This window comes from Odocoileus virginianus, unplaced genomic scaffold, assembly GCF_023699985.2.
Source record: "Odocoileus virginianus isolate 20LAN1187 ecotype Illinois unplaced genomic scaffold, Ovbor_1.2 Unplaced_Scaffold_17, whole genome shotgun sequence".
NCBI lineage: Eukaryota > Metazoa > Chordata > Mammalia > Artiodactyla > Cervidae > Odocoileus > Odocoileus virginianus.
In genome coordinates, this window is record NW_027224279.1 from 76,825 (window position 1) to 365,182 (window position 288,358).

The 288,358-nt window shown below is 41.7% G+C and overlaps 5 protein-coding genes, 1 long non-coding RNA gene and 1 pseudogene across 17 annotated transcripts; 3 read left to right on the forward strand and 4 right to left on the reverse strand.

Moving 5' to 3' along the window:
• Nucleotides 1-5,557: 5,557 nt before the first annotated feature.
• MRPS24 (mitochondrial ribosomal protein S24) lies at nt 5,558-24,398 on the reverse strand. The gene is made up of 4 exons (XM_020897668.2): nt 24,084-24,398; nt 23,936-24,004; nt 23,707-23,818; nt 5,558-5,993 (listed from the first exon to the last, which is right to left on the reverse strand). The coding sequence occupies exons 1-4, from the start codon at nt 24,381-24,383 to the stop codon at nt 5,710-5,712; spliced, it is 765 nt and encodes a 254-aa protein (XP_020753327.2). The 5' UTR covers nt 24,384-24,398; the 3' UTR covers nt 5,558-5,709.
• On the forward strand, nt 24,329-27,100 carry LOC139033562 (uncharacterized). Its single transcript, XR_011486109.1, has 2 exons — nt 24,329-24,441; nt 26,718-27,100. It is a non-coding gene; the product is annotated as an uncharacterized lncRNA (long non-coding RNA).
• Nucleotides 27,101-31,334: 4,234 nt separating this feature from the next.
• On the reverse strand, nt 31,335-150,221 carry URGCP (upregulator of cell proliferation). 5 transcript variants are annotated; one of them, XM_070462900.1, is made up of 8 exons: nt 149,644-150,221; nt 146,089-146,267; nt 145,099-145,168; nt 69,008-69,134; nt 49,907-49,977; nt 37,927-37,977; nt 37,672-37,710; nt 31,335-34,612 (listed from the first exon to the last, which is right to left on the reverse strand). In XM_070462900.1, the coding sequence occupies exons 6-8, from the start codon at nt 37,958-37,960 to the stop codon at nt 32,019-32,021; spliced, it is 2,667 nt and encodes an 888-aa protein (XP_070319001.1). In that variant the 5' UTR covers nt 37,961-37,977; nt 49,907-49,977; nt 69,008-69,134; nt 145,099-145,168; nt 146,089-146,267; nt 149,644-150,221; the 3' UTR covers nt 31,335-32,018. The 5 variants fall into 5 exon arrangements, with proteins under 5 accessions (XP_070319001.1, XP_070319003.1, XP_070319002.1 ...); XM_070462902.1 differs by lacking the exon at nt 146,089-146,267 and having other exon boundaries at nt 149,928-150,221; XM_070462901.1 differs by lacking the exon at nt 146,089-146,267.
• LOC110139678 (NTF2-related export protein 2 pseudogene) lies at nt 105,106-107,590 on the reverse strand (annotated as a pseudogene).
• On the forward strand, nt 149,962-177,377 carry UBE2D4 (ubiquitin conjugating enzyme E2 D4). Of its 6 annotated transcripts, none has more exons than XM_070462904.1 (9): nt 150,322-150,437; nt 160,571-160,682; nt 161,399-161,462; nt 165,221-165,252; nt 165,345-165,422; nt 168,540-168,645; nt 170,332-170,425; nt 171,893-171,934; nt 172,314-172,768. In XM_070462904.1, the coding sequence occupies exons 2-9, from the start codon at nt 160,614-160,616 to the stop codon at nt 172,378-172,380; spliced, it is 552 nt and encodes a 183-aa protein (XP_070319005.1). In that variant the 5' UTR covers nt 150,322-150,437; nt 160,571-160,613; the 3' UTR covers nt 172,381-172,768. The 6 variants fall into 6 exon arrangements, with proteins under 6 accessions (XP_020753323.2, XP_070319005.1, XP_070319009.1 ...); XM_070462906.1 differs by lacking the exons at nt 150,322-150,437; nt 172,314-172,768 and adding exons at nt 172,803-172,833; nt 176,714-177,377 and having other exon boundaries at nt 158,222-160,682; XM_020897664.2 differs by lacking the exons at nt 150,322-150,437; nt 160,571-160,682 and adding an exon at nt 149,962-150,084.
• Nucleotides 177,378-185,644: 8,267 nt separating this feature from the next.
• DBNL (drebrin like) lies at nt 185,645-198,339 on the forward strand. Of its 3 annotated transcripts, none has more exons than XM_020897660.2 (13): nt 185,645-185,824; nt 189,876-189,931; nt 191,687-191,799; nt 192,400-192,474; nt 193,396-193,542; nt 194,343-194,420; nt 194,760-194,911; nt 195,033-195,081; nt 195,503-195,578; nt 196,175-196,270; nt 196,373-196,485; nt 196,734-196,830; nt 197,304-198,339. In XM_020897660.2, the coding sequence occupies exons 1-13, from the start codon at nt 185,742-185,744 to the stop codon at nt 197,441-197,443; spliced, it is 1,275 nt and encodes a 424-aa protein (XP_020753319.1). In that variant the 5' UTR covers nt 185,645-185,741; the 3' UTR covers nt 197,444-198,339. The 3 variants fall into 3 exon arrangements, with proteins under 3 accessions (XP_020753319.1, XP_020753320.1, XP_020753321.1); XM_020897661.2 differs by having other exon boundaries at nt 185,646-185,824; nt 195,036-195,081; XM_020897662.2 differs by lacking the exons at nt 191,687-191,799; nt 192,400-192,474 and having other exon boundaries at nt 185,649-185,824.
• Nucleotides 198,340-199,196: 857 nt separating this feature from the next.
• Nucleotides 199,197-205,636, reverse strand: PGAM2 (phosphoglycerate mutase 2). The gene is made up of 3 exons (XM_020897663.2): nt 201,079-205,636; nt 200,777-200,957; nt 199,197-199,400 (listed from the first exon to the last, which is right to left on the reverse strand). Exons 1-3 carry the CDS (start codon nt 201,490-201,492, stop codon nt 199,234-199,236), a joined length of 762 nt encoding a protein of 253 aa, XP_020753322.1. The 5' UTR covers nt 201,493-205,636; the 3' UTR covers nt 199,197-199,233.
• Nucleotides 205,637-288,358: the final 82,722 nt, after the last annotated feature.

Consider the following 288,358-nt stretch of genomic DNA (forward strand, 5'->3'; position numbering starts at 1 on the left):
CTCCGAGGCCCTGGCGGGAGGCAGAGCCCAGCCTGCCGCAGGGGCCCTGGCAGACCTCTTGCGCCTCTTGGGCGGAGTCTCCTCTGGGCTACCCCGCAGCGAGCTGGGGCTCTCCCATGGCTCCACGTTCGTCTTCCACAGCGGCCACCTGCCCACCAGACCCGGCCGCTTCCAGGCTGGAAAGGTCCATTCTGGCACAGATCTCATGGCTTGACTCCCTTCCCTTTGCCGTTTGCCCGGCAGGGACTCTGGCCTCTTTTCCCGGGTTCCCACGCTCACCTGGCTTCCCACTGGGATGGAGCCAGGGTGTTCCCACTGCTCCCCCTGACGGCTTCTTCCCGCCAAGCCCTGGCCAAGAGTCGGGCCCACCGAAGCCTGGGTCTCACAGGTCTCTCCAGGGCACTGGTCAGTCACACACATCCCCGCCACAGAGGCCCTCCCGCCAGGGGGCCTCGCTGCTCAGACCCTTGCCCTTCCACTTGCTACTGTCAGGCCCTGAGGTGCCAGAGGGAAGCCTCTCTCGCCGGACCTCAGCACCCCTGAGCCGGACCTCCCACGGAGCGGGAGCCCCCGGCGTGCTCGCGAGCTACACTGCAGAGGACATCAAGTAAGCTTGGTTACTTAAACCATGCGCCATCAGCCTCTTTCTCTCTCTTACGTTCTTATCGTCAACTCCGTACCACCAGTTTCCGGTCCATTAAAGGACCAACACAAGACCCCTATATATGCTGTCTAAAGAGACCCACCTCAAACCTAGGGACACATACATACTGAAAGTGGGGGGTGAAAAAAAGATACTCCATGCAAATCGAGACCAAAGTAAAGTAGAAGTAGCAAGGCTTGTATCAGGCGAAACAGACTTTAACATAAAGACGGTTGTAACAGACAAAGAGGGACACTACATAATGATCAAGGAGTCAATCCAAGAAGTAATATTGACATACATGAACCCAACAAAGGAGCACCTCAAGACATAAGGCAAATGGAAATAACTATTAAAGGGGAAATCGACAGTAATAGTGGGGGGCTTTAATCCATCCACCCATGGATAGATAGATCATCCTGACAGAAAATTAACAGGAAACACAAGCTTTAAACAATACATTGGACCAGCTGGACCTAATTAATATCCTCAGTACATCTGACCTGAAAACAATCAGTTCAGTTCAGTTCAGTGGCTCAGTCGTGTCTGACTCTTTGAGACCCCATGAACCACAGCATGCCAGGCCTCTCTGTCCATCACCAACTCCCGGAGTCCACCCAAACCCATGTCCATTGAGTCGGTGATGCCATCCAACCATCTCATCCTCTGTCATCCCCTTCTCCTCCTGCCCTCAATCTTTCCCAGCATCAGGGTCTTTTCAAAACAATAGATTTTACTTTTTTCTTAATTGCACATTGAACATTCTCCAGAATAGATCAAATCCTGGACCACAAATCAAGCCTTGGAAAAATTTTTAAATGAAATCATTTCAAGCATCTTTTCTGATCACAACACTGTAAGCTTAGATAATAAGTACAGATGGTGTATTAAAAAGCAAAGACATCACTTTGTCAACAAACGTCCTTACAGTCAGAACTATGATCTTTCCAGTAGTCATCTGTGAATGTGAGAGTTGGACCATAAAGGTAGAGTGCCAAAGAATTGATGCTTTCGAACTGTGGTGCTGGTAAACACTCTGAGAGTCCGCTGGACAGCAAGGAGATCAAACCAATCAATCCTAAAGGAAATTAACCCAGAACATTCACTGGAAGGACTGATGCAGAAACTGAAGCATACTTTGGCCACCTGATGCAAAAGCCAACTCCTTGGAAAAGACCCTGATGCTGGGAAAGATTTAGGGCAAAAGGAGAAGAGAATGACAGAGGATGAGATAGCTGAATGGCATCACCAATTCAATGGACATGAACTTAGGCAAACTCCAGGAGATAGTGAGGGACAGGGAGGTCTGGTGTGCTGTAGTCCACAGGGTGACAGAGTTGGGCACAACTTGGTGACTGAACAACAACAGGATAAAAAACTATAAATAACAAGAAACATGGAGGCTAAACAACGCACTTCTGAATAACCAATAGATCACTGAAGAAATATAAAAGGAAATCAAAACAAGCTTAGAAGAAAATGACAATGAAAACAAGACAACCCAACACCAATGGGATGCAGTAAAAGCAGTGCTAAGAGGGAAGTTCATAACAGTAAAAGCCTACCTCAAGAAACAGGAGACATCAAAGCAACAACCTAACCTTACACCCACAGCAACTAGAAAAAGAAGAACAAAAACCCCAAAGTTAGTAGGAGGGAAGAAATCACAAAGATCACAGCAGAAGCAAATGAAAAAGAAATGAAAGATAGCAAACATTAATAAAAATAAAAGCTGGGTCTGTAAGAAGATAAAATTGACAAATCGTTAGCAAGATTCATCAAGGGAAAAAGGGAAAAAGACTCAAATCAATAAAAATAGAAATGAAAAAGAAGTTACAAAAGACAACACAGGAAAACAAAGGATTGTCAGAGACAACTCTGAGTAACTATATGCCAATAAAATGGACAACCTGGAAGAAATGGACAAATTCTTAGAAAAGTACAACCTTCCAAAACTGAACCAGGAAGAAATAGAAAATATGAACAGAACAAGCACACATATGGAAATTTAAACTATAATAAAAAATATAGATCAATGGAACAAAACATAAAGCCAGGAGAAAAATCTACACACCTATGAATACCTTATTTTTGACAAAGGAAGAAGGATATACATGGAAACCACTTTTTAATAAGTGGTGCTGGGAAAACTGGTCAACTACATGTAAAAGAATGAAGTTAGAACACTTCCTAACACTATATATAAAAATAAACTCAAAATGGATTAAAGACCTAAACATAAGACCAGAAACTATAAAACTCTTTTAAGAGGAAAACAAAGGCTGAACACTCTGATATAAATCACAGCCAAGATCCTATATGACTCTCCTCCTAGAGTAATGGAAATAAAAAAAGAATAAACAAATGGGACCTAATTAAACATAAAAGCTTTTATACAATGAAGGAAACTACAAACAAGGTGAAAGACAACCCTCAGAATGGGAGAAAATAATAGCAAATAAGACAACTGACAAAAGATTAACTTCAAAAATATACACGCAGCTCCTGCAATAGCAGGAAAAAAAAAATTTTAAAAAGACATTTCTACAGAGAAGATATATAGATGGCTAATAAACACATGAAAAGATACTCAGTATCGCTCATTATTAGAGAAATGCAAATCAAAACCAAAATAAGGTATCATCTCATACCAGTCAAAATGGCCATAATAAAAAAAAGCTATAAATAAATGCTAGAGAGGGTGTGGAGCAAAGGGAACCCACTTACAATGCTGGTGGGAATGTAAACTGATACCACCACTATGCAGAACAGTATGCAGGGTCCTTACAACACTAGGAATGAAACTGTCATACAGCCCAGCAACCCACTACTGGGCATACCCTGAGGAAACCAGAACTGACAAAGACACAAGTACCCCAAAGTTCACTGCCCCACTATTTACGATGGCTGGGACATGGAAGCAACCCAGCTGTCCATCAGCACTGAATGGATAAGGAAGTTGTGGTTGATCAGTTGCTCAGTCATGTCGGCAGCCCCATGGACTGCAGCATCCTAGGCTTCCCTGTCCTTGCCCATCTCCCAGAGCATGTTCAAACTTAAGTTCAATGAGTCAGTGATGCCATCTAACCATCTCATCTTCTATCGCCCCCTTCTCCTCTTGCCCTCAATCTTTCCCAGCATCAGGGTCTTTTCCAATGAGTTGGTTATTCCCAAACCGAAGCTTCAGCATCAGTCCTTCCAATGAACATTCAGGGTGGATTTCCTTTAAGATTGACTGGTTTGATCTCCTTGCAGTCCACGGAACTCTCAAAAGTCTCCTCCAGCACCATGATTCAAAGGTACTAGTGCTCAACCTCCTTTATGGTCCAACTCTCACATCCATACATGGCTACTGAAAAAAATCATAGCTTGGTGTATATGAATCTTTGTCAGCAGCAATGTCTCTGCTTTTTCATACCCTGTCTAGGTTTGTCATAGCTTTTCTTCCAAGGGGCAAGCACCTTACAATTTTGTCGCTGTAGTCACTGTCTACAGAGATTTCAAGATTAAAGAAAAAAAAAAAACACACTCTCAACAGATTGGGTATAGAAGTAACATACCTCACATAATAACACCATATATGACCAACCAGCCTTGTCTTCATGAGGAGGCTTGCAAAACTTAATGAAGCTATGAGCCATATCTTGCAGAGCCCCCTAAGAAAGACAGGTCATTGTGAAGAGTTCTGAAAAAAAAAAGGTCCAAGGGAGGAGGAAATGGCACACCACTCCATTATTCTTGTCACGAAAACCCCATGAGCAGTATGAAAAGGCAAAAAGAAACGAAACCAGAAGATGAGCTCTCCAGGATGGTAGGTTTTCAGAATGCTACTGGGGAAGAGCATAGGGCAATTACAAATAGCTCCAGAAAGAATGAAGTTGCTGGGCCAAAGCAGAAACAATGCTCAGCTGTGGATGTGTCTGGTAGTCAAAGTCTGATGTTGTAAACAACAATACTGCATAGGAACCTGGAATGTTAGATCCATGAATCAAGTTAAGTTACAAGTGATCAAGCAGGAGATGGCAAGACTGAACTTAAACTGAACTGAATCTTAGTAATTAGTGAACTAAAAAGGATGGGAACGAGAGAATTTAATTCAAATGACTGTTATATCTACTATTGTGGGCAAGAATCCCTTAGAAGAAATGGAATAGCTCTCATAGTCAACAAGAGTACAAAATGCAGTACTTTGGTGCAATCTCAAAAACAACAGAATGATCTTGGTTCATTTCCAAGGCAAACCACTCCAAATCTATGCCCCAACCACTGACGCCAAAGGAGCTGAAGTTAACCAGTTCTTTGAAGACCTACAAGACCTTCTAGAACTAACCAAAAACCTAACCAAAAAAGGGAAGTCCTTATGTCATAGGGAAGTGGAATGCAAAAGCAGGAAGTCAAGAGATACCTGGCTAAACAGGTAAGTTTTAGCCTTGGAGTACAAAATGAAGCAGGGCAAAGCCTAACAAAGTTTTGCCAAGAGAATGCACTGGTCATAGCAAACACAATTTCCCAACAACAACAGAGATGACTACACATGGACATCACCAAATGGTCAATTCCAAAATCAGGTTGATTATATTCTTTGCAGCCGATGGAGAAGCTCGATACAGTCAGCAAAAACACGACTAGGAGCTGACTGTGACTCAGATTGTGAACTCCTTATTACAAAATTCAGACTTAAATTGTAATAGATTTTTTAAAAAATAACTGCTTTATAATCTCCAAAAATGGATCTTTCCATTTTAAGAGAAAACAAAGAACTTCAGTTAAAGTTCCTGACACAGTGATTGGCACAGGATATGCACTGAACCATAGCTATTACTTAAACCTCAGGTAACTGGCAGCCTTCTTGGGAACCCTGGAGCATCCTCAAAGACCCTATTCTAGTTCTCTAGACAGACCAAGAAGCAAGAAAACATGGAGAGTCTATTTATTCAACAGCAACACTGAAGACAAAGTCTCAGAAATCTAAGGGGATACAGTTCCCCTATTTCTACTTGAGTCCATTTTCACAAGTTTCTGTCCTTCGCAGGCTACAACTTGATGTAAAAAGCTTGATGTATGTCCTAGATATACTTATACACAACCTTTGAGGGAACAGTTTGGAGGTGCAGACGAACAGGACACTTGTAAAAGTGGGACAGCAGGGTCTCACTGTAGCCCACAAGGAAGTAGAACTTGTGTGCAGGTAGCTGCCTCAGGACCAGGGCACAGATCTCCACCTGGTTAGCCCAGCGCTTTAGAATAAGCTGGTCAGCCAGGCAGCCTGGGAAAGTGCCCAGCATAAATTTGCGAAGGAAAACATCTTCCACTGTTCGCTCGGCAGCATGGTCCTCCCCATCCAGGTTACCTGAAGAGACAAGGGTACCATGGTGAGTTGGCCAAAACTCCAGAGGTAACATCCAAGAGCACTGGGTATTCAATTCCCCACCTTAGCCTCTTCTCTTTTCTTCTACAGTGGAAAAAGAATAATACTCTGAAGCTTCAAGAACATTATTTCAATAATCCCCAAACAAATCCTGTGAAGTATGTATTATCATTATCTTGTCTCCAAAAGAGAAGGGCACAAAACTGAGATGATTCCTTTATGTAGACACAGAGGACCCCTTTCCCACTCCTTCCTCACTGCCATACAGAAGCACTGGTCATTCCATGGGCCAGAGAGATGAGGCCATCAAGCTACTTCTGAGATGTGAGCTCTCTCACTTAATGAGAGCCATGGCCTCAACAAGTAAATTCTCACTGTGGATCATAAACCTTTGCACCTCTTACGGTATTTGTTATGAGTCTCCACACCCACCCCCTAGACCTCAGAACAAGAACAAGGGTTTGGGACAGAAATCCATACTTTAAGTAGGTTCTCTAGACAGATGTGTCTCAAGCATTCAAGTTGAGAACCCTTATAAAGAACAAAATATTGTTGATTCTCATTAGTTCATAGTAGTTATGCTTTGTAAAGTTAAGAGTTATGTTCTATATAATCAAAATGAATGACAAATTAGTAAACACTAAACTAAACCACTGTTCCTGGTGGAAATTCTGCAAGTCTCTGGTTACAATATTTTTATCAACAGATTGATATTAAGCCTTATTTTATTTCTCTGTTAAAGACACCTACAAATGGCTGATTAACACTGAACTCTCTCCCAACAGCTCTGTAACACATGCCTGAAGGAAGCTTTTCTAACAATTATGCCCTATAAGGTACAACACAGTCTTCTTGTGCTTAGGAATACCAGACGGTGTTGCAGTGAAAAGAAAAAAAAAAAGCACCGAGTTTCTCTTTTTTCTTTCCCTTTCCTGAGAACAAAGGAAATAATGAGAACAGTAAACAGGCTGGAAGGAAAACATAAACAGGCCTGAAAGAGATAATCACTACTAATTTACTTAATTCCCAATCTGTAGTCTGTATCTAGGTTTACTTTTCCCCACACTAATCTGACACTATGTAAATTACATCCTGCACCTATCACCCCCTAACTGTATGAGTTACATCCAGAACCTATTACCCTTTCCTAAGTGAAGTTGCTCAGTCGTGTCCAACTCTTTGTGACTCCATGGACTGTAGCCTACCAGGCTCCTCCATCCATGGAATTTTCCAGGCAAGAGTACTGGAGTGGGTTGCCATTTCCTTCTCCAGGGGATCTTCCCGACCCAGGGATCGAACCCAGGTCTCCCACATTGCAGGCAGACACTTTACCATCTGAGCCACCAGGGAAGCCTATTACCCTTTAACTCTTGCTAATTACATCCAGTACCTGGTGCATACCCTCATCACACTCCCTTTGTAGACCACTCCTTGTAGCTTTTTCATTTCAGAAAGAAGGCCATATTCAATAAACCACAGACAAATGAACCCAATTACTGGGTTTCCTGCTGCCTACTATGACTGTTTTGAAACAATGCAAGAATGCAAGACCTTCATTACTTTGAGCCTTATCATTTACCCTAAGACCAGGAGACCCAGGCTGGAGATCCAGGCTATATAAAGTCTAGAGAAAAAAGAAAAAAAAAAAAAAATGAAGTCTCCTGGTTCACAGTTCCTGAGGCACTAGCATGCTGTGTTCTCCCCTCAACTGACTTCTTCCTCTAAACTCTGTCTCCATAATTTTTATTTGGCATGGGTGAGCAGAGAAAGCCAAGATTTTGGCAGCAATAAATGGGAGCTCATGCAGAATTTGCTTGCAGGCAGGTGACCCCACAGGGCCCCTTGGTTTGATTGGAAGTTTCGGGATCTCTCTCCATACCAGGCTCTTTCAAGAAGAGTGGCTCATTGGGGGATTTCTCTGAGGCCAGATGGCCTGGGACTCCCTGTCGTAGGGCTGTACCCCAAACACACCCAACCAGCCAACTTGGCTGCAGAATTCCGAGGCTACGGTGGAGAACGGGGGAGAAAATGCTCTACAGCTACAGAAGCTTTATTTCTGCCTTGAAGACGCCTTCTCTTACACTGTCCCCTCTGGCACAGATTTCTACTCCGAGAAAACATTAATTCTTGGAGGATAAAAAAGAGTGAGTTTCTTATGTACCAAACTGCTACGTTTGGTAAACCCCCTAGAGACCATTGATGTTTCCTGTTTGGGGAATCGCTTCAGTCCCAGTTTGGAAATTTCTATGAAGAGAAACTGCTTTCACAAGGTGCCACTTTGGACAAATGTCACAGGTTGAGCAGGACTTGGAAAGTCACATTTGAGGCATTCTTGCCATTTGGCTTTTTGATTTTTGAACATCTCCATGCCATCCCTTTGGGGCATTTTTCTGCCCCCTTGCTTTTGATTTCTGGGTATGTCTTTGCCATTTTCTTTGTTTTTAGTGACTTCCTGCTGCTGCAGTTTGGTTTGTTTATATTGGTATGAGCATGCAAACATCCAGTACTAACTGTTCAAGCTAGAATAGGAAGCACTTCCTCTAAGCTTCCATCACAGAGTCCTCTACAAAAAATTCTAAGTTATTGTTGACCTATAGATAACAAGACCAGGAGCTGACTGTGGCTCAGATCATGAACTCCTTATTGCCAAATTCAGACTTAAATTGAACAAAGCAGGGAAAATCACTAGACCATTCAGGTATGACCTAAATCAAATCCCTAAAGATTATACAGTGAAAGTGAGAAATAGATTTAAGGGACTAGATCTGATAGAGTGCCTGATGAACTATGGACGGAGGTTCGTGACATTGTACAGGAGACAGGAATCAAGACCATCCCCAAGAAAAAGAAATGCAAAAAAGCAAAATGGCTGTCTGAGGAGGCCTTACAAATAGCTGTGAAAAGAAGAGAAGCAAAAAGCAAAGGAGAAAAGGAAAGATAAACCCATTTGAATGCAGCATTCCAAATAATATCAAGGAGAGATAAGAAAGCCTTCCTCAGTGATCAGTGCAAAGAAACAGAGAAAAACAATCGAATGGGAAGACTAGCGATCTCTTCAAGAAAATGAGAGATACCAAAGGAACATTTCATGCAAAGATGGGCTCAATAAAGGACAGAAATGGTATGGACCTAACAGAAGCAGAAGATATTAAGAGGTGGCAAGAATACACAGAAGAATGGTACAAAAAAGATCTTTCACGACCCAGATAATCACGATGGTGTGATCACTCACCTAGAGCCAGACATCCTGGAATGTGAAGTCAAGTGGGCCTTAGGAAGTATCACTACAAACAAAGCTAGTGGAGGTGATGGAATTCCAGTTGAGCTCTTTCAAATCCTAAAAGATGATGCTGTGAAAGTGCTGCACTCAATATGCCAGCAAATTTGGAAAACTCAGCAGTGGCCACAGGACTGGAAAAGTCAGCTTTCATTCCAATCCCAAAGAAAGGCAATGCCAAAGAACGCTCAAACTACCACACAATTGCACTCATTTCACACGCTAGTAAAGTAATGCTCAAAATTCTCCAAGCCAGGCTTCAACAATACATAAACCGTAAACTTCCAGATGTTCAAGCTGGATTTAGAAAAGGCAGAGGAACGAGAGATCAAATTGCCAACACCCATTGGATCGTTAAAAAAGCAAGGAAGTTCCAGAAGAACATCTATTTCTGCATTATTGACTGCCAAAGCCTTCTGACTGTGTGGATCACAATAAACTGTGGAAAATTCTGAAAGAGATGGGAATACCAGACCACCTGACTTGCCTCTTGAGAAACCTATATGCAGGTCAGGAAACAACAGTTAGAACTGGACATGGAAAAACAGACTGGTTCCAAATAGGAAAAGGAGTACGTCAAGGCTGTATATTGTCACCCTGCTTATTTAACTTATATGCAGAGCACATCATGAGAAACGCTGGGCTGGATGAAGCACAAGCTAGAATTGGTGGGAGAAATATCAATAACCTCAGATATGCAGATGACACCACCCTTATGGCAGAAAGTGAAGAAGAACTAAAGAGCCTCTTGATGAAAGTGAAAGAGGAGAGTGAAAAAGTTGGCTTAAAGTTCAACATTCAAAAAACAAAGATCATGGCATCCAGTCCCATCACTTCATGGCAAATAGATGAGAAAACAGTGGAAACAGTGGCAGACTTTATTTTGGAGGGCTCCAAAATCACTGCAGATGGTGATTGCAGCCATGAAATTAAAAGATGCTTACTCCTTGGAAGGAAAGTTATGACCAACCTAGACAGCATATTAAAAAGCAGAGACATTACTTTGCCAACAAAGGTCCATCTAGCCGAGGCTACGGTTTTTCCAGTAGTCATGTATGGATTTGAGAGTTGGACTATAAAGAAAGCTGAGCACGAAATAATTGATGCTTCTGAACTATCATCTTGGAGAACACTCTTGAGAGACCTTTGGACTGCAAGGAGATCAAACCAGTCAATCCTAAAGGAAATCAGTCCTGAATATTCATTGGAAGGACTGATGTTGAAGCTGAAACTCCAATACTTTGGCCACCTGATGTGAAGAGCTGACTCATTTGAAAAGACCCTGATGCTGGGAAAGATTGAAGGCGGGAAGAGAAGGGGACAACAGAGGATGAGATGGTTGGATGGCATCACTGACTCAATGGACATGAGTTTGGATAAACTCCAGGAGTTGGTGATGGACAGGGAGGCCTGGTGTGCTGCGGTTCATGGGGTCGCAATGAGTCAGACACGGCTGAGCAACTGAACTGAACTGATAGATATGATTCAAAGAGCAAAAAAAGTGGGAGGGGGACAAGAGATACTTACATCTCAAAAGAAATTATGAGATCTCTGTCTGAATATATGTGTATGTCTCAGTATGCACCTCTGATTTGGATAATATTGCTGAGGTTAATTTGTCAATGAGCTCTAATTAACTGGCTTAAAGTAAGTGCTTACAAATCAACCATTTCTGAACACAAGAGAAATTAAGCTAAATTTCAGATTCATGTGAACAGGGAAATATTCAGTATTTTATTAATACCAAGTATTAATGTGTTAGTTTGTTGATCTAATTAGCATAAATATACATTAGAGTTATCTACCTTAAGTATAATACATCTTATTATGCCCAGATTTAATAAAAGCTAAATAAAATCTTGCTACACTTGTTACAAATTTGTCATCAAGGAAAGGAACTCAATCTGAAGAAACTTTTAAGGAAAGAAAACAAATCTGAGATAAAAGCTTTAGGTCAATTAGGAATATTTATGTTTTAGCAATGTCTTACTTAAAATATAGAGTTGTGCTAAATGAAGTTAGATGATGGACGTATACTGAATAACTAGACAATTTCCAAACAATATACAATACTGAAACATTAATTACTGAACACTGGCTTCCTTTAACAAAGAAGCAAAAGGTTTAGAATACATTAATAGCATATATCGACATTAAGTAATCATATATTAGCACATATATTAATAAATGTGTCTGGTGCCACACTGAGATATTTTCAGTAAGAAGCACACTTTTCAAGAAATTATTATTTGGATTTATGTTTACCAGTCTACAGAGTACTGATAAAGAACAGTTCATGACTGCTTAAGGAAGAAGGATGTGTGTTTTCGTTTTCAGTAAACAAGACACAAGAAATGGAATTGCTTTTTTATTAACGGAGGAGGAAGCAAGTCTGATTTACAAGTGGCTGGTTTTGGGGGATGAGGAAAAAAAAAGAATGATACAGAAAGTGATAGAAAGGTCTGTGTAAAGTGGACCCCAAGAAAAGAATTTTGTGGTCAGGATTAACAAAGTTCAAAATAAATAACTGAGAAAGCAAATTAAAAAAAAAAAAAAAAAGCTGGTGCAAATCTTGAATTTGGTTTTTCTCTCTGATAAGAGGACAAGTTTTCTTAAAATACTGAGCTGCCTTTGATAACAGATTTTAAGTTCTTTACCTTTTAAGTTATCTGCTCTGTATTTGCCTTTGAAATCTTTTATTGGTACTTTGACTAAGTGAATCACTAGTGTCTCACAGTGACCTATGATCCTATGTGACAGTGTGTTCTAAAGTGGAGAAGAAAATGGCAAATCACTTCAGTATTCTTGCCTTGAGAACCCCATGAACAGGATGAAAAGGCAAAAAGATATGGGAGTGGCAGGATATAATTAAAGTAATGAAACAAACAAACAAAAACCTACAACCAAGATTAATCTACCTAGCAAGGATCTCATTCAGATTTGACAGTGAAATCAAACAAAAGCTTAAGAGAACTCAGCACCACCTAACCAACCTTAAACAAATGCTAAAGGAACTTCTCCAGCAGGAAACCAGAGAAGAAAAACACAAAAAAACAAACCCTAAATGACTTAACAAAGTGGCAGTGGGAACATACATATCAATAACTACCTTAAGTGTAAATGGATTAAATGCTCCAACCAAAAGATACATACTGGTAGAATGGATACAGAAACCAAGACCTGCCTATAAACTGCCTACAAGAGATCCACCTCAGACCTAAGGACAAAAACAGACTGAAAGTTAGGGGATGGAAGAAGATACTCAATGCAAATGGAAATCAAAAGAAAGCAGGAGTAGCAATACTCATATCTCACATCAGGCAAAACAGACTGAAAGCTGTTACAAGAGATAAGGAAGACACTGAATAATGATCAAGGGATCCTCCCAAAAAGAAGATACATATAACAATTTTAAATGTTTATGCACACAACATAGGAGAACCTCATACATAAGGCAAATACTAAAAACCTTTATGATAAAAGGGAAAATCAACAGTAAACAATCCTAACAGGGGACTTTGACACCCCACTTATACTGATGGACAGATCATCTGGACAGAAAACTAATAAGCAAACACAAGCCTTAAATTACACATTAGACCAGATGGTCCTAACTGATATCTTCAGAACATTCCACCTCAAAACAGCACAATATACTTTTTTCTCAAGTGCACATAGAACATTCTCCACAATAGATCACATCTTGGGTCACAAATCAAGCCGTGGTAAATTTAAAATTGAAATCATATCAAACATCTTTTCCAAGCTCAACACTATGAGACTAGATATCACCTACAAGAAAAAAAACTGAAAAAATACATGGAGGCTAAACACCATCTTCTAAATAAGCAATAGGTCACTGAAGAAATCAAAAGGGAAATTTAAAAATACATGGATACAAATGGCAATTAAAATATGACCCAAAACCTATGGGATGCAGCAAAAGAAGTTGAGAGAAGTTTATAGCAATACAAGCCTACCTTAAGAAACAAGAAAAATATCAAATCAACAACCTAACCTTACACTTTACTAAAGCAACTAGAAAAGGAACCAAAAAACCCTTCAAAGTTAGTAGAAGGAAAGAAATCATAAAGATCAGAGCAGAAATAAATGAAAAAGAAATGAAGGAAACAATAGCAAAGATCAATAAAACTAAAAGCTGGTTCTTTGAGAAAAACTGAACCAGGAAAGAACAGAAAGCAGGAACAGATCAATCACAAGCACCAAAATCAAAACTGTGATCAAAAATCTTTCAACAAACAAAAGCCCAGGGCCAGATGGCTTCACAGGCAAATTCTACCAAAAGTTTAGAGAAGAGCTAACACCTATCCTGCTCAAACTCTTCCAGGAAATTGCAGAGGAAGGAAAAATCAAAACTCATTCTATAAGGACATCATCACCCTGATACCAAAACCAGACCAAAAAAATCACACGCAAAAAACATTACCAGTCAGTATCACTGATGAACATAGATGCAAAAATCCTCAACAAAATACTAGCAAACAGAATCCAACAACACATTAAAAGGATCATACACCATGATCAAGTGGGATTTATCCCAGGGATGCAAGGATTCTTCATGCAAATCAATCAATGTGATATACCATATTAACAAACTGAAAGATAAAAACATATGATTATCTCAATAGATGCAGAGAAAGCTTTTGTCAAAATTCAACACCCATTTATGATAAAAATTCCCCAAAAGTAGGCACAGGTAGTAGGTCTACCTCAACATAATAAAGACCATATACAACAAATGACAGCAAACATTATCCTCAACAGTGAAAAACTGAAAACATTTCCTCTAAGGTCAGGAACAAGACAAAGGTGCCTGCCCATTCCCGCCATTATTTGTCAACATAGTTTTGGAAGTCCCAGCCACAGTAATCAGAGAAGAAAAAGAAATAAAAGGAATCCAGATCAGAAAAGAAGGAAAATTCTCACTGCATATGACATGATACTATACATAGGAAATGCTAAAGATAACACTAGAAAATTGCTAGACCTAATCAATGAATATCATAAAGTAGTAGAATATAAAATTAATACACAGAAAGTCCTTGCATTCCTATACACTAACAATGAAAAGTCAGAAAGAGAAATTAAGCAAACAATCTCATTCACCATTGCAACCAAAAGAATACCTAGGAATAAATCTACCTCAAGAGACAAAAAAGCTGTATGCAGAAAACTGTAAGACACTGATGAAAGAAGTCAAAGATGACACAAACAGATGGAGAGATATACTATGTTCTTGGATTGGAAGAATCAATATTGTGAAAATGACTATACCACCCAAAGTAATCTACAAATTCAATGCAGTGTCTACTAAACCACGGATGGTATTTTTCACAATTTGTATGGAAACACAAGAGACCTCAAACAACCAAAGTAATGTTGAGAAAGAAAAACAGAGCTGGAGAAATCAACTTTCCTGCTTCAGACTCTACTACGAGCTACAGTCATCAAGACAGTATGGTACTGGTACAAAAAACAGATAAACAGACCCGTCTTTACCTTTACACACAAAAATAAGCTCAAAATGGATTAAAAACCCAAATGTGAGCCTGGACACTATAAAATTCCTAGAGGAAAACATCAGCAGAATGCTCTCTGACATAAATTATAGCAGCATCTTCTTCAATCCATCTCCCAGAATAATGTAAATTAAAAAAAAAAAAAAAAAGACCTACTTAAACTCAAAAGGTTTTACACAGCAAAGGAAACAATAAACAAAAAGACAACCCACAGACTGGGAGAAAATATTAAAATATTTGCAAATGATGTGACTGATAGGATTAGTCTCCAAAATTTACAAACAGCTTATGATCCTTAACAGCATCAAAAGAAACAGCCCACTCAGGCAGAACTGAACAGACATTTCTCCAAAGAGGACATACAGATGGCATATGAAAAGTTGTTCCACATTGCTAATTATTAGAGAAATGCAAATCAAAGCTATAACGAGACACTGGTCAGAATGCTATCATCAAAAAGTGCACAAACAATAAATGCTGGTGAGGGTGTGGAGAGAAGGGAACCCTTCCACACTGTTGGTGGGAATGTAAATTGGTACAGCCACTACAGAGAACAGTACAGAGGTTCCTTAAAAAGCTAAGCTACCATACGACACTACAATCCCACTCCTGGCCATACATCTGGAGAAACACATGATCCAAAAAGATTCATGCACCTCAGTGTTCACTGTAACACTATTTACAATAGCCAAGACATGGAAGCATCCTAAATGTCCATAAGCAGAGGAATGGATAAATAAGATGCTACATATATACAATGGAATATTACTCAGCCATTAAAAGGAATGAAATAATGCCATTTGCAACATGGTGGACCTAGACAGTGTCAAACTGACAAATAAATCAGAGAAGAAACATCGTATGACATCCCTGATATGTGGAATCTAAAAAGAAGTAATATAAATGAACTTACGTACAAAACAGAGACTCAGAGAACGAACTTATGGTTGTTGGCATGAAGGGATAGTTAGGCTGTTTGGGGAGGTCACGTATACACTAACATATACAAAATGGAAAACGAAGAAGGAACTATTATACACAGTAATGCAACTCTACTCAGTGTTAGAGTGGTGAGGGGGTGGATGGGAGTGGGGTGGGGGAGAAAATGAATGCATGTAAATGCATGGCTGAGTCCCTCCACTGTTCACCTGTACTGCATTGTTAGCTGGCTATACCCCAATACAAAATAAAAGGTTTAAAGTTAAAAAAAAAAAAAGACTACAATGAGGTAACACCTCACACGGGTCACAATGACCATCACCAAAAAACCTACAAACAATAAATGTCAGAGAGGGTGTGGAGTAAAGGGAACCCTCTTGCACTGTTGGTAGGAATGTAAACTGATATACCCACTATGGAGAACAGTATGGAGATTCCTTAGACCATAAAGAATAAAACTACCATGTGACCCAGCAATCCCACTACTGGGCATATACCCTGAAGAAACCATAACTGAAAAAGACACATGTACCCCAATGTTCACTGCAGCACTATTTACAACAGCTAGGACATGGAAGCAACCTAGATGTTTATGGACATATGAATGGATAAATAACTTGTAGTACATATATACAATGGAATATTATTCGGCCATAAAGAAGAATGCATCTGAGTCAGTTCTAATAAGGCTCTAATAAACCTAGAGCCTATTAAACAAAGTTAATAAAAAGAAAAACAAATATCCTACATTAACACATATAGATGCAGTGGTAAAAGAATCCACCTGCAAGTGCAGGAGATGCAAGAGACGTGGGTTAAATCCCAGGGTCAGGAAGCTCCCCGGAGTAGGAAATGGCAACCCACTCCAATATTCTTGTCTGGAAAATTCCATGGACAGAGGAGCCCAGCAGGCTACAGTCCATGAGGTCACAAAAAGTCAGACACAACTGGGCACGCCTGCAACGCATATATATGGAATCTAGAAAGATGGCACTGATGAACCTACATGCAGGGCAGCAATGGGACAGACACAGAGAACAGACTTGTGGATACAGTAGGGGAAGGACATGATGAGACGAACTCAGAGTAACATGGAAACATACACATTACCATATGTAAAATAGTCCATGGGAATTTGCGTTATGACTCAGGAAACTCAAACTCGGTGTTATCTGAAAACCAACAGGTGTAGGATGGGGTGAGACGGGAGGGACGCTCAAGAGGGAGGGGACATAAGCACACCTATGACTGATTCATGCTGATGTACAGCAGAATCCAATCCAATACAATCCAATCCAATACAATAAAGCAATTGTCCTCCAATTAAACTCAACATTAAAAAAACCATGCTCATGGCAGCCAGTCCCATTACTCGTGACAAATAAAAAGGGAAAAAATGGAAGCAGTGACAGATTTTTATTCTCTTCAGCTCTAAAATCACTTCTGATAGTGACAGAAGCCCTAAAATTAAAAGATGCTTGCTCCTTGGAAGGAAAGCTATCACAAACCTAGACAGCGTATTAAAAAGCAGAGATTATCACTTTGTCCAACAAAAGTCTGTATAGTCAAAGCTATGGTTTTTCCAGTAGTCATGTATGGATGTGAGAGTTGGACCATAAAGAAGGCTGAGTGCCAAAGAACTGATGCTTTCAAATTGTGGTGCTGGAGAAGACTCTTGAGAGTCCCTTGGACTGCAAGGAGATCAAACCAGTCAATCCTAAAGGAAATCAACCCTGGATATTCATTGGAAGGACTGATGCTGAAGCTCCAATACTTTGGCCACCTGATGCAAAGAGCCGACTCACTGGAAAAGACCCTGATGCTGGGAAAGATTGAGGGCAGGAGAAGAGGGCAGCAGAGGATGAGATGGTTAGATAGCATCACTGACTCAGTGGACATGAATCTGAGCAACTCCAGGAGACAGCAGAGGACAGAGGAGCCTGGCATGCTGCAGTCCATGGGGCTGCAGAGTCAGACATGACTTAGTGACTGAACAACAACAAGATTATACTGTATGATACGTGTGTGCATGCTGTCATGTCTGACTCTTTGTGAACACAGGGACTGTAGCCCTAAACTGTTACCAAAATCGCAAGTCTGTGTGCCAGATGCACGGGGAGGTCCATCAATACTAAAACATTACGGTTTAGAACAGAAAAAGGCTTATTATAGATTCATACAAAGAGATGGTGGCTCATGCCCTAAGAACCCCAAGGTTACTAAAAAGATTTCAGCAAGCCGTTTAAAAGCAAAGGGTGAGGGATGGGCAAGGTTACTTGTTGCAGACTTCTCCGAATCAGATCCTCTCTTCTCGAGGTCAGGTCATGGTTAGGTAACAATGTTCCTGTAACTCTCTACCAGCTGAATGTTATTCTCTGTCCTGACAAGAAATGGCAAAGTCTCAAGGCACAACAACTTTCACCCTCCAAGGTCCCAGTCTGGCTAAGAGGAGGCAGATCTCAGCTGGCCGCTCCTTTCACAGCCTGCCCAGCTCTCATCCCTGAGGGAGCCAGGCACCCAACCAACTGGTCATCAGTCTCATCAGGCCACCCAAATGGGGAGACCAGGTCCCCCAGACTGTGACCAGGCAGAAGGCAACTGCTGTCAGGTTGCAGAGACAGGGATGGAGAAAGAGGTTCACTGCTGCCTCAAGGCCTGGGCCAAGGCTAGTGGAGGGCCTTAGTGAGGGCTCTGGAGCCCTGCAGGATAGTCCCCAGTCTGTTCCCTGGGCCCTCCAGCTCACCTGCTGGCCCAAGGCTGGGTAAGCTGGAGGGCCTCCAGGAGAAGGCCTGAATCTGCCTCTTACCTCACTCTCCACCTGATGACCACCACACCACTGACCCTTGACTGAATCACTTCCCCAGTAGTCCTTCACTGACAGTTATCAGTGGACAGGGCCAACTGTGGCACTGACCAACAGCTGAGCAGGACCACTAACAGTCGCTCATTGACGGCTGGTTGCTTGTGCACAGGGCCCACTGAGGCAGCAAGCAATGGCTGAGCAAAACCTGTTGCCTAGTAACAGGGTGCAGAGTAACGAGGCACAGCAATGGCTGCCAGCTAAGGGCTATGCTCATCCTATTCTGTTACAGCCTGCCAGGCTCCTCTTGTAACAGCACCGTGAGCTCAGCCTTTAGCACACAGCCACTGCTGTGCATCATTACTCTGTACCCTATTATCAGGCAACGGGTCCTACTCAGCCATTGGTTAGCACCTCAGGGGGCCTCGCCCACTGGCAACCAACTGTCAATGAACAACAGTTAGTGAGAGGATTCAGACAACAGCTGAGTGTTGGTCATAAGGTGGAGAGTAAGGTTAGAGGCAGATCCCTGCCTTCTTCCCAAGGCCCTCCAGCTCACCCAGCCTTGGGCCAGTGGGGGAGATGGGAGGCCCAAAGAACAGGCTTGGGGCTGTATTCTGTAGGGCTTTTCAGAGCCCTCACCAAGGCCTTGAGGCAGTGGTGAACCTCTCCCCGATCCTGGTCTCCGCAACCTAACAGCCGTGGTGGAGTGGTGGTCCCATATGGGACCCAAGGCATAAGGGGCCTTTCCCTCCCTGGCGCTGGCCTGCATGCTCCACTGAGACAGACACCAGCTATAATGGTTCTGCTCAGCCACTGGCTGAGCACCTTGGTGGGCCCCTCCCCGGAAGCAAGTGAGCACCATAGAGAAGTGACCATTAACAGCCCTGCTCTGCTATTGGTCGGTGCTACTGAAAGCCCCTCCCTCTACTGTATAGACCCTGAATTCTAAGGGTTTTTGAGAGGCTAGTCTGCCATCTTCTCTGTTTGCTGACCTTCCAATTAAAGTCATTATTCCTTGCTCCAACAACTCATTTCCAAATTTATTGGCGGCGAGCAGAATGAGCTTGGGCTCAGTAACAGTGGCAGTTTGCCTGGGACACAGTCTGTGGGACCGAGTCTTCCCTCTTTGAAGGCCTGAGGACTAGTTGGGTTGGGCAAAGTCTGGAGACCTGGCCCTGAGAGGACTGTCAACTGAGCTCTGCCTCCTCTTAGCCAGGACCAGGACCCTGGAGTGTAAAAGCTGTGCCTTGGGACCTTGTCCTTTCTTGTCAAGACAAAGAATAACATTCATTTGGTAGAGATTTACAGGAAAATCATTACCTGAACATGACCTGACTGCAAGATCTGACTTCAAGAACAAAGGATCTAACATCAGGAAGTTTGCAACAACTAACCACCCAGGACTGATCTCCTTCAGGATGGACTGGTTGGATCTCCTTGCAGTCCAAGGGACTCTCAAGAGTCTTCTCCAACACCACAGTTCAAAAGCATCAATTCTTTGGTGCTCAGCTTTCACAGTCCAACTCTCACATCCATACATGACCACTGGAAAAACCATTGCCTTGACTAGACAGACCTTTGTTGAGAAAATGATGTCTCTGCTTTTTAATATGCTGTCTAGGTTGGTCATAACTTTCCTTCCCAAGGAGTAAGTGTCTTTTAATTTCATGGCTGCAGTCACCATCTGCAGTGATTTTAGAGCCCAGAAAAATAAAGTCAGCCACTGTTTCCACTGTTTCCCCATCTATTTGCCATGAAGTGATGGGACTGGATGCCATGATCTTAGTTTTCTGAATGTTGAACTTTAAGCCAAATTTTTCACTCTCCTCTTTCACCTTCATCAAGAAGCTCTTTAGTTCTTCTTCACTTTCTGCCATAAGGGTGGTGTCATCTGCATATCTGAGGTTATTGATATTTCTCCCAGCAATCTTGATTCCAGTTCTAACTGAGTGCAAATTGGCTCCATTCCTTTGGACAGGATAACACAAGCACTGACCATTATCTAGACCACACTCAAATTGTTATAAAATGTAGCTTGGTTCTTATTCCTGCTTTGACTCCTGGTTACAGTAATTCTTTCACTGATCTTTGGCCTCTACTTTTTTAAGAAAAACAAAAAACTACTTGTTAAATTTTGCCTCCTCCAGATTACAACAGATTCACATCAAGGTAAGGATGATACAGAGATTACAGCACTTCTAAGAACAGATCCTGGAGGAATAACAAGAGAAGTCACCCGAGGGTCCCTTAATAAAACATAATGAAACAGAGTGATAACTCCACGGCCCCAACCAGGTAGGGTCGACAAGTCCCTTGTCAGCCTGAACAAGCTACAGAAGGCAAGCTATAGTCCCTCATCTTCCCAATAAAGATTTCTTGTGGTTCACATCTCTCAAAGGGGATTTGAAATAGGACATAAAGGAGCCCCTGGGTTGGACAGCTGGTGACCATCAAGTGGAGCAAAACTGAGGTTTTCTCCTCAGCCAGACAAGAATGATGCCTATTTCCCTTCCTCCACTAACATGGAGTAAATAAATTAACACTGGGGAATTTGTTGCAGTGAAAAGGAAAAAAGAGGAATGAGTTTTTCTTTTTTTCTTTCCCTTTCCTGAGAACAAAGAAGATAAAGAGAACACTGAACAAGCTGGAGAAGAAACATAAATGGGCCTGAAAGAGCTAATTTTAGTTTTACTAGTTTTTTACCTAGTTTTACTTTACCTATTCCTAATCTTAGTCTGCAACTAGGGTTGCTTTTCCCAAAACTAACCTGACTTTACGTAAACTACATCCTGCACCTATTGTCCCCTAACTCTGCTTGAGTTACATCCTGCACCTACTACCCTTTACCTCTATGCTAATTACATCCTAGACCTGTGCTTACTTACCTTCACTGCACTCCCTTTGCAGACCACCCTTGTAGCTTTTTGCATTTTAGAAAGAAGGCCACAGTACAATAAACCAGAGACAAATGGACCCAATTACTGGGCTACCAGATTGCAAGACCCAATTACCAGGCTACCTGATGCCAACTATGACTGTTTTGAAAGAATTCAAGAAAAATTCAAGATCTTCATTACTTTAAGCATTATCATTTACCGTAAGACCACAAGACCCAATCTATATAAAGTCTCATTTCCCCTAGGAGTGGGGCACAGCTCTTCAGACACTAGCCTGCTGTGTTCTCCCCTCAGCTGGCTGAAGATTAAAGCCATCTTTCTATTCCCTCGAAACTCTGCCTGTATTTTTTTATTCAGCATCAGTGGGCAGAGAAAGGCAAGATTTCGCTGGTAAGAAGAACATGTCAGGGGAATCAACAACAAAAAGCACAAAACTTGAAAATATGCCACTGCTGCTGCTGCTAAGTCGCTTCAGTCATGTCCAACTCTGTGCGACCCCATAGACGGCAGCCCACCAGGCTCCCCCATCCCTGGGATTCTCCAGGCAAGAACACTGGAGTGGGTTGCCATTTCCTTCTCCAATGCATGAAAGTGAAAAGTGAAAGTGAAGTCGCTCAGTCGTGTCTGACTCTTAGTGACCCCATGGACTGCAGCCCACCAGGCTCCTCCGTCCATGGGATTTTCCAGGCAAGAGTACTGGAGTGGGTTGCCATTGCCTTTTAACAGATCTCAAAAACAGTACTCGTTTATAGCATGAAAACTGAAACAAGAAGGCAGAGAGCCTTATTCAACCTCAGCTGGGAAGGTACATGCGGAGCTGTTGCTCTGCCCACAGCTGAGGATGAACGTGAAAGTGAGGTAGGACATAGATGGAATTCAGGTTGGACATTTATGACCAGCCACTCTTCTGCTTGCATTTCCTGAGATAAGAGACAGGCTGAGGAATTTACAACCAACAAAAACTGGGCAGATACGCAGTCTTTGTCTCCTGCTAACACCCCAAGGGAATAATCATAGCAAAGATAAAGAAAGAAAAAACCCTACACATGCACAGAAGGGCTCCTTGGGGTCAAAAGTCAGAGGACAATTTCAGGCCACAATGAATCTTGCTCCTCCCAGAAGCTTTCACTTCAAGATCCATCTTGGCTAGGGTGTACCTGGGCACATTGGAGGGGAGGGTCCTGAGACAAATTAACCAAAGGGAACAAAGCAAGGTGACTGGCCTGAGGGAAGACACAGACTCGGAAAACTGCCCCTTCACAAAGGATTTAAACTTCCCAAAGGGGCGGCTCTCTCTGAGCTTGCCTATAAGCCTTTCTGCATGTATGTTTCCTTTCAATAAACTTTCTACTTTATTCTTTATCTTCTGCCTCCTTACCTGAATTTGTTCTTGACTAGGCAAGCAAGACCAGGGAACATGGCCCTAATTGCTGGCTCCTGTGGTACAGTGGTTAGGACTCCCTGTCTGGGAAACTAAGGCCCTGTTTTCAGTTACCGCTTGCTGCTATTTGCTGCAAACTACCGCTTACTGTCACGCAAGTCCGAAATCAAAAAGCACCTCGAGCAGGCAAATTCACAAACATGGAATCTGCAAATAATGATGTCAACTGTATGTCGATTTGTGCTCCCGTGGAAAACTGCAATATTTAGAACAGTTTCCTGGGTCCTTCAAATTCTACACGGTTTCACTTTTTTCACTGCCTCTGAGCTATTTTATATCTCTAAATTATAACTTATTTTTATTGTTTTAGTCATTTAGTCATGTCTGACTTTTTCTGCAACCCCATGAACTGCGTCACCCGCCAGGCTCCTCTGTCCATGGTATTTTCTGGGCAAGATTAATGGAGTGGGTTGCCATCCCATCCCAGGGATCAAACCAGTGTCTCCAGGTTTCCTGCACTGCCGACAGATTCGTCACTGCTGAACCATACAGGAAGCTCCAAATAACCGACAGCAATGCAAAACAATTATCTTTAAGCATGCAAGTAATTTCTGTGGAAGTTCAACAAAGTCCTTGCCCCCCACCATGGAAAAAAACCATTTTGCATCCCTTCAAATACATTTGGACATTCCGTATCACATACCTCTCATCTATATTAATTCTTCTTTACTTTGTTTAACTGATTTCTGACCCACCCATTTATTACTGAGTTAAAGAAAATCTCTGACACGTGTTCAATTCGTGTTTTATGTGACAGTCACGACACAGCACGTCTTCTCTCCCGCACCGTCCCCTCACCTGTGTGCAATGACAGCCAGCCCTTGCGGTGGGCGATGTAATGAGGCGCATGCGCTTCCTCGTAGGTCACTGGTTTGTCCCCCTTGCCCACTCGGACTCGGGCCGCCCGGTTCTGAAGAGAAAGAGAGGCCGTGACTTTCCGCGACTACTGACCAAGGGCGAGCCCTAGGTCATGCCCCCACCCCCAGGTCCCAGACCCCGAGGCCGCGAGTCCTCACGCTGCGCTCACCTTGGAGCAGACCGCGGAGGTATGCAGGGAGCGCCAGATGCAAGGCAGATCCCGGCTCCAGGACAGCATCTGTAGGGACAGTGAGGCGTGAGACCCAGACAGGGGCCCTCACCTCCACCCGGCCGTCCGGCCCGCACCGCCCACTCACCAGAGGCCTGAGCCCCCGACCGCAGTGGAGCGCCACCATCTTGGGCGGGGGGGCGGGGCGGGGCGGAGCCGAGCAGGCCGGGTAAAGACAAACCGCGCGAGGCTTCCACCAGGGCGAGACCACCCGCGCGCCGGCGCGGGGGTGCGAGCCTCTCGACCTGGCGACCTGTTGTGGGCAGGTGGAGGCCCCGGCTCCGGGCTGAGGAGCCGGGCTGTGTGGGGCCGGGAGGTGCGGGGAGCAGGACTCTGCGCGTGCGCGTCTCGCACCCCTCCGCAGTGCTGCAGTCGTGGTTTGCGTCATCGACCCGGAAACGGAAGGATGCTGGACGCGAGGGTTCGCTGTCTGAGAGCTTTCACAGGTGGGGTGAAGAGTGTTTCGGAGGGTCGGTGCTAACCCTGCCGCCTGGCCAGGGTCTTTAGAGAAACAGCGTTTTACCACGTCTGAGACGTTAGGCTGCTGAGCTGTGTCTTCAGATAATATCGTTTTAAAAATGTGGGGTGGGGGGTGACTGACTTATCCACAAATAAAGAAGAAAATCTTTTGGTTAAAACTTTATACAGTTCTTGGGAGGGGCAAGAGAGGGGTATGAAACTGAAATGAAATACTTCCTGCCATATTGGTGGGCAAGCGATGTCACAGCTTTCTGCGTGATTCCAACCTTCCAAATGGGAATTCCTGAGCCTTGCTGACACTCGGCACCACTCCCTACATAAGGAACTTAATTAAGGATGTCACAGTACAGCCTCCTGTGTGAGCCAGAAGGCCCTAAGGGAACTCAGGGAAGAGAAATTATCTCTGTAAATATGCAAGATGGTGGCCCCAAGCTGAGAAGCAAATGAAAGGAATGGCGTAAATAATCCCATACGTAGAAGAATACTGAATCCCTAAACTTGCTAGCTGGGTTTCTTAACAGTGATCTTCGATGTTTAGATTGCCTGTCCCCACCTCTCCCTTTGTTGCAATCTTGACTGCACACCTGGCTCCCAGGCCCGCCTCCTGGAAGCAGTGTTCTCAGAGCTACTGTCTCCCAGGCTCAGGGTCCTAAGCATTCCCACCAAGTAAAATAACTGTATTTACAGGTTGTAACTAATAGCTTTTAGTCGACAGGGTTAAGGGACACAGACTGCAATGTAAAAATAAACAGGGTAAAAGAAATATTGTTCGATACAGGGAATATAAAAAGTTTTTTAATTTTATAATAACTTTAAATGAAGTATAGTCTATAAAAATATTATTAATATTGTTGTACACCTAATATAATATTGTACACTAATATTAATAAATTAGCTGAACTTTAAACTTAAAAATCATCCAAGTCTTCAGGATGGGTTATGCAGGGGATAAGTTTTCACATCTGACCATACCCTAGGATCTGGTCCTTGAGGAAGGGAAGTTTTAAGGGAGAAAGGGCTGATGGACAGGAAATTCTTGGAGATATTATAGAACCTGCTCTACTCAAACCAAAGCATTGCCAAGGTAATTGTATCCAGAAATTATTGTCAGAGGGGAAAATATCAACACTGGATATCTTAGTCCAGAATTTAACATAGTAATGGAAAAAACACAGACTCTGGATTCAGGTATAACGATCTTTGTACAATTGAGCCTCAGTTCCATAATCTATATAATTGGTTTTGTTAATAATACCACCTCATAGAGCTGTTACTGGTACTGTTAGGTTGAATCATGTGAAGTTGCCACCATTTGAACATTTTGACTTAAATCATTCACCCTAATGCTGCTTACAACTGCTGTGGTTTCCAATGGGAGGGAGGACTAGACTATTATCTGTGTGGAAGGGAAATAGAGGCAAAGGCAAACAGTGAATTGCCTCAGATGACACTGGGGAGGTTTGGAGAGGGACCCTTGGCTTCAGTGCAGTACATTTTCCATGATCAAGTTTCCTCTGACCATTTGGAGCTGGTTTCTCCAAAAAGGGACAGTGTCTTTCATGCCCACTTTACTTAGAACGTTTTATTTCTAAAATTTTTAACTGTGGCCTCCAGCTGTTCTGCATATTGAATAAGGGGACAGAATAGGAATGAGATGTTCTTCAATCACAATATTTTTCAAATATAAGAACTTTCAACTTTAACTGAAGGACTTTTTTAAGCTGATAGTATTTTTTTCTTTTAAAAGTTTCCATAAAGTTTGGTAATTTACATTTTGGTAAATTTTTGAAAAGTGAAAGTTGCTCAGTCGTGTCTGACTCTTTGTGACCCCATGAACTGCAGTCCATGGAATTCTCCAGGCCAGAATACTGGAGTGGGTAGACTTTCCCTTCTCCAGGGGACTTTCCCAACCCAGGGATCAAACCCAGGTCTCCTGCATTGCAGGTGGATTATTTACCAGCTGAGCCACAAGAGAAGCATTTTTAAATCTCTAAAGTGGTGAGGAACATGGGATCTGGTAGATATAGATGAGGTAGAACTACAACTTCCTGGCTTGTCAATTTAGGCAAGTGACTTGACCTTCCTGAGTCTCAGTTTCTCTTATTTATAAAATGAGGACAATGATGGTTGTTGTGAAACTCACCTTGTAAAATGCCTGATGGAGTGAGCAGTTAATAAATATTTTGTTGTTATTGTTGTTGTTGTTTAAATAATAAAGTCTCTGATATCTATATCCTCTTAGAGAAATGAACCAGCCATTGAGGGTTTATGAGAATTCACTGGAACACCACCTTCACCCAAGGAAAGGCCTGGTTTTCCATCGAGGTGACAATGGCCTGGACCTCACAGCAGAAGGCAGTGCTGTCCAGCCAACCAGGAGCTGTTGTGCTTGGGGTTCAAGTTTTGCCACTCTTCCTTATGCCTGAGAGTCTCCCAGGAATTCCAAACTGATCCGGATCATTTACTACCTTTTGTTTATTATCTTTACTTTATACTATGCCTTGTTGCAAAAAGGAATTCAGCTGGTTCCTTGAAAGGGGGTGGTGGGGGAGGGGGGGTCACATGAATGTGTTTGCATGATTTAAACAACTTAAAAGTATATTTTAATACATTAGCATGAACTTACATTCTTTTAGATCACCAAGAGAAGAAATTTAGTAGGATATTTATTTTTCTGTAATTTCCATTTAACAAAACACTAATGGTGTTTTTATACACTTTGCTTCTCCCATCAATCCTAGAAAGGAGGCAGTATTGTCCAGGTTTTGCAGATCAGAAGGTGGAAGCTCAGAGACTCCCCTGAGGTTACAGAACTAGCAAAGGGTAGCAGCCTTCTTGTTCCAAAGCATGTGCTCATTCCGTATCTGGGGTTCCACTGCATCACTGAGTGGGGGTGAGTGTTCAGAACCACAGAGGATGGAGGAATGGCCCGTATGTCTGTGGCTGGGCACAGAGCGCTCTGGACTGGCCCTGGGGACTCCCTTACTGGGAGTCCAGACCAGAACCCTGGGGAGACAAGGATGTCCAGCTGTTTATTCTCATAGGTGAGCTCCTTTGCTCTCCTCGTGGTAGCCAGGAGGATCCAGATTCCTTTTTACTCTCGGAGCAGTGATTCTCCACCCTGACTGCATATTAGAGTCCATTGGACCCCATACCACAAGGACAGTACTCGGCAGAGTGGTGGCACCTGGCCTCCTGCAGTGCTCCCTAGATAATCCCAATTTACAGCCAAGGCTGAGAAACAGCATCCTCAACTCCAGGTCTATGTGAAAGACCCTCAGAACCTGATCTGTAGAGACCCCGTTGCAGGAAAGGGATATTAGATGATCCTTACAACCCTTTCCTACCACCAGTCTTATGAGACCATCACAGCTCTTATGCTGAGGGGACTAGAAAAAGGAGGGGGCTGCTGTGTGGTCTGGAGTTTTTTTGAAGATGGTCTGTTCAGTGGGTCCAGTGTAGCCCAAAGGCTCACTTGTATCAAAGGACAGAGCACTGGCTGGGCTGTGGGGTGGCACTGTGTGAGAAGGAGACCCTGCACAGCACAGTCCAGCCTAGAACAGTGTTTGTTTCCTGAACTCACAAGCATGCAGCCTCTGGGAGCAGTGTCTCAGGCAGAGATGTCTGCCATCCTGTTGGCTGTGGGGTCATGGAGACAACTCCACTCACGTTGGTTCTCCTCACAAGATGGACTTGTTCCAATTCAGAACTGCTGATACTTTAAATTTTGTAACCCTATGGTTTTTGTGCCACTCTTGGTAATTCATTTTCTGCTAATAACCAACCCATTCACTAAGAGAATCCCAGAGGTTCTCAGACCTCTATTCCATGAACTAAGCTAAACAACCACTGAAATCAAATTAAAGCAGAGTCTTGAATTGTCTTCTCTCTTGCATAGGAAGCTGAAGGGGCCCTAATCCCATGTTTCCCCATGAGCCCCTACCCCTACCCCTCAACTCTCCTTCTATTGAGGCACAAGAAGAGGGGTTACATCCAAAACTATCATTACTGACCAGCATTGGCATGCTGAAGAAGTCCAGTCTCCCGAAGGTGGAACCAATTAGAAACACCCTTTGCTACACTGGTAGCCTAAACTAAAAGGAGTCCTACTTCAGGACCACTTGAAGTAGATGGATAAGCGTGGGCCTCATATATGAAAGGCATTGAGACGTCACTCCCTGGTTCTTAGATACTGTGCTAGACCTGGACACAAAAAAAGGGCTTGATGTCCTTTCTCCTGATGGGGAGGGCAGAGGAGACAAGTAAAAGGGGCTTAGATAAGGACCATGACCCCCTTAGGTGGTGGAGTGGAGGTGGGGCTGCCATCAAAGCCATCCTGAAGAAGGGCCAGCCAGGACCAGGGACAGGTGGGTGGAGGCCCCAGGCAGACAGCGTAGATGCAGCCATGGAGCCCAGAGTGTGGGCACTGGGGATGTGGGCTGGAAAGTCACAGAAGCCGGAGCAAGACCACCGTGGAGCTCTCTTCTGTGGCTCTGACTTACTGGTGCTTGTAAGGCTGCATTCTGATGTAATTTTGTTGAAGTTTTAGGAACTGAGGATAGGTTTGTAGCGAAAGTCATTTTTTTACTACTGACTCAGAAAGAAAGGATTTCTCTTTATTGGGCTAATTCACATCTGAGGAGCTGAGGAGAGCTACCAGGTTAGGTTTACACTGGTACAGATTTCTCAACAGTAGCCCTGCTAGACAATATGTTTCAGTAAATCTAAGATCACATCGTTTAGAAGACGTTACCATTTAGAAGGAGAAAAGGCTGCAAATTAAGATATCACTGATCAATTACAAGATAAATCCTTTTTGGCCTGTTAAGGCCAACCATGAGGTTGATGGAGAAGGCAGGCAGCTTCCTTTGCATGAGTCTCGGGTACGCAGACTGGGGTAGACACATCTTCAGGTGCCTTACTTGTTTGTGCACACAGACTGGCTCCTCCAAAACCAGCTTTTGTGCACTCACCACAGAGGAGGTGCTAGTAGTGACAGATAAGGCTTAGAGACGTTAAATGACTCTGTTCAAGGGTCATGTAATTAGCAGGAAGCAAGGCCACGTTCAAAACCAGGCCTCGAATCCCACATCCTACTTTCTGTCTCCAGGGAATGGGGCAGGTGCTCTTGTGCCCAGTCTTAAGATTCCTAGGCCCGTTTACTCCAAGATCACTGACATGGTTTATGCTTTCACTGAAGCACCTGATACCCTGTGAGCAGTCCACCCACCCCTTCCTCTGAGAGGCTCTCACATCACCAAGCTGGGCTCCAAAGACATTACTGCCCAGTAGCCCCACAGCAAGTTCCATGACCTCTCAGACCCTAAAGATGTCTTCAGGTCTGATGTAGGGAGGCCTTCTGACTGTGGTGAACCCATGAATGGCTACAGTAGGCTGATGCTTAGTGTCTGAGCTCCAGGGCCAGGGTCACCTGTCTGAGCCACAGACCCCAACCCCAGCTGTGTCACTAGTTCTGGAAATCTCTTGCTTGGGCCCTAGGGCCACCTCCTCTCTGTACTTTGCGATTTCAGGAAAATGAGGCCTCCAGGTAGTGACCAGGAACTTCTTTCTGTTCTCTGAACTCCTTCTACCAGACTTGGAAAGGAAGCCCTCCAGACTGTAACCCTTTCTTTAATGGCAGGCTTCTCAGCCCCTGTTCCAGAGCCCCAGGATGCTCCTCCTGCTGCCCCTCATGTTCAGAATGTGGTCCCTGTGCTCTGGGAGCCTGGCTCTGGATATGTGAAACAGAGGTTGGAGGTAGTGCTGGAACTTGGGGAACCTAGTCTTTTGCTAACAAATTTAGGAAAACCTTATCACTTCTGAGGGCTTCTCTCGTGGCTCAGACAGTAAAGAATCTACCTGCAACATGGGAGACCAGGGTTTGGTCCCTGGGTTGGGAAGATCCCCTGGAGAAGGGATAGGGTACCCACTCCAGTATTCTGGCCTGGAGAATTACATGAACTCTACAGTACATGGGGTCACCAAGAGTCAAACACGACTTTCATGTATCACTTCTGAAACTCAAAAGAGTTTCTAATGCTCAGGCACTACAAATTCATTTCTTCCTGGATCATTATATACACAAATAGTAAGATGTTGGTTCACCTGGAAATACCAAAACCTGTCCTTCCTTTTTCCCCTCTTAGAGCCATGAAAACTACCCAGTTGCCTCTCTAGCACTATAGGAATTTCACCTAGGATATTCCTGGGTCCCAAATTCAAGCACTGGAAATCTCTTACAACTGTTGAATATCAACCAGTTCCTTTAAAAATTGATTCAAGCTGTTCCAGCACAGACAGATTCCAGCTGGAAACTCACCAGAGGAGAAACTCCATGTTCTGGCTCATGGTGTCAAGTGGGCCATGGATGATGTCAAGGGTCTGGCTCTGGAGGCATGAAACTGAGATGAAGGGGATGCCCAGGGGCCAGGCTGGGGTTCAGCCCAGAAGCTGTGGAAGTTTGGGAACAACAAGTGATCACAAGCAGAGGCGCAGGGTGGAGGGCACTCCCTTCCTCATCAGCTCCTCACCACCAATGCAGGTGTGTGGGCTGGACGAGCTGCTGAACTGCTCCAGGCCTCCTTTCCTAAAATGGGTAAGGATGGAACTATCATCACCATCACAGAGTTCCCGTGAAGATATTTGGTTCAGTTTTCTATTAATAGCCTGAAGACTGGATCTCTGCTTAAAGAAAGGGGACATGATGGCATTTTTAAAGATGCTCTTCCAGGTGTCTACTATTTCAGATGTTCTAGTAAGCAACCCCCTAAGACAGACACTACGATCCTCTTCGAAGAAAAAGAGAAATCAAGGCACAGAGAGAAACCTGCCCATTACTTACCACTTGTGCATTCACTAATTTCATTCATTCAACACACATTTATTAAGTGCCTGCAGTGTGTCAGGCTCTGGGGGTACACATGTGGGTCACGTACTCTCAAGGAGCTCACAGGTCTAGGCGAGAGGCAAACGTCTGCACAGGTGAGACACTGCATGTGTTGAGTGTTGTGGCGGAGGTGTGAACAAAGTGCTGTGGACGCAACAGAACCAGCAGGAGCCCTCCTGAGGCAGGGGGAGTCCATACATGCGTGCACAGAGTGGGCACCCCCTCAGTGTGCAGGACCGGGTCGCCCATGCCGACCTAGTGGGAAGGCCTACCTGCGTCCTCAGGGCACCTTCCCGGCCCTACCCTGATTACTGTCTGCCTGGGCTGCAGTTGTCAGGAGCCACTCTCTGCTTCAGAGGCTAATGACAGAGAGTAGCGGTACAAAAGGCAAACCAGCAGGGGCTGCCGAGTTCAGAGACAAAGACTTTACTGCTTGTGTCCATAGCTCCTGCCCCAGGTTGTCATACTCCTGAAAGCATCGCTGAGCTGGTCTGTGAGGTAACTTCCTTCCCTAACACTGTGTAGGCAACTCCAGACCCCAGCCCCATTTCCACTGTTCTCCCCTCTCAGAAGCTGGGCACAGCCCCACGGGGACAAGCCCATCAGAACAGGTTGCCCAGAGCAGGCCTCCGGCAGCTGAACTTTCCTTTTGATGACTCACAGCCGTCTTACCAGCTCAATGAGCTGCTGAATGTTTTTATTTTGGTTGGACAGGCCATTCCTGATGTTTTCTAGCAGGCATCGCTTCAGTTCAAAAATGGCTTCACTGTACGCCAAGTTCACAGCGGCCATGGGAGGCACTCCATGCCATAGGCCAGGGATGTGCCAAATGTGCTGCTTCTCAGGGTCCCAAAAGGCCAGGTCAGCCAGCGTCTGGATCCCGTCACCCTGTTTCTCCATTTGCACTGTGGCTCTGCCCACATCACTGGGCTGGTCCAGGAGCTGCCTCCGCTCTCTTGGCTTGGAGCCAAGGGCAGACACATCATGAAGGTTCTGGTATACAAACTGATAGTTGGGCATGTGCCCTGTTTTTTCCAGCCTCAGAAATGCATGCAGAATAGCTGGCGGAATGTTCCTTGTTTCGGCTAAACTGACCACAGTGACATTGCTCAGCCCCATGATCAGAGTGGCCAGGGAAGCCTCCCGCTCAAACCTCTCCCCTGCCTCGGTCCGGGCTCCAGTTATCACGCCCCCAGAGTCTATTACCAGGATGTGATCACAGCCCAGGTCCGGGCTGAAGCTCTCGGCCACCTTGATGAGCTGCATGAAGGCCCCTCGAGGACCATGGCCCCTCCCCGCCGCAAACTGCAGCCCGAACATGCTATTGAGGAGGGTGGACTTGCCCGTGCCCGGCGTGCCAAGTGCTGACAGGACGACCAGGCGCGACCTCCTCTCCAGGCGGACATGTAGCTCCTTCAGGAGCCCTGTGACCCAGCGCAAGGGGGGGCTCAGGGTGTTCCCGTCGATCAGCTCCAGGGGAAGCCCCTTCAGCAGCAGCTCCAAGGCCAAGCCTGGGAAGTGGGCAAACCGCCTCTGCCCTGCTGGCAGCTTCCCCGCCTCCACAAGGCAGCTTTCGGCCTCGTAAAACTGCCCCATCTCCCGCAGGAAATGCTCCACCCCCAGGGGCTCCGGCCAGAACGGCTCACTGAAGTCCACGGCCCCACAGTGCTTTGGTCTCAGGGTAAAAATCATCTCTGGAGGTGGTCTTGGCCTTGGCTGGGCCACCCGGGCCAGTCCCCACTCCATCCATTTCAGGAAGTACTGCTTCTCCCCCAGGGAGGGGCTGCTGATGCCCGAGATGAACTCCTGGACCCCCCAGGCAGGGCCATGGTCATTCTGCTGCATTCGAAGTTCCAGTAACCGATGCCTCAGCTCAGCCCTGTACTTCTCGGGAGGGTCGCTGGCCCACTGGATCTGGCAGAGCTCCTTCTCCACCTGGGCCGCCTTTCTCCAAAGCTCCCCCTGTAGCCGCAGCTCGTCCCTGCGGTAGGCGTCCAAGTCCTTGATTTTCCTGGTGATCCGCTCCATCCGGTCCTTGGCCCGCTGACACTCCTCACAGTCCTCATCGACCTTCAGCCCCAGCTTGCGGGCTGCGTTCGCCATGTCCTCCACGGACACCCTCCTGCAGGGGGACCGGGTCACATGCGCAACAATGGCGCGGACCCTACGCACGAAGCCCACGCTGTCTGTGCTGCTGACCTTCACGAGGACGTGTGAGTGATCCATCTTCAGCACGGGAATTAACCTGTTCAGAAACCTCAGGTTTGTGTTTCGCTTCCCACGGTAGGGACTCAGGATGAAGTAGTATTTTGTGGCTGACCCCTTCATGGAAGACAGCAGTTTGTATTCCTTCTTACTGATGTTGTCAGTCAAGATGAATACGGCCGAGGAGATTTCTGTCAAGAGCTTGAACTGCAGCCAATGAGACCCAATGTCACCTCTCAAGTTTAGGAAGGCCATGGGCTCTGGGAAAATGTCCAAGTCCTCCCTGCCACTGGGCAGAAACCAGGAAATTTCTACCAGCCCGTCTGCTATCTCCCGAGGGTTGGTGCCCAAGTTCAGATCCCGATGCCAGAAACAGTCCTGCTGCCTGTGACTGGGGCTGAGCACATCATTGAGAAGCTGGGATTTGGAGTTGCTGCTGACCTCCATGCGCACAAAGGCGAAGGCAGGTGCTCGGGACAGGACCATGCTGTCTTCTCTGAAGCTGCCCACCACCCTTGGGGGCTGTGACCCCCATGTCCGCACAGTCCCCCTCATGGCCCACAGCAGAAAGGTGTGGTAGTGGTTTTCTGGGTCAGGCAAAATAAGAGGGAGTGCAAACTGGCAGAGGGACATTTTTGACACGATTTCTTGTTGCAGGAAACTATCAGAGGAAAGCAGAAGGGCACAGAGAAGGTCCAAGGGATTCAGAGGCGTGTCAGGTGTTGGAAGCTCGGAGAAGGAATAGATGTCTGCTGAGATGTCCTCGGCCGTGTCCCAGTAGATGATCTCCTCTTCCATTTGGCTCTCCTTCTCCACAGGCCTGGTGTCCAGGGGAAGGTCCAGGACCATGGTGGTATTCCTGGCTTCAGCATTGAGGGCCTGCAGCTTCCTGAGAAAATTCCAGGGCAAGTCTTTGGGAGTCTGAGGAGCCCAGTTCTTCATGCTGTCACTGCTGATCTGTAAGGCGTCCTGGAGGCTGAGTTTCTGTGTTTGGTATGTCTCTAGTCCCAAAAGAAACAGCATTTCTTGTAGTCTGCTCCTCTCCTCTGTGGAGAGAAATGAAGATATAATTGCTTACTCTGCATGTCAGGGCACCCAGGTTAGAGGTGGGGAGGGAGATCCCAACTCAGCAGGTAGGAGATGGCCTCCTTCAGAGCAAAATGCAGGCACCCCTAGGCCACCTAAGAACAAGACAAAGGTAACATCACCCACCCCAGTCCCAAGTGCGCCCAGAGAGTGTGTGACATTAGAGATGAAAAAGAAAGGGACATCCAGGGGCTACATTTAAGAATTGGGAGATTTTATGTAAAAAATGTCTTGTTTCTCTTGAAGCCTCCAAGATTTAGCAATGCCAAGCCCAAATTTAATTGGCTATGCACTTTAGATGTGGAACACGGGCCTCATTCTCTGGCCACACCCCCCTCCTTTCAACATACTCCTGTGCTTCTGGCCCAGCAGTGGATTCCCTCACACTGTCACCAGAAATTTTCCACAGTGGACACAATCACTGATTCACTGTGGTTCTCTGGTTGATGTTCTTTTCTGTCTACAAATTGGAAATTTTGTAAAGGAAACAGGGAGTTACTCTTGGGTACAGAGTAATAGAAATCACTTTTAAATGACATTTCTCCAAACCTGAAGCCAATAGTATGGTTCTAAATTTTCACTGTATTAAAATATTCGTAGAAATTCTAACTCTGTACTTATTTGTTCAGATTTTCAGCCATAACATCCAATAGAGTATGAATTCTTACAAGCACTAGACACTCAGAACAGTAATGCCACCTGCAAAGGTTTCCTCTGCCATCCCTGTTCTTGGCCACAGCATCTTACCAATTTTCATTGCATATAATTTACTACATATAATTTTTTCAGTCACCAAGTCATGTCCAACTCTTCGCGACCCCATGACTGCAGCACACCAGGCTTCCTTGTCCCTCACCATCTCCTGGAGTTTGCCCAAGTTCATGTCCATTGCATCAATGATGCCATCCCAACCATCTCATCCTCTGTTACCCTCTTCTCCTCCTGCCCTCAATCTTTCCCAGAATCAGGGTCTTTTCCAATGAGTCGGCTGTTCACATCAGGTGGCCAAAGTACTGGAGCTTTAGCTTCAACATCAATCCTTCCAATGAGTATTTGTGGTTGATTTCCTAGAAGATTGACTGGTTTGATCTCTTTGCTGTCCAAGAGGACTCTCAAGAGTCTTCTCTAGCACCACAGTTCAAAAGCATCAATTCTTCAGTGTTCTGCCTTCTTTATGGTCCAGCTCTCACAACTGTACATGACTACTGGAAAGACCACAGCCTTGACTATATGGACCTTTGTCAGCAAAGTGATGTCTTTGCTTTTTAACACACTGTCTAGGTTTGTCATAGCTTTCCTGCCAAGAAGCAATCATCTTCTAATTTCATGGCTGCAGTCACCATCTGCAGTGATTTTAGAGCCCAAGAAGAGGAAATCTGTCACTGCTTCCACCTTTTCCCCTTCTATTTGCCATGAAGTGATGGGGCCAGATGCCATGATCTTAGTTTTTTAATATTGAGTTTTAAGTCAGCTTTTTCACTCTCCTCCTTCACCCTCATCAAGAGGCTCTTTAGCTCCTCTTCACTTTCTGCCATTGGTATCATCTGCATATCCAAGGTTGTTCATGTTTCTCCCAGCAATCTTGGTTCTAGCTTGTAATTCATCCAGCTCAGCATTTCACATGATGTGCCCTGTGTATAAGCTAAATAAACAGGGTGACAATAAGCAGCCTTGTCGTACTCCTTTCTCAGTTCTGAACCAGTCAGGTTCTAACTGTTGCTTCTTGAGACATACAGGTTTCTCAGGAGACAGGTAAGATGGTCTGGTATTCCCATCTCTTTTAAGAGCTTTCCACAGTTTGTTATGATCCACACAGTCAAAGGCTTTAGCACAGTCAATGAAACAGAGGTAGATGTTTTTCTGGAATTCCCTTGCTTTCTCTATGATCCAGTGAATGTTGGCAATTTGATCTCTGGTTCCTGCCTTTTCTAAATCCAGCTTGGACATCTAGAAGTTCTCTGTTCATGTAATGCTGAAGTCTAGCATGCAAGATTTGGAACATAACCTTACTAGCAGGGAACATGAGTGCAATTGTCCAGTGACTTGAACATTCTTTAGTATTGCCTTCTTGGGGACTGGGATGAGGATTGACCTTTTCCAGTCCTATGGCCATTGCTGGGTTTTCCAAATTTGCTGACATATTGAGTGCAGCATTTTGATAGCACTGCATATAATTAGAAAACTTTAAATGTTAAATATATTAACAAAACAAATAAACACGAATCCTGCTGAGCTCAAGGATTCTCTCCATTCTTTTCTCAAAAGAGGAAGCTACGCCTATGATGCTACCTTAGGTGCTGACAGAAACCACAGGAGGAAGTGCAGGTGATCAGCCTTCTTCTTGTTTCCCAGTAAGTTATATGATGGGATCAGGACCATGCCTGGGTGAAGAGCAGGACTCAAGGCACGTATTCCCCTGTAGGGATCCACTTGCTGCCTAATGCCTCTCTTCAGAAGCTCAACCCTCCACAGGGGCTAACTGGCCATGCTACCATCCCAGAGAGTCAAGCGCTGGCAAACTTGTTGCAGAAACAAAAGAAACCCATCATATAAGTAACTTAGGTTTCTGACTGTTGCCTGAATAAAACCAGGGACATTGTTTTTCTTATCCAGACATAGAATAACTTTTTTAAGTAGCATGGTAGCTATATGTGACAGGGAAAGCCAGAGCAAACAAACTTATTAATGTGTACATCCATGCCCAGTCCATGACCCTTGGCAGATCTATAAATGAAACCACTGGATCAGATGAATGACTCCCAAACTTGGATATGCTTTAGAATCACTTTGGGAACTTCTTAAAAATAAGATTTTTGAGCTTTATGTCCAAATATGCACATTGATTATGTTACTCTATACGGTAACAGCTCCCCAGGGTTTGCTTTTCTGGCAGTATTATTAATGGCACATAAAGGATTAATGGACTAGCAGTGATTTTGATGCAGTCAGGGGTTGAAACTACCAGCCCAGAAAATGTTTTCCATCAATAAGACAGACAGAGCAGAGAGAAGAAACATACCTATTGGAAAGTCACTATCTTGAGCTTCATTTGGACCCTCTAAAAAAAGCAAAGGAAAATGAAATATCAATCAAATCAGGGGGCTTGAATTGACACAAATTAATTTAGGCTAAACTCAGAACCCCCATTCTTTCTTACTAAGGTAGTAACTTCTCCCAATTGTTCAAAATCTAAAATCCCAGTTATTTTTTTCACTTTGCCCATTCCTTATCTCTTTCCCTAATCCAATCTGTTGCCAAATCCTGTAATTTCTACCTCCATAATGAAACTCGCAGTCATCTCCTTCCATTTCTCTCCATTCCAAATCTGGAAGAAAAAAACATATATATACATTTAGTTTCATCAGCAAGTTAGGACCTTTCTACCAGAAAATTCAAGTGAAGATACAATGTTTAAGATCATCAGCCCAGGTTGGATGCATGAGACAAGTGCTCGGGGCTGGTGCACTGGGAAGACCCAGAGGGATCGGGTGGAGAGGGAGGTGGGAGGGGGGACTGGGATGGGGAATACATGTAAATCCACGGCTGATTCATGTCAATGTATGGCAAAAACCACTACAATATTATAAAGTAATTAACCTCCAACTAATAAAAATAAATGGAAAAAAATAATAATAATTTATGAAAAAAGATACAATGTTTGAGTACTATTATTGGTTTCAGTTTTTCCTATGTAAATTTCATCTGCTTACAACCCCAAATATGACACAAAGTAGTAATAACCACAGACACAAGATAATGATTTCCTCTAGGATTACCAGTCCATCCTAAAAGAGATCAGTCCTGAATGCTCATTGGAAGGACTGATGTTGAAGCTGAAACTCCAATACTTTGGCCACCTGATGCGAAAGCTGACTCATTTGAAAAGACCCTGATGCTGGGAAAGATTGAAGGCAGGAGGAAAAGGGGATGACAGAGGATGAGATGGTTGAATGGCATCACCAACTCAATGGACATGCATTTGGGTGGACTCCAGGAGTTGGTGATGGACAGGGAGGCCTGGTGTGCTGCGGTCCATGGGGTTGCAAAGAGTCAGACATGACTGAGTGACTGAACTGAACTGAACTGATATTCCTTGTAAAATTTACTAAATTTTGTGAAAATAAAATATAAATAACTTCATGAAACTTACATAGATTAATCTTTGATTTTAGAAACTATTAAAATATAAGTTGATATAAATTCTCTGGTTCAGTTTCAAGATTACCTTCCACAAACTTTTTTTATTCTAGCATAAGGAGTTTTTGTTATCACTTAAAATGATGCACATATATGGGGGGAGGGCATAGAGTGGGGAATAGTTATAACTTACAAGTAAATTGGTAATTATTCAAAGTCTCTAACAGCATAATATATTCATCAATACTAAATAATTTTAATTACTGAATTATTTAATTTAGTGCTATTTGGATATTTACATTGGGAAAAAAGACGTTAAAACTCTAAATTTGCTAGCAAAAGTAGAATAGTGGGAGCAAGACTTCTCTGTACATATTTTTATTGTTTTGATTTTTGATCCAAGTAGTAGTAACACCTATTTCAAAATTATAATTATATCTTTAAAATATTATGAATCAGGAAAAGATACTGACATTTTTAGACTTATTAATTCTCTCATGATTTCTATATAATCAGATAAACATGACAATTCAGTCTTCTTTAACTGAAGAGAAGATGTGAAGAGCCGGAAAGAGAAAAAGAGAAAAAGGACAGATTTGGAGAACATGAGCATGTTAAAGAAGACACAAATGATTCACATAGATTGAACTGCACTGTTGAGCAGTCAAATTATTCACAGTGGACAAAAGACAACAGAAGAATTTTTTCAAGGAACCCAAAATGCATTCTGAGAAAGTACAATGGTTAAAGGTGAGAACAGGACGCTTAGGGAAGCCTGAGATGGGGTCAAGCCTGAGACAGCAGTTTTGAGCTGGAAGCAAGGAATAAACTTTAGACCCAGAGAAGACAGGGCCTGCTTTACTACTAATGGGAGACAGCTTTGATTTGGAACAGGGAGCTAATAGGTGGATGAAGGCAAGGATGCACAAAGTGGCCAAAGGTCAGGGTATCAAACTAAGGAATCACTGATGAGGGATGTAAGAGCCTAAAGTTTCAGGAGCAGAGAACTCTGGACATCAAGATAAACATTGGTCACTAGCAGACTGCAGGAGGGCTTCAGACAAGGACACAAGTCAGCAGCAAATACAGGAGGCCAGCAGTGGTTTGGTCCTGTGGGCCAAAGTCTCCACTCTATTTTCTGCTGGACAAGAACTGATCAGGATGGGACAGGCTTTGGTCCCAAACCTGTGGGGATGCTGGGCTCAAATGGAACACAGGAGCAGAATATGGGCAGGATCCACTTGAAATGAACTCTAAGTGGGGCAATTAAAATCATTCACAACCATCAAATTTAATGACTTTTTTTCAGTCATTAAAGTAGCCAGTACTCACACTATAGTTTTTCATCAAATTTTGGAATATTTGTTATATTTGACACCTGGGGGTTGTTTGTGTTAAGAAGGAGCCATGGACACCTACATGCACAAGAAAGAGGTTGAACTCCTACCTCACACATATATAAAAATTAACTCAAAAGGTATCAGTGACCTAAATATGAGCTAAAACCATAAAACTCTTAGAGTAAGACATGAGGGAGGGTAAATCTTCATAGCCTTGAATTTGGTAATGAATTCTTAGGTATAACACCAAAAGTACAGGCCACAAAAAATACATAAACTGGACTTCATCAAAGTAAAATTCTGTATGCATCAAAGAACATTCTCAAGAAAGTGAAAGACAACCTATGAATGTGGAAAATATGTGCAAACCATATGTGATTGGATCTAGTATCTGGACTATGTAAACAAGTACAACTTCACAATAAAAAAGACAAAAAAAAACTCAATTGAAAAGTGGAATATTCAATAACTTGAATAGACATTTCTCCAAAAAAATATACAAATGGTCAGATGCACATAAAATGATGCTCAACATCATCAGTCACTAGGGAGACCAAATCAAAACCACAGTGAGATAGCACTGCACACCTGTTAGGATGGCGATTTTAAAAAAGGATGGAGAACAGCAAGCATGGACAGGATGGGGGGAAATCGGAACCCTTGTACATTTCTGGCAGGACTTTAAGCAGTGCAGCTGTTGGGAAAACAATTTGGCTGTTCCTCAAACAGTTAAACACAGAATTACTAATTGACTCAGGAATTCCACTCTGAGGTATATGCCTAGAAGAACTTAAAACAGGGACTCAAACAAGTACATGTATATGCATGTTCATAGCATGATTATTCACAATAGACAAAAGGTGGAAACCAAATAGCCAAATGTCCACTGACAGATGAATAGATAAACAAAATGTGGTCTATGCATACAATAGAATATAATTCAACCCTAAAAAAGAACAACATGGAGGAACTCCAAAACACTATGCTAGGTGAAAAAAAATAAACACGAAAGGGCACATATTGTATGACTTCATTTATAGGAAAATATTTAGCATAAATATAAACAAAGACTTAACACAGATTGGTGGTCCAGTCTGGAAATTGGGAGAAGAGATGGGAGAAACTGCATAAGGGATAGAGAGTTTTACTTTGAAGTGATGGAAATGTTTTGTAAATCACCTAAATAAGAAGTGGTGATTTCATAAGTTTATGAATGTACTGTCACAGAATTGTTCACCATAAAACACTTTTCTCCCCCAGTATTTTTCCATTTTTAAAAACTGTGTTAAAATACACGTAACATAAAATTTAGTACTTTTTTTTGGGTGGGGGGCCATGCCACACGGCTTGTAAGATCTTAGTTTCCAGACCAGGGAGTGAACCCAGACCCTGGGAAGTGAAAGTGCAAAGTCCTAACCACTGGACCACCAGGGAATTCCCTAAAACATGTTTAAGTGTACAGATCAGTGGCATTATATACTTTCTGACTTTATGCTTTTGACTACTCTAACTCACATAACTACACTCATATATTATTTGTCTTTTTGTGACCATTTCACTTAGCATAATGTTCTCAAAGTTCATCCTTGCTGTGGCATAATGTAGAATTTGCTTCCTTTTAAAATCTGAGTAATATTCCATTGTATATATACACCATATTTTGGTAATCCATTCATCCATTGATGGACACTTATGTTGCTTCCATGTTTTAATTATTGTGAATAATGATGCTATGAACCTGGATGTACAAATATCTCCTTGAGAACTTGTTTTTTATTCTTTTGTGTATGCACCCAGAAGGGGAACTACTAGATCATATGGTAGTTCTATTTTTAATTTTGTGAGGAGCCCCCATACTGTTTTCTGGGCTCAGTGGTGAAGAATTCATCTGTGATGCAGAAGATGCAGGAAATGAGGGTTCCATCCCTGGGTCAGGAAGATCCCCTGGAGGAGAGCATGGCAACCCGACTCCAGTATTCTTGCCTGGAGAATCCTTTGGACAAGGAGCCTGGAGGCTACAGTCCACAGGATTGCAAAGACTCAGACAAGACTGAAGTGACTGAGCATGCATGGACACATACAGTTTTTCACAGTGGTTTCACCATTTTACATTTCCAGCAACACTGCACAAGGGTTTCAATTTCTCCACATCTTTGCCAACACATGTTCTTCTCTTTTTTTGTTATAGTAGCCATCCTAATGGATGTGAGATTGTATCTCATTGTAGTTTTGATTTGCATTTTCCTAATAATTAGTGATGTAGAGCATCCTTCAGAGTCCTTATTGTCCATTTGTATATCTTCTTTGGAGAAATATCTTTTCAAGGACTTGGTCCAAGTTTGAATCAGGTTGTTTCTTATCGTTGAGTTTAAGGAGTTCTCTGTATATTCTGACAGTAATCCCTTATCAGATATATGACTGCAAGCATTTTCTCCCCTCCATGTGTTGACTTTAATCCTCTGTGTGTGCATGTGCAGTCACTTCAGTCATATCGGACTGTGACTCCATGGACTAGCCTGCCAGGTTCCTCTGTCCAGGAGACTCTCCAGGCAAGATTACAGAAGTAGGTTGCCTTGCTTTTCTCCAGGGGATTTTCCAGACCCAGGGATCAAACCTGCATTTCCTATATTACACACGGACTCTTTACCGACTGAGTTCCCAGGGGAGCCTTATACTCTGTGGATAGTGTCTTTTCCCAAAAACTTAAAACTTTTAATTTTGTATTGGGGTATGGCCAATTAACAATGTGGCGGTACTTTCAGGTGAACAGAAAGGGCCTCTGCCATACACATACATGTATCCATTCTCCCCCAGGTGGATATTGTCTTTTTTAAATATATATATATATATTTTTTAATGGACATATAGTTGACTCACATTTTCTCAGGTGCACAGCAAGATGGTTATACAAATATACATATATTATTTTTGAAATTATTTTCCATCATAGGTTATTACAAGATATTGACTATAGTTCCCTATGCTATACAGTAAACCTTTGTTGCTTGTTGCATATCTATTTTTTAATTAGAAATCTAGCATTCTATTCATACTAAGTCAAACAAGTGGAATCAAAACTGTCATAATTTTTAGTTAGCAAAAATTCATAAGTTTTATAAAATATATATTATACATTTTTATATGTATGTATATAAAAGCTTTTCTGGTACATTTGATAAAGGCTTGAGAAAGAACATCAAAAAAAAAAAAAAAGATGGAGAAATTGGAGAACATAAACTAAATGAAATGGGAGCACTGAATGTGAAATAGAAAAAGTGAAACAAACTAGCCAAAAGTAAAAGATCATCATATAGTCCAGTTGTTTTTAAACATGACTGCTCATTAGAAACATATCTGGAGCTCTGGAGAAAAAAAGCAATACCTGAGCATTTGTATTTTTCAAAAAATTTCAAGATAATTCTGATATGCATCTGGATTTTAAAAAGTGATTACAGGTTTTTCTATTAGATCCTAGTTTTGGTGATATAGAGTTCTATTATTTTTCTGTTGACCAATCATGATACAATGGTATTAAGTGAGTAATAGTTACAAAATCACAATAGTAAAAGATGTTTATCAGTTTTCACAATCAATAGCTAGATCAAAAAAAAAGATAATTACAATTGCAAGCCATAATGGGAACATGATTAACTTAACAATATAAAATAATTACATACAATTTGGGGTGGGGTGGTAAGTGGAAGTGCATACATGCACATGTTTTCATCCACCCAGCCAGTCTATGTCTTTTGGTTGGTGCATTTAATCCATTTACATTTAAGGTAATTATTGATATGTATGATCCTATTACCATTTTCTTAATTGTTTTGGGTTTATTTTCTGTAGGTCTTTTCCTTCTCTTGTGTTTCCTGCCTAGAGAAGTTCCTTTAGCATTTGTTGTAAAGCTGGTTTGGTGGTGCTGAATTCTCTTTTGCTTGTCTGGAAAGCCTATCTGATTTCTCCATTAAATCTGAAGGACAGTCTTGCTGGGTAGAGTAAGTATTCTTGGTTATAGGTTCTTCCCTTTCATCAGTTTGAATAAATCATGCCATTCCCTTCTGGCTCATAGAGTTTCTGTTGAGAAATCAGCTGATAGCCTGATGGGAGTTCCCATATGTTATTTGTTGTTTTTCCCTTGTTGCTTTTAATATTTTGTCTTGTCTTTAACTTTCATCAGTTTGATTAGTCTGTGTCTTCGTGTGTTCCTCCTTGGGTTTTTACTTCCTAGTATTCTGTGCTTCCTGGACTTGGTTGACTATTTCCTTTCCCATGTTTGGGACGTTTTCAGCTATCATCTCTTTAGATGTTTTCCTGGGTCCTTTCTCTTTCTTTCTGTGCCCCTCTTACTGTCTCACTGCAGCTTCTTCTTTGTCTTTGGACATGGGGTATCTTTTTTTGGTGGGTTCCAGCATCCTCCTGTTGATGGTTGTTCAACAGCTAGTTGCAATTTTGGTGCTTTCATGGGAGGAGATACACGCACATCCTTCTACTCCACCACCTTGAACTGGAATCTATTTAGTTTTCTATTCTCGATTTCATTGATCTCTGCTCTATCGTTTATTATTTCTTTCTTTGTGTGACCTTTGCATTTAGCTTGTTTTTCTTTTCCTGTGACAACTTAAAGTTGTAAAGTTAGTCTGTTTACTTGTGATGTTTCTTGTTTTTAATATGAGCATTTATAAGTTTCCCCTTAGTACCACTTTGGATGCAGTCTACAAGTGTTAATATGATGTGTTTATATTTTCATTCATGTCTTAACTATTTTTTAAATTTCTTTGTGATTTTGTCTTTGATCCATTGGTTGTTTGAAAGGACATTGTTAGGTCTCCAAAATTTTGTGAATTCTCCAGGTTATGTTATTGATTTCTAACTTTATCTCATCTTGGTCAAAGAAGATACTTTGTATGATATCTATCTTTTAGAAACCATTGACACTTACTTTGTGGCCCTATATATGGTCTGCCCAGGAAGATATCCTATGTCCAGTTGAGAAGAATGTGTATATTGTTGTTGTTGCTGGCCGGGGCGGGGGCGGGGGGGTGTATTCTGCATATGTCTCTTAGATCTAGTAGGTTTATTGTGTTGGTGAAGGCCTCTATTTCCTCACTCATCTTCTGTCTCATTGTTCTATCCATTATTCTGACTGGGGTATTGGAATCCACAACTATTACTGTAGAACCGTCTATTTTCTCCTTCAGTTCTCTCGGTTTTAGCTTTTTATATTTTGATGGCCTGACATTACATAAATGCTTATAATTGTTTTATCTTCTTGCTGTATTGAAATGTTTGTTAACATGTAATGTCCTTCCTGTCTCTTGGAGTTGTTTTTTACTTAAAGCTTATTTCATCTGAAATTAGCATAGCCACTGCAGTTCTCTTTTGATAATTATTTGCACATAATATCTTTCTCCATCTTTTTACTTTTACAAGTTGTCTTTGAATCTCAAAAGTGAGTCTCTTATAAACAGCATATAATTGGGTCATGTGTTTTTATCAATTCTGCCAATATCTGTTTTTTGATGGGAGAGTTTAATCTACTTACATTAAATTACTGATAAGGAGGCACTTATTTCTGCCACTGTGCTATATCTTTTAGTCCCTCATTTCTTGCATTCCTTTCTTCTTTTGTGTCTATTTATTTTTTGGTAGTGAAATGTTTAAATTCCTTCTTGATTCCCTTTTGAGTATATTCTATAACAATTTCCTTTGTGATTGCCATGGGGATTACATTTAGTCTCCGAAGGTTATAATATTCTAATTTGAATTTATACTAATTTAATGTCAACAACATATACTCTAATTGTTTACATGCTGTAAAACCAAAAACTCCTTTTGCTTTTTGATATCACAAAATTATATCTTTATATAATGTGTGCCCCTAAACATAAACTAACAACTCTTCAAATGTATTAGTCTCATAAATTACATACAGAACAAGATTTGGAATTACAAACCAATGTTACAGTAATGCTAGTTATTACATTAATTTTTAATTTAAATATATTGGTCTCTTACATCACATAGAAAACAAAAAGTGCAGTTACAAACAACTGTTACAATAATACTAGCTATATAATTGCCCATGTTTCTACCTTACTGAGATCTTTATTTCTCATACAGCATAAAGTTACTGTCTAATGTCCTTTCTCTTTGCAACACTCCCTTAAGTATTTCTTCCAGGGATAACTAGTGGTCACAAACTCCCTCGGCTTTTGTTCATCAGGGAATGTCTTGATTTCTCCCTCATTTCTGAAGCACAGTTTTGCTGGATATATGAATCCTGGTTGACAGTTTTTTTAAGCACTTTGACTGTATCTTCTGACCTCCAAAGTTTCTAATGAGAAATCTGCAGATTATCTCTTTGAAAATCACTTGTAGTGACTTGCTTATCACTTGCTGCTTTCAAGATTTCTTCTTTTTCTTTGTGTTATGTGTCTTGGTGTAGGTCTCTCTGAATTCAGTTTACTTGGAATTCATTGAGCTTTTTGGATGATTACATACACATCTTTCTTTAGATTCAGGAAGTTTTCAGCCATTATTTCTTCAGATATTCTCTCTGCTTCTTTCTCTTCTTCTTCTGGGTCTCCTACAATGAGTATCTTGGTCCTTTTGATGGTGTCCAACAGGCTCTGTCTGATTTTCTTCAGTCTTTTCTCTTGCTGTTCCTCAGCTTTGATAATTTCCACTGTCCACTCCACTATCTTCAAGTTCATTAATTTATCCTTCTGCCTGCCAAGTCTGCCTTTGAATCCTGCTAGTGAATTTTTCATTTCAGTTGTTGTACTCTTCAGCTCTAGAATTTGTTTTGGGGGAGGGGGGATCGGGATGGGGAACACATGTAAATCCATGGCTGATTCATGTCAATGTATGGCAAAAATCCACTACAATATTGTAAAGTAATTAGCCTCCAACTAATAAAAATAAATGAAAAAATAAAGAAAGTATCAAATTAAAAAAATTAGAATTTGTTTTGGCTCATTTTTAGGTTTTCTATTTCTTTATTGATATTCACCTTTCATTCACTCACCATTCTCTTGACTTTCTCCATATCCTCCTTTAGTGCTTCTAGCATCTTTAGGATTGTTGTTTTAAAGTCTGTCTAATATGTCTGCCACAAAGTCTTTTGAGGGACAGATTTTGTTGATATATTTTTCCTTGTGAATGGACCACATATTCCTGTTTCTTTCTATGCTTTGTGATGTTTTTGTTGAACACCTTTGAATCTAATAATGTGCTAACAATGGAAATCAGATTATTTCCCCTTACTCAGGGTTTGCTACTGTTATTTTTTGATTGTTTGTTTTTGATTGCTGTTGGCTGTTGCTGTGCTGAGATTCAGCTTAAGATGTAAACTTAAAGTCTTCTCTAATCTTTTTTGAGCATTTTCCTGGGAATGCACAGTTATTTTCTAATTTTTCCCATATATGCAGTTGTTTTTGAATGTTCTACTCTTTAATGTGTGGCTTACAAAATAGAAATAAGCAAATAATGATAGATGGGAAGGTGCTGATCTTTTGATTACCCCCCCCCCATAAGGCCCTTCAGCTGGAGGGGGAGGGGTTTGCAACAATGTTTGGAGTTTTCCCCTCTTTGCCGCAATTAGAGCACAGGTACTGGATATTTAGAGGATGGGTTTTTTTGCCCACCCTGGATACCACAAGCTGTGTCAAGTTACCCCAAGACGGTGTGCACAGTTGCCTGCCACTTGGCTGTGGGTGGAGATGGGTAGCTGCTACTGTATTAAAAGTTGAAACTGACCAAAATTAACTGAAGTTTACCCTATAATTCTTCCCCTGGAAGTTGGAAGCCTCCATCAGACTGCAGAGTCCCAGAGTAATTACATCAGACAGATTCTGCCAGCACAACTGCTATCCAGGTGAGGAGAGGTATTCCTGGAGCATCCTGCTGTGCCATCTTCCAGAATTCTCTTCAATGATTTTAAATAATTTTTTTAAAGAAAGAGTTATTAAGTAATTAGAGTCCTCAGACTTGAGATAAAGCAAAAGCAAATATATTCTATAGGATAATTATATAAAGTACAAACCAGGCAAAACTAATCTATGCTTTTAGAAGTCCGGAGAGTGGTTATGTCTGGCAAAGGCAGGGTAGGAAGTGATTAGAAAGTGGACTTCTTAGGTAATGTTTTTGTTTAGCTTCTACTCCTGGATGCTGACTAACATAGGTCAGTTTTTGTGAAACTTTATCAAGCTATGCACTTACAATATGGGCACTTTTCCATATGTATATTATACTTCAATACAACTTCTTTTTTAATTTTATAGGCTGAAAAGCTTGCTTTAGGTCTTAAAAATATGCTTAAGAGGAATTCATATGCCTCAGGAAGAAATTTTTTTTAATAATTACAAAAGCCTTATTCACTGGAAAGACAGAATTTTGGAGAAGGGCCAGAACGTCTCTGAGCCTCAGTTTCCTCAAATGAAACAAAGGACTGATAATGACTATCTTATGAGGCTGTTGTCAAAACCTAAATAGGGCAACCTAGCTCACAATAAACCAGTAAGGTCACTGCTTTTCCCCAGCCCACCCTGAAATTTTCTTTCCTGATTTTCTATAGCACTGCCCACCAATAGGCTGCCTTGTTCTATATCTACACTGTTAAAGATGCAGTCACTAGCTGTATGGCTACTGAGCACTTGACATATGGCTAGTGTGAATGAGGAACTGAATTTTTAATTTTATTTAATTTTAAATGTGTGCCTAGTGGCTAATGTATTGAATAGTACAATTCAAGGTCTTAAGAAACTGAAGGGCTTCGAGCAATTATTGCTTGATCTCAACTTTGCTTAGCCTTGACCAACTGACCATGAACTCCCACAGTGCCTACCTTCCAGAACTTAAGTTCCAAAAAGACTAGGATTTTTGGTTATTGCATTCACTATTGTTTCTTATATTAACAATCCCTACAACAAAGCTAACACATGGTAACAAATATTTGTTTGAATGGATAAAATAAAATTTGATTAACCCAAACTTATTTGCATATTTTTGTAGGGTTATTTTTGCATAACACTATTAATATCCAATAGGACACATTCATTTTCAGGAGCACCAAACTAATGAAAGGTAGATCCAAAATGGGGACTTCCCTGGGTTGGGAAAATCTCCTGGAGAAGGGAATGGCTACCCACTCCAGTATTCTTGCCTGGAGAATTCCATGGACAGAGGAGCCTGCCAGGCTACAGTCCATGGGGTCGCAAAGAGTCAGACATGACTGAACGACTAACACTTTCACTTTACTTTCAGATCCAAAATGAAGTTATTAAAAAAAGTTAAGATGTCTAGACTTGGGTTGAAATCACGAGGGGCAGCTACAGCCCCACCCCATACCCCAACTTCCCAGAGACATAAAAACCAGCTAATATGACCATGTTCAGAAAGATTATAAGCCCCAGTCTACTAGGACAGTCCCAATCTATTCCTCTTGTCCCTTTCACCCTCATGTGTGCCCAGTTTAGAAACTAGACAGTCACACTCAACACAGCTCAGGATGCAGGAATAACAATGTGCTCAAACTGGAGTGATGTGTTCCTGGTAAAACTGTGGTCAATACCTTTTTAAAAGTGAACCCTATTTTGAGTATATGAGGGGAGCTTAAAAGACCCTTAAATGGATCTTCTTGTAAAAGGAAAAATAAAAAACCTTGTGCTTATTTATTTTTGAGGTCCATGATCCTACCCAGTACGGTGCTGGAATCCAGAACCCCAACGGGGCAGAAGAAATGGATTTGCTCCAGGGTGGGCCCAAGCCCAATTTTACCTGCAATGGCCACAGCTGTTCGTCTCTCAGAAGCTTTTATTTCTGAAGTTACTTCTCCCAAATCTGAGTATCTGAAACAATTTCAGAAGAAAATTATTATTAAATTAATGAAATGCCACTTTCACCTATCAAATTGGATACACATCAAAATCTCTTAAGAAGCCTTTAAAAACTACAAACCCTGGTCACACTCCAGATCCTCAAAACTAGAATCTCAAAGCCAGGCCCACACGTGTCTAGAAATACCAGCACTCACAAACTGTGGAACGGAGCAAACAGCCATCCAGAAAAGCATAAAAATATATATATCATTTGACCAGTAATTCCACTTCTATCCTACTGAAACAATTAAAATTTAGTTACAAATATGTTGATGCCAAGTGGATAAAAGATAGATTTTCATTGTTTTATACTATTATGTGAAAAATTGGACATCTTTTAAATCAAAGTCCAATAATAGGAATTATGGTACCGTCTTATTGTGCAATCATTAAAAAATATTCTATGGATCTCATTTTGTGGGAAAAAAAGATGTATGATATGGAATGATGTTAATGATATTTTCATTGGTGGGGGAAAAGCCAGGTTACAGAAGAGTATGTAGACTGTGATTACTATTTAATAAAACTATGTCTTTTTATCTAAAAGTGTATACGGGGAGATCTAGAAGGATGTTCATCCAAAGTTAATAGTGTGGGCAGGGAGGGATGATCCTGAATTAATTTAAGTAGCCTTGATAAGTATAACCTATTTAAAAATAAACTATTTTAGGTATATTATAGGAATGATTAAGTGTGTTCATTTTGTCAGAAGTCAGGATTCCATTGTTGAAGAAAGGACACACATATAAAGAATGGAGGAAGTTAGAAAAAGAATTCACAGAGGTACACTGGGATTGGAGGTACTGGTATGCACTCGTGATTTCTACGTGCATGCTCGTGTATCTGTGTACACGTGCAGACGTTTCCTAGCTCTGTCCATTGAAAAGCCCTGAAGCAAAGACACTACAGTATCAGAGAGCATACCCAGTACCCTTCAACATCACACCACACTAAAAGGTATCAGGTCTCCTTGGAGAAATTACAGAGTCCAGGGCTGGAGCAGCAAAACAACGAGATGAGCCCGAGCAGTTTATTTCTGAAGACTAAAGGTGAAAGTGAAAGTTGCTGAGTCGTGTCTGACTCTTTGTGACCCCGTGTACTATCCAGTCCATGGAATTCTCTAGGTCAAAATACTGGAGTGGGTAGCCATTCCCTTCTCCAGCACATCTTCCCAACCCAGGAATTGAACCGGGGTCTCCTGCATTGCAGGCTAACTCGTTACGAGCTGAGCTACCAGGGAATCCCTCTGAAAACTAGGAAGTACTTGTAAAAAGAAAATGCTGGGGTACAACACAGGATACGGAAGCCACCCTGAAGGGGCTCCCACTACCAAGTGTTAGTCAGTTTGAGCATGAATATAATTAAATACAGTAATCAATTTAAAACCATTGAAAAACAGGTATTAGTGAATCCATACAGATAACAGACAGATAAACAAATGGCGAGGGGAGGAAATGAGGGCTCTTGCTTATAACAGAATGCTAATGTGGAGGGTGCTGCAGGTAGCGCAGCATCACTTTTAGAATTATCCTAATAAAGAATGGTTCAAGCTAGAAACACCAATGAATGCCAGTTCTGGCAAGAGAATGTTGACAGGGAGCAAGATATTTGCCCAGGCCCAAAATGTTTCCTCACAGATTGCTTACTGGGTGCCAGGAGGAAAAAAGAAAAAACTAGCAATTATACTTGACTGGGTAAGCAAAGCCAGTGAGCATGGGGACAGATAGCTGTATGTGCCTCCAGCTGTGGTACCCTGAGGAAGTGTGGTACCCATGCAGCACTCTGGCTGAGACTCTAGAACCCTGATGTACTCATAAGGACAAATCCAAAATTAAATGTACTGCGACAGGGGAAAACAATATTATCACAAAGTATGAATGTCTTGGGCTTTCCTGGTGGCTCAGCAGTAAAGAACCCGCCCTGTGATGCAGGAGACCCGGGTCTGATCCCTAGGTTGGGAAAAGCCCCTGGAGAAGGGAATGGAAACCCACTCCAGTATTCTTGCCCAGAGAATTCCATGGACAGAGGACCCTGAAGAATGGGGCTCCTCTACAGTCCATAGGGTCACAAAGAGTTGGACATGACTTAGTGACTAAACAACAACAATGAGTGTCTCAAAAGAAAAAAAAAAAAAAGATTGAGGAATTTTCCAGATCAAGGGTGTTAAAGAGACAAGGAAAAAATGTAGTAACTACCCCAAAACTGGATCTTAAACCAGAAGGAGACATTTTGTGATCTACTGACTAAATTGAAATATAGGGGCTATCCATATCACATTTACTGATGTTGATAACTGGTACTGTGGTTATGTAAGAGAATATCTCTACTCTTAGGAAATAAGGTACTGAAGAATTTAGGGATAAAGGGTAATGATGTATGCAAGTTAGTTGCTAACTTTTTCTTAACTTCTAGTTAAGAAAAAAAGTATATATGTTTGTATTTATGTGTGTGTGTATACACATGCATACCCATAGAATGATAAATGGGAATGGTAAATGAGCTAAAAGGTTAAGAATAGGAGACTCTGTATGACGTGCCTTCTTAATTTTGTAAGTTATCTCTAAGTAGAAGTTACTTCCAAACAAACTTCTTTAAAGTTAACAGTGTTAGTTATTTCTGGGTAGTATGATACCAGTTTATTTTATTTGAATTTTTTAAATAGAAGAGGCACGTATTGATTTAATAAAGCTAAATGAGCTATTAAAGTAATGCTATTAGTCAGGGTCAGGGTGAGAACTGGATGTGTGTCTGCCCCAAGAAAACTTGCAATCTGCTGCCCCTTCAAACCAATGTTTTTCCAAGAGTGTAAAACATTTTGGCAGGCCCCCTTAGAGACATGCAATCCAGCTCCATTTAATTCATCAGCAAAACAAATGTTTTGTGTTAATGAAATTCATCCTCCTAGAGGAAAGAAGGAGTTCAGGACCATTGGTTACTACTGCAGCATGTTCCTTGGAGGTCGCATCCTCAGCCCTCTCTGAAAGACCTCCAGTAACCTCAGTGGTTGCTGTGTTCACTGCTGCTTCAGCTATTGTGACAGCGCAGGTGTGCGCTCAGTTGCGTCCAACTCTTTGCGACCCCATGGGCTATACAGTCCACCAGGCTCCTCTGTCCGTGGGATTTTCAGGCAAGAATACTGCAGTGGGCTGCCATTTCCCACTCCAGGTTATCATTGCAGGGTACTAGGCAACTCTGACTAAATCTGATCCTGTTGCTGATAAAAATGGAAGTTTTCATTGTCTTCTCTTCATTTTTCTGAAAAGAACATATATTGCTTTTGTAAAAAGAATAAAAAGTTAACCATGACTGGTTAAAAATAGTTTTCAAAAGGAAAGGAGCAGGCCTGTCCTGGCGGTGACCTGGAGCCCTATGCTGAGACACAGGAGGACAGGGGCCGAGGAGAGGGAGTTCCACCCAGGGTGCTCCCTGGCCTCTTCCCCCTGCACACAGGCTCTCGGGACACACTCGTCAGAAGGTCCCAGGACAGGAACTTAACTTCAGCCCGTTCTTCTTCATGCAAGAGGTAGAAAACAAGAGTGTGATTATCACAGGGACAACCCTGAATTTGTGCTAATTCCTAAAAATATACATATAAATCTCTTCTTTTTTCTCATCAAAGAACTTCACATCTAATTGAGTCTCTGTGTTGTCAACTGGAAGCAGAGCCAAGTCTTGCAAGAGAGAGCAGCAACAGAATCTCACCTTTGTGCCATGCATTTTAGTTTACAACTCTGCTTTCAGTACTTGCACGGCCTGAATGCTATTCCCCCAAATTTCTATAGTGAAACCCTAACCCCCAATGAGACTATATTTGGATATATGACCTTTAGGGGAGTAATTACCATTGAATGAAGTCACCAGGGTAAGGCACTGATCTGATGGGATTGGTGTCCTATGAGAGAAGGGAGACCCCAAGAGCTTGCTCTCTCTCTCTGAAGGTGCGCAGAAAAAGGCCATGTAGGGAAGTAAGACAGGCCAGGGAGAGACGCCTTAGGAGAAACTGAATCCGCCTTCTCTGTGCTCTGGGACTTTCAACCTCCAGAATTGCAAGGAGCAAATGTTAACAAATGTTAAGTCACCTAACCTGTGGTACATTGTTGTGGCAGCCTAAGTTGCCCAACATCATGAAGCTAGGGAGTGAAGAGCCAGAATCCAAACATGAATCTTCTGGTTCCCTTTTGGCTCATTAATTTTTAAGGCTCAGACAGGTTTTAGGTAACTAATAATTACAGCTAGTAATTATAAAAATTATAAAAACCAGCCCATCTGCCAATTCCAAGCCTTGCCAAGCTGACTGCTGCCTGTGCATAGGTAGATCAGACCAAGAGAGTAAAAACACACAGTGTTTCCACTGGTCCCAGACATGGGCGAGGGGGCTTTCCACAAAGCAATTTTTGAAGGTTACTAAATCTCTTTCTGACTTCAAAAATAAGACAAATATACAATACAGAAAAATACCAAGAAAATGCCTTTGCTCTTTTGAGAAATTACTCAATATATTAATTAACCAATTCTCCCCTACACCTGCCTCTCATTTTTGACCTATTCACGCTGCTGTAGTTTGTTGCATTAATGAACATATAGGACTACATTCTGTGTGTCCTGTTTTGCTTCCCTTAAGGGTTATTTAGGTTTTGGTCTTCTCCTGAGACCCATGCTGGTCCTTTCAGGACCCCAGAGCACAGCGCCACGAGTGGAACTCAGCTCAGACCCGGGCTCCTGGTCTGTGCTGCCGGTGGCCTTGGGACCGTGGCACTGCAACTCAGCTTCCCTTCCGGGGGCGCCTCCCATCCAAGCTTCTCTCCGGAACGGGAGGCGCTCTGAATGCCATCCTGAGGACCAAGTGTGTCCAACAATTCTAAGTTTAGGAAGCAGGCATCCCGGTCTGTACACGTGCCCCCTTCAAGTCTGGCAGCCAGAATCAAGAATCTGACAACCCCAAGTCGTCTGCCTCACTGGCTGTCTGTCCTGGGAAACAGGACAAGGCACACTTGCTTGTCCTTCAGCCTCTCCTTTTACACTGCACAACAGAATTACTTGAGGAACTTTTCTATATATACCTAAAGATTCTGATTCAGCAGACCCACTTCTGAAATGGAGATGCCTGTAACATTCCTTGGACAGTGTCCCTCAAGGCCAAGAATAAACTGTCCAAACCTTGTGAGCAGGGCTAATTCCTAGAAACAAACTTGGCTCCTTCACTGAGTGGTTCCAATAAAATAAGATAGCATAGAAAATCAAACAAAAGGAGACAAAATACAGGGACGTTGCTTACATAATGCAGTTAACAGTATAATTGATAACTTTGGATAATAAAGAGTTTGACCCTGGGTTTGGTTTTTTTTGTTTTGTTTTGTTTTGTTTTGTTTTGCTGTTTGATGCTAATAGCTTTCAAGATCGTCCACTTTCCTCCCTGGCCAACATCTGGGCCAGCAGACAAGAGAGTCTGAGGTCTCCCTCCTTTGGTGCTGGCTGGAGACCCTTACTCCATTACAGTCCCCAAAACAAAACCTACCCTGAGGCCACTTGCTCTACCCAGAAAGCATCACTAAATTAGTAATAACTTCTGAAACCCTCTTAGTGGATTGAACTGTGTCTCCCATACCTATGTTCAGATCCTAACTCCCTACTATGAATGTGACCTTATTTGGAAATAGAGTCTTAGCCGATCTAACTAGTTAAGTTAACACAATGTCATACTGGAGTAAGGTAAGCCCCTAACGCAATGAACTGGTATCCTTATAAGAGGAAAATTTGAATACACAGGGAAAAAAACATCTGGTGACAGAAGTGGAGATTGGAGTGATATGTCTACAATCCAAGGAACACCTAGGACTGCCAGCAGCCACCAAAGGGTAGGAGAGAGGCTTGGGACAGACAGAGCCTCCACAAGGAACCAACCCTGCTGACACCTAAGTTTTAGACATCCAGAACTGTGAAAAAAATATTCTGTTTTCTTTAAACCTCCCAGTTTGTGGTACTTTTGTTACAGTATTGCTACCAAACTAAGACAATATACACATGGCTCTTAACAGCTGTATTAGCTTCGGCCTTTGTCTTGACATGGGTTCTCCTCTGTATGGGTGTCTGAGTCTCTTCTCTGCTACTTATAAGGGCACCAGTCACTAGATTAGGGCCCACCCTAACTCAGTGCAACCTCAAATTAACTAATTACATTTGTCTGCAAAGAGCCTGTTTTCAAAAATGATCACATTCACAAGCACTAGGGGTTAGGACTTCAACATATGTTTCAGAGGGGACACAACTGATCCACGACATTCAGCCAAAACTAGGGGCCATCCCACCTTTGCAAGGTGACCAGACACTGAAAAGTTTAAAACTCATTGTGCAGCTGTGAGGACTGGCTGAGAAAACATATGTGAAAAAGTTCCATCCAACAGCACATGAGGACAAGTTATTAAAAAACAGGTAATGGGCACGCACTCTGCAGCCTGGCAGTTTAGTCCCTGAAATACACTAGAATGTGCAGGGATCGTGGCAGAGGAGCCCACCGCTGTCCTGATTCTCTACACCTAGAATCTCCTGAGGACAGCAGAAGCAGCACCCTGAGAAAGAGCAGACCTCTCAAGGGTCAGGCAAATGTGTCCTGGCTACTGTCGATGTCCCTGCAGCAGGGCCTTAGGGCAATAATCACTGCAACAGCCCAACCTAAGAGGGTCCCAAGGACAGAACTGGTGTAATGAGCAGCAGGTCTTCGTCCCAGGTTCATGCCATGGAGGATCACCATGCACGAGGAAATAGCTCTAACATGCTGCCCCAGTCCTCCAGGAGCTTCTACTAGGACTGGGTTAGAGAGCTACTATGAACACTCATTATACAAACCCTACAGAATACATGTACGTTAATCTTTAAAACAAAGCTGGCCATCTCCGCCCTGCACACCCAATGAGGTTGCTATAAGGATTCAGAGAGATTTACATATGTGAAGCAAGTTTATATAAGGCAGTATTCTCTTGCATTTATCCACATATTTATTTACTGCTGGGAACTTTTCTAGGAGTTCAGGATATATCTGTGAAGGACATAAATACCTCTGCTCTTAGCTTACATTCAAGGAGGTAGGGTAAACTGACAATAAACTAGTTTTGAAAGTTTAAATAGAAGATACACTGGGAGGTGTTAGAAGGCTCTGGAAGAAAGAAAGTGTAGACTAGGATCAGGGTACCAGACATGTGGTGAACGGGCGGCACAGACTGTGGTAATTAGGTCAGGGTGGGCCTCATGGAGAAGGGGACATCAAGCGCAAGCTTGACAAATGAGGGCATACAGCTGGCTCCATGAGGAGAGTGTTCCGGGCACCACACAGGCCAGAAGGTGCTCAGCGTTCAGTGGGAAGATGGTGCAACCGGTATGGAGTGAGTAGGAGGCAGGCACAGAAGAGGTCAGGTAAGACCAAACTTTCCAGGCCATAGAAAAGACCCCGGCTTTTAGTCTGGAGGACGGTCTGAGTGCAAGTCAATATGCCTGTTTTATGTTGAGAACAGACTAGAGATGATGAAGGTCAGATCTGCGTGGCAGCACCAGAGACAACAGCACAGGGCTGGGCTCTGAACTCTGTGAAGGACGTGAGAAAGAGTCTGCTAAACCTCAAATGTTAAGACTCAGTAGAGCTGCTACTGTCTCAAATGGGAAGGCTGGAGATGAGCCTGGCTGGAGGGCACCATGAGCAAGCCAATGCTTATGTTCTGGCCCAGGACCCACAAACAACCTCCTGGGAGATGCTGAGCAGCACACGGGCTGGGGGCACTTAGGGAAAGCAGCGTTCCACCATGGACCCAAAAGACACACAGTCTGCCCATAGCAAAGGAAGAATCAACTTGTTATTTACCCATGATAACAGAAAGAAAATAGAAGAGATCAACTGAAAAATTGCTGTGAGCAATGAGAAAACTCGGTGAGCTGGGGACAAAAAAAAATTGTAATAATCTAATTGCCTTCCTATATACAAACAAGTTTAACAATATGAAAGGAGGACTCCCATGTAGAGTATCAACAAGAAAAAAATTTTTAATATACATAAAAATGTGCAACCTCTATATGAAAAGAACTTCTAAATACTAAAGAATATAAAAGATTTGAAAAATGAAAAGCCATATCCTTTTTGGAGAAAGAAAGGCTTACCATAATTTTAAAGTCTGCTGCTGCTGCTGCTGCTGCTAAGTCACTTCAGTCGTGTCCCAACTCTGTGCGACCCCATAGACGGCAGCCCACCAGGCTCCCCCATCCCTGGGATTCTCCAGGCAAGAACACTGGAGTGGGTTGCCATTTCCTTCTCCAATGCGTGAAAGTGAAAAGTGAAAGTGAAGTCGCGTTCTCCCTAAACTGACCTATAAGTCAATTTAGGTTCAAAAATAGATAAGCTGACTCTATTCAGGAATATCTGTTCAATAATAATCAGGAAAATTCTGAAAAAGAACAGTAATGAAGGAGGACAAAACCTGCCAGACAGTGAAACATAATATAAGCCACAATAAATTAAGGCTGTAGTACCGGTTCACAAATAGATAAAGAGTTCAGTAAAAGAGGAGCCCAGAGTAGGCCCAAATACAGTTGGGAATTTTATCCTGGACCCAGATAGCTCTAAGTATCTGGTGATTATTCAATTATAACAACTTGAAAAAATAAGGGTAAATTCTTACTACTCCTTTCACCAAAATGAAAACTACCTGGGTCAAAGCGTTAAATTAGAAAAATGAAACAAAAATGCACTGAAATAAATATTTAAGACTTAAAAAAAAAAAATCTCAGAGTAGGGAAGGCTTCATAAAGTCAAAAGGCCAGATAGTGGAAAAGCATGTGTAACACAAAGGATGAAAGTTAGTTTTCTCAATGTACAAAGATCTACAAATCTATGAGAAAGAGCCAAGCTAAATAGAAACAAAGTAACAAAGATATCTCCAAAAGGCATTCTGGGTTTAAAACAGAACAGGAAGGACTGGAACCCACACTGCGCCCTGCCTCCCAGGGAGATGCTTCTCTAATGAGGGTGCCAGCTTCTCAGACAGGGGCAGGAGGAGCAGGAGGCAAGGTGCCTGAGCTTTCATTTATGTTCACTTTGAAATTTTTACCATGTGCATTGTTATTAAGACAACTAACAGTTTTATAAAAAAAATTATTACAATGCAGAGAATCTAAGACAGAACCACATCTGAACTACATCAGATAAAAGGCCTTCTTGACATGTAGGTCATCTCACTAGGAATGTAAAACCTCTTAGAGGGAATTCTTCTTTAAAACAAAGAGCTAAGTTATTCTACATTCAGCCATATTTCATACAAGCAAAATTGAGGGTATAACCACTCTGCTAAAACAGCTTCTTGCTCCAATAAACCAAGTGAATGCATCCTCACTTCACTTTCATCCCAAGCATGCCAGAGATGCTGCATGTGCTTTGTGATCAGAACAAAATACTGAATGGAACATTTTTGTTGTGCCTCAGTAAACAAATGTAAACCAGTTGTCCATAATGGGGCTGTTAGGCATCAAGTTTCAACTTAAACTGCTTAGCTGGGCCTCAATTTCTTTATCCTTACAATACAGTTACTATACGGTTGCTATGAAGATTAAATAACATAATATATACAAAAACACTTAAAGAGGGCCTAACAACACACTCCTTAGAAGCAGGCAGGATCTCAATTTAAAAGCACATTCCCTTGGGCTGGAAAGCTCTTGCCACTCATGGTTATGGGTAAGAAGAATGTCTCCTTTAAGTCAAGAGAGAAGTCACCACATGGCACTCCATCTGACGAAGCGCTGGCACATCTGACACCCATGAGCACGTTAAGTGGAGTCTGGTGAGCTGCTCTTGCAGAGCCAGGGACGCTTCAGCTATAAGAACCCTTCCAGTTCTCTAGTTTTCTCCACTGGGGACACACTGGGGTCGCTGCTGGCTCACTGGGCAACCCCAGATCTACGAAGGAAGAGCGAAGTCTGCATCCTGCTGCCAAAGTCACATGCATGCATTCTTTGGAGGCCACAGCAGCTCCTGAGCAGAGGCTCGGGGCTCTTTTGGACTTCACCCAGGGGCAGATACATATCTCACATGAGTTCCTCAGTGTCTCATTCCTATGGTGTGATCTGTGGGCCCTTTCCTTCCTCCCCCTGGCCTGGCCAGAAGACCCATCCTCCACCCAGTGTGAAGAGCTTGAAGCTCTCGTGGTCCATTTGGACCAGAACAGGCTTCAGTGGGAAAGCTGAGCCCTTCCCAGGAGGGGAAGCCCAGAATCCTTTCCTTTCCCACAACACCATGTTGGTGTTGGAGAGAGTCTTCCTGGACAGGAAAGACAAAAGGTTGCAGTTAAGTCTGGGGTACTTTTAAGTGTCCAATCGATGTTAACGGGAGTTGCTCTCAGCTGCCAAGAGAGATGAATCCTGGGGGAGTGGCCAGGAGGGCAGGTGAGGTGTTCAATGGCTCTCCTTGCTCCCCCTACTTGCAGTCCAGGACAGATCTCATCATCACTCCAGGCCCTGTGTAGAGACTACTTAAGTGTTACAATGACCACATTTTCTGAAACAAAAATCTGAGGGTATGAGTTTACTTATGGGATATTATGGGTGGTTAGAGTTCAATATTATCAACCAGATCAAAGAAATCAGGACTATTTCCAAGGGCTTTCCTGGTGGCTCAGATGGTAAAGAATCCACCTGCAATGTGGGAGACCTGGGTTTGATCCCTAAGGTTGGGAAGATCCCCTGGAGGAGGGCATGGCAACCCACTCCAGTATTCTTGCCTGGAGAATCCTCATGGATAGAGGAGCCTGGTAGGGCTACAGTCCATGAGGTCACAAAGAGTTGGACACTACTGAGAGACTAAGCACCAAGAGGATATAAGGAGTCAGGGATGAAGTTTCTATTTTGAAGACAGGGTGAATGAAGATGCCATTAGCTTACTATTTCTCGATTCAATAATTCCATCAGACAGGCAAAACTTTTAAAGTTTGATGTCATCACATGTTGGAATGTGTAGAGGACCCTTACAATGTGGTGGTGGAAGGGGAATGCGGTACAATCATTTATAAGGATATTTGGTAGCATCAGCTGAAAAACAGACAGGTCCTCTGACCACAATTCATTGTCTCTCTTTTAGAAAAACACTCGTGCATGTCCATAGGGAGACACCAATTGTACAGCATTATCTTACAAAGAAAACTGAAAGCATTCTTAACTAGATAATATAAGCATGACAGAATGTTATATAAATGTCAAATTTTAGGTAGATCTGTTCTTTGTTTTCACATGGAAAGCATTTCAAAGCATACTGCTGGGTGAATAAAGCAAGCTGCAGAACAGTATGAGACCACTTATGTAAAAGACAGAGCAAATGTTTAAGATGGCAAATTTTATGTTATGTGTAAAATAATAAATTAAAAAATGGGGGGGAGGATATAACATGCAAATGCAACAGAAAATGTCTGTCAGGATACCTGCCTAACTAAGATGGCGGCAGGGGCAGGTGGGGGGTGGAGGGAGCGGAGCATGTCTCTCTGATAAAATGATGGCCTGATTTAAAAAATACCAAAATGTTTAAATTGGTGGTCTATAGAAACTCAGACTACACTTGATTTTTGTTTTCTGTTTTTAAATTTTATACTTTTGTTTTTCAAATTATCTACCATTAACAATGTGATAGATATATATATATATATTATACAGTTAACTGGGTTTGCCATCCCTCTAGATGGGTATGGATGGATGGTTGTAAAGTTGCTCTGGTTAGGAGCCCCTTCAAGATGGGCTGCAGATGATGAAGGCCACAGACTTTGGTCCCAGGAAAATACACACTTTGTACAATTTCTTTATATAATAAAGAATACTAATTCTTTATTAGTATTTTATACAAATTCAAGTATATCCAAATACTTTACACAATTTCAAGGAATGCAGTACCTTGGAAGCCCACCCATAAGTTATGAACCCCAGGTTAAGAACCTTTGATTTGGACATTTAAAGCTGCAGAAATGGATACAATCATGCAAATAACATGTACTAGGTAGGAATTAACAGAGATAGACTGTAGAACCCAAAGAACCCCCAACAATGAAGGAGCAGGCAGAGTAAAGAAGAGATGCAGGCTGTAAGGAGTGGAGGCCTGCAGAAGAGGGTAGACAGTAACAGGCTGATGAGCTAGCTCCATCTCTCCTGTCCCCTCTGCCACCTCCAAACTGCTGTCACACGGATTGCCCAGAGCTGTATGACAAACATCCTTCCATGAACAGTGGGCAGTAAACCCACGAAGGGAGGCTAGGTCCTACAGTTTGACCCTGCCTCCATCTCTGGCCTTATCTCTGTAGCTCCAAACACACTAAGCTGTGACTCATCTCAAAAATATCTTTTCCCTTTCGTGACTTCATTTTGCCATTTTCTTTTGTATAATGCCTAGCACATTGATAAGGTTCTCAAAAATTGTCAGAATTTCTTCTTTCCTTACCAACCCTCTTATGGAAATTGTCACTTAGAAAAGAACACTAGATTTGGAGGCTCTTCCATAAACAGCCCAGCAGAAATCATGGCGTCCCCCTCCCATCCCTGCCCTGAATCTCTGGACTTACTCCTGCCACACCCCATCTAGTAGACTGACTTGGAAAGACCAAAGGATCTTAGGAAACCAGGTCTCCCTGGCTAGACACTGGTCTATCAGCAAAGCCTGTAGACATCTGGAGATGCGGACTGTTCCCAAATTTGTATACACCATAGTAAGAACATAGTTCTTTCCATGAAATGAAAATAAAGTATACTAAAAATGTGACCTCGGTTTTCAAATGGGTACCTCCAAGAAATAAGTACCAACTGCAGACTTATGAGATCACTCAAAAATACTTCGGACTGCAAATATCAAATCTGCACTTATATAATCTACCACAGGGATGCAGTTTAGGGACTATTGGCTCACAGAAGGGCATACCAGCCCAGCATTAAGTCCACCTCTGACCCATGACTACAAAGTCGTGGACACCAAATGCACCATCACTTGTTAAAAGGCCTCGTGGAAGCTCCACACAGGCTCAGCCAGCCCTTGCTGCTTCCAGTCTGCCCTGCCTCACCCTTTCCTGACAGGAGGGCCAGGAACACAGTGGGACCTTGGACCTCTGGGTGAATCAACGTGGCCTTCTGAGGAATGACTGTATTTACAACCTCGAAGTACTGGGTACTTGGACTGCTCCTCCCCAAACCTAGAAAGACAGCAGGTAGATGGAAAATATCCAGGACTTGTCTGGAGTCAAATCCAGCTTGCTCCATTAAGACCCACTGCACTGAGTCAGTTCACTAAGCCATGGCATGAGTGAACTCCCATCACCTGGAAGGGTCGTAATATCCATCATTTCTACCTCGCAGCAACTCCACCCCCACACCAGAAACCGGTAAAAACCCTCTGAGATGTGGAAAGATGTACAACGTGAATTGCTATCACAGCCACTAGGTCTGTGACACTCTCAACAGTGGACAATAGTCAAATGAATACTAGGAACAACTACAGCAATGACCTTGAGACTAATTTTCCTCCTCTGTTAAGCGTAGCTGTTTGATTAATTCTGTCAATCCTAGCCTTCATGACCATAATGAATTGCTGAGGTTTTACTTGGCAATAAAAATTTTTTTTAAAATTACAAACTCTGTGTGTCACCATCACTTCCTAAAAGAACATTTAACACCAAGACAGCAGAACGGAGGTGATGTCGGAATCGCGGTAGCCACTGTAACCAGGCCCACGGCCCAGACCAAGAAGGAGGCCCCGACCTGGCCGAGCCGAGGGCTGACCCTGCCCTTACTCCTGACGTTCGGGGACATTCAGGCTGCGTCCTGGCTGCGATGAGAGCCAGGATCCACTCTAACGAGAACCAGCGGAGAAAACAGATGCGGAAGGCAGGGCGGCAGACCCCAGCCGGGCTCCGGGCGCGGCGGCTCCAGGCCCCGGGCGCCAGTGGGGGTGGGGAGCTGCCGCGCCCGCGCTCCAAGCCCTCGTCCCCCCCGCCGCCGCCCGCCTCCAGGCCCCGGACCCCGATCCCGCCCCCCACGCTCAGAGCCTCAGCCCGCGCCCCCCGCCCGGCCCTGCCCCCGCCTCGGCCGCCCGCGACCAAGGTCGGCAGCAGAGGGCCGCAGGGCCGGGCGGGCGGGGGTCCGGAGCCGCCAGCCGGGGAAGGCCGCTGGCGGTGGGCCGGAGCACCCACCGCGCAGCCCGCACCGGCGCGGCCGCGAGCGCCGCACTCACCCGGACGACGCCATGAGCGCGACGAGGCCTCGGCGCTGTCGCCGCCTGTGCTTCCTCCGCGCCGAGCCGCTCCGCCGGGGAGGGGCCTCTCGCCGGCCCGACTCCACCAGCAGGCGGCGGGGACGGCGGGGACGGCGGGGAGGGCCCGGGGTCAGCCGGAGAAGGGTGTGAGCGCGCCGGCGGCCAGATGGGGCTGAAGCCGGGCATCGGTTCTGAGCGTCTAGGGCGGTGGGGCCTCGGGGGAGGGGGTCCAGGGCCCGCTCCGAGCGGCCCAGAGTGGGGGGCGGGGGGCAGTGGGCGCGCTGACGGCGCTGGGTGGCACCGAGGACGAGGGCGGTGCGCGACCCGCAGGCCTGATCCTCCCACCTGCTCAGGTGCACAGCTTCCTAGAGGCCAGCAGTCGCTGGAAGACGCCTTCGGTGTCAGACCAGCGGGAGAACCTGCCCTGGGGCCACTATAAACAGCTGCAGGACCCAGGTGAAGTCAGAACCTCCCAGATTTGAGTGTAATTTCCTTAAGAAAATCCTTTTCTTTAGCTCTGGTGTGTGAGGATGTGGTGTTGTTATTAAGCACAACAGTAAGTTTGCTATTTCTTACTTGGTGTACTGTGTTGCACGAATGTTGGCCTCGGAGTCAGTGATCCATTGTAAAAGATGTGTAGAATCACACTGTGAAGTCTCGAGGACTGTGGGGGCACTTTTTATTTTTCTTTACATTATACTATTTATCCATAGTAATGGCTCTGGAATTCCTGCAGTGGGTTTCACAGCGTCAATGATGGATACTTGAACCTCAGTTCCTGTCTCAGCAAAATGAGTTTTCAGAGGTAAATGAGCTCTTGTAAGTAAGAACACTTAGTAAAAAGCTCTGGACAATGAAAATCATCGTTGATTGCACTTCAGTGTTATATTAAATATTATGGTTTTTCCAGTGGTCATGTATGGATGTGAGAGTTGGACTGTGAAGAAAAGCTGAGCGCCGAAGAACTGATGCTTTTGAACTGTGGTGTTGGAGAAGACTCTTGAGAGTCCCTTGGACTGCGAGGAGATCCAACCAGTCCATCCTAAAGGAGATCAGTCCTGGGTGTTCATTGGAAGAGTACTTTGGCCACCTCATGCGAGGAGTTGACTCATTGGAAAAGACCCTGATGCTGGGAGGGATTGGGGGCAGGAGGAGAAGGGGACGACAGAGGATGGGATGGCTGGATGACATCACCGACTTGATGGACATGAGTTTGAGCAAGCTCCGGGAGTTGGTGATGGACAGGGAGGCCTGGCGTGCTACGATTCATGGGGTCGCAAAGAGTCGGACACGACTGAGTGACTGAACCGAATCATTATTTCTTTACTTTTACTAATAATAAGAGTAAGAGACAGTAAAGATGTGACTGAAAGCCTTGGCTCTGGAGCCAAAATACCTGGGTTGAAATCTCACGTCTACTAATTACCAGCTGTGGAACTTTAGGAGGGTAGAACCTTCCCACGGCTACAGTTTCTTCAGTTCGCTTTTCAATGAGGATCGTAATAGGTCCCTTCCTCTCTATGAGGATTGAATGAGTTAATATTTGTAAAGTGATTAATACATTGCCTGGTAGATGGCCTTGTTGACTTACAGATTAACAACCTAAAAGCTGAGAGTTATGTTTTATTCAGTGGGAATTTTTAGGACTTTAAGCCAGGAGACAGCATCTCAAGTGACCCTGAGAGAACTGCTCTGAGGAGGTGAGGGGAGGAGCCAGGTTATATAGAAGTTTTGTAACAAAGGACAGGTAGTCTGAATATCAAAAGATTATCATTAAAGAAAACTAGATAACCCAAGTTAAGGAATTTGGCACTTTTCTATATATGGAGAGATGTAAGAGTCTGGGCTTCCTGAATCCATTCCTTTGATATGTACTCCAGCTTTCTGGGGCCAGTATCCTGCTTTTACATCCTGAGCTTCCTGGGGGCTCACTGTAGGTAGTGGCTGCAGTCTGACAGCTGCTAGATGGCATATATTCTCTCTCTTTTTTAATTTTACTTATTTATTTTTGAGGGATAATTGCTTTATGATATTGTGTTGATTTCTGCCATATCTCATCATCAATCAGCCATAGGTATACCTACATCCCCTCCCTCATGAACCTCCCTCCCACCTCCCCTCCCACCCCATCCCACCCCTCTAGGTTGTTACAGAGCCTGGGTTTGAGTTCCCTGAGTCATACAGCAAATTCCCATTGGCTGTCTATTTTATGTACAGTAGTGTGACAGAGGATGAGATGGTTGGATGGCATCACCAATTCAATGGACATGAACTTGGGCAAACTCTGGGAGATGGTGAGGGACAGGGAAGCCTGGTGTGCTGCAGTCCATGGGTCACAAAGAGTTGGACACAACTTGGTGACTGAACAACAACAAGTGTATATGTTTCCATGTTACTCTCCCCATTTGTCCCATTCCCTCCCTCCCCCCACCCCCTGCACCATGTCCATTAGTCTGTTCTCTCCGTGTCTCCATTGCTGCCCTGCAAATAGGTTCATCAGTACCATCTTTCTAGATTCCATATATATGCATTAATATACAATATTTTTCTCTTTCTGACTTACTTCACTCTGTATAATAGGCTCTAGGTTCATCCACCTCATTAGAACTGACTCAAATGCATTCCTTTTATGGCTGAGTAATATTCCATTGTATATATGTACCACAGCTTCTTTATCCATTCATCTGTTGATGGACATCTAGGTTGCTTCCATGTCCCAACAATTATAAATAGTACTGCAGTGAACTTTGGGATGGCAGGTATTCTTTCCTTCCTGAGTTCCCTTGTGGCTCACCAGCTTACCATCCATGGTAGCTGTAATCACTGGTGACTGTGACATCCTGGTTTAATGACATGTAAGGAAATATTCCATTTCTCAGCCTCTTAACCTCCAGAGAACCCATCCAATGTTTTGAGAATGCTTCTTTCTTCAGTAAAATGGAATGTCACAATTGATGCCTTGAGTTCAGAAGATAATGCTCTGTAAGTGTGAGCTGAAAAGTGAAGCTACAGGGGGTTTGTGAGACCCAAAGTAGGTGTGAATATTAGAGGGTTAAGGAAGAGTTTGGAGAAAGGGCAACTGATAAAGTGGCCTGATTCCAGGCAGCAGTGGTTTCCATTGGAGTGGAGGAGGTCCAGTGTTTTTTTAAAAATAAGCTGTTGGTTTTAAAATATGTTTTGAAATAGTGACTAGTCTTAGTTCAATGAAAGTAAATATTCTTCCTCAATATGAGTTATACTAGGTATGTAGCATTTCACTGCATGGTGGACCATCATATGCTTTAACCAACCCTTATTGTTGTGGTCCATGCATGGATTGGAAAAGAGTTTTCATATGTGAGCAGAATGAGAAGACAGTAAAGTTTATTAGAGGGGGCGGCACTGTTAGAACACCAGGCCAGCCCAAGAGAGAGCAGAACCCTTTTGCAGGCTATAGACAATTTTTATAGCCTCAAGACACACAAAATTCCTACTGGAATGATGGCATTAGGTGATTGGTTAGGGTTCTATTGGGTGGGTAACGAAAAGTGAAAGTGAAAGTCACTCAGTTGTGGCCAAATCTTTGCGACCCTGTGGACTGTACAGTCCATAGAATTCTCCAGGCCAGAATACTGGAGTGGATAGCCATTCCCTTCTCCAGGAGATCTTCCCAACCCAGGGATCAAACCCAGGTCTCCCTCATTGCAGGCAGATTCTTTACCAGCTGAGCTACCAGGGAAGCTCAAGACTACTGGTGTGGGTAGCCTATTCCTTCTCCAGGGCATCTTCCTGATCTAGGAATTGAAGCTCAGGGTGGGCAATAGTGTGGATATTTTACCTAATATGGGGCTAGGGGACTGGCCTGTTTAGATCCAGAGGCTCAAGGCAACAGTTGCTCTGAGGCTTGGTCAGTTCCAGAGGTTTTTGTCCTGTGACATTGGTACAGGGCTCCACACCTATGACTTTGGGCTTCCCTGGTAGCTCCGATGGTAAAGAATCCGCCTACAATGCAGGAGACACAGGTTCGATTCCCACGTCAGGAAAATCCCCTGGAGGAGGAAATGGCAACCCACTCCAGTATTCTTGCCTGGATAATTCCATGGACAGAGGAGCCTGGTGGGCAGGCTTGCGGGCTGCAGTCCATGGGATCGCAAAGAGTCAGACATGACTGAACAACTAACACTTTCACTTTTTCCATACATATTATTAGACAAAATTTTGCTTCCAGTAATTTCATTATTACAGAGAATGTGGACTATAAATATAATTATAGCCGAAACTCTCTATATATACCCATGAGTATTTCCTTAAGCTAAGTTCCCAGGAGAAAGATGATACTAGTATTTTAGGTCTCTTCAGGTACACATATAATCTCCGTTTGTACTTGTGTACTTATATACACAAACACACAGACACACATATATACTTATGCACACACACGCACACACACACACATAGAGATTGCTGTCCCAGTAGTCACCAACACCAATGATGGTGCCAGTTTGCCAAAACTCTCAATAAATTTTATAATTTATCATTGCAAATTTAATAGGTTAAAAAACAGTATTTTGCCAAAATGGCAGACTAGGAAGTTCCAAGCTCTCCTTTTCCTGTAGAAAGAAACATGAAGAAAGCAAACAAGTTGTCTGAACTAATTTTGTAGAGACTCAGATTCATAGCAGATTCATAGCAACCAAGCAAACATTCAAGCAAGAAAAAGCCATCTTTAAAATGACATGAAAGTTTTGTGGCATTTTCAGATTCCATTACCCTACTCATTCTCCAGTGTGGCAGTGATCTTGTTCTTGAGACGGTAGCATCCTGTTTTCCAATCCCCACATTCCTATTACCTTGGACTGGAAGTAGCCAAGCAAACTTCATCTGTTTACTACCTGACCTGTAAGAAATGGTAAATCAGTCCTTCAGTTTGAAATGAAAGGATGCTAGACAGTAACTCACAGCAGTATGAAGATGTAATGATCCAAAATAGATATACATGGGCAATATAAAAAAAAAATGCATGGGCAATATTATTTTAATTTTGGTAGCAACTCCATTTTTTATTTCCAACAATACTTAAAAAATAATTACATATTATAAATATATTATTGGACATAAAACATATAAAAATGTAATTTGTGATATTAACATAAAGGGGAAACAGAACTTTTAGGGAGTAGAGTTTTTGTATGCAACTGAAGCTAAGTTGGTATCATCCAAATTAGATTGCTATAACATTAGAATGTTATATGTATTCCTCATGGTCACCACAAAGATAATATCTATAGAATATACAGAAAAGTATATGTGAGAAAGGAACTAAAAACATGTCATTACCAAAAAAAAAAAAAAAGAATAGAAAAAAAGGCAGTAATAGAGATAAAAAAAAAACTATAAGACTTTTTTAAAAGTAGCAAGGTGACAGTAAGAAGTTCCTCCTCATGAATAGTTATTTTAAATATAAATGGATCAAATTGATCAAAAGGCAGAGATAGCTGAATGGATTAGAAAAATGGAGTTGGTGAAGGACAGAGAAGCCTGGTGTGCTGTAGTCCATGGGTTCGCAAAGAGTCGGACATGACTGAGTAACTGAACTGAACTGAAAAAGTGCTCCTCAGAGCTTTCAAAGATGACTGATCACAAATTTCCATTACAAAAATAATAACAATGAAAAAGTTTGAGATATGGTGAGAATTACCAAAAATGTGACACAGAGACATGAAGTGAGTAAATGCTGCTGGAAAAAAGGCCCCAATAGATTCGTTAGATGCAAGATTGTTGCAAATCTTCGGTGTGTGGAAAACACAGCATCTGTGAAGCACAATAAAGCAACATATCTCTGTATTCTCTTTCCAAACTCCCTAACCAGTTGTTTGCATAAATTTATTTTTTAAGCTATCCACTGTTGTGGAATGGAACCAATGATGAGACAAATATTTAAAAGTTTCAGATGCCTCATCATATTTTGAGGATTTTTTTTTTTGGAAACAAGTTTATATAATAATATATAAATATTATTGTACTTACTACATGAAATAGGCAAATACTAATGATTTCTTATATTTGTTTTATTTCTTTAAATAAATAAAATAAGGTATTACTGATTAAAAAAATGATCCAAATATATACAGTCTTCAAGAGACTCACTTTAGATCTAAAGGTAGAAGACTGAAAATGAAAGGATGGAAACAGATACTCCATGTAAATATTAACCAAACGAAAGCTGCATAGGCTATACTAATTCAGACAAAATAGACTTCAGTTTAAAAACTTACAAAGGATAAAGACATTATGTAGTAAACAAAAGTTAATTCAACAAGATCTAATTATAAATATATATGTACAAAAATGAGCCTCAAAATATAATGAAGCAAACATTCACAGAATTGAAGGGAAAATAGATCCACAGTCTTGGTTGAATACTTTAGTAATCATTTTCAATAGTAGATAGGAGAACCAGACAAAAGAAAATGGATAACTTAAACAATACTATAAGTCAGTTTTACTTAACAGGTGTCAACTGGGAAAAAGTGCACAATCTAAAAGCTGGCAGTTATGTTTTAAGGCTTTCTGAGGACTTAATCCCAGGAGACAGCCTTTCATAGATCTTTATCTCACATAATATACAAAAATGTATTGAAGGCATAAATATAAAACTCGTAACCATGAAACTCTTGAAGAAAACATGGAAAGGCCAAATAATGGATTTTGCAATGATTTATTGGATATGACAGCAAACACTCAGGCAACAAAAGTAAAACCATTCAAGCAGAATTATATATAACTGAAAAGCTATTAGGCTTCAACAGTGTGTGAACTGAGAACTTCCAGATGTACAATCTGGATTTAGAAAAGGCAGAAGAACCAGAGATCAAATTGCCAACATCCATTGGATCATAGAAAAAGCAAGAGAATTCCAGAAAAACATCTACTTCTGCTTCATTGACTACACTAAAGCCTTCAACTGTGTGGATCACAACAAACTGTGGAAAATTCTTAAAAAGATGGGAATACCAGACCACCTTTCCTGCCTCCTGAGAAATCTGTATGCAGGTCAAGAAGCAACAGTTAGAACCAGACATGGAACAATGGACTGGTTCCAAATTGGGAAAGGAGTACATCAAGGCTGTATATTGTCACCCTGCTTATTTAACTTCTATGCAGAGTACATCATGTGAAATGCCAGGCTGGATGAAGCACAAGCTGGAATCAAGATTGCCGGGAGAAATATCAATAACCTCAGATACACAGATGATACCACCCTTATGGCAGAAAGTGAAGAGGAACTAAAGAGCCTCTCAATGAAGGTGAAAGAGGAGAGTGAAAAAGCTGGCTTAAAATTCAACATTCAGAAAACTAAGATCATGGCATCCAGTCCCATCATGTCATGGCAAATAGATGGGGGAACAATGGAAATAGTGACAGACTATTTTCTTGGGCTCCAAAATCACTGTGGATTGTGACTACAGCCATGAAATTCAAAGACACTCCTTCGAAGAAAACCTATGACAAACCTAGTTCAGTTGAGTCACTAAGTCATGTCAGACTCTTTGTGACCCCATGGTAGCACGCCAGGTCTCCCTGTCCATCACCAACTCCCGGAGTTTACTCACACCCATGTCCATTGAGTAGGTGATGCCATCCAACCATCTCATCCTCTGTCATCCCCTTCTCCTCTGGCCCTCAATCTTTCCCAGCATCAGGGTCTTTTCAAATGAGTCAGCTCTTCGCATCAGGTGGCCAAAGTATTGGAGTTTCAGCTTCAACATCAGTCCTTCCAATGAACACTCAGGACTGATCTCCTTTAGGATGGACTGGTTGGATCTCTTTGCAGTCCAAGGGACTCTCAAGAGTCTTCTCCAACACCACAGTTCAAAAGCATCAATTCTTCAGCGCTCAGCTTTCTTTATAGTCCAACTCTCACATCCATACATGATCACTGGAAAAACCATAGCTTTGACTAGATGGACCTTTGGTTGGCAAAGTAATGTCTCTGCTTTTTAATATGCTGTCTAGGTTGGTCATAACTTTCCTTCCAAGGAGTAAGTGTCTTTTAATTTCATGACTGCAATCACCATCTGCAATGATTTTGGAGCCCCAGACAATACAGTTAGCCACTGTTTCCACTGTTTCTCCTTCTATTTGCCATGAAGTGATGGGACCGGATGCCATGATCTTAGTTTTCTGAATGTTGAGCTTTAAGCCAAATTTTTCACTCTCCTCTTTCACTTTCATCAAGAGGCTCTTTAGTTATTCTTCACTTTCTGCCATAAGGGTGGTGTCATCTGCATATCTGAGGTTATTGATATTTCTCCTGGCAATCTTGATTCCAGCTTGTGCTTCCTCCAGCCCAGTGTTTCTCATGATGTACTCTGCATATAAGTTAAATAAGCAGGGTGACAATATACAGCCTTGATGTACTCCTTTTCCTGTTTGGAACCAGTCTGTTGTTCCATATCCAGTTCTAACTGTTGCTTCCTGACCTGCATACAGGTTTCTCAAGAGGCAGATCAGGTGGTCTGGTATTCTAGTCTCTTTCAGAATTTTCCACAGTTTATTGTGATCCACACAGTCAAAGGCTTTGGTACAGTCAATAAAGCAGAAATAGTTGTTTTTCTGGAACTCCCTTGCTTTTTCGATGACAAACCTAGACAGCGTATTAAAAAGCAGAAACATTACTTTGCCAACAAAGGTCCATATAGTCAAAGCTATGGTTTTTCCAGTAGTCATGTACGGATGTGAGAGTTGGACCATAAAGAAGGCTGAGTGCCAAAGAATTGATGCTTTCAAACTGTGGTGCTGGAGAAGACTCTTGAGAGTCCTTTGGACTGCAAGGAGATCAAACCAGTCAATCCTAAAGGAAATCAACCTTGAATATTCATTGGAAGGACTGATGCTGAAGCTGAAGCTCCAGTACTTTGGCCACCTGATGCCAAGAGCTGACTCATTGGAAAAGACCCTGATGCTGGGAAAAATTGAAGGCAGGAGAAGGGTACAACATGATGAGATGGTTGGATGGCATCACCACCTCAATGGATATGAGTCTGAATGAACTCCAGGGAATGGTGAAGGACAGGGAAGCCTGACCTGCTGAACTCCATGGGGTCGCAATGTGTCACGACAGAGCAACTGAACAACAAAAAAGCTATTGCCAAGCAAAAGAAATAGTTTTTAAAATGAGAAGGCAAGCTATGAGAAAGAATCAGTGTATGCAAAAGATGTATCTGATAAGAGGTTAATATCCAAAATATAGAAGGGACCATTAAAAATTGGGCAAAGAACCTGAATAGATGTTTCTCAAAAGAAGACAAATGTCTTCCTTTATACAAACAAGTGTATGAGAAGGTGTTCAGTGTCACTAATCATCAGGGAAATGCAAAGGGGAAAAAAAAGAGTGATCACCTCACACCTGTTAGAATGGTTATTAGCAAAAAAAAAAAAAAAATGAAAATAAGGAATAGCAAAGATGAAGGTATTGGTGAGGATGTTAGGAAATGGGATGCCTTGTACACTGTTGCTGGCTATGTAAATTGCTGCAACCACTATGGAAAACCAATGGAGGTACTTCAAAAAGCTAAACACAGAAATACCTTAGGGCTTCCCTGGTGGCTCAGTGGTAAAGGATCTGCCTGCCAGTGCAGGAGAGGCAGGTTCTATCTCTGGATCAGGAAAATCCCCTGGGGAAGGAAATGCCACTCATTCTAGTATTCTTGCCTAGGAAATTCCATGAACAGAGGAGCCTAGCAGGCTACCATCCATGGGGTCACAAAAGAGTCAGACATGACTCAGCAACTAAATAACAATGACAAGAAATACTTTATGATCCAATAATCCCACTTCTGGATATATATCCAAAAGTGTTGAACTCAGAATCTCAAAGTGATATCTGTACTCCTATATTTCATCAACATTATTCACAATAATCAGCATATGGACCCAACCTAGATGTCCATCAATAGATGAATGGGCAAAGAAAATGTGGTATATAAGTAAAATGAAATATTAACCTTTAAAAAGTGACAAATCCTGCCATTTGGAAAAACCTGGATATATATGGAGGACATTATGCTGAATGAAATAATCCAGACACAGAAAGACAAGAAAGACTATATTATTTCTACTTTTATAAGAAATTTAAAATATCAACATCACTCATTATCAGAGAAATGCAAATCAAAACCACAATGAGGTACCATTACACGCCAGTCAGGATGGCTGCTATCCAAAAGTCTACAAGCAATAAATGCTGGAGAGGGTGTGGAGAAAAGGGAACCCTCTGACATTGTTGGTGGGAATGCAAATTAGTACAGCCACTATGGAAAACAGTGTGGAGATTTCTTAAAAAGCTGGAAATACATCTGCTATATGACCCAGCAATCCCACTTCTGGGCATACACACCGAGGAAACCAGATATGAAAGAGACACATGCACCCCAATGTTCATCTCAGCACTGTTTATAATAGCCAGGACATGGAAGCAACCTAGATGCCCATCAGCAGATGAATGGATGAGGAAGCTGTGGTACATATACACCATGGAATATTACTCAGCCATTAAAAAGAATTCATTTGAATCAGTTCTAATGAGATGGATGAAACTGGAGCCCATTATATAGAGCGAAGTAAGCCAGAAAGATAAAGACCATTACAGTATACTAACACATATATATGGAATTTAGAAAGATGGTAATGATAACCCTATATGCAAAACAGAAAAAGAGACTCAGATGTATAGAACAGACTTGTGGACTCTGGGAGAAGGTGAGGGTGGGATGTTTCAAGAGAACAGCATCGAAACATGTATATTATCTAGGGTGAAACAGATCACCAGCCCAGGTTGGGTGCATGAGACAAGTGCTTGGGCCTGGTGCACTGGGAAGACCCAGAGGGATCGGGTGGAGAGGGAGGTGGGAGGGGGGACCAGGATGGGGGAATACATGTAAATCCATGGCTAATTCATTTCAATGTATGACAAAAACCACTGCAATGATGTAAAGTAATTAGCCTCCAACTAATAAAAATAAATGGAAAAAATAATAATAATAATAATAAAAAGAAATTTAAAATAATCAAATTCAGAACCAAAGCATAGAATACTGGTTACTAGGGACTGAAAAGAGGGAAAAGTAAAGAAGTGTTGGTTGATCAAAAGTCACAGAATTTCAGTTACACAAAATGAGTAGGTTTTGGAGATGTACTACACAACTTAAGATGACCTAAGTTAATAATACATATAAATATATAGTTATAAATATACATATATTTTAAATAAAATTGATTTACAATATTGTGTTCATTTTAGGTATACAACAAAGTGATTCAGCTATAGAACTATTTTCTGTTTACTTTCCATTATGGGTTATTTCAAGATATTGAATGTAGTACTCTGTGGTATACCATAAATCTTTGTTGCTTCAATGTAGTGTAGTTTGTTAATCCCATACTCCCAATTTATCCTTCTGCCTTCTCCTTTGGTAAATATGTTTGTTTTCTCTGTGAGTCTCTCTTTGTTTTGTAAATAAGTTTTTTAGTACTATTTTTTAGAGTCCACATATAAGTGATATTATATAGTATTTGTCTTCATCTGACTTACTTCACTAAGTATAATATTCTCTAGGCCCACCCATTTTGCTACAAATGGCAATATTTCATTAATTTTTATGGCTGAGTAATATATATCCCATTTTCTTAAGCCAGTCGTCTATTGATGGGCACTTGTGTTGTTCCCATTGCTTTGCTATTATAAATAGTGGGGCTATGAACATTGGAGTGCATGTGTCTTTGGAAATTAGAGTTTTTTTCTTTTCTGGATATACATCCAGAAGTGGGGCTGCTGGATAATATGTAGCTGCATACTTAGTTTTTTAATGAACCTCCATACTGTTCTTCATGTGGCTGTATCAACTTACATTCCCACCAACAGAGTAGGAGGGTTCCCTTTTCTCCACACCGTCTCTAACAGCTATTATTTGTAGATTTTTGATGATGGCCATTTTGACACATGTGAGGTGATAACTCTTTGTAGTTTTGATTTACATTTCCCTAATAATTCTCAATTGTGAGCATCTTTTCAAGTACTTGTTGCCCATCTGTATGTCTTCTTTGGAAAAATATTTACTTAGGTCTTCTGTTATTTTTTCATTAGGCTTTTTTGTTGATATTTAGCTATACGAGCTATTTGTATATTTTTGGTTGCAATATTTGCAAATATTTCTGCCATTCCATAGGTTGGTCTTTTAGTTGATGTGCAAAACCTTTTAAGTTTGTTGTAGTTCCATTTATTTTTGCTTTTTTTTCCTTGAGAGACAGATCAAGTAAATATTGCTAGAATATATTTATGTTCTAAAATTGTATGCCTATATTCTCTCCTAGGAATTTTATGGTATCATGTCTTATACTTAGGCTTAAGCCATTTTGAGTTTATTTTTGTATGTGCTGGGAAAGAGTGTTCTAATCTCATTGCTTTATATGTAGCTGTCCAGCTTTCCCAACACCACTTGATGAGACTGTCTTTTCTCTGTTATACATTCTTGCCTCTCTTTCAGTAAACTGATTGACCACAGGTGTGCTGGTTTATTTCTGGACTCTCCATTCAGTTTCATTGATCTATATATCTCTCTTTGTGCCCGATATCACACAGTTTTGATTACTAGAGTTGTGTACTATAGTCTGAAATCCAGAAGGGTTATACCTCCAGCTATAGTCTTTCTTCAGGATTGCTTTGGCAATTCTGGGTCTTTCATTGTTCCAAATGTTTTAGGATTATCTCTTCTATTTCTGTGGAAACTATCATGAGTATTTTGATAGAGCTCACATTAAATCTGTAGATTTCATTTCATCAATATTAATTCTTCTCATCCAAGAGCATATGAGATACCTTTTTATTTCTTCAAATGGTTTTCATCTTCTTTATCAATGTTTCAGGCTCTTGAGTGTAGTTACTTCACCATCTTGGTTAAGTTTATTCCTAAGTATTTTTTTGGACAAGATTTTAAATGGGATTGTTTTGTTTCTTCTTCTTTCTGGCATTTCATTGTTAGTGTAAAGATGCAAAACGTTTCTGTATCTTGAGATTTCTGTATCAATATTTTTTCTTGTTTCCTTCTACCTTACTGAATTCATTTATTCTGATAATAGTTGTGTGGAGACTTTAGGGTTCTCTCTATGGAGTATTATGTCATCGGCAGATAGTGACAATTTTATGTCTTTCCTTCCAAATTGTATATATTTTATTTCTTTTCCTTGTCTAATTGCTGTGACCAGAATTTCTAATGCTATATTGAATAGAAGTGGTGAGATGGGCATCCTTGTCTTGTTCCTGAATTTAGCAGAAAGGCTTTCAGCTTTTCACCATTGAGTATTATATTGGCTGTGGGTTTGTCATAAATAGCTTTTATTGTGTTGAAATATGTTACCTCTATACCCACTTTGGTGAGTTTTTATCATAAACAGATAATAAATTTTGTTAAATGTTTTTTCTGCATCAATTGAGGTTATCATATTTTTTTGTCTTTCCTTTTGTTAATATATTGTATCACATTGATTGATTTGTGTGTGTTGAACCACACTTTTGACCCAGGAATGAATCCAATTTGATCATGGTGTATGATCCTTTTTTATGTATAGTTGGATTTAGATTGCTAACATTTTGTGAGGATTTCTATATCCATAATCATCAAAGATATTAACTTGTAATTTTTTTCTTTCTTTTTCTGTGTGGTGTCTTTATCTGAGCTTGGTATCAAGTTGCTGGTGGCTTTATAGAATGAATTTGGGAGTGTTCCTTTCTCTTCAATTTTTTGGAAAAGTTTGAGGAGGATAGGTGTAAATTCTTTGTATATTTGGTAGAATTCCCTGGAGAAGTTGTCCAATCCTGGAATTTTGTTCACATGGAGTTTTTATTATTAATATTACAAATTCTATTTCACTTCTAGTGATTGACCCATTCAAATTACCTAAGTTTTCTTTACTCAATTTTGGCAGGCTCTATATTTCTAGAACCTTGTCTGTTTCTTCTAGGTGGACCAATTTGTTGGCATATAACTGTTAATAGTATTCTCTTATGATTTTTTTTTCCTGAGGTTGTTACTTCTCCTCTTTCATTTCTTATTTTGTTTATTTGGGTCCTCTCTCTCTTCTTCTTGATGAATCTGGCTAAAGGTTTGTTGGCTTTACCTTTTCAAAAATCAGCTCTTGGTTTCATTGATCATTTTTATTGTTTTTAATATTAATATATATTTTATTTATCTCCTCACTGATTGTTATCATTTCCTTCCTTCTGCTGATTTTAGGTTCTGTTAGTTCTTCTTTTTCCAATTATTTTAGGTGGTAGGTTATATTTTTCTATTTGAGTTTCTTTTTGTTTGTTTGTTTCTGGAGGAAGGCCTATATTGCTATGAACTTCCCTCTTAGAACTGCTTTTCTGCATTCCATACATTTTATAAGGCTATGTTTTCATTGTCTTTTGTCTTGAGGTATTTTCTGATTTCCTCTTTGAGTTCATAATTGACTGATTGGATTTTTTGGTAATATTTTGTTTAGGTTCCACATGTTTGTTCTTTTCCCATTTTTCTTTTTGCAATTGATTTCTAACTTCATATGACTGTGGTTGGAAAAGATGCTTGCTTTAATTTCTATCCAATTGAATTTGTTGAGACTTATTTTGTGACATCAAATGTGGTTCACCCTAGAGAACTTTTCCTGTGTGCTTGAAAAGAATATGTATTTGGAGGTAGTGTCCTGTAGATATCAATTAAATCCAAATGGCCTATTGTGTCATTTTGGATCTCTGTTGCATTATTGATTTTATTTCTGGAATATCTGTCCATTGGTGTCAGTAGATTGTTAAAGTCTCCTACTATTATTGTATTATTGTCCATTTCTCCCTTTATTTCTATCATTATTTGTTCATATATTTGGGGGCTCCTCTATTGGGTGCACATGTTAAAGAGTTTAATATACCTTTCTTCCCTTTATCATTATGTAATATCCATTGTTTTCTTCTTGAACTTTGTTTTAAAGTCTATTTGGGAGACCTACACAAAATGGCAGAAGAGTCAAATGGGTGTATCACTTTCCTTCCCACAAATACATCAAAAATACATCTGCATATGACCAACCCCTATAGAACACCTGAACACTGGCAGAAGACCCTAGACTTCCAAAAAGCAAGCTAAACTCCACAGAATGATGTAGGGCAAAAACATAAAAAAGTAAAGAGGCAAAGGATTTGGGACAGGGACCTGTCTCTCGGGAAGGGAGCTATGAAGGAGAAACACTTTCTGCACACTCGGAAACTCCCTCAAAGGTAGGGACAGGTGGAGATTTGGAATCCCAGAGGGGAACCAGCAACAGGTGCTTGGAAAACAAAGTAGAGAGTTCACCATAGAGATCATTGCCAACCAACACTTCCTAGCCAAAACGCTGTTTGCACACCTGCCATGGCAAGTAGGGGTTGGATACTGAGGCTCAGGCTTTGGGGCCCAGATCCCAGGGAGAGGACTCCAGTTGCTTGCCGTGAATATACTCTGAGGAGGCCAGTATGACACAGCTGAGGGAGTTCAGGGAAAAGCCTGGTCCTGCCAGAGAGACAAGGAATCATTGCTGCAGTAACCTTATAACTTCGCACATTTGCAAACTTCAGGGCCCCATCTTCATGAGTGACATAGGAGGGAAAATACCCTGGTGTTGGGAAAGAGTGAAGGCTGAAGAAGTGGGTGACAGAGCTGGAGATGGTTGAATGGCATCACTGTTTCACTGGACATGAATTTCGGCAAACTCCGGGAGATGGTGAGGGATAGAGAAGCCTGGCGAGCTGCATGCAGTCCATGGGGCTGCAAAGAGTCAGACAGGATTTGGCAACTAAAGAACAACAACAAATCATGATAAAAACTCTCTAGAAAGTAGACATAGAAGGAACCTATGTCAACTTAACAAAGGCCATATATGACAAACCCACAGCAAACATTATTCTCAATGGTGAAAAAATGGTGAAAAACTGAAAACATTTCCTCTAAGATCAGGAACAAGACAAGGGTGCCCACTCTTGCCACTATTATTCAACATAGTTTTGGAAGTCCTAGCCATGGCAATCAGAGAAGAAAGAGATAAAAGGAAACCAGATTGGAAAAGAAGAAGTAAACTCTTACCATATGCAGATGAGATGACACTATACATGGAAAACCCTAAAGATAACACTAGAAAATTACTAGAGCTCAGCAAAGAATATCATAAAGTCACAGAATATAAAATTAGTGCACAGAATTCCCATGTATCCCTATACAGTAACAATGAAAAATAAGAGAAGGAAACAATCCCTTCCAACACTGCAACAAAAAGTATAAAATACCTAGGAATAAACCTACCTAAGGAGGCAAAAGTCTTCCCAGGTGGCACTGGTTGTAAAGAACCTGCCTGCCAATGCAGAAGACTTAAGAGATGTAAGTTCAATCCCTGGGTCAGGAAGATCTTCTGGAGGAGGGCATGGCAACCCACTCCAGTATTCTTGCCTAGAAAATCCGAGAACCCCATGGACTGTGGAGCCTGGTGGGCTATTGTCCATGAGGTCTCAGAGTCAGACACAACTGATGTGACTTAGCACACTGAAGTTAAAGTGCTGAAGGAGTGGATTTTGATCATCAAAAAATGTAGACTATCATATTCGGTTTGACCCTATTGCTATAAAGAATTTTAAAACTCTGGGAAATTTAAAAAATATTAAATTTCTCCAATGAGTTCATAAGAAGTTAAGAATTCTTTGCTTAAAACAGAAAAAGAGACACAGATGTATAGAATGGACTTGTGGACTCTGGGAGAAGGCGAGGGTGGGATGTTTCAAGAGAACAGCATCGAAACATGTGTATTATCTAGGGTGAAACAGATCACCAGCCCAGATTGGGTGCATGAGACAAGTGCTCCGGCCTGGTGCACTGGGAAGACCCAGAGGGATCGGGTGGAGAGGGAGGTGGGAGGGGGGACCGGGATGGGGGAATACATGTAAATCCATGGCTAATTCATTTCAATGTATGACAAAAACCACTGCAATGATGTAAAGTAATTAGCCTCCAACTAATAAAAATAAATGGAAAAAAAAGATAAAAGAAAAAAAAAAGAATTCTTTGCTTAGAAACAAAGTGAACCTAGAGAGTAATGTCAACCTCCTTCTCCTTGGAGATCTTTGCCTAACAAAGTGAAAGTTTGGGAGTCTGAGAAACAGAAACCGAATCTCAGGACCCACCTAAGGCAAGGACTGTAAAAGAGCAGCCTCCATCCCTAAAGCTGGTACCACAAAGGGCCATATACACAGGACTGAGAGTGAAATAGCAGTAAACTGGTGTCCATTTCAGAGGAGAGTTGATTGTCTCCAATTTGGCCTAGGAGGGTAACCTCTGAGAATATCAAAGTGAGTGGTGGTCCTCACATGAGTTTACAGCCTGAATGCATACTATCCAGGAAATCTGAAAATTGAGAAGTAAATTTGGAATAGATTCTCGACTGGGAGTCCTTCCAGGAGCCTGTAAGACACAAGCACAAATTCGCTCTGGAAAAATATACTTTTTATTCCAGGCCCCCCAAAATTTCTGAAATAAAATTCCAAGAAAAATGAGCATCTGATAGTCAAAAATAACACAAACAGAAACAAGGCTCCATGAGTGAGAAAAAACTCAAATCTTCAAGAATTTTAACTAAATGGAATTATTATCCATAGATTTTATAGTAACTATGTTTAATACTTTGAAAGAAATAAAAGATAATCTTAACTATATTTACCACAACAGGTGAATGAGATTTGAAAAATAATCAAAACAAGTAAATTATAATTAAAATCACAAGTGTAATGGGTGGGTTTAACTGAAAATTAGACATACTGAAAAGAAATTGGTGAATTGAAATACAGAAGTTAAAAAATTATCTAGAATGAAACAAAAATTCAAAGAGAAAATATGAATAAGGGTTAAGAAACAAAGAAGATGAAGAAAGTTTAATGTATATGTAATTATTGATCCAGCTGGGAAGGAAGGGAATGTGGAGAAGAAGCAATATCTGAAAAATCTGCAGCAATATCTGAAAAAAATAATGACTAAGAAGTGATGAAAGGGAACAACTCACAGATCCAACAAGCTAAACAAATCTCAAGCCGAAGAAACAAAAAGAAATCCATACCTGGTTAAATGAGAATGAAATGCATAACATGAAGAATATACCCTAGGGAAAAGGAAAATTGGCAGATAGAAGATCTAGGCAGCAAGAGGTAATAAAGAGCACAGGAAGCAGTAACTTTGCGGATAAATTTAAACTAACATTGGCCTTAAAAACAGTAAGAACGTATTTGGGGTTAAATAAAACAATTTTAAAGGCAAGATTAGTAGACATAGTAAGGTCCCCCACAGATGCCTATATCGTAATCCTTATAACTTGTGAATATGTTATGTTACATAGCAAAGGGAAATGGAACTAATCAGATGACTTTAACAAGGGAAGAGTATATGGAAGACTGGATATGGAAGAGCAATGTCCACTACAAAGCGTCTTCAAATGTAGAAAAAGGAGGCAGAAGAAAATGTCAGGGTGGTGGTCTACAAGGACTTGATCTACTGTTGCTGGATTTGAGTAATGAGGAAGGGATCTGAGCCAAAATATACAGGCCATATTTAGAAGCTGGAAAGGCAAGGAAACAGAGTCCCTTCTAGGGCCTCTTACAAGGAGTGGACACTTGCCAACAGCTTGATTTTAGCCCAGTGAGATCTGAATTGAACTTCTACAGAACCGGAAGATAATACATTGTATTGTTTCAAGTCACTAAGCTTATAATGATTTGTTACAGCAGCAGTAGAAACTTAACACAGAGAGTTAACATGTCAACAATAGTATAACAGCAGATGCAAGAAAAGTACTTCTAAGACCTTTTAACTTATTGAGGGTATAAGTAGTATGAAACTTACATGCCATTTCTGGACATTTCTGATTCCCAATGTTGGCAACTTGAAATCAGCCAACGGGATTAAGACGGGAGTACTTAAATCACAGAAATAAGTACATGCTACAAACCAGGCTTTTATTTACTGATATTATTTTTAATTTATTTATTGCTTTTTGTTAAAGAGAAAAAGCATATTGTAATTCTTGGAGTATAGAAGCAATATAGTCCTAACCCTAACTTCCAGACTGATACTGAATTTATTAAAAATGTTGTTGTTTCTCAGTTGCTAAGACAGTGCTGGCTCTTTGTGACCCAACGGGCTGAAGCATACCAGGCTCCTCTGTCCTCCACTATCTCCTGGAGTTTGCTCAGATTCATGTCCATTGAGTTGGTGGTGCTAACCATCTCATCCTCTGCTGTCCCCTTCTCCTTTTACCTTCAATCTTTCCCAGCATCAGGATCTTTTCCAATGAGTCAGCTCTTTGCATTAGATGGCAGAATTACTGGAGCTCCAGCTTCAGCATCAGTCCTTCCAATGAAATTCAGGGATGATTTCCTTTAGAATTGACTGGCTTGAATTTCCCTGCAGTCCGGGGAATTCTCGAGTCTTCTCCAGCACCACAATTCAAAAGCATCAATTCTCTGGTGCTCAGCCTTCTTTATGGTCCAATTCTCACATCTGTACATGACTACTGGAAAAGCCATAGCTTTGACTACAAGGAACTTTGTCAGCAAAGTGGTGTCTTTATTTTTAATACGCTGTCTAGGTTTTTCATAGCTTTTCTTTCAAGGAACAAGTGTCCTTTAATTTCATGCAGTCACTGTCCTCAGTGATTTTGGAGCCCAAGAAAATACATATAAAACAGGTGAGACAATAAAAAGTACAAAGATGACAGTTATAAATTGGAACATTAGTGATTACAATCATAAAAGGCAAAATGTGTCAGACTAATTTTTTAGAAGTGTACTACATATTATTAAAAAGACACTTGTGGAGTACAAGAATGCTGAGAATTTGAAAGCAAAAGGTTAGAAAAAGACATTTAGGGTAATTCTAACCAAAAAAAGCTGCTGCTGCTGCTGCTGCTGAGTCGCTTCAGTCGTGTCCAACTCTGTGCGACCCCATAGACGGCAGCCCACCAGGCTCCGCCGTCCCTGGGATTCTCCAGGCAAGAACACTGGAGTGGGTTGCCATTGCCTTCTCCAATGCATGAAAGTGAAAAGGGAAAGTGAAGTCGCTCACTGGTGTCCGACTCGTAGCAACCCTGTGGACTGCAGCCAACCAGGCTCCTCCGTCCATGGGATTTTCCAGGCAAGAGGACTGGAGTGCGGTGCCATTGCCTTCTCCAAAGTTACATTAATACTAGGTAAAATAGATTTCAAGGCAAAAATCACTACAAGTGAAATATAGGGAAACTTCATAAAGTGTTGTTTCACAGATAGATATAGCAGTTTTAAATTTGCACGTGCCTAGTTATATAACATTAACTATAGAAAGTAAACATTGATACAATTATGAAGAGAAATAGATTAATCTACGATCATAGTGGAAGATTTTAACACATTCAGCACTTGAGAAACACACACAAAAAATAAGCACATAATATATTTTCATAACTTGGCATAAGGCATATTTTCAGTGTGCAGAAAGTCTGCAATGATTGTGTAATATTCTCCTGTCTTCCTCACTCAGCATCTCATAATGTTAATATCTGTAGAACCATAATACAATTGTCAAAATTGAGAAATTAATATTGTCGCAATACCACTAACTAAACTACAGACTTTACTCAGATTTTACCAGTTTTCCCACTGGTAAAATTCTTTATTTCTTCCAAACTACAATCCAGGATTCCACTTTGCTTTTGGTTGTAATGTTTCCTTATTTTTTTCTACCCTGTGACAGTTCCTCAGTCTTTCCTTGCCTTTCATCACCTTGACACTTTTGAAAAGTACAGGTCTGGTATTTCAAAGAGTGTTCTTCAATTTGGGTTTGCCTGATGTTATCTTATAAGTAGACTGAGGTTATAAGTTTTGGAAAATGCCGCAGAAATATTACTCAAATTTTTCCAGCTGTGACGACGGGAGCTCTTTCAGGCTGACTACTGCGTCTTTCTGCATGCTCCCGTTTTCTCTCTTTTTTCCCTAGCACTTCCTGACTTTCTGCCACAAAAGAAACTCCAGAATTATCTCACAATCTCCTTGCCCCAACCCTGAAATTAACCACTTTTCCAGGGGGCACTGGTCATTTTTAATGGAGAATGGTACTTAGAAACCAAGATCTGTGTACTAGGTAGTTAGTTCATCACCCTTGTTGTGTCACTCTTCCAGGTCCTCTCAGCTGGCAGAAAAAGGAAATGTGTATATATCAAGTCATATGGACACACATCTATGTTTAAAATCCATTAATACCTATATGTATATATTGGCAGAAAACAAAATGTGTTGGCAAGGATGTGGAGAAACTGTAACTTTTGTGGGGTTATAGTGGAATTATAAAATGGTACAGTCATTGTGGACAAATATGGTTGTCCTCAAAATATTATACACAGACTTAACATTTAACCTTGCTATTTGCCTCTGGGTATATAACTAAAATAATTGAGAAGATAAACTCAAGCAATTCTCTGTAATCAGTGTTCAAAGAAGCTTTGTTCACAACAGCCAAAAGGTGGAAACAACCCAAATGTCCATCAGTGGATGAATGGATAAACAAAATGTGGTATATATAGTCTTTAAAAAAGAATGAAATTCTGATACATGCTACAATGTAGCTATACCTTGAAGACATTATGCTAGGTGAAATAAGCCAAACAAAGATGTACAAATATTGTGTGCATACACTTAATATGAAGGAGTTTGAAGAGTTAAAGACACAAAGAAACAAAGTTGAACAGAAATTATAAGGGACTGGGGAGAGGGAGAATGGGGAAATATTGTTTAGTAGGTGCAGAGTTCCAGTTTGGGATTATGAACAAGTTCTAGAAATTGATAATGGTGATGCTTGTACAATGATGTGAATGTACTTATTTTCACTGGACTAATACTTCAAGATTATCAAAATAATAACTTTGTGTTATGTATTTTTACCACAATAAAAATTCATGTCAATGTATGACACCACTACAATATTGTAAAGTAATTAGCCTCCAACTAATAAAAATAAATGGAAAAAAAAGCTTAAATACAAAAAAAATGCGTATTAAAAAGGTCAAACTAATATCTCAGAATCTAATTCCGCACAAACAATAGCATAGCATTTTTCCCTCTGACAGTGAGAAATATGATGTTCACTATCATAGTATTTACCAGAACACAGGCAACTTTTATTGATTAAGTTTACTGTCTTACTTAAGGATAGTTTGTGGCACCCCAAAACAGTTCCTATAGTAATATCAAAGATCACTGATCACAGATCACCATAACAAATGCAATTCATTTTCTAATGACTGCATAATAAGTAACCCATAGTAAAGATGTACTCTAGTTTAGCCAAACATTCTATTGACTGGCATTAAGGTAGCTTTCAGTTGTTAATTGTGTATATATTTATGTCCATAGAAAAATATTTGTGGAAAATGCACGTTTGTTTGTGTTCATATAAGCTTAATTTTCACAAGATACATTATCTAAAATGAAATTTCAGAGAGTATGTGTATTTTTCATCTTAAATCGACCTCCAGGCTTTTCTTCCCAAAGAGTGGAGCAATCCATACTCCCATCAGGTGGATCTGAGACCCTGCTCTGTAGTATGGTGACTATCTGCTGAATGGAAAAGAATATCCCTTTGTTGTTTTTCAATTTCATTTTCCATGATCACTAATGAGGCTAGGAATCATTTCAAACTGTCTTCAATCATTGGATTTGTTGTTATAAGTTGTTATTCATACTGCTCACCTGCTTTTTCCATTGAGCCTTTTCCTTATTAATTTTTTATTGGAATATAATTGCTTTACAATGCTGTGTTAGTTTCTGATGTACAATGAAGTGAAATAGCTATATGTGTACATAAATCCCCTCCTCTCGAGCCTCCTTCATACCCCTCCATCCCACCACTCTAGGTCACCACAGAGCATTGGGCTGAGCTCCCTGTGCTATACAGCAGCTCCCTACTAGCTGTCTATTTTATATATGATAGCGTATATATGTCAATACTACTCTCTCAGTCGTCCCACCCTCTCCTTCCTTTCCTGTGTCCACAAGTCCATCCTCTACATCTTGTGTCTATTCCTGCCCTGCAAATAAGTTCATCAGTACCATTTTTCTAGATTCCATATATATGTGTTAATATATGGTCTTTTTTTTCTTTCTTTTTTCTGGCTTACTTGACTCTGTATGACAGGCTCTTATTATTGTTCTTCACTCGCTTAGTCTTGTCTGAATCTTTGTGAGTCCATGGACTGCAGTATGCCAGGCTTCCCTGTTCTTCATTATGTCCCAGAGATTTCTCAAACTCATGTCCATTGAGTCAGTGATGCCATTCAATCATCTCATCCTCTGTCATTCTCTTCTCCTTCTTCCTTCTACCTTTCCCAGAATCAGGATATTTTCCAATGGGTCAGTTCTTTGCATCAGGTGGCTTAAGTATTGGAGCTTCAGCCTCATCATCAGTCTTTCCAGTGAATATTCAGGATTGATTTCCTTTAGGATTGACTGGTTTTATCTCCTTACTGTCCCAGGGACTCTCAAGCATCTTCTCCTGCACCACATTTCAAAAGCATCAATTCTTCAGCATTCAGCCACTACATGGTCCAATTCTCACATCTGTACATGATTACTGGAAAAACCACAGCTTTGACTATATGGACCTTTGTTGGCAAAGTATGTCTCTGCTTTTTAATATGCTGTCTAGGTTTGTTATAGCTTTTCTTCCAAGGAGCAAGTATCTTTTAACTTCATGACTGCAGAAAGATATCAAGATACTGTACCTTCTGCTTCTGTAAATACTTTTGTAAATACTATTCAATTGGAAATAAAATTATATAGCTCTTTACTTAAGAGAGAAAATATAAGTGATGTAAGAGATGAAAATACAAGAAAAATCATAGTGAAAATTTAAAATCCTGTTATCTAATGTAATATGATTAATGAACTTTTCCTCAAAAGAAGTAGATTAGGTGCAAAAAGACATTTAAAATTATTTTCTTTTCATGTATATTACTTGGTATTTGTGCATATCAATTAAAAATGTATAATATATATATAAATTTATCATAAGCAAGGTTAATTTCCTGTTTTTTTTACAACATAGTATTTCTTTATATTCTCAGAATTGGATTAGAAGTTTCAAGCCTCATTCAAAAATTTTTTATTTTTATTTTTTTTTTAAGTCTCAGTCTTTCTTTTCCTTTTATTTATTTATTTTTAATATAACTTATTTATTTTAATTGGAGGCTAATTACTTTACAATATTGTGGTGGTTTTGCCATACACTGACATGAATCTGCCACAGGTGTACATGTGTTCCCCATCCTGAACCCCCCTCCCACCTCCCTCCCCATCCCATCCTTCTGGGTCATCCCAGTGCACCAGCCCCAAGCACCCTATCTCATGCATCAAACCTGGACTGGCGATCCGTTTCACATGTGATAATATACATGTTTCAATGCCATTCTCCCAAATCATCCCACCCTCACCCTCTCCCACAGAGTCCAAAAGACTGTTCTATATATCTGTGTCTCTTTTGCTGTCTCACATACAGGGTTATCGTTACCATCTTTCTAAATTCCATATATATGTGTTAGTATACTGTATTGGTGTTTTTCTTTCTGGCTTACTTCACTCTGTATAATAGGCTCCAGTTTCATCCACCTCATTAGAACTGATTCAAATGTATTCTTTTTAATGGCTGAGTAATATTCCATTGTGTATATGTACCACAGCTTTCTTATCCATTCATCTGCTGATGGACATCTAGGTTGCTTCCATGTCCTAGCTATTATAAACAGTGCTGGTACCCATGTCTCTTTCAATTCTGGTTTCCTCAGTGTGTAAGCCCAGCAGTGGGATTGCTGGGTCATATGGCAGTTCTATTTCCAGTTTTTTAAGGAATCTCCACACTGTTCTCCATAGTGGCTGTACTAGTTTGCATTCTCACCAACAGTGTAAGAGGGTTCCCTTTTCTCCACACCCTCTCCAGCATTTATTGCTTGTAGACTTTTGGATAGCAGCCATTCTGACTGGTGTGAAATGGTACCTCATTGTGGTTTTGATTTGCATTTCTCTGATAATGAGTGATGTTGAGCATCTTTTCATGTGTTTGTTAGCCATCTGTATGTCTTCTCTTGAATTGAGCTGCAGGAGTTGCTTGTATATTTTTGTGAGTAATTCTTTGTCAGTTGCTACCTTTGCTATTATTTTCTCCCATTCTGAAGGCTGTCTTTTCACTTTGTTTATCATTTCCTTTGTTGTGCAAAAGCTTTTAAGTTTCACTAGGTCCCATTTATTTATTTTTTCTCTTATTTCCAATACTCTGGAAGGTGGGTCATAGAGGATCCTGCTGTGATTTATGTTGGAGAGTGTTTTGCCTATGTTTTCCTCTAGGAGTTTTATAGTTTCTGTTCTTACGTTTAGATCTTTAACCCATTTTGACTTTATTTTTGTGTATGGTGTTAGAAAGTGTTCTAGTTTCATTCTTTTACAAGTAATTAACCAATTTCCCCAGCACCACTTGTTAAAGAGATTGTCTTTTCTCCGTTCTATATTCTTGCCTCCTTTGTCGAAGATAAGGTGTCCATAGGTGTGTGGATTTACCTCTGGGCTTTCTATTTTGTTTCATTGATCTCTATTTCTGTCTTTGCACCAGTACCATACTGTCTTGATGACTGTGGCTTTGTAGTAGTGCCTGAAGTCAAGCAGGTTGATTCCTCCAGTTTCATTCTTCTTTCTCAAGATTTCTTTGGCTATTCAAGGTTTTTTATATTTCCATATAAATCGTGAAATTATTTTTTCTAATTCTGTGAAAAATACCATTGGTAACTTGATAGGGGTTGCAGTGAATCTATGGATTGCTTTGAGTCATATACTCATTTTCACTGTATTGATTCTTCCAATCCATGAACACAGTATATTTCTCCATCTATTTGTGTCCTCTTTGATTTCTTTCATCAGTGTTTTATAGTTTTCTATATATAGGTCTTTTGTTTCTTTAGGTAGATATATTCCTAAGTATTTTATTCTTTTCGTTGCAATGGTGAATGGAATTGTTTCCTTAATTTCTCTTTCTGTTTTCTCATTGTTAGTGTATAGGAATGCAAGGGATTTCTGTGTGTTAATTTTATATCCTGCAACTTTACTATATTTGTTGATTAGCTCTAGTAATTTTCTGGTGGAGTCTTTAGGGTTTTCTATGTAGAGGATCATGTCATCTGCAAACAGTGAGAGTTTTACTTCTTTTCCAATCTGGATTCCTTTTATTTCTTTTTCTGCTCTGATTGCTGTGGCCAAAACTTCCAAAACTATGTTGAATAGTAGTGGTGAGAGTGGGCACCCTTGTCTTGTTCCTGATTTTAGGGGAAATGCTTTCAATTTTTCACCATTGAGGATAATGTTTGCTGTGGGTTTGTCATATATAGTTTTTATTATGTTGAGGTATGTTCCTTCTATTCCTGCTTTCTGGAGGGTTTTCATCATAAATGGATGTTGAATTATGAAAAGGCTTTCTCTGCATCTATTGAGATAATCATATGGTTTTTATCTTTCAATTTGTTAATGTGGTGTATTACATTGATTCATTTGCAGATATTGAAAAACCCTTACATCCTTGGGATAAAGCCCACTTGGTCATGATGTATGATCCTTTTAATATGTTGTTGGATTCTGTTTGCTAGAATTTTGTTAAGGATTTTTGCATCTATGTTCATCAGTGATATTGGCCTGTAGTTTTCCTTTTTTGTGACATCTTTTTCTGGGTTTAGTATTAGGGTGACGGTGGCCTCATAGAATGAGTTTGGAAGTTTGCCTTCCTCTGCAATTTTCTGGAAGAGTTTGAGTAGGATAGCTGTTAGTTCTCTAAATTTTTGGTAGAATTCAGCTGTGAAGCCGTCTGGTCCTGGGCTTTTGTTTGCTGGAAGATTTCTGATTACACTTTCAGTTTTCGTGATTGTGATGAGTCTACAAAGATTTTCTATTTCTTCCTGGTTCAGTTTTGGAAAGTTGTACTTTTCTAAGAATTTGTCTATTTTTTCCAAGTTGTCCATTTTATTGGCATATAATTGCTGATAGTAGTCTCTTATGATCCTTTGTATTTCTGTGTTCTGTTGTGATTTCTCCATTTTGATTTCTAATCTTATTGTTTTGATTCTTCTTCATTTGTTTCTTGATGAGTCTGGCTAATGGCTTGTCAATTTTATTTATCTTCTCAAAGAACCAGCTTTTAGCTTTGTTGATTTTTGCTATGGTCTCTTTTGTTTCTTTTGCATTTATTTCTGCCCTAATTTTTAAGATTTCTTTCCTTCTACTAACCCTGGGGTTCTTATTTCTTCCTTTTCTAGTTGCTTTAGGTGTAGAGTTAGGTTATTTATTTGACTTTTTTCTGGTTTCTTGAGGTAAACCTGTATTGCTATGAACCATCCCCTTAGCACTGCTTTTACAGTGTCCCATAGGTTTGGGGTTGTTGTGTTTTCATTTTCATTCATTTCTATGCATATTTTGATTTCTTTTTTGATTTCTTCTGTGATTTGTTGGTTATTCAGCAGCGTGTTGTTCAGCCTCCATATGTTGGAATTTTTAATAGTTTTTCTCCTGTAATTGACATCTAATCTTACTGCATTGTGGTCAGAAAAGATGCTTGGAATGATTTCAATTTTTTTTAATTTACCAAGGCTAGATTTATGGCCCAGGATGTGATCTATCCTGGAGAAGGTTCCATGTGCACTTGAGAAAAAGGTGAAATTCATTGTTTTGGGGTGAAATGTCCTATAGATATCAATTAGGTCTAACTGATCTATTGTATCATTTAAAGTTTGTGTTTCCTTGTTGATTTTCTGTTTTGTTGATCTATGCATAGTTGTGAGTGGGGTACTAAAGTCTCCCACTATTATTGTGTTATTGTTCATTTCCCCTTTGATACTTGTTATCATTTGCCTTACATATTGTGGTACTCCTATGTTGAGTACATATATATTTATAATTGTTATATCTTCTTCTTCGGATTGATCCTTTGATCATTATGTAGTGTCCTTTGTCTCTTTTCACAGCCTTTATTTTAAAGTCTATTTTATCTGATATGAGTATTGCTACTCCTGCTTTCTTTTGGTCTCTATTTGCATGGAATATCTTTTTCCAGCCCTTCACTTTCAGTCTGTATGTGTCCCTTGTTTTGAGGTGGGTCTCTTGTAGACAACATATATAGGGGTCTTGTTTTTGTATCCATTCAGCCAGTCTTTGTCTTTTGGTTGGGGCATTCAACCCATTTACATTTAAGGTAATTATTGATAAATATGATCCCATTGCCATTTACTTTGTTGTTTTGGGTTTGAGTTTATACACCCTTTCTGTGTTTCCTGTCTAGAGAAGATCCTTTAGCATTTGTTGAAGAGCTGGTTTGTTGGTGCTGAATTCTGAGCTTTTGCTTGTCTGTAAAGCTTTTGATTTCTCCTTCATATTTGAATGAGATCCTTGCTGGGTACAGTAATCTGGGTTGTAGGTTTTTCTCTTTCATCACTTTAAGTATGTCTGCCATTCCCTTCTGGCCTGAAGAGTTTCTACTGAAAGATCAGCTGTTATCCTTATGGGAATCCCCTTGTGTGTTATTTGTTGTTTTCCCTTGCTGCTTTTAATATTTGTTCTTTGTGTTTGATCTTTGTTAATTTGATTAATATGTGTCTTGGGGTGTTTTGCCTGGGTTTTATCCTGTTTGGGACTCTCTGGGTTTCTTGGACTTGGGTGACTATTTCCTTCCCCATTTTAGGGAAGTTTTCAACTATTATCTCCTCAAGTATTTTCTCATGGCCTTTCTTTTTGTCTTCTTCTTCTGGGACTCCTATGATTTGAATGTTGGGGTGTTTAACATTGTCCCAGAGGTCTCTGAGGTTGTCCTCATTTTTTTCTTTTCTTCTTTTTTTCCTCTCTGCTTCATTTATTTCTACCATTCTATCTTCTACCTCACTTATCCTATCTTCTGCCTCCGTTATTCTACTGTTGGTTCCCTCCAGAGTGTTTTTTTATCTCATTTATTGCATTATTCATTATATATTGACTCTTTTTTTATTTCTTCTAGGTCCTTGTTAAACATTTCTTGCATCTTCTTGATCCTTGTCTCCAGGCTATTTATCTGTAACTACAGTTTGTTTTCAACATTTTGGTTCACTTTCACTATCATTAATTCGGAATTCTTTATCAGGTAGACTCCCTATCTCTTCCTCTTTTGTTTGGTTTGGTGGGCATTTATCCTGTTCCTTTACCTGCTGGGTATTTCTCTGCCTTTTCATCTTGTTTATATTGCTGTGTTTTGGGTGGTCTTTCTGTATTCTGGCAGTTTGTGATTCCTCTTTATTGTGGAGGTTCCTCGCTGTGGGTGGGGTTGGATGGGTACCTTGTCAAAGTTTCCTGGTTAGGGAAGTTTGTGTCAGTGTTCTGGTGGGTGGAGCTGGATTTCTTCTCTCTGGAGTGCAATGATGTGTCCAGTAGTGAGTTTTGAGATGTCAGTGGGTTTGGTGTGACTTTGGGCAGCTTGTATTTTGGAGCTCAGGGTTATGTTCCTGTGTTGCTGGAGAATGTGCATGGTATGACTTGCTCTGGAACTTGTTGGCCCTTGAGTGGTGCTTGATTTCAGTGTAGGTATGGAGGCTTTTGATGAGCTTTTATCAATTAATGTTCCCTGGAGTCAGGAGTTCTCTGGTGTTCTCAGGTTTTGGACTTAAGCCTCCTGCCTCTGGTTTTCAGTCTTATTCTTACAGTAGCCTCAAGACTTCTCCATCTATACAGCACCGATGATAAAACATCTAGGTTAATGATGAAAAGTTTCTCCACAGTGAGGGACACCCAGAGAGGTACACAGAGTTACATGGAGAAGAGAAGAGGGAGGAAGGAGATAGAGGTGGCCAGGAGGAGTAAAAGGGGGAATCAAAAGGAGAGAGACAGATCCAGCCAGTAATCAGTTCCCTAAGTGTTCTCCACAGCCCAGAACACACAAAGAGATTCACAGAGTTGGGTAGAGAAGAGAAGGGGGAGGGAGGAGATAGAGGCGACCTGGTGGAGAAAAAGGAGAGTCAAAAGGGGGAGAGAGCAATCAAGCCAGTAATCACACTCCTAAGTAAAAATGGGTACTGAAGATTGGGTTCTTAAAGGTACAAAATTGATAACAAATACCAAAAAGCAAAGGTTAAAAATCTAGAGTAGAGGTTAGACTCTCAAAAATACAATATAAAAAAAAAATCACAAAAATTATAAAAAATATATATGAAGTTTGCTTTAAAAATAGGATCTTTTTTTTGCAAGGTAATAGTAAGTTATAAAAATGAAAATTAAAGGAGTAACAGAGGACTTAAATTTTTTTTTAATTTTAGAAAATGATAATAGTAAAAATATATCTAGGACTTTCTCTGGTGTTGTTGTGGACAGTGTGGGGTCAGTTCATTTTCAGATAGTTCCTTGATCCGGCTTATACTTCTCAAGATCTATAGGCCCCTTCCTATGTAGTCGGTGCTAACTGCAGGGTTTTAATCTGTTGCACCTGTCACTTCCAAAGTGGTTCCCTCTGTTTATTTTAGCTTCTTCTGTTTGCTGGTCTCTTCAGTGTCTAATTTCCGCCCTGACACAAGGGGGCGGTGGTGGTCACTTTTTAGGCTCACTTGTTCAGTCGTGCTGTGGGGAGGGAGGAACACTGCAGACAAATATCACTGGCGTGTGTGGGGAGCGCTCGCAGTGTCTGGGCCACACTGGGTTTGCCCCGCTCACGGCGTGTGTGCTTTCATGGTCTACACTGCTCAGGCTCCAGGTTGCTCTGCCGGGAACTGTCTGAGGCGGGCCCTGGGTTGCGTGCACTTCCCAGGTCTAAGCCGCTCAGGTTCAGGTTCTTGGGTACTCCACAAAGGTGCAGACTCGGTTGGGCCTGCGTTTTGTGCCCTTCCCAGGCCAGAGCAGCTCAGGTGACCAGAAAAATCACTAAGATAATAAGCTTTCTAGACTGTTAGAAGTAATATTAGATGCCAGAGTAAGTGGAACTATATCAAAGTTTTGAGTGAATAAAATTAGAAATCTAACATTCTATTCATACTTAGTCAAACAAGTGGAATTAATGTTATATTATTTTTAGTTATGCAAAAGCATAAGTTTTCTAAAATATGTATTATATTATACACACTATTTATACATATATATGTATACAAAAGCTTCTTACTATGCTTGATAAAGGCTTAAGAATGAACAACAACAAAAAAATAGATTGAGATATTGGAAAGTATAGATTAAATGGAATGGGAGCACTGAATATAGAATAGAAAAAGTGAAACAGTCTAGAGAAAAGTAAAAGATCATCATATAGTCCAGTTGTTTTTAAGCATGGCTGCTCATTAGAATCATATCTGGAGCTTTGGAGGAAAAAATAATACCTGGGCATTAATATTTTTCAAAAAATTCCAAGATAATTCTAACGTACATTTGGATTTTTAAAAGTAATTACAGGTTTTTCTATAAATGGTTGTTTTAGTGATATAGAATTCTATCATTTTCTGTTGACCAATCAAGATAACTATTAAAATGAATAATAGTTAATCTCAATAGTAAAAAAATGTTTATCATTTTTTACAAAGAGTAGCCAGGGAAAAGAAAGATAATTGCAATTTTGAGCCATAATGGGAAAATGGTTCACCTGACAATATAAAATAATTACATACAATTTTGGAGGTTAAGTAGAGTGATATGGCAAGTGAAAGTGCATACATGCACATGTTTTCATTCCCAGCTAGTCTATGTCTTTTGACTGCTGCATTTAATCCATTTACCACTTTTTTTTTTTTTTGAATTATGGTTTTCTCAGGATATATGCCCAGTAGTGGGATTGCTGGGTCATATGGTAGTTCTATTTTAGTTTTTTAAGGAATCTCCATACTGTTCTCCACAGTGGCTGTATCAATTTACATTCCCACCAACAGTGTAAGAGAGTTTCCTTTTCTCCACACCCTCTCCAGCATGTATTGTTTGTAGATTTTTTTTTTTACAATAGCTGGTGTGAGGTAGTATCTTGTTGTAGTTTTTTTTTTTTTTCCATTTATTTTTATTAGTTGGAGGCTAATTACTTTACATCATTGCAGTGGTTTTTGTCATACAGTGAAATGAATTAGCCATGGATTTACATGTATTCCCCATCCCGGTCCCCCCTCCCACCTCTTGTTGTAGTTTTGATTTGTATTTCTGTGGTAATTAGTGATGTTGAACATCTGTTCATGACCTTCTTGGCCATCTGTATGTCTTCTTTGAAGAGAGACCTATTTAAGCCTTGCATCCATTTTTTTGATTGGGTTGTTTGTTTTCTTGATACTGAGCCCCATGAGCTATTTGTATATTTTGGAGATTAAACTTTTGTATGTTATTCATTTGCAAATATTTTCTCCCATTCTTACAGTTAACTTTTCATCTTATTTTGGTTTCTTTTGCTGTGCAAAAGCTTTTAATTTCAATTAGGGACCATTTGTTTATTTTTGTTTTTATTTTCATTACTCTAGGAGGTGGATCAAAAAAGATCTTGCTGTGGTTTATGTCAAAGAGTGTTTTTCCTATGTTTTCCTTTAAGGAGTTTTATAGTGAATGGTCTTGCATTAGATCTTTAATGCATTTTGAGTTTATTTTTGTGTATAATGCTAGGTAGTGTTCATTTCATTCTTTTATATGTAGTTGTCCAGATTTCTCAGCACCACTTATTGAAGAGGCTGTCTTTTCTCTATTGTATATTCTTGCCTCCTTTGCCATAGATTAGGTTATCACAGTTTTTCTCTGGATTTTCTATTCTGTACCACTGGTCTGTATTTTTGTTTTTGTGCCAGTACCATGCTGTATTGATTACCATAGCTTTGTGGTATAGTTTGAAGTTGAGGAGCCTGATTTCTCCACCCCTGTTGTTCTTTCTAAAGATACTTTAGCTATTCAAAGTGTTTTGTACTTCCATACAAATTGTAAAATTATTTGTTCTAATTCTGTGAAAAATGCCATTGGTAATTGATAGGAATTGCACTGAATCTGTAGATTGCTTTGGGTAGTATATTCATTTTCAGAATATTAATTCTTCAAATCCAAAACATGGTATATGTATCCATCTGTTTGATATCTTTGATTTCTTTCATCAGTGTTTTAAAGTTTTCAGAGTACAGCTCTTTTGCCTCCTTTGTTGTTATTGTTCTTCGTATGGTGACTGCAGTCATGAAATTAAAAGCTGCTTGCTCCTTGGAAGGAAAGCCATGACAAACCTAGACAGTGTTTTAAAAAGCAGAGATATCACCTTGCCAACAAAGGTCCATATAGTCAAAGCTATGGTTTTCCAGTAGTCATGTACAGATGTGAGAGTTGGACCATAAAGAAGGCTAAACACCAAAGAATTGATGCTTTTGAATTGTGGTGCTTGGAGAAGACTCTTGAGAGTCCCTTGGACAGCAAGGAGATCAAACCAGTCAATTCTAAAGGAAATCAACCCTGAATATTCATTGGAAGGTCAGTTGCTGAAGCTAAAGCTCTAATACTTTGGCCACCTGATGCAAACAGCCGACTCATTGGAAATGACCCTGATTTTTGGAAAGATTAAAGATTTGGGCAGTAGAGGATCAGATGGTTAGACAGCATCACCAACTCAATGGGCATGAATCTGAGCAAACTCTGGGAGTAAGTGGAAGACAGAGGAGCCTGGCATGCTACAGTCCATGAAGTCCCAAAGAGTCAGGCATTCTGTTTTTTGGTTGTTTTTTTTTTGTAGTGGGTTTGTCATACATCGACATGAATCAGCCATGGATTTGCATGTATTCCCCATCCCCATCCCCCCTCCCACCTCCCTCTCTACCCGCTCCCTCTGGGTCTTCCCAGTGCACCAGGCCTGAGCACTTGTCTCATGCATCCAACCTGGGCTGGTGGATCTGTTTCACCCTAGATAATATACATGTTTCGATGCTGTTCTCTTGAAACATCCCACCCTCGCCTTCTCCCACAGAGTCCAAAAGACTGTTCTGTACATCTGTGTCTCTTTTTCTGTTTTGCATATAGGGTTATCATTACCATCTTTCTAAATCCCATATATATGTGTTAGTATGCTGTAATGGTCTTTATCTTTCTGGCTTACTTCACTCTGTATAATGGGCTCCAGTTCCATCCATCTCATTAGAACTGATTCCAATGAATTCTTTTTAATGGCTGAGTAATATTCCATGGTGTATATGTACCACACCTTCCTTATCCATTCATCTGCTGTTGGGCATCTAGGCTGCTTCCATGTCCTGGCTATTATAAACAGTGCTGTGATGAACATTGGGGTGCACGTGTCTCTTTCAGATCTGGTTTCCTTGGTGTGTATGCCCAGGAGTGGGATTGCTGGGTCATATGGCAGTTCTATTTCCAGTTTTTTAAGGAATCTCCACACTGTTCTCCATAGCGGCTGTACTAGTTTGCATTCCCACCAACAGTGTAAGAGGGTTCCCTTTTCTCCACACCCTCTCCAGCATTTATTGCTTGTAGAGAGTCAGGCATTCTTAACAACTGAATAACAGCAACATGTCTTGGATTTGATTTTTTAGTCCATTATTCACAAGGCTGTCAAAACTGTCAGATCAAAGATTAAGTTTCCAGTGTTCATGGGCTCAATTGTCTTTTTTTTTTTTTTACTGTGATGAAAGATACATAACAGAGACACAGAAGTGCTTGCAGAATACCAGCTGAAAGTGGACAGAAGTAACTAACCACCAGAAAGGAATATATAGGCCAATGCAAAACTTGGATGAAAGAAGTAGGGGGGAAAACAGGAGAGTTAGTTGGACTGGACCTCCCCTAGGTGGGTGAGGGAACTGAAGTAGGGGGTCTGATCTCCACAAGAGAGCAATTGTTTGGGTCAGAGGAGAAACATTTGAGGCTCAGAGTGAAGCAGCTGATCTGTGGCAGCCTAAATGGAATAAGGATCAGACTATATTTGCTGCAGCCATATGTACCCTGGACAGGGACATGAGTCCCCTAGAAGGTGTCATCTGCATATCTGAGGTTATTGATATTTCTCCCGGAAATCTTGATTCCAGCTTGTGTTTCATCCAGCCTGGCATTTTGAATGATGTATTCTGCATATAAGTTAAATAAGCAGGGTGACAATATATAGCCTTGAAGTACTACTTTCCCAATTTGGAACCAGTCTGTTGTTCCATGTCCAGTTCTAACTGTTGCTTCTTGACCTGCATACAGATTTCTCAGGAGGCAGGTGAGGTGGTCTGGTATTCCCATCTCTTGAAGAATTTTCCAGTTTGTTGTGATCTACACAGTCAAAGACTTTGGCATAATCAATAAAGCAAAGGTAGATGCTTTTCTGAACTCTCTTGCTTTTTCTATGATCCAACAGATATTGGCAATTTGATCTCTGGCTCCTCTGCCTTTTCTAAATCCAGTTTGAACATCTGGAAGTTCACAGTTCACATACTGTTGAAGCCTGGCTTGGAGAATTTTGAGCATTACTTTGCTAGTGTGTGAGATGAGTGCAATTATGCAGTAGTTTGAACATTTTTTGGTATTGGAATGAAAACTGAGCTTTTCCAGCCCTGTGGCCACTGCTGAGTCTTCCAAATTTGTTGAGATATTGAGTGAAGCACTTTAACAGCATCATCTTTTAGGATTTGAAACAGCTCAACTGGAATTCTATCACCGCTGCTACCTTTATTCAGAGTGATGCTTCCTAAGACCCACTTGACTTTGCATTCCAGGATGTCTGGCTCTAGGTGAGTGATCACACCATCATGGTTATCTGAGTCATGAAGATCTTTTTTGTAGTTCTTCTGTGTATTCTTGCCATGTCTTCTTAATCTCATCTGCTTCTATTAGGTACATACCATTTCTATACTTTACTGTGCCCATCTTTGCATGAAATGTTCCCTTGGCATCTCTGATTTTCTTGAAGAGATCTCTAATCTCTCCCATTCTATTTTTTCCTCTATTTCTTTGCATTGATCACTGAGAAAGGCTTTCTTATCTCTCCTTTCTATTCTTTGGAACTCTGCATTCAAATGGTATATCTTTCCTTTTCTCCTTTGCCTTTAGTTTCTCTTCTTTTCTAAGCTAATTATAAGGCCTAAATGGTAATTTTGTTTAATTTTTTGAGGAACCACCATACTGTTTTCCACAGCGGATGTGTCATTTTCCCATTTGGGAAAAGAATATGTCAAGGCTGTATATTGTCACCCTGCTTATTTAACTTATATGCAGAGTACATCATGTGAAATACCAGGCTGGATGAAGCACAAGCTGGAATCAAGATTGTCAAGAGAAATATCAATAACCTCAGATATGCAGATGACACCACCCTTATGGCAGAAGATGAAGAAGAATAAGAGCCTCTTAATGAAGGTGAAAGAGGAGAGTGGAAAAGTTAGCATAAAACTCAACATTAAGAAAACTAAGATCATGGCATCCAGTCCCATCACTTCATGGCAAAGAGATGGGACAATGGAAACAGTGGCAGACTATTTTCTTGGACTCCAAAACCACTGCAGATAGTGACTGCAGCCATGAAATTAAAAGACGTTTGTTCCTTGGAAGAAAAGCTATGACAAAACTAGACAGCATATTAAAAAGCAGAGATGTTACTTTGCTGACAAAGGTCCATCTAGTCAAAGCTTTGGTTTTTCCAGTAGTCAGGTATGGTTGTGAGAGTTGGACTACAAAGAAAGCTGAGCACCGAAGAACTGACGCTTTTGAACTGTGGTGTTGGAGAAGACTCCTGAGAGTCCCTTGGACTGCAAGAGATCAAACCAGTCAATCCTAAAGGAAATCAGTCCTGAATATTCATTGGAAGGACTAATGCTGAAGCTGAAACTCCAATACTTTGGCCACTTGATGTGAAGAACTGACTCCTCAGAAAAGACCCTGATGCTGGGAAAGATTGAAGGCAGGAAGAGAAGGGGACAAAAAGAAGATGAGATGGTTGGATGGCATCACCAACTCGATGGACATGAGTTTGAGCAAGCTCCAGGAGTTGGTGTTGGACAGGGAAGCCTGGCCTGCTGCAGTCCATGGGGTCACAAAGAGTCAGACACGACTGAGCAACTGAACTGAACTGTGACATTTTGCATTCTTACCACCGGTGTACAATTCCCACTTTCCCTCCTCCTCACTGATACTTATTTACTGTCTCTTTTTATAGCAGTCATTCTAATGCATGTGAGGAGTTATCTCACTATAATTTCAATTTATATTTGTTGGATAATTAGTGATGTTGAACATTGTTTCATGTGCTTATCAGTGATTTTGCTTATCTTCCTTAGAGAAACACCTGTTCAAGTCCTTTACCCACTCTTTAAACATGTTGTTCTCTTGTTTAGTTTCAGTTCTTTATATATTATAGATATTAATCTCTGACTAATATTTTATTTTCAAACATTTTCTCCCATTTTGTGAGTTTCCTTTTACTTTCTTGGTGTCTTTTGATATATACATATTTTAAATTTTCATGAAATCCATGTCTATATATTTTTGTTGTTGTTATCTGTGATTTTTTGGTATCATATCCAATAAGCCAATGCCAGATCCAATGTCATGAAGTTTATGTCCTTTATTTTCTTCTAAGAGTTGTGGAGTTTTATGTCTTAAATTTAGGTCATGGATCCATTTGGAATTGCTATAGTTTGAATTAATGAAAGTGTGAAGTGAAAGTCACTCAGTCCTGTCTGACTCTTTGCAACCCCATGGACTATATAGTCCATGGAATTCTCTAGGCCAGAATACTGGAGTGAGTAGCCTTTTCCTTCTCTAGGGGATCTTTCCAATGCAGGGATCGAACCCAGGTCTCCCACATTGCAGGCAGATTCTTTACCAGCTGAGCCACCTGGGAAGCCCTAGGTTGAATTATGTTCCCCCCAAATTCATGTTTAAGTCCTAACCCCCGATGTATTTGGAGGTATGATCTTTGAGAGGTAACTAAGGATAAATGAGGTCAAATTGGTGGAGTACTAATCCTACAGGTTTAATGACCTTATAAGAAGTGGAAGAGAAATCAGAGTGCCCCCTTCACCCTCCCTCCATATACACTGATTAAAGGCCTGGTGAGCACAGAGTAAATTGCAGTCATCTGCAAGGCAGAGGAAGGCCCTCAGCAGAATCTTAATCTTGCACTTCCCAGGCTCCAGAACAGTGATAAAATTAAATTTACAATGTTAGCTACCCAGTCTATAGCATTTTGTTGTAGCAGTCCAAGCTCACACATGAGCTTATTTTTTGTATCTGGTGTGAAGGTCTAATATCATTTTTTTTGCATGCAGATATTGTTTTCTCAGCATGATTTTGTGAAAAACCTGTCCTTTCCTTCATTGAATAGTCTTCATCCCTTTGTTGAAAGTCATTTGTCCATTTACTTGAAGTTTTACTTCCAAGCTGTATATTCTATTCAGGTAGTTTATATATGTAGGTCTTTTGCCAGTACTATACCATTTTGACTACTATGGCTTAATACTAAGTTTTGAATCATGATGGGCAAGTCCTCCAGCTTTGCTCTTTTTCAAGATGGTTTTGGATATTCAGTGTCCCTTGAGATTCTGTATGTATTTTAGATTTTTTTTCATTTCTGCAAAAACCATCATTGGGATTTTGATAAGGATTTCATTGAAATAGTAAGTTTCTTTGGTAATATCAATAATCTTAACAATATTAAGATTTGCAATGTGAACTTAGAATGTCTTTCCATTTGTTTATGCATCCATTTAATTTCTTTTAGCAATGTCTTGTAGTTTTCACTGTATATGTCTTTTACCTTGTTGCTTCCTAAATGTTACTATTTTCTCCTTTTTGATGCTAATATAAATGGAATAGTCTTCTTAATTTCCTTTTGGTTCACTGTTAGTAAATAGAAATGCAACTGACTTTTTGTGGTGATTTTGTATTCTGTGATTCTACTGAAATTGTTTATTCTAACAATTTCTGTATGTGTATGAGATTGTTAGTGTTTTCTACCTGCAAGATCATGTCATTTGTGTAGAGAGATCATTTTACTTTTCCCCTTCTAATGTGGATGCCTTTCATTTCCATTTCTGGCCTAACTGCTCTGGTTAGAATTCCAAAGACTATGTTGAATAGAAATGGTGAAAGTGAACCTTCTTGTCTTGTTCCTGACCTTAGAGGAAAAGCTTTCAGTCTTTCACCATTGAGTATGATGTCCACTGTGGGGTTTTCATATATAGATTTTACTATGTTGAGGTGTTATGTCTAGTCATAGTCTGTTGCATGTTTTTATCATTAAAAAAATGTGTTAACTCATGTAAAATGCTTTATATGCAACAATTGAGATAATCATTATGGTTTTTCCCCTTTTTACTGTCAATGTAACATATTACAATGATTCATTTTCCTATGTTGGACCATCACTAAATTCTGGGTATAAATCTGACTTTGTCAGAGTGGATAATCCTTTTTCTTTTGAGAAAACCTGTCACAGGGCAAACATTATTTTACTTTTTCAAATTACAAAAATATAAGCATGTAAAGAATACAATCTGTTTCATATAAGAATGGTTCTAGTCATTTAAAATTTATAAATAATTTGGTATATACAATTTACCTACAAGCCTTAAAACATGCAACACCTACTGAATGGCATACACTATTCAATTCAGCTGTTGCTAGTTAAATGAAGCTTTTTAAGCTGTTTCTAAACATAGGAAAGGGGGGAGTGTGTTTGGGCAGTCTGATGATTACTAAGAAGTCAATCCAAAATAAGAATGAGCTAATTTTGAGTAAGATACAATGAGTATATCTGATCAGTAGGAAGATGTGGTCTAAATTTCAATTCCACTCTTCTCTTATTTAATGTTCTTTCATTATTATACCATAAATAAAGTGTGTAGATTGGGGCAAAAGTAAATGAATTACTTGTTTTTAAATTAAATGATAAAACATTAGCTTTGAGTTGCAGTGTAGAAACAAAACAGGCACATCTAGCTTTAAAGCATTAAAAAATATAGAAATGATGTTTAAAATTTAATTGACAACTAAAACTAGGTTTATTTATCTTTAGATGTTGAGACACAAAATTAATCAACTAATCAACTTGTCCTTTTGAAGTTTATAGTTTTATAATGATCTGCTATTCTCTATTTTGTCTCTAAAAAGGCAAAGAGCTAGTCACCTAACAAATATGTTTTAAAACAGCTCTATTTGCTCAATGTCATGTGGAAGAACAAGGCATAAAATTAAATATTTTTAACATTAAGTGACTAAAATATAACAACAGTACAAAATATAGAGGAAAATCACTTATTTGGAGGATGGCTAATACACAAGAGACTTCCGATCTAAAATTCACATTAAAGACTTTGAAGTTAATGGTGTCACAAAGAGAAAGTAATAGCTTTGTTTACAAATTTTGTAGTAATCCTTATTGCTGACATTTTACATCCATAATTTCTTGCATAAATTTATATATATTATATATATATACACACATATATATAGGTGATAGACATGAAGGGAAGTGGGAAAACCTTTAAAAATCATTCTTGGAACAATGTGACACATGAGAGTATTCGGCAAGTATACACATTACCTTAGTGATTTAAAATATGCTATATTTTTTAATAAGGTAGAAAATAATTACTAAAAATTTAACATTTGGCCACCTGTCCTTACTTTGGGCTCCAACCCCATATCTCTACACTTCTTATTCCTTACTCTCCCGTTAATTTATTAGTCCTATCACCATTCACAGGAAAAAATATTTTTAAGAAATTTTGCTTTTATTTATTTATTTTTTTTTTTATTTATTTTTTATTTTTTTGAAATTTTGCTTTTAAATCACCAAATGTATCAGATATTCAGGTATCAACCAGAATATTATGCATCTCTTTAGTAGATCTAGTCACTCTACAAGAAAATTGGCAAACATAAAAGACATTGCTTAACATGAAAAAGACATCTCTACATGTGATTGCAATGTCAAAGCAGTTATGCATACCTAAGTCAATATATTTTCACTGAACTGGTTTGAATAAGTCATATTAAAACAGCATGACTGGGGTTTACTGAAAATAGGCAAGTATTTTATTACAAAATTAATGTACTAACAACAATTTTTTAACAATCTACTTCCTCTCAGAATTAAGTTATGCTAATATCTCATAGAAAGCATTATGGAAGGATTTAATTTCTGTGATATCCTGGGCTCACATTGAGTATGTTAGTACAAAGATCATATGTTTAAGGATGCTATTAGTGTAATCTTTATATAAAGCATGCAAAAGCTAGCATTAAAGCTTTTAATGGCACAATCCAAAATGGCAGCACCTAAAAAAAGAGGCTGCTAGAATTTTTTTTTTTAATAAAAAGTTTTATTGGAGAAAAATAGAACCACCACATACACAGGGAAAAGAGCACAAAAATTCAACTGATACAGAACTGAAAGTCACAACTACCCAATGTTGTTTGCAACTATGTTTCAATTTCTTAAATGGCTTCCCTCAATTTTTTAAATAGCCTTGCCAATTTTTTTCAGCTGAAATAGCATCAAGTTTTCAAAAAATTAAGAGCCTCAGCAAAGGGACCAGCTTTTAAGATAATGAAGGTGACACCAAGAGTCTCCTAATAGGACCAATTCTACCGAAAAATTCCTGAAGCACCTAACTACTGAGTCTGGTAGAACAGTAGCTCAGAGACCATCAGGGATTAGTTAGAACACTGACTCAGACGGTCCAGTATGCAGAGAGGACAAACAAAAAAGCTGCATTTCCCTGTCAGATGAGTTCACGTAAGAAAACCAAGGAGGTGCTAAGAAAATACAGGCAATGGCTGCTCAAAATAATTAAGAAGGCATTCTAAATACCACATATTATTAGACAACAGTGTGTAAAGTGATGCAATTAGAAAACAGGCAACTTAAAAAAAAATATGGTCACAGGTCTTTGAGAACTCAAGAAAACAATCAATAGCAAACACAAGAGCTGAAAGTCTTCTCAGCTGAGGGTTGAAAGTGAAAGTGAAAGTGAAGTCGCTCAGTCGTATCCGACTCTTTGCGACCCCGTGGACTATAGCCCACCAGGCTCCTCCATCCATGGGATTCTCTAGGCAAGAATACTGGAGTGGGTTGCCATTTCCTTCTCCTAGAAATTTTTTTAAATGAAAGAAATTTAGTTTCAGTACATACTAGTTCATAATGTTTCTACAATTAAAAGAATTAATTCACATAAATTCCTGTAGCTGAAATGGACCAAAAGGACAATGATTCGCCCCCTTTAACAACTAGTCCAATCTTGAAAATGGAAGCAAATCCTTGCAATCTTTGACACAGATTTTTCAGGAGTGAACAGAGCAGTTGACAGGAAGTTCTGGTTGAAGCAGTGTTTTTGTTACTATCAAATTTCACAGTTCCACTAGTCACAAGAACTGTACTTTGGGTCTAGGTAACTTGCTCATGAACTGAGTGGCAATATAACATACTGACTTGGAACTCAGTAGAAGGCAACATCCCTCAAAATTAATATTACCATTCCATAGTAAAGTGAAGTTGTCCATTTACAGTCTGATTAGTGTGTAGCTTTAGTCCATTATCCAATAGTAATTATTGACAAATTCCACAGCAGCTCTACATGTCTCATCTACATAAGTTTTAAAAGCAACAGATGTGATCGTCACGGAGTTCAGAGTAGACTGTTCCACCAAAAGCAGCATCACTACATCCTCACTTCCAAACTCACTGGCATGCATGACTGGACAGTGGCTCTTCCTGAAAATGGTCATTCATTCCTCGGTGAATTCCCACTATTTTCCTAAGACCAGTCTTTTTCAATTTCCTCATAGTTTTACTATAGTCTTTCTCTGGCTCTCGTCCTAATTCACTGCAGCTACTTCTCAGTATAATCACTTCACTTCTCTGTCACCTCTTACTTGGAAAATAATCACCTTAATATGCTTCTGAATACATTTTGTTAATATTTTGTTGAGGATTTTTACACCACTGAGACAACAGACAGTATTCTGTAATTTTCTTCTACAGTTTTTGCCCGGCTTTGGTATCAGGGCAATGCTGGTTTTATAGAATGAGTTAGGAAGTATTCCCTCCTCTTCAATACTTTTGTAAAAGTTTGACAAAAGTTGGTATTAGTTCTTTTTTAAATGCTTGGAAGAATTTACCAGGGAAGTTATCAAGACCAGGGCTCTTCTTCATTGGAAGGGTTATAATTATTTGTTATTGTTACTGATTCAATCTCCTTACTATTCAAATTTTCTCTTTCTTTTTAAAAACATATATATTTTATTGAAGTATAGTTGACTTACAATGTTTCAGGTGCACAGCAAAGTGATTCAGTTATATAACACACATATATTATTTTTGAAATTATTTTCCATTATAGGTTATTACAAGATATTGACTATAGTTCCCTGTGCTATACAGTAAACCTTTGGTTGCTTGTTGCATATCTATTTTTTTAATTAGAAATCTAGCATTCTATTCATACTAAGTCAAACAAGTGGAATCAAAATGTCATAATTTTTTAGTTAGGCAAAAATTCATAAGTTTTCTAAAATGTATATATTATATTATACATATTTATATATATGTATACAAAAGCTTTTCTACTACACTTGATAAAGGCTTGAGAAAGAACATCAAAAAAAAAAAAGAAGAGATGGAGAAATTGGAGAACATAAACTAAATGAAATGGGAGCACTGAATATGAAATAGAAAAAGTGAAACAAACTAGATAAAAGTAAAAGATCATCATATAGTCCAGTTGTTTTGTTTTGTTTTGTTTTTTCATTTTTTTTTATTAGTTGGAGGCTAATTACTTTACAGTATTGTAGTGGTTTTTGCCATACATTGACATGAATCAGCCATGGATTTACATGTGTTCCCCATCCTGATCCCCCCTCCCACCTCCCTCCCCATCCCATCCCTCTGGGTCCTTCCCAGTGCACCAGCCCTGAGCACATGTCTCATGCATCCAACCTGAACTGGTGATCTGTTTCACACTTGATAATATACATGTTTCGATGTTATTCTCTCAGATCATCCCACCCTCACCTTCTCCCATAGAGTCCAAAAGTCTGTTCTAAGGAGATGGATGAAACTGGAGCCCATTATACAGAGTGAAGTAAGCCAGAAAGATAAACACCAATACAGTATACTAACGCATATATATATGGAATTTAGAAAGAAGGTAATGATAACCCTATATGCAAGACAGAAAAAGAGACACAGATGTATAGTCCAGTTGTTTTTAAACATGACTGATTACAGTATACTAACACATATATATGGAATTTAGAAAGATGGTAACGATAACCCTATATGCAAAACAGAAAAAGAGACTCAGATGTATAGAACAGACTTGTGGACTCTGGGAGAAGGCGAGGGTGGGATGTTTCAAGAGAACAGCATCGAAACATGTATATTATCTAGGGTGAAACAGATCACCAGCCCAGGTTGGGTGCATGAGACAAGTGCTCGGGCCTGGTGCACTGGGAAGACCCAGAGGGATCGGGTGGAGAGGGAGGTGGGAGGGGGGGACCGGGATGGGGAATACATGTAAATCCATGGCTAATTCATTTCAATGTATGACAAAAACTACTGTAGTGATGTAAAGTAATTAGCCTCCAACTAATAAAAATAAATGGAAAAAAAAAAACATGACTGTTCATTAGGAACATATCTAGAGCTCTGGAGAAAAAAAGCAATACCTGAGTATTTGTATTTTTCAAAAAATTTCAAGATAATTCTGATATGCATCTGGATTTTAAAAAATGATTACAGGTTTTTCTATTAGATCCTAGTTTTGGTGATATAGAGTTCTATTATTTTTCTGTTGACCAATCATGATACAATGGTATTAAGTGAGTAATAGTTACATAATCACAATAGTAAAAGATGTTTATCAGTTTTCACAATCAATAGCCAGACAAAATGAATAAAAGATAATTACAATGCAAGCCATAATGGGAACATGATTAACCTAACAATATAAAATAATTACATACAATTTGGGGGGTGTCAAGCAGAATGATGTGGTAAGTGGAAGTGCATATATGCACATGTTTTCATCTGCCCAGCCAGTCTATATCTTTTGGTTGGTGCATTTAATCCATTTACATTTAAGGTAATTATTGATATGTATGATCCTATTACCATTTTCTTAATTGTTTTGGATTTATTTTCTGTAGATCTTTTTCTTCTCTTGTTTCCTGCCTAGAGAAATTCCTTTAGCATTTGTTGTAAAACTGGTTTGGTGGTGCTGAATTCTCTTAACTTTTGCTTGTCTGGAAAGCTTTTGATTTCTCCATCAAATCTGAAGGAGAGTCTTGCTGGGTATTCTTGGTTGTAGGTTCTTCCCTTTCATCACTTTAAATATATCATGCCATTCCCTTCTAGCTCATAGAGTTTCTGTTGAGAAATCAGCTGATAACCTGATGGGAGTTCCCTTGTATGTTATTTGTTTTTTCCCTTGTTGCTTTTAATATTTTATCTCTGTCTTTAATTTTTGTCAGTTTGATTACTATGTGTCTTGGTGTGTTCCTCCTTGGGTTTATCCTTCCTGGGACTCTCTGTGCTTCCTGGACTTGGTTGACTATTTCCTTTCCCATGTTAGGGAAGTTTTCAGCTATTATCTCTTCAAATATTTTCTCAGGTCCTTTCTCTCTCTCTTCTCCTTCTGGGACCCCTATAATGTGAATATTGGTGCATTTAATGTTGTCCCAGAGGTCTCTTAGGCTGTCTTCATTTCTTTTCATTCTTTTTTCTATATTCTGTTCTGTGGCAGTGATTTCCACCATTCTGTCCTCCAGGTCATTTATCTGTTCTTCTGCCTCAGTTATTCTGCTATTGATTCCTTCTAGTGTATTATTCATCTCTGTTTGTTTGTTCTTTAGTTCTTCTAGGTCTTTGGTAAACATTTCTTGCATCTTCTCAATCTTTGCCTCCATTCTTTTCCTGAGATCCTGGATCATCTTCACTATCATTATTCTGAATTCTTTTTCTGGAAGGTTGCCTATCTCCACTTCATTTAGTTGTTTTTCTGGGGTTTTATCTTGTCCCTTCATCTGGGACATAACTTTCTGCTTTTTCATCATGATTAACTTTCTGTAATATGGTTTTTGTTTTAGCTGCTGTGAGACTGTGCTTCTTCTTGCTTCTTCTGTCTGCCCTCTGATGGATGAGGCTAAGAGGCTTGTGTAAGCTTCTTGATGGGAGGGACTGGTGATGGAAAAATTGGGTCTTGCTCTGGTGGGCAGGGCCTTTGTTCAGTACAGCTTTAATGCTGCTGATGGGTGGGGTTGCCCTCCCACCTCCCATCCCCATAGTTGTTTGGCCTGAGGTGACCCAGCTGTGGGGTCTAGGTACTCTTGTTGTTTCTGTTCAGTTGCCCAGTCGTATTCAAATCTTTGTGATTGCATGGACTGCAGCACGCCATGCCTCTCTGTCCTCACCATCTCCCAAAGTTTGCCAAAATTCATGTCCATTGCATGGGCTCTATAGTAGGGTTAATGGAGAACTCCAAGAGGGTTTACACCAAGGGGAATCTTCCTGTGTCCCCATCCCTGTGGTGAGCCCCTGCTGACCCATGCCTCCACAGGAGACCCTCCAACACTAGCAGGTAGTTTTCACTCAGTCTCCTGCGGGGTCACTGCTCCTCTCCTCTGGGTCTTGGTGCAAGAAAAAACTTGTTTATGTCCTCCAAGACTGGATCTCCCTTTCCACCAGTCTTCCAGAAGACCTATAATCAAAACACGCCAGTCAGGTTCCCTGGGTTTCCCAGTCCCTTTGTCAGATTCCCAGGCTGAGAAGCATGATGTGGAGCTCAGAATCTTCACAAGAGTGTGAGAACTTTTTTGGTATTATTCTCCAGTCTGTGAGCCACCCACCCACAGGGCATGGGATTCAATATTATTGTGATTGCCCCCCTCCTACCATCTTGCTGTGGCTTTTTCTTTGTCTTTGGATGTGGGGGTATCTTTTTTGGTGGGTTCCAGCATCCTCCTGTCAATGGTTGTTCAACAGATAGCAAAACACAGCACAGGTAAGGTCTATTCAGATTTTCTACTTATTTGTAGATTTTATGTCTCTTCGAATTTGTCTGTTTTACCTAGAGCTATCCAATTTGGGGACATACAATCAATCGCAGTACTCTATTTTTTATTTCTGTTGAACCAGTAGTAATATCCCCACTTTCATTTCTGATTTTAATAATTTGAGTCTCTATTTTTTCTTGTTATTTTTGTTCAGTCACTATGTCGCATTTGACACTTTGCAGCCCTTTGAACTGCAGGACACCAGGCTTCCCTGTCCTTCTCTAGCTCCCTGATTTTGCTCAAACTCATGTCTATTGAGTCAGTGATGCCATCCAAACATCTCACCCTCTGTTGCCCTCTTCTCCTCTTGCCTTCAATCTTTCCCAGAATCAGGGTCTTTTCCAATGAGTCAGCTTTTCACATCAGGTGGCCAAAGTATTAGAGCTTCAGCTTCAGTCCAGTTCCAATGAATATTCAGGGTTGATCTCCTTTAGGATTGACTGGTTTGATCTCCTTGCAGTCCAAGGGACTCTCAAGAGTCTTCTCCAACACCACAGTTCAAAAGCATCAATTCTTCAGCACTCAGCCTTCTTTATGGTCCAACTCTCACATCTGTACACAACTACTGGAAAAACCATAGCTTTGACTATACAGACCTTTGTTGGCAAAGTGATGTCTCTGCTTTTAATATGCTGTCTAGGTTTGTCATAACTTTTCTTCCAAGGAGTAAGTGTCTTTTAATTTTGTGGCTGTAGTCACCATCCATGGTTATTTTGGAGCCAAAAAAATAAAATCTGCAACTCTTTCCATTTTTCCTCCATCTATTTCCCATGAGCTAATGGGACTGAATACCATAATTTAATTTTTTAAGTATTGAGATACAAACTAGCTTTTTCACTCTCTCCTCTTTCACCCTTATCAAGAGGCTCTTTAGTTCCTCTTCACTTTCTGCCATTAGAGTGGTATCATCTGCATATCTGAGGTTGTTGATATTTCTCCTGGCAATCTTGATTCCAGCTTGTGATTCATCCAGCCCAGCATTTCGCAACATGTACTCTGCAAAGAAGTTAAATAAGCGGGGTGCCAATATACACTCTTGAACTACTCCTTTCCCATTTTTGAACCAGTCAGTAATTCCATGTGTTGGGGCTGCTGGGAGGAGGGCAAGAGGGATTCCCTCTTGAAGACTGTCAGCCATATTAAGGCAGGATGTGAACTGGACCTGAACCCTGTTAACCATCCCTAAAAGAAAAACCAGGAAACCCCCTCCTCACAGATGGCAAACAAAGATTGGAAGTAAAGGTCAGGTTGTCTCAGTTAGATTAATGACAGTGCCTGAACCTGCAAGTTGTAATTGCTATTTCTTCCACACCTGCATATTGTAAAACTAATTACTAATGTGTAACCAGTCATGTAGTGGGAAGTATAAAACTGAACCCTCCAAAATCATTGGGGTCCTTGTTGGGAAGTGATTCCCCTTGGACCCGCTGGTGTAATAAACTGTCCTCTACTGTCTTGAGAGTCCTCCTAGATGTGGTTTGTGACTCCGGATTCTATAACATTTCTGGTGCATTGGCCAGGAAGCCCTCAGAAAGATAGGGCCATTGAGCCTCTGCCTGCAGCTTGCTGTGACAAGGGCCTCCAAAAGGGGATGGTGCCCCCTGCCCTGGATCGGCTCTTGTTTTAGTGACTTGTCTTTCTAGGTGGACTTCACAAGACTGTGGATGACAGAAGGGAAGTGCGCTGGAAGATCCCACTGTAATAGTGGAAGAAGGGGTGTGACCAACCCCTTGGAGCTGGATGAGTCTGTGGCGGCTGTGTCCTCTGAGGCTCAGTGGGGAATTGTTTACTGAAATAAGTAAAACTCTGTTAACTGAACCTGTCCTGATCATTTGTCAGCATATTTTCTGGTTCCCTTTGCTGTGACACCCTCTCGTTCTCCTTAGAGATTCAGGGACCTCGCAAACGTTGTTTAGGACCGGACTGGGAACTGTGGCTCTGGACGTACACTTGTCTGCACCAATCCGTGATAAGACAGACTTGGATCACGCCAGGATCAGACTTATGCAAGGAGGAGTACGTGGAAGCCTTAATTGATTGGATTTGGCTGGCTGCTGAGAGAAAAACACAAGGGGTATTACCACTGAAAGACTTATCAGGTAAGGAAGCCCTTTTCACCCTGGTCATAGCCAAGGTAAAGTGGCAGTTGTCGTGCTTCTTTGAGCAGACACATCAGCAGTGGCTGGGGTACAAGATCCTGGATGAAATAGAAGTTGGATTTGCCGTAAGTGACAGAAGGAAAGCAAAAAGTAGGATGGGTAGTGGAGAATCCAAGCCAACTGTTCTTGAATGCACGATTTAAAACTTCAAGAAGGGCTTTGGAGGAGACTCTAGTATAAAATTCATCCCAGACGAGCTTAGAACCTTTTGTGAAATAGACGGGTCATCCTTTGGTGTGGGATGGCCCTTAGAGGGAGCCCTAGAATTGGACAAAGTTTGGGCTGTTTCTGCGTGGTAACCAGACAGCCAAGTCACCCAGACCAGTTCCCGTACATTGACTCAGGGCTACTAACTGCACAAAACCCACCCCCTTGGGCCCGAGTATGTTATCTTGGAAAAGGAGAAAGCAAGATTTTGCTCATGCAGGCAGAATCCAAGCAAGAAAAGATAAAGGATGATCTGGAGGAGGAGGAACTCCCACCTCCCCCTCCATACTAGGGAACATGAAGGGAACTCCCAGAACAAGAGGAAGGGACAAGAGAGGAGGAAGACTTTCTGCCTCCAGCTCCCCCAGTGGAGGAGGTTTCTCTCCCTCCTACTGTGCCACCAAGTGCAATGGGAGCTATTTTGCCAATATTATACCTACCCCTCCCCAGTTTAGAAGAGGGGGGGGAGGGAGAGCCAGCTGTTCAGAGGCAGCTGAGGTCTACAAAGGAACATCAAGAGAGAGAGGTTTTGCAAATGCCTCTTAGGGAGGTCCAAGCAGCACTACAGATGGGGCCAGACAGGCACATCCATCCTGGCCCCACTGCTCTTTACTATCAGCCGTCTTTACCATGGATCTCTTGAACTGGCAAAGGCACACCCCTCCCTATTCTGAGAAGCCACAGGGTATGATTCATCTAGTGGAGACTATTTTCAGGATCCACTGACTGGTGTGGGATGACATAGCCCAGCTTCTCCTCTTCAGTATGGAAGGAAGACACCAGATCCTCACAGAGGCACATAAGTGGCTGGGCCAACTGGATCCTGAAAGTTGGGCCCGAGAAACCACTCTTGACACAAAACCAGACTGGGATTTCATTATTGACCAAGGTAAGCAATCCTTGAAATGGTATAAGATGGCCATTATATAAGGCCTCAAGAGTGAGGCTCACAAGCCTACTAATGTGGCCAAGACTAACACCATGATCCAAAAAGCAGATGCGACTCTCACAGAATTTTATAAGAGGCTATGTGAGGCTTTCGACAATATACCCCCTTTGATCCAGAGACCCCTGAAAACCAAAGGCTCACAAATGCCACCTTTGTGGTCCAGTCATATCCAGATATTAGAAGGAAACTCCAACAAAAGATGGAGGGGATTCTTGACTCTTACCAGCACCCAGACAATAGAAATTGCTGCTGAAATTGCAGGTGGGAACAGAGACTTTCCTCCTGTCTGTGACAATACCAAAGGAAGATGAATGGAAGCTATATCAGTCATCCAGAGGCAGGGGAGAGTCTGAAAGCCCTAGCAAAGCTGTTTACTGAAGTACAGGCTGAAAGTAACCCCCTGAACTTGCAAAAAACCAGCCTCCAGTGATAATAGAGCTAAAGGTGGGGGCCCAGCCCATAAGGCTGTGACAGAGGCTCCCACACTAGGCCTCTCTGATTGAACCAAACCTTTCACTCTGTACATCCATGAAAAAGAACAAGTAGCATAGGAGTGCTGACACAAACAATAGCTCATGGCAGCGACCTGTGGCTTATTTATCCAAGAGGCTGGATTCCGTAGCCTCTGGATGGCCTCCATATCTGAGAGCAATGTCAGCTGTTGCCATTTTAATAAGAGAGGCTGACAAACTGACTATGTGACAGACTATTATAATAGAAGTGCTGCGTGCCATCATCACTCTTCTAATAGGGCCAGTGGCAAAGTGGCTTTCCACCTCTCAGATGTTACATCATCAAAGCCTTTTATGTGGAAATCCCTGAAAAAGTGTGGAACCCTGTCAGGCTCTAAACCCAGTAACTTATTTGCCGGTGAGCCAAGGCCCTCCCAACCATGACTGTGAGGAGATGCTGCTGCTGCTAAGTTGCTTCAGTCATGTCTGACTCTGTGCAACCCCATAGATGGCAGCCCACCAGGCTCCTCCATCCCTGGGATTCTCCAGGCAAGAACACTGGAGTGGGTTGCCATTTCCTTCTCCAATGCATGAAAGTGAAAAGTGAAAGTGAAGTTGCTCAGTCGTGTCCGACTCTTCGCAACCCCATGGACTGTAGCCTACCAGGCTCCTCCATCCATGGGATTTTCCAGGCAAGAGTACTGGAGTGGGGTGCCATCACCTTCTCCGTGAGGAGATGCTAGAAGAAGTCTTTTCGAGCCAACCAGACCTCAGAGACATCCCCTTAAAGTCAACCAGATGAGACTTACTACACAGATGGGACCAGCTACCTGGAACAGGGACACAGGAAAACTGGATACATGGTAATTACAAAGGATACAGTAGTCGAGGCAGGATGACTCCCTACACACTGGTCAGCTCAACAAGCAGAGCTCTAGGCACTTATATGTGCCCTAAAATTGACTAAAGGTAAGAAGGTAAATATATATACTGACTCACGGTATGCCTTCACTACCTTACATGTACATGGGGCCATATATAAGGAAAGGGGGCTATGAACTGCAACTGGCAGAGATAAAAAGATAAAGAGGAAATTCTGCTACTGTTGGAAGCAGTGTGGGATCCCACTGCAGTGGCAGTGATACACTGTGGGGACCACCAAAGAGCAGACACACCTTAGGCAAAAGGGAACTGTCTGGCCAATCCAAGCAGCCACCCTAGGACAATATAGCACCCAAACTTATGGGGAAGCCTGTGGTGTCCAGCCTACTAACTGCCCAAGTGGCCCCAGTCTATGACAAGGAAGAAACCACCTGGGCATGAACTGAGCAAGGAACACTATGGGAGGACAGATCGTGGAAACTCTCAGATGGGAGACTTTCATCCCCTCTAGGTTGGCATTTCAATTGGTTACAGATGTGGAAAACTTGCAAGATTTTACAATTAAAGGGAACCGCTCCATTTGAACATCTAGAGGTGGACTTCACTAGAGGTAAAGCCATGCCAAGGATACAAATATTTGCTGGTGATGATATGTACTTTTACAGAATAGGTGGAAGCTTATTCCACCAAGGCTGAGAAAGCCAAGGAAGTGGGCTGATGTGTGCTGAGAGATGTTATTCCTAGGTTTGGTTCCCTCTGAGTATAGGATCAGATAACAGGCCTGCATTTGTGGCTGAGTTACTCCCATTTGTATGCAAAGTAGTAAATATTAAATGGAAACTACATATAGCATATAGGCCACAAAGCTCAGGAATGGTTGAGAGAATGAACCAGACTATCAAGGTGACTTTGGCAAAATGGGTGCAAGAAACTGGCGCCCCCTGGATGGACATGCTGCCATTAGTGTTAATGAGGATCAGAATGACCCCCCGGGCATGGGTATTCCCCCTATGAGATAATGTTTGGGAGGCCTCCCCCACTTATTCAGGACGAAGGGGAAGGATGGAGGTGTCGTGGCAACTGGAACAATTGGGGAAGGTGATCAATGACATCACCTGCTATGTTCATGACAGAATTCCATTTTGTCTAGGCACTACTATACACCCATACTCGCCAGGAGATTTAGTATGGGTAAAGGATTGGAAGCAGCAGATGTTGTCCCCCACCTGGAACAGGCCATACACAATTGTACTAACCACTCCCACTGCAGTTAAAGTTGCAGGTATCACTCCCTGGATTAATACTTTTAACTGTTGGGTTTGTGGGGCCATGCCTTTATAGATGATGGATGGACTTCCTTGGTGGGTGTATCCCTTATGCAGAGGGACTTCAGCCCCCTCTGCTCGTTCTTGAGACAATGAGAAACTTTTCTTTCTTTGGTAACTCACAACCTATCGATTCTTTCTTGGTGTAATCTGGACTCTAACCAAATTGATCAAGGCCATGTGGTGACATTTAAGGGAAAAGCTATGTCTAATGATAATCCTCATTTTTCGTCATCGGTATTTTCTTGGATCAAAGGTGATTGGTGGAAAAATCTTTTTGTAATTATTCCATTAATCATTGTATTATTAACTTTTAGGCATTGTATTCCATAATATATAACTTAGTGTGTAACTGAAAGCCTTGCTACAGCTACATAGTCCCCATATACTATACTTAGCCATTACTGATGCCCATCATTAGTTAAAGATAAGATGAGCATCAAGAGGGGGGAATGTTGGGGCTGCTGGGAGGAGGGCAAGAGGAATTCCCTCTTGAAGGCTGTCAGCCATCTGAAGGCAGGATGTGAACTGGGCCTGAACCCTGTTAACCATCGCTAAAGAAAAACCAGGAAACCCCTCCTCACAGATGGCAAACAAAGATTGGAAGTAAAGGTCAGGTTGTCTCAGTTAGATTAACGATAGCGCCTGCACCTGCATGTTGTAATTGTTAATTCTTCTGCACCTGCATATTGTAAAACTAATTACTAATGTGTAACCAGTCATGTATGAAACCAAGTCCTCCAAAATCATCGGGGTCTTTGTTGAGAAGTGATTCCCCTTGGACTTGCTAGTGTAATAAACTGTACTCCACTGTCATGAGTGTCCTGCAAGGTGTGTTTCATGACTCGGGATTCTACAACACATGTAAGGTTCTAGCTGTTGTTTCTTGATCCAAATATAGTTTCTTAAAGACAGGTAAGGCGGTCTCGTATTCCCATAACTCTTTAAGAATTTTCCACAGGTTGTTGTGATCCACACAGTTAAAGACTTTAGTGCACACAGTCAAAGGCTTTTGTGCAGTCCATGAAGCAGGAGATGTTTCTCTGGATTTCTCTTGCCTTTTCTATGATCCAACGGATGTTGGCAATTTGATCTCTTGTTCCTCTGCCTTTTCTAAATCCAGCTTGCGCATCTGGAAATTCTCAATTCACATACTGCTGAAGCCTAGCTTGGAGGATTTTGAGCATTACCTTGTCAGTATGTGAAATGAGCAAAATTGTATGGTAGTTTGAATATTCTTTGGTATTGCCCTTCTTTGGGATTGGAATGAAAATTGACCTTTTCCACTCTTGTGGCCACTGCTGAGTTTTCCGAATTTGCTAGTGTGTTGAGTGCAGCACTTACACAGCATCGTCCTTGAGGATCTGAAACAGCCCTGCTGGGATTCCAGCCCCTCCTCTGGCTTTGTCTGTAGTAATGCCCCCTAAGTCTCGCTTGACTTCATACTCCAGGACGTTTGGCTCTAGGTGACTGACCACACCATCATGGTTATTGGGTCATTGAGACCTTTTTTTATGGTATAGTTCTTCTGTGTATTCTTGCCACCTCTTCTTAATCTCTTCTGCTTCTGTTAGGTCCTGGCATTTTCTGTCTTTTATTGTGCCAATCTTTCCATGAAATGTTCCCTTGTTAACTCCGATTTTCTTGAAGTGATCTCTAGTCTTTCTTATTCTATTGTTTTCCTCTATTTCTTTGCATTGTTCACTTACAAAAGGCTTTCTTATCTCTCCTTGCTATTCTTTGGAACTCTGCATTCAGTTGGGTATATCTTTCTCTTTCTCCTTTGCCTTTTGCTTCTTTTCTTTTCTCAGCTATTTGTAAGGCCTCCTCAGAACCATTTTGCCTTCTTGCATTTCTTTTATCTTTGGGATGGTTTTGATCACCGACTCCTATACAGTGTTGCAAACCTTCATCTATAGTTCTTCAGGTACTCTGTCTACCATTGACAGAGTACCTGAAGATAGTACCTATCTAATTCAGGTAGAATTAGATCTACCAGATCTAATTCCTTGAATCTATTCATCACCTCCACTGTATAATCATAAGGGATTTGATTTAGGTCATACCTGAATGGCCTAATGGTTTTCCCTACTTTCTTCAATTTAAGGCTGAATTTTTCAATTAGGAGTTCATGATCTGAGCCACAGTCACCTCCAGGTCTTGTTTTTGCTGACTGTACAGAGCTTCTCCATCTTTGGCTGCAAAGAATATAATCAATCTGATTTCGGTATTGACTATCTGGTGATGTCCATGTGTAGAGTCTTCTCTTGTGTTGTTGGAAGAGAGTGTTTGCTATGACCAGTGCATTCTCTTGGCAGAACTCTGTTAGCTTTTGCCCTGTTTCATTTTGTACTCACAAGGTCAAACTTGCCTGTTACTCCAGGTATCTCTTGACTTCCTACTTTTGCATTCCAATCTCCTGTGATGAAAAGGACATCTTTTTTTTTTTTTTTTTTTTTGGTATTAGGTTCTATAAAGACCTACAAAACCTTCTAGAACTTTCAACTTAATCTTCTTGTGGCATTAGTGGCTGGGGCATAGACTTGGATTACTGTGATGTTGAATGGTTTGCCTTGGAAATGAACCAAGATCATTCTGTCATTTTTGAGATTGTACCCAAGTACTGCATTTTGGACTCTTTTGTTGACCATTGGGCTACTCCATTTCTTCTAAGAGATTCTTGCCCACAGTAATAGATATAATGGTCATATGAATTAAATTCTCCCATTCCCATCCATTTTAGTTCAATGATTCCTAAAATGTCAGTGTTCATTCTTGCCATCTCTTTCAACCACGTCCAATTTACCTTGATTCATGGACCTAGCATTCCACGTCCCTATGCAGTATTGTTCTTTACAGCACTGGCCTTTACTTTCAGCACCACACATATCCACCACTGAGCATAGTTTCCATGTTGGCACAGCCTCTTCATTCTTTCCAGAGTTATGTCTCTGCTCTCCTCCAGTATCATATTGGGCACCTACCAATCTGTGGGTCTCATCTTCTGGTGTCATGTCTTCTTGCCTTTTCATACTGTTCATCAGGTTCTCAAGGCAAGAATACTGAAGCTATTTCTCATTCCTTTCTCAGCTGGTAAAGAATTCACCTGGGATACAGGAGATCTCGGTTTGATTTTTGGGTTGGGAAGATCACCTGGAGGAGAGAGAGGCCACCCACTCCAGTATTCTTGGTCTTCCCTGGTGGCTCCGACAGTAAAGAGTCTGCCTGCAGTGCAGGAGACTTAGGTTCCATCCCTGGGTTGGGAAGATCTCCTCAAGAAGAAAATGGCAACCCACTCCAGTATTCTTGCCTGGAAAGTTCCATGGACAGAAGAGCCTGGCAGGCTAGTCCATGGGGTCATAAAGAGTTGGACACGACTGAGCAACTTTCACTTTCTTTCTCCAGTGGACCACCTTTTGTCAGAACTCTCCACCGTGCCCCGTCCATCTTGGGTGGCCCTGCATGGGATGGCTTATAGCTTCACTGAGTTACACAAGGCTGTAATTCATGTGCTCATTTTGGCTAGCTTTCTGTGATTATTGTTTTTGTTCTGGAGGCTATGGGATTGTAGTTCTTCTGTCTGCCTTCTGATGGGAGGGACTGGCTGTTGGGAAAACATACTCCTTATGATAATCCAGTGCCTGATGATCTGAGGTGGAGCCGAGGCAGTGAAGCTAGTGCTGAGGAGTGGCTGCAAATACAGATTATTATTACCAGAGAGGTTTGACTGCAGAGTCCATAATAAATCAATAGCTTGCAGATACATCAAAACCTGTCAGTGAGTGGCAAGTGAAAATTATGCTACATCTGGTGGCAGGCTTTATAATGGCAAGTGAATTGATACACTTCAATTGTATAGCTGCATCTGTGGCAGGCTTTAAGTCAGAATCCAACACTTATTTTAGTCTGCACATGGCCTGCCCATTATTTTGTCTACCATTTCTGTCCATGCCTCTTTTCTATGCTGCATATGTGTCTCAGTCACAGTTTGGTGGGCCCACAAGCTAACACTAACCAAAATGAGTAAAACACAAATGTCACTGGGGAGATTCTTTGAAAAGGGAGGAAGATCCAATAAGAAGAAAACAGAAGACTCTAAGACTGCCAACAAAAAGAAAGCTGCATTTAAAAGAAAATACCAAGAGTCCTACTTAAATTATGGGTTTATTGCAACAGGTGATTCACATTCTCTAAGCCCACTTTGTATAATCTGTGGCAACCATCTGTCCAATGAAGCCATTAAACCTGCTTTGCCACATAGAGACCAAGCACCCTGTATCAAAAGACATGCCTTTGGAATTTTTCAAAAGAAAGTAATGTGAATGTAAAGAACAGAAGCAGTTATTGAAGGCCACCACTTCATCAAATGTGTCTGCACTGAGAGCATCATTCTTAGTGGCTAACTGCATTGCTAAAGCTAAGAAGCCCTTTACTATTGGTGAAGAGTTGATTCTACTTGCTCCTAAGGATATTTGTTGTGAGCTTTTAGGAGAGGCTGAAGTTCAAAAGCTATCACCATGACTAGATGAATTAATGAAACAGCAGAGGATATTGAGGTACAATTGTTAGCAAGGATTAATGAGTCACCATGGTAAGTAATCCAGGTTGATGACTCTACTGACATTGACAATGAGGCAAAATGCTTTGTGTGTGTGTGTGTGAGAGAGAGAGAGAGAGAGAGATTTCAGGAGGATGTGCAAGAGATATGTTATGTACACTTCTGTTGTCAGCTAGCACCACAGTTCAGAACTATTCAAGTCTTTTAGTGACTACATATCAGGAAAGCTGAACTGGTCGTTTTGTGTCGGTATATGCATGGATGGAGCAGCTGCCATTACTGGACAGCTTTCTGGTTTCACTACTCAGTTCAAAGAGGTCACTTCTGAATGTGAGCCTATGCATTGTGTCATTCACAGAGAAATGCTTGCTAGCCAAAAATGCCACCCAAACATTTTGCAGAATATGATTAAAATAGTAACAACATCAAAACACATGCCCTTAACTCACATCTGTTCACACAGCTCTGTGAGGAGATGGACACAGAGCACACACATCTTCTCTTATACACAGAAGTGAGATGGCTTTCTAAAGGTAGACCACCAGCCAGAGTTTTTAAGTTATGAGAGCCACACCAGATTTTTTTTTTAGAAAAACAGTCACCACTGGAAGCACATTTCAGTGGAACAAAATAGGTCACAAACATGCTTACTTGTGTGACATATTCAACTTGCTCAACAAACTCAATCTGTCACTTCAGGGGAGAAGGAAAACTGTGTTCTAGCCAGCAGATAAAGCATCTGCATTCAAAGCCAGTTTTAAATTATGGGGGGTACTGAGTGAACATTGAAATTTTTAACAAGTTTCAACATTAGCAGAGATTTTGAAAGAGACTGAGCCAGGGCCTTCTTTCTCCCAGCTGGTGCATGATCATCAGTCTCAATTTTCAAAAGAATTTGAGAATTAGTTCCCAATTACAAAAGATCCCCAAACTGGGAAGGAATGAATCAGTGACCCATTTGTGAATAAGCCAGGTAAATCGACCTTGTACATGCTAGAAGAGGCAATTGCTTGAGATTGCAAATGACGGTAGCCTTAAAAGTATGTTTGAGACAATGTCAAATCTCCATTCTGGATTGAAGTCAAGGTGGAATATGCTGAGACTGCCACAAAAGCACTGAAAAGGCTGCTTCCATTTCCAACATCCTATCTTTGTGAAAGCAGGTTTTCTGCAGTGACAGTAATCGGAACAAGATTACAGAGTAGAATGGACATAAGCAACACACTTCGGGTGTCACTGTCTTCTATCACCCCCAGATGGGACCATCTAGTTGCAGGAAAACAAGCTCAGGGCTCCCACTGATTAAGATTACTAATATCCTTTCTATTTGCAGCATTCCCTTGAGCACTTCTTCCAGAGACAGTGTAGTGGTCACAGACTCCCTTGGCTTTTGTTGATCTGGGAATGACAGTTTTGCTGTATATATGAATCTTGGTTGACAGTTTTTTTTAAAGCATCTTGAATACATCTTCCCACTGTCTTCTGACTTCCAAAGTTCCTAGTGAGAAACCAGCAAATAATCTCTTTGTGAGTCACTTGTGTGTAATGATTTCCTTCTCGCTTGCTAATTTCAGGATTTCTTCTTTTTCTTTTGTAAATTTAACTATAATGTGTCTTGGTGTAGGTCTCTGATTTCATTTTGGAGTTTACTGAGCTTCTTGATGTTTACATGTATTCATTTCTTTAAATTCTAGAAGCTTCTAATATTATCTCTTCAATCTATCTCTCTGCCTCTTTCTCATTTCTACTTAGGGGACTCCCACAATGCATATTTTGGTCTTTTTGATGGTGTTCAATTGGTCTCTTATGCTCTGTGTGCTTTTCCTCAGTCATTTCTCTTTCTGTTTCTCAGACTAGATAACTTCTGTAGTATTTTGTCTTTACTCTTTCTGTTCCTCAGCCATGATCATTTACAAAGTCCTATATTCAAGTTTACTGATTTATTTTTCTGCCTGCCAAGTCTTCTTTGAATGCTGCTGATGGATTTTTTATTTTAGTTATTATCCTCTTCCATCCCAGAATTTTATTTCGGTTTCTTTCTAGGTTTTCTCTTCATTGATGTTTTTCTTTTGTTTACTCACAGTTTTCTTGAGTTTCTCCCATATTCCTTTACTTCTTTTAGCATCTTTAGAACCATTGTTTAAAAGCCTTTGTCTAGTACATCTGCCATAACTTTTTAAAATTTTATTTTATAATGGAGCAGAGTCGATTTACAATGTTGTGTTCATTTCAAGTTTACAGCAAAATGATTCAGTTATACATATACATGTACCTATTCTTTTTCAAATTCTTTTCCCATTTAGGTTATTACAGAGTGCTGAGCAGAGGTCCCTGTGTTATGTAGTTTATCATTGTTTATCGTCATTTTTGTATTTTTTTAAATTGGGGTATAGTTGATGTAAAACGTCGTCCTCAACGTCGTCGCTGCACAACAAGGTAAATCAGCTGTATGTATACGCACTCGCCCTCCTCCTTGGGCCTCCCTCCTACTCCCTGTCCCATCCCTACAGGTCACCACCGAGCACCAAGCTGAGTTCCTTGTGCTATACAGCAGGCTCCTACTGCATGTTTTACACACGGCATTGCCCATAGATCAATCCCAACCTCCCAGTTTATCTCACCCCACTCCTCTCCCTCATGTCCATAATCTGCTCGCTGTCTGTATCTCTATTCTTGCCCTGCAAATAGGTTAATCTGCACCATTTTTCTAGATTCCACATGCATGCATTAATATATGATGTTTGCTTCTCTCTTTCTGACTTATTTCACTCTGTATTATAGACTCTAGGTTCATCCACATCTCTACAAATGATCCAATTTTGTTCTTTTTTGTGTCTGAGTAATATTTCATTGTACTAGATTCCCCCCCACCCCATTCATCTGTCAATGGACATTTAGGTTTCTTCAACATCCTGAATATTGCAAACAGTACTACAAAGAACACTGGGGTGAAAATATCCTTTTGAACCATGTTTTTCTCTGGATATATGCCCAGGAGTAGGATTGCTGGATCATATGGTAGCTCTGTTTTTAGTTTCTTAAGGAACCTCCATACTGTTCTCCATGATGACTGCACCAATTTATATTCCATATTAAAAAAAAAACCCTAATTTCAAAGGTGGCAGGATATCTAAATAACATTTCTCCAAAGAAGATATACAGATGGCCATGAGGCACATGAAAAAATGCTCAAAATACTAGTTATTAGAGAAATGCAAATCAAAACTACAATGAGATATCACTTCACACAAATTTGAATGGCCATTGTTCAAAAGTCTACAAGCAAAGCTGCAGAGAGTATGGAAAAAAGATATGAATTGTGTTGGATTTATAGATTATCTTGTGTAATATAGTCATTTTGAAAATATCCCAAAACAAGAATAAGATATATCTTTAGCTTGTGTCATCTTCAATTTCTTTCATCAGCATCTTATAGTTTTTGGAGTACAGGTCTTTTCCTTCCTTAAGTAGGTTTATTCCTAGGTATTTTATTATTTTTGATGATGGTAAATGGATTGTTTCCTTAATTTCTCTTTCTGATCTTTTGTTGTTAGTGTATAGAAATGCAACAGAGTTCTGTATTAATTTTGTATCCTACCACCTTACTGAATTCACTGATGAGCTCTAATAGTTTTCTGGTAGCATCTTTAGGATTTTCTATGTATAGTATCATGTTATCTGCAAACAGTGACAGTTTTATTCTTCTTTTCTAATTTGGATTCCTTTTATTTCTTTTTCTCCTCTGATTGCCATGGCTGAGCTTCCAAAACTATATGTTGAATAAGAGTGGTTAAAATGAACATCCTTGTCATTCCTGATCTTAGAGAAAATGCTTTAAGCCTTTCACCATTGCATATGATGTTAGCTATAGGTTTGTCATATATGCCCTTTATTATGTTGAGTATATTCCCTCTATGCCTACTGTCTGGAGAATTTTTATTATAAATATATATTGAATTTTGTCAAAAGTTTTTTCTCCGTCTATTGATATGATCTTATAATTTTTATTCTTCAACTTGCTGATGTGGTGACCACAGTGACTGATTTGGGAATACTGAAAAATCTTGCACCTCTAGAGTAAATCCCACTTGATCATGGTGTATGATCCTTTTAATGTATTGTTGACTCTCTTAGAATTTTGTTGAGGATTTTTGTCTGTATGGTCATCCATGATACTGTCCTGTATTTCTCTTTTTTGTGTTATCTTGGTCTGGTTTTGGTATCAGGGTGATGATGGCCTCATAGAATAAGTTTGGCTGTGTTACTTTCTCTGAGATGTTTTGGAATAGTTTTAGAGCTCTTCTCTAAGTGTATGATATAACATACCTGTGAAGTCAGCTCTTCCTAGACTGTTTTTGGAAGTTTTTAAATCAGTTTCAATTTCAGCTTGTGATTGGTCTGTTCATATTTTCTATTTTTTCCTACTTCAGTCTAGGGAGATTGAACGTTCCTAAGACTTTATCCATTTCTTCCATGTTGTTCATTTTATTTGTATATAGGAGTTTGTGCCAGTCTCTTGTGATCCTATGAATTTCCTATTAATTTCTGTGCTGTCCATTGTAATGCCCCCTTTTTCTTTCTAATTTATTGATTTGAGCCCTCTCCCTCTTTTCCTTGATGAGTCTGGCTGAAGGTTTATCAATTTTGTTTATCTTTTCAAAGAACCAGCTTTTAGTTTCATTGATCTTTTCTGTCATTTTCTCTTATCTCTACTTCATTTTCTTTTACAGCCTTTGACACTGCAATTCTATTATTGGGTTTATAACTCAACTCAATTCTCACACATTTTGTAAAAGGACATGTACAAAAAAAATGGTTTTCATGGCTTTAACTATGATGGTGCTGTGGGGAATTGAGACCTAAGACAATCTTTGAATCTACCATTCAGGGTCCAGAGAGGTAAAGCACGGTGGATAGCCTCCATGGGGCATTACACAGCAGCTGAGAACAAAACTTTAGATATACACACAGCATAGCAAATAATTATTAGAAACAAAAAGCTTGAAAAATGTTTAATAACAGAATTATATATATATAACACTACTTAATATATATTTTTTGAAAACAGAAAAACTATTTTCATTAAATATAATTGCCTATAGAATAGAGTTAGAATGGGTCATGTTATGATGATGAAGAGAATAAATCACTGTAAAGACCAATAAGAAGAAGTTATCATAAACTGAATAGTACAATTGACTCAGCATCCTTAGCTGCAGTTTCCTCAAAAAGAAAAACAAAGAAACCTACTCTGTTTTATCCTTCCTATGTCACAAGAAAAATTGTAATTCTTCCACATGGTTGTTTTAACAGTTTTTGCTCTTCTCTCTGGTTACACAACTATGATTGCTTCCACTCCCATTGTTACCACCACGACATAGTTTCTACTCTTTAATCTTCTAGAAATCTTTCCTCTGCTCACAAGATTTTTAAATATCTCACTTATGCTTTGGCATCCAAAACTGTATATTCAAAATGTGGTTTGATCAGTGGTAATCTTGTCTTGACATTTTACATCTATTAAAGCAATAGTTCGTAGTATTCTTCATGTTGTTTACTTAACCCTTCTATGTTTTTATTTTATTATGACATTTTATATTTTATATATTCTAGCTGCTTCAATGCAAGCTCCTTCAGCATTTGCTGCAAAGCTGGTCTGGCAGTGCAGAATTCTCCTAGCTTTCATTTTTGTGTTAAGGTTTTGCTTTCTCTGTCAAATCTGAATGATGACCTTGATGGGTAGAGTATTCTTGGTTGCAGTTTCTTCCCTTTCATCAGTTTAAATGTATTGTGCCATTCCCTTCTGGCCTGCAATGTTTCTGCTGAGAAATCAGCTGATAAATTTATGGGTTTCCCTTATGTATTGTTTGTTGTTTTTCCCTTGTTGCTTTTCATATTTTTCTTTTTTAATTTTTTAAAATTAAATGAAAATTTTAAAATTAAAACAAAAAGTTTTTTGTTTTTAATTTTTGTCAGTTTGATTACTATATGTCTCAGTGTGTTCCTCCTTGGGATTATCCTGGCTGGGACTCTGCACTTCCTGGACTTGGGTGACTGTTTCCTTTCCCATGTTAGGGAAGTTTTCAGCTATTATCTCTTCAAATATTTTCTCAGGCCCTTTCTCTCTCTTCTTTTTCTGGGACCCCTATAATGTGATTGTTTGTGCATGTAATGTTTTCCCAGAGGTGTCTTAGACTGTTCTCATTTTTTTTCCATTCTGTTCTGTAGCAGTGATTCAGTTGCCTTCCAAGTCACTTATCCACTCTTCTGTCTCAATTACTCTACTACTGTTTCCTTCCAGTGTAGTTTTCACTTATTTTATTGTTCACATTTGTTTGTTTGGTCTTTAGTTCTTCTAGGTCTTTGTTAAATATTTCTTGTGTCTTCTCAGTCTGTGCCTCCAATATTTTTCTGAGATCTTGGGTAATCTTTACTCTGAATTCTTTTTTTTCTAGATCCATCTCAGTTATTCTTCTGGATAGATTGCCTATCTCCACTGCTCTTAGTCTGTTCTTAGTTGTTCTGTTCTTGGTTTATCAGTTTCCTTTATCAGGGCATATTCCTCTGCTGTGTCATTTTGTCTAACTTTCTGTGATTGCAGTTTCACATTGCAGCTGCAGGGTTTTAGTTTTTCTTGCTTCTGTTGTATGCAACCCATAGCTGAGGCTTCCTGGTGGGAGAGACTGGTACTTGCCCACTGGTGGGTGACATTCAGTCTTATCCCTCTGGTAAGCAGGATCATGTCTGGGTGTGTGTTCATTATTGGGCAGCTATTTATCCTGGAAGACTTAAGCAGCTTCTCTGCTGATGGGTGGGGTTGTGTCCCCACTCCGTTGGTTCTTTGACCTTAGGCACCTCAGTTCTGGAGGCTTCAGGCTGTTGGGTGGGGCCAGGTCTTAGGGAAAAAGTGGCAGCCTCCTAGAGGGCCCATGCCAATCAGCACTTGACAGAGTCACTTCTACCAGTCTCTCTTTCCCCACAGTACATCACAGAGGCCCCCTGCCTCTGCAGGGGACCCTACAACACTTGCAGCTAAGTCTGGCCCAGTCTCTTATCAGTCACTGCTATATTCCCTAGGTCCTGGTGCACACAACACCCTCCAAGAGTGGAGTTTCCGTTTCCCCCAGTTCTGTGGAAGTCCTATGGCCAAATCCAAATGGCCTTCAAAGCTAATCTCTCTGAGGGCTATTCCTCTCGTTCCCAGACTCCAAGGCTGAGAAGCCCAATGTAGAGCTCAGAAGTTTCACTCCTGTGGGAAAACTTCTGTGGTATAACTACTTTCCAGTTTGTGGGTTGCCCACCAGTGTGTTTGGGATTTGATTTTATTGTGATTGTGCCCCTCTTATCATCTCCTTGTGGCTTCTTCTTTGCCTTTGGATGTGGGTTATCTTTTTTGGTAGGTTCCAGCATTTTTTGTCCATGGTTTTTCAACAGTTATTTGTGATTTGGGTGTTTCCATTAAAAGGGTGATCTCAAGCCCTTCTCCTACCAATGCCATCTTGCCTCTCTTCTGCCATAAACTCTATTCAGGGTCAGATTTCACTGATATACACTTTTTCCTCTGAATGGGTCACACTTTCCTGTTTCTTCGTAGGTCTTGTGATGTTTTTGTTGAACACTGGGCATTTGAATGTAATAATGTGGTAGCTCTGGAAATCAGATTCTTCCCCCTTCCCCAAGAGTTTGTTGTTGTTGTTTTTGACTGCTGTTGACTGTCTCTGTCCTGAGAATCAGCCTAAGGTGCAAAGTCAAGGGCTTATGCATTTTCTCAGAATTTTCTTAGGCATTTGTAATCACCTTCTAATTTTATCCATATATGAAGTTTTTTTAATAGTCTGGTCTTGAATTCCTGTCTCTCAAAAGAGAAAAATCTGAAAATGAAGCTGTGAGGAAGAGTTCTGGCTCTTTAAGTATCTTGGAAGACACTTGAGCCAGGAGGGGTAGGAGCTTGCAATAATGGGAAGAGGTGCAACCACAGTGGCTCCCCTCTAGCTCTACTTATCTGCACCTCTCTGATCAGAAGTAGCAATCACCCATCATATCAGAGGTCCCTGATACTTGAAAGAGAGGGTACTTGTTGCCCACCCTGTCACAAGTTGGGTGCAAGCCGCTTCAGGAACACAGATACAGCTGCCTTCCATGTAACTGTATGTTGGAAATTGGTAGCTGCCACTGTGCTAAATGTTGATTATTGACATAAAATTTACCATCCAAGTGTTCCCATAAAAGTTACTTGTGTTCAACAGACTCCAGAGCTCCACAATAGTTTCATAAGATAATTTAGCTGATCCAGTTGTTGTCGAGTTGGGTAGACAGATTTGTGGTGCTTCTGCCTTCATCATCTATCCTGAAGCCTCTTTTTTTTTCTTCTTCAATCTATCTAGGTAAAAATTTATTTTACATGTTCTTTAAAAAATCATTTGTTTTCTTTCATTTTCTCTATAATCTTTCTAATTTATATTTCATTCATCTCTGTTCTAATCTTTATTATTTATTCCTTGTGCTAGGTTTTGGTTTAATTTTTCCCTCCCTTCTGAAGGACAGCTTTTGACAGATATAGGATTGTTGATTGACACTTTTTAGAGTTTTTCTTCAGTACACACTTTGATATACCAACCCTGGTATATACTGAATATATACCAGGTTGACTATATACCAGGGCTGAATATATCAACACTGACCTCTGGTTTCCAAAGTACCAAGGGAGTAGTCTGCTTATAACCTATTCAAGATCATTTTTATGTGACAAGTCACTTTTCTCTTGCTGTTTTCAAGATTTTCTTTTACTTTCACAGTTTTTGTGTCTCCACATGACTTTCTTTGAATTATTCTGATTAGGCATTCATTAAGGTTCTTGAGTGTTTATGTTCAGGTGTTTCTTCAAATTTGGGAAGTTTTAGGCATTATTTCTTTCCCTTTGCTCCTGTTTCTCTCTTCTTCTGGAACTCCAATAATGCATGTTTGATCCTCTGGAAGACGTTCCACAGATTGGAACTTGAGCTTTTTACACCTTCCTTCACTTTTTATTCTTTGTTCCCCAGGCTTGACAATTTCAATTGTTTTATCTTCTAATTCACTGATTCTTCTACTCAAATCTGTGTTGATTGCCATCTAATGAGTTTTCTATTCAAGATATTGTACTTTTCAGTTTCAGAATTTCTTTTTGGTATGTTCTTATATTTTCTCTTTATTCATATTTCCATTTTCTTCATACATTATCATTGACCTTCTCCATGTCTTCCTTTAGTTATCTGAACATCTTAAAGACACTTTTTTCCAATTTTTTATCTATTGTGTCTGCTATCTGCCCTTTCTCACCAGTTTCTGTTGATTTTTTCCCTTGGAATAGAGATTTTTTTCTCCTGTTTCTTTGCACATCTTATATTTTTTTCTAAAAATTTTATAATTGAGTCCAGCAATGGAATAAATCTGGAAATCAGATTGTTCCAGTTCTCAAGGGATTTCCTTTTGCTTTTGTTTATTTTATTGATATTTTTATTGTTTTATGATCTCTTTCCTAGGGATCTGCCTGGGGTACAAACTTAAGGTCTTATCAGATCTTTCTGAGCCTGTGTTATTTCCTTAGGCATGTATGGTAACATGCATATGTAGTTGCTTTTAAATGTCTTAGTCCTTTAATGTCTGACTCCTAAAATGAAGAAAAGAGATAAATAAAAATGGAGAGAAAATTGCCAGCTCTTTAAATCTCCTGGAAGTTGCTTAAGCTATAGAGCAAGAGGCTTGCAACAATGGGAGTGGTGGTGCAGCAATGACTGCCCACCTCCTTGTCTGTACTTCCACTATCAGAAGCAGCAATAAGCAATGAGAAAACAGATCCCTGATATTCGGAGCACAGAGTCCTTATTGCCCACCCCGGGTCAGCAAGCTGCATATAAACTGCTCCTGGTAAAAATGAACAACTGTCTGTCTCAGAGATATAAGTGGACGATGGGTAGCCATTGCTGAAATTGACCAAAATTAACTGCAATTTCCCATTCAAACCTTCTTGAAGCTGCAAGTCTGAATAGACTCCAGAGTTACAATATAGCTATATCAAGCAGATTCTGCCAGTGTAACTGTCTAGGAAAGACAGGTTCCTGACACTTCATACTCTGTCATCTCCCCAGAATCCCATAGCTCTTTTATATATTGCTGAGTTCCACTTATTAATGTTTCTTTGAGGATTTTTACACCTGTTTTCATGAGAGCTGTTAATCTGTTTTCCTTTCTTGAATGGTGGTCTTTGTAACATGAGTTGGGGAATTTCTCCTTTTCTGTTTTCTGGTTGATAATGAGTAGAATTGCTTTTTCTTTAGATGTTTGGTATAATTCTACACTGAAACATCTGATTCTTTCCTGGAAGTTTTTATTTTTAAAATGTTTGAATAATTTGGCCATGCCATGCAACATGTTTAAGATCTTGGTACCCTGACCAGGGATTGTATCCATGCCCCTGCATTGGAAGCTCAGAGTCTTAACACTAGACCACCAGGAAAGTCCCTTCTTGGGCATTTTTAGATTAAAAATTCAATATATTTATAGAACTGCAAAATTACATATTTCATATTAGGTGTTTTTTTAAGAACTAGTCTATTTGCTTTTGTCAAATTTGTAAAATTGTTTATATTTCCTTATTATTCTTTTAACATCTACAAGATCTATAGTAATATACCATTTCATTTCTGATATCTGCTAATTTGTGTTTATTGGCAATATTATTGGTCTTTTCAAAGAACCATCTTTTGTTTACTTTATTGCTTTTCTATTTTGAATTTCATTATTTTCCTACTTCTGCACTTCTGGGTTTACCCTGCTCTTCTTTTTATATAATCCTAAGGTGAGAGCTTACATAATTTTCTTCAGACTTTCCCTTAAAATTTTTTTAAATTTATTTTTGGCTGCATTGGGTCTCTGTTGCAGCCACAGGCTTTCACCAATTGTGGCATGCAGGTTTAGTCGCCCTGTAGCATATGGGATCTTAGTTCCTGACCAGTAATCAAACCTTCACACCCTGCATTGGAAGGCAAATTCTTAACCATTGGAGCATAAGAGAAGTCCCAGCTTTCCCTTTTTTCTAATGTAAGAATTTGGTGCTATAAATTTTTCACTCAACACTACTTTAGTTGTGGTCCACTCAACTGGGTATGTTTTACTTTCATTTTCATTTAGTTCAATGTGTTGTTTTTAGTTTCTCTTGAGATTTCCTCTTTGATGCAAAGATTATTCAACAATTTGTTGTTTAGTTTCCAACTATTCAGAGATTTTCGTATTTTCTTTCTGGTATTGCCTTTTAGTTTGGTTCCTTTGTGGTGGGAACACACACAGTATGATTTCAAGTATTTTAAATATCTTGAAGTGTGTTTTATGGTCCTATGATGGTAAGTGATCTGTCTTGGTAAACTATCCACAGGAGAAACTGAAAATGTGTGTGTGCACACATGCGTGCCGCATCCTGTTGATTATGGTGCTGTTCAATTATTATGTATTCTTGCGGATTTCCATGTAGCTAAATTATTGAAAGAGAGGCACTAAGGTCTCCAACTATAATCATGGACTTGTCTATTTCTCATCTCAGCTCTATCCATTTTGCTTTAAGTGTTTTGCAGCTATGTTGTTTGGTACATACAAATTTATGATTGTCCTGTCTTCTTGACAGCCCGGCCTTTTTATTCTTATGAGATGCCCCTCTCTGACCCTAGGAATTCTCTCTGCTCTAGAGTCTACTTTATCTGACATTAATATATCTGCTAATGCATTTTTCTGATTAATGTTTGTATTGCATATCTTTCGCCATCTTTTTCCTTTCAACCTGTCCATATGAGAGGGTAAAAGGCAGGAAGCCCAGATGTCTCCAAATGGAGGACACAGACATTTCTTATCTCTCTCTTAAGCAGCAGGAGGAGACAAAGTATAAGTGCTAGATCTTATTCCCTTCTCTATACAAATTTAAAAAGAGGTTTCTTTTAAAATTCTGTGTTGCCATGATGACACCTGGTTCCACCTGAACTTAACTTTTCTCAAACCTTGAGCTAACCAATGCATTTTTCTTATGGAAATGTTTGTCTTAAGCTATGTTAATGAACTGTGTATTTACCCTAGACTCTGTCTTCAAGTTGATTCTGCTGAAGACTCAGAATAGTCATGAGATATTACAACAGGTGTATGGACCAAATCAGTCTTTACATAATCTGCTGCAACTGACTCAGACAGTCTATTACAGCAGGGAATATGAGGAAAAGAAAGAAAGGCAGAAAAAGACAAAGAAACAGGCAGAAGCCCTTGTAATGGCTGTCAGAACCGTTCTTAAACAGCCTGAGAAAATGCCCAGAGGGACCCAGGTGAAAAGGGATGGGCTTGCTATTACTGTGGAAAGGAGGGGCACCTCAAGCGGGATTGCCCTCAGGCATCTAAGCCGCCCCCGGCTCCATTTGCTCTCTGGAAGGGACCACACTGGAGGAGAGACTGCCCGCAGAGGCGTAGGTCTCAGGGGTCTGACTCTCAAGACCATCAGGACTGAAGGTGCCCAGGGGTCCCCACACAAGCTCCCATCCTAATTACCTCTGAGGAACCCCAGGTATTAATAACTGGGGGGGGGGGGGCCAATCCATCGATTTCTTTTTAGACACTGGGGCAACTTACTCTGTGCTTACTGAAGCCCCTGGCCCACCCCAATCTGCTTCTGTAATGGGACTGTCTGGACAAGCCAAACGTTATTATTTCAGTCGTCCTCTAAGCTGCAACTGGAACTCTGTGCTATTGTCACACGAATTGCTGATCATGGCAGTCTCCCTCACCCCTTTTGGGGAGGGATATACTGAGCAAGGTCTGTGCCTCTGTTTTCATGAATATGCAGCCCTCCCTTTCTCTCTAATTGAACAAAATGTAAATCCTAGAGTGTGGGCTGGTGGAAAATCTGTGAGTCAAGCACAAAATGCTATTCCTATAGTGGTCAAGCTCAAAGGCCCACATTTATTTCCACATAAAAAGCACTATCTACTGACACCTGAGGTTAAGGAAGGGTTAAAACCCATCACTGAGAATTTAAAGGAGCAGGGGCTATTCACGTATTGCTGAAATCATCCCCTACCTATGACTTTTAAGACAACTGAGAGGACTTTTAGGGATCACAGGCTACTGCTGCATTTGGATTCCGGGTTATGGGGAACCTGCCCAGCCTTTATATAAACTTCTAACTGAAACTCAACAAGCCCAAACTGACAAACTGGTTTGGTCTCCAGATACTCAAAAGGCTTTTAAGGCTCTTCAGACTGCTATCCTGCAAGCTTCCACTTTGAGCTTGCCCACAGGGTCAGAATTTAATTTGTCACTGAAAGAAAAGGTATGGCCTTGGGAGTTTTGACACAAACCCAGGGCTTCACCAGCAACCTATAGCGTGTCTGAGCAGAGAATCAGATGTAGTGTCGCATGGGTGGCCACACTAAGAGTAATTAAGGCAACTGCTTTATTAACACCCGAATCCCTCAAAATAATTAATGGGTGAAATCTTACTGTACTGACTTCTCATGATGCGAGTGGAATCTTAAACTCTAAAGTTAATACTTGGATGACAGACAGTAAGCTTCTTAAATATCAGTCCTTGTTGTTCCAAAGACCAAAAACTAAGCTTAAAGTTAGCGGAAATTTAAATACTGCCACTTTCCTTCCTAAAAAGGAAAATGAAACACTTGATCACAATTGTTCCCAATTTCTAACTTTAAACTATGCAGCTCAGAAAGATCTGATGGATACCCCATTAGACAATCCTGATATGGAAATATTTACAGATGGCAGTTCTTTTGTTCGGGATGGGAAGTGTAAAGCACCGTGGTGGTGGCTGAACAGGTTTTAGAAGCAAAATCTCTGCCCCAGGGAATGAGTGCTCAGTTAGAGGAGCTTGTGGCTCTGACCTGAGCTCTAGAGTTAAGTAAAGGATAGTGAGTGAATATCTACACTGACTCTAAGTATGCTTATTTGACTTTACATGCTCATGCTGCAATATGGAAACTGGAAAGACAGTTTAAAATGGCAACAGGAGAACCTATTAAGCATTTCAGAGAGATTGAGAGACTTTTAACTGCTATATATTGTCCTAAAGAAGTAGCTGTTATGCATTGCAAAGGGCACAGCAGGGATGGGAGTAAAGTAGCTGAAGGTAATCAGCTGGCTGACTGTCAAGCCAGAAAAGTGGCACTTTATGAAACCCCTTCACTGCAGACGCCTTTGATCTGGACAGGTCCTGTGGAACAGGAAAAACCACAATATACTGAGGAAGAATTAGAAAGATATGAGAAAAGAGGAGCAAAGATTACTGATAAAGGGTTTTTACAGTTAAAGGATGGACAATTAATAATTCCTGAAAATGCTCAATGGAAAATTCTTAAGGGTTTACAGCAGAGTTTTCATTTAGGTGTAGAGAGTACCTAACAGAAGGCTTTTCATTTGTTTGAAGGTGAAAATGTAATGAAAACTTTAAAGAACATTATCAAAAGATGTGAGGTTTCTCAGAAAAATAACCCAAAGACAAAAGCTAACAAAATCCTGGGTTAAAACGAAGTGGAAAATATCCTGGAGAGGACTGGGAAATTGATTTTACTCATATGCCAAAAACAAATGGATATTCTTGCTTACAAGTTTGGGTGGATACCTTTACTGGATGGATAGGGCTTTTCCCTGTTGTAGTGACAGGCTACAGAGGTTAAAGAATTTTAATCCATGAAATTAGTCCCAGGTTTGGGCTGCCATGGAGCCTTCAGAGTGACAATGGCTCCACCTTTAAAGCTGCTGTAACTCAAGAGGTGTCAAAAGTTCTAGGAATAGGCTATCACTTACACTGTTCCTGGATACCCCAGTCCTCAAGAAAGGTTGAAAAGGTTAACGACATTATTAAGCAACATCTGCGCAAATTAACTCAAGAAATGCAGGACAATTGGATAAAAGTTCTACCCATAGCTATAATGAGGGCTCGAATTGCCCCCCAAAGGGAGGGGCTCTCCCCCTTTGAATGAATTCATGGAAGGCTTTTCTTACGCACAATCTTTGTTATAGACCCTGAAGCCTTGGAATTAGCTAATTATGTAACTCAGCTCTCAGCTTTTCAACAAGCATTAGCGAAACTCCGGGAGGTGACTCCTGACCCTGCCTCTGAGTCAAGCAAGCCTCTATTTGAACCAGGAACCGAGGTCTTGATAAAAAACATTAGGATCTTGGAGCCAATCCCTTGAGTCCCTCTGGGAAGGCCCTTACCAGGTTATTCTTTCTTCTCCCATAGTTGTCAAAGTGCCAGGAATTGATTCCCAGGTGCATCACACTTGATTTAAGAGGCGGTGCCCTGACCAGAACTAAGTGATGTCATTTTATGTCTTTACTTTGTAGGTTCTGACTTTGTGTTTTTCAGATGAGCCTGATAATCTATGTGAGCTTGCTTCTGCTGACTCCAAAAATCCTGAGTCTGCCATTTGATCCCCAAGACAATGACTTCCTGTCCTGGGCTCCCTCCCATGCTGCATTCCACAATCGGTCTAACTGCTGGGTCTGCGGAGCGCTCCCCTCTTCATCGGTGGAAGGCTTCCTGTAGTGGGCATCTCCATTTCAAGGAAAAGACTTTCTGCAAGTCTGTGAATACCTTTGACAACAACAATCATATGTGATGCCTCTTCTTAATGTGATGACATCTAACGATCCTTAAAAAAGTGCAACATTTTGTACTTTAGTGATGGACATGTGACTTTTAATTTTGATTATACATTGTGTTGGTTTAATGACTATTTTGCTACACATAAGAAGGTAAATGGGTCTAGATCTGGTGGCTTTTTACCTGACGTTTATCAAATATGGGATGAGGTTATATGGCTAACTCCTGAAAAGGGACATCTAATATCTGGTGCCCCCATATGCTTGGAACAAATACAGCCATCTCCAGAAGTTAGCCAACAACTCAATTATAATGATTGGAAACAATTGGGATTTTTGCCTCAGTAAATATGCAACGTAATCATTCCCGTGTTTTCCAATCCCAGTTCAGGTCCTCCCTTTGCCTGGCCAGGCACTGGTTGGGACTGGATACCTCAGTCATGCTGGCTTGCTCCAAACGGGACCTACTGGATATGTGGCTCTTAGCTGTGGGCACGGCTTCTCCCTGGGTGGACAGGGAGATGCACCCTAGGTCTAGCTTTCACTCAGGGCTTCCAGAGCAGCCTGCTAATTTACCGCGCCTGAGAACTTGCAGGCAAGGTGTATTTCACTGGTGTGATTATTCGGCTGCAGTATTTGTTCCCTCTCTCGGAACTACAGATGTTACGCTTCAAGGGGATGCTCCAACTTTACTCACCAGGCTTTACAAGATTCTCAGAAAGCTATTTCAGCTCTTAATGCTGAACAAATACAAATTAGAAAGGTGGTTTTACAAAACAGATTGGCCTTATTCTGACAGCTGCACAAGGAGGAACTTGTGCCATTATTCATACCCAGTGCTGTACATATATACCTGAGATGAGCACTAATGCTACTCACTTTATTAAACATATGAACAAAATGATTCAGCCTATGGATACTCCTGAATCCTCACTTGCCTCACTTTGGGAGATTCTAACTTGTTCCCCATGGTGGAAACTATCCTAATTGTAATGATTTCCATGCTCTGTTTTTCCTGTTTTCCCCCTCCATCTGTAACTGTGTGGCTGGATTTGTTTCTAGTTGCATGACAGCTTTTAAGTTACAAATGGTTGCTCAAACTCCTGAGACTGTGGCAGCTCCCTCCAACTATTACTTGGGTCCCTGGATCAGAGACCTTCAATATGAGGGTTAGGAGAGTATCTTGCCTCACCAATTTAGGGAAGACACCCCTTATTAGCTTGGAATCAGTTACAGAATGAGAATGACACCCCTTTCCCTAGGCAACATAATTCTCCTAAAAGAAAAGGGGGGAATGAGAGGGTAAGGAAGGCAGGCCAGGTGTCTCCAAACGGAAGAAATAGGCTCAGACATTTTTTATCTCTTAAGTAGCAGGAGGAAACAAACAACAAGTGTTTGGTTTTTTTCCCCCTTCTCTATATGAATGTTTAAAAAGGTTTCTTTTAAAATTCTGTGTTGCCATAAAGACACCTGGTTCCACCTGAACTTAACTGTTCTCAAACCTTGAGCTAACCAATGCTATTTTCTTATGGAAACGTTTGTCTTAAGCTATGTTAATGAACTATGTATTCATCCTACACTCTGTCTTCACGTTGTTCCCCTAAGACTCAGAACCCAATGGACAAACCAGCATGTTTTACGCATGCAAGGGTTCTCTTAAGCTATGTTAACGAGACCGTATTTGCTTGGAAACTTGCCTTTCTTCAAGATTCATATCAATCATTTTATGGCCCGGGACAACTCACCTTGTGCCAATGTTATCTCAAAATGCATGTTGTGGGTGAGGGGCCTGGTGCCAGTCTCTGAGTTTTGAGACATTTCCTTTCTCTAATTAGCAGACTGCTAGTAGCTATATAACATCTGGCTAAAGACTAGCAGGGGGGCACTCTTTCTGCCCCCTTCTGTGAGAAGGTTTCTCTATCTCTTTCATACTTTAATAAAACTTTATTACACAAAAACTCTGAGTGATCAAGCCTTGTCATTGGCCCCAGATTGAATTCCTCTCCTCCAGAGGCCAAGAATCTTGGCGTCTTTCATGGCTCAACAACAACCTTTAACATACTATTCATTTTGAACTCAGTTTCTGCTGGGGAGCATAGAGTAGGGTATTGTTTTTACCTACTCTGTCCGTCTTTTAGTTGGTATATTCAAACATTTACATTTCATGTAATTATTGCTGGGCTAGAGAAGCAAAAAGTAAAGGAGAAAAGGAAAGATATTCCCACTTGAATGCAGAGTTCCAAAGAATAGCAAGGAGAGATAAGAAAGCCTTCCTCAGCAATCAATGCAAAGAAATAGAGAAAAACAACAGAATGGGAAAGACTAGAGATCTCTTCAAGAAAATTAGAGATACCAAGGGAACATTTCATGCAAAGATAGGCTCAATAAAGGACAGAAATGGTATGGACCAAGAGAAGCAGAAGATATTAAGAAGAGGTGGCAAGAATACACGGAAGAACTATACAAAAAAGATCTTCATGATTCAGATAATCACAATGGTGTGATCACTCACCTAGAGCCAGACATCCTGGAATATGAAGTCAGGTGGGCTTTAGAAAGCATCACTATGAACAAAGCTAGTGGAGGTGATGGAATTCCAGTTGAGCTATTTCAAATCCTGAAAGATGATTTTGTGAAAGTGCTTCACTCAACATGCCAGTAAATTTGGAAAACTCAGCAGTGGCCACAGGACTGGAAAAGCTCAGTTTTCATTCCAATCCCAAAGAAAGGCAATCCCAAAGAATGCTCAAACTACTGCACAATTGCACTCATCTCACACACTAGAGAAGTAATGCTCAAAATTCTCCAAGCCAGGCTTCAGCAATACGTGAACTGTGAACTTCCAGATGTTCAAGCTGGTTTTAGAAAAGGCAGAGGAACCAGAGTTCAAATTGCCAACATCCGCTGGATCATCGAAAAAGCAAGAGAGTTCCAGGAAAACATCTATTTCTGCTTTGACTATGCCAAAGTCTTTGACTGTGTGGATCACAATAAACTGTGGAAAATTCTGAAGGAGATGGGAATACCAGACCACCTGACCTGCCTCTTGAGAAACCTATGTGCAGGTCAGGAAGCAACAGTTAGAACTGGACATGGACCAACAGACTGGTTCCAAATAGGAAAAGGAGTATGTCAAGGCTGTATATTGTCACCCTGCTTATTTAACTTATATGTAGAGTACATCATGAGAAACGCTGGGCTGGAAGAAGCACAAGCTGGAATCAAGATTGCCTGGAGAAATATCAATAACCTCAGATATGCAGATGACACCACCCTTATGGCAGAAAGTGAAGAGGAACTAAAAAGCCTCTTGATGAAAGTGAAAGAGGAGAGTGAAAAAGTTGGCTTAAAACTCAACATTCAGAAAACTAAGATCATGACATCTGGTCCCATCACTTCATGGAAAATAGATGGGGAAACAGTGGAAGCAGTGTCAGACTTTATTTTTTTGGACTCCAAAATCACTGCAGATGGTGACTGCAGCCATGAAATTAAAAGACGCTTACTCCTTGGAAGGAAAGTTATGACCAACCTAGACAGCATATTAAAAAGCAGAGACATTACTTTGCCAACAAAGGTCCATCTAGTCAAGGCTATGGTTTTTCCAGTGGTCATGTATGGATGTGAGAGTTGGACTGTGAAGAAAGCTGAGTGCTGAAAAATTGATGCTTTTGAACTATGGTGTTGGAGAAGACTCTTGAGAGTCCCTTGGACTGCAAGGAGATCCAACCAGTCCATCCTAAAGGAGATCAGTCCTGGGTGTTCATTTGAAAGGACTGATGCTGAAGCTGAAACTCCAGTACTTTGGCCACCTCATGCGAAGAGTTGACTCATTGGAAAAGACCCTGTTGCTGGGAGGGATTGGGGGCAGGAGGAGAAGGGGGCGACAGAGGATGAGATGGCTGGATGGCATCACCGACTCGATGGACATGAGTTTGAGTAAGCTCTGGGAGTTGGTGATGGACAGGGAGGCCTGGCGTGCTGCGATTCATGGGGTTGCAGAGTCAGACACGACTGAGCGACTGAACTGAACTGAACTGAGAACTTCAGTGGGATTTGTTTTTTCTATTGTATTCCTTTGGGTTACTTGTACCATTTTTAGAATTCCATTTGATCAATAGTGGTTTTGTATCTCTTTCTGTAGATATTTAGTTCTTGTATTATATTATGTATACATAAGTTTTCATAGTCCTCTGGTGTCAAGATTTCACCAGTTCCAGTGAAGTGCAAAAAACTTTTACTGCTTTAAGATCCTGTACTATTAGTTGTTCAGTTGCTAAGTCATGTCCAAATATGTGCAACCCCTAAACTGCAGCACACCAGGCTTCCCTGTCCTTCACTATCTCCTGGAGTTTGCTCAAACTCATGTCCATTGAATCAGTGATGCTATCTAACCATCTCATCCTCTGCTGCCCCCTTCTCCTCTTGTCCTCAATCTTTCCCAGCATCAGGGTCTTTTCCAATGAGTTGGTTCTACCCATAAGGTGGCCAAAATATTGGAGCTTCAGCTTCAGCCTCAGTCCTTCCAGTGAATGTTCAGGACTGATTTCCTTTAGGATGGACTGGTTGGATCTTCCTGCTGTCCAAGGGACTCTCAAGAGTCTTCTCCAGCACAATTCAAAAGCATCAGTTCTTCAGCACTCAGCCTTCTTTATGGCCCAATTCTCACAACCATATGTTACTGGAAAAACTATAGCTTTGACCATACAGACTTCTGTCAGCAGAAGTCTTTTTAATACACTTTTAAATACACTTTTTCACAGCTTTTTCTTCCAAGGAGCAAGGGTCTTTTAATTTCATGGCTACAGTGATTTTGGAGCCCAAGAAAATAAAATCTGTCACTGCTTCCATTTTCCCCCTTCTATTTGCCATGAAGTGATGGGGTCAGATGCCATAATCTTTTTGAATGTTGAGTTTCAAGCCAGCTTTTTCACTCTCTTCATTCACCTTCAAGAGACTCTTTAGTTTCTCACTTTCTGCCATTAGGGTGGTGTCACCTGCATATCTGAGATTGCTGGTATTTTTCCCAGCAATCTTGACTCCAGCTTGTGATTCATCCAGCTCAGCATTTTGCATGATGTACTCTGCATATAAGTTAAATAAGCAGGGTGACAATATACAACCTTGATGTATTCCTTTCCCAATTTGGAACCAGACCATTGTTCCACATCTGGTTCTAACTGTTGCTGCTTGTCCTGCAAACAGATTTCCCAGGAGACAGGTAAGGTGGTCTGGTATTCCCATCTCTCTAAGAATTTTCCACAGTTTATTGTGATCCATATAGTCAAAAGCATTAGTGTAGTCAATGAAGCAGATTTTTTTTAAAAATTTCCTTGCTTTTTCTATGATCCAACAGATGTTGGCAATTTGATCTCTGGTTCCTCTGCCTTTTCTAAATCCAGCTTGTACATTTGGAAGTTCTTGGTTCACATACTATTGAAGCCTAGCTTGAAGAATTTTGAGCATTATCTTGCTAGAATGTGAAATGAGTGCAACTGTATGGTAGTTACTATCAGACAATGTTATAATTTTGCTTCAGTGAAATACAATTTAGAAAACTTAGGAAAAAATTCCACTGTATTAACTAATATATTTAGTCTTTGTATTGTTCAATCTCCTTTCCTAATGTTTCAAGTTTCCTCTTTTCATCATTTCCTTTCCAATTCAAGAACCTTCTTCAGGTCTTTTACTTTCTTTTAAATAAGGCAGATCTACTAGAGACAAATCCTTCTAGTTTTCCTTTGCCTGAGAATGTCTTGATATCTAACCTGTTTATTCCTGAAGAGTATTTTCACTCATATCAAATTCTAAATTACAGTTCTTTGTTTTCAGCACTTGGAAATGTGATGCCCCTTCTTTCTGGCCTCTTTGGTTTCTGATAGGAAACTTGCTATGATTCAAACTGCTTTTCAGTTATAGGTAAAGTATTATTTTTTTCTTTTCACTTTCAAGATTTTTCACCATTAGTTTTCAGAAGTTTAATTATGATGTATCTTGGCAAGATATTTTGGGGGGTGTATCCTATTTGGGGTTAGCTCAGCTTCTTGAATTTGTAGGTTTATGTCTTTCACCAAATTTGTTTTGTTTTGTTTTGACCATTATTTATTAAAATAACTTTTCAACCCCACCCTCTTTCTTCTCGCCCTCTAGGACACAGATGAAATAAATATTAGATCATTTGTTATACTACCACAGATCCATGGGGCTCTACTTTTTTTCCAACCTATTATTCTCTGCTGGTTAATTTCTATTGCTTTATCTTTACTTTCACTGATCCTTTCAGTATTGTTTTCACTCTGCCGTTGAGTTCATCTAGAGCTTACTATTTCCTTTATTGTATTGTTCAGTTTTAAAATTTCCATTTGATTTTTTATATTTTGTACTTCTTTGCTGAGACTTTACAGTTTTGTTTCAAGCATTTTCATAAATTTTCATTAAAGTATTTTTATCATGCCTGCTTTAATCCTTTGTCAGATAATTCCCATCTCTGTATCAAGACAATTGTCTTGTCTTACTCAAGTTAAGATAGTCCTGATTTTTGGTATCAGTGGTTTTCATTTGTACCCTGGACATTTTTGTGTGGTTTTTTTTGGACATTTTTGATTACTACATTATGTGACTGGGATCCTACTTAAATCTGTTTTACAGGTGCCTCTAACGTCAGCACAGAAAGGCAGACCTCACCCCATTTCTGCCAAGTCGGGGTGAAAGTCCACCACCCTAGCTGGGAGAGTATGATAATTAACTTTATGTTTCAATTTGAATAGGCTACAGAATGCCTAGATAGCTTAAGACTATTTTTGGATGTCTGTGTTTCCAGAAGCAATTACTAGCACTTGAATTGGTGGGCTGAATAAAGCTAACGATCCTCCCCAAAGTGGGTGGATATCATCCAATCTATCAAGAGCCTGAAAAGAACAAAAGTTCGTCTGAATGCTTGAGTTTAAGATACCAATCTTCTCCTGCCCTTAGTGTTTCTGGTCAATCTCTTATTTCCACCTCCCTCTATTTTCTCAGGAGAACCCTAATACCAAGTGCCAGTTAGGGGGTGGGGGAGAATGCCTTGCAATTGTTCCCTACATTACTTTCAAAAACACTATAGAGGAAAGGTCTCCTTACCACTGGGTGATCATGACAATCCCAGCTCCTCTTAGCCTTTTCTGAAATCATATCAGCAAGACTATCATGGACATCTAGGTTCCCCACTTAACCTATGCTGAGGGGGAAAAGGGCCCACTTTCTTCCACTATGTTTGGCTGCAGTAAAGCAGTTATTGTAAGTTTTCTGTCTTGCTAAGTTGCTTCTTTCTTGGTCCTTATTTATTTTCCCCCAAAGTCCATATGTTGAAGCCCCCAGTGTGGCTATACTGGGAGATGGGGTTTCTAAGGAATAACTAAAGTTAATGAGGTCATAATATTAGGCTTTGATTCAACAGGACTAGTGTCCTTATATAAAGCACACCAGAGAACTAGCGCTTTCCCCACCCAGACCCCCCCCCCCCCCCATGTACACACACCAAAAAATGACCATGTAAATATATAGTGAGAAGGAGGCCATCTACATACCAGGAAGAGAGCCCTCACTGGAAACCACAAGTCAGCTAGACCCTTGATCTTGTACTTCTAACCTCCAGAACTGTGAGAAAATAAATTCCTGCTGTTTAAGCCACCCAGTCTGTGGTACTTATGACAGTCCTAGCAAACTAATACAGATTGCCTTGGCTCAAAGTTTCCCATGGGGTTGCAATCAAACTGTCAGCCAGGATCATCCCAAGGATCAACTCCATGCACATGGTATTGGCAGGATTCAGTTTCTTGTGGGATGCCGGACCAAGGACCTATATTTCACTAGCTATTGCTAGGAGGCCTCTCTCAGTTCCATGGCATAGGGGTCTCTCCACAGGGCAGCTAACAATATGGTAGCCAGTTTCTATCACAGCAAGGAACTGAAGGAGCAAGGGAATAAGAGAATGCGAGAGCAAGTGTCTGCTCAAGATGGAAGCCAGGCTTTTACTTAAACCTAATCTCAGCAGAGACATCCCATCACCTTTTCTTTTCGTTAGAAATGTCACTAAATCTAGCCCACACCCAAGGAGAGATTTTTAAAGGGCCTGAATACTAGGAGGTAGGTATTATTGGAGGCCATCTTAGAGGCTCCCTACAAGGTCTCAATGGCCAAATTTGGGACAATTTGAGCAGCATAATAAATGATGACACTAATGGATTAAAATTGATAGAATAAAAATCCGTGAATCCATACTGTTATATAAAACAATTGAATAAACAAACACAAATCTTCAACACATGATGAGGTTATGTCCTGATAAACCCATCATAAGTTGCAAATACATTTAATATACCTAACTTACTGGACATCACAGTTCAGCCAAGCCTTTCTTAAATGTGCTCAGAACACAGTAATCTAAAGTTGGAAAAAGTCATCTAACACAAAACCTATAATAAACTACTGAATATCTCTCATGTATTTTATTGAATACTATACTTAAAGACCCAGAATGGATGTATAGAATGGTTGCAAGTGTATTGGTTGTTTACCTTTCCGACTGTGTGGCTGACAGCTTCACTGTCACTACCCAGCATCACAAGAGTATCATACTACTTTTCGCCAGCTCAGGAAATGATCAAAGTTCAAAATTCCATGTAGAGTTTGTCCTCAACTTTTGCTTTTGCAAAGCACAAAATTATAAATTGAATCACTGTAAGTCAGGGACTGTCTGTAAATAAATGGAGGGGAAAGGACACAGCTATTCCTTTCAGTAGAATTACATTTAACAATGGTAGAAAATTACCATTAGGTGTATACCACATTAATAAATGCTGTGAGCAAGAATAGAATCTAAAATTACAGGATGAAATTCTGATTTTAAAAAATAAGGTAAATGCAAAGTCTTAAATTTTCTCCCCACAGGCTACTTATTAATTTATAAAGAAAAATTTTAAGTTTATAGTACAGAAATCTGATAACCAGGCTTAACCAGTAATGACCTCAATTTCATATACCTGTAATATGCTGCACCAAGAAAGATACAACATCACTTCTGTAATATGTCTTGCCAAAAATGCATAACCTTAATTTCATCAACCAGAAAACCCAAACTGAGGGACATCTTACAAAATAGTTTTTCCATACTCTTCAAGTGTTAAGGGCATCAAAGACAAAGAAAAACTAAAGAATTGTCTAAGATTGCAGGTGGCTAAGATGACAGGAAAAACACACACATGGGATCCTAAACCGGATCTTGACCAGAAAAAGGACAGTTTGGATAGTGAAATTTAAATGAAGTCTGTAAATTAGAAAATAGTATTGTATAGGTGTTAATTTTCTCAATTAGTTATGTAATATGCAAACATTAAAAGCTGGATGAAAGGTATACAAGAACCCTGTGTATTGCTGTTATTATATTTCAAACAGCTTTGCCTGCCTGCTAAGATGCTTCAGTTGTGTCCGACTTTTTGCAACCCTACGGACCATAGACTGACAGGCTCCTGTCCATGGGATTCTCCAGGCAAGGATACTGGAGTGGGATGCCATTTCCTTCTCCAGGGGAATCTTCCTGACCTAGGGAGTGAATGCATGTGTCTTACATCTCCTGAATTGGGAGGCAGGTTCTTTACTACTAGTGCCACCTGGAAAGCCCATGTGTAATTTAACCACTAGCAATAACTCATCTAGTCCTCTTCAGCACTGGGCAACTACCAATATATTTTTGTCTCAATACAGTTGCCTATTCTGAACACTCTATATAAATGGAATCATATGGACATGGAAGTTTTTTGTAACCAGCTTCTTTCATTTAGCATGTTTTCAAGGTTCACCCCTTGTTATATGCTGAATTGTGTCCCCCCAAAAGGTGATGTTCTTTCTAATAATGCCAGTACCTATGAAAAGTGCTTTTATTTGAAATTTGGATCTTTGCAGATGTCAAGTAAAGATGAGGTCATTAGGTGTGGTGAGTCCTAATCCATGTGATTGAGTCCTTATAAAAAGGGGAAATTTGGACACAGAGGTAAGACACACACAAGAGGAAAAGATGTTGAACTTTTTTATGTGCTTTATTGACCATTTATCTTCGAAGAAATTTCTACTTGAATCGTTTCCCTAATTTTTAATCAGTTTATATTTTTTATTGAGTTGCAAGAGTTTATATATACTGAATGCATGCACGCACACTGTTGTATCCAACTCTTTGCGATCCCATTGACTGTACCCTGCCAGGTTCCTCTGTTCATGGGATTCCCCAGACAAGAATGCTGGTGTAAGTTGCCATTTCCCCCTCTAGGGGATCTTCCCGATCCAGGGATTGAACCTGCATCTCCTGCATTGCAGGTGATTCTTTACTGCTTGAGCCATCTGGGAAAGAATTCTGGATACTGCATCTTTATCAAATACATGATTTGCAAGTATTTTCTCCCATTCTGTGGGTTGTCTTCTAGCTTTCTTGATGGTGCTATTTAAAGCACAAGAGTTTTACAATGTTATATCTGGTTTCCAATACTTCTGTACATCTAAAATTACTTCAACATAAAAAAACTAAAAATCTATGTAAGAAGTTTGGAAGACTGTGCTCTAGACTACCAAAAGAAAGGAGAAATGTAATTTTTCCTTTGCTATTAAATACAATTCTGTTTTCCTTTTTTTTTTTTCCAGATTATACAAGTGATGCAAATTCTCTGGAAATTAACATTAGTAAACTCACCATCCAGAGATAATTATCACTGTCACTGAGGGTTATGTTCTCACACAAACATATAAGTATTCATAAAAATTGAGGAGCACTTGTTCTTTGCAGGCAGAACTATTGTGATGCTATGTGCCACCAAAGAGAGGTAGTGGTGGCTTGAACTGACTCTATAGGTGAGTGATGGCTGTACTTTAGGAGAAAAAGTTTTATAGAGGGCAACCAGGAGTAAAGGAATGTCAAGGGAGCAGTGAGTAAACTCTTGATACTAAGCCAGACTGGATGACGTTGGATTCTGAAGGGCTTTACACGGCAATGGATGTGATCCATGCAGGCCACGGGGCATCCTCAAGGACTTCTGGACAAAGACGGCTGCAGACAATGTAAATGTCTGTGATACACTTCATATTCTGAGTACTCACATATAAATGACCATAGGTCCTGGTTGGTCACAGCCTCAGTTACACCTTTGATATTCTAGTTGTACCCCCTTTCACTCTAAAAATGCCTAAGTTTGGGGGATAAATATCATCATCTACACACACGCACATAAAATATTCTATTTTAATTCACTAAAAAAAAATGCACATTGGCTGTGAGGCAGGAGGTAGATAGGCCCAGGCGATTGGAGATTCATTCCCTATAGACTGAAAAACTCCAAGATGAGAGAGAACAAGACAATTAAGGGGTGGAAGTTGGGCCTTTACAATATAATCCATCTTGGCTAAGAGATGCATGTGCACACATGGGAGGATCCTGAGATATACCAAATATGGACTGTGAACCAGGAGAATCAAAATGACTGGCCAAAGGAAACCCAGAAAAAATGCCCCATAAAAGTAATTTTAACTACCTTGAGGATGTGACTCAGCGACTCACTCTCAGTCTGCCTGTGTGTCTATCCACAGTCCTGTATTCTTTTCCCTCCTATTAAATCCTTTATTTGCGTCACTACTTTCCTTCTTTGGGGCAATTCTTCTCTGCAAAGCCAAAGACCCAGGGCCTTTGTCACTGATCACATGTCTAGTGGTTAGGATTTGGTGCTCTCACTGCCAGGACCCTGCCTCAGCCCAGGGAACACACGCCCCGCTCCAAGCCCTATTGCTGGCACCCTAGATGAGCTGCAACCCATTAAACTGACTTTACGACACACATTAACTGTTCCTAATCCCAAAACTCTGACCAAGATGCCTGTCAGGTTTTAAGGAGGAAAAAGACACAGTTTAAGTTTGGATATGCACACTTTTGAGGCCGTGGTTCTCAACCTTGGCTATCCTTCAAAATAGACTGAAACATTACTGAAAATGCACAACTCCAGGCCCACTGCGTATAAAGCTCTATTACATGTATTTCTATGGAAAAAACTGTAACATATTTGACAAATAACAAATGAAAGGGTATGAATACTTACAGACATAAGTTAAAAGCAGAACAACCAAGAACCACTATGTACAGGAATATATGACAGCCTGGGATGGAACACAGGCGGAAGCTAAAAGGGCACGACCCGGGCACGTCCTGTGTTAAACCAACCAGCGCCCCTCTCCGCAGGCCTCCTCAGGCCCTCGCCGACCCGGAGATAGGGTGGCGGGGCGACATAAAGCAGAGGAAAGGCAACAACCGACACGGCAGCTCCTGCAGGCCAGGCCCGCTCTGCTCGCCCGCGCCGGTACAGGCCACAAGCGGAACACCTACCCACAGTGCCCCGCGGCGCGCACGCGCACAAGCAGCCGTTCCCAGCTTGCAGCGCTGCGCGGCGGCCGAGCCGGCAGCGGCCGCCTCTGGCAGCCCCGGGCCAGGCGCCCCCGTCCCCAGCAGCGGGGGTAAGATGGCGCTGAAGAGGATCCAGAAGGTAAGAAGTCCTTCCGCCTGAGGGCTCCTTGCGAGGCCGAAACGTCGACTCCCAGGCGGAGGCGCCACGGCCGCCAAATGAACGGCGGCTGAGACCGAGCAGAGAACGGTAACACCTGCCAGGGAGGGAGGCGGAACCGCCGCCCGCGCGGCCTTAAAAGGGTACCGCGCAGCGCGCGGGGGCGGGGCGGCGTCACGTGGGGTTAGCGTCGCGCGGGACGGGGCGGGGCCCCGGGCGGGGCCACGGAGGGTTAGCGTTCCACACGCCTCCCCCGCCTCCCATAGCTGCATCTGTGGCAAGGGGCGGGCTCCCTGCTCCTTGGACGCTGTGTTCTGGGCGCCTTGGGGGCAGAGGTAGCGCCTGGCCTCAGAGGAAGGAGGGCATGCCCCTGTGGGGGTGTCTGGAGGGCTGGTTAGAGGAGTCGAGGCTGGAGCTGGATTCTAAGGGATGAGTACGAACTCTGCAAGCGCAGGAAAGGAACAAGGGCGTTCGCGGTCTTGGAGAGATGCTGTGGCTGGGCTTGGGTTGGGGAGAGCATGACTGGGCTTTAAGTGCCGCTGGAACAGGGGAAGGGAGTGGGTGGGCAGGACTAGGGTGGGGGTATTAGGGGCAGTGCTAGGATAACTTTTTTATCCTGTAGGTAATTGGGAGTCATTGTGGGCATTTAATATATTAAATAGAATTTGGAGACTGCATAATAGGAGGAAGAAAAAGTATTTTCAGTTATGCTATATTATTATTTGTTTATATCATAGTATATCTACTATCAATCTTTTCCCTATTAAAAAAAATTATACTTTACATCCTGCTTTTTCACATAGCATTAAACGTAGGCATTTTTCATGTTAAATAGTATTCATAACTGTTGTTTTTAACATCAGAGTTCCAAAGGTATATGACCAGTAATTTATTTACTCGTTACGTGTAGTGAATAAACATATGGAAATGAATGTCAGAAGGCAAGGAACTTAATCATTCCCAACCTGCGTGTCCACATGTTTTTATAGGTTTTTTTTTTTAGACTTAGATGATACATGTTTAGTACATGTGTGGAATATATCAAGCGCTCAGTATGAATTAATGGCCACTGATACTCTAAATTTTATAGGAAGTAAATAATACTGTGATAAGCCTCATTGTATGGTGAGTTTGGTCGATCAGTGGTAAAGAATCCTCCTGCCAATGCAGGAGACATGTGGTTTGATCCCTGGGTTAGGAAGATCCCCTGGAGAAGGAAATGGCAACCCACTCCAGTATTCTTGCCTGGAAAATCCCATGAACAGAGAAGCCTGGCGGGATATAGTCATAGGGTCCTGAGAGTCGGGTGTGACTTAGTGACTAAAAGCAACATGGTGAGCTTAGGTTTGATTGTCTGAGGTGGGATTGCAGGGTCTCTTAAGAGTATGATGTTGTTGTTCAGTCACTAAGTACTGTCTGACTTTGCATCCCACGGACTGCAGCACACCAGGCTCCTCTGTCCTCCACTATCTCCCAGAGTTTGCTCAAATTCATGTCCATTGAGTCAGTGATGCTGTCTAACCATCTCTGCTGCCCTCTTCTTCTCCTGCCCTCAATCTTTCCCAACATCGGGGTCTTTTCCAGTGAGTTGGCTCTTCACATCAAGTGGCTAAAGTATTGGAGCTTCAGCTTCAGCATCAGTACTATCAATGAATATTCAGGGTTGATTTCCTATAGAACTGACTTGTTTGGTGTGATCTCCTTGCAGTCCAAAGGACTCTCAAGAGTCTTCTCTAGCACCACGATTCAAAAGCGTCAAGGGTATGCTAAGGGTGAGGCTCATTTTTAATAAACAGCTCTCCTAAAAGTAATGTGTTTAGCAAATTATTCTCTGAAAGAGGTCATCTGTTATCCTAGGACTTTGAGACAGGTGAATGATACGCTCAGATCTGTGTCGCAGGAAGAGGCGCTTCTGTAGCCTGGAGTGAGCCAGAGAGGGACTGAGGGTGCCAAGAATGTCCAGCGAAGCTGCATCCAAGTGACTGACCATGGAGCAGGTGCCGAGGCGGGAACTGTGCTTGGATGACGTGCAAAGGGTAGAATTGACAGAACTTGAAAATGAGTATGTGGTGAAAGTGAGGGAGGGGGATGCACAACCTGGATAACTGATTGGATGGCAGTGTTATTGCCTGTCTTGGAAATCAAACATTTTGAGGGCAGGGAGTAGGGTGAGGGAGATAAGGGTGTAGGTTTGAACTTATATGTCTGAACATGTAGACTGATAAGATTTGTAAAAAGGAGAACTAGGAGAAAGTGAAGAGAAACTAAAGAGCCTTTTGATGAAAGTGAAAGAGGAGAGTGAAAAAGTTGGCTTAAAACTCAACTTTCAGAAAACAAAGATCATGGCATCCGGTCCCATCACTTCATGGCAAATAGATGGGGAAACAATGGAAACAGTGACAGACTTTATTTTCTTGGGCTCCAAAATCACTGCAGATGATGACTGCAGCCATGAAATTAAAAGACACTTACTCCTTGGAAGAAAAGCTATGACAAACCTAGACAGCATATTAAAAAGCAGAGACATTACTTTGCCAACAAAGGTCCATCTAGTCAAAGCTATGGTTTTTCCAGTAGTCATGTATGGATGTGAGAGTTGAACCATAAACGAAGGCTGAGCACTGAAGAATTGATGCTTTTGAACTGTGGTGTTGGAGAAGACTCTTGAGAGTCCCTTGGACTGCAAGGAGATCCAACCAGTCCATCCCAAAAGAGATCAGTCCTGAATATTCACTGGAAGGACTGATGCTGACGCTGAAGCTCCAATACTTTGGCCACCTAATGTGAAAAACTGACTCCTCAGAAAAGACCCTGATGCTGGGAAAGATTGAAGGCAGGAGGAAAAGGGGACCACAGAGGATGAGATGGCTGGATGGCATCACTGACTTGATGGACATGAGTTTGAGCAAGCTCCAGGAGTTGGTGAACGACCAGGGAGCCTGGCATGCTGCAGTCCATGGGGTGGTAAAGAATCAGACACAACTGAGCGACTGAACTGAAAGATTTTATGAAAAGTTAAATCAATTATGCAGTCATTAAAAAGTACAGTTTCTGAAGAGACTACAGGGTAACAGGAGTAAAAGTCATGAAACTACAATAAGGAAAAAAGAGGGGAAAAAGGCAGAATATAAAATTTGATGTACCATGTGACTATAATATACAGGAACACACATTCACAGAGAGGAGGGTGGAATGAAATATCAAAATGTTAACCAGAATTATATCATGGGGCTACAGATGACTTTTTATAAAACTGGATTTGGGAGTATTTTTCAGACTTTTTCTAAAGGATATATATTGCTTTAAAAAGCAAAAAGTAAGTATTAATATAAACAGAAATGTAATTCTATCCCTGTCCCTTTTGGAGGCGTTTAGAAATGTCACACATACTCAGATTTTAAAAATGTGAATTCTTGTTTAATTGAAGGAAATACTTTTAACAATAAAGCGAAACTTCACGTACAAATACTCAACTCTGGAAAAAAACTTTGTTAAAGGTATGAAGTTGGTTGGCAAGGGCTGTGGGTTGAGAGCTAAGGAGCTAGTGCAAGGCCAGTTCCTAATCAGGCCGCATGCTGCTGGCAGCCACTCCCCTTCCTCTGTCCAGAAGAGCTCTTGTTCAGATCCAGTCCTTAGGAAAGGCAGACTCATCCTCAGCTCCACTTACCAATCGCTCCCCTTACCAACCGCTGGTTCAATAAGCATGTGAAATGATTCACAACAAGGGCAAGGAAAAAATGATTTGTTGTGCTTTCTGAGATTTCTGAAAGCCAATGCCTCTCTGCCTCCCAGGGTATGTCCAGTGGGCTGTGGGACCCAGAGCTGCTCAGTCCAGAGAATTTTACAAAAATAGAGCAGGAGCTCCAAAATCACTTCCGAAGTCCTGTGGACCTCCAATTCTGAGAGAGAGTGGCTGGGTCTCTGTTACTAGCAGTCAGGGCTTCCTCTGTGGAGCTGACACACAATTTTAAGTTGTGTTATTTCCTCCAGGTTTTGAAACAGAATTTGCAGGGTCCTTGCACACGTGAAAATGCAGGGTATCTTGTTCAAAATTACTGAAAATTTCAGGACAGTGACTGCAGAGCATTAAGCCAAGGGTAGGGCCCTTCACAGCAAGAGTCCCTGAGAGAGTCTGAGTCACGTATTGGTGAAGCCAGCTCTGGTTACTTCCTTTGTTGGTTCCTACCAAGGAAAGTTCTTTGCCTTGTAACCTCAATTACCTTATATATCAGTGGTATCCAAGTCATCCCCGAGGTCCAATCTTGTTGAGGACCTTTCTCCTCAGTTCTGTTCAGTTGCTCGGTCATGTCCAACTCTTTGCCACCCCGTGGACTGCAGCATGCCAGGCTTCCCTGTCCATCACTAACTCCTGGAGCTTGCTCAAACTCATGTCCATCAAGTTGGTGATGCCATCCAGCCATCTCATCCTCTGTGGTCCCCTTTTCCTCCTGCCTCCAATCTTTCCCAGCATCAGGGTCTTTCCTGAGGAGTCAGTTTTTCACATTAGGTGGCCAAAGTATTGGAGCTTCAGCTTCAGCATCAGTCCTTCCAATGAATATTCAGGACTGATTTCCTTTAGGATTGACTGGTTTGATCTCTTTGCTGTCCAAGGGACTCTCAAGAGTCTTCTCCAACACCACAGTTCAAAAGCATCAATTCTTCAGTGCTCAGCCTTCTTTATGGTTCAACTCTCACATCCATACATGACTACTGGAAAAACCATAGCTTTGACTATATGGACCTTTGTTGGCAAAGTAATGTCTGCTTTTTAATATGCTGTCTAGGTTTGTCATAGCTTTTCTTCCAAGGAGCAAGAGTCTTTTAATTCATGGTTGCAGTCACCATCTGCAGTGATTTTGGAGCCCAAGAAAATAAAGTCTGTCACTGTTTCCATTGTTTCCCCATCTATTTGCCATGAAGTTATGGGACCGGATGCCATGATCTTTGTTTTTTGAATGTTGAGCTTTAAGCCAACTTTTTCACTCTCCTCTTTCCCCTTAATCAAGAAACTCTTTAGTCTTCTTCACTTTCTGCCATAAAGGTGGTGTTATCTGCATATCTGAGGTTATTGATATTTCTCCCAGCAATTTTTTTTTCCTCCTGGCAATCTTGATTCCAGCTTATGCTTTATCCAGCCCAGTATTTTGCATGATGTACTCTTCATGTAAGTTAAATAAGCAGGGTGACAATATGCAGCTTGATGTCCTCCTTTCCCAATTTGGAACCAGTCTGTTGTTCCATGTTTGGTTCTAATGGTTGCTTCTTAACCTGCATACAGATTTCTCAGGAGGCAGGTAAGGTGATCTGGTATTCCCATCTTTTTAAGAATTTTCCAGTTTGTTGTGATCTATACAGTCAAAGGCTTTGGCATAGTCAAAAAGCAGAAATAGATGTTTTGCTGGAACTCTTTTGCTTTTTCAATGATTGAACGGATGTTGGCAATTTGATCTCTGGTTCCTCTGCCTTTTTAAGATGTAGCTTAACATCTAGAAGTTCTTGGTTCATGTACTGTTGAAGCCTGGCTTGGAGAACTTTGAGCATTAATTTGCTGGCATTTGACATGAGTGCAGTTGTGTAGTAGTTTGAGCATTCTTTGGCATTGCCTTTCTTAGGGATTGGAATGAAAACGGACCTTTTCCAGTCCTGTGGCCACTGCTGAGTTTTCCAAATTTGCTGGCATATTGAGTGTAGCACTTTCACAGCATCGTCTTTTAGGATTTGAAATAGCTCAGCTGGAATTACATCACCTCCACTAGCTTATTCATAGTGATGCTTCCTAAGGTCCACTTGACTTCACATTCCAGGATGTCTGGCTCTTGGTGAGTGATCACACCATTGTGGTTATCTGGCTCTAACATCTTTTGTGTATAGTTCTCTATGTATTTCTGGCATCTCTTCTGCTTCTGTTAGGTCCATACCATTTCTGTCCTTTATTGTGCCCATCTTTGCATGAAATGTTCCCCTGATATCTCAATTTTCTTGAAGAGACCTCTAGTCTTTCCCATTCTATTTTCCTCTATTTCTTTGCACTGATCACTGAGAAAGGCTTTCTTCTCTCTCCTTTCTATTCTTTGGAACTCGGCATTTAGATGGATATATCTTTCCTTTTTCCTTTCACTCTTCTTTTCTCAGCTATTTGTAAATAAGGCCTCCTCAGACAACCATTTTGCCTTTTTGCATTTTTCTTGGGGATGATTTTGACCACTGCCTCCTGTACAATGTCACAAACCTCCGCCCATAGCTTCAGGCACTCCATTAGATCCAATCCCTTGCATCTGTCGCTTCCACTGTATAATCATAAGGGATTTGATTTAGGTCAGACTTGAATGGTCTACTGGTTTTTCCTACTTTCTTCAATTTAAGTCTGAATTTTGCAATAAGGAGTTCATGATCTGAGCCACAGTCAGCTCCCAGTCTTGTTTTTGCTGACTATATAGAGCTTCTCCATCTTCAGCTGCAAAGAATATAATCAGTCTGATTTTGGTATTGACCATCTGGTGATGTCCATGTGTAGAGTTGTCTCTTGTGTTGTTGGAAGAGGGTGTTTGCTATGACCAGTGTGTTCTCTTGGCAAAACTCTGTTAGCCTTTGCCCTGTTTCATTTTGTACTCCAAGGCCAAACTTGCCTGTTACTCTTGACTTCTTGCTTTTGCATTCCAGTCCTCTATGATGGAAAGGACATCTTTTTTTTTTTTTTTTAGCTGTTAGCTCTAGAAAGTCTTGTAAGTCTTTATAGAACTGTTCAACTTCATCTTCTTCAGCATTAGTGATTGGGGCATAGATTTGGAGTGGTTTGCCTTGGAAACAAACAGAGATCATTCTGTCATTTTTGAGATTGCACCCAGGTACTGCATTTTGGATTCTTGTTGACTATGAGGGCTGCTCTGTTTCTTCTAAGGGATTCTTGTCCACAGTGGTAGATATAATGGTCTGACTATAAATGTTAATTGTTCTTTAGAGATAACTTGCAAAGTCAGGAAATTATAGATAATACCATATTTTCATCTACTCTGAGATGAACACTTTTTTACATTTTCACATCTCTGAAATTGGGATGCTGCTTAAAATCACTGGCAGTAACTTGATTGTCACTGTGTGAAAGCCGTGTCACAGCAGTGTATATTGAGGTTAAGTGCATTGTCGATGTGTTGAGTTTAATTGCTTTAAAAATGTCTCCAAAAAGATATTTTGATTTAATGCTGAAGAATAAAGCTTTTGTGAATACAGGCACAGAAACGGAACAGTGGGGAGTAAATTTTATATTAATGGAATAAATGTTGCTGGAAAAGGGACTGCAGTTCTTTATTTCCATGCCACGCTAACCAAATGCTTCATAGACCACAGAAAGGAAGATACCATGTACCCTCTAGTCAGTGAGGCTGGCTCACCTGTATTTGCTGAGGTTTGTGCAAAAGGTTGTGTATTGTGGACCTTTCTGGAAGAAAACTCCAGAAGCATTCATGTAGGACTGTTTAAGAATTGCCACATCACCATTGCCTGGCAGGCACAGGGGATGACTGTGAAGATACCCATGACCCAGGGTTAGTATAGACTCTAAACGAGGAGAGCCCATTTATTTATTTCACTTGTCTTCCACTCCTCTTTTGGTATGCATGAACGATTTAAAGATAAAACATATTCCCAAGTAATAAGCTTTTTGTTCTTATTGTTTAGTCACAGTTATGTCTGCCTCTTTGCAACTCCGTGAAGTGTAGCATGCCAGGCTTCCCTGTCCTTCACCATCTCCTGGAGTTGCTCAAACTCGTGCACTGAGTCAGTGATGCTATTCAACCATCTCTCATCCTCTGTTGCCTTTTTCTCCTGCTCTCAGTCTTTCCCAGCATCAGGGTCTTTTCCAGTGAGTCAGCTCTTCTCATCAGGTAGCCAAAGTATTGGAGCTTCAGCATCAGTCCTTCCAATGAATGTTCAGGGTTGATTTCCTTTAGGATTGACTGGTTTGATCTCCTTGCATTTCAAGGGACTCTCAAGAGTCTTCTCCAGCACCACAGTTCAAAAGCATCAATTCTTCTGTGCTCAGCTCTCACATCCACACATGACTACTGGAAAAACCATAGCTTTGACTTAAAGCTTAGTTTCAAATTAAAATTAAAAGTTTTAAGTGTAAGGAATCTCATAGGATATCACTTGTATGTGGAGTTTTTTTTTTTAATTATACAAAAATGATCTGATTTACAAAGTAGAAATCAGATATAGAAAGCAAACTTATGGTTACCAAAGGGGAAGAGGGGGTGATAAGTTAGGAGTTTGGGTTTAACAGATACAGAGTATAAAATACACAGGAACCTACTGTATAACACAGGGAACTATATTCAGTATCTTGCAATAACCTATAATGGAAAGGAATCTGAAAAAGAAAAAAAAAAATTATATAACTGAATCACTTTGCCGTACACCTGAAACTAACACAGCACTGTAAATCAACTATACTTAAAAAAAACTTAAGAGATAGCAAGAATACAACCCACAGAATGGAGGAAAGTATTTCTCAAATATTAATATCTGAAAAGGGATATATATCCAGAATATGTAAAAATTCTTACAATGCAAGACTAAAAGACTATCCAATTAAAGATGGAAAGAAAAGAATGCATTTGTTCTGAGTTTAAGTGCCAGTGTGTTTTCTTCTTAGTTGTCTGAAAGACTGTGTCTGGCATTAAATGAGTACAGCACAGTAAAAGAAATGTGTGTGTACTATGTTTGCGTCACTATTTTCCTCTGGTAATCCACTCTGACCTTTTTCCTTTTCAAGACTCACTTATCATCAGTGTTCCTTGTAACAAGAAGTATTATACAATGTTAACCTGCTTAGTCCTTTACAATTTATGAAGTATTTGTGCATTTGTTGTTTAGGTAGTAAATTCCCATGGTTCAGAATTAAAAAAATGCAAGAGAGTCTACAGGGAAAACTCTCCCATCCACTCCTGCCCCCAGCCACCCAGGTCCTCTCCCAGGGTGTGGTTAGTCTTATTAGTTTCTTCTGTACTCTTCCAGTACTAGGTATCTCTGTACATTCCTCATTTTTCTTATTGTAATGCTAATAATTGAATCCTTTATACACTGTCATCCTTGATTTTTTTACTAGCTACATTTGTGTATGTTATAAATATTACAAAATTATAGCCAAATATTAGTGCTGGCCAGTTGGTAGGCAAATGTAATTACAACTCAACAGATAATTTATACAGAGGCCCAAAGAGGTCAAAGTTGTTTTCCCAGTGACAGCTGGAACTCAGACCTGGGTCTTCTGGCCTCTATTGGGAAAGCACAAGAATGCAATATATTGGTAGACTAGTTTCTTTCAAATCACACTGTTCTTCCTTGAAATGCCAGTTAGCATTGGAAACTCCTTGGTGCTAGTTGGAGTCTCTGTCAGTTGAGACCCACTTCTGGGCCTTCAGAAATCATCAACTCTTAGTAGCCATTCACCACGCCCTTTACAAGGTATTTGCCTTCTATGGACAGGGAACAGCCCATGTAGATGCCTGGAGGTATGGAGAAACCTGGTGAGTTGGGGGGAATTGGCCAGTTCTGCTAGCTTTCCTGCCCCCAGTTGCTCATGTGATCTCTCCAGGATTTCCTTTAGCCTCATCACAGAGCTCATTCATTCATACAGCATTGCAGAGTATAAACAGTCTCCTACAGAGTGGTTGTAGAGGTGTGGAAGCCCAAAGCAGAGGTAAACAGGCTAGGAGCTGTTCTGTGGAGCTTCCTGCAGGCATGCTATATTTTTGAGCATGTCCTCTGGTCCCTTCACCTGACGTTAGTTGTTCCCCAAGCTCATTTCTGTTGTGACAACTAGTAACGCTGGGTACTTAGTGCTTATCAAGAGTAACCTATTTAGATACATTAGATCCTAGCTAAGACGGAGAAGGCAATGGCACCCCACTCCAGTACTCTTGCCTGGAAAATCCCATGGATGGAAGAGCCTGGTGGGCTGCAGTCCATGGGGTCGCTAAGAGTCAGACATGACTGAGCGACTTCACTTTCACTTTTCATTTTCATGCATTGGAGAAGGAAATGGCAACCCACTCCAGTGTTCTTGCCTGGAGAATCCCAGGGACGGGGGAGTCTGGTGGGCTGCCGTCTGTGGGGTCGCACAGAGTCGGACATGACTGAAGCGACTTAGCAGCAGCGGCAGCTAAGAACTGACCAGTGGTATACTAGTAGGTGTTTAAAAACCAACCCTCTGGGATAAAACTTGGCCCTGACTTGTGGTAATTTGCTGGCTTCTGTAATATAAATATTCCCACTGTGGCCAATTGTATTTGTGTGTAGGTAGGATAACTACAGAATGGCCAGAGAGGCAGGCATTATTAGAATGATCAGCATGCCCAGAGATTACAAGGTGGGGTCACGAGGTTCTTTGTGGATGAGCTCAGTTTCAAGCATTGTTCAGGTAAGGAAGAATGTGATCAGCCAGGTTTAAACCTCATACATAATGCCCTAGACCCTGGGATTTGCCATCCTCTGAGAAGTTTCCCTGCAACCTGATGGACCGTTACTTGTGCCTCATTGCTTCTCTTTGGAACCCGTCTGGAGACCGCAAGAAGTTTACCCAGGTCTGCAACCTAGGGAGAGTGAGGAGTATTAGGAAACATCCTAGTACATGTAAACTAGTTTTTAAGTCACTGCCCCAAATCTTAGACCTTGAGGCTCATGCTGGGCTAGGATAACTTTTGGGGATTGTGTCCACAAGTTGTATCCCATTTAGGGAATCTAGTTACGATGTAATTCCTGTTTTCCCCCTCTGGTATACAGTATAGCTGTGTACTCACTGGCTCACAGGTCCTTCATCTCCCACTTGGAGCCTTAGGGCTCCCATACAACCAGTGGTGGGTAGGGCAGTAGTGGGGCAGAGAGATTGAAATACAGGAGCCCTGTCCCTAGTCGGGCACTTCCTCTGGGCTAAGTGCTTGCATTGAGGAGCTCAGAGCTAAAGCCTAGCCCCTGCCCTTCTCCACTCGAGTGGTGTTGGGGCCCTGCCCCCTTTCAGCTCTGTGACCTTGGGTAAGTAACTTAACCTCTTTACCTCTAAATTTTCTAGCCTATTAATTGGAAATGGTAATACATTTTCACACGTATCTTCACAGCCATGAGCAGACCCTTGTTTTCAAGGGTATTACAGATGACTTGTTTTCATTAGCCAGGCTCACCCCCTCCTGAAGTCTGGAAGCCGCCTCCCACTAGGAGAATGCGCTTCTGGCCAAAATGCGTGGGGTGTGGAGCAGTATCCCCAGTTCACACCCGGCTCTGAGCCTACTATCTTGTGTTCCAGGAATTAACTGACTTGCAGAGGGACCCCCCTGCCCAGTGCTCTGCAGGACCTGTGGGAGATGATTGTAAGTACCCTTCAGGGCTCCAGATCCCATGAGCCTTGCAATTAGGACCCCCAAATTTAGCTGCCCCTCAGTTCTTTTGTTTTTTGTTTTAAGAAAACGTATCATTGTTACTGTTGCTTTCTCCCTTTACTTGTGAGTAGCTTTTTCATAAGATGCATTGACTTCATAGCCCGGCTGGTCAAGATGTTGCTGGAAGTCACCATCTCCCTCCACTGGGGCACAGGAAAGCCATCTGGAAAGCCAAATAAAACTTGGGGCATTGCTGGAAAAAATGGTCATGAAGCTAATCATGGAGGACCTGTTGCTGTTGCACTTGGGGTGGCACTGGAGGGTTGGTGAAGGGTGGGGAATGGGGCTAGCTCCTTGCCTCTGCGAAGGGAAGGGACAGTTCTTTTCTCCCACTTCTGCTCCCAGGGGGAGACTGAAGGAGCTGCAGTGGGCAGCCCTCTGCCACCCTCTGTAGCCGACTGGCCATAGGCCATGCTGCGCAACACTTGGATAGCCCAAATCTACTCCGCTATCCCACTTCACCTCTACTTTCTGAGCATCTTGGGCTCTGGGATGCTCATCCTTTACTGTGAGGCTCTAATAGCTGCATATGAAGGAAAAGTATGTGCGTGAGGGAGAGACTGTGTAAAAAGAGGGGTGGTGCCCTTTAAGGACACCAAAGAATTAAAAACAGAACTCATATATCAGTGTTCATTGCACCACTGTTTATAATCCCCCAGAGGTACCCACATGCCCATTAAGAAATAAATGATTAAGCAAAGTGGTATATATATGTGTGTGTATACATATATATATATACAATAGCATATTATTTAGCAATAAAAATGGATAAAGTTCTGACACATGCAATAACATGGGTGAATCTTGAAAATATGCCATATAAAATAAGCCAGAAATGAAAGGACAGATATTATATGATTCCATTTATATGAACTATCTAGCTAGACAAGGCAGATAATAGAGACAGAGGGTAGAGTAGAGAGGTCTATAGAAGCTGAGAGGAGGCAGAAATGGGAAAATATTCCATGGTACAGAATTTCTGTTTGGAGTGATGGAAAAGTTTCAGAAATGGATGTTGGTAGTTGCACTGCATCATGAACGTGCTTAATGCCACTGACTTGACACTTAAAAATGGCTTAAATGACATATTTTATGCTACATTTTTGTGTCCAACTCTTTGCAAACCCTTGGAATTCTCTAGACAAGAATACTGGAGTGGGTAGCCATTCTCTTCTCCAGGGGGGTCTTTCCGACCCAGGGGTCAAACCTGGGTCTGTCGTATTGCAGGCAGATTCTTTACTGTCTGAGCCAGCAGGGAAGCCATACGCTACATTTTTTAAAACTTTTATTGTGTTAAAATGCAAGAAAGAAAAATTTCACAGAGATGGGAAAAAAAAAAAAAAAGAGGGAAGTAGTCATATGTGAGGAAGAAGTCAGATGTGTGTGTTCCTGCATGTTCTATGGGCTGGTGCTTAGAGGAAGTGAAAGTGGACAGACAGCTACTGAAAATGGAGGATTCCAAAAGCTTTATGTGAGAGTTTAAAGAATTCTTTAGAGCAGAACAGAAATGATTCCCATTGTACATGCAGAGTTAGTGAACAAGTGTGGCTTCTCTGGTTTGGTACTTGATCTGTGTTGTCCTTCCAAGCGTCACAGGTCTCAGCAGCATATTTTCCCCCTCTTACCTGTTGCTTAAAACAATGTGTACTGGGGTTACTGATAAGATTGGACTGGTAATGATTCAGCCTCCGCTTTCTAAAGGCACCCCTTGGTGTTCTGCACCACACAGCCTCCGCCTTCCCTGCAGCCCTGTGCTGGGAAGCAGCCGTCTCTATCTGAGAGTCTAGCCACCCCTCCATAGTCAGTCCCTGAGTTCTGCCGAGGTTTGCACAGTCTTGGAAACTAGCTAACCTTTTGGGGCCATTTCATGCCTGCCTTGTGAGTTAACAGCCCTTTTCCTGCATCCCTCTGCAGTTTCCTTTCTCTTCCTGTCTCTTTTGGAGCCTTCTGTTCTGACTGTGCCTTTGGGTTCTGCTCAGCCCCCCAGCAGACCTCAGGGGTTAAAGTGAATGGGACCAAAGGGTCACCTGTTTGCCAGAAGGAGCCACTCATATTATCTACTCCTCCCCTTCTCTGTATATTAATTGTCAAAAAACATTTATTTAATAAGGAATTCCATTCTCTACTATGATTAGGAAAATGTATACCTACCAGCTAATGATTAGCATGAGTTGGAATAAAAGCAGTCAAAAGAAAAAGAAGTGACACTTTATTAGCTTAGGCAGCCTCGTTGTAGATAAAAGGGTTCCCATCAGTAGCATTTCTTGAAACATTTGAAAAAGGGCAAGGGCATCTGTGACTATCTTTGGATACCTGTAGGGGCTTGGAAACCTCTTCTCTTGTCCCTTCAATTCCTTCCCCTCCTCATGCTTTGGAAACTTCCTGTCTGCTGGCAAGGGCAGAGCCTGTGAGATATTTGAATAGATGGCAGGAAACCCAGTACAGGACCAGGTCTGAAAATTGGGGCTGATTTCACATCCGTGATGGACCCATGAGACAGAATTCCGTAGAGAATAACAGATCCCTCAGATGCTCTCAGCAGCCCCCCAAGGTGGGTATATAGGCACTTTCTGCAAAGATGAGTACAGTGTCCTGGGAGCTTTGGGACTGAGTCATCTGCCTGCTCTAGGCCAGTCTTGCTGAGTGCACAGGAGCTTTTCTAGGGGTATGTACAGCAGTAAAAGTAGTGTGACTCCAGAGAGGGCCGCAGGCGTGCTGTGCAGCTGGAGAAAGCTCTGACACTCTAAGGAGGGACCTGGCCGACCACCAGGTTGGTGAGAACCTGGGAGGGAAGAACACGAGGGCTGCTCTTGGAGGTGTGAGAGGACACAGGCAGGAAGTAGCCATATTGAAGCCCCAGGGCCCCAGGCATCGACTGATTCTTGAAAGAGACCCTTTGGAGAAGGCTTCAGAGTAAATAGTGAAGAACTGAGGAGAAGAGAGATTTATAAAAGTGATGTGGAAAGTGGCTAAAACCTATGTAAGGCTTAATTCTGTGCAGAGAGAAGATTGAATTGTAGTTTACTGGCACCTGTATAGTGAAGAATTTAATTTTGTCCTTAGAACATCTGGCCTTTGTCCCTAGCCTCAGGAAGGCGATGTCTAAACTACCCTGCCTGATAGGACTGTCTGTTTTAGCTGAAGGCCTTGACCCAAACCAGCAATGTGAGTTGGGTGGGGCAGGCCACACTAGACAGACCAGCCCACAGGTTTAAGGTGGAGGTTTTGGATCATTGCCAGAGGAACTGGAGACATAGATCAGCATGTGAATAGTCCATTAATCCATCCCGCTAACTCGATGGAGTTCCAGGAGAAACTGTACGCCGAGCCAGGGGTGAGCGTCCCTGTGGGCAGTATTCCATGTGTTGTCACACGTCGGTGCCGGGGCTCCAGGGAAGAGGACAGTGGAAGGTCTATGTTTGTGCTCTGCCTGGAACTTTCCCCATGAGCTCTTCCCTCAGCTGACATTGACCTCAGCCTTTCACTGTCATAAAGCAGAGCTGTGAGCACAACAATCTTCGGTGAGTCTGGAGTCCAGTTAAATTACAGAAACCCCTCCACTGGTGGTTGGTGTCAGAAGCGAGGGCAGGCCTACGTGAACAGCGCCCTCTGAACAGAGCGGCTCCTCTTTGGTGGAGAGACGTGTTTGCTGGAGAGGCTCACGTTCCTGTCTCTCTTTTGTCTTGCAGTGTTCCACTGGCAAGCCACCATCATGGGCCCGGTAGGTCGCAGCTGCTGAGCAACGCAGCCCTTGCTTTGCCTGGCGGGCCTCTTGCACATGTACTAATCTGCTTTCGGTGTCTCATCCTCCAGAATGACAGTCCTTACCAAGGAGGCGTTTTCTTCCTGACCATCCACTTCCCTACCGATTATCCTTTCAAGCCCCCAAAGGTGAGGACGGGGACAGGGACCGGTACAGAAAGCTGCGCCTGGGGCTTTTCCCAGGGGCCCTTATCCACCACCAGGAATACAGCTTGCCCGGAATTAAACTCTGGACTTTCAGGACTCACCCCTCATGTGAGCAAGGGCTGGTGTGGTGAGGGCTTCCTACTGAAGCCATGTTTTCAGGGGGGTTCCTTGTGGGGTGGCTGACTTAGGATGTGTCTCAGGCTCCAGCTCCCTTCTCTGCAGTCCCTCTCAGTCTCAGACAGGACTTCTCAGCCCCTGCCCCAGGGACACTGAGGTTTTGTAGTAATAAAGCCTGAGATGGGAGGTGGGGAGAGGACTGCTTCTAGTATCCAGTGGAGGCCGGGAATGCTGCTCAGCACCCTGAACTGCACAAGATAGCCCTGAGTGTCCACAGGTGGAGAGAAGCTGGCCTCGGACCCTGGCAAGTCACCTCTTCCCTGCACCTGGAGGAGCCCTGCCTTCATGAGATTCACAGTCCTGTGTGGGAGAGGTTTAGTGTGAGAGCTAGGCCCTGCTGAGGAGACGCACAGAGCAGGAAAGTGGGATGGGACTGTGAAGGCAGGTGGTGGTGGGCTCACCCATGGGAAGCGTCACAGGGAACTGGAGGGCAAGCCTTGGTTTGGGGGTGGGATGAGCCCGAGGGGACCCATGGCGTGCAGTCAGTTGCTCTGCTGTGGTGAGAGGCTGGGTAGGGCAGAGACTGCTGGTTAAGGCAGAGCAGGTGGCATGTTCCAAGGTGGAGCCAGCAGCACGGGCAGATGTGGTCACACAGCAGTGCTTGTATGTTATTCATATCATTTTTAATATATTTTTATCTTTCTGATGGAAAAATTGATCAAAGTGGGTTATTTTAAAATTAGAGCATATGGAGAACTAACTAATATACAGATGGAAATCAGTCTATGTATAAACTTATCCCCAGAGATCACAGCTAATAGCCTTGTGTACATTCCTCCAGGGTTTTTCTTCATATACCAATATATATTTTAATTCTTATTTTTAAAATAAAATTGTCAGTTCTGGTTGTGAGTGAGGAAGCCGAGGCTTTGAATGGGCCCTCCATTTCCTGAAAATGTTGTGGCTTATAGTGGAGGGTGGGACTTGAGCCCAGATGTGTCAGCCTATTTTTTGGTAACTTGTTATTTTAAATTAACTTTAGACCTAGAAAAATGTTGCAAAAATAGTACAGACTTTCCATATATGCCTTGTCTAGCTTTCCCTGAAGTCAACATCTTACTTTACTGAAGTCCAAGTATCAAATCTAGGAAGTCAGTGTTGGCCACATGCTCAGAGCTAAACTGATGGCCTTACTTTTTTACCCGTTTTCCTCGTGTTCTAGGACCCTGCACTGTATTTATTGTCTTGTCTCCTCCATCTCCACAGTCTGTAACCGAGCCTCCATTTCCTCTGGTCTTTCATGACCCTGATGCTCTTGAGAAGTATTGATCACTGTCAGAGACTACCCTCCCCCCGATTTGGGGTTTGTGTGCTGTTTTCTCAGGATTGACCTAAGGTTTTGCATTTTAGCAAGACTTACGCGGAAGTCTTGAATCTGTGCCAGGGTCCCCTGTCTCAGAGTTTGTGGTGTGTTTTACTGCCCTGAGGTTGACCTTGATGGCTCAGTTAAAGTCATACCCTTCACCCCTGTGTGCACATTCTATCTAAGCCATGAGAAGAAGCCCCTCTGGGCTCCCCAGCCCACAACTCTCCCTGGTCATTGCCACCAGAGGCGATTGGTGCCTCTGTATTTTAAATCAGAGTTAAATGTGGTTAAGATTCTGGAGACTTTGCCAGCTTTTAGCGAAGAAGACTGGGTTGTGCTGGGCACAGGGGGACAGATAGTAAAATACCTCTCAAGTATAACTGTTATTTCAGGGGTTTGGTTGAAAAGGCACGTTTCATGGTCTTGAATCTACCCCCACTCTCCCCTTTCCCTGTTGAGACTTGCTGCAGTGTCTTGTAAAGTAGCATCTTATTCCCTTCATTAGTGTATAACTTGCTGCTGATCTTTTTTAAAATAAACAGATGGGATATAATCCTGTATGTCTGTTGGGCATTTTCAGGATTCCTGATTGCCCAAGGACAAAGCAAAAACAGCGCCTATTATTAGAGACTGAAGTCAGCCCTGTGAGTTGGGTTTACTGTAACAAGAAGAGTTGTGTGCCAAAATGTTGTGTCTTCTACAGTAGAAGAAAGTGTTTCTGTCTTTTTAAAAATCTCCTTTCCATAGGAGAACAAGATAAAATAAGATTGCTGTTTTGGCAAGAATTTTCTGGGTCTGTGGGGGGAATCTGGCAAGGTTGCATGATCTTCTCTACAGGAGATAATAAAGAATAAGGCAAATATTTAGTGCCTGAGACACTTTGGAAGTTTGATGCTTCCTGGAAAAAAGTGAAAAGTGAAAGTGTTAGTCGCATGTCCAACTGTGTACAGTCCATGGACTGTAGCCTGCCAGACTCCTCTGTCCATGGGATTCTCCAGGCAAGGATACTGCAGTGGGTATAGTGGATCTTCCCAACCCAGGGACGGTCAGGAAGTCTCCTGCATTCCAGGCAGATTCTTTACCATTTGAGCCACCAGGGAAGCCCCTCTTGGAAAAAGTCGTTTGGTAACAGATGCTGAGCCTCACATACACAGCCTTCCTCTCCTCATATTCTGAGTTGTTTTAAAATGAAACCAACAAAAAAATCCTGTTTTATTTTAAACTATTTCAGGCATGTAAAGTATTGTAGATAATCATATAATGGATACCCATGTATTCATCATCTGGCTTAAGAACTCCATTATTCAAGAAGACTTCTGAGTCCTGGCCATTGCTTTTCTTGTTAGTCCTCAGAACACACTACTCTGGGGTAGATGGTGTCAGTCCCCACATCTAGTTCAAGAGCCCAGCAGGGAATGGGTTAGGGGGCTTCTCCTCCAGGTGCACCCTCCTATATCCCATTCTGGTTTGAAATAATGCCCAGCTCACCCAAGATTGTGCAGGGCCAGGTATGTCCCAGTAGTGGTCGTTTCCACCTTACTTGGTTCATTTTCCAGACAGATACGATCTAGAATGTCCCTGTGGTCTGTCTGATGTGAGGTCTCTCATCTCTGCAGGTTGTTTTCACAACCAAAATTTATCATCCCAACATCAACAGCAACGGCAGCATCTGCCTTGACATCCTGCGGTCCCAGTGGTCTCCAGCACTGACTGTGTCAAAAGGTAAAAGGTAGATGTGTACACCAGGTTCTGATGCTGTGAGTGCCTGTCTCATGCCCATCTCTGTCACAGCAGTGTTTCTGCCCTCGAACTCCTGAGAGCAAATTCAGGCTCCGGGGAAGCAGCCTTGGTCCTAGCCCGTGGTCACAGCCCAGACGGGAGGAGTCCGGAGTGGTGCTTTCCCCACCCCCACCGTGTCCACCTGGATCTGTTGCTGCAGGGTGCTCCAGCCAGACTGTTGCATGGGTGCAAAAGAAAATATTGATCCTATTTATACTTTTGATCTAAAAGTAAGAAAGGCAAATATTACATTGCCTCCTCCATTCTCTCCTTTATTCATTTACGCAACATGGATTGTGAACCAGCCCCGAGTGAAGAAGACGCAGGGCCTGTGCTCTGCGTGAGGGTGAAGAAACCAGTCTAAACTGGGCTTAAGGAATGCAGATATTCCTTCCCAACTAAGATAGACTGAACATGGTTGTATGAACCCTGAGACTTGAACAGAGAGGGTGTGAGTTACCTGTCAGTGGACTGAGTGAGGTGGTAAAAAACAGCAACCTGAGAGAATCAGGGTACCAGAGCCCAACAAACACAGTGGAGTGTGAGGCAATGCAGGTGGCAGAGCTTTAGGCGGCAGAGGGGGCGCCACAAGGCACCAGGACAGCTGACCCGAGCAGGCTCTTTGAGACTCTGCGTGGTAAATCTAGAGGGAAAGCTGCCCACTCCCGTGTGGTGGTGCAGATGCCGTGGAGGCAGAACTGACTCCAGTACTCAGGCCTCCAGGAGACAGCTCCACACTGGGGGCCTGCTCCTCTCTGAACCGAATCCTCACCCCACTGCCTAGCATGCCTTTGGGTGTGGGGGTCAGGGCACTCTCTAAGAAAGAAGGGAGAGGAAATCAGAATGGCCAGGAGTAGGCACTTGAATGTGGAAGGAAGGAAGGAACTAGCCCTCTCATGACACGTCCTCTGAGCTCAGAACAGCAGGAGAGTTGAATAGCTTTAAAAAGACAAAGCATCCCTCAATCACAGTGTTTACCATAGTTTAACTGTGGTCAGGACTTGGATGGATTCACTGAGGCAAGGATGATACTTGTTTGTACAGAGGGTTCCAGAGCAAATCTAGGGTTGACAGTGCATTTAGCCTGGACCCCGACAACCCCGGCAGCACCTCTTCCCCAGCCTCCAGCCACAGCCCCGGTGGGAGTGTCCTCACAGGTGCAGAGCAGAACTGAGAGTGCAGGGCAGTGCACGTTTGCTTGGCAGTCACACAGACCTGGTTCCGAATCTTGTTTTTACCCATTTGGTGGGTGTTCAAGTCTGTAACCTTGGACAGGTCACCAGAATCTTCTGAGTTCTGGTTTCTTTAAGAGTGAACAGGGCCCCTGGGACGAAACAACAAAGGTACATTGGCACGGAGCCAAAGAACTTTTGAGATCAGGAAAGGAAGGCCAGAAGTGCCCTCGGGCAGATGTAACTGGGACACCACAGGGTAAAACTGCTGTTCAGCTCATAGATGGACAAAGTAAATACATTCATGACTCTTGGGACATCGGAATAATTTTGATGGGATGTTAAAGAGAAAATAATTGCTCTGTCAACAGAGAGTTCAAGTTGAGGGGCTCACTGGACCTGGGGTGACCTGGGAGCCTTGTGACTGCAGTTGACTCATTGTTTCTTTTCTTTCCAGTTCTCTTATCCATCTGTTCTCTGCTCTGCGACCCCAACCCTGAGGACCCTCTGGTGCCAGAGATAGCCCATACCTACAAGGCTGATAGAGAGAAGTACGTGTCCTCTTTGGATTGCCTTTGGGCCCCAGCTGCTCCGGGCAGCTCCCAGCAATACCCTGAGCTGGTGCTTCCAGGCCAATGAGGTTTTCCCATGGACAGCATCCTGCCCATTCTGAGCTGGGCTGAGACTCCTGCCTCTCTCACTAACATATCCTTTGACTCTGAGGAGGGAAAAAGAGATAAAAGCCCTCCTGGATAGCACATCAGCTGCTGCTACTGAATCCTAAAATATTATTGCCAAACCTGCCCTTGAGGCCAATAATGTCAGTGATTAGCCAAGAATGGACTCAGAAGAATCTGACAGCAAGAAAATTCTGGATTAAAATACAAGGATTTCATCACAGGAAAATGGGGCATCTGCTCAGATATGCCCAGGGTGAGGCCGAGGCTGACTGAGGTGGGAAACACTGCTGTGCTCCGTTTGCTAGTTGAGGCTGAGAAGTAGGCGGTGTGCTCCTGGTTTACTGACAGACCCTCACCGCTGACTCTGCGTTTAAGTACTGATTACCAGACTCATGACTACAGCATTCTGACTCATGTGGCCAGACACAACCATGTGCCCTGTAGCCTGAGCAGATGTCTGTGGCTGCTGAGGCAGGCACATTGTGTGAAAACCTCTGAGCGTTGACAGCACTGTGAGAAAGGGCTGGACATGGCAGGGCCCCAGGCGTCAGCAGTGGTGGCAGGAGCAGGGTGCAGAGGGTGGCGTTGCTGGCTTTTAAAAGAACTCTCCAGTGGGTCTTCTAGTTCATTACTTCTCTTCTGTCTAAAGAGATTATAATGGAATGTGGTTTTCCCAGCATATATTTCTTGAAACCTTTACAGAGCTCATTATTTCCCTCATTTCAGTTTTCCTGTATGACAAAGTGATTTTTAATTGACGAGATCTTAATTTGTATTTATTTCAACACTTATTATGATATATTTTAGATATACCAGAAGTGATTTTCTTCATTGTCCCCTCTGATTACATAGCTCTCTTACAATGTCATGGCACCAGGTTGCATTACAGTAATGTGGATAAATGCACATATTCTCAACGGGCACCAGACCTGCTCTGTGGCTGCCAGCGGTGGTGCTGACTCACACTCTGGTGGCCAGATTCATGGAGCGCATGTGCTGGATACTGGGGACTTCCCAAGCTGACCTCTATGTATCTCTTCCTGATCTGAATGCATCCATGTTGAAAGACAGGAGAGAGGGAGGGAGAAGCTCTATTACGCTCTTAAATCTTCCACAGCAGATAGTTGTGAAAAACTACTAGGACTCACCAAGCTCGGGATTTATGGCCGTGAATGGCATGTTCCTGGTCCAGGCGGTCTATTTCATTCATTCATCCGTCTTAGGTATTTGATGAGAAGCAACAGCATTTCCCCTATATCAGTTATTTTCTCTTCTGCACATTGAAAGGAAGTGACCATTATGAATGAGGGTGTCACTTCCTCTGCTTTTTTCTTCCAGGTACAACAGACTAGCAAGAGAGTGGACACAGAAATATGCTATGTAAGTGCCTCAGAGGTTTTACAGGAGACATTGTCCAAGGAAGCTGAGCCGAGCTGTTGGCTGAGCCACTCACAGAGCGTCATCTCTTCTGCAAACAAATGCTGATTACCCACTTTCTCCAACCACAGCATGTTGGTACCGCTCTCAGCCATCGTGGTTTTGACAACGTCACGTCTCTGATGCCAGATCAGTAGTCACTGTTGTGATCCACAGCCTTCCTGGCTACGCTGGAATCGGTCCCTCCACCCCAACTCACTGCTCACCTCCTGGGGGGACCTGAGTGCCTCCCCTGCCTGGCCTCACTCAGGCGGCATCGCTTACCATGGCGCCACACGGGGGCCTCAGTCTGGCCCCTTACCATGTGCTCTTTGCCTTTTAGAACTCGGTGCCCGGGAAGGAGCGGGCAGGCTTTCCTCACGTCGTGTCTGCCACAAGCCACATGCTGAGGACCCTCAGCTCATCCCAGGAGTTCTGGGAGCTGGAAACAGTGTCACTGGGAAGTGGAGGCCTTGCCCCACAGCTCCCACCAGTCTTCCTCAGCAGTGCCACGTGCTGGCACTCCGCCCCACACCAAGAAGCTGTAAATAGAAAGTCAGGATATAAAGCACATAACACGCCATGAGAGATGACTGTCGTTTTAGAAGCAAGAACAAAATTATGAAACCTGAAAAGATTTGGGTTATGCTTTTCTATCTGATGAGATTTCACCATCCCTACCTCCTCCCAGTCAGAGCCTACATGAAGTCAGAATGTGAGCCATTCCCTGAACAGAACACAGGGAGAGAGGGAGGCTGTGAAATGTAAATAAAAATGTAATGCACTCATAACCCTGAATGATAACTGACATTTAAGTCTCTTTTTTTTCCAGGCAGAACAGAAGATACGGAAACTTTTAACAGGTAGCCCATCGGGTAACTGGCCTCCTCTCTTAAGTTTCTGATGTAATACATTTCAAGAGCTGCCTTTAGAGTTCAGAGGTTTGAGATTAGGTTAGTGAGAAGGGTAGTAAAGGGATTATTCTAATTGAACCTCCAAAGAGAGGAGGAAAATTGAGGGACTTCACATCTCTAAAGTCCAATTTGGCCTAGTCTTTTCTAAGTGGTTTTCAAAGCTAGTCCACTCCCAGAACAGCCATATGAGAATACTGTTTGGGTGAGTAGGACCAGGAAGTGGACAAACACTAAAATTCTCCAACCAGATGGCCAGGTCTGTGGCGTTTGGAAGGAGGCCTACAGACCTTGCACCTGGGGATCAGCGCTAGGTGACCATGTGAGCCTGACCTGCTCCGGAAACTCTTATGTTGTAGCACAGCTTCACTGTTCTTGCTTTCCAGCAGGAGTGCTGGGATTAGTCACCACCACTTCCTTAGCAAAGTAGGCAGCAGTCTGAGCCGGGTCTGCATTTACTTTACGGGGGTCCCCATTTGGGATCCTCAGTTACAAGGCTGCTTTCTGTGTTCCATGGGCCCCATTCCCTGCTTTGTACCATGGTGAGGATTGCCCTGTTAATTTTTTCTCTCTTTGCTACCCCTTTGGTCTTTACTTAAACAAAATGATAAACTTCAGATGTCCCCTGGAAACACTGCCGTCACACAACTCTGCCATTTCAGACAGTGGTCATAATACTCCTTGAACCAAATGTAACAAAGCCTAGGAAGGTGGGACAGATTCAAATTTCAGAGACAAGTCAGAGGTTCAGAGAAGGAATATCCAGGCCCAAGTTGGTGTTGAGTTGGAGGGTGCCATTTTCAGCCTTTCAAACATAATAGCTTATGACTCCCCAGAAGCTCATGAATTTTCTCTGTCTAGTTAAAATTTTCCCAAGCCTGCTATCTCTGTTGGAGATAATGCAGTAGAAAAAGGAAAATTATCCTTTGGGATCCTGATTATGAATTACCATTCACCCTTTGCTTGATTTGCACTCTGTACTTGGACAGGCCTGTACTTGTGCCAGGCCAAGTGATGGACAGGCCACCACAGTGATGTTCCTGTCCCTGGCAAATTCCTTGGACTCTCTACCCCTGGGAAACTTGCTTTTCAAGTCTTCCAGGGCTCAGATCAGCCTGAAGGACAGGCATGTTAAGTTGAAACCCTTATTTTAAAATGCACTGTGTTCAGGCAGCTCCCAGGTATCACACAGGTATAGATATCATGTTTCCAAGGTGAGTCTCAGGTCAGTAACTTAACAGCACATCTAAAAAGCTAACTGTGCAGTGATACTTTGTTTTTTCCATGGACCAGAGATACCAGGGAATTGCATGATCTTAAGCAATTAATCCAACATGAACAAATGACTTAACTGTGGCCAAAAGTGTCTCAGTTTGCTGGATGGAGCTGTGATCTTGATCCTTTGGCAGACTACAGGAAGACCCAAGAGTTCCAAGGATATGACAAAGGGTCAAAATCTCCCAACAAGGGATTAAAACACCAGAACACCCATGTCCAATGGGCCTGGCAACTCACAGCTGGACCGTGTGTCAGCACCATGGGATCCCACAGCACCTGACTGCAGAGGCTCAAGGACAGGCAGGTTTCTGTCTCAAATTCAGGACAAAGTCTCCTAAAGTGATAAAGAGGTGCTTGTGAGACGGGTCAACAGAGCTCCTGGCCCGAAGGCCTGTTCTGGTGGAGGCAGAGAAAGCCTCGGGAGCAGCACGGGCCACTTGTCCCTCTTGCCCTCACCTGCCCCCTCTTCTGTGCCTCCGTTCCTCCAGCCCTTCTCTCTGTGACACATGCTTCCTCCCTGGCAGCACTGGGTGGGGTTGAATGAGAATTAGATCTAGCCATGAAAGCTGGTCTGAGAAACAGGATGGCTTACCAGTGTTAGCAACCTGAGTCCTTGGACTCTTTAATCAATAGAAATTGATAAGAGATCAGACAAGGAATTTAGGCAAGGCTTTACTGGAACTCACGCTGCAGCAGTGGGAAGTAAGAACAAGTGAACCAGTGCCCTTGCTTGACCCCTGCAGGTGGCAGGGCGAGCTGGTCCCTTAAATGAGGTGAGGGTGGGGCGGACCAGTGGGTCAGGCTGGAAGGGTGGCTTGGGTGGTCTGCCAGCTCACGTGGTGGTGCTGTGTGCAAGGATCATGTGCAGAACCCTGCTTTTGCTCCCCGTACCTCAGAAGTGACAGTTAGGTTTTGGTCTTTTTGCACTAGTCAGAATTGACCCCAACTGTGCATGCATCAAGTTATTTTTAGTCCCGTATAGTTTCTTTGTGTTCTTTTGCGCAAGATGTTTGTTCAGGTGTGAGCACTCCAGTAAAGGGACCCAGGCCCCAACCTATCTCACCAGCACCCTCACAACAGCAGCCTGATGCCATGCAGGCAGGCACACTGGCTCCCTCAGGCCTGGTGGTCTTCCCAGCCAGTCTGCTGGTCTCATCATGATCACCACTGGGGCTTCTCTTCTGTTGGCAGAGGGGTTTTATTAAAACTAAAAAGCTACAGAAAATCTGCAAACCCGCTCTCAAACCAAATAGTGGTTTCTTGACTTTCCTAAAAAGTGTCACGTCCCCATCTTACCCCATCTCTACCCCACTTCTCCCAGGCGCCAAATCCTTACCTTCAGATAGGCCCACTTGAGCTGTTCCAGCTCCCTGCAACAGAGCTTACCTCTGGGTGCACGGGCTTGGCTGGGCTCCACTTTAGGGGGTAATGACAGAATTGCCCTCTCAGAGCCTGCCTCTCACCTGTGCTGCCCACCCCACCACAAGCACAGTAGCTCAAGGGGCTAGTCATGGGGAATGTCCATCACTGCTGGCTGTCATTACTTTCTAATGACTTTAGGTAGCTTTATCAAGGCAATGACTGAGCACTTGCCAAGTACAAGGTGTGAAGGGGAGGGGGAAGGAAGAGAATTATGCCAAGAAGGGAACTACACAGGCCTCAGGAAGGAGCTAAAACTAGGGTAGGGCATGATGGATGGACAGGGAGGAGGGTCCTACAGGCAGAGGGCTGTGTTCCCCAACAAGCACAGCACATTCTGGGGACTCACCCAGCACCTGGCAACACTCCTGCACATGGCTCTTCCGGAATTGGGGCCCTGTTACCTTCTGGGTGTCACAGGGCTCACCTTTCTGGAGAATCATTAAAGGCAGAGGAGTGCAGGATGAATGGCAATTTTCATATTAAGTGGATGGCATAGTTCATACAAGCTGGTGTGTAAAACCATTTTGCACCCTAGACTCCCAGGTAAACAAGCAGCGTCACTGGGCTGGGGACTTCTTAGAGTCCAGGACAAGGCACAGAGCTGCATCTATCCCTCGATCCACATGAAGAAAGGAATGGAAGGACATTAGGCCTGGGCCCAGCCTCATGTCAAAGCTTGTTCCCAGGAGCAGTAATGACCTGGCCAGGGCACTAGAAGGTCAGGCATGCTTAATGGACAAAATGATCTGCCAGCTCCAGAAACAAGGATGCAGATGGAGGCATGGGCGGTAAAGTTGGGGGTGGCAGAGGCAAGGGGTGAAAGGCTAATTACGCTTCTGAGGGAACTTGGCTGTTTCTTCCTTCTGTGTCAAATATCCAGCAGTAGGAATAATCTGGTGGTCCAGTGGTTAGCAATCTGTGCTTCCACTGTAAGGGTCACAGGTTCAATCCCTAGTCGGGGAACTGTGATCCCACATGCCATGTGACCCGAAGCAAGCTCAGGACACCATCCTGAAACAGGAGGAACTAACAATAAGCTGTCAACATCTTTGGGTTTAAAATGTTGGCAGAGTTGTAGTTAAACTGCAAAATCCCCATCACCTGTACCTTCTGTTCCCTTTGAACCTTCTAGAATTTCTGCCGACTCCTTGCTGTGGGCTCATCTGTCTACAACAGGGAGCTTGACTGATGCACACATGTCTCCAGGTCTTTGAGGTCGAGGCTTCAGCAAGGCTTGACCCTCACAGCAAGAGCTATGTGAGCAGCAAGTATGCCCTCTCTGTAAAGGGTTAGGATGGCAGGAAAGAGCACTGCTTGTCCTGAAGGAGGCGGTTTTGCCCTTTCTGTGAGACACCACATATGACTTGTGGCAGCCCCTCATAGCCAAGCCTTAAATGACAAGCAGACCACGTTGGCCATTCCCTACCCACGGGCCTGAGTCACAGATCAAGCTCAAGACTGCAGCCTTCCCACCTTTCCACCCTTGACTGCTTACTGTCTGTTTAAATCATAACAGGGATTCAACCAGGAAGGTTTGGGGGGGTTTTGTTTTGTTTTTAATCTTTCAAGATGTGAAGTATTTGTTTACTGGGTTTCACTTACTATGCAGCATAAATAAGTTTTCTTTTTAGGGCAGGAAAACCAATGATTTCATTTCTCCCATTCTGTCATAATATGGCCATGTGTGGCTGGAGCATAGAGATGTAATCCTGGTGGTTTTTAAGAAAATTATTTTCTTGCTAACTGACACTTCTGTGGATGAAGACTTTGAATAAAAACCTATTGTTTTCTACCAACTGTTGTGGTGTCAATGATTATGTACCCTCAAAATTCCTGTGTTGAAATCTTAACCCTCAAGGTAATGATATTGGGAGGTGGGGCCTTTGGGAGGTGATTAGGTCACAGCAGTGGAGCCCTCATGAATGGCATTAGTGTGCTTATAAAAGAGGTGCCCCAGAGAGCTTCTTGGTCCCTCTTGCCATGTGAGAACACATAATGGCCATCTATGAACTGTCAGCAGAAGGAGAGTCTGGAGACCCTTCCTCCTATGGGCCTCAGTTCTTGGTAAGGATGCAAAGAAGAATCTAAGGTCTTACCCATTGCAAGAAAGTTTATTAACAATCAGGAAAGAACAGATCACAAAGAGTTGGACAAGACTGAGTATACTGCAGATGGTGACCGCAGCCGTGAGATTAAAAGACACTTACTCCTTGGATAAAAGCTATGACCCTTAGTATATTAAAAAGCAGAAACATTACTTTGCCAACAAAGGTCCATATAGTCAAAGCTATGGTTTTTCCAGTAGTCATGTATGGATGTGAGAGTTGGACCATAAAGAAAGCTGAGCACCGAAGAATTGATGCTTTTGAACTGTGGTGTTGGAGAAGACTCTTGAGAGCCCCTTGGACTGCAAGGAGATCCAACCAGTCCATCCTAAAGGAGATCAGTCCTGAGTATTCATTGGGAAGGACTGATGCTGAAGCTGAAGCTCCAATATTTTGGCCACCTGATGTGAAGAACTGACTCCTTAGAAAAGATCCTGATGCTGGGAAAGATTGAAGGCAGGAGAAGGGGATGACAGAGGATGAGATGGTTGGATGGCATCACCAACTCAATGGACATGAGTTTGAGCAAGCTCCGGGAGTTGATGGACAGGGAAGCCTGGTGTGCTGCAGTCTATAGGGTTGCAAAGAGTTGGACACGACTGAGCAACTGAACTGAGTATACACAAAAAAAGTACAGAAAGAACACTTCGAGAGGAGGGCCATGCAAGGGAGGCAAAAAATGGCCCTGGAGGGCTGAAGTACAGGTTTTAAGGAAGGGTCATTTGCATAATTGGGGGGTGTCATTGATTGATAGCTGCAGGTTATATAACAAGATGCTCTACTGTGCATGTTCTTCCTATAGTTTAGTCTGTTATAATTAGATGTATATATTCATGGAATGGGCTTCCCTGGTCGCTCAGCTGGTAAAGAATCTGCCTGCAATGCGGGAGACCTGGGTTCCATCCCTGGGTTGGGAAGATCCTCTGGAGGAAGGCATAGCAACCCATTCCAGTATTCTTGCCTGGAGAATCCCATGGACAGAGGAGCCTGGCAGGCTACAGTCCCTGGGGTCACAAAGAGTCAGACACGACCAAGCAACTAAGCACAGCACATTCATGGAATATTTATGAGCAGTTAATGAGTCCAGTGGCTGACAGAGATTACCTTAGTACCGGATACTGTGAGGTGAGTACATGTGCTAACATGGGGAAAGTCCCACCAGTCAGCAGGTGGGGACTTTTTCAGCTCCCTGACTATTTTTGCAGTACTAGTGGGTGTATTAGGGACAGGCCTGGTAAATTGCTTGGTGGGATTAGGCGGCTATTGGACAGTTAGCTGAATGGTCCACCTCTCTATTGCTCTCAGATAACTTCCTGCCTATCAGAACCAGGAAGTGGGCTCTCACTAGACACCAAATCTACCAGTGCCCTGATCTTGGACTTACAGCCTCTAGAAACTGTGTTGTTCATAAGCCACCCAGTATGTGGTATTTTGTTGAATCAGCTTGAATGGGTGTAAACACTGGGGGACACTGCTGTTGATTCCTTCTAGACAGTGGACTCCAGAGGGAGTTTGCCAGCATGTTCCCTCTACATTTGGGCTCACATGCCTTCAGGACACAGTCAACTGCCTTCAGAGTTCGAAGGACACTGACTGTTTGGAGTTCTGCTTTCATGCCTTGGATCTGTTACCTAAACCCACTAGGAGAGCTTCAAGAAGCAAAGCAGACCTGAGTTCATCTACATGCAAGAAAAGTATAGAGGCTTGTGTGAAAGATGGGGCCAATTTGCTAAGAAAAGAGAAGAGTTCTAGGAATGACCTTTGGAGATATCTCACATTCTCAAACCAAGGGACAATCAACCAACAAGAGAGAAATGGGCAAAAGGAAACAGAAACTCCAGAAAAGCTGGAGTAGGAGGGAGAGGAACATGGAGAGGATCTACACACAGCAACTAGAGGAATAATTTAAAAATATCCCACTTCCCTGCAATGAATCTACCTGCAATGAGGGAGACCTGGGTTCGATCCTGGGTTGGGAAGATCTCCTGGAGGAGGGCATGGCAACTCACTCCAGTATTGTTTGCCTGGAGAATCCCCATGGACAGAGGAGCCTGGCGGGCTACAGCCCATGGGGTCACCAAGATGGACACCACTGAATGACTAAGCACAGCACACAAGGATTCCATCACACCTAAGAATAAAACCTGAAGTCCTTCCCCTAACTCACAGGGTCCTACAGGATCCAACCTGCACCCATGCCTCCTTCCTTCTCTTTCTCTCTGTGCTCTCACCTCAGAGCTCTTATTCCCTCTGCTTGGAACACTTCCACCAAGATCTTCCATAGCCACATCTGCCACCCTCCAGCCCTCATATCTAGTCTGCTCCAGTGTTACCTCTGAGAGGCCTTCCCTGATCTGTCAAGTTGAAATAGGCTACCAAACACTAAAGCAGAAAACAGAATCCTAAGGCCCCCACATTCCCACACCAGGGACCCCTCTTCACAGTCATAGTCTTATCTCAGTGGAGCCTGGGTCCCCCTGCTTTTCCCTCATCAGTATGGATAAACCTGGTCACCACACTGAGCTGATCTATTTCCAGAACAAAGAGACCTACCCGCCTCTTTGGTCTGAACAGCCTGATTCAGGCCAGGTGGGGCCTCCCCAAGTTGACTAAAATGTTGAAAAGTGCTCCCTAGTAGGCCCTAGGGATTCGGGAAACTGGTAACTAGGATGTGTTTACATAGCAATACTACCAAAGAAGAGAAAACAAAAACACGTGGGGCCAAAGAGAATAAGGAAGAAAAACAATAAGACTGTGGGTTGAACTCCTCTGAACTATGGAGATTCTAAAAGGACTATGGTGGAAGCAAGGCCCGAAGCTATAAAGAGCAATATTGCATAGAAACCAGGAATGTTAGGTCCATGAATCAAGACAAATTGGAAGTGGTCAAACAGGAGATGGCAAGAGTGAATGTTGACATTTCAGGAATCAGCAAACTAAAATGGACTGGAATGGGTGAATTTAACTCAGATGACCATTATGTCTACTACGGTGGGCAGGAATCCCTTAGAGAAATGGAGCTAGCCACCATAGTCAACAAAAGAGTTCAAAATGCAGTACTTGGATGCAATCTCAAAAATGACAGAATGATCTCTGTTTGTTTCCAAGGCAAACCATTCAACATCATGGTAATCCAAGTCTATGCCCCAACCAGTAATGCTGAAGAAGCTGAAGTTGAATGGTTCTATGAAGACCTATAAGACCTTCTAGAACTAACACCCAAAAAAGATGTCCTTTTCATTATAGGGGACTGGAATGCAAAAGTAGGAAGTCAAGAAACACCTGGAATAGCAGGCAAATTTGGCCTTGGAGTACAGAATGAAGCACGACCAAGGATAATGAGTTTTGCCAAGAGAACGCACCGATCTAGGCAAACACCCTTATCCAACAACACAAGAGAAGACTCTACACATGAAGACTCTACAAGAGAAGACATCACCAGATGGTCAATACAGAAATCAGATTGATTATATTCTTTGCAGCTGAAGATGGAGAAACTCTATACAGTCAGCAAAAACAAGACTGGGAGCTGACTGCAGCTCAGATCATGAACTCTTTATTGCCAAATTCAGACTTAAATTGAAGAAAGTAGGGAAAACCACTAGACCATTCAGGTATGACCTAAATCAAATTCCTTACAATTATACAGTGGAAGTGACAAACAAATTCAAGGCATTAGATCTGTAGACAGAGTGCCTGATGAACTATGGATGGAGGTTCATGACATTGTACAGGAGACGAGATGAAGACCATCCCCAAGAAAAAGAAATGCGAAAAAGCAAAATGGTTGTCTGAGGAGGCCTTACAAATGGCTGAGAAAAGAACAGAAGTGAAAAGCAAAATAGAAAACGAAAGGTATACCTTTGAATGCAGAGTTCCAAAAGAGACATAAGAAAGCCTTCCTCAGTGATCAGTGCAAAGAAATAGAGAAAACAACAGAATTGGAAAGACTAGAGATCTCTTCAAGAAAATTAGAGATACCAAGGGAACATTTCATGCAAAGATGGGCTCAATAAAGGACAGAAATTGTATGGACCTAACAAAAGCAGAAGATATTAAGAGGTGGCAAGAATACACAGAAGAACTATACAAAAAAGATCTTCATGACTCAGATAACCATGATGGTGTGATCACTCACCTAGAGCCAGACATCCTGGAATGCGAAGTCAGGTGGGTCTTAGGAAGCATCACTATGAACAAAGCTAGTAGGAGGTGATGGAATTCCAGCTGAGCTATTTCAAATCCTAAAAGATGATGCTGTGAAAGTGCTGCACTCAATATGCCAGCAAATTTGAAAAACTCAGCAGTGGCCACAGGACTGGAAAAGGTCAGTCCTCATTCCAATTCCAAAGAAAGGCAATGCCAAAGAATGCTCAAACTACCACACAATGGCACTCATCTCACACGCTGGTAATGTTCATAATGTTCCAAGCCAGGCTTCAGCAATACGTGAACTGTGAACTTCCAGATGTTCAAGCTGGTTTTAGAAAAGGCAGAGGAACCAGAGATCAAATTGTTGGATCATCAAAAAAAGCAAGAGAGTTCCAGAAAAACATCTATTTCTGCTTTATTGACTATGCCAAAGCCTTTGACTGTGTGGATCACAACAAACTGTGGAAAATTCTTCAAGAGATGGGAATACCAGACCACCTGATCTGCCTCTTGAGAAATCTGTATGCAGGTCAAGAAGCAACAGTTAGAACTGGACATAGAACAACAGACTGGTTCCAAATAGGAAAAGGAGTACATCAAGGCGTAAATTGTCCCTGTGGTTATTTAACTTATATGCAGAGTACATCATGAGAAACACTGGGCTGGATGAAACACAAGCTGGAATCAAGATTGCCAGCAGAAATATCAATAACCTCAGATATGCAGATGACACCACCTTATGGCAGAAAGCAAAGAAGAACTAAAGAGTCCCTTGATAAAAGTGAAAGAGAAGAGTGAAAAAGTTGGCTTAAAGCTGGACATTCAGAAAACTAAGATCATGTCATCTGGTCCCATCCCTTCATGGCAAGATAGATGGAGAAGCAGTGGAAACAATGGCAGACTTTATTTTGGAGGGCTCCAAAATCACTGCAGATGGTGACTGCAGCCATGAAATTAAAAGACACTTACTCCTTGGAAGAAAAGTTATGACCAACCTAGACAGCATATTAAAAAGCAGAGACATTACTTTGCCAACAAAGATCCATCTAGTCAAGGCTATGATTTTTCCAGTAGTCATGTATGGATGTGAGAGTTGGGCTATAAAGAAAGCTGAGCGCTGAAGAATTGATGCTTTTGAACTGTGGTGTTGGAGAAGACTCTTGAGAGTCCCTTGGACTGCAAGGAGATCAAACCAGTCCATCCTAAAGGAAATCAGTCCTGAGTATTCATTGGAAGGACTGATGCTGAAGCTGAAACTCCAGTACTTTGGCCCCTTCATTCGAAGAGTTGACTCATCTGAAAAGACCCTGATGCTGGGAGGGATTGGGGGCAGGAGGAGAAGGGGGTGACAGAGGATGAGATGGCTGGATGGCATCTCTGAGCCAACGGATATGAGTTTGAGTAAACTTCAGGAGTTGGTGATGGACAGGGAGGCCTAGTGTGCTGCATTCCACGGGGTCACAAAGAGTCATGACAAAGACATGACTGAGCGACTGAACTGAACTGAACTGTGATGGATCAGGAAGTCACCTGAAGGTTGCATCTGAGGAAAAAATGACATTATAGATGTTACTGAGGAAAAAAAAAAAAGACTAGAGATTGGGAGATCTGGGAGTCCTCTATTTACAAGAGTTTGGTTTTCTGATGCAAACACATTTGTGAAGTCAGAGTGGAGAAATGAGACCTATACACTGTAGAAGAAAAGATCCAGGGTGAACTGGGGGAGGGAGGAGGGCTGCAGATGGAGTTGCTGAAGGGAGGGAGTATTTAGCTAGGACCCAGGTTTTCCCCAGGGTGGGACCAGGTAACTGCTCTGCCCATCAGAGAGATGTCAGAGTTTTTGCCTGTAAGACAAGCAGTGATGTGAACAGAAATGAAAATAGATGAAACAAATGAACAGTATTTGTGCCCAAATAAGGCTTACAAGTCCTTAAATGTGCAGCCCAGACCCCAACACCTTAAGATTTTGGTAACTGATTTAGCAGCAAAATCTGACCTGAACTGTCATGAGGCTGTTAGAGTCTTTCTATAAGCCACTTAACTGATTTCTCAGTCATTGCTGTAGAAAAATGAACATATTTGACTACCAGATTCTGCTCAGGATCCTGTGGTAGGGTTTACATAGTATAAAGGATACACTTGATATTTTCTGAAAACTGAAAGAGTGAATTTCAAACATGAAATTCTAATGGGTTATGGGACTGTGGATATGAATTTTAGGGAAATGAAAGTTCTCTAAGGTGAGAAGGAAGCTGTGAGCTGCTATAGGCCAGGCATGGGTCTCTCTTTCTCTCCAGATGGGTCAGTCACAGTCAGGTGCAGATTGAAGCATGGGGAGCTCCTTCCATCAGTCAGCTAGGGCCTGGAAAGAATCAGAACCATAATAGCAGGACCCTAGGAGGCCTCCCTGGGACAGACACACCACCACCACCACCACCACCACCACCACCATCACCAGGTCCTCCACCTGCCTCTTGTCTGTAGAAAAACTTTAGCCTCCTAGGCCTTCCCTGAGTTCCAAAGAATAAATTTAATCAGAGAAGTGAGAAAATGCAGAAAGAAAGGAAAAGTCAAACAAGGTGAAATAATAAGTTTCATCACTAAATAAAGTCAAGGACCATTAGTTCCTTTTAAGGGCTATAGATAATATTCTGAAGTACATCCTTGAGCTTTTTTTTTTTTTTTTTTACAGATAATGAAACCCCTACCAGGTGGAAGAAGTTGATTGCATGCTGCTCATTGGCAGGTAGACCTCAGACTGGTCGGAACCAGAAGGTTGATGATGCTGATTCCTGATTACCTCACCAGCAACCAATCAGAAGAATGTCCACAAGCTGATCTTGAACCCCACAACCCCCCTCACTCACCCTATCTTTAAAAACCTTCTGAAGTCCAGTGGGTGGTTTGGGCATTAGTTGCCCGGACTCCTTGCTTGGTGCATACAGTAACTGCTGCACTTTTCCCACCACAACCTCAATGTTGGTAGACTGGCTTTACTGCACTGGGACCAATGGACAAGTGGACCCAAGTTTGGTTGGGTAACAGGACCAGCACTGCGCAGGTTCTCATCTTCCCTTCGCTACCCCATCCTTGACCTCTCTAGAAAATGCAGGTGAGGTCTGAGAAATACAACTGCACTTTGAGGTAGGTTTGTAGACTTCCCTGGTGACTCAGATGGTAAAGCGTCTGCCTACAATGCAGGAGACCTGGGTTCGATCCCTGGGTCAGGAAGATCTCCTGGAGAAGGAAAAGGCAACCCACTCCAGTATTCTTGCCTGGAAAATCCCATCAACAGAGGAGCCTGGCAGGCTACAGCCCATGGGGTCGCAAAGAGTCGAACACGACTGAGCGACTTCATTTTCTTTCTTTGTGGCAGCGTGGCCATCACTTAGTGTTCATTTTTATTCTTCTGCTCATTAATTATCACGCATGCTTCATTCTTAGATAAAACTATTCGGAATTCACACAGATGATCAAGGGACCCCCGTGCCCGTCACGGGATCCTCAAACAAGTGCTTTTAACCGTGATAAGAGTAAGAAAGTGCTCCACGAAAGTAACTAATGAGGGACTGGGTGGCATCCTTCGGCCAGACTCAGAGAGCGTGCCTTGGCTCGGCAGGACAGAGCGCGAGGACACGCAGAAGGCCACATTTTCCCTCCGTCGCCACGTACAACTAGCTACATACCTCGAACCCCCAAGAGCTTCCAGCCCGCCCGCAGCCCAACAAACGCCCGGCCTGCACTCGGCCGCTCACTCTGGGTCCCGCCTACCCCCTTTCCGCTTCCGGCCGTCGGGGCGGGGCTTCCGGCCGCCGGGCGGGGCCTTGGGCTGCCTTGCGCGGCAGGTCTGGGAAGCAGCTGCGGCGGCGCGGCGATAGTGTCGCGGGGACCGAGGTGTGGGCTATGGCTGTGAACCTAAGCCGCAATGGGCCGGCGCTGCTGGAGGCCTACGAGAGAGTGGTCAACGAGAAGTCTTCAACCGACTGGTGGGCGACGGGGCGGGCCGGGAGCGGGCCGGGAACGGGCTGGGGCCGGCGAGCCAGGGCGCGCGGAAAGCTGAGCGCCGCGCACCTGCGCCACACCCCGCGAGATTAGGTCCCCACCTCCATCACCCCGTGCCCCTCTGTTTGTGCAGCTTAAACCCGGGTGGGGGCCCGGTAAGTCCCCAGCCCTTCCACTCCGCTAGCCACCGGTCTCGGCCCCTGGGCCTCGTTGGATCGTGGGCCTTGGCTGTGCTTGATGGCTTCGCCAGGTTCTCGTTTCCTGTTCGGGGACTTCCGTGGACAATGGGCACTTTGAGAAAGCCCTCTCAGCCCTCCTTGAGAAAGCGGAAGCTACATCTGCCTTCATTCCGAATGTTGTGTTCAGCAGTGGGACTCCGAGGGTGGTCTAGCAGCCAGACTGGAAATGGGAGCCTTGCTTTGGGAGCGTCAGACAGAGAGGTCGAGGGATTTAGGTCCTTGGTTCTCCAGGGATTTTAAGAACCTCCCTTTCATCACGAAGAATACTACTTTGTATGCGTGAACTATGGGGAGATGAATGAAAGGAGGATGCTGGTTATGTTTGGAAAAGGTCCCACCTTCCCTCCACCTCCGGTGACATCCTTTGCTGGAATGTCGGCAATAGGGCCTTTATAGTACAGAAGGCCTGAATCTGAAACCTCTGGCAGAGCCCAGGGTAGCCCACACATAGACCCTTGTTCTGTCCTGCATCAAGGGTCGTTGTAGGCATAGTAATTCTGTTAATTTCCATATGTCTTAAATTACATTCACAGATCAGTTTTGAGCGTTTATAGTTCTAAGAAATATGCTGCATATAATGAAGTAAGGTGACCAACTTTGAGGAGCCTTATTCCTTTGCCTGGGAAAGGGCTCTCTGGGCGAGGCTGAACAACTGGCTTTCTCCGCTTGTCAAGTGCTACTGTTTTCTCATCTCTGCTTTCCCTGGTGCCCAGCCCAGTGGCTTCTGTCCAGTGTACTATTGGGATATCGAGAACACTAGTGCCTATCCTTTCCTTCACTCCGAGGCATTTTAGGGAAGAGCTTCAGAATACTAGCTTCCTGGGTCTGCAGAATTTCTGGGGCTACGTCAATCTGGGCAGGTCTGCATGTACAGACCTGCTGAAAAAATATCTGACCATGTCACTTCCCTGCTTAAACTCCGCAGTGGCTTCCTGTTGCATAAATAAAGCCTGGACTCTTCGCCATGGCTGACAGGCCCTGCATGACCTGGCTCCTAACTGCTCCACCTGTTTACCACCACTCTAGCCTTCTTTCGAAAAGACAATGGCACCCCACTCCAGTACTCTTGCCTGGAAAATCCCATGGACGGAGGAGCCTGGTAGCAGCCCATGGGGTCTCTAAGAGTTGGACATGGCTGAGCGACTTCACTTTCACTTTTCACTTTCATGCACTGGAGAAGGAAATGGCAACCCACGCCAGTGTTCTTGCCTGGAGAGTCCCAGGGACAGGGGAGCCTGGTGGGCTGCCGTCTATGGGGTAGCACAGAGTCAGACACTACTGAAGCGACTTAGCAGCAGCAGCCTTCTTTTTCTTCCTTAAACTTGCAAGCTGGTGTTCCTCACAACCCTTGTTCTTTATGCTTCCTCTGCCTGGAGTGCCTTTCCACATCATCCTAGGGGGCTCCCCAAACGATTTCTCAAGCTCTGGTATTGCCTTTTTGGAGAGGCCTTTCTAGATTCCTGTTCATTTGGTTGCAGTCAGATATTCCCATCTCCCTGGTTGGCTTCCTCAGACACACACTATGCATCCTCGTTGATTTTGTCACCTTTTCTCTTCACCAGAAAGGATGGGGTGGGCCCCATCTCTGTCCCAGTTGTAGGGGTACTGAGAGGAGTACACAAAAAGTGGCAGAGAAGCAAGAAGTGGTCTCCAGTTTGGTGGGTCATAAAGTTTCACATTCAGAGTGGGTGCATTGGAACAGGCTCTGAAGCGAGATGGGATAGGGAGCAGCCATAACATCAGCTCTCTGTACTGGGTCTTTCTCCTGGGGAAACCAGGTTCTTCCCCTGGGTTGTGGCATATTTGCTCACTTCCTGTACCCACTTCTCTACCTGACTATACATTAGTGTGATGTGTTTGCGTGTGTGTGTTTTGTCTCCATTAAAAAGTAAGTTCTGTGGTCAGGCCCTATTAAGGATTATTCATAGCTGTATTCCATCACTCGCAAGTAACAGGCTTTCAGACTGTTTTTGAAAGTGATTGAGTTATAAGGTACTTAGTGCCCACATGCTCCTTGTGCTGTGTGCCTGCACAAGCCAACAGCCAACACATCATTTTTTTTTTAATTTAATGTTGATTTGCAAGAAGGTTGTTTGATTGAATGTTGGATGAACTTCTGAACTGGGAACATTCAAGAAGGTGGCTTAGGCTGGAGCCTAGGATAAAGGGGAATGAAGTCAGAGGGGTGGATGGTAGGCACAGGGCGTGCTACCATGCCTTGTTAGCTGCTGGATCTCTTGGAAAAGCGAAGCCTGAGCAGCAGTCTCTGTTTCGTGGTGCTTGTCCAGTGTGCCTGTCTTCTGCAGCCACGGTTTGTGGCCTTCAAGAGGAATGGGTTTCTTTCCTCCAGGAGGAAGGCTGGTCAGGACCCTGACCCCCAGATTCTGGATGTCTCCCAGATCTTTGGACCTGGGTATAACTTCTTCTGACTTTCTTAGGCTTAGGCAGCTCTGCCCAGTGCTGTTTTCTAGGCCCGTGGAAAGCTGAGTGGAACTTGATTTGGTTCCTGTCAGACTTTTGACTCTGCAGTTTCTATCTGGCACACCTCAGCAGCCTGTGCTTTGGAGCATGGGGAGATGACACGCCAGATTGGGTTTTGACTGGGTTAAGCCTTTGACTTACTGTCCCATGGATTACCACCTTCACCTTGGCATCTGCCAGCACTCTCTGGAGCTGAGCTTCTGCAGGGTTCATGCTGATGGCTCGGCTTTATGTGGCCTGCATGGATGCTGTCTCTTCTAGAATGTTCTCTCTGAGTAATCTTTGTTCTGGTCAAAGGACCTTCCATGGCCCTTTCCTAGATTTAATACAATTTACCATACTTCGCAACACTTACAGGGCACAGATTTATAAGCCCAAATCTTTGCCAGCGTTCTTATGAATAGTCTTATAGAAGGAAGGTATGACCCAGGGTCACCTGTGAAGACCTGAGGCTCTGCTAGGTTATAGAACTTGCCCATAGGAGCCTGTCCTGTGAGGAAACTGACTTCATGTTGCGTCATGGCCTCTATGGTTTCTGATGCCGTATGCAGCCTATAAAAGTCTGCATTTGCTGGAAGAGTCTCAAGCCCAGGCAGACCTGCTCCACCAACCTTTCAGACTTTCCAGAAGACTGCAGACATGCACACGGGCATTGGTTATTAAAAATGCATATATTTCTCTATCCTCCTCCTCCTTGGCGTGCTCTGGTTTCAGGAATATGCAAGTATCTTTTGCTTGTTCATATGGACATACATGGGCTTCCCTCATAGCTCAGTCGGTAAAGAACCTGTCTGCAATGCAGGAGACCCAGTTTCGATTCCTGGGTCGGGAAGATCCCTGGAGAAGGAAATGGCAGCCCACTCCAGTATTCTTGCCTGGAGAATCCCATGGACAGAGGAACCTGGCAGGCTACAGTCCATGGGGTCGCAAGAGTCAGACACAACTTAATGAGTAAACCACCACCACCATCGACATACATGGTAGCAAGGTAAATGTTTCACACATAAATGTGTAGAACATTGCCGTAAAATTTCACAGCCTAGTTTTCTGCAAAGTACACGCATGCTTCCCATCTCCATAAGAGTTGGTCCTCACGACAAGCCACTCTGGTAGGTTGGGCCAGTTCCAGATGAGAAGGCTGAGCTCTGGGAGCCCCAGCAGCCTACTGAGATCCTGCCTCATAGTGGGGCTTGTGTCAGCCCACTTGTTGCTGTCAGGCTGAGCTCTTGGGGTGCAGTGTGAAGCTTTGGTGGGTTCAGTGACGGCACAAGGTTACCAGGGCACTGGTTATGAGCCTATTTGTGTTTTGTTTCAGGGCCCTCTTTACTTACGAAGGAAACAGCAATGACATCCGCGTGGCTGGCACTGGGGGTGAGTATGGTCAAATGAGGAAGTAGATGGGCTACAGGAGCATCAGGAGGTGGGGGGCAGCAGGGAGAGTTGGGACATCAGTGCTCTATCTCTGCTGGCATTGACACCATCACAGCAGGAGGAAGGACACTCAGGGTGCAGAGGTATCCCCTGCACGTGGCATGACCAGTGACACCTTCCCTGGCTGTCAATGAGCCTACCCCACATCAGTGTCAATGTTGAGGAATTCCCTGCTCCCCTGACCTGAGAGACTGCAGCCAACCAGGCAGGACTTGCCCACAGCTCCTTCTGGCTTGCTTTGGGTTTCAGATGTTTCTAAGTGAAAATACCTACTCCTTGGCTGTCTCTGCCTGGAGGTGCAAGGCAGCAGTGTTCTCTGTGTCATAGGTGGGAAGAGCTGAGATGGGGAATAGGCCTGCCCTCTCTAGCTTGCAGACAGCCCAAGGCCTGGCCTGTGCTCTGTCCTTAGCCCCGGGCTGTAGCTGAGACAGGATGACAGTCCCCCAGAGCTGAGTGTTGGTGGAGAAAGAGAAGGTACAGACACATCCTTCCTTCTGCCCTCTTTCTGGTGGATTGAATATCTGCTGGGCACACCCCCACCTGGGAGAGGTCATATCAATGTATATGGTCAGCTGGGACAGGGTGACCTGGAAAAGTGCTGCCCAAATACAGGGTGATAGGAAGGCTGTTGGGAAGAACAGGCTCTTGGCCAGTGCTGGGCAGAGGGGTATAAACTGTAGATCCCCCACCTGATACCCTTGACTCCTTAATTCTCAAGGCCAGCTCACCTGACCTGAGTGACATAGCTTCATTATTCAGTGCATGCTCACTGGCATGTTCTCTGCTTGCTGCATGAATGGTTCTAGTAACTTGTTGGTAGAAAACCTCTTTCATGAGCGGTTCTTCTTGGGTGGTCTTCTTTCTAGAAGGACTGCCACTGACGGTGGAGTCAGGTGCACTGTGATGTCATAGGGAACTGAGAGTTGCAGAGTTCAGGTTTCATGCCACCATTCGCAGTGATATTCACAGGCTCTGCTGTGGGTGCCCACAGCAGGGCCGCAGGACTGCCCCAGGTTTTGTGGAGCCCAATAGGTAAAATACCTGATCCAGCACTTTCTCACAACCTGGGAATGTCTGGGGTACCTGAGAGGAATCCAGAACTCTAGTGCATGCTGGGGCTTACAGCCTAAGTGTCAGGGGAGAGTGGCATAGGGTCGACCACTCCTATTTCCCCATCACTCCCTTGTCCCTACTCAGGGAGTCTAAGAGCTGAGGCCCTATATGACTAGGCAGTTAACATCTGCTCAGGAGCCTCTGGTGGCCCTGGAGTCTGAGCAGACATGTAAGGACAGGGTGACTCACAGCAGGCCCTGCTATCCCGGGGCGGTTAGTGGAGTTCAGGCCGTGGTAAAACTACTGCAGAGCTCCTCCATTGGAGGTCTGGTGCCTGCCTGGTTTGCAGCAGAAATGACATTTTTATTTCCAGAATTACCTGTAAGTTTGCAGGAGGAGTGATTTTTAGACTAGTGTGGCTTAAAAATCACTTGAGGTGCTTTTCACAAGTGCAGACCCTGGGGTCCGTCCAGTTCTCATAAGTCAGCTTAGTGGGGGTAGGCCTAGGAATCTGATTCTGTTTCAGATAGGACTGAGAACCCTGGCTTAGAAGCAGCTTGGGTTTCCTTTCCTGGTGGACTAGGTGCCAGGGTGGGCGTGGGGTCCCTGGACCACCTCTGACTCTCCTTGTGACTGCTGCAGAGGGGGGCCTGGAGGAGATGGTGGAGGAGCTCAACAGTGGGAAGGTGATGTACGCCTTCTGCAGGGTCAAGGACCCCAACTCCGGCCTGCCCAAGTTTGTCCTCATCAACTGGGTATGTGGAACTTGAGGGCTTCTGAGTTCTCATCTAGATGTGATCCAGAAAAACTTCCTCTTCTTATTTCCTTCTTTGCCTTTTGTGACTGGAGCAGGGGAGAACTTGACTTCCCAACAGCTTGAATCTGGTGACTGGACAGAATAGTGGGTTCATTCATTGTGGCCCAAAGGGCACCTGGGGCCTTACTTGTGCAGACTTCACTGTCCTGGCCCAGAAGTACTCCTGTAAAATGGATTACAGGCAACCACAGGACACTCTTGTCCTTGTCCTTGTCCCTTTCAATGTAGTCATCCTCGGGGAGCAGAGGGCCTGGATAAGGGCTAGGAGGGCTCTGGGAGTATAGGACAGTGACTCTAATGAAATGGCTCCCCTGGGTGGGGACTGTGGAATTCTAAGGAAACTTACCACAGTGGAAGCGGGTGACTTCCTTCTCCAAGACTCTGCCTGACTCGGAGGTTTGGGGGTCTCACCATGTCCTCTGCTTTAGGGATTGCGGTTTTGTCTTTCCTAGAACACAGGGAAACTGCCGATTCCCTGGGGTGGGTGGTGACTTTGCAGGGAGACCTGGGTGACATCGAGGAATGTGCTGTGTTGCAGACCGGTGAGGGTGTGAATGACGTGCGGAAGGGAGCATGCGCCAACCACGTCAGCACCATGGCCGGCTTCTTGAAGGTGAGGGCTGCTCTGTACGGGGCCTCCCAGCATTCACCAGATCTCCAGGTTCCAGGGTGTGAGGTGGCAGGAATCACATCCAGAGTTGGAAGTGTGCCTTGCATCTGAGGCTGCTCTGCTCTTGCCCAGGATGTAGCCAGAGCCCCTGCAAGCTGGCCTCAGTGGGTGGGGACAGAGGACCACAAAGAGGCCATGCTGGAGCTGGTCTTGAGGCAGGGCTAAGCCTTGGGTTCCACTTGTTTTATGAGGACAAATTTTCAGCTATACTTTAAGGATCTGGAGGAGAAGGATAGTTGCTTATGTCCACAACCTCAATGTGCATGTTCCCTTTAATGCTTTTTTTTCCCCCAGTCCATTTCTGCATATATTTATTTTAGTCATCATATAATGGAACTTTGTTTAATTTCAAAAGCATTGTGATCAAAAACTATTTGTTGTTCACTTGTCAGCTTACTCTTTGCATTTCTTTGGTTACTGGCAAGGAGATCCAGGACTTTGTTTTCTGGTTCTGCCAACATTTCTTCATATGTACCTCAGTTTCTCCATCTTGGAGGTAAAAGAGAGGGTCCCAAGCTTATTGGTGTTAAGTACCAACAAGGTCATAGTTCTCGTTTTTCATGGAGAAATAGTAGCTTGCTTTTTGCAGAAAATGTGCTTGTTTCCAGGTGCCTTTTAAGGTTCGTTTTCATTCACTGGGAAGAAGCTCTTTAATGCCAGGGCTGTCTTGTAGCAGCGCTGAACAGGCCACACTGTGGAGGGTGCGGGCCTTCCATGAAAGCTGGGATAAGAACTGTAGGTTTCCCTCAGCTGGTTTTCCTGAGGCCCTGGTGAGAGCAGGCCTCCTGACCCTGAGCCCTGTGCAGCCTGTCCTCCCCTGGGGCCGCAGTGCTTTTTTCTCATCAAGTCCTGCTCCTGCTGCAGGGGGCCCATGTGACCATCAATGCCAGGGCCGAGGAGGACGTGGAGCCCGAGTGCATCATGCAGAAGGTGGCCAGGGCCTCAGGTGCTAACTATGCCTTCCACAAGGAGAGTAGCCGCTTCCAGGACACGGGCCCCCAGGCTCCAGTGGTGAGTGCTGTGTGGCCCTGAGGGCAACCCCTAACTTCAGACTGATTGGACCCACGTTCAGTGCTTTATTCCCAGAGGGACCGGGCCGCCACCTGCCTGGCTTCTGGTCCCGGAGCCTGATTGAGGTGCCTGTGGTGACCCTGTGCCTGACAGGAGCAGGAGTTGCCTTCTTGAGGCAGGCACCAGTGCGCATGAGGAGTGGCCTTTCACCCTGTGCGGTGGTGCTGGAGCCTCTCACGCTGCATCTGTGTGGTCAGGGGTTCTCTGCAGAGAGATTCCATCCACCCTGCAGGCCATGACACCAGAGTATCCTGTGTGGCCCTGGACAGTGGTTGCTTTGGAGCAACTCCTGGTGGTGTACAGGGGAAGCCTCTCTTAAGTTGTGGCCACACACCTTTGGGCTTGTGGCCTGGTGCTTGCTGCGGAGCTGAGTCTCCCAACACGTAGCTGAGGTTCTCGGGTATTCTGTGGGTGCTGCATTGCAGTTAGCTGTCTGAGGAAACCCCTGTCCAGAGTTTTCCTCAGCACGGCCCAGCTTCCAGGATTCTCAGGCAGGCCCAGGGGCCTTTCCTGCCTTAGCCTCCGTGCACAAGGGCCTGGTGTAACCAGAAACGATTCCAGTTTTCTCTGGGGTTGAGCATCCCCACTTGGAGTTTCCAGGGCCTTTCAGGCTGTTTTTGTTTCAGGCCTCCTTAAGAGTCACTGTTCCAAGCGCCACTCCTCCCAGGTGCCATCACAGCAGTTCTTAGCCATTCTGTGCTCCCGTCAGTGGCCCTGTAGTGAATTCTCTGTCCTCTCAGGGCTCAGTGTACCAGAAGACCAATGCTGTGTCTGAGATCAAAAGGATTGGCAAAGACAGCTTCTGGGCCAAAGCAGAGGTAAGTGCTGCCCAGGGCGTGATGACGAGAGCTGGCATTTATGTAGCATTGTCTGTGCACCAAACATGAGCTGCTACATCTCAGTTTTTCTTACAATAAGTTCACTGATACTTGTTCAGTAAGGGATTTGAATAAATAAGCCTTTTGGCACCCATTTGCAGATGGTTGAACTAAATGGTTAGAGGTGTTAAGTAACATAGCTAGTGAGCGTTGCTTTAGAGCCCACGCTTGACCACAGCCTCTGCAGCCTGGCTGAATAGGTCACGGGTGAGAGGGGAGGTCCATGTTGCCGGCAGTGCAGAGGCCGAGTGCGGCAGGCGGGTGCGACTCTCCCTGCAGAAGGAGGAGGAGAACCGCAGGCTAGAGGAGAAGCGGCGAGCGGAGGAGGAGCGGCAGCAGCTGGAACAGGAGCGCCGGGAGCGGGAGCTGCGCGAGGCTGCCCTCCGGGAGCAGCGCTATCAGGAGCAGGGAGGCGAGGCTGGCCTCCAGAGGTGAGGTGGGGGCTGGCACCTACTGGGAGGGGCTGTCTCTCCTTCTCCCTAGGAGTGTCCCCCAGAAGCAGGTAAGGAGTATGCTGAGCCAGGCTGCAGCTCTTCCCTCTGCTCCTCCCAGCAGGAAGTATGAACAGCATGATGTGGTTTCAAGGAACAGAGAGGAGCAGGTGAGTCTTGGATGCTCCCACCTTGAGAGGCCAAAGTAATATGCGGAGGCTCGTCCAGGACAGGTGTGTAGGCTGCCTGCTGGGAACGATGGTGGCCACATGGATTCCTCCAGATGCACGCATCTTGTGCCACAGGCCCTAGAGAGGGGCTTCCTCTAAGGGGCCTGCAGGGGGCTGGGCAGATCTGAACATGGGACATGTGGTGTCTCAGAGCTGGCAGTGGAGAGGAGGCTGAGGGCAGAAGCTTAGCCCGATGTGGGTCTCCTGTGATCCTGGAAAAGACCTGTGAGCCCCTCAGCTTTGGGGTGTTGCTTCCTGACCCCCCTGCACAGCTGCGGGGAGCCAGGCAGGCCGATGGACTCCTGGGCCTCATTCACTATCGGGTCCATGTGCACTCCTCTATGAGCTTGTTTGTCCACAGCCAGCACACCCACGGGAGATTTTCAAGCAGAAGGAGAGGGCCATGTCTACCACATCCATCTCCAGCCCTCAGCCAGGTGAGACTTCCCTTGGTCCAGCTGTGAGGCAGGGGATGGCTGAAGGGGTCTGGGGTCCCAGTACAGGCTGCCCTGAATTAGTGACAGATGTATCAGAACGTGAAAGGGATGATTAAGGAGAGCCTGTGCTTGTGTGGGTAGCTTCTGGGATGCAAGCCTGGGACCCAGGTGCCACCTTCCTGCTCTTGACCTCCTCCTCCAGAGACCTGGTGGGACAGGAGGGACCATGTGTGGCTCTGCAAAGAATACTCTCCAGTCCTGGCCCTGTGCCCCGGCACAGCTCCCGTGCTGGGTTGTTATCTGGGCCTCAGGGCCGTGGATCCGTCATCTCTCTAGCCCTCAAAGGCTGTATCAGACTGCACTGCTGGCCAGCTCTCGAACACTGCACAAGGCCCACGGTGCACATACGTGATGTGTGCATGCTAGGTAGTATTCCTGTAGCTGTTCCACGTCCCCATTCACTCCCTGTGTGATGTTCACTGTCCCAGAACAGGTCCCCCTTCTGAGCAATACAGAGCACAGAAAAGATAGCAGGTACTTGCTTCTTCCTCCTTTCCAACTGTGTGATGTCTTACATGTCTACCATTGGTTTGTAGGCAAGCTGAGGAGCCCCTTCCTGCAGAAGCAACTCACTCAACCAGATACCCCCCTCAGCAGAGAGTCAGCTCATGCCACCTCAAGGCCCAGGGCAGGCAAGGCTGTTGGCTGCCCCGTGGAGGGTTGAGGGTGGGAGGGAGACGTGGGTTGTCCTGTCCCCTCCCCTGGGTCAGAGTGAGTTGTGTCCCCTCGTGCAGATCTCCGCGAGGAGCCGGTGCCCAGCATCCCTCCGTGTTCGGTGCAGGTGGAAGAGGAGGCCGTGTACGAGGAACCCCCAGAGCAGGAGACTGTCTATGAGGAGCCTCCGATGGTGGGTTTTCTGCAGCAGGGCAGATCTGTGAAGGGGCCGCATACCCAGAAATGCACTCCCTGGCTCTCCCATCATGGGACACCTAACTTTGTGCCTCACTGCCTGTGACTCATCTCGCTTAGTCCTGGAGGAGGCCCTGGCCCTCGTGCCCTCCCCACAAGTCTGTGGTGGGCCCTGGTCACGAGCAGGGTTGCGTCTGGGGTAATCAAGACCTGAGACTTGGCTTCTTCTTTCCCGTCCATGGGCAGGTGCAGCAGCAAGATGCCGGCTCGGAGCCCGTTGACCACGCCCGCGGGCTGAGTGGGAAGGGGCTCTGTGCCCGGGCCCTGTACGACTACCAGGCAGGTAATGTGCTGTCCAACCGCCTCCGGCCACAGGGCCCAAGACCAGGAGGCGGGGTTTGGGGCCCCTCGAGGAAATAGCCCCAGGAGGGGTCAGAAATGGAAGCAGGGTGAGAAGGAAGAACGGGTGGGTGTGCTGCACAGCTCAGGCGTCCCCACGTGCTCTGAGCAGCTGCTTGCTGTCCACTGGTGTGAATCCCAGTTGCCCACCTTGTTCTGGAACTAGAAATATGACCAGAGGAATGGGTCAGAGACCTGGATGCTGGTACCCCTCCCGCTGACCCTGGGTGGAGGCTTCAGGGAGCAGGCTGATATGTGGAAGTGCTATATTCTAGTCTTTCACTGGGACAGTGGTCCCAGAGTCAGACTGTAGAAAGATGTGTCCTGGGGGACTGGCCACAGGAGCAGCATCAGGACAGGCTGGTGGCCAGGGTCCCCGAGCTCTCAGCACAGCATCTGGGCTCACCTTCTTTGCAGCCGACGAGACCGAGATCTCCTTTGACCCTGAGAACCTCATCACCGGCATTGAGGTGATTGACGAAGGCTGGTGGCGTGGCTATGGGCCAGATGGCCACTTTGGCATGTTTCCCGCCAACTATGTGGAGCTCATTGAGTAAGGACCCTCGACTGCTGGCTGAAGCCAAGGGCTGTCCTTCCCTTCCCCACCCAGATGTGATTTCCTTCTTGCTGGAAGAGGTTGGGTGAGGGTTGTGTACGGCACTTTCAAGGAATGGTATCTGCTGATGAGGACAAGCCCTCTGGCTCCCTCTGGCTTGGGTGGCTTGGCCTCTGTTACCCCAGATGCAGCAATAACCTGGTGATCTCCAGACGTGCTACCAGAGCTTCCCAAACTCCCAAACAGCCTGGCCCTTGACCCCCAGCAGAAGACACTGCGCCGAGGCCTGCCCAGAGCCAGCCCTCAGTAACCTCTGCCCCAGGAGTGTGGCGCTGCCAGGGGCGGGGGGTCTGAGCAGGGGCACCTCGAGGCCTCCTGCATTTGCCTTTCTTTCCTTTTCCTCTTGGCTCTATGGGATGGTGTCTATAACTAGAATGTCCGTGATCCTTGGGAACAGTGAACTTAGTTTATGACCAAAGTCGGAGTGGGTCATGACTTTGACGACAGTATTTCTGGATCCTACTCTGTCCTGCCCATTTCTCTGTTCCTCTGCCTGGGCTGTGGGCAGTGGAGACAGAGACGACCAAGCCCCCATCTGAATATGTGAAGGAGGAGGTGAAAACATCAACAGACACTGCATTGCCTTCCATGTGGCTCACTCTTGTCTCCTGGCCCCAGTGTGCCTGAGAGGTTCAGGAGAAGTAACCATGGTGGCCTGTTCGTGCTGTCTTTCCTTATTTCTGCCCCAGCCCACCTATGTCTGCTTTTGGAATAACAACTGCCCCACACAGGCGCTAGCTCTGATCCATCCTATTGTAGCCCTCACCTGTACACCCTCTGACCTCTGACCAACCATTAGCCACCTAGAAGAGGCATAAAGATCTACATGTGACTGAAGTCAGCCTTCTGCATCTCAGTTCTCTGGGAGGGGCCGAGGACCACTCTGACCCCTGCCACAGGGAACTTCCCCTCACCCAGGACAGCCCGTGTGCCTGTGTGCATGCAGCGAGGCACCCACACCACCGTGTCTGGGGAATTACAGCTCCTCTTCTAGTGCCTGGCAGAAGCAGCGTGGGGCAAAGGATGTGCTGAGGAGGCTGCCAGCCCCAGGCAGTGGGGCTGGTGGCCAGTCCCAGTGCCCGCCCCCCCCCACCCCCCCCCACTGCCTGGCTGCAGATGGCACTTCCTGTCGACTTAGGCTGAGCTGCAGGCAGGTCCCACCATGTCCAGATATCTCAGGACCAACTCCAAGGCTCACCCAGCCATGGGAGCTCCATGAATCACGTATTGCCAGCTTTAAGGCCACCTGTGGGCTTGTCTGTCCCTGGACAAGGGGACACTCACAGGGCAGGGCCCAGGCTACCATCTTGCCCTTCCCACCCTGGGGCTGCAAAGATGGTAGAGGACAACCAGTGTGAAGGAAGTGGTGTCCTGGCTCACCACGGTGTGGGCTGCATTGCTTGGACACCCCTTAGGTGACCTTGGGCACTCTTAATTTAGCGCAAGGCTACCAAGTGGCTCCAGCTTTGGGGGTTACATGGTGAGTTGTCAGGAGCCACTTGCTAGCCAGGAATAGGGAGTCTCTTGGCCACCACTGATGGGGATGGGTTGGGCAGGCAGCATGGGCCTGGGACTGTGCTTGTGGCATCCCAGGCTGCAGACCTGCGGAACTAGCCCTGAGGGAGTGCTGGGGTAGCGGGTGGGCTTCTGCCAACCCACCTGCCAGACGTCGGGGGCTGTGCTGAACTCGAGGCTGTGGAAGGAGGTGCCTTTATTGCCAGAGCCCGCCCTTCACTTGGCCTTTCCCTGGGCGGCCACAGCTTCCATGGCCTTCCGCACGGTCTCCTCATCCCCCAGGAAACGCATGGGCTTGGTGGGCTTCAGCGCCTGGTCCAGCTCGTACACGATGGGGATCCCCGTGGGCAGGTTCAGCTCCATGATGGCCTGGTCCGACATCCCTAGACCAGGGGAATAGGGTCCTTAGCCCCTCCCAGCCTGTCGACCAGCCAGCCACCTGCTCATGCATTTAGCAGGTTTCGTGACCTTTATGGGCCACAGTGCTGTGAGCCAGGCAGCAGTCTTCCCACCCCTGATAGCACAGCCACAGGAGTGTGCCCGGAGAAGGTCAAGGCAGCTCTGAGACAGCAGCCTACAGAAATAGCTGTGGCGAACCAGGGACCTCACTCCACCCCAAGCTGTCTTGATCTGGGGCGATGCCGTCAGCCCCCTTGGCCCAGCGTGAACTCTGGATGTTTGGGATCAGGGGAGACATTAACCATGTGGTTTCTAGAGAGTTACAGTTTCTGGACATTCTAAGCAAAGGAGCATCGGTGCCTTGAGAAGGGGGAGGGGGCAGGGAGGGACAGCGAGAAGGGCTGCTCATGGCCACGGTGGATGGGAGGTCCTGCCAGGTGCAAAGGAGAGGTTTCCGAGGAAACCCAAGCCTGCTGGCCTCCAGTCTGTGGCCTGGAATAGCAGCTCGACCTTTGGCATTCCTATCACCCCACTCTGTTGATGCAAGGGGAGCTTAAGAGAACATGCTCTGGTCAGTGCGAGACCCCAATCAGCTTTGCCTCAGTGCATTCATTTCTCCTAGACCAGGCTGCAGGAAGTCCCCAGGAGGGGGGGCAGGTGGTCTTTCCGTCCACTAGGCTCAATGCCAAATGGGAGGCATCTGTGGACTCAGCATCAGAAAGGCAGCTGGGGCTTCCATGAAGGAGCCTGTCATACCGTGAGGTATTGCTGCTTTAATGAAAGCCAAGTTACGAACCTAAGGTCTCTAGTGTCCTCCACGCCCTGCTCCCTCCTCTCGACTAATCTTTGCTTGGAGTGGGTCTGGGCAGGACCTTGCCCTCGGTTACCAGTAACATGACTTGACCAAGTTCACTCAGCAAGCTGGGATTTAGAAGCAGATGGGCTCTTTTCAGGAGTGGGTGTCCTTTGGCAGGATGCCAGCCCCAGGGCCTTCCCCCTTCTCACCTGGGGCTTGAGTTTGGGAACCTGGGCCAGCAGTGGACCCCTGTATGGGGCCTGGGCCCTGAGTCAGTGGTGGCAGACATTTTCACCCAGAATATTCAGGAGACTCATGTCACATGGTGTCCCAGTACACAGAGACTTAAAAATTTTTCTTTTAAACAGAGAAGGTTTCTCAACCCTCCTGGCTGTGAACTGGAGTTCACAATTAAAAATCCCTACCCTGATGCTGATGTCTGCAAAGCTGCCTCAATGAAGTGACTGTCCCTTATATGAAAAGAGCAGTTGGGGGCTGATTGGTTCTTGGGAACGTGTCATCCCACCCGCCTCTGCCCATTCCATATGTGAGGATGGGCCTCACCTTCCAGGTGCTTGACGATTCCCCGTAGGCTGTTCCCGTGGGCTGCAATGAGCACTCTCTTGCCAGCCTTGATCTGAGGGGCGATCTCATCATTCCAGAAGGGCAGGGCCCGTGCAATGGTGTCCTTGAGGCTCTCACACGTGGGCAGCTCCCCAGCTTTCAGGCCTGCATACCGACGCTCCTGGGGGCATCCAGGCTGCTGTTCACTCCCCAGGCAGGCACCCCCGCCTCCACCCGGCCTCCATCCCTGAAGGCCTGGGCCCCAGGCCTTCCCTCTGCCCTCCCCCGTCCCAGCACCTCACCTTGCTGATGGAGTGGTAGTAGGGGTGCTTCTCGTCCATGGGGGGTGGTGGGATGTCAAAGGAGCGCCTCCAGATCTTCACCTGCTCCTCCCCGTGCTTAGCGGCCGTCTCTGCCTTGTTGAGGCCAGTGAGACCCCCGTAGTGCCGTTCGTTGAGGCGCCAGGTACGCACCACGGGCAGCCACATCTGGTCTGTCCCGTCCAGGATGGTCCAGAGGGTGCGTATGGCCCGCTTCAGCACTGACGTGTAGCAGATGTCAAATTCCATCTTTGCGTCCTTGATGGCCTGGGCCCCCCTCTTGGCCTCCTCAGCCCCCTTCTCGCTCAGCTCTGCGTCGAACCAACCACAGAAGCGGTTCTCCTGGTTCCAGGTGCTCTCGCCGTGCCGAACCATCACAAGGCGGTGGGTGGACATGGTGGTAGAGGTGGGGCCTGGCGGGCTGTGGACTGGGGCGGGTGACTCCCGGGTGCGCCAGCTTTATAACGGTCTGGCCCCAGCCCCCGCCCCAGCCAACTGCCAATCAGCATTCCAGGCCTGACAGGCGGTGGCAGGTGCCCAGTAGCAGAGTTGGTGTAAGGCAGGCCAAGAGCTCGACTTAAAATAGCCTCACCAGAGCCCAGGCTGGGTGGGGCTGCTGAGCAGGGCTGGCTATGAAGAACAGAAGCCAGGGCCTCTGACAAGTCTGAAATTCGAGGGCTATCAGAAACAGAAGGGCTCTTTGGGGAAAGACCCCCAGATGTTGGGGCTCCCAGCCCTGTCAACCTGCTTGCTCTCTGCTCCCAGGGAACTTGTCACTCTTAGGCAGAGGCACAGTAAAGTCCTAACTGCTTTCTTTGAATCACTCAACACAACTGGGGCACAAGCCTGCATTTCAGTAAGGATACTAGTATGCTGTCAAAGGAACCAGAGTGTGTGAGTATGCACACGTTTGCCCACTCACGTGTGTGTGCCTGTGAGCACGTGTGTGTGCATGCATATACTACATAGATGTATGTGTGCCTTGTACTCACATGTATGTTGCATGTGAGCTGCCAGAAGGCTCCCCCCGTGGCTCTGCTCACCTATGAATGGGATCTGTATATTGGCAGGGGACCTTCCGCAGGACTCCTGACCTCCCTCCTCAGGTCCCTCTTGCCCTGGCAGACTCTGCCTTGCCTGCTCACAGGATGGGTCCTACAGAAGCCTCTGGCTGACAGCCAGGCTGGGAGGGACTGTGGTATCTCCACTAATCCCCTCAACGGACAGGGGAGAAGCAAAGGGTGCTGTGGGCAGAATGAGGGGATGGGTGAGGGCCGCAGCCCTGAAGGGAGAGGTCTGGCCCTGTGGGAAGTGGCAGCAGTGTGGGGCAAGGGCTGAGGTGGGTTTCCAGGACAAATGAGAGCTGCAGGCCTGGCTGCTTGGGCCAGAGAGGGGCAGAAGGTTTTCTGCTCTCACATCCTTTTGTCAAGTTCTTTCCCACATCTGCCACACAATCCCACCCTACCTGTCTTCATGCAAGACAGGCTTATTCTTCTTAGTTGAAAGTACCTTTAAAAAGAAAAAGAAATCCAGGACTCATAAGGGGTCCCAGAATCAGAGGTACTGTGTGTTAGGTCTGTGCCCAGCTTATCAGAAGCATGCAGAGGTCAGCTGAGGTTGGGACTTGGGGGCAGTAGAGTTGGTTACAGGCCCAGGACTTCTGCATTCAGTTTTGGGGGGTCATGGGCCGCTGGGGTCTTGGCAGTGAAGAAATCAAGCAGAGGGGCGGGGTTAAGATGCCGAGTTGAAGCTGCACCAGCAAAGAACCAATCTTTATAGAACAGCAAACAAGTGTGTGGTAAAGAGGCATGGAGGGCCTGGGTCATGTGTCCTAATGATCGAGCATCACTGGAGAGTCTGAAGCACGATTGTAAACTCAGTTGCGGCTGTGGAGGCAGGATTGGAAGCCAAAGGCCCTGGTAGAGGTGGTGGTTTTGGGTTAGGTGTGAACGAGGCTGCTTAGCCTAGGCTGGGTGCAGATGGCTTGGTGAGGAGGTGCTAGACTGGGGAGCCACTGGGCTTACTGCAAATCAAAGGAAGAGATGGGACATACCTTTCTGTCTGAAGGATGTTGAGAAAACATGGGACCTCAAAGGAAGTTTTAAGATCAAGAAGACACACAGCTTCTCAGTCGTGGCTCACTTCAACCTGCCTCATTCATTCAAAAAGTGTTTGCTGGGCAAGTCTGGTGTGCCAGGGCTGTTCAAGCACTGGGCAAGCAAGGCTCTGCCCGGGGGGAGGTCTCCATCCCAGTGATGGGACATAGACAGCAACATGTGATGTGTGTAGCATGGTGGACAGTTAAGAGGTCCATGGAGAAGCAAGCAAGGGGTAGGAGGACTGCTCTTTAATGGGACTGTCCTGGGAGGATGGAGTGAGCACCCTCCACTGGTCTCCCCATGACCACAGCTGTAAATCCTGGACAGGCAGAATGCAGATCTCAGAAAACAGAAAAGTATCAGGCAGATAAAGCAGGTCAGATTTTTTTCTTCTAGAATTTCCCAACTTGAAACCTAGAAGTATGCCCAATGTGGACAGAAAGGGCTCCAGAAACTATCTCTGGTCCAAGGAGTAGAAATAAAGTTCCTACAAGTCCCTTCCTTTTCTCCCCTTCTTACCACCACAGCTCCTGGGCAGTAATGCGGAGGTGGCACTGTCAGCCAGGCAGGTAGCTAAAACTGTGAGAGAAGAGCTACCCTCTAGCCAGAGGTGAGGCTACAAGAGTGCATGGCAACAACCCACTGCTTTCTCTCTCTGCCCTCCTGCAGCTGAGGACTGGATGCGGCTGCAGGAGCTGTGCAGCAAGCTGGGGCATGGAGGGGGAGTAAGACCCCCAATTTCTGGCCAGTGGCCTTGAAAAGCAGGGACCAGGTAACTGTCAAGTATCAGGGTAATCATGGAGAAGACAGAGATTAGGTGAGTGATTCAGTCCAGTTACAAATTAATTCCTGGGCTCCCTGCACTTGTGGTCTTCGACCTAGGCTGACCCACTGGTGACCTGATTATCTGCCAAAATGATAAGATCAGCATTCTTCTTAGAATTTAAACAGACTCTCAATATCCAGAATACCTAGGACAATTTTGCATGTGGCAGTCCAGTTTTCCCCAAACCATTTATTGCACGTCCTTTCCCTATTGTATATTCTTGGTTCTTTTGTTGTGAATTAGTTGACCACTCCAGGGTGGGGGTTTATTTCTGAGTTCTCTATTCTGTCCTTTGGCCTATGTGTGTGTTTTATGCCAATATCATACTTTTTTGATCACTGTAGCTTTGTAATATAGTTACAAAGAACTGTATCTCCAGCTTTGTTCCTCTTTTTCAAAATTCTTTAACTATTCATGGTCTTTTGAGGTTCCATACAAAGTTTTAGCTTTTTTGTTTTGTTTTGTTTACTCTTTTGAGAAAAATGCCATTGGAACTTTGATAGGGACAACACTGAATCTATAAATTGCTTTTTGTAGCATGGACATTTTAACAATATTAATTCTTCCAGTCTATGAGCAGAGAATAGTTTTACACTTGTTTGTATTATCTTCAAATTTTTCATCTGTGTCTCAGGTTTCAGTGTATAGATCTTCCACCACCTTTGCTACATTTATTTCTAGTTATTTTTTTTTTTATGCAATTGTAAGTAGGATTGTTTTCTTAATTTCTTTTTCTGCTGTTTTTTAGTGTATAGAAACATAACTGATACTTGTATATCTTGTATTTCAAAACTTCATTGAGTTTATTAGTTCTGACAGTTCTAGATTTCTTCTAAATTGTTGAATTTGTTGGTATATAATTGTTCATAGTGGTTTCTTATGGCCCTTTATGTGTTCAGTTGTAATGTTATCTCTTCCTCTTTCATTTATAATTTTGTTTGACTCCTCTCAATAATGAGTAGCTAAAGCTTTGTCTGCTTCATTTGTTTTTTCGAAGAACCAGCTCTTTGTTTCACTGATACATACCATTATCTGTTCATTCATTTCTGCTCTGATTTTTGTTGCTTCTGTCCTTCTACTAACTTTGGATTTTTCTAGTTCCTTGAGGTTAAATTGCTTATTTAAGCTCTTTCTTTTTCTTAATGTAGGTGTATATTGCTATGAACTTCCCTCTTTGAACTGCTTTTGTTGCATTCCATATGCTTTGGTATGTTGTATTTCCATCTTCATTTGTTTCAAGATATATTTTGGTTTCTCTTTTGACTTCTTTTTTGATTCATTGATTATTTAGGAATATATTATGTCATCTCCAATATTTGTGAATTTTCCAGGTTTCTTCTTGCAGTTGATTTCTAGTTTTAAACCATTGTGTTCAGAAAAGATGCTTGGTATGGTTTTGGTATTCTTAAATTTATTAAGAACTTGCTCTGTGGATATGATCTATCTTGGAGCATATTCCATGTGTGCTTGAGAGGAGTGTGTATTCTGTTGATAGATGAAATGTTCTGTATATGTCTGTTAAGTCCATTTGGTATAATACATGGTTTTAAGTCTAAGTTTTCCTTATTTTCTGTCTATATGATCTATCCATTGTTGAAAGTGGGATACTAAAGTCCCCCATTATTACTGTGTATATCTGTCTATTTTCCCTTCATGTCTGTTAATATCAAATCATCCCACCCTCGCCTTCTCCCACAGAGTCCAAAAGTCTGTTCTTTACATCTGTGTCTCTTTTGCTGTCTCACATATAGGGTCATTGTTACCATCTTTCTAAATTCCATATATATGTGTTAATATACTGTATTGGTGTTTTTCTTTCTGACTTACTTCACTCTGTATAATAGGCTCCAGTTTCATCCACCTCATTAGAACTGATTCAAATGCATTCTTTTTAATAGCTGAGTAAATATTTAAAATTACCCTTTTATCTTTATACAATAACCTCTACATCTCTTTATATATGTGTATGTTTATATATATATAGAGAGAGCAAAGTAAATCAGCTATATATATATATGTATATCCACTCTTCTTTAGATTCTTTTCCCAGATAGGCCATTAGAGAGTGTTGTGTAGAGTTCCCTGTGAAAGACATTAGGTCCTTATTTGTTATCTATTTTAGTTTTGTTATTGAAGTATAGATGACTTACAATGTTGTGCCAATTTCTGCTGTGAATCAAAATAACTCAGTTATATACATATATACGTTCTTCTAAAATATTGTTTATCATTGTGGCTTACCACAGGATATTGACCATAGCTCCCTGTACATTAAGACCTTTTTGTTTATCCAGTGCAAATGTAATAGTCTGCATCTACCAACTCCAAACTCCTGGCCCCTCCGTCTCCCTCCCCCCTACCTTGCCAACCATAATCTGTTCTCTATTTCTATGAGTCTGTTTTGCAGATAGGTTCATTCCATGCATGGAAAATGAAGTCTCTCAGTTGTGTCTGACTCTTTGCAACTCCCTGGACTGTAGCCTGCCAGGCTTCTCTGTCCACAGGATTTTTCTAGGCAAGAGTACTGGAGTGAGGTGCCACTGCCTTCTCCAGGGGATCTTGGATCCCCAGGGGATCTTCTCCAGGGATCGAACCCAGGTCTCCCACATTGTAGGCAGACACTTTACCATCTGAGCCACCAGGGAAGTCATTCCACATATAAGTGATATCATATGTTATTTGTCTTTCTTTTTCTGACTGATAATAATCTAGCTGCATCTGTATTGATGCAAATGGCATCATTCATTAATTTTTATCGCTGAGTATCAGTCCATCACATGTATGTATGCATCCTCTTTATCTGTCCCTCTGCTGATGGACATTTTGGTTCTTTCTATGTTTTGGCTACTGTGAACAGTGCTGCTATGAATATAGGGGTGTATATATCTTTTTAAATTGCAGTTTAAAAATTTGTTTTTCTTTTTTTAAAAAGTATTTATTTAATTGGAGGCTAATTACTTTACAATATTGTGCTGGCTCTTGCCATACACTGACATGAATCAGCCATGGGTGCACATGTGTCCCACCATCCTGAAGCCCCCTCCCACCTCCCTCCCACCCCATCCCTCTGGGTTGTCCCAGAGCACCGGCTTTGAGTGTCCAGCTTCACGCATTGGATTTGCATGGGTCATCTGTTTTACATATGGTAATGTACATGTTTCAATGCTATTCTCTCATATCGTCCCACCCTTGCCTTCTCCCACAGGAGTCCAAAAGTCTGTTCTTTACATCTGCATCTCTTTTGCTGTCTTGCATATAGGATTATCGTTACCATCTTTCTAAATTCCATATATATGTGTTAATATACTGTATTGGTGTTTCTCTTTCTGGCTTACTTAGGCTCCAGTTTCATCCATCTCATTAGAACTGACTCAAATGTGTTCTTTTTTTATAGCTGAGTAATATTCCATTGTGTATATGTACCACAGCTTTCTTATCCATTTGTCTGCTGATGGACATCTAGGTTGCTTCCATGTCCTAGCTATTGTAAACAGTGCTGCGATGAACATTGGGGTACACGTGTCTCTTTCAATTCTGGTTTCCTCGGTGTGTATGCCCAGCAGTGGGATTGCTGGGTCGTATGGCAGTTCTATTTCCAGTTTTTAAAGGAATCTCCACACTGTTCTCCATAGCGGCTGTACTAGTTTGCATTCCCACCAACAGTGTAAGAGGGTTCCCTTTTCTCCACACCCTCTCCAGCATTTATTGTTTGTAGACTTTTGGATAGCAGCCATTCTGACCGTGTGAGATGATACCTCATTGTGGTTTTGATTTGCATTTCTCTGATAATGAGTGATGTTGAGCATCTTTTCATGTGTTTGTTAGCCATCTGTATGTCTTCTTTGGAGAAATGTCTGTTTAGTTCTTTGGCCCATTTTTTGATTGGGTTGTTTATTTTTCTGGTATTGAGCTGCATGAGCTGCTTGTATATTTTGGAGATTAATTCTTTGTCAGTTGCTTCGTTTGCTATTATTTTCTCCCATTCTGAAGGCTGTCTTTTCACCTTGCTTATAGTTTTCTTTGTTGTGCAAAAGCTTTTAAGTTTAATTAGGTCCCATTTGTTTATTTTTGTTTTTATTTCCATTACTCTGGGAGGTGGGTCATAGAAGATCTTGCTGTGATTTATGTCAGAGAGTGTTCTGCCTATGTTTTCCTCTAAGAGTTTTATAGTTTCTGGTCTTACATTTAGGTCTTTAATCCATTTTGAGTTTATTTTTGTGTATGGTGTTAGAAAGTGTTCTAGTTTCTTGAATTATAGTTTTGTCTGGGTAAAAATGTATAGTATTTTCCAGGAGTAGGATTGCTGGATCATATGGTAATTCTATTTTTAGTTTTCTGAGGAACCTCCATACTGTTTCCATAGTGGCTGCATCAGTTTTCATTTCCACCAGCAGTGTAAGAGAGTTCCCTTTTCTCCACATCTTCTCCAGCATTTGTTATTGTAGATTTTTTAAATGATGCTCATTCTGACTGGTGTGAGGTGATACCTCATTGTAGTTTCAGCTTGCATTTCTCTAATAATCACTGATGTTGAGCATCTTTTCATGTGTCTGCTGGCCATCTGTATGTCTTCTTTGGAGAAATATCTATTTAGTTCTTCTGCCCATTTTTTGACTGGATTGTTTGGGGAGTTTTTTGTTGTTGTTGTTGTTGTTGAGTTATATGTAAAGACCCTGATGCTGAGAAAGATTGAAGGCAAGAGGAGAAGGGGATGACAGAGGATGAAATGGTTGGATGGCATCACTGACTCAATGGACATGAGTTTGAGTAAACTCTGGGAGTTGGTGATGGACAGGGAGGCCTGGCAGTGCTGCAGTCCATGGGGTCTCAAAGAGTCGGACACAACTGAGCAACTGAACTGAACTGAACTGATAAGCTATTTTGGAGATCAAGCCCTTGTCTGTCTGTCTCTGAACAGATAAGCTATTTTGGAGATCAAGCCCTTGTCTGTCGTATCATTTGCAAATATTTTCTCCCATTCTGTGGGTTATCTTTTCAGTTTTTTCTGGTTTCCTTTGCTGTTCAAAACCTAATAAGTTTGATAAGGTTCCATTTGTTTGTTTTTGTTTTTATTTCTATTGAATTGGGAGAGTGACCTAAGAAAACATGGTTTATGTCAGAGAATGCTTTGCCTATGCTGTCTTCTAGGAGTTTTATAGTGTCATATATTGTGTTTAAATCTTTAAGCCATTCTGAGTTTATTATTGTGCATGGTGTGAAGGTGTATTCTAACTTCTTTGATTTACATGCAGCTGTCCAGCTTTCCCCGTGCTCTTGCTGAAGAGACTGTCATTTCCCCCTGTTATATTCTTGCATCCTTTGTTAAAGATTAATTAACCACAGGCATGTGAGTCTATCGCAGGGCCCTCTGTTCTGTTTCATTGACCCACATGCCTGTTTCTGTACCCACAGCACACTGTTTTCATACTCTGGCTTTGTAGTGTTGTCTGATGTCTGGGAGAGTTGTGCCTTGTGCTTTGTTTATTTTCCTCAGCATTGCTTTAGCAATCCTAGGTCTTTTATTTTTCCATATACATTTTTGGGTTATTTGTTCCAATTCTGTGAAAAATGTCATGGGTAATTTGATTGGACTCATAATAAATCTGTAGACTGCTTTGAGTAGTATTGCTATTTGACAGTATTAATTCTTCCAGTCAAAGAGCATGGGATATCTTTTGGTTTCTTTGAATCATCTTTTTATTTGAATCATCTTTTATTTCTTTTTTAAATGTTTTTTTTTTTGAATTTTTATACAAGTCTTTATTTACAACTTGTTTAACAACTGTACACTTTTTGCAGCCTTGAAAACATTTTTGTACTTGAATGAGAAAATATAGTTTGACCAAATCTTAACTTTATTCTTCATATACATATACATATATTATATGCATACATATAAACATATACATATAATTAATACCATAACAAGTTGGCAGTCATAAAATGAATAAGTGACATCAAAAGGAAATACAATATAAGGTTTAAAAAATTAAAAATCTGTCTCCTGGTGATTTCTTGGACTTCGTGTTTTTGTGATTTTGGTGAAAATTTCTTAATGAGGCTCTCTAACAAGTCATTTACCTCAGAGAAACAGTGAGAAAACTCACGAATCTAACAGAGTCAATGACTGGTAAACAGGTGTGACACTGCTTGGATGCATTTATGTTAAATGTTTTATAGTTCTTAGTGTATGTTCACCTCCTTGGTCAGCTTTATTCCTAGGTTGAGTGGGGGTTGGTACAATTTTAAAAGGTATTGGTTTTTTTACATTCCCTTTCTGATACACTGTTAGTGTAAAGTTCGGTTCAGTTCAGTTGCTCAGTCATGTCTGACTCTTTGCAACCTCATGGACAGAGGCATGTCAGGTTCCCCTGTCCATCAACAACTCCCAGAGTTTGCTCAAATTCAGATCCATCGAGGCAGTGATGCCATCCAGCCATTTCATCCTCTGTCATCTCCTTCTCCTCCTGCCTTCAGTCTTTCCCAGCATCAGGGTTAAATAGTCAGTTCTTCACATCAGGTGGCCAAAGTACTGGAGCTTCAGCTTCAGCATCAGTCCTTCCAATGAACACCCAGGACTGATCTCCTTTAGGATGGACTGGTTGGATCTCCTCCTGTCCAAGGGACTCTCAAGAGTCTTCTCCAACACCACATTTCAAAAGCATCAATTCTTCAGCGTCAACTCTTTTTACAGTCCAGCTCTCACATCCACACATGACCGCTGGAAAAACCAGAGCCTTGACGAGACGGACCTTTGTCAGCAAAGTAATGTTTTCTATGTACACTGTCATGTCTTCTACGTATACTGACAGTTTTACCTCTTCCTTTTCAGTTTGGATACACGTAATTTCTTTTTCTTGTCTGATTGTTGTGGCTAAGACTTCCAATACTATGTTGAAGAGAAGTGGTGAGAGTGGGCATCCTTGTCTTGTTCCAGATTTTAGTGGGAAGGCTTTCAGCTTTTCACCATTGAATATTATGTTGGCTGTGGGTTTGTCATAAATGGCTTTTACTATGTTGTGATATGTTCCCCCTATTCCCACTTTGGTAAGAAATTTTTGTTATGAATAGATGTTGAATTTTGTCAGATGCCTTTTCTGCGTCTACTGAGATAATTGTGTGTATTTTTTTTAACTTTTCTTTTGTTAATGTGGTGTATTGTATCAGTCAGTTCAGTTCAGTTGCTCAATTGTGTCTGACTCTGCGACCCCATGGACTGCAGCACGCCAGTCCTCCCTGTCCATCACCAACTCCCAGAGTTTACTCAAACTCATGTCCATTGAGTCGGTGATGCCATCCAGCCATCTCATCCTCTGTCGTCCCCTTCTCCTCCTGCCTTCAATCTTTCCCAGCATCAGGGTCTTTTCAATGAGTCAGTTCTTTGCATCAGGTGGCCAAAGTATTGGAGTTTCAGCTTTAGCATCAGTCCTTCCAATGAATATTCAGGACTAATTTCCTTTAGGATGGACTGGTGTATTGCATTGATGGATGTATTTGCATATGCTGAAGCATCCCCTTGTGAACTTGGGATGAATTCCACTTGGTCAGGGTGTATGATATTTTTTTTTAAAGTGGACCATATTTTAGAATCTTTACTGAATTTGTTACAATATTGCTACTTTTTTTTTTTTTTTTTTTTGCTATGAGGCATGTGGGGTTTTACCTGCACACCCTGCATTGGAAAGTTAAGTATTAACCACTGGACCACCAGGATAATCCCCTGTATGATCTTTCTTATATCTTGTTGGCTTCAGTTTGCTAATATTTTGTTGAGAATTTTTACATCTATGTTCATCAAGGATATTGGCCTGTAATTTTCTTTTTTGGTGTTGTTTCTGTTTGGTTTTGGTATCAGGGTGATGGTAGCTTCATAGAATGACTTTGGGAGTGTTTCTTCCTCTTCAGTCTTCTGGAAGAATTTGAGAATAGTCAGTATACTTTTTATGTTTGGTAGAATGTGCCTGTGAAACCATCTGGTCCTGGACTTTTGTTTGTAGGGATTATTTTATTATTACAGATTCTATTTCATTTCTAGTGATTGGTCTGTTCAAATTATCTGTTTCTTCTTGATTCAGTTTTGGCAGGCTGTATGTTTCTAGAAAGTTGTCCATTTCTTCTAGGTTGTCAAATTTGTTGGTGTATAATTGTTCATAGTATTCTCTTAATGGTTGTATTTCAGTGGTATCAGTTGAGATTCCTCCTTTTTCATTTCTTATTTTCTTTATTTGGGTTTCCTCTCTTTTCTTCTTGGTAAGCCTGGCCAGAAGTTTGTCAATCTTGTTTACTCTTTCAAAACCAGCTCTTGATTTTGTTGATTTTTTCTATTATTTTTTAATCTCTATTTTATTTATTTCCTCCCTGATTATTACTATTTCCTTCCTTCTGATGACTTTAGGTTTTGTTTGTTCTTATTTTTCTAATTTTCTTAGGTGGTAGGTTAGACTTACTTGAGATTTTTCTTGTTTTGTTTGTTTTAATGAAGGCCTATATCACTATGAACTTCCCTCTAAGCATTGCTTTTGCTGTGGACCACAGGCTTTATATGGTTATGTTTTCATTGTCATTTGTTTCAAGGTATTTTTAAATTTCCTTTGTGATTCCCTTTTTGATCCATTTGCTTTTTAATAGAAAGTTATTTAGCGTCCCTGTAATCTTTTTTTCTAATTTATTTTCCTGTGGTTGATTTCTAGTTTCATGCATCGGCATCAGAGAAGATGCCTGAATAATTTCTGTACTCTCAAATTTGTTGGGGTTAGTTTTGTGCCCTAGGATGTGGTCAGTCCCAAAGATTGTTCTGCATACACTTGAAAAGGATGTGTATTCTGGTTTCTTGGGGCCTAGTGTCCTGAAAATATTAATTGTTTAATTGTTCTATTGTATCATTTAGGACCTGTTGCTTTATTAATTCTGTCTGGAAGATCTGTCCATTGGTGTAAGTGGGATATTAAAGTCTCCTACTAATATTGTATTGTTGTTAATTTCTCCCTTTATGTTAGTATTTGTTTTATTGTTTGGGTTTTTCTATGTTAAGTACATGTATGTTAATGGGTGTAAAATCCTCTTTTTGTATTGATCCTTTTATCTTTATATCTTCTTATATTGATCCTTTTATCATTACATATGTCCTTCTTTATCTTTCTTTATAGCCTTTGCTTTAAAGTCTGTTTTGTCTGATATAAGTGTTGCAACTCTTGCTTTCCTGTCATTTCCATTTGTATGAAATATCTTTTCCCATCCCCTCACTGTCAGTGTATGTGTCTTTTGTCCTAAGGTGTATCTCTTGTAAGCAGCATATTATAGGCTCTTGTGTTTTTTTTTTTTTTAAACCAGCATGTCACTCTTTGTCTTTTGATTGGAAAGAAAGTGAAAGTGAAAGTTGTTCGGTCGTGGCCGACTCTTTGTGACCCCATGAACTATACAGTCCATTGAATTCTCCAGGCCAGAATACTGAAGTGGGTAGCCTTTCCCTTCTCTAGGGGATCTTCCCAACCCTGGGATCAAACCCAGGTCTCCCACATTGCAGGTGGATTCTTTACCAGCTGAGCCAAATATCTGGTCAATTGACATTTAAGTTAATTGTTGATACATATGTATTTTTCTTACAATTGAATAGATTTTTATTTTTTAATTAATTAATTTTTTTAATTGGAGCCTAATTACTTTACAATATTGTGGTGGTTTTTGCCATACATTGACATGAATCATATGTATTTATTGCCATTTCAAACCTTATTTTCTGGTTGATTCTTTGTTTCTTTGTTCCTTTTTTTTTTTGTGGTTTGATAAATTTCCTTCTTTTTAATGCTTGTATTCTCTTCTTTTAGGTTTTTGTGAATCTGTTATATGTTTTTGATTTGTGGTTGCCATTTTTAAATTATGTTAACCTCTTCCTCTGCCTGCTTGCTTTAGACTAATAGTCCTGTAGACTCAAACACATTCTAAAAAAAGAAAAAGAATCTTCATTTTCTTATTTTCCTTTCCTGACTTATATGATTTTGATGTCCCTTTTTACATATTTGTGTTTATCCTTTTGCTGTTCCTTGTGTTTATCATTGATTTCACAATAGGTTATTTGTCTCTTATGTCTCCTGTATTGACAGGCAGGTAGGTTCTTTGCCACTAGTGCCACCTGGGAAGCCCAGTTTAAGTGATTTACTTGTGATTTCTTGCCTCCTGTTTTCTTCTTGCTTCTTTTCTATGTAGAGACAACCTTTCAATATTTCTTTTAGGATAGGTTTAGTATTAATATATTCTTTTATCTTCTGCTTATTTGAGAAATTCTTTATTTCTCCTCCTATTCTAAATGATAATCTTGATTGGAAGATTGCAGATTTTTCTTTCAAGACTTTAAATGTATTTTGCCACTCCCTTCTGGCCTGTAGTGTTTCTATAGAGAAATCAGCTGATAGCCTTATGAGGGTTTCTTCATAAGGAACTCTTTTATCTCTTGCTGCCTTTAGTATTCTCTCTTTATCTTTAATCTTTGTCATTTTTATTATAATATATTTTGGTGTAGGTCTGTTTGGGTTTATTTTGTTTGGAACCCTCTGTGCTTCCTGTTCTGGATATATTGTTTAGATTTTGGAAATTTTCAGCCATAATTTCTTCAAATACATATTTAATCCCCTTTCTCTTTCTTCTTTTTCTGGAATCCCTATTATATATAGATTGTCCTGTTTTATATTATCCAATAGGTCTCTTATATTGCTTTCTTTCTTTTTTTTTTTTTTGGCTTTCTATATGCTGTTTTGATTGGGTAATTTCCATTAGTCTGTCACCCAGGTCACTTATTCTTTCTTCTGCATTATTCATTCTGCTGTTCATTCCTTTGAGCTCAGATTTCATCTTGGCAAATGAATTTTATAAATTTTCTTGTTTCCTCATTATAGTTTCTAGTCCCTTTTTACAGTAATCTTCATTTCTGTCACTATCCTTTCTTAATTCCTTCAGCACTTTTATTACCTCCTTTTTGAACTGAGTGTCTGTTAGGCTGGAGAGGTTTATTTCACTGTTCCTTAGAGGAATTTTCTTTGTTTTAACTGAGAGTGATTCCTCCGCTTCTTCATTTTTGCTTATATTTCTCTTAGTCTGTGAGTTTAGGAAAAAACAGTATTGATTGTAGTCTTGGAGGGTTATTTATAAGTCGGAGCATCCCTGCATAGCTTGTATGGGTTTGATACTTTTGGTATGAGGGCTGTTTTGGGTCTGGATGCCTGCTGTCCTTTCCTCACCATGTTCTGGCTATTACCACCTTGATAAGGGGATGCTCAGATGCACAGCTCACACAGGCTCACAGAAGGTGGGGCCGGGGGTCCCTCCTCAGCAGAACTAGTGGCAGGTCACACCGCCTCCCAGGGAAGCTGGCCCTAGATTGCAGAGCCCTCAGTGGTGGTAGCTGTCAGCTCCCAGGAAGGTGGAGGCAGTGACCTGAGCAGGTGACCTGCGCCGGCTCACAGGCAGCAGTGACAGCAGTCTGGGCTGCCTCTGGAATCCAGGATAACAGCCGTCACTGGCTTTGGCCCCTGGAGCTCCTGCAGGTGCTGCCTGCTGCTGTGAGCTTGGAGGAAGAAGCTCCTATTATGGGCCCACCCGTGTCCTCGCATGCTTCCCAGCAGTGATCCCTTGCCTGTCTGGCAGGCCCAGGCTGCTTCCTGGACTCCCTCAGGTGTGGCGCACTGCACCCTATCCCCCTTAGGCTCCCTTCACACAACCCCAGTCTTCTCTCCAGGGTGTGACCCCTGAAGCCTGAGCCTTGGTTCCCAGCCCTTACCTACCCCAGTGGGGGAGTGGACAGCTGTCTCAGCTGGGGAGCGCCAGTTGGCACTGACCCTGTTGGAAGGTCTGTCTCTGCTTTGCGCTCAGTACACATGCTGCTCTGTCCCTGCTAGTGAGGGGGCTTCCCAGGGTGCAGAAACCCTTCCTCTTCCACAGCTCCCTCCCAGAGGCACAGGGCCACCCAGATTCCATTCTCTTTCTGTGGTTCTTCTTTCTTTTGCCATGCCCAGTTACATGGAGGTTTTCTTGCCCTTTGGGAAGTCTGAGGTCTGCCAGCGTTCAGTAGAAGTTCTATGAGAAGTTTTCCACATGTGGTTGTATTTTTGATGTATCTGTGGGGAGAAGGTGAGCTCCACATTTTATTCCTCCACTATCTTGATCTGATCTCCCTAGTTATCTATTTTATATATATTAGTTTGTACATATAAGTCCCAATCTCCCAATTTTTCTCTCTCCCCTCTTCCCCACTCCACCAGTAATCATGTTTGTTTTCTACATCTGTAGCTCTATTTCTCATCCTGGAATGTGAAGTCAAGTGGGCCTTAGGAAGCATCACTATGAACAAAGCTAGTGGAGGTGATGGAATTCCAGTTGAGTTATTTCAAATCCTGAAAGATGATGCTGTGAAAGTGCTGCACTCAATATGCCAGCAAATTTGGAAACTCAGCAGTGGCCACAGGACTGGAAAAGGTCAGTTTTCACTCCAATTCCAAAGAAAGGCAATGCCAAAGAATGCTCAAACTACCACACAATTGCACTCATCTCACACACTAGTAAAGTAATGCTCAAAATTCTCCAAGCCAGGCTTCAGCAATATGTGAACTGTGAACTTCCAGATGTTCAAGCTGGTTTTTAGAAAAGGCAGAGGAACCAGAGATCAAATTGCTAACACCTGCTGGGTCATCGAAAAAGCAAGGGAGTTCAGGAAAACATCTGTTTCTGCTTTATTGACTACGCCAAAGCCTTTGACTGTGTGGATCACAATAAACTGTGGAAAATTCTGAAGGAGATGGGAATACCAGACCACCTGACCTGCCTCTTGAGAAATCTGTATGCAGGTCAGGAAGCAATAGTTAGAACTGGACATGGAACAACAGACTGGTTCCAAATAGGAAAAGGAGTACGTCAAGGCTGTATATTGTTACCCTGCTCATTTAACTTATATGCAGAGTACATCATGAGAAATGCTGGGCTGGAGGAAGCACAAGCTGGAATCAAGATGGCTGAGAGAAATATCAATAACCTCAGATATGCAGATGACACCACCCTTATGGCAGAAAGTGAATAAGAACTAAAGAGCCTCTTGATGAAAGTGAAAGAGGAGAGTGAGAAAGTTGGCTTAAAGCACAACATTCAGAAAACTAAGATCATGGCATCTGGTCCCATCACTTCATGGCAAATAGATGGGGAAACAGTGGCTGACTTTATTTTTCTGGGCTCCAAAATCACTGCAGATGGTGACTGCAGCCATGAAATTAAAAGACGCTTACTCCTTGGAAGAAAAGTTATGACCAACCTAGACAGCATATTAAAAAGCAGAGACATTACTTTGCCAACAAAGGTCCATCTAGTCAAGGCTATGGTTTTTCCAGTAGTCATGTATGGATGTGAGAGTTGGACTATAAAGAAAGCTGAGTGCCAAAGAATTGTTGCTTTTGAACTGTGGTGTTGGAGAAGACTCTTGAGAGTCCTTTGGACTGCAAGGAGATCAAACCAGTCCATCCTAAAGGAGATTAGTCCTGGGTGTTCATTGGAAGGACTGATATTGAAGCTGAAGCTCCAATACTTTGGCCACCTGATGCGGAGAGCTGACTCATCTGAAAAGACCCTGATGCTGGGAAAGATTGAGGGCAGGGAGGAGAAGGGGACAACAGAGGATGAGATGGCTGGATGGCATCACCGACACAATGGACATGGGTTTGGGTGGACTCTGGGAGTTGGTGATGGACAGGGAGGCCTGGTGTGCTGCGGTTCATGGGGTCACAAAGAGTTGGACACGACTGAGTGACTGAAGTGAACTGAACTGAACTGAATATTCCATTGTTTGTGTACCACATCTTTATCCATTCCTCTGTTGCTGGATATTAGGTTCTTCCATGTCCTGGCTATTGTAAATAGTGCTGCAATGAAGACTGGGGTGTATGTATCTTTTTGATTTATTGTTTTCTTTGGAAATATGCCCAGGAGTGGTATTGCTGCTGAATCATAGGTTAGCTTTATTTTTAGTTTCTTAAAGAACCTCCATGGTGTTCTCCATAGTGATAGTACCAATTTACATTCCCACCAACAGTATAGGAGGGTTCCCTTTTCTCCACACCCTCTCCAGCACTTATTGTTTGTAGATTTTTTGATGATGGCCATTCTGACCATGTGAGGTGATACCTCACTGTAGTTTTGATTTGCTTTTCTCTAATAACTAATAACATTGGGCGTCTTTTCATATGCATTTTGGTCATCTGTATGTCTTTGGAGAAATACCTATTTAGATCTTCTACCTATTTTTGATTGGGTATTTTTTTTTTTTTTTTTGAGCTGCATGAGCTTTTTGTATGTTTTGGAGATTAATCCCTTGTTCATCACTTTGATTGCAAACATTTTCTCCTATTCTGAGGGTTGTCTTTTTATTTTGTTGGTTTTTCTTTGCTGTGCAAAAGTTTTTAAGTTTAATCAAGTCCCATTTGTTTATTTTTGTTTCTGTTTTCATTAGGAGATTGATCAAAAAAGATCTTGCTGCAATTTATGTGAGAGTGTTCTGCCTATATTTTCCTCTAAGAGTTTTATAGTATCCAGTCTTACATTTAGGTCTTTAATCCATTTTGAGTTTATTTTTGTATGGTGTTAGGGAGTATTCGTTTTCCCAGCACCACTTATTGAAGAGACTATCTTTTCTCCATTGTATATTCTTGCCTCCTTTGCCATAATTTAGGTGACAACAGCTGTGTGGGTTTATCTCTGGACTTTCTGTCCTGTTGGGTGGTATATGTTTTCTATTGAAGTGTAGTTTATTACAATACTGTGTTAGTTTTAGATGTACAGAAAGTTATATATACATAATATATTTTTCAGATTATTTTCCATGATAGGTTATTACGCTGATTGAATATAGCTCTGGTTCCCTGTGCTCTACAGTAACGCTTGTTGCTCATCTATTTTATGTAGTTTGTATCTGTCAATCCCATGCTCCCAATCCATCCCTTTAGTAACCATCAGTTTGTTTTTTATGTCAGTGAGTCTGTTTCTGCTTTGTGTAAAGATTAGTTTGTGTTACTTTTTAGAGTCAACATATAAATGATATTACATAATATCTGTCTTTGTATGATATTCTGTAGGTCATCCAGGTTTCTGCAAATGACAATACTTCATTATTTTTTATGGTTGAGTAATATTCCATATGGGCTTCCCAGGTGGCACAGTGGTAAAGAATCCACCTGCCAATTCAGGAGACACAAGAGACATGGGTTTGATCCCTGGGTCGGGAAGATCCCCTGGAGTAGGAAATGGCAACCCACTCCAGTATTCTTGCCTGGAAAATTCCATGGGCAGAGGAGCCTGACAGGCTACAGTCCATGGGGTTGCAAAGAGTCAGACAAGACTGATCACCACTACCCCCCCAATATTCACATTTTATTAAGGTAATTATCTCTTCATGGGCAATTGGGTTGTTCCCATGTCTTTACTATTGTAAATAGTGCTGCTGTAAACTTTGGAGTGTGTGTATCTTTTAAGATTAAATTTTCATTGTTTTTGGTTATATGCTCAGGAGTGGCATTGCTGGATTTTATGGTAACTCTGTTTTTAGTTTTTTAAGGAACTTTCATACTGTTTTCCACAGTGGCTGCACCAGTTTACATTCCCAGCAATGATGTAGGTGGATTCGCTTTTCTCTGCACCCTCTCCACCATTTATTATTTGTAGATTTTTAAATATAGTCATTCTGATAGGTGTGAAATGATACCTCACTGTGGCTTTGATTTGTTTTTCTCTAATAATTAGTGATGTGCCTGTTGGGCATCTATATGTCTTCTTTGAAGAAATGTCTATTTGGATCTTCTGCCCATTTCTTGATGTGTTTTTTTTTTTTTTTATATTGAGTCATATTAGCTGTTTGTGTGTTTTGGATATTAACCCCTTGTCAGTCATATCATTTGTGAATATTTTCTCCTTTTCTGTAGCTTGTCTTATCACTTATGGTTTCCTTTGCTGTGCAAAAGCTTTTAAGTTTGATGTAGTCCCATGTAGTTTATTTTTCCTTTTATTTATTTTGACTTGGAAGGCTCATCTAAGAAAATATTGCCACAATTTATGTCAGAGAAAGTTTTCCCCTGTTCTTTTCTAAAAATTTGATGGTGTCATGTCTTATATGTAGGTCCTTAAACCATTTTGAGTGTATATGATGCAAGGGGAGTGTTCTAATTTCATTGAACTTTACATGTAACTGTCCGGCTTTCCCAACACCATTTGTTGGTGTCTTTTTGTTGTTGTTGTTGTGTATTCTTGCCTCATTTGTTATAGATTAATTGATCAAAGGTGTTTGACGTTATTTCTGGGCTATTTATTTCTTTCCATTTGTGTGTCTTTTTTGTTCCAGTAACAGTATTTTGATTACTAGAGCTTTGTAGTATAGTCTGAGGTCCAGAAGGGTTATGCCTCCAGCTTTATTCTTTTTCCTCAGGATTGTTTTGGCAATTCTGAGTGTTTTTTTGTTCCATATAAATTTTAGAATGATTTGTTCTATTTCTGTGAGAAATGTCATGGGTATTTTAGGTAGTGTGGCTATTTTGCCAATATTAATTCTTCCCATCCAAGAGCATGGGATACCTTTTCACTTCTTTGAATGATCTTGATTTTCTTTATCAATATTTAAACATCTTTGGTGTATAGTTCTTTGACTTCTGTCAAGTTTATTCCTAAGTATTTTTTTGGACACAGTTTTTAATGGGCCTTTTATGCTTTCTCTTTCTGATACTTCATTGTTGGTATAAAGAAATGCAACAGATTTTTATACCTTAATCTTGTACCCTTCTACCTTGCTAAATTTATTTTTCTGATAGTTTTTGAGTGGAGACTTTAGGGTTCTCTATATAGAGTAACATTCAGAAAACTAAGATCATGGCATCTGGTCCCATCACCTCATGGCAAATAGATGGAAACAGTGTCAGACTGCATTTTTGGGGGCTCCAAAATCACTGCAGATGGTGACTGCAGCCATGAGATTAAAAGATGCTTACTCCTTGGAAGGAAAGTTATGACCAACCTAGATTGCATATTAAAAAGCAGAGACATTACTTTGCCAACAGAGGTCTGTCTGGTCAAAGCTATGGTTTTTCCAGTGGTCATGTATGGATGTGAGAGTTGGACTGTGAAGAAAGCTGAGTGCCGAAAAACTGATGCTTTTGAACTGTGGTGTTGGAGAAGACTCTTGAGAGTCCCTTGGACTGCAAGGAGATCCAACCAGTCCATCCTAAAGGAGATTAGTCCTGGGTGTTCATTGGAAGGACTAATGCTGAAGCTGAAACTCCAGTACTTTGGCCACCTCATGTGAAGAGTTGACTCATTGGAAAAGACCCTGATGCTGGGAGGGATTGGGGGCAGGAGAAGAAGGGGACGACAGAGGATGAGATGGCTGGATGGCATCACCGACTCGATGGACATGAGTTTGAGTAAACTCTGGGAGTTGGTGATGGACAGGGAGGCCTGGTGTGCTGCGGTTCATGGGGTCGCAAAGAGTCGGACATGACTGAGCGACTGAACTGAACTGATATAGAGTATCATGTCATCTGCAAATAGTGACAGTTTTACCTCTTCCCTTCCAATTTGTATACATTTTATTCCTTTTTCTTACCTGATTGATGTGGTCAGGACTTCCAGTACTGTGTTTAGTAGAAGTGGTGAGAGTGGGCATACTTCTCTTATTTCAGATTTGAGTGGAAAGACTTTCTTCAGTTTTCCACCCTTGAGTATTACGTTGACTGGGGTTTTGTCATAATTAGCCTTTGTTATGTTGAGATGTTCCCTCTGTAACCACTTTACCTGTCTCTCTGGTGGTGTCTCTCTGGTAAAGAATCTGCCAGCAATGCAGGAGACCCGGGTTTGACCCATGGGTCCCTGGAGCAGAGCGTGGCAACCCAGTCCAGTATTCTTGCCTAGAGAATTCCACGGACAGAGATACCTGTGAGCTGCAGTCCATCGGGTCCCAGAGTCAGACACAACTGAGCAACTAATGCTGACTTACTTAGTTATACTCACTTTGATGACAGTATTGATCATGAATGGACATTTAAGTTTGTCAGGTGCTTTTTCTTCACCTGTGGAGATAATTATGTGGGTTGTGCCTTTTCTGTTGTTACTGTGTATCATGTTAATTTCTTATGCTTACCCATCTTTGTAACTCTGGAATGAATCCAACTTGAACATGGTGTATGATTCTTCTTCTGTATTTTAGGGTTTGGTTTGCTAATATTTTGATATTTTGCTTGAGGATTTGCATCTATGTTAGCTGGTAAGTTTCTTTTCTTTCTCTTTTTTTGTAATGTCTGTGGTTTTGGTATCAGGGTGAAGATGGCTTTATAGAATGAACTTGAGAGTGTTCCCTCCTCTTCAGTCTTTTGAAATAGTTTGGGCAGGATTGGTATAAGCTTTTCTTTTCTTTTGTAGAATTTCCCAGTAAAACCATTTCATCCTGGACTTTTGTTTGCAGGGAGTGTTTGTTTGCTTAATTAGAGATTCCATTTCAATGCTAGTCATCAGGCTGTTCAAATTATGTTTCTTCTTGACTCAATTTTGGCAGGTGTATGTTTCTAGAAACAAGTCTGTTTTTTCCTAGGTTCTGCAATTAGTTGTCAGATAAATTTTCATAGTATTCTCTTATGATTTTTTTGCATATTTCTGTTGTATCAGTTGCTACTTATCCTTGTTCATTTCTTATTTTGTTTATTTAGTGCCCTCTCTCTTATTCTCCATGAGCCTGGCTAGAGATTTGTCAACTTTATTTACCTTTTCAAAAAACCAGGTCTTGGTTTTATTCATCTTTTCTGGTGTTTTTATCTCTATTTTATTTGTTTCCTAGATGATCTTTATTATTTCCTCTCATTTGGCTTTGGGTTTTTTTTTTTTGTTGTTGTTCTTTTTTTAAATTCTTTTAGGTGGTAGGTTGGGCTATTTATTTGAGATTTTTCTTGTTTCTTAAGGGAGGCCTGTATCAACTACCCTCTTCAAACTGCTTTTGCTGCATCCCATAGATTTTGTATGGTTGTATTTTCTTGTGTTTTGTCTTGAGGTATTTTATTTTTTTGAGTTTTTCTTTTTTAGAAAATTAGTTAATTTGAAGGTGGCAGAGGATTAGGATGGGGAGACCACTTTCTCCCCACAAATTCATCAAAAGATCATTTGAATGTTGAGCAACTTCCACAAAACAACTTCTGAACGCTGGCAGAGGACACCAGGCACCCAGAAAGGCAGCCCATTCTCTTTGAAAGGAGGTAGGACAAAATATAAAAGACAAAAACAGAGACAAAAGATTTAGGGATGGAGACCCATCCTGGGGAGGGAGTCGTGAAGGAGAAGTTTCCACACAGTAGGAAACCCTCTCACAGGCAGGTCTGTGGGGGAGTTTTGGAATCTCAGAGGGCAACAAAATTGGGAGGAAAAAAAAACCCAACAAAACCCACAGATTACGTGCCTAACCACAGCTGCCGGCGGAGAGGTTGCCCAGACACTTGAATCTGCCACCAGCGAGTCGGGCCTGGGCAGGGAGGTGCAGGCTGCATCCTGCGCCTGCATCCTGCATCTTACTGCCAGTAAGGTGAGAACCCTGGCCTGAATGCCCTGAGGACAGTCTGAGGGAGCTAATGTGAGATAGCGAGATAGCAGCCCAAACTGTGGGATTGCCAGAGAGCCAAAAAAAAGAAACACCTGTCCCAGGAAAGGCTCTAAGGCAGCACAGTGACCCCTGGTGCACTCAGAACAAAGGATTGAGCGAATACCAAAGGAGACCAAGCTGGCTGCCATACAGCCCTCCCCCTCTGGAGGCAGAGAGGCGGGTGTGTGACAGCCAGAGCTGTAAGGCCAGGGGCTGCTGCAGTCACGGCCCCAGAGATGACATCTCCCACCAAACTGTGAGTAGGCTCCCAGTTGCTGACTACGTCTTCCTGGGATTCTGGACGGTTGACATCTGCCAGGAGTGTCGCAGCCTGAGATCAGCTCCCCAGAGGAGACATGGCGCACCGGAGACAGAGCTCTCGCGGTGCCCCCGGGAAGCTGGGCGGCCAGGACCGGGGAGGTGATGGAGATGTACAGCCCCCCTGGGCAGTGCACTCCCCAAGCACACAGCCACCTGGGCTGCTCAGACCTGGGACGGGCACAAAAGGCACGGCCCATCCAGGCCTGCGCGCTTGCAGAGTACCTGAGAACTGAGTGGCTCAGACTTGGGAAGTACCCGAAACACTGGGCCCACCCGGGACAGTGCCCTCTCAGAGCACCTGGAGTCTAAGCAGTGTACAGCTGGGAAGCACGCGCTGCCTTGGGCGGTGACAAACCCCGTGTGGTCCGTACACTGCAAGCACCCCCCACACATGCTGGCGGTATTTGTTTGCAGCGTCCCTCCCTCCCCACAACACAGCTAAACATGTGAGCCGAAATAAATGGCCACCTTCACCTCCTATGTCAGGGCAGAAATTAGACACTGAAGAGACTTGCAAACAAGTAAGCCAAAATAAAGAAGAGGGAACTGCTCTGGAAGTGACAGGTGCAACAGATTAAAACCCTGCAGTTAATACTGACTGTGCATTGGAGGGGGCCTATAGACCTTGAGAACAAGTACAAGCTGGAACAAGGAACTATCTGAAACTGAACTGACCCCACACTGCCCACAACAGCTCCAGAGAAATTCCTAGATATATTTTTACTATTATCACTTTTTAATTTTTAAAAAAATTTTAAGTTCTTTATTCCTTTAATTTTCATTTTTATAACCTAGTATTACCTTGCAAAAAAAAGACCGTATTTTTCAAAGCAAATTTCATACATACATATATATTTTAATTTTTTGGATTGATTTTGTTTCATAATTTTTATATTGTACTTAAGAGAGTCTAACCTCTATTCTAGATTTTTAATCTTTGCTTTTGGTATTTGTTATCAATTTTGTACCTTTAAAAATCTAATCTTCCGTGTCCATTTTCATTTAGGGATTTGATTACTGACTAGCTTGCTCTCTCCCCTTTACTCCAGGTTGCCTCTCTCTCTCCCCTCCCCCTCCTCTTCTCTGCTTTACTATGAGACTGACTCTGAGTGTTCTGGGCTGTGAGAGCACATAGGGAAGTGATTCCTGGCTAGCTTGCTCTCTCCCCTTTTGCTCCCCCTCTTCTCCTTCTGGCCACCTCTATCTCCCTCCTGCCTCTTCTCTTCTCTGTGTAACTCTGTGAATCTCTCTGGGTGTTCCTTGCTGTGGAGAATTGTTTCACCATTAACCTAGATGTTTTATCATCTGTGCCGTATGGATGGAGAAGTCTTGAGTCTATAGTAAGAGACGGACTGAAAGCCAGAAGGAGGCTTAACTGCAAAACTTGAGAACATCAGACAACTCCTGACTCCAGGGAACATTAATAGACAAGAGCTCACCCGAAAGTTTCCATACCTACACTGAAACCAAGCTCCACCCAAGAGCCAACAAGTTCCAGTGCAAGACATACCATGCTAATTCTCCAGCAAAACAGGAACACAGCCCTGAGCATTAAAAGACAGGCTGCCCAAAGCCATGCCAAACCCATAGACACCCCAAAACTCACTACTGGACACTTCATTGCACTCCAGAGAGAAGAGATCCAGCTCCACCCACCAGAACACAGATGCAAGCTCCCCCAACCAGGAAACCTTGACAAGCCACTAGTCCAACCCCACCCACAGGGAGCAGAGTCCACAATAAAGAGGAACCACAAAATTACAGCCTACAGAAAGGGTACCCCAAACACAGCAATCTAAGCACAATGTAAAGCAGAGAAATATTCAGCAGGAAAAGGAACATGATAAATATCCACCAAATCAAACCAAAGAGGAGGAGATAGGGAGTCTACCTGAAGAAAAAATTCAGAATAATGATAGTAAAGATGATCCAAAATCTTGAAAACAAAATGGAATTACAGATAAATAGACTATAGAGACTACTTATTTACAGATAAATAGTCTAGACACTAGACTAGAGACACTTGAGAGGATGCGAGAAATGTTGAACAAGGATCTAGAATAAATAATGAAGAGGCAATCAATAATGAATAATGCAATAACTGAGATCAAAAGCACTCTGGAGGGAACCAACAGTAGAATAACTGAGGCAGAAGAGAGGACAGTGAAGTGGAAGACACTTCATTTATTATAAATAAATGAAGCAGAGAGGAAAAAAGAAGAAAAGAATTAAATGAGGACAACCTCAGAGACCTTTGGGACAATGTTAAAATGCCCCCAACATTTGAATCATAGGTGTCCCAGAAGAAGAAGACAAAAAACAGGGCATGAGAAAATACTTGGGATGATAGTTGAGAACTTCTCTAAAATGGGGAAGGAAATAGCCACCCAAGTCCAAGAAACCCAGAGCGTCCCAAACAGGATAAAGCAAAGAAGAAATACCCCAAGACACATATTAATCAAACTAATGAAGATCAAACACAAAGAGCAAATATTAAAAGCAGCAAGGGAAAAGCAACAAATAACACACAAGGGGATCCCCATAAGGATAACAGCTGATCTTTCAATAGAAACTCTTCAGGCCAAAAGGGAATGGAAGGACATACTTAAAGTGATGAAAGAGAAAAACCTACAACCAAGATTACTCTACCCAGCAAGGATATCATTCAGATATGAAGGAGAAATCAAAAGCTTTACAGACAACCAAAAGCTGAGAGAATTCACCACCATCAAACCAACTCTTCAACAAATGCTAAAGGATCTTCTCTAGACAGGAAACACAGAAAAGGTTTATAAAATTGAACCCAAAACAAAGTAAATGGTAATGGAAACATACTTATCAATAATTACCTTAAATGTAAATGTGTTAAAGGCCCCAACCAAAAGACAAAGACAGGCCCAATGGATACAAAAACAAGATTTCTATATATGCTGTCTATAAGAGACTCACTTCAAACCAAGGGACACATACAGACTGAAAGTGAAGGGCTGGAAAAAGATATTTCATGCAAATGGAGACCAAAAGAAAGCAGGAATAGCAATACTCATATCAAATAAAATAGATTTTGAAATAAAGATGGAGAAAAGAGACAAAGAAGGGCACTAAATAATGATCAAAGGATCAATCCAAGAAGAAGATATAACAATTATATATGCACCCAACATAGGAGCACCACAATATGTACGGCAATTGCTAACAGGTATGAAATGGGAAATTAACAATAACATAATAATAGTAGGAGACTTTAATACTCCACTCACACCTAGGAATGGATCAACCAGACAGAAAATTAGCAAGGAAACACAAGCTTTAAATGATACAATGGACCAGTTAGACCTAATTGATATCTATAGGGCATTTCACCCCAAAACAATGAATTTCACCTTTTTCTCAAGTGCACACAGAACCTTCTCCAGGATAGATCACATCCTGGGCCATAAATCTAGCCTTGGTAAATTAAAAACAAATCATTTCAAGCATCTTTTCTGATCACAATGTGGTAAGATTAGATGTCGACTACAGGAAAACTATTAAAAATACAAACATATGGAGGCTAAACAACATGCTTCTGAATAACCAACAGATCATGGAAGAAATCAAAAAGGAAATCAAAATATGCATAGAAACAAATGAAAATGAAAAACATGACAACCCAAAACCTATGGGATTCAGTAAAAGCAGTGCTAAGAGGAAGGTTCATAGCAATACAAGCTTACCTCAAGAAACAAGAGAAACATCAAATAAATAACCTAACTTTACACCTGAAGCAACTAGAAAAAGACAAAAAGAGGAACCCCAATGTTAGTAGAACGAAAGAAGTCAGAGGAGAAATAAAAAGAAATGAAGGAAATGATAGCAAAAATCAATAAAAACTAAAAACTGGTTCTTTGAGAAGGTAAATAAAGTAGACAAACTATTAGCCAGACTCATCAAGAATAAAAGGGAGAAGAATCAAATCAGTAAAATTAGAAATGAAAATGGAGAAATCACAACAAACAACACAGAAATATAAAGGATCATAAGAGACTACTATCAGCAACTATATGCCAATAAAATGGACAACTTGGAAGAAATGGACAAATTCTTAGAAAAGTATAACCTTCCAAAACTGAACCAGGAAGAAATAGAAAATCTTAATAGATCCATTACAAGCACGTAATTGGAAACTGGAATAAAATTCTTCCAACAAACAAAAGCCCAGAACCAGATGGCTTCACAGGTAAATTCTATCAATTTAGGGAAGAGCTAACACCTATCCTACTCAAACTCTTCCAGAAAATTGCAGAGGAAGGTAAACTCTGCAAGCCATTCTGTGAGGCCACCATAACCCTAATACCAAAACCAGACAATGATGCCACCAAAAAAAGAAAACCACAGGTCAATATCACTGATGAACATAGATGCAAAAATCCTCAACAAAATTCCAGCAAACAGAATCCAACAACATATTAAAAAAGATCATACATCATGACCAAGTGGGCTTTATTCCAGGGATTCAAGGATTCTTCAATATTTGCAAATCAATCAATGTAATACACCATGTTAACTAATTGAAAGATAAAAACCATATGAGTATCTTAATTATTTCAAAATTTTTTGATTGAGATATTCAATCAAATAGTATCTCAGTTACTCAAACATTTAAAGTAATTACTGATACGTACTTATTGTAATTTTAAATCTCATTTCTCAGTTGATTTTGTTCATTACTTTTTTTTTTGTCCTTTCTGGTTTGATGGTTTCTTTTTGTATTATGCTTGAATTCCTTGACTTTGGGCTTCTATAAATCTATTATGTTTTTGGTTTTTAGTTACCATGGTTTTCTAGCATGTCGGTCAATAGCCACACCTATTTACTTTAAACTGATAGTCATGTAAGTTCAAACACATTCTAAAAGATCAATTTTTTTTTACTTTCCTCCTGCACATTTTGTGATTTTGATGTCCTATTTTACATCTTCATGTTTATCTTTTTGCTGTTAATAATCACTTTTACAAAATATTTTGGTTGTTTTTTAATCTATGTGCTGGTTTATTTAAGTGATCTTCAATCCTTTTCTATATTTGCTTTTTCTATTGTGATTTTTCCCTTTCCATAGACTCTTGTTTATTTTCTGTTTAGAGAAGATCCTTTAATATTTCTTTTAGGGTAGGTTTTATATTGCTAAATTCTTTTCATTTTTGCTTGTCTGAGGAATTGTTTATTTCTCCTTCTATTCTTAATGATAATCTGCTTGGTAGAATGTACTAGGTTTCAGGTTTTTCTCTTTCAAAATTTGAATATATGCCACTCCCTCTGCCCTGCAGAGAAATCAGCTGATAGCCTTATGGGGGTTCCTTTTTAATTAAGATTTTTTTCTTGCTTCCTTTAAAATCCCTTTTCTGTAAAATTTGCCACTTCTGATATATGTTGGTGTGGGTCTGTTTGGGTTCATCTTGTTTGGGACCTCTTGTGCTTCCTGTGCCTGAGTATTTGTGTTCTTTTTTTAAGTTTGGGAAATTTTCAGCCATAATTTCATTAAATACATTTTTGATCCCCTTCTCTCTTCTCATCGTCCTGGAACCTTGATTATATGTAGTTTCAGTTCAGTTCAGTTTATTCGTTTAGTCATGTTCATCTCTTTGCGACCCCATGAACTACAGCACACCAGGCCTCCCTGTCCATCACCAACTCCTGGAGTCTACCCAAACTCACGTCCATTGAGTCGGTGATGCCACCCAACCATCTCATCCTCTGTTGTCCCCTTCTCCTCCTGCCCTCAATCTTTGGCGTGCTTTTAATTATCTCACAGACCTCATGTTGCTTTCATTTTTTAAGTTTGTCTTTCCCTCCACTGTTTTGTTTGGGTGACTTCCAATATTCTATCTTCCAGATTACTTATTTCTTACTTAAGTCTGCTGTTGGTTGCTTCAAGGTTGGTTTTTACCTTGGCAGTTGATTTGTCTAATTTTGGTTGGTGTATCTTTCTAATGTCTAGTTCCTTGTTACATGTTATACATTTCTATTTATAATTTCTAGTCCCTTGCTATGTGTTCTGCATTTCTATGGGTAACCTTTGTTAATTCCTTTAGCATTTCTAATACCTTTTTTAATATTTGGGGTTTCATAGACTAGTGAGGTCTGTTTTATTGTTTGTTCTTTCAGAGGATTTATCCTGTTCTTTTCATTGGGAATAGTTCTTTTTCTTTTCTTATTTTACTTAACTTTCTCGGTCTCTGTGAATTTAGGAGAAACAGTTATCTACTGTGGTCTTAAAGGGGTTTGCTTATGTGGGGGCATCACTGTGTACATTGTGTGAGCCAGTGTCTTTGGTGTAAGGACTGTTTTTGGCATGTTGTGAGCCTTGTCTTTCCTTAGAGCGTGCTGGCTGTCATCCCCTTGATAAGAGTGCGGTTGCTGTTGGAGGTGGGCAGGGCCTCTTCTTTGCTCAGTGGCTACCACAGCCCTGCTAGGGGTAGGTTCTACTCCGCAGTTTTTGCCGTAGAAGCCCTGAAGGCTGGGTTTGGTAAGGCTTTGTTGCCCTTGAGTACATGCCCTGTCCCAAAGGAGGTGACTGCTAAAGCACGTGAAGCCCATATGGCCACAAGTGAACTTAGTGCAACCTGTGTGAGCATCTGCAGTTCTGCCCAAAGCAGCTCAAGGTAAATATCCTTTCTCTGTTATGTTCATCCTGGATCTGTTGTTAGTCTGTGGTGCGGAATGGGCTGGTGCTGAGTACCGAGGAGGTAAGAATTGAGATTTTGCATCCACGTAGGACCAACCTGGGCTGACTCTGTGGCAGACCTTCCCCAGGACTTCTCTGCCCCATATCTGGCTCCAGGCTGCAGTGCAGGGTTGGTGGAGCTGGAGTGCTTTCACAAGGAAGCAAACTACTGTGTACTCCTCTCCAGGGCCTGTCCATGGAGATTTGCATTTCTGTGGTACCACCAGGTATGTGCTGCAGCAAACCCACCACAACTGGACCCATTATCACAGTGCAGATGCTGTCACTGGGCTCAAAGCCAGACCCACCCCAGCCGTGCCCCTGCTAATGAACTCCTCAATTCAGCTTGGACCACCTCACACACTCTGGGCTCTCTCGACACAACTATACCGAGTTCTCTCCCGGGGATCAACCGCCCAGGACTTAATGTCTAGACACTGTAAGTACTAGCATCCTCTTGACATGTTTCACACAGAATTGCAGTGAGGTGGCAGCTGCTATCGCCTGTTTCCATGCAAGCAAGTCAGCATGAGTACTTTGCAAGCAGAATCCAGGCTCCTCCAGCCTCTCTGTCTGTCCCAGCAATCCTCTGAACAGGCAAAGGGAGAGTGTCCAGGTGAGAGTCTGCTAGTATGGACCTTCCCTTCTTCACAGATTCCTCCCAGGGTACCAGTCCCATTCTGATGCCTTTTCTTCTCCCACTTCTGTCCACGAACATGGACATTTTCCTTGCAAGTTTGGTAGTATAAGAGATCTACCAGTTTCTAGTAAATTTCTGTGAGAGTTGTTCACTCTGTTGATGTATTTTTGATGTGTTTGTGGGGGGGGAGGTGAGCTGTACATCCTACTCAGCAATACTGATCCTCTGGACCAAGCTGTACATTTTCATACACCCCCCCGCAATGTTTTATGTCTTTAATGTTACAATTTTTTGGCATTTAGTATCAGTTAACAAATTACTGTGCTTGCTTATTTTAAATACTTTTGCCTTTCTTTTATTAGACTTAAAAGTGATTTGTAGATTTTTAACTGTCTATTCATAACCATTACAACATTATTCTGAATTTAACTATATATTTAACTTTACCAGTGAGATTTATATTTTTAGATTTTCATTACTAATTAATGTCCGTTTGCTTCAGCTTGAAGTTCCCTTAAAAGTTTTTGTAAGGCTGGTATAATGGTAATGAACTCTTTCTGCTTTTGCATATCTAGAAAATTCTGTATCTCTCCTTCAGTTCTGAAGGATAGCTTTGCCAAGTATTTTTGACTGGCAGGTTTTATTTTCCCCAGCAATAGTTTCTGATGAAAACTCTGCTAGGGGATTTCCTGTATCACAAGTCTTTTTTTTTTTTTCCCTTTTGCTGCTTTTAACATTTTCTCCTTATCTTTAATTTTTGACAATTTAATTATAATGTGTCTTGGTGTGAGTCGTTTTGGATTCATCTTATTTGGAATTTTATGTGCTTCCTGGATCTGGATGTCTGTTTGTTTCCCCAGCTTAAGGAAGTTTTCAGCCATTATTTCTTTGAATAAGCTTTTTGTCACTTTCTTTTTTCACTTTCTGGGACTCTCATGATGCGTATGTTGACCCACTTGATTCTGTCCCCTAAGTCCCTTAAACTGTCTTCACTTGTTTTCATTATTTTTCTTCTTTCTTTTTTTTTTTTTTATTTTTATTAGTTGGATGCTAATTACTTTACATCATTACAGTAGTTTTTGTTATACATTGAAATGAATTAGCCATGGATTTACATGTATTCCCCATCCCAGTCCCCCCTCCCACCTCCCTCTCCACCCGATCCCTCTGGGTCTTCCCAGTGCACTAGGCCCGAGCACTTGTCTCATGTACCCAACCTGGGCTGGTGATCTGTTTCACCCTAGATAATATACATGTTTCAATGCTGTTCTCTTGAAACATCCCACCCTCGCCTTCTCCCAGAGTCCACAAGTCTGTTCTATACATCTGAGTCTCTTTTTCTGTTTTGCATATAGGGTTATTGTTACCATCTTTCTAAAGTCCATATATATGTGTTAGTATACTGTAATGGTCTTTATCTTTCTGGCTTACTTCACTCTGTATAATGGGCTCCAGTTTCATCCATCTCATTAGAACTGATTCGAATGAATTCTTTTTAATGGCTGAGTAATATTCCATGGTGTATATGTACCACAGCTTCCTCATCCATTCGTCTGCTGATGGGCATCTGGGTTGCTTCCATGTCCTGGCTATTATAAACAGTGCTGCGATGAACATTGGGGTGCAAATTCCACTTCCCTGTATTTGAGTTAGCTAATCTTTTTTTTTTTTTTTCCTGTTTAGTCTGATGTTGAATCTCCCTATTGAACTTTTCAGTTCAGTTATTATATTCTTCAGGTTTGTGATTTCTGTTCCCTACTTACCTATGTTTTCTGTCTCTTTGTTGAAATTCTTTCTTAGTTTATGCATTGTTCTGAGCTCACTGAGCATCTTTATGACTATTATTTTGAACTGTTTATCAGGTAAATCCCTTATGACCATTTCATTTAGATCTGTTTCTAGAGTTATATCTTATTTTTAGGAGAGGGGGCATATTCTTCTGCTGACTTAAAAAAAATTTCACAAAGTGAAAGTTGTGCGTTAAGTTTTATTTGGGGAAAATGAGGACTGCAGCCTGGCAGAGAGCATTTCAGATAGCTCTGAGAAACCGCTGCAAAGAGTTAAGGGGGGGGAAGGTCAATATACATGTGATTTTGGTGAAAGGGAGTTCTTACAGTCAAGCACATATTTTTGTGGAATATTTCTGTAAGTCACAAGGAGCAGATGTCACCATGAAGGAATTTAGTGCTTTTCTAGATATGAGGAGGTGCAAGAATTGGGCTTGTAAAATCTGCTCCTGAAAACATCTATCTAAAGACCTGTCCTGCCCGTTTTTCCAGAGCACAGAGTGCCTCCTTCCTGATCTCCCCCCGAAATTCTCCTCAGGGCGGGTAAGGTCAGCAGCCGCAGCAGCACCTGTAATTTAATCCTTGCAGAGGTAAATGGCAAATGCCCGTGGCAGGTACCAGTTTGCAGTTGACACCTGTACTTCTTCATTTTTATTCATTATTTATGTTGGTCTCTGTGCATCAGATGAAACAGTCACCTCTCTCAGTCTTATTAATAGAGTGGTCTCATGAAGGAGATGAACCTTATCACTTAGCCTGCCCTGAGCTCTTGGTTGTCTCTCAAACCGTTGTGATAGTCCAAGATATCTTCTTTGTTTTTAGTAGCTCCCAGTAGTGGAGGGTGTGCCAAGACTTGTCAGTGTTTCAGAGGTAAGGATCGCCCCTGGGTGTATCCTAAATTAGAAGCCTGACCCTCAGGCAGAAGATTTAAAAATAGGTAAATAAGCCTCTTGCAAGGATGGACAGCAAGATAGAATTTTTGTCTGTGTCCTCTGTAAACCTTGGGAGGATAGTGGGTTAAAATCTGTTTGTTTGTTTAACAGACCTGTGGGGCCCGGCAAACAGACCTGGGGCCCCTCAGTGGCCACCAGAGACAGGTGATCAAAGAGTGTGTCCTTTGGATGGCAGCTGCCAAAACTAGGGAGCTAGATGTATTCACAAACTCCTTAGGGAGACAGGCGAGCAGTTTCACTGTGAGTATTTTCTTATTCAGCTGAGATGTGGGCATTGCTCAAGTACTTTCAAGATTTCTTTTAGAGGGAACTGCTTCTTGTGTGGCTATAGATTTAGTGTACCCAGAGAAGGAATTGAGTTTAGGAGCCTCCTATGTTGCTATCTTGGACCTAAAGTCAGAACTAATTGACTTTGGTCAAGAAGATGTCAAGGATATTACAGTTAAGCGTCTAGAAGTAGTAAGATGCTGTAGTCAAGTTTATATGGAAGCCTATTCCTCAGTCCTAACTGTTGAGAAGGAAGTCCTGGTATATGCTTCAGTTTCTCCAGTTTTCTGGGGAAATTTTTACAAAAATAAATTCAAGATAGATTAGACTTGAACATAAGACCTGAAACCATAAAACTCCTAGAAGAAAGCACAGAGGGAAAGCTCCTTGATATTGGTCTTAGCAATAATTTTTTGAATATCAAAAGCAAAGGAAAAAAATAAAAAATAAACAAGTGAGGCTACCTCAAATGAAGAAACTTCTACACAGTCAAGAAAACATTCAACAAAAGAAAAGTTAGTCTATGAAATGAGAGAAAATATTTGAAAATCATGTGTCTCATAAAGGATTAAAATCCAAAATATGTAAAGAATTCATACACTCAATAGCAAAACCCAAACAATCTGATTAAAAATAGAGGAAGTGAATTAACATTTTTCTAGAGAAGACACACAAATGCCCAATAGGTACATGAAAAGATGTTTAACAGCACTAATCATCACGGAAATGCATGTCAAAATTACTATTATCACCTCACACATGTTAGAATGGTTGTCACCACAAAGAAAAGGGATAACAAATGTCAGTGAGGATGTATATTCTCCACACCTTAGGATCCAGCAAGCATACTTCTGGGTATATAACCAAAGGAAATGTATTCAATGGATGAATGAATAAAGAAGGTGTATGATGTGTGAGTGTGTGTGTAAAATTCAGCCATGAGAAAGAAAAAAAAATCTTGCCACTTGCAAAAATGTGGATGGACATTGAGCATATTATGCTAAACAAAATAAGTAAGAGAAAGACCAGTGCTGCATGGCATCACTTATATGGGGAACTTCAACAACAGCATCAAACTTATATAGAAACAGAGAGAAAAGTGGTTGCCAGAGTGTTGGGAATTAGGGAGAGGTTGGTAAAATAGTATAAACTTTGAGCTATAAACTGAGTATGGTCTGAGGATCTAATGTAAAAACCTGATGATTCTAGTTGATAACACCATATTGTACAATGAAAGGTTTGCTTAGAAAGCAGAACTTCAATGTTTTCATAGAACAAGCAAACTTCGGTCCCAGGAATCACTCCACTTTCTAACCTGCATGTTACCCTTCTTCCCCTTCTTGTCCTCTCTTGGCTATTTCCTGCTCAGCTGAAAGAATGCTCTACTGAACACCTGTTGCAAATAGCTTTTCAGTTCAGTCGCTCAGTCATGTCCGACTCTTTGCGACCCCATGAACTGCAGCACGCCAGGCCTCCCTGTCCATCACCAACTCCTGGAGTCTACCCAAACCCATGTCCATCGAGTCGGTGATGCCATCCAGCCATCTCATCCTCTGTCGTCCCCTTCTCCTCCTGCCCCCAATCCTTCCCAGCATTAGGGTCTTTTCCAATGAGTCAACTCTTCGCATGAGGTGGCCAAAGTCAATATTGGAGTTTCAGCTTCAACATCAGTCCTTCCAATGAACACCCAGGACTGATCTCCTTTAAATAGCTTTTAAGAAACAATTTTATAACAAGTCTTGTTAAACACTTCAGTAAATACATTCTGGAATAGTGTCATTCCCATTTGCTTAGATAACAGTGTTGAAAACATGTTCCAACTAGCCAATAATTTTTTTTTTTTTATAGTCAGAGGAGTCTAAGATGATGGCATAGGAATACTGTGAGTTCACCTCCTGCTACAGACACACTAATCTACACCTACATACAGAGCAGTTTCTCCTGAAGACTACCTGAGGGCAGAATGAACAACTACTACACATAAAAGGACCACACAGAACCAGAGTTGAAAGATGGAGATAGGAATCACACGCTCAGTGCAATGATCTGTAGTAAAGAGGCATATTGCTGAGGCACCAGACTGCACATACCCCTGCTTTTGGATATTTGAAAAAACAGTGGTTTAAAAGGTACCTACAGTATCTGACAAGAAATCCATTTACTAACACTAGAGGTTCTGCCAAATGGGCAGGAACCTGATGGAGCTATCTCTGTTTGTTGGCATTGGTGAGTGCCATTTTGAGGCCCTTGAGAGTCTCATTGTCCCGGACCCACTCCAGCTCTATCCATACCCTCGGGGTTATGCTGCCTTAGGGCTGCCCACAGCTCTTGCCCACTTCAGCCCACACCAACCTGCCATTTCAGCCTAAGGAGCAGTTCACCCTGTGGACTGAGCTGGTCTTTTACCCCTCCAGCTCTATCTCTCTCAGCCTGCACCCACTCCAGCCCCAGCCAAACCTGTCGAAGTCCCCAGGTGAAAGCAGTCTACACAGGATGATCTCACACAAGATCAGGAAAAGCGGCTGTTTTGCCTAACTCAAATAAAAACCAAATGTCAAAGAAGAGAGATGAACATGTTTCAGATGAAAGAACAACAACAAAAATGCAGGAAAAACCCCTAATGAAACAGAGATAAGTAATTTACCTGAAAAAGTGTTCAGAGAAATAGTTATTGAACTTGGGAGAAGAATGGAGGAACTCAGAACTTCAACAAAATCTTAGAAAATATAAGAAGGAACTAACCAAGTTACAGAATAGCTGAAATTTAAAAATCCTAGAGGCATTCAACAGTCAATTAGATGATACAGAAGAATGGAAAAGAAATCTGAAAGAATAGGAAATTGCCCAATCAGAACAGCAAAAAGAAGAAATAATTTTCTAAAATGAGAAGAGTTTAAGGTACTTCTAGGACAACATCAAGTGTACTAACATTTGGATCATTGTAGTCTCAGAGGAACAGAGAAAGAGATAGAAAAAAAATTTTTTGCCACTTTATTTAATTGAAGGATTGTGGTTTTCTGTCATACATTAACAAGAATCAGCCATAGGTACACCCATGTCCCCTCCCTCCTAAGCCTCCCCCCATCTCCCTCCCCATCCCACACTTAGAGATTGTCAGAGTCCCTGTTTGAACTCCCTGAGTCATATGGCAAATTCCCATTGCCTATCTATTTTACATATGGTATTGTAAGTTTCCATGTTACTCTCTCCATACATCTCACCCTCCCTCCTCCCCTCCCCCCATGTTCATAGGTCTGTTCTCTATGTCTGTTTCTCCAGAGAGAATTTATTTGAAGAGATAATCACTAAAATTCTTCCTAACCTGGGGAATGAAACAGACATCCAGGTGCAGGAAGCACAGAGGGTTCCAAACAAGATGTGCACAAAGAGATCCACACCAAGATGTATTATGATTAGAATGGCATATGTCATAAACAGACAGTCTTAAAAGCATCAAGAAAAAACAGCTAAGACAAAGGAACCCCCATAAGACTATCAACTGATTTTTCAGCAGAAAGGGGAAGAATAAAGGGAGAATTATAGGCCAGGGGGAGTGGAAAGATATTTAAAAGGCTGAATATTCTATCTAGCAAAATTATTCAGATTTGAAAGAAAGACAGTTTCCCAGAGAAGAAAAACTAAAGGAGTTCAGCATTAATAATGTGACCTTACAAGAAGTATTAGTCTTCTTTATGCAGATGAGAAAAGGCCACAATTAGGAATTACAAAGCATATGAAAAAAAAAAGACCTCACTGGTAAAGGCAAGTACATGGTAAAGGCAGTAGACCAGCCACTTAAAAAGCCAGCACGGAGCTTAAAAGACAAAAGTAGTAAAATCAACTATAATTACAATAAGTAGTTAAGGGATACACAAAATAAAAAGGTGTGAAATGTGATGTCAAAAATAGATTCCACTCTTAAAGGGCATACAAATTCTCACATGCTCCAGGACCCAGGACAGAAACAGTAATTTGAAAAGATCTCAGCTCAGACTCACTTGCTGACATTTAAAAGCCTCCCAGAGAGGCAGGAAGCAACTGGAACTCACCTTGGGTACATAGATGCTGGTGAGAGTCATTATTGGGAATTCATCCTACCGTAAGAACACTGGCAAGTATCATTTTTCTATCCTCCCTCTAGTTTATTCAAAACAGGACCCAGCCCAGCTCTCCAACCTGTCAGTGCTAGTCATGGGACGCCCCAGCCCAAGCAACTAGCCAGATAGTGACACAGTTTCACCCATCAGCAGACTGGCTGCCGTAGAAAGTGCTAAGTCCCCTGCAGCACTGAGACCCTGGCCCACCCACCACAGGGCTCAGGACCCACCCCCACTCACAGTCAGGCTGACACTAGTTCCGGGACCCACGGGGCCACACGAACAGCTACTCCTGGATCTGGACCTACCTAGCCGCGAGCCAACACCAGTTCTGTGGCCCCTTAGGCCGTGATCCCACATAGCAGCAGGCTGACGCTAGCCCCAGGCCTCCCAGCCCCACAGAAAGCCACCCTCAGACACAGCCCCATCCACCAGCTTTCTGACACTATCTGAGGACTCCCCCCACCTGGGCTGTGGTGCCACCCACCAGCAGGTGGGTGCCACAACTGGGATGACTCAGACCATGCAACCAGCTGAACAGAACCCGCCCCCACCCACCAGCAGTCAACAAACTCCATACTAAGCCGGGCCTGGCAGCCAACAGGGCTGGAGACTCACCACGTCAACCAGCATGTCCACAGTAGCCAGCCGGCCGCAGCAGAAGGGCCCACGGGGCACACACAGAGGGCACGCCTGGAGTATACAGCCCTGGTGACTAGAGGGTGCAGCTGGACCTCACAGGATGTCTCCCACACAAGGCCACTTCTCCAAGATCAGGAACACAGCCACCCTACCAAATGCACAGAAATAAAAACAGAATTGGCAAAATGAGGTGACACAGGAATATGCTTCAAACAAAAGAACAAGCTAAAATCCAAGAAAAAGAGATAAATGAGTAGTGATAAGCAATCTACTCTATATATAATTAGGTGTAATGATCATAAAGATGCTCAAAGAATGTGGGAGAAAAAGGAATAACATAGTGAGAAGTTAGAAATTTCTAACAAAGAGAACCAGAGATGATGATACAATAACTGAAATTAAAAATTCACAAGAAGGAATCAACAATAGAATAGATGATACAAAGGAATGAATCAGCGAACTGAAGATGGAGTTAGTGGATGTCACTCCACTAAGCTGAACAGAAAATAACTTTTTAAAAATGAGAACAGTTTAAGAGATTGGTGGGACAATATAAAGTGTACTAGCATTCACATTATGGGGTCCCAAAAGGAGAATAAGAGAGAAAGGAACAGAGAACACATTTGAAGATGTAACAGGTGAAAACTTTTCTAACCTGAAAAAGAAAACACACACTCTAGGTCCAGGAATTATATAGAATCTCAACAAGACCAACTCAAAGAGGATCACACCAACAAGCATTGTAATTTAAATGGCAAAAATAAAGATAAAGAATGTTAAAAGAAGTGAGAGCAAAGTAATGAGTTACATACAAAGAAACTCCCATAAGATCATCAGTTGATTTTTCAGCAGAAACTGGACACTAGAAGGGAGTGGCACAATAAATTTTAAGTCATGAAAGCATCTGAAATCAAAAATATTCTATTCAGCAAGTCTCTCATTCAGATTTGATTGAGAGATCAAAAGTTTTACAAAACAGCAAAGCTGAAAGAATTTGTCACCATGAAACCAGCCTTACAAGGTATGTTAAAGAGATTTCCCTAGGCAGAAAAGCTTACAATAAGAAATAGGAAAATTAAAAAAGGAATAATCTCATTTGTAAAGTCAAACATCTAGTAAAGATCAGCCATACATAAAACGTGTGTGTGTGTTTGCTCTGTCATGTCTAACTCTGTGACCCTGTGGACTGTAGCCCGCCAGACTCTTCTGTCCATGGAATTTTCCAGGCAAGAATATTGGAGTGGGTTGCCATTTCCTACTCCAAGGGATCTTCCCAACCTAGGGATTGAACCTGCATCTCCTGCATTGGCAGGTGGATTCTTTACCACTGTGCCACATGAGAAGCCCATAAAACTAGTAGGAAAGCTAAAAGAAAGAATTGGTCAAGTTACCTATATCCACAATAAGTAGTTTAGGAATACACAAAACAAAAATGTACAATATGATGTCAGTAGCAGTAAGTGTGAGGTGAGAACAGAGTAAAAATTGAGGCTGCTAAACTTAAAAATATATATAATGCATTATATACATGTACATATATGCATCTTTTTCTGCATATACAAGTATTATGGTAACCACAGACCAAGAAATGTATAATACAGATGAGAAAGAAATTAAAACATAACATGAAAGATGGCCATCAAATCACAAAAGAAAGAAAAGGAAAAACAAAGAGAAAAATAACCTCAAAACAATTAACAAAATGTCAGTAAGTACAATCTTTCTAATAATTGCTTTAAGTGTAAATGAACTAAATTCTCCATTAAAAGACATAGACTGAACTGTTGTTCTTTAGTTGCTAAGTTGTCTGACTCTTGTGACCCCATGGACTGTGGCGCAAGCTTCTCTGTCCATGGGATTTCCCAGGCAAGCATACTGAAGGGTTGCCATTTCCTTCTCCAGGGAATCTTCCTGACCCAGGGATTGAACCTGCATCTCCTGCATGGGCAGGTGGATTCTTTTTCTCCTATCTATCCCATAAGCAAAAGTAGATAGAGTCCATTACGAGATTGAGAAGATTCCTTAGGGTGTGATCAGGAGGGAATTCATGAGACCTCTGACCCTTAGGATTACATACCAGAGCTAAGTCCGCCCGGGGCTGAGCTTCCCAAGATAAGGTTTGTAGATGGCTTTTCACAGTTGACTAGCTGCTGCCATTGAATTGTTTAAAAGTTATGTGTAGGTATTGACTGTTCTGGAAAGTTATTTATGATGTAACCCATGATTATGCACCTGGTACAATCTTATCATTCCCCCCTCCTTAAACCTCTTTAAAGGATTATTGGTTTTAGGGTATATAAGCACTGATGTAAAAGAATAAAGTAGTCTTGATCCTGCACTCAACCAAGACTCGACTCGCTTTCTTTTCTTCGCCGACGCCGCTCATCCGAAGGGAACCCCTGGACTCCGCTGGGGCTGGACCCCGGCAGGTGGGTTTTTCTTTAGAGCTCCCCAGTACACTTTGAGATTTCTGTATATGTTGGGAGAGAGTCTTTTTTAATTTGTTGCGGCTATTCAGAACCCAAATGTCTCAAATTTCTGGAAGGATGAGGCAGAAAGAAAAAATGTTTTAATTTTACCCACAGGTGTAAATCACTAAATTGTTTTAAACCATCAGTAACTTGAGAAGAGCTTCTTTATATCTGAAAACAAAGATTAGAAGCCAGTAATATGTCAGACAAAAAGTCATGAAAATTTCAATCATATTAGCAGTCTAATCTCATGCAACCAATCCTTTGTTCTGCCATCCCTGCCCGACAACCGAGGATGCCAGTGAAAACAATAGTCTCGAAGAAGCTTGTGAAGCTCTTTGCCAATATCTATATGACCTGTCCAGCAAACTGGGTCCCCCAATCACTGGAGATCTCAGAAAACACATTTTAACCATGTTTTCTTCATTGTGAGATATTAACCCTACAGCCAGGAAAGGCTTTATCCTATTAAATAAAAGTAAAGTCTGTCAGGGAGCCAGGAAAAGCCAAGCGGCCAGCTTGGATTTCCCACAGCCCCAACTATTTGGTTTATAGCCATTATTTATCCATTTAAAATTCCATGATGGGCTAATTTTATAGAAGCAGAGTGAGCTTTGTCTATGTGTGCCACAGTCTGTTAGCAAAAGCCACGTTTCAAGAAAACTTTGTTCTTTTAATCAGGGAGAGAAAACCAAATTCTAGGTTGGTACCAGCTTATATTCACTGTGAAACAATAGTTATTTACTTAGTCAAAGAAACAATAAAAGGTTTCAAAGGCAGTTTAATGTCTTAAGAAACTTGTACCAAGCACAAAACTCTTCTTTTACTTGCCACAAACCTTTTTACACTTCTGTATTTATCACTTCATTTGCCCATTTAGAGAACAGCCACCTGTAAGTTTAGACTTACTTTCTTTTTCCTTAATAGAATGTAATTCCATTCCTTATACCTTTTTATTAAAAACACACATCTTACTTTAGCAACCATGAACTGTACTTTATATTATCATTTTGTAGATTGGTGAACATAAATCACCCAAAGCTATGTCATTTGCAAACGTATCTTCACAATGTCTATGTTAATTAGATCAATAAACAAACATCAATACCAGGCATCAATTCAATAGTGAATATTTCCCAGTTCACAAGCCTGAAATTCATTTTAGTTTAATTTTCTTGAATTTAGAATTGTTTGATATGTAAGCACTTACTTCTCTTTAAGCCAATTAAATAGAGCTCATTGACCAATTAGCCTTCAGCAATGTTGTCCAAAGCTGGAAACACACACTGAGACAGACATAAATCTAGACAGAGAGAGACCTCACAGTTTCCGCTTGAAATTTAAAATGTCTCTGCCCTTTTCTCCCCTTGGCTTGAAGTTCTACCAATTTGCTCATGGCTGGAGTCCCAGACAGAGTGGGCTGTGTATCTCAAGGACATGATAAGAGTTAACTTCAGGTTTTTTCCCCGGGGCAGTTTTTGTTTTTCAGGCAGGGTTGGAGCTCCAAAAAAAGTATTTTAATAAGCCAGCTTTTTCCTAATTGCACGTGCAAAAAGAACCAGTTTTGCAATTTCAAAAAGATTTCATTTTAACCAGTTTTCTCTGGAGTCTAAAGAATATCATGGCCATTCAGTGTCAAAAATGTCATCTCTCCTTTTTGTAGTCATAGTTTCATAGCTAAAATTTAAACCAGAGAGTGTTCAAATTGGCTCTGATGACGGGGTGGGGACCGACTGATAAGATGTCCCAGCAGGGATTGTCTCTAGGGGCGTGAAGTCTTCTCTTAAAGAAAGCCTGTATATAAGGGACTTTTTAGGGTCTGAGGATCAAACTTATTCCATCTTTTCAAGATACAGTTCAAAGAGGGTGGTTCTGGAACTGCTAGCTCCCATCTGTAAGAGAGAAAGAGCAGCACCCAGTGCTATGGCTTTTTTTTTTTTACTGGAGGCACCCCCTCCCTGCTCTAGATGGGGGTGGAGACAGGTCTCCCACCTAAGCTTGCTCCCCTAACCTGTCTCTTACTGATGCGGGTGTCCACTATCATCCCTCCCCGTTCTACCACCGAGGTGGGGTGGAGATGCACCAGGGGTAGACCTGATGGCATCCCAGATTGATGTCCAGTTCCTCACCATTAAAACCTTGGCTTGATTTCCCTTTTTCTCCAGTGCCACACAGGGTGGAGCAGAGTAGCCTTCCGGAATGTCTCCCAAGCTAAGACAGCTAGAGGAAACATCTGTCTTTTATGGGCCTGTACACATTCTTGAACATATTCCTGACCACAGTAGAAGTGATAAGTCATAAACGGATAAACAGAAAACCCACGATGTCCCTTCTGAAAGTTGCCACATGAGTCTATGCAATAACAAAGGAGGTTATGGAGGGCTGACCTGTGAGGAAAAAATAATCTTTCATGTTCATGGAGTGTCAAAGTCAACCTTCTATTCCTGTCCAGCAGAGTGTACAAAAAACCATCTAAGGAACTGAAACAAGAGGCACCAGAGGGCTTTCTCTGGTCCACTAAGTGCTGGCACTACCAAGGGAAGAAGCCTGCTGTGTTTCCAGCCTGCCCAAATCTGGGGTTCCCCAATCTGTGTCCTCAGGAATCTCATGCTCACCATCAATGTCTCAACCACACAGTCCAGAGGCATAGCCATGACGAGAACTTGCCTCTGGGTCTCTGGGGTCAGTATGGTGATTTCCAGTCTGGGAGCTGTCTCTGCAGCTAGAGGTCCAGCTAGCTCCCTCATGTGTTCCTACCTGCAGTGTCCTGTAAAACTTGGAATGAGGTCTGGTTAGAAAAACACAAGAACAGCGTAGATTGCAAGTCCCCTGAAAGTGTACAAACCAGCACATTAGGTTAGTAGCTTTAATTCCCCAAGCAGTTATGAAATGGTCAGAGAGACCAGGAAAAGCAGCTCAGTCCAATGCTTCTGAGTTAGTAAAGTGGAGACTTTACAGTAAAAGAACAAAGGAGTCCCAGCTGTGAACATTCTTACCTTGTCTTGACGATTCCGGATGCAACCCCAAGATGATAGTTTACGGTGTTCAGTGAACAGTGTCATCAGATTTGTGGTCTCCAAAGGAGAAGATTTAACTCTGGGACCAAAGACAGTCTCAGTCACTCAGAGCTTTGTGTAGATTTTATTTAAAGTGAAAGTGACAGAAAAAGCTTCTGACATAGACATCAGAAGGGGGCAGGAGAGTACCCACCTCACTAGTTTAAGTGGGGCCTTATATACTTCTCAACTAGCTGCTGAGAATAGATAAAAAGAATACCTCAAGGTTGTAAGAGTTCCACCAGACCCTTTCCCAAGGCATACATCCTGAGATGATTAGCGAGGGAGAATGGGTTCCGGGCAACATTTCTGGGACAGGCATACTGTTGCTGTGTAATCAGGGGTACACGTCTTGAGAAACAGGTTCCCAGGCATGATTTGTTACAATTATAATCATTAACATAGAGCCTAAGAAAAGCATTTCCATGAGTAGGGCATTGTGCTGTGTGATCATTAGTTCTGGACCTAAAGAAAGGCCAGTTCTTGGGTAAGATACATTGTTGCACAAGGCTTAAGGAAAGCATGAGTGAGAATGTTCACCTCCTCCTTAAAGGGCCTTGGACTGCCTGCCTAAGCTTTAACTCTTTCACACCACAGTCAAGAGTAGCCCCCACTCACCACAACTAGAGAAAGCCTACGCAAAGCAAGGAAGACACAGCATAGCCAAAAATAAAAAATAATTATCAAACTAACATTATTAATAAAACGGAAGTAGCAGAAACACATTCTTTTCAAGTTCACATGGAACATTCACCAGGATAGATCATAAAACAAGTGTCAACACTAAGAAGACTAAAGTTATATCAAACATATTTTTTCTACCACAACACTCCAAGACTAGAGATCAACTACAAGGAAAGAAAGAAAGTTAATACCTACAAGCATATGGCCATTAAAAATATGCTACAAAACAACCAATAAGTCAATGAAGAAATGAAAAAGGTAATTAAAAAATACCTGGGGACAAATGAAAACAAAAATACAACGATCCAAATATCTATGGGATTCGGAAAAGTAGTTCGAAGAGGAAAGAAAGTTTATAGCAATACATGCCAACCTCAGGAAACGAGATCTTAAATGAACAACCTAACCTTACACCTAAGGGAACTGGAAAAAGAACAACCAAAATCCAAAGACAGTAGAAGGAAAGAAACAATGAAGGTCAGATAAAAAATAAATGAAATATAGATTTACAAAACAGTAGAAAAATTGATAACAGTAAGAGCTGGTTCTTTGAAAAGAAAAACAAAATTGATAAACTTTTAGCCAGACTAATCAAGAAAAAAATAGAGAGGGGTCAAACAAATAAAATTAGAAGTAAAAGAGAAAAATCACAACCAACACCACAGAATAAAAAGGATCACAAGAGATTACTATGGACAACACCTAAGAAGTGAAAAGTTTTCTAGAAATTTACAGTCTCCCAAGACTGAATCAGGAAGAAACAGAAAATATGAACAGACCAATAATCAACAATGAAATTGAATTGGTAAGAAGAAAACTTCCAATAAACAAAAGTTCAGACCCAGACAAGGTCACTGGTGAATTATACCTAACACTTAATGAAAAGTTAACACCTATCTTTCTCAAACTATTCTAAAAATTACAAAGGAAGGAACACTTCTCAAGTCATTCTGTGAGGTCAGCATCACCCTGATACCAAAACCAGACAAGGATATCATGAAAAACTAAAATTACAAGCCAAGTTCACTGATGAATATAAATGCAAAAATCCTCAAGAAAACCCCAAACACCATATGTTTTCACTTATATCTGGAATGGTGTATGTGTGCATATGTGCATGTCTGCTCAGTTGCTTGGTTGTGTCTGACAACCCGATAGACTGTAGCCTGCCAAGCTCTTCTGTCCATGGAATTCTTCAGGCAAGAATACTTGCATGGGTTGCCATGTCTTACTCTGAGGGATCATCACAACCAGGGACAAACCCTTGTCTCCTACAATGCAGATGGATTGTTTAACACTGAGCTGGTAAAGAATCTGTCTGCAACGTGGAGACCTGGGTTTCATCCCTGGGCTGGGAAGATCCCCTGGAGAAGGGAAAGGCTACCCACTCCAGTATTCTGGCCTAGAGAATTCCATGGACTGTATAGTCCATAGGGTCACAAAGAGTCAGACACAACTGAGCGACTTTCACACTCACACCAGGGAAACCCATATGTGGAATCACAGGTATATAATAAACACATTTTATAGAGTTCATGGGGTTCTGACAGCTGGTATACTGGAGTAGCCTGCCATTCCCTCCTCCAGTGGAACCTGTGCATCTTAGATGGCCCCACATGGCATGGCTCGTAGCTTCATTGAGTTATGCCAGCCCCTTCACCACAAGGCAGTGTGACAAGCAACAGTGTGACAAGCAACAGTGTGACAAGCAACAGTTAGAACCCTGTATGGAACAACTGACTGGTTCAGGACTGAGAAAGGAGTACCACAAGGCTGTTTATTTTCACCCTGTTTATTTAACTTATATGTAGAGCACATCATGTGAATTGCCAAGCTGGATGATTACAAGTGGGAATGAAGGTTGCCAGGAGAAATATCAACAACCTCAAAGATAACAATGATACCACTCTAATGGCAGAAACAGAAGAGGAACTAAAGAGCCTCTTGATTGAAGGTGAAGGAGGATAGTGGAAAAGCTGGCTTAAAACTCAGCATTAAAAGACCTAAGATCATGGCATCTGGCTCCATCACTTCATGGCAAATAGAAGGGAAAAAGGTGGAAGCAGTGACAGATTTCCTCTTCTTGGACTCTAAAATCACTTCAGATGGTGACTGCAGCCATGAAATTAGAATACGACTGCTTCTTGGCAGGAAAGCTATGACAAACCTAGACAGTGTGTTAAAAAGCAAAGACATCACTTTGCCAATAAAGGTCCATATAGTCAAGGCTATGGTCTTTTCCAGTAGTCATGTACAGATGTGAGAGTTGGACCATAAAGAAGGCAGAACACCAAAGAATTGATGCTTTTGAACAGTGGTGCTGGAGAAGACTCTTGAGAGTCCCTTAGAAAGCAAGGAGATCAAACCAATCAGTCTTAAAGGACATCAACCTTGAATACTCTTTGGAAAGACTGATGCTGAAGCTGAAGCTCCAACACTTTGCCTACCTGATGCAAAGAGCTGACTCATTGGAAAAGACCCTGATGCTGGGAAAGATTGAAGGCAGAAGGAGAAGAGGGTGACAGAGGATGAGATGGTTGGATGGCATCACTGATTCAATGGACATGAACTTGGGCAAACTCTGGGAGATGGTGAGGGACAGGGAAGCCTGGCATGCTGCAGTCCATGGGGTCGTGAAGAGTCAGACACGGTTTGGCAAATGAACAACAAAACATGTACACATAGGGAATATAGCCAGTAATATTCTAACAACTTTGTATGGTGACAAATAGTAACTAGTTTTTTTGTGGTGATCATTTCATAATGTATAAAAATATCAAATCACTACATTGTGTACATGAAGCTAATATAGTATGTTGTATCTCAACTTAAAAATCTTTATTACAGGTCTTATTAATATTTGCATCTAGAATTGTTTTCAGTTGCATTCATGAAAGAACATTGTGTTGAATGCTACTGCAATTCACTTGTAAGAAGCATCTTTATTACAAGTTTTGATTAACATTGGTATATGCATTGGAGAAGGCAATGGCAACCCACTCCAGTACTCTTGCCTGGAAAATCCCATGGGCAGAGGAGCCTGGTAGGCTGCAGTCCATGGGGTCTCGAAGAGTTGGACACGACTGAAGTGACTTAGCAGCAGCAGCAGCTATATGCATTAGAGAATGGGTATCACTTCCTTATTGAACAGTTGTTGCTAGTACAGTTGACCCTTGAGTAACAAAGGTTTAAACTATGTGGGTTCACATACACATGGATTCTTTTCAATAGTAAATACTGTACTACCACAGAAGCTATGATTGGTCAATTTGAGGATGCAGCACCATGGATACAGAGGAACCTTGGTTTCATAGGAACCATGTATATGGAGGGCCTACTATAAGTCATTTGTGGATTTTTGATTGTGTGGAAGGTTGGTGTCCCTAATTCGCATGTTATTCAAGAGTCAACTGTAGTTTGTAAGAATTATCTTATTATTAACACGTCTAGTTAACACATCACCACACGCATCACAGATCATTGAAAAAACTTGGTGCTGAACTCTGTGCACCTAACTTGTAAGGAATGACTTTGTAAGTGTTTTTAAATAGTTCACACTTGCATCACAGATGGGGTATCACTTCCATTCACCAAAAGAACACTGTCGAGAGTAGCTTGGAATGGATTTGTAAGAAACTTCTTTATCACAAGTCTCTTTAGATATTTTATTGCTTGCATTACAGGATGAGTACCATTCCCACTCACTGGAAAAACACAGTGTGCTGAATGTCTGGTGCAAATAGCATGTAAGAAACATCTTATTTCAAGTTTTGTTAAAACTTCATTATATCACTGAAATTATTACATTGTTCTGCCATACTTTATTCTCATAGAGAGAGGGTACTACAGCCCAAATAACATTTAAACTTCCCAGTGGTTTAGCAGGCTAAACTTTATATCTATCTTATAGGAGCCTCCGAGTGACAATTAAATATCTTGGGGAAGTGTTAGCTCTTCATCATAATTGCCAGGGAGTTGGGGCTGACCTCATAGAATGATGTTGCTAGTGTTCCTTCCTTTGTAATTTTTTTTGAAATAGTTTGATAAAGATAGGTGTTAACTTAAATGTTTGGTAGAATACAGAGTCTCTTTCTTTGCCCTATCTCACCATACTCTATGGCATAGTGTCTAGGGAGAAAAAACAGGAACAATATGAAAAGCCTTTGCTTCAAGGGTGAGGCAAACACAGTGGCTTTCTACTCCCTGGTATCAGGCTAGACTAAGAAGACCAGTTTTCTCCACCCTACTGGGAAAGCAAATTTGTCAGCTGTTCTCTTATCACCTCAAGATGACTTTCAATTATGGCTATCAGTCATTATTGTTTTAAAATATAGCCAGTATTTTATGTTAAAGAGGTATGGTAAGATGACAGACTTGGAGACAACTGCATTTAAAGAATGTATTACTTGCAGTTCCCCAAAGAAGGGGGCAAGGCAAAGCATGCAGGACCACATGAAGAAGTACCAGGGTCAGGAAACAGAAGGAACAAGAATAAAGTGTGAGCAAAATCTTAACTTTCTTTTTTTCTTTCCATCCTTATTTCCTTTGGGGTAAGGAATGGAAAAGCCAAAGTGGGAGGCTTATAATGGGCTAGTTTTAACAATTTCTGCAGACTATCGAGGTGGTCCTTAGTTTTCTGGTACCTGGCACTGGAGTGATTTACTTTTAAAATTTTTAAATTTCAGTTGGAGGATAATTACTTTACAATACTGTGTTGGTTTCTGCCATATATCAACATGAATCAGCCATAGGTATAAGTATGTCCCCTCCCTCTTGAACCTCCTTCCTACCTCCCACACCATCCCACCCCTCTAGGTTGTCGCAGAGCACCAGATTTGAGTTCCCTGTGTCACACAGTAAATTCCCACTGGCTATCTAATGTTACATACTAATGTAAATGTCTCAATGCTACTCTCTCAATTCGTCCCACCCTCTCTTTCCCCACTGTGTCCACAAGTCTGTTCTCTATGTCTGCATCTCCACTGCTGCCCTTCATGTAGGTTCATCATCTTTTTAGATACCATGTGTGTGTGTGTTAGTTGCTCAGTCATGTCTGATTCTTTGCCACCCCATGGACTGTAGCCTGCCAGGCTCTTCTGTCCATGGAATTCTCCAGGCAAGAATACTGGAGTGGGTTGCCATTCCCTTCTCCAGGGGATCTTCCTGATCCAGGGATCAAACCCAGATCTCCTGCATTGCAGGCAGATTCTTTATCACCCGAGTCACCAGGGAAGCCCCTTCAATTCCATATATATGCATTAATATATGATATTTGTCTGTTTCTGACTCACTTCACTCTGTATAGTAGGCTCTAGGTTCATCCACTCCCTTATTAACTGACTCAAATGCATTCCTTTTTATGGCTGAGTAATATTCCATTGTATATATGTACCACAGCTTCTTTATCCATTCATCTGTCAATGGACATCTAGGTTGCTTCCATATCCTAGCTATTGTAAATAGTGCTGCAGTGAACATTGGGGTACATGTGTCTTTTTCAGTTATGGTTTCCTCAGGGTATATGCCCAGTAGTGGGATTGTTGGGTCATATGGTAGTTTTATTCCTAGTTTTTAAAGGAATCTCCATACTATTTTCCATAGTGGCTGTATCAGTTTGGATTCCCACCAAGAGTGCAAAAGAGTTCCCTTTACTCCACACCCTCTCTAGCATTTATTGTTTGTGGATTTTTTGATGATGGCCATTCTGACTGGTGTGAGGTGATAGTTTATTGTAGTTTTGATTTGTGTTTCTTAACTAATGAGCAATGTCAACATCTTTTCATGCATTTATTATCTATCTGTATGTCTTCTGTGGAGAAATGTCTGGTTAGATCTTCTGCCCACTTTTGATTCGGTTGTTTTTCTGGTATTGAGCTGAATGAGCTGCTTATATATTTTGGAGATTAATCCTTTGTCAGTTGTTTCATTTGCTATTATTTTCTTCCATTCTGAGGCTTGTCTTTTCACCCTTTTTTATAGTTTCCTTCACTGTGTAAAAGGTTTTAAGTTTCAGTTCAGTTCAGTCGCTCAGTCGTGTCCAACTCTTTGCGACCCCATGAATCGTCCCTGTCCATCACCAACTCCCGCAGTTTACTCAAACTCATGTCCATCGAGTTGGTGATGCCATCCAGCCATCTCATCCTCTGTCTCCCCCTTCTCCTCCTGCCCTCAACCTTTCCCAGCATCAGGATCTTTTCCAATGTGTCAGCTCTTCGCATCAGGTGGCGAAAGTATTGGAGCTTCAGCTTCAACATCAGTCCTTCCAATGAACACCCAGGACTTATCTCCTTCAGCATGGACTGGCTGTATCTCCTTGCAGTCCAAGGGACTCTCGAAGAGTCTTCTCCAACACCACAGTTCAAAACCATCAATTCTTTGGTGCTCAGCTTTCTTTAGAGTTCAACTCTCGCATCCATACATGACCACTGGAAAAACCATAGCCTTGACTAGACAGACCTTTGTTGGCAAAGTAATGTCTCTGCTTTTTAATATGCTATCTAGGTTGGTCATAACTTTCCTGCCAAGGAGTAAGTGTCTTTTAATTTCATGGCTGCAATCACCATCTGCAGTGATTTTGGAGTCCAAGAAAATAAAGTCAGCCACTGTTTCCCCATCTATTTGCCATGAAGTGATGGGACCAGATGCCATGATCTTAGTTTTCTGAATGTTGAGCTTTAAGCCAACTTTTTCACTCTCCTCTTTCACTTTCATCAAGAGGCCCTTTAGTTCTTCTTCACTTTCTGCCATAAGGGTGGTGTCATCTGCATAGCTGAGGTTATTGATATTTCTCCCGGCAATCCTGATGCTAGCTTGTGCTTCTTCCAGCCCAGCGTTTCTCATGATGTACTCTGCATATAAGTTAAAAAAAACAGGGTGACAATATACAGCCTTGACATACTCCTTTTCCTATTTGGAACCAATCTGTTGTTCCATGTCCAGTTCTAACTGTTGCTTCCTGACCTGCATACAGGTTTTTCAAGAGGCAGGTCAGGTGGTCTGGTATTTCCATCTCTTTCAGAATTTTCCACAGTTTATTGTGATCCACACAGTCAAAGGCTTTGGCATAGTCAATAAAGCAGAAATAGATGTTTTTCTGAAACTCTCTTGCTTTTTTGATGATCCAACGGATGTTGGCAATTTGATCTCTGGTTCCTCTGCCTTTTCTAAAACCAGCTTGAACACCTGGAAGTTCACAGTTCATGTATTGCTGAAGCCTGGCTTGGAGAATTTTGAGCGTTACTTTACTAGCGTGTGAGATGAGTGCAATTGTGCGGTATTTCTTTCATTAGTGTCTTATAATTTTCTGCATACAGGTCTTTTGGCTCTTTAGGTAGGTTTATTCTTAGGTATTTTATTTTATTTTTTGTTGCAATGGTGAATGGGATTGTTTCCTTAAGTTCTCTATTTTTTCATGGTTAGTGTATAAGAATGTAAGAGATTTCTCTGTATTAATTTTATATCCTGAGACTTTCCTATATTCATTGATTAGCTTTAGTAATTTTCTGGTGGCATCTTTAGGGTTTTCTATGTATAGATAGCACCATCTCATCTGCAAACAATGAGTGTTTTACGTCTTCTTTTCCAATCTGGATTCCTTTTTTTCCCTTTTGTCTCTGATTGCTATAGCTTGGGCTTCCAAAATTATGCTAAATAATAGTGGCTACGAGTGGGCACCCTTGTCTTGTTCCTGATCTTAGAGGAAATGCTTTCAGTTTTTCACCATTGAGAATAATGTTTGCTGTGGGTTTGTCATATATGGCCTTTATTATGTTGAGGTAGGTTCCTTCTATGCCTACTTTCTGGAGATTTATTATTATTATTTTCTTTATCATAAATGGGTGCATAATTTTGTCAAAAGCTCTCTCTGCATCCACTGAAATGATCATATGATTTTTATCTTTCAATTTGTTAATATTGTGTATCATATTTATTGATTTTTGTATATTGAAGAATCTTTGCTTCCCTGGTGTAAAGCCCACTTGATCATGGTGTATGATCTTTTTAATGTATTGTTGGATTCTGTTTGCTAGAATTTTGTTGAGGATTTTCCATATATGTTCATCAGTGATATTGACCTGTAATTTTCATTTTTGTGGTCTGATTTTTGGTATCAGGGTGATGGTAGTCTCATAGAATGAGTTTGGGAGTCTTATTTCTTCTGAGATTTTCTGGAAGAATTTGATGAACAGGATAAGTATTAGTTCTTCTCTAAACTTTTGGTAGAATTCCCCTGTAAAGTCATCTGGCCCTAGGCTTTTGTTTGTTGGAAGATTTTTGATTACAGTATCAATTTCCATGCTTGTGATTGGTCTCCATATTTTCTATTTCTTCCTGGTCCAGTTTTGGAAGATTATAATTTTCTAAGAATTTGTCCATTTCTTACAGGTTGTCCATTTTAGTGGCATATAGTTGTTTCTCATGGCATGTAGTAGTTTCTTATGATCCTTTGTATTTCTGTATTGTCTGTTGTAACCTCTCCTTTTTCATTTCTAATTTTATTGATTTTGATCTTCTCTCTTTTTTTTTTCTTGATGAGTCTGGCTAATGATTTGTCAATTTTGTTTATCTTCTCAAAGAACCAGCTTTCTTACAGTTTTATTGATCTTTGCTATGGTCACCTTCATTTTCTTTTCATTTATTTCTGCTCTGATCTTTATGATTTCTTTCCATCTACTAATTTTGGAGGGTTTTTGTTGCTTTAGGTGTAAGGTTAGGTTGTTTATTTGATATTTTTCTTGTTTCTTGAGGTAGACTTGTATTGCTATAAACTTCCTTCTTAGCACTGCTTTTAGTGCATCCCATAGGTTTTGACTTGTCATATTTTCTTTGTCACTTGTTTCTAGGTGTATTTTGATTTCTTCAGTGATCTGTTGGTTATTCAGAAGTGTATTGTTTAGCCTCCATGTGCTTATGGTTTTCTTGTACTTTTTTCCTGTACTTGATATCTGGTCTAGTCAGAAAATATGCTTGAAATTATTTCAATTTACCAAGGCTTGATTTGTGTCTCAAAATGTTATCTATCCTGGAGAAATTTCCATGTGCTCTTGAGAAAAAAGTGAAATATGCTGTTTTTGGATGAAATGCCCTATAGATATCAATTAGGTCCAACTGGTTCAATGTATCATTTAAAGTTGTGTTTCCTTATCAATTTTCTATCTGGAAGATCTGTCTGTCTGTGTGAGTCAGGTAGTAAAGTCTTGCACTATTATTGTGTTACTGTCAAGCTCCCCTTTAATACTTGTTACCATTTGCCTTATGTATTGTGGTGCTTCAAAGTTGGGTGCATATATGTTTATAATGGTTGTATCTTCTTCTTGGATTGATATCGTGATTATTACAAAGTGTCCTTCTTGCCTCATGTAATGGGCTTTATTTTAAAGTCTATTTATCTGTCATGAGTATTGCTACTCCTTCTTTCTTTTGATTTCTGCTTGCATGGCATATCTTCTTCCAGCCCTTCACTTTCAGTGAGTGTGTGTCCCTAGTTCTGAGGTGGGTCTCTTGTAGATAGCATATATAGGGATGTTGTTTTCTACATTCAGCCAATCTGTGTCTTTTGGTTGGAGCATTTAGCTAATTTACATTTAAGGTAATTATTGATATGTATGATCCTATTACCATTTACTTTATTGTCTTGGGTTGTATCTTGTTTGTAACTTTTTTCCTTTCATCACTCTAAGTATGTCCTGCCACTCCCTGCTGGCCTGCAGAATTTTTGTTGAAAGATCAGCTGTTAGCCTTATGGGGATCCCCTTGTATGTTATTTGTTGCTTCTTCCTTGCTGCTTTTAATATTTGTTCTTTGTTTAATTTTGATTAGTTTGATTAGTATGTGTCTTGTGTTTCTTTGAGGGTTTATCCTATATGAGACTCTCTGGGCTTCCTGGACTTGGGTGGCTATTCCCCTTCCCATGTTAGGGAACTTTTTGACTATAATCTCAAATATTTTCTCATACCTTTTTTCTTCTTCTTCTGGGATCCCCTATAATTCTAATATTTGTATGCTTAATGTTGTCACAGAGTTCTCTGAGACCATCCTCATTTCTTTTCATTATTTTTCTTTATTCTGCTCTGCCTCAGTTATTTCCACCATTCTATCTTCCAGCTCACTTATCTATTCTTCTGCTATTGTTTCCCTGCAGTGTATTTTTGATCTCAGTTACTGTGTTGCTCACTGTTGATTGTCTATTCTTTAATTCTTCTAGGTCTTTGTTAACATTTCTCATAACTTCTTGATTTGTGCCTCTAGTCTATTTATCTGTGCCTCCATTTTGCTTATAAGATTTTGGATCATCTTTACTATCATCACTCTGAATTCTTTTTCAAGTAGCCTTTATAGTCCTCTTCATTTGTTTGGTCTTGTGGGTTTTTACCATGTTCCTTCATCTGCTGCATATTTCTCTGTCTTTTCATTTTGTTTAATTTACTGTGTTTGGAGTCTTCTTTCTGCAGGCTGGATGGCTGTAGCTCCTCTTGATTGTGGGGTGCGGCCCCATGAGTGGGGTTGGACCAGTGCCCCGTGCAGGCTTCCTGGTTGGGAGGACTTGTGCCTACTTCCTGTGACTGGAGTTGGACCTTGCTGCTCTGAAGGGCAGTGCCACATGGGCTCAGTATGGCTTTGAGCAGCCTGTCTACTAACGGGCAGGGCTGTGTTTCTGTTTTACTGATGGTTCGGTGTGCAGCATCTGGCACTGGGGCTTTCTGGCCTTTGGCTGGGACTTTGTCTTAGTGTTGAGATGACGGCCTTTGAGAGAGTTCTCATGAGTTAATGTTATGGGGTCAGGGGTTCTCTGGTGGTCCAAAGTCCTGGACTCAGGTCTCCTACTTTGGGAGCTCAGGCCCAATCCCCTACTGTAGTGTGAAGACTTCACAGGCCTCACAGCACAGAAGACAAAGCCCCATGACTAATGGTGAAAGAAACACTCAACAGCCAAGAACACCGAGGCAAACTGCGCACTTACAAAGAGAAGGGGAAAAAAAGGATAAAATGGGGGGTCAAAAAAGAAGACAGTAATCAAAAACGTAAAAAGAGGAAAAATGAGTTTATTTAAAAATAAGACATTTTAAAAGTGGAAATAATAGGTTATAAAAAATAAAAACTGAAGGGTTAATAAAGACAGTATATGATAACAGTATGAAAAAGAAAAGAAAGAACCAAGAAAAAAGGGAAAAAGATAAAAGTAACTCTGTGCCCGCTTTCTCCTTAAGCAGAGTGGTAGTTCCACCTCTGCTTCCTTATGAGGCCCTTCAATACTGGACTTTTCTCTGGACCTGCTGTGGGAACAGCTCAGACTCTAATCTGGCCCTGCTCCTGCATGTTTTTACCTCCAATGTCCATTGTTGCCAGAGCTAGGGCTTTTTCTCTTGTGAGATCCTCTGCATCTGAAGATGTATTCCTGATGCATCCGTGGAGAGAGAAGTACCCTTTGTCCACTTACTCCTCTGGCATCTTGCTGTCCTGGAGTGACTTAGAGGAAATATTGGCTTGCTGTGTGAGAGTTAGATGAAGAGTGTGGTTGGAGCTATGAGTTTTGGCTTGGTTAGTTTACATATAAAGGTGCAGTTTTTTAAAATTACTTAATTAATTTTAATTGGAGGATAATTATTTTACAATACTGTGATGCTTTATGCAATACATCGACATGAATCGGCCATGAGTGCACATTCTGAGGCCCCCCTCCCACCTCCCTCCCTACCCCATCCCTCTGTGCTGTCCCAGAGCACCAGCTTTGAGTGCCCGGCCTCATACATCAAACTTGCACAGGATGCTAACAATGTCTAGGATTAAAAAGCACTGTGCCTGTTATATTCATTACAGATACAGCTAACTGTGAATGCCCAGATAATAACATTCAACCATTAAAACTTAAAAGAGAATGTTTAAGTATCTTTTGTCATATATAAACTCTTTTGCTGCCATAGAAAGGGTAAATGATATCCATCTAAGTGATGTCATTTGAAGCAGCATTGCCTTCAGAAATTACTTCCTGCTTTACCTGCTGTTTCTCAAAAAAAATTGTAAACATTAAGCTTATGATTTAATCCACTGATTTCACTACTGCGTTTCCATTAGGAAACAACTGAAAATTTAGAGATCATTTTGAGAAATTCCAACTGTGAGAAAGTGGTGGAATATGAATTCCCACTAATGTCAATATCAGAGGCAAGAGAAATCCTCTTAACATCTAGAACTAAAAGTCACCTCTGAGGATTTCAGCTGGATGGCAGACAAGGAAGCAACAGACCCTTGTACCCCATAGAGACACTTGAAAAGAAAGTGAAAGTGAAAGTCGCTCAGTCATGTCCAAATCTTTGGAACCCCATGGACTGTAGGTGCCTTTGTCCGTGGAATTCTCCAAGCAAGAATATTGGAGTGGGTAGCCTATTCCTTCTCCAGGGGATCTTCCTGACCCAGGAATTGAACCGGGATCTCCTGCATTGCAGGCAGATTCTTTACCAGCTGAACTACCAGGGAAGCCCATAGAGACACTTGGTTAACACTATTTAGCCTAGGATACCTTTGTGAGAACTCTAGAGGTCAGTTGAAAAATTAGTACCAAAGCCTATGAAAATCCAATAAGGATTCCAACAAGAGGTAGAAAAGTTTGTAGCATTTTGAACACCCATGCCCCTTCCTCTACCAAGCATAGCATCAATCAACTAGGAGGAGACTTCCATAATGGGACTTCATCCTCAGGGTGGAAACAAGTGTTCAAGGTTCTGGCTTGTCTGGGAATTGCTTAAGGATCTGATACCTCTATCACCTAAATTGGAGTCCTAGCCCTAGAGATGACATAGGTTGGAAGTTTCTAAAACCAGAGGACAGTGCCTGGAAATATTAGGGTTGTAGTTCTAGAGATAGACCCAAGGGAAGCAAGAGATCAGTCAACATTTGTATTCCCAAGTGAAGAGCTACTTCAGCACAAGTCCAGTTCATAAAGACATAAATAAGTGGTTGTTTTTGTTTTTTCCAAATGCCCAGATCTCAAGAAAATGTCACAAAGAAAAGTTACAAAGAAATAGGGAAACATGACCCACGGAAAAAAAAATAATACTTGAGAAGTGAAGTGAAAGTCGCTCAGTTGTGTCCGACTCTTTGCAACCCCACAGACTATACAGTCCATGGAATTCTCCAGGCCAGAAAACTGGAGTGGGTAGCTGTTCCCTTCTCCAGGGGATCTTCCCAACCCAGGGATTGAACCCAGGTCTCCCGCATTGCAGGTGGGTTCTTTACCAGCTGAGCCACAAGGGAAGCCCAATACTAGGGAAACTAACCCTAAAGAAACTGGAAGTCTATGAGTAGACTCACTAGGAATTTAAAGTAACTATCTTAAAGGTGCTGAATGAGCTGAAGGAAAATGTGTGTGTGTGTGTCTGTGTGTGTGTTAGTCACTCAGTTGTGTCTGACTCTTTGTGACCCCATGGAGCTTGTCCAAGCTCCTTTGTCCATGGAATTTTCCAGGCAAGAATACTGGCATGGGTAGCCATTCCCTTCTCTAGGGGATTGTCCTGACCCAGGGATCAAACCCGGGTCTCCTGCGCTGCAGGCAGATTTTTTTACCATCTGAGCCAATAGCGAAGCCCAAAAGAAAACACACACAGACAGCTAAATGAAACAAAGAAAATAATTCATGAACAAAATGAAAATATTAACAAAAAAAAAAGACTATTATAAAAAGTACCAAAAGGAAATTCTAGAGATGAAAAATATAATAACTCAGTTGAAAAAGTCACAAACAGTACAAAAATTGATGCAATCTGGCAGAAGAAAAAATCAGCAAATTTCAAAACAGTTCATTTCAAATCATTGAGTGAGGGAAGAAAAGAATAAAACATAAAGAGAGATGGTATGGTCCACATGACAGAGTAGGAAGACCCTGAACTCACCTCCTTCCACAGGAACACCAAAATGACAATGATATACGAAGAAACTATCAAAGATAAAGATCAGAAGACTAGCAGAAAAGATCTTCTACAACTAAAGATATAAAGAAGGAATCACAACAAGATGGATGGGAAGAGTGGAGACACTGCAGTCAAGACCCATAACCTGGGGCGAGCAACCTACAAATGGAATAATTTCAATTCCAGAAGTTCTTCCCAAGGAACAAGCTCTGCAGCCTGGGATTCTTCCGCTGGAAAGACAAGCACGCAGAACATGTGACTTTGAAGGCCAGGAGAGCTTACTTTCAGGAGAGCCAGAGGACTGTGGGAAATAGAGACTCTTTTAAAATATATTTAATTATTTATTGCTTTACTTTTTGCTGCACTGGATCTTCATTGCTGTGCATCGGCTTGTCTAGTTGTGGCAAGTGGGGGCTACCTTTAGTTGTGGTATGCAGGCTTCTCATTGCAGTGGCTTCTCTTGTAGAAAACAGGCTCTAGAGCATGCAGCCTTTAGTAATTGCAGTGCATGGGTTCAGTAGTTTTCATTCACAGGTTCTAAAGCATAGGCTCAGTAGTTGTGGCACATGGGCTTAGTTGCTCTGCAGCATGTGGGATCTTCCCAGACCAGGGATCAAACCCATGTCCCCTGCATTGGCAGGTGGGTTCCTAACCACTGGACCACAAGGGAAGTCCTCAGACTCTACTCTTCAAGGGTGCACACAAAACCTCAGATAGTCCAGAAGCCAGGGCAGAAGTAGTAACTTAAAAAGAGCGTGCATCAGACCCAGCTACTGATCTTGGAGAGACCCCTGAGGAGGCAGGAAGCCACGAGATCTCACCCTGTGCACACAGACACTGGGGGCAGCTATTCTGTGAAGCTCACTTCTACCACAAGAACAGTGGTGCTAGCAAGAGCCATTCTGGAATCCTCCCTCAAGCTTATCAGTGCTGAGATCTGGCACTGCTTGTCAGCACCAGTACTGGGACACCTCAGGCCAAGCAACTAGCTGTGAGGAGACACAGCAACAGGCCTGTTGCCTTAAGAATCCCTGAGCCCATAACTGTGTCAGGACTCGGCCCTGTCTACCAGCAGGCCCTGGACCTAGCCTCAGTCACCAGCAGATAAGCATCAAGCCCCAGGCATACCTGGACTCCAGCCCTCCACACCAGTCGGCTAAAACACCAGCTCCAGAACTTCCAGGGCCATGCAATCAGAGACCTTAGGACCCGGTGAAGAAAGAAAACCAAGATGCCCACTCTTACACTTTTATTCAACATAGCATTGAGAGTCATAGCCATAACAATTAGGCAAGAAAAAGAAATAAATAAAAGGAATCCAAATTGGAAAGGAAGAAGTAAAACTGCACTGTTTGTAGATTACATGATAATATACATAGAAAATCCTAAAGATGCTACCAGAAAACTATTAGAGCTCATTGGTGAATCTGGTAAAATTTCAGGATACAAATTAATACACAGAAACCTGTTGTATTTCTATATACTAACAGTAAGCTATTGAAAGGAGAAATGAAGAAAACAATAAAAGTGGGAGAAATGAAGAGAAGAATAAATCTAATAAATGAGGTAAAATGCCTGTACTCAGAAAACTATAAGACACTGATTCAAAAAAAATTGAATATTATGACACAAACAGGTGGGAAGTTAAACTATGCTCATTAATTGGAAGAATTAATATTGTGAAAATGACCAGACTACCCAAGGCAATCTACAGATTCAATGCAATCTCTGTCAAAACACAAATGGCATTTTTCACAGAACTAGAACAAATAATTATGAAAGTTATAAGGAAACACAAAAGACCACGAATAGCAAAACAATTTTTATACAGAAAAATAAAGCTAAAAGTACCAACCACCTTGATTTCAAACTATACTACAAAGCTACAGTATCAAAATAGTATTGTACTGACACAAAAACAGACACATAGATTAATGGAACAGAATAAAAGCCCAGAAATAAACTCACACATATGTGGTCAATTAATTCATGAGAAAGGAGGCAAGAGTATACAATGGGAGAAAGGAAGTCTCTTCAATAAATGGTGTTAGATCTGTCCTTAGACATGGGAAACAAAAGCAAAAATAAGCAAATGGGACTACATCAAACTCAAAAGCTTTTGCACAATGAAAAAACTATGAAAGATGTACTAAATAAGAGAATATATTTACAAACAATATAGCCAATAACAGATTAATATGCAAAATATACAAAGAATTAATACAATTCAGTATCAAGAAAGCAAACACCCCAATAAAAATCGGGCAGAAGGGACTTCCCTGATGATCCAGTGGCTAAGACTCTGTGCTCCCAATACAGGGGGCCCAGGTTCCATCCCTGGTCAGGGAACTAGATCCCACATGCCACAACTAAAGATCCCACATGCTACAGTGAAGATTGAAGATCCCATGTGCCACAACTAAGACCCAGCACAACCAAATAAATAACTAAATATTTTTTTAAAAGGGCAGAGGATCTGAATAGACATTTTTCCAAAGAAGACATACAGATGGCTAATAAGCACATGAAAATATACTCAGCATCACTAAATCATCAGGGACAGCCAAATCAAAACCACAATGAGTTAGTTATCAACTCATACTTGGCTATTATCAAAAAAAAAAAAAAAAAAAAAACCACCAAGAACTTTCCTGGTGGTTCACTGGTTAAGAATCTCCCTTCCAAAGCAGGGGACGCAGGTTTGACCCCTGGTTGGGGAACTGGGATCCCACATGCTGAGGGGCAACTAAGCCCATGTGTCACAACTAGAAAGCCCACGCATCACAGACAGCCTATGCCCTGCAACTACTGGGCCCTGGAGCCCATGTGCCACAGTCAGGGAGACTCCCACATGCCACAGTGAGGGTCCCATGGCCACGACTAAGGCCCAGCACAGGCACATCAATAAACACCTTAAAACTCACAGTTTCATGGGATTCACCTTTAAAAACACAACAGATAATGTGTCAGGAAAGCTGTGAAGGAAGGGAACACTTATGCACTGTTGGTGGAAAGATAAATTGGCACAGTCACTATAGAATGCAAGATTCCTCAAAAATTAAAAATAGAACTACCACATGATTAGCAATTTCACTCCTGGGTATTTCTTAGATGAAAACAAAAACACTAATTAGTATCCCATGTTCTTCACTGCACTACTTACAATATCCAAGATATGGAAGCAGTGTAACTATTTATCAATAGGTGAATGGGTAAAGATGTGGAGTGTATATACATGGCCATAATAAAAAATAATGAAATCTTGCCATTTGCAACAAAATGGATGGGCCTTGAGGATATTATGCAAAGTGAAATAAGTCAGACCAAGTAAGGCAAATTCTGTATGATTTCATTTATATGTGGAATTCAAAAAACAAAACAAATGAACAAATAGCAAAACAACTACAGAGTTATAGATGCAGAGAACAAATCAGTGTTTGACAAAGGAAAAGGAAAGAAAGTTGACAGGAAGAGGAAAGAAATTGGTGAGGGAGATTAAGAGGTTCAAACTTTCAGTTGCAAAATAATTGAGTTGTGGGTATGAAATGAACAGTGTGCGGAATAGTCAATAAACGTAATATATATGTATAGTGACACCATTATCTGTTAGACTTATCATAGTGATTATTTGAAAATATTAATATATAGAAATATCAAATTACTATATTGTGTAACAGGAACTAACATATTCTTATAGATCAATTATACTTCAAAAACAAACAAACTATAGAAAAATAGATCAGATCTGTGGTTACCAGAGGCAGAGGATAGGGGAAGGGGGAATTGGATGGAGGCAGTCAAAAGGTACAAACTTCCAGTTTTAAGATAAGTAAGTACTAGGGATGTAATGGACAGCATGATAAATGTAATTAATGCTGCTATATATTCTATATGGAAGTTGTTTAGAGAGTAAATCCTGGAGTTGTCATCACAAGGAAAATTTTTTTCTATTTCTTTAATTTTGTATCTATGTGAGAGAATAAATGTACTAAACTTGTGATAATCATTTCATACTATATGTAATTCAAACCATTATGCTGTATACCTTAAACTTATACAGTGCTGCATATCAATTATATCTCAATAAAACTGGAAGAAAAAAATGAAGAGAGCCTAAGGGACTTATGAGATATGAGCAAGTGGACTAATACATGCATTAACAGAAGTCTAGAAAGAAAACAGAAACAAAGGAACAGAGAGCTTATTTGAAAAAATAATAGAAAACTTTCCAAACCTGAGGGATAAAACAGGCATACAAATTCTAGAAGCTCAACAGTATATAACAAGGATAGATCCAAAGAGTTTCACACAAAGACACATTTTATTCAATGTCAGAAGTTACATACAAAGAGCAAACAGTGAGCTTCATAAGATTACCTGCAAATTTCTTATGAAGAATCTCGCAAGCCAGGAAACTTCCCTGGTGGTCCAGTGGTTAAAAATCTACCTGCCAATGCGGGAGACACAAGTTCAGTCACTGGTCCAGGAGGATGCCACATGTTTCAGGACAATAAAGCCCATGCGCCACAACTACTGAAGTCTGCAAGTTTCAACAAGAGTCCGCAAGCTGTAACAAGAGAAGCCCCCACAACGAGAAGCCCACTCAATCAGTGAAGCTTAGCCCCTGCTCACTGCAACTAGAGAAAGCCTGTGTGCAGCAATGAAGACCCAGTGCAGCCAAAAATAAATAAATTTTTTAAAAGTTTTAAACCTTTAAAAACAAAAGCAAAACAAAAAAATCTTGCAAGCCAGAAGGAAGTAGGGTGATATATTCAAAGAGCAGTGAGGAGGGCGAAAATCTACCAACCAAAGATATTGTGTCTAGTAAATTTTCCTTGGAAATTAAAGAATTTAAACTCCTCAGAGAAACAAAAGCTGAGGGAGTTTATCATCACTGGATCTAACCTGTTTTTTTTTTTTAAAAAAGCTAAACTGAGGTGTTCAATTGAAATGAAAGGATACTAGAAAACAATAAAATGGAATACAAAAATACTAGGTTCTTGGTAAATGTAAACACTTGGACATATAGTAACCTATATTATTCTAACTTGGTGCATAGAGTTTGAATAATAAAAATATTTTTAATTTAAAAATTACTTGTTTACTTATTTTTGACTGTGCTGGGACTTTGTTGCTGCGTGTGGACTTTGTCTAGTTGTGGAGGGCAGCCTTCTCATTTCAGTGGCTGCTCCTATTGCAGACCATGGGCTCTAAGGCAAAAGGGCTTCAGTAGTTGGGTGCACAGCCTCAGTAGCTGCAGCTCCTAGGCTCTAGAGGGCAGGCTCAGCGGCTGTGGTGCACAGGATTAGTTGCCTGATGGCATTGGGATAGTCCCAGACCAGGAACTGAATGCAGGTCCTCTACATTGCCCGGTGGATTCTTAACCACTGGACCACCAGGGAAGTCCTAAAGAAAAAAAATTAAAAACCATACAAAGTAGACATTTTATTGATATTTGTGATTCAAATTATATTGTTATCAGTTTAAAATAGAATGTTATAAATTGAAGATGTTTTTATATAAATGCAATGATAACTACAAAGAAAATGTCTATAGAATATATACAAAAGGAAATGAGGTAATCAAAGCACATCGCTACACAAAATCAATAAAACACAAAGGAACATAGCTAAATTAATGAAGAGATAAAGAAAGCTAGAAAACAAAATTGCAATAAAAATTCCTTTCATATCAGTAATCAATTTAAAAGCGGATGAATGGTGATTGACAATAGCATCGTAGTGGCATAAGATATACTCCCCCATTTTTAACAGCTAACTAGATGTTGATCCATGAACAAAAGTGCCTCAGAGGGAGCTGTGGGACACAGCATCATATATCAAGGGACCCTGGCAGACTATCATTCACCTGGGTATCTGAAAATACACAAAAGAACCTTGGTACGAACTGTACATCAAGCAGATGTACAACTTGACCATCTCTTTTCACCATGACTGGAGAAAAAACATGGGGAGCAGACCCCCATGGGCAAGAGCATTTTTAGAAGTCCAGCATACCCGAGGACAGCTTCTAACAGCCATCAGAGAGAGAGGATGGAAGTTTGGAAACACAGAGGAGAGGAAGAGATTTCAGCAGGGCTGCTCCCCACTCCCCTGTCCAGAGCAATACTGCAAGGGACTAAGCTGTTTGGTGTGGGCAAATTCTTCCCACAGGAGAGTTTGAAAGCAGTGAATGAGTTCCCAACTATCGTGGTTGTGTGGGTTGTGCCCAGAGAAACCCATATTTTACCAGCAGAGCCCTGAGTACCGAAAAGAGACCTCTATGACAAGTGGGATAAGGGAAAAAGAGAGAAGCAGATAAGATTCCCAAGATTAAAGGGCATAGACTCTGCTGACTGCTTTAGGACTTTAGCAGGAAGTCAGCCCCATAAGCCTCTTGGAGTATCCCTACTGAGCATCTTCCCTTATGGTCTGAAGGTACAGAAAACACCCCACACTAAACCCCAACTTGCAAGTGCTCTGCCCCCAGATCCTTGTAAGAAAGAGCTCCCAGGTGCAGAAGCTAGAGCAAGTAATCATAGTGCTCCCAGCAAAATCACAGTGCTCCCAGGGTCTGTGGGCAAAAAGAGAACCATAAACTGGAGCTATAGCACAACTTTTTGAAAAACAAAAAAATTTCCAGCAGCTCGCCTCATGATTTGTAATAAGAGAAGACATTAAATTCTAATAAATCTGCCACAAGAGGGAGCAAGAAGAATGAGGACTGGGAAGTGTTAGTTGCTCAGTTGTGTCAGACTTTGTGACAATATGGACAATATGAGAATATGTGACAATATGGAGCCACCAGGCTCCTCTGCCCATGGAATTTTCCAGACAAGAATACTGGAGTGGGTTGCCATTCCCTTCTCCAGGGGATCTTCTCAACCTGGGGATCAAACCCAGGGTCTCTTGCATTGCAGGCAGATTCTTTACCATTTGAGCCACCAGGGAAGCCTAGAGAAGGACTTCATAATCTAGGAAACCTCAGAAAGCTACACCAACTAATCTATCTGAAGGCAAGCAATAAAGATTTAAGGAAGCGTCTGCTACTTCAAAGGTGAAAGCAGCAATGCAAAACTACAAAAAAGAAAAGAAAAAGAAAAATCAAGCAAATATGTCATCACCAAAAGATACCAAAAACTACACAATCAAGCTCCAAACAACAGGATATTGCAAGCTGGCTAATGAAGAATTAACAATAGATGTTTTGAAGATACTCAGTAAGCTTCCAGAAAACTCAGAAAGACAGTTCAGTAATATCAGGAAGCTCTTTACTAAATAGATAGAAACCATAAAAAAAAACACAGAAATTCTGTAGCTGAATAATTATTGAATGAACTAAAGCATGCAGAAAGAACATCTGTAGTAGAGTAGAACAGATGGAAGAGAAGAGCAAGGACTTAGAGGACAGGACTTTTGAAATAACACAGGAGAAAAAAAGAATAAAGAATTAGAAAGAGTGAAGAAAGCCTGTGTGATCAATGGGAATACATCAAAAGACAAATATTAGAATAATCTATATTCCATGAGAGTAAAAGTGAAAGAAGATTATGGAAAATTTATTTAAAGGAATAATAGTTAGGGAGTTCTCTGGTGGTCGAGTGATTAGGAGTCTGGGTTTTCACTGCTGTGGCCTGCCAGCCCCGGAGGTGAACTGAGATCCTGCAAGCTGTGTGGCATAGCCAAAAGTGTGTTTGTTTCTTTGTTTTTTTAAATAAAGTAAAAAGTGAGGGAATAATAGCTGAGAAATTCCCACATCTGGACAAAGACTTGGATATCCAACTTATGGAGCTGTTATTTTCAATGCCAAAAGACCATCTTCAAGACATTATAATAAAACTGAAATGAAAAATCAAAAATAATATTAAAGGAAGCAGGGAAGAGGGACAAGTAATCTACAAAGGAACCTCTATTAGGCTATCTGTGAATTTTTCAGCAGAAACTCTATAGGCCAGTAGAGGGTGCAATACTTTATTCAAACCATTGAAAGAGCAGAAAAAGTCAGCCAAGAATACTCTGTATGGCAATGTTATTGTTCAGATATGAAGGAGAAATAATTTCCCAGACAAAGACAAATGGATGGAGTTCACCACAACTGGACTTGCTTTTGCAAGGAATGGTAAAAAGAGTTCCTCAAACTGAAATGAATAAATGATAATCAGCAACATAAAAACATATGAAAGTACACATCACACTGTTAAAGATGAAAACCATGTGGTCACATTTAGAACAATTAATTCTATAATAGAGTGGTATATTAACATATCTATGGCATAAAAGTAAAGAGCACTAAAATAACTAGAGTGAATTAGCAATCTAATTCTATAATAGGGTGGTATATTAACATATCTATAGGTTAAAAGTAAAGAGCATTAAAATAACTAGAGCGAGTAGTGACGAGACATCAGTTTCATGATGGTGTGAGTCCTTCTTTCTCTCCTCTTTGATTAGTTTTGTTGTTATTGTTTAGTTGCTAAGTCATGTCCGACTCTTTGCAACCCCATGTTCTTAGCAGGCCCTGCTCCTCTGTCCTTCACCATCTCCTGGAGTTTGCTCCAATTCATGTCCATTGAGTCAGTGATGCTATCTAACCATCTCATCCTCTGCCACCCTCTTCTCCTTTTGCTTTCAGTCTTTCCCAGCATCAGGGTCTTTTCCAATGAGTTGGCTCTTTGCATCAGGTGGTCAAAGTATTGGAGCTCAGCATCAGTCCTTCCAATGAATATTCAGGGTTGATTTCCTTTATGATGATGTACTCTGCATATAATTTAAGTAAGCAGGGTGACAGTATACAACCTTGTTGCACTCCTTCCCCAATTTTGAACCAGTAAGTTGTTCTATGTTCAGTTCTAACTGTTGCTTCTTGACCTGCAAACAGGTTTCTCAAGAGACAGGTAAGGTGGTCTGGCATTCCCATCACTTTTAAGAATTTTCCAGTTTGTTGTGATCCACACTGTCAAAGGCTTTAGTGTAGTCAATGAAGCAGAAGTAGATGTTTTTCTGGAACTCCCTTGCTTTCTCCATGATCCAATGAATGTTGGCAATTTGATCTCTGGTTCTTCTGCCTCTTTGGAAGAGGCTTGCACATCTGGAAGTTCTTGGTTCACATACTGTGGAAGCCTAGCTTGAAGAATTTTGTGCATAACCCTGCTAGCATGTGAAATGAGCACAACTGTACAGTAGTTTGAACACTCTTTGATTAATATCAGTACATTATGGCTGGATCCCTAATGCACTCCTATAAATGGCAATTAAGAAAGTACAAACCTTTGCAGACAGACAGCAAGCAAATGCAGTCAGCCCAGCTCTATGGAACTGGAAGAAGAGTCAAAAACAGCAGCAATTCAGGAAACCATTTTAAAGAAAACAAATGGGAGGCTGTCAGCACCCAGCCTGGCTTTCTGGGAAGAAGCCAGGTCTTCTTCCCAGAGGAGACACGTAATATCAGGAATTCCACCCCCACCCCCATCATCAGAGGACACTAGAAGAATGGAGCAAGTGCATCTACAGAAAAAAGGTCTGAGAAACTCAGGATCCCATGCTGAACTGACTGGGGGAAGTTCTCTCTCTCTCAAAGAGAACAGTGAGATTGGAAGAGGTGATTGCTTCTTAGAATGTGAAGACAGCAACACAAGACTTTAAGGAACGTGGAATATCAAGGAAACATGACACCATCGAAGGAACAAAAAAATTTCCAGTTACTGACCCCAAAGAAATACAGAAATATAAAAAAGTTCAAAAAAGAAAGATCTTGGTTTTTGAAAGATAAAAAATTGTCAAACATTTCACTATGTAACCAAGGGGAAAAGGGAGAAAACTCAAATAAATAAAATCAGACTCAAAGTGTAGACATAACAAGTGATACCATAAAAACACATATAATTGCCAGAGATTACTATAAATGACTGCATGCCAAGATTTGGGTACCTTGGAAAACAGATAAAATCCTACACATTACCTACAAAGATTGAATAAGTAAGAAATAGAAACTCTGAACAGACTAATAACAAGTAAGAAGACTGAATCAGCAATCAAAAACCTCCCAACACAGAGAAGTCCAAGACCAGATGATTTAGCTGGTGAAATCAACCAAACAATATCAATCTTTCTCAAACTCTTCCAAAAATTGAAAGGAGGAAACATTCCCAAATTCATTTTACAAGGCCAGTATTACCCTGATACCATGGTTAGATAAGGACAAAATAAGTAAAGAAAACTATAAATCAATATCCCTGATGAGTGTAGATTTAAAAATTCTAAATGATATATTAGAAAACCAAATTCACCAACGAGTTAAAAGGATCACATAACATGATCAAGTGGGATTTATTCCTGGGATGCAAAGATGGTTCAACACATGTAAATCAATGTGTGATATCATATTAATGAAATGAAACATAAAAATGGTATGGTCATCTAAATAAATGCAGGAAAAGCAACTGACAAAATACATCTCTTCATGATACAAACCATCAACAAATTGGATATAGAAGGAATATACATCAACATAATAAAGACCATAGAGACAAACCTACAGCAAATATCAGAATCAAAAAGTGAAAGGTTGTAAGGGTTGAAAGCTTTTTGTCCAAAATCAGGAACAAGACAAGGATGTCCACTATTCCTGCTCTTATTCAACATAGTACTGTAAGTTCCTGGTAGCTCAGATGGTAAAGAATCTGCCTGCAATGCAGGAGACCCCAGTTTGATTCCTGGGTTGGGAAGATCCAGGGGGATGGGCTACCCACTCCAGTATTCTTGGGCTTCCCTGGAGGCTCAGTTGGTAAGGAATCCACCTACAATGCAGGAGACCTGGGTTCGATCCCTGGGTTGGGAAGATCCCCTGGAGAAGAGAAAGCCTACACACTCTAGTATTCTGGCCTGGAGAATTCCATGGACTCTACAGTCTGTGGGGTTGCAAAGAGTCAGATAGGACTGAGTGACTTTCACTTTTCTCTGTAAGTCGTAATTAAAGGAATCAGACACAATAAACAATTAAAAGGCATGCAAATAAGAAAGAAGCAAACTGCTCATTATTTGCAGATGAAAAGATCTAATTTGCAGAAAATACTAAAGATTTGACCATAAAACTATTAGAAATAGTCAACAATTTTAGTAGAATCGGTGAATATAAAGTCAACATACAGAAATCAATTAGACTCAGTTCAGTTCAGTTCAGTTCAGTCACTCAGTCATGTCTGACTCTTTGAGACCCCATGAATCGCAGCACGCCAGGCCTCCCTGTCCATCACCAACTCCCGGAGTTTACTCAAACTCATGTCCATCGAGTCGGTGATGCACTAAAAATGAAATATCTGACAAAGAAATAAAGACATTCACAATATCAAAAACAAAACAAAAAAAATACTTAGGAATAAATTTAACCAAGGAAGTGAAAGATCTGTACAATGAAAACTACATGAGTTTGATGAAAAAATATTGAAGAAGACATAAACAGATGGAAAGTTGTCCCATGTTTATGATTCAGAAGAATTAACATTGCTAAAATATCCATATTAGTCAAAGCCATCTATATTCAATACAGTCTCTAACAAGTTTCCAGTGACATTTTTCACAGAAATAGATAAAAACTATCCTAAAATTTGTATGAAATTGTAAGAAACTTGGAATAGTCAATATGATCCCGAAAAAGAACAAAACTGGAGATAACACACTTACTGATTTTAAGACTTAAACATAAATCTTGATACTATAAAACTGTGAGAAGAAAACGTAGGGGAGAAACTCCTCAATTATGTCTTGGCAACAATTTTTTTCTTGGAAATGACATCAAAAGTACATGTAACAAAAGCAAAAACTAGTAGGTGAATGACTTCAAACTTAAAAGTTTCTGGAAAGCAAAGGAAAAAATAAAGTGGAATGAAATGAAATAGTTGCAAAAGATATATCAGAAAGGGTGAACACTCAAAATATATAAAGAATTCATACAACTCAATAACAAAAACAAAACAATCTGATTAAAAAATTGGCAGAGGAGCTGAATTGACATTTTCCAAAATTAGAAGACACACAATGGCCAACAGGTATATGAAAAGATTCTCAACATCAGTAATCACCAGGGAAATAAGTGCAAATCAAACCCACAAGGAAATATCACCTCACACCAATTAGCATCACCATCATTAAGAAAACAAGAGGGACTGTCCTGGCGGTTCAGTAGCTGAGACTCCACACTCTCAATTCAGGGGCCTGGATTTGATCCCTGGTTAAGGAACTAGATAACACATGTTGCAGCTAAGAGTTTGCATGCCACAATAAAGACTGAAGATCCTTATGCTGCAACTAAGCACAGTCAAGTAGATAAATAAATAAATATTTCTTAAAAAGACAACAGATACCAAGCATTGATGAGGATGTGTAGAAAAGAAGACACTGGTGCACTGTTTGTGGGAATGTAAGTTGGTACAGTTGCTATGGAAAACAGTCTGAAGAATCCCTAAAAAGATTAAAAATATAACTACCAGCAATTCCATTTCTGAGTATATATGCAAAGGAAATGAAAACTCTACATCAAAGAGACATCTGCACCCCCTTGTATATTACGACACTGTTCCAATAAAACAGTGTTCCAATGAAACGGTTTTACTGTTTCAATGAAACAATCCAAGTGTTCATCAGTGGTTGAATGGATATTGAAGAAGTGGTACATTTATTACAATATAATGTTATTTAGCCATGAGAAAAAAGGAGGTTGAGGGCATTGTGCTAAGTGAAGAAAATTAGACAGAGAAAAACAAATATTGTATGATGTCATTTATATGTGGAATCTAAAAAAGCTGAACTTGTAGAAACAAAATGGTGGGTACCAGAGGCTGGTGTTATGGGGACTTGAGGAGATGTTTTTTAAGGATACAAACAACTAGGACATAAATAAGTTCTGAGAATCTTATGCACAGCATAGTATTTTTAGCCAACAATACTGTATTATATATTGCAAAGTTGCCTAGAGACTTGATCTTAAATGCTCTCACCACAAAAAAAGAATCGATAATTATGTTACATGATATGATAATTATGTTACATGTTACTTAACTCTATGGTAGTAACCATATTGCAATCCATGAATATATCAAATAAACAAGTTGTATACCTTAAATTTACACAACGATATGTGTCAATTGTCTCTCAATAAAAAACTAAAGAATTAAAAAATATAAATGATAGCTTTATATAAATGGATTGCCCTAGAATGAGTGATTTAAGAGAACAAAGAGTGGTAATATCTTTTATGATTAGCTGTAAGTCACACACCATCATTTCCACTGATAACCATATGAGGAAATTACATGGCAGTGGGAATATCAGAAGGAGAGAATCATAGGACCGTCTGAGAGGTTGGACCCCACAGTTGCACATAACAAAAGAATTCCGCACTGTTACGTTAGGACACTCTGCTGGATATTCATGTCTTGAAAAACCTGTTTATAATTAAGTCCACAATGAAACTGTGTTTTACATATAAACACTATGTAGCTTTTGAACCAGCATATATGCACTAAATTTTCTAGGAATGTAATTTCTGTGTAAATATAAGGAAAGAGTATAACCATTTTGTTTATAACTGCACTAAAATTTTTTTGATCACTTCCCATTACCAACAGTAATGTCACATGACATTTCAGACAAACAGCACACCTGGCAATCTTGGTATACACTTGTCTTCCAATTCATGGTGATTCTCTACATAATGGCAACGAGTTAACCACTTCACTGCATCAACCAGTGCTGGATATTTACAAATCAAGATATATATTATTTAACTATAAAAACTTTTTCTCCTTTTTGCAATAAGATTATTATGTTGTTTTAAATTATGTGTCTGGGAGGTATGAATTTCATCTCAGGATAGTAACAGTATTACAGTGTATTTTAAGAAAAGGTGTGAGAGTCAAATAATGTTATGGATCTTTGCTTTAGTTCAGGGTCTATTTTTCTAATTTTTATTTTATATTTGGGTATATTTGGGTATAGTTTATTTTATATTTGGGTATAGTTGGGTATATGTTGTGATAATTTCAGATATGCAGCAAAGTGATTCAGCTATACATATACGTGTATCTATTCTTTTTCAGATTCTTTTTCCCATATAGGTTATTACAGATATTGAGTAGAGTTCCCTGTGCTACACAGTAGGTCCTTGTTAATTAAATATTTTACACATAGTAGTATATGTATGTTAACCCCAAACTCCTAATTTATCCCTTCCCCAATCTTTCCCTTTGGGTAACCATAAGTTTGTTTTCTATGTCTGTGAGTTTGTTTCTGTTCTGTAAATAAGTTCATTTGTATCATTTTTCTTTTTGGATTCCATATATAAGTGATAGAACATTCATCTTCGTGTGACTTACTTCATCTGGTATGGTGATCTCTAGGTCCATGCATGTTGCTGCAAATGGCATTGTTTCATTATGTTTGTAGCTGAGTAATATTTCATTATATATGTGAATCACATCTTATTTATCCGTTCATTTGCTGGTGGATACTTAAGATTGTTTCCATGTCTTGACGGTTGTAAATAGTACTTCATTGAACACTGGGGTATATGTATCTTTTTGCATTACAGTTTTCTCCAGATACATGTCCAGGAATGGGATTGCTGGATCATGCAATAGCTCTATTTTTAGTGTTTGAAAGAACTCCATTACTGTTCTCCCATAGTGGCTGCACCTATTTACATTCCCACCAGCAGTACAGGAAGGTTCTCGTTTCTCCAAATCCTCTCCAACATGTATTGTCTGTAGATGTTTTGATGATAGCCATTCTGGCTGACGTGAAGTGATATCTCATTGTAGTTTTAATTTGCATTTCTCTAATAGTGGTGTTTGAGCATCTTTTCTTATGCTTTCTGGCCATCTATATGTCTTCTTTAGAGAATTGTCTACTTAGATCTTCCACCAATCAGCCAAGTTTTGATTGGGTTGTATGTTTTTTAATATTGAACTGCATGAGTTGTTTGTATATTTTGGAGATTAATTCCTTGTTGGTTGCATTGTTTGCAAATATTTTCTCCCATTCCATAGGTTTTCTTTTCATTTTATTGATTGTTTCCTTTGCTGTGCTAAAACTTTTACGTTTAATTAAATCCCATTTGTTTATTTTTGTTCTTACTATTATTATTCTCAGAGGTGGATCCAAAAACATATTTCCCTGGTTCCTGTCAAAGAGTATTTTGCCTATGTTTTCCTCTAAGAGTTTTTATAGTATCTGGTCTTATATTTAGGTCTTTAATCCATTTTGAGTTTATTTTTGTGTATAGTGTTAGAGAATGCCTTAATTTCACCTTGTACACGTAACTGTCCAGTTTTCCCAGAACCACTTATTAAAGAAGCTGTCATTTCCCCATTGTATATTATTGCCTCCTTTGCTGTGTATTAATTGATCATAGGTGTGTGAGTTTATTTCTGGGCTGTCTATCCTGTTCCATTTTGTAAACTGCAATATCTTCCAAATACATTCATGAGCTCTCATAGTTTTCTAGTAGGATCTTTAGGATTTTCTATGTATAGTGTCTTGTCATCTGAAAACAGTGACAGTTACTTCTTCCTTTCCAAGTTGGATTTCTTTTTTCTTCTTTGATTTCTGTGGCTAGGACTTTTAAAACTATGTTAAATGAAAGTGGTGAGTGGCCATTATTGTCTTTTTCTTGACCTTAGAGGAAATACCTTCAGCTTTTTATCTTTGAGTATGATCTTAACTGGGTTTGTTATATATGGCCTTTAATTATGTTGAGGTATAGTCCCTCTGTGCCCACTTTCTGGAGAGTTTTTAGTACAAATGGTAGTAAATTTTGTTAAAAGCTTTTTCTACATCTATTGAGATGGTCAGTTTCTTAGTGTGATGTATCACACTGATTAACTTGTAGATATTGAAAAATTTTGTATCCCTGAGATAAATCCCACTTGATCATGGTGAAGTGAAGTGAAATGAAGTGAAGTGCAGTCGCTCAGTCGTGTCCGACTCTTTGCGACCCCGTGGACTGTAACCTACCAGGCTCCTCAGTCCATGGGATTTTCCAGGCAAAGATACTGGAGTGGTGGTACATGATCTGTTTAATGTATTGTTGCATTTGGTTTGATACTACTTTTTTGAGGATTTTTGCATCTATATTCATCAGTGATATTGGTTTGTAATTTTCTTTTTTGTGATATCTTTGTCTGGTTTTGGCATCAGGACAATGGTGGCCTCATAGAATAGTATGAGAGTACTCCTTCCTCAACTATTTTTTTGAATAGCTTCAGAGGATGGATGTTAACTCTTATTTAAATGTTTGATAGAATTCACCTGTGAAACCATCTGGTCCTGGGCTTTTGAATGTTGGCAGTTTAAAATCAGAATACTAGAAATTTGTCTGTTCATATTTTCTTGTAATTTGTCTGTTCATATTTTCTGTTTCTTCTTGGTTCAGTCTTGGAGATGTACCTTTCTAAGAACTTGTCCATTTCTTCTAGGTTGTCCATTTTATGGCACAGTGTTACTTCTAGTAGTCTCTTATGATCCTTTGTGTTTCTGCTGTTTCTGTTTCATTTTCATTTCTAATTTTATTGATTTGAGCTCTCTTTCTATTTTTCTTGATGAGTCTGGCTAAAAGATTATCAATTTTTCTCACCTTTTCAAAGAACCAGTTTTTAGTTTCATTCATCTTTTCTATTGTTTTGTATATATCTATTTCAGTTATTTCTGCTCTGATATTTCCTTCTACTAACTTTGAGTTTTGTTTTTCTTCCTCTAGTTCCTTTAGGTGTAAAGTTAGCTTGCGTCTTTGAGATTTTTTTTAATTTCCTGAACTAAGACTGTATTGTTACAAACTTCCCTCTTCAAGCTGCTTTTGCCATGTCCCATAGGTTTTGAAGTGTCATGTTTTCATTTTCATTTGTCTCTAGGTATTTTTTAATTTCCTCTTTGATTTCTTCAGTGATCCATTGGTTGTTTAGTAGAATATTGCTTACCCCTCATGTATTTGTGTTTTTTACAGCTTTTCCCCTTGTAATTGATTTCTAACTTCATAGCATTGTGTTCAGAAACGATGATTGATGTGATTCCAATTTTCTTAAATTTATTGAGGCTCTTTCCTCAACTATCACTTTGTGGCCCACCATAAGATCTATCCTGGAAAATGTTCCATGTGCACTTGAGAAGAATGTGTATTCTGCTGCTTTTAGATGGAATACTGTAAATATATCAATGAAGTCCATTTGACCTAATGTGTCATTGAAGGCCTGTGTTTCCTTAATGATATTGTCTGGATCATCTATCCATTAATGTAAACGGAGAGTTGAAATCCCCGACTATTATTGTGTTACTGTCAATTTCTCCTTTTATGGCTGTTAGCATTTGTCTTGTATACTTTAGGTGCTCCTATGGTGAGTATATATGTTCACAATTGTTATATCTTCTTCTTGGGTTGATCCCTTGATCAATTATGTAGTATCTTTATTTCTTGTAACAGTCTTTATTTTATAGTCTATGTTTTTATGATATGACTATTGATATTCCAGCTTTCTTTTGATTTCCATTTGCATGGAGTACATTCTTCCATCCCCTCACTTTTAGTTCATATGTGTCTCTTGATTTGAACTGATTCTCTTATAGACAGCATATGTATGGATCTTGTTTTTTAATCCATTCAGCCAGCCTATGTCTTTTGATTGGAGCATTTAATCCATTTACTTTTAAGGTAATTCAATGTGTATGTTCTTACTGCCATTTCATTAATTGTTTTGGATGTGTTTTTGTTGGTGTTTTCCCTGCTTCCTCTTTTGTTGTCTTTTCTTTTGATTTGATGGTTTTATGTTTGGATTCCTTCTTCTTTTGTGTATGTGTATCCATTGTAGACTTTTGGTTTGCAGTTATCATGAGGTTTTGATACAGTGGTATGGTATATATATATAGTGGTATGGTGTGTGTGTGTGTGTGTGTGTGTGTGTGTGTGTGTTTTAAAACACAAGGTTGTTTTAAGTTGCTGATCTTTTAATTTCAAGTGCATTTCCAATATCCTGCATTTGTACTCTCCTCATGATTGCTGGTTTTGATATCATATTTGTGTGTGGATAATTTCCTACCTTTACTATACATTTATTTTCCCATTTATTATTTTCTTGTTTCTAGTTGTGGCCTTTTCTTTTCTACTTAGAGAAGTTCCTAAAGCTGGTTTAATGAATTCTCCTTGCTTTTGCTTGTCTATAAAGCTTTTGATTTATCCATCAAATCTGAACAAGTGCTTTCCTGGGTGATTATTCTTGGTTATAGGTTGTTTTTTTTCTTTCACAGCATTAAATGTATCATGCCACTCCTTTGGGCCTGCAGAATTTCTGCTGAAAAATCAGTTGATAATGTTATGAGGATTCTCTTGTATCTTATTTGTTGCATTAAATATTTTCTCTTTGTCTTTAATTTTTTTCATTTGATTACTATCTTTCTCAGTATATTCCCCCTTGGGTTTATCTTGCACTGGACTCTGTTCTTCCTGGACTTGGATGACTCTTTCCTTTCCCATGTTAGGGATGTTTTCAGCTATTATCTCTTCAAACATTTTCTCAGGCTTTTGTCTCTCTCTCTCCTCCTTTTGTGACCCCTAAAAAGCAAATATGGGTGCATATGTCCCAGAGGTCTCAAACTGTCCTCATTTAATTCTTTTTTCTTTATTATTTTTCTGTGACTGTGATTTCCACCATTCTGTCTTTCAGCTCACTTATCCATTCTTCTGCCTCATTTATTCTGCTATTGATTCCGTCTATTGTATTTTTCATTTAAGTTGTTGTATTCTTCATCTCTGATTGTTTATTCTTTATATTTTCTAACTCTTTGTTAAGCATTTCTTGTATCTTCTTGGTCTGTGCCTCCATTCTTTTTTTGAGATCTTGGATCATCTTTACTATTATTACTCTCAATTCTTTTTCAAGTAGATTGTGTATCTCCTCACTTAGTTGTCCTCCTGGGGTTTTATTTTGTTCGTTATTCTGTAACAGATTCCTCCACTATCTCATCTTGTCTAATTTCCCGTGTTTGTGGTCTCTACTCTGTAGGCTGCAGGGCTGTAGTTCCTCTTGCACCTGGTGTCTGCTTTCTGGTGGGTGAGGCTGATCTAGCGGCTTGTGCTGGCTTCTTCATAGGAGGGGCAGTGCCTGACCACTGGTGGATGGACCCGGGTTTTGTCCCTGTGATAGGCAGGACTGTGTCAAGGTGTGTGTTTAGAGGCAACTGGGGGCTCAGGAAGACTTTAGGCAGCCTATCTGCTAATGGGTGGGGCTGTGACCCTGCCCTGTTGGTGTTTTGGCCTGAGGTATCCCAGCACTAGAACCTACAGGCTCTTGGGTGCGGCCGGTCTTCGTATCAAAACGGCAGCTTCCAGAGGAGCTCACACCAGTGAGTACTTCCTGCTACCAGTGTTCTTGTCCTCACAGTGAGCCACAGTTGCCCCCTTGCTTCCCTAAAAGACCCTTCAAGACCAGGAGGTAAGCCTGGTCCAGGCTCCTATAAAGTCACTGCTATTTCCCTGTGTGCCAGTGCGCATGAGACCTTATGCACACCCCCCAAGAGTTTCTATTTTTCCCAGTCCTGTGGAGTCCCTGCTACCCAGCCTCATTGCCCAATAGGATACTCTCACGCTAGAAAGCCTGACAAGGGGTTCAGAATTCTCACTCCTATGGGAGAATCTCTGTGATATAATTATTTTCCAGTTTGTGGGTTGCCCACCCAGTGCATATGGGATTTGATTATATCATGGATGCACCCCTCCTACCATTTTATTATGGCTTCTTCTTTGACTTTGTAGGCTCCAGTCCTTCTTTGCCAATAAATGTTCAGCTGTTAGTTGTGGTTTTGGCGTTTTCATGAGAAGTGAGCCCAAGTCTTTCTATTCCACTATACTGTTCCAGAACCTCTACAGGGTCCTCTTTTACATTTACAAACTGAAGATGAGAGAGTCTGAAAATGGTCACGCATCTCCTGGCTAATTAGTGGAAGAGCTAGGAGGAAAACCCAAGCCTTAATAATAGTCCACTGCAAACTCCATTGCATCAAGTTCCAGGGACTGATTTACCAGTTATTTTCTATGCTTTAAACATCAGCTTTGGATCAGCTTTTGGCCACAGTGGTCGAGGAACTCATTCTTTAAATGGGTAGCTTCTCTTCTTCCCTACAAAACTTAAATCTATCTTATGAATTACTTCTTACTACATCACAAGTTATTCTCTCCAGTCAGACCTGGATAGCGGAGAGCTTTCCAGGTGCCTCAGTGGTAGAGAATCCACCTGCAAACGCAGGAAACATGGGTTCAACCCCTGACCCTGGAAGATCCCACATGCTGCAAAGCAACTAAGTCTGTGCACCACAACTGCTGACCTTGTGCTCTGGAGCCTGCGAACTGCGGCCACTGCGCCCACACGGCAGTTCTGAAGCCCCAGAGGCTGCGCTCAGCAAGAAGAGAAGCCCGCACCACAGCCAGAGTGCACCCTCTGCCCACAGCAACAAAGACCCAGCACAGCCAAAAATAAATAAAATGCTTCAAAAATCATCAGGGAAAACCTAAAAAAGCTTGGGCAGTTGATTGTATATCTAATATAATTACCCCACTTGGACTTTTACTAACTGCAGAGAATTTCTGGTGTGCAAAACTTTCATGTTAGTTATTGTAATGTTACTATGCAGAACAAAGTTTTATCACAAATGTCATAAATCACATGTGCAGATTTTAATTTCTTTACATAAGCTTGAAAATAAAATTCTTGTATTTCAAAAAAAAGCAATTTAAACATTGGAAATACATTTTCTGAGGAAGGAAGTCAGAATGAAATGATGTTTTCTTTGTACAAATTTTATCTCAAAATAGATAACTGATGCTATGAAGAGCAAACTTGGACCAATGAACTATAGGATAAAATTCTTTAAACAAACATATGAGATTTACACAGAGATACATAAGTATTATTTATGTTAAAATCCTATCTATTAAAAAATCCAACTCATGTTTCCCAGGTATTTATTACTTAAGGGTAATAAATCTGGAAACCTAGCTATGGGATTGTATTCTAAACATATGGATTTTGTGACAAGGAATGGAGACTGAAAATTTCAGTGGTTTAAACAAAATGGACATTCATTTCTCTCTCAAGTAAAAGACTAGAGGTAGACAGCCAAGGACTACAAAGGAAGTTCTGTATCTATCCAACTGATCAAGAATCAGGCTCCTGCAATCTCATCGCTTCCATCTTTCCTAGAGTGTGACTCTCATCCTTATGGTCCAAGATGGCAGTATTTGTGTCCCATTTATCTGCTGAATGAAGAAGGAACACACACACACAAAAGAGAGCATGAGTCTCTAAGAATACCTCCTAAAAATTCTCATCACAAGGAAAAAAGTTTTGTAACTATATGAGGCAGTGGACACTAATGGAGAGGATGAGATGGTTGGATGGCATCACTGACTCAATGGACATGAGTTTGAGTAAACTCTGGAAGTTGGTGATGGACAGGGAGGCCTGGCGTGCTGCAGTCCATGGGGTCGCAAAGAGTCGGACACGACTGAGCGATTGAACTGAACTGAGCCAATAGATGTTAAGTAAAACTTATTGTGGTGATCATTTTTCAGTAAGTCAAGTCATTTCTGTAAAGTTTAAACTTATACAAGTACTGTATATAAAATATATCTCAATAAAAATGAAAAAACAAAGAACATGAGCCATCTACCTCTGATTGTTTATTTTACTTTACTTATTCTGTAACTTTTTATTATGACCATTGGTAGAAATTGAGAAAGATTGAAAATATACAGTAAGCATCTATTTCCCTCCTTCCCCAGAATCAACAATGTTCTCTCTCTCTGCTCTCCGACCATCTGCTGTACCTCACGCCCAATATCTGTGTTTGACTTAAGTAATCAAGACACTTGAAAATAAATTGTAGACATCCTATTTCACCCTTAAGATTTCAGGTGCATTTCCTAAGAATAAGAACCTTAATTGTAGACATCCTATTTCACCCTTAAGATTTCAGTTGCATTTCCTAAGAATAAGAACCTTAATTGTAGACATCCTATTTCACCCTTAAGATTTCAGCTGCATTTCCTAAGAATAAGAACCTTAATTGTAGACATCCTATTTCACCCTTCAGATTTCAGTTGCATTTCCTAAGAATAAGAACCTTACCCAACATTTTTTGTGCGTTTGTTTTTGGTCACTAAGTCATTCCCAACTCTTTTGCAACCTCACGGACTGTAGCCCCCAGGCTCCTCTGTCCATGGGATTTCCCAGGGAAGAATACTGAGGTGGGTTGCCATTTCCTTCTCTAGGGGCTCTTCCCGACCCAGGGATCGAATCTGCATCCTGCATTGGCAGGCAGGTTCTTTACCACTGAGCTACCAGGGAACCTTATGGAACCTACTCACAATATAATTATCCAGCTAAGAAAATTAACAATATTATCTTGTTATTCAATATTTTTCAAATATTCCAAACAAGGATCAGAAACTATATTTGGTTTTTATGTCTCTTCAATTTTTTCAAAGAATGGTTCTCTAAATTTTTCTTTCAGGAGACATTAATTTTTTTTCAAGAGTCCACATTAGTTGTCTTATAGAATGTCTCATATTCTGGAATTGTCTGATTTGTTTTTCCATTGTGCTATTTGATTTGTTCCTGTATCCCTATATTTGCCGAAAACTGGAAGTTAGGCCTAGACTCTTGATTAGATTCAAGTTAAGTTTTGGCAAAAGTTCTTGACAAGTCTTTTTTATAGTGATGCTGTATACTTTATATTGCATAACGTCAGAGAGCACATAATACCACATTATTCCAGTTATTCACGTGGTATTTGATCATTTGTTTATGGTGTTGTTCAATGCATCTCTTCATTGTAAGGGTACAGTTTGCATCTGCAGTTGTAAATAATCTCTTAGCCTTCTGTACATATACTCTTCCTCAAATATAGGTCACTCAAAGGGTGATGATCCTCATCTGAATTAATGACTACACTGAGGGTCACAAAAATGTAGAATTTCTTGGACAGATTCTTAGAAAAGTTCAGTCTTCCAAGACTGAACCAGGAAGAAATGGAAATTATGAACAAGCCAATCACAAGCACTGAAATTGAAACTGTGTTTAAAAAAAAATCTCCCAAGAAACAAAGGCCCAGGACCAGATGGCTTCACAGGAGAATTCTATCAAACATTTAGAGAAAAGCTAATGCCTATCCTTCTAAAACTCTTTCAAAAAATTGCAGAGGAAGGAACACTTCCAAACAGATTCTAGGAGGCCACACAAACCAGACAAAGAACACACAAAAAGAAAACTACAGGCCAATATCGCTAATGAACATAGTTGCAAAAATCCTCAATATTAGCAAACAGAATTTAGCAACACATCAAAAAGCTCATACACAATGATCAAGTTGGGCTTATTCCAGGGATGCAAGGATTCTTCAATATACACAAATCAATCAATGTGATACACCATATTAACAAATTGAAAGATTAAAAAATATGATAATCTCAATAGATGCAGAAAAAGCCTTTGACAAAATTCAGCATCCATTTATGATTAAAACTCTTCAAAAAATGGGCATAGAAGGAATCTACCTCAACATAGTAAAGGCCATATATGATAAGCCTACAGCAAACATTATTCTCAATGGTGAAAAACTGAAAGCATTCCCCCTAAGATCAGGAACAAGACAAAGGTGTCCACTTTCACCACTATTATTCAACATAGCTCTGGAAGTCCTAGCTACAGCAATCAGAGAAGAAAAAGAAATAAAAGGAATCTAGATAGGAAAAAAAGAAGTAAAGCTCTCACTATTTGCAGATGACATGATACTGTACATAGAAAACCCTAAAGATAGTATCAGAAAATTACTAGAGCTAATCAGTGAATTTAGCAAAGTTGCAGGATACAAAATCAATACACAGAAATCACTTGCATTTCTATATACTAACAATGAAAAATCAGAAAGAGAAATTAAGGAATCAATCCCATTCACCATTGCAACAAAAAGAATTAAATATCTAGGAATAAACTTATCTAAGGAGACAAACTGTACACAGAAAATTATAAGACATTGATGAAAGAAATCAAAGATGACATAAACAGATGGAGAGATATTCCATGTTCCTGGGTAGGAAGAATCAATATTGTGAAAATGACTATACTACCAAATGCAATCTACAGATTCAGTGTGATCCCTATCAAATTACCAATGGCATTTTTCACAAAACTAGAACAAAAAATTTCACAATTCATATGGAAACACAAAAGACCCCAAATAGCCAAAGCAGTCTTGAGAAAGAAGAATGGAACTGGAGGAATCAACCTTCCTGACTTCAGATTATACTACAAAGCTACAGTCACCAAGACAGTATGGTACTGGCACAAAAGCAGAAATATAAATAGCAAATGAAACAACTGACAAAGGATTAATCTCCAAAATATACAAGCAGCTCATACAACTCAATACCAGAAAAGCAAACAACCCAATCAAAAAGTGGGAAAAAGATCTAAACAGGCATAAAAAACACATGAAAAGATGCTCAACATTGCTCATTATTAGAGAAATGCAAATCAAAACTACAATGAGATATCACCTCACACCGGTCAGAATGGCCATCATCAAAAAGTCTACAAACAATAAATGCTGGAGAGAGTGTGGAGAAAAGGGAATGCTCTTGCACTGTTGGTGGGAATGTAAATTGATACAGCCACTATGGAAGACGGTATGGAGATTCCTTAAAAAACTAGGAATAAAACCACCATATGACCCAGCAATCCCACTCCTAGGCATATACCCTGAGGAAACCAAAATTGAAAAAGACACATGTATCCCATTGTTCATTGCAGCACTATTTACAATAGCTAGAACATGGAAGCAACCTAAATGCCCATTGATAGATGAATGGATAAAGAAGTTTGGTACACAATGGAATATTACTCAGCCATAAAAGGAATGCATTTGAGTCAGTTCTGATGAGGTGGATGAACCTAGAACCTATTATAGTGAGTGAAGTGAGTCAGAAAGAGAAAGATAAATATTGTATTCTAATGCACATATACAGAATCTAGAAATATGGTACTGAAGAATTTATTTACAGGGCAGCAGTGGAGAAACATACATACAGAATAGACTTATGGACATGGGGAGAAGGGAGGAGAGGGTGAGATGAATGGAAAGAGTAACATGGAAACTTACATTACCATATGTAAAATAGATAGCCAACGGGAATTTGCTATATGGCTCAGGAAACTCAAACAGGGGCTCTGTATCAACCTAGAGGGGTGGGATGGGGAGGGAGATGGGAGGGAGGTTCAAAAGGGAGGGGATATATGTATACCTATGGCTGATTCATGTTGAGGTTTGACAGAAAAACAAAAAAATTCTGTAAAGCAATTATCCTTCAATAAAAAATAAATTAGAACTTTTTACTGCTTGTTCAATAAACTTTGCCTGCCTGAGCTGTCCTTGTCTGTTGTTTCAATTATTTCCTATGAGGAGATAAGAACTGAGGGGGAGAAGAACTGACCCAACTATTTGGTGCCATGACTAACATCTAAGACCTCTTTCAGTTAAGGTAAGGTTCCTTGCCCATACGACTAGAAGGACCTTGACTCCCTCTAAGGCTTCCTCTGAGACTGCTCATTTCTTATCTCCTCAAACCCTCTGTGAATGGGCAAGCAGCTATGGAAGAAATTGAGGAACTCTGACTAGGGTTAGCCCCTGGCATCCTCCAAAGTCTCTACTGCCCATGGTGCTCCAGTAGTTGCTGTCCAAGTGGACGAGGATTCCTCTTTCCTCTATCTCCCTTGTGCTGAGGAACAGGCCAATTATAATTGTCCAGGCATGGGTCAGGAACATACAAGCCTTTAGGGGCCTGCTGCTTGAAGACTCCTGTGATGGGATAAGAGAGGGTCATGGAATGGACCGGACAATTAATATCCACCCCCAGCAAGACAACTCCCATGCAATCCAGGCACATATTGGTTCAAGCAAAATACTGATCCCACTTCTTGGCTGCTGCCTCCCTTAGTAGGACTATGGGGTGGACCTGGCCAATCTTTCCTACTGCTTTCTCCTCCCATCCTCCTGCTCCCTCTTCTATCTATGCTATTCTCTGCACAGTTTTGGGAGGATCATCAGCTTCCTATTTCCAGAGGATATACTCCTTTAGCAAGTTCTGTCCAGGCCCTCAATGCTACTTCTGCAGCCTTCTAGCAGGACAATTGGTTTGCTAGCCCTGGAAAGCATGGGAATTCCCTACCTCAGAAGGGAGGTATTCTACAGTCCCCTTTAGGTCCAAAGACCCAGGCCTTCATCTCCTGTGGTTCCTATGACACGTACAATGCAACAACTCTCAGTGGACCCATCAGAACGAGCAGCAGGCACACAGTGTCTTTTTTTTTTTTCCATTTGTTTTTATTAGTTGGAGGCTAATTACTTTACAACATTGTAGTGGATTTTGCCATACATTGACATGAATCAGCCATGGATTTAACACAGTGTCTTTTAGAAGTCCACCTATTGGTGCATCTCTTTGGGGGCAGTTGACTTTACTGGGATGTTTGCTGCTTTAGGAATTAGCCCTCTTGGCCATTCGAACCCAAACCCTTACTGCCCTTCTCCTAAAGTTACAAACCCTTACTGCCCTTCTCCTCCATCCCCCTGATTGAGTCTCCACTCCACCCTATCAAACATAGTCTGCTGCCCTTCATTATTCTTTTTAAGCTTGGCAGTCCTTGGTCTGTAAGCCATCTCATGCTTTACCTCTTACAATCGCAAGCTTGCACTCTCAGGGGGCAGAATTGCCCCACCTGACCAGCCCTTGAGGCATTCTGAGTACCCCTCATAGGATCAGACAACCCACTCCTTTATCATTACTTCTGTTCTTACCTAGAATAGGCCCATGGTAGAAAAATGTTCATTATTGGGAATACCCTGAGCTATTACTGAGGGGGGTTGGGGGAAGAAATAAAAAATTCACATCTCCTCAGGGCAGTACAGGGATTAGACCTGCAGTTATTTCACCAGCCTCTGAATCTCAGGGCACACTGCTGTACATCGTTCTATTTATTCCCACTCAGGGTAGACAACTGACAAGGAATCCAGCACCTATCTCTGCTCAGGCTTACCAGACATCCTTCCTGCTAGAGTTTCCTGGGGATGCCCAAGTTCAGTAAAGGGGAGCCCAAGGAGCATCACAATCTGTTTTGGGATCTGTATCTTGACACCGGGATGCTACTCTCTTAGGTTACAGCCCTTATTAAGGTGGCAGAACAGGGATCCTTTCCTATTAGGCATGGCATGGAACCATCAGGAGGCATAGGGATGCCTGGAGGACTAGGGACACCAGGGAATTACCTGCCTCCTGAGAAATCTGTATGCAGGTCAAGAAGCAACAGTTAGAACTGGATATGGAAAAACAGACTGGTTCCAAATTGGGAAAGGAGTACATCAAAGCTATATATTGTCACCCTGCTTATTTAACTCATGCAGAGTACATCATGCGAAATGCCAGGCTGGATGAAGCACAAGCTGGAATCAAGATTGCTGGGAGAAATATCAATAACCTCAGATATGCAGATGATACCATTCTTATGGCAGAAAGTGAAGAGGAACTGAAGACTCTCTTGATGAAAGTGAAAAAGGAGAGTGAAAAAGCTGGCCTAAAACTCAACATTTAGAAAACTAAGATCATGGCATCCAGTCCCATTACTTCATGGCAAATAGATGGGGAAACAATGGAAACAGTGACAGACTTTATTTTCTTAGACTCCAAAATCACTGCAGATGGTGACTGCATTCATGAAATTAAAAGACACTTGTTCCTTGGAAGAAAAGCTATGACAAACCTAGACAGCATATTAAAAAGCAGAGACATTACTCTTGCTGACAAAGGTCTATCTAGTCAAAGCTATGGTTTTTCCAGTAGTCATGTATGGATGTGAGAGTTGGACTATAAAGAAAGCTGAGTGCTGAAGAATTGATGCTTTTGAGCTGTGGTGTTAGAGAAGACTCTTGAGAGTCCTTGGACTGCAAGGAGATCCAACCAGTCCATCCTAAAGGAAATTAGTCCTGAATATTCACTGGAAGGACTGATGCTGAAGCTGAAACTCCAATACTTTGGCCACCTGATGCAAAGAACTGACTTGCTGGAAAAGACCCTGATGCTGGGAAAGATTGAAAGCAGGAGGAGAAGAGGACAACAGAGGATGAGATGGTTGGATGGCATCACTGACTCCATGGACATGAGTTTGAGCAAGCTCTGGAGTTGGTGATGGATAGAGAAGCCTGGCAAGCTGCAGTCCATGGGGTTGCAAAGAGTTGGACATGACTGAACGAATGAACTGAACTGAACTGAAGAGACATGAAGGAACTTTGCCTTAAGTATGGGGTTGACATACATCTTAAATGTGAGCCTGCTAGACAAATGGTATTAGGCATAGACAACCAAGAAAAAGAAGCCCCCAATGAGGCTCACCTCCCATGGCTTCTTAGCTGCTCCTTCCCTGTACAGAGCACTTGCTCCACAGAAGCCAGCTGGAATATGTCCCTTAGTTGAAATCAGAGGGGAATTCAGACCGACTCATGCCCATAAGCCTTTCTCCCCTCTTAGAACTTAGACAAATCAAATAAGAAGACCCAAGCAAATATATAGATACATTCCAACACATTACTTTGGCCTTTGACTTGACATGGAAAGGTGTCATGGTAACATTAATCAGACTTTATCTAACCCTGAGTATACTAGGGTCTTAAAGTGAGGTGAAGTGAAGTCTTTCAGTCATGTCTGACTCTTTGCAACCCCATGGACTATAGCCTACCAGGCTCCTCCATCCATGGGATTTTCTGGGCAAGAGTACTGGAGTGGGTTGCCATTTCCTTCAGCCCAAAAATATGCTATGGGACTTCACATGTCAAGCAATAAATATCCAGTGGGGGAAACTGCAGTACCCTCCTCAGATCCCGATTGGAACTGTAACAACCTTGGTCACATTGGGAAAGAGACCATTTTTCTAATCTGTGTAAAGGCGGGACTAAAAGCAGCAGAAAGTAAACAGCTACACCTGAGTCTCAGCAGTAACTCAGAAGCCCAGTGAAAACCCCATGGCCTTTTTGGAAAGGCTAAAAGAGGCTCTCCATATGTTTACCAATGAGGGACAGATGACTTTAAAGATCAAATT

Excerpts from the sequence above, each read along its gene's own strand:
- MRPS24 (XM_020897668.2), bottom strand. The coding sequence starts at position 24,383 with ATGACGCAAACCACGACTGCAGCACTGCGGAGGGGTGCGAGACGCGCA. Across the intron at positions 24,005-24,083 it reads GTCGGGGGCTCAGGCCTCTG|ATGCTGTCCTGGAGCCGGGA; the intron begins GTGAGTGGGCGG and ends CTGTCCCTACAG. Across the intron at positions 23,819-23,935 it reads CCTCCGCGGTCTGCTCCAAG|AACCGGGCGGCCCGAGTCCG; the intron begins GTGAGCGCAGCG and ends CTTTCTCTTCAG.
- URGCP (XM_070462899.1), bottom strand. Across the intron at positions 37,711-37,926 it reads CTGCGAGTTTCATTATGGAG|AGGGTCCAAATGAAGCTCAA; the intron begins GTAGAAATTACA and ends TGCTTTTTTTAG. Across the intron at positions 34,613-37,671 it reads AGATAGTGACTTTCCAATAG|AGGAGAGGAGCAGACTACAA; the intron begins GTATGTTTCTTC and ends TTCTCTCCACAG.
- UBE2D4 (XM_070462904.1), top strand. The coding sequence starts at position 160,614 with ATGGACCGTTACTTGTGCCTCATTGCTTCTCTTTGGAACCCGTCTGGA. Across the intron at positions 160,683-161,398 it reads ACCGCAAGAAGTTTACCCAG|GAATTAACTGACTTGCAGAG; the intron begins GTCTGCAACCTA and ends CTTGTGTTCCAG. Across the intron at positions 161,463-165,220 it reads AGGACCTGTGGGAGATGATT|TGTTCCACTGGCAAGCCACC; the intron begins GTAAGTACCCTT and ends TTTGTCTTGCAG.
- DBNL (XM_020897660.2), top strand. The coding sequence starts at position 185,742 with ATGGCTGTGAACCTAAGCCGCAATGGGCCGGCGCTGCTGGAGGCCTAC. Across the intron at positions 189,932-191,686 it reads CCGCGTGGCTGGCACTGGGG|AGGGGGGCCTGGAGGAGATG; the intron begins GTGAGTATGGTC and ends TGACTGCTGCAG. Across the intron at positions 195,579-196,174 it reads CATCTCCAGCCCTCAGCCAG|GCAAGCTGAGGAGCCCCTTC; the intron begins GTGAGACTTCCC and ends ATTGGTTTGTAG.
- PGAM2 (XM_020897663.2), bottom strand. The coding sequence starts at position 201,492 with ATGTCCACCCACCGCCTTGTGATGGTTCGGCACGGCGAGAGCACCTGG. Across the intron at positions 200,958-201,078 it reads ACTACCACTCCATCAGCAAG|GAGCGTCGGTATGCAGGCCT; the intron begins GTGAGGTGCTGG and ends GGATGCCCCCAG. Across the intron at positions 199,401-200,776 it reads AATCGTCAAGCACCTGGAAG|GGATGTCGGACCAGGCCATC; the intron begins GTGAGGCCCATC and ends CCCCTGGTCTAG.